Source organism: Blennius ocellaris (assembly GCF_963422515.1).
Source record: "Blennius ocellaris genome assembly, chromosome: 6".
In the NCBI taxonomy this organism is placed as follows: Eukaryota; Metazoa; Chordata; class Actinopteri; order Blenniiformes; family Blenniidae; genus Blennius; species Blennius ocellaris.
This window is the reverse complement of record NC_137655.1, coordinates 15,178,969-15,467,326: the sequence shown is the minus strand read 5'-3', so window position 1 is coordinate 15,467,326 and position 288,358 is coordinate 15,178,969. Positions and strand designations below refer to the sequence as shown.

Below are 288,358 nucleotides of genomic sequence, written 5' to 3'. Positions count from 1 at the left end.
TTTTGGCAGTGGAGGGAATAAAGAGAAAGCTAGTACTTGCGCATAAACAGGCTCCAGAGAGGGTCTTGTGCCTATACAAACAATCCAAATGTTAAGTCAGCATCTCTGTGTGTAACTAACCATACATCAATGAAATATATTGTTTCCCTATACAATTTTTTTTTGGCAATATACATTAAAAATACAAGTGTTGTTAGATGGTTTTAGAAAATAAAAACATCACATTGCAAGATGTAAAAAAAAAAAAAAAAAAAGTATTTTTTTTAACAGAATGAAATATATGAGAAATTCTATAGAATAAACAGACAGTAGTGCATTTGCTTGTTTTGAAGCTGTGGGAGCAATAAATGAAAACACAGTTAATACTGAGTGGTCTTGATTTCACTATTCAACTCTCATATAGGTCGATGTAAGTTCAAGGAAATTGATAGGCATGTGCATCTGTGGTACTCACATAGGGGGAATTGAAAGCTCATAGTAAATAACTCTTTCAACCGTTATAAAAATTGTAGATTCATGAAAGCAGTTGGATGAATAAATTGCCTTTCACATATTTTCACATGAAGATGCAGTCAGCTTTAAATCATATCTGGCTAGATTAACTATTAATACCAAATAAGACTCCAGACTTTGATTGGGGCTGCAAACAGGATGCATGTAAATTAAAATATCAAGAGATTTAAATCACGGTCGACCAAAGACTACATATGAGATGATGAAAATATTTCATTTTTGTTCCACACCTTTTTTTTCACAAGTGGCAGGAGTCTCTAAAGTCTGTGTAAAGGAGTACACCTTGGTCTAGTTGCGAATCAATCACAGCGCTAACACAGACACATAATCAATCGTGCACCCACTCCCTCTTATGGCCAATTTAAACAAGCAGGTCTTTGAACTGTAGTAGAGTTATAGAGAAACTCCACATGGGTAAAGAGAACATGAAAACCATATTCAGAAGAATGTCTGACAACACTGCAAACTGTTACACCACCAATATCTTAACAGTTTATTGAAGACGTGAGATTGCTTCACATTTGCTTACACTTTAGATTGCTTACACTTTAGCATACCAGTATACCAGCAGCAACAAAAAGCAGGAAGAATGGGTGCAGCGAATTACATCAAGGTGTCTATTTTGCAACCATTAGTTGAGTTTCAAAAGTCCAAATCAGTTATTTGTATCTCTTTCCCTTTTGCAAGTCATTGAAAATTAGTAATTGAATATACTTACAACTTCTATTTCTAATGTATAATGTGGAACTTTATTGCAAAGGAAAAGTAACTAGTTGTCAAAAATAGTCCTGTCCATACTTTTAAGAATCATTAAATGATTTACATTTGGCAGTGAAATTGAAATATTGCTGTGGCATGCTGGCAGAGCAATTTGTCATTTAGACAATAATGACTAGCACAGGGCCAAAATGTGATGAAGTACATCTACCACAATGTTTTATAAGAAGTATGTCTCCCAATGGACTAAATGTCTGTCTCTAATTTTAATCAACAGACATGCAATCCTTTTTTTTTTATTTTTAACTTTGTATTTCCCTCCGTAAAATAGTAATTTGGAGTGATTCAATAAACGTGCTTTGGGTTATTTTATGTCACTATATATACTTTTATGGTAAAGTCATATTTCATGATATGTAATATGATCTACTGTATATTCATAAGGTTACTTTTGACACATTAAGGGGTTATTTTTTGTATGATTATTCACGTCTTCGTTATAAGAGGGGCGATCAAAAGGACAATATAAGGTAAGTGGGAGCAAATTTTAATTTGAAGAAAGTAAACGTCGCTTAAGTCTGGAGCTGCTCGACACAACTTCTGTGCGCCAATAGCGACATCAAGCGGTGGATTTAAACTTTTAACTATTTAATAGGAAAACGAAACTGAAAGACTTAAATTTTCTTCGATGTTACACACGGAGCGTCATGATTGGTGTCAGAGGCGTTTAATCTCCGGGATCGTCAGACGAGTGTCCGTGTATTTTTTGCGTAAAACGCGCAGTGATGGAATCTGACAACGATGAAATTCGAGAGAGAATCATTGAATTGTTTAAAACGAGGCTGAGAGGGCTGATCGGGGCTGAGCAGGTCGTGGATCTCATAGAGTTCATTAAAGCCGAGGACAAGGAGCAGATCAGACAGAAAGTGAGGACCGAGGGGAACCTTGTGGCTGTGGATCTCCTGATCGCCGCGGTGGTGCGCAGGCCGCACTCTCCAGGATGGTTCACGGCCTTTGCGGACGCGCTGAGAAGCGCAGGTTTTTCACAGGCTGCCGACTACATCCAGCTTAAACTCCCGACACCTGAAGACGAGGCGGAGAGCGACTGCTTCGTCCAGATTATTGAGCTACTGGCCGGCAGCCTGAACGACATGAATACAGACGAGGTGGCGACGCACTGTCTATCCAGGGAGATTCTGACTCTTGAAGACTTTCAAAGAGTAAGTAACGCAGTGTTGTGGGACTGAACTGACTCATCACAGGCGAACTATCTAAATTCTAGTTCGAAAATTATATAAACATTAAAAAAGAAGAAGATACAATTATCATGGCCCCCATTTGCCTTCTGCCCCTCATAATGACAATATCGCTTTAATTATGTGAGCTTTGTTGAAGAAATAGTGCATTTACTGCCATCACAATTAGTTATGTCACTAGTGTCCTACTAAACTCGCATATCCCAGTGCTTATGAATCAGATGGCCTGTCAGTTTGCATCGGTAGGGCAAACGGTGAGTATTGTGTGAGTTGTTGATCTAGTTTGCAGTGAACATGCCTTTTCCACTAGATGGCAGGCAGATACACAAATGTGTTCGGCTGTGGAGCGGCTGCTCTGCATTAAAATTGCATAACGACGCCAGTCATTGTGTCTCTTCCAGGTTAAGACTGAAACACAAAACAACGGACCCATGAGTGGAGCCCGTGAACTTTTGACAAGAATTGTAAGAAGTAAACAAGGATGGTTTTACATCTTTGTCCAAATTCTCAGAGAAACTGAACACAACCTCCTGCATGATCTGATGGGGTGGTCAGCCGACCCTGAAGGTGACGAGTTTCTTGATCTGGCTTCATTGCCAACTTCATTGCTGGTTTATTTATTCATTTATTAATGCATTCCTTTGCTCATTCATTCATTTATTGCTGGTTTAGAGAGATTGGACTAAGCTGTATTCAGAGGTGGCGTCACAGTTCATGAATGTTGGTTTCATACTAATTATAACAACGATTCACCAACACATATTTCCTTATTGTAGTCCAGGGTAGAGAATCCCAAATTGTAATGCAGGACCCCTTTGGTACACTCCCATATGTTACAAGGGAGTCCTAAAGCTTTGTCTGCTCTTACGTAATAAAATTAGAATTGCACATGTCCATAAAAGGACTTGAAGAGCAAACCTGGGGAATTTCCCTAATTTGTAGTTACAATAGTAATCCTGCATTGGTTCACAGTGGGTGTGTCCTCCAGCATTTAATTTTGCTGTAATGTGATAGCACATTGAAGACCAGAGAGGGGGGGGGGGGGGGGGGGGTCTAACAACTAATATTGTCTTAATCACCAGTAACTTAACCATTTCAGCCATTCCAAATCTAATAAAGCCAATAATCTGATAACTTGCCAATTGTGTTATAGGAAGTTTGAGGCATTGTTGTAATCACATTATGCCAATAATCTAATATGTTTATTAAATCAGAAGTAGCATTTGTTTACTAAATGTAATAACTGCTGTCAATATTGTAAGAACACATAAATAGGACTGCATTTCTTTAAAATGAAAGCTCTTTTGCTGTTTTTGTGCACTTTCCCTATTAAAATAGGCATAGTGGATGACATAGCCATCACACTCATTTATTTAGGGTACATACTATGTCACCCTCTCTAAATTGTGGTTGTGCAAAAATCTTTTAGAGGTTTTTTTGTGTTTTCTTGAAAAAATTATATTTCTGTGACTCTTCAAAAATAAAATGTGGGGATTTGCTTATCTTTTTTTTTCTGTTTTCATTCTCAGAAGCCAATGACAAAGAATCCTTACTGAAAGATAGACGTAAAGGGGACGGAGCCGCATCAGGAAAGAGCATGGAAGCAGCAGAAAGCTGTGAAAGCCCTGAGTTGATGTCTATTACTGTCAATGAGGAGTGCCACAAGGAAGCCACAGGTCTGCACTTATAATGTGATATTGCTCTTAAAAGTCAGTCAGTTGGTTATTTTTTCTCCTACTTTTATGTGATAATTTAGTTTGCACACACTCTTTTGTTAAACAGAAAATAATAAGTGCATGTAATGTGACACTCGCCTGGTGTAGCCTGGTGCAGCTGTTCTCCACATGTGCAGAGACTTCCATCGACTGACATTCATCAAAACAATTCCTTCAAAGCAGTCTGAAGCCTGAACTATATATTAATTTATTAAATTTCATACTATAATGTTGTTAGTAAACAGTCAGGTGTACAGTATAAGGGCCTCTTTGAGCCCATTTATATATAGCGTTAGGGTGTATTTTCAATGAAAACTTTTTCAGTTTTGCCTTCTATATTATCAGAACTCTGTGCAAGCAATGATCTGCCAAACATCCCCGAGCGCCCACAGCCAGGTGGGTCTCACTCACTCTCTCACCTTGTTAACACAAATCCAATAAGTTTGTTTTTCACCAATAGAATGCACACCAAAATGAAATGCCTATCACAGGAAAGTTAATTGTTTTTACATCATAACTCTGTAGCTGCCAAATAAGCGTAGTAAAAACATGCTGCCACACTCGCGAAACATTTCTTGGCTCTGCCTGCTTAACACCAAAGAATAAATTCCATGTGTGTAGCATGAGGAACCACATTGGGGCCACAGAGGACTGAACATAGTTCTTCAAATGAAAACCACATGCTGAGTTTTCTATGAAAATGTAAAGGAAAAGTTTAATTGAAGTCACTGTAGGATACTTTCCTCCTCTGGAAATCAAGAAGTTTGACATGTTTATTGTAATTTGATTACTTTAGTGACTACTCAAATCTATCACTTCCCTAAACAGTGTCGTAGATCTAATATGAATACATTTTGAAAAACTATTTCATGAGGTAGCACAAAAGGAGAAGATAGCAAACTGAGGCTGTGGAAGTATCGCTGAAAAACACAGAATCATTCTTTTTTTTTGTCATTATCTTCATCGTCATCATTATATTTGTATTTATTGTCAATATTATTAGTTACATTTAACAGCTGCCTCAATGGGAGTGAGTCTCTCAAGCTGTTTAGTTCAACAATTTCAAACAGAAAAAGAATAGCAGCAGCCTTCAAGTCTCATGCAGAATTGTTTGGGGGCCGTCTGTTTACTGTCTTTCTTTAATTACTAGAGTTTGGGAACTGCTGGTAGGAGTTAAGAAAGGGTCACAGTTCACTTCTCAGTTATATCTTCCCATCAGTACACACTTGCACTAACTCACATGAAGTTATTTGTAACAAAAAGGGAGTCCCAGAAGGATAATTAAAAACTGTTTTGCGGGGGGGGGGGGGGGGGGGGGGGGGGGTTCGTAGTCATAACAGGAGGAGAAAAATAAACTAAGAGTTGATTGAAACAGGGCATCGAGGAGTGGGGTAAATCCACAATGTACACCGTGTCTTACTCATGTATTATTCTTGGCACAGAAAGAAAAAAACTGAGTCACTACCTGCTCTCAAATTTAAGTTTCACTCACGTAAGCCACGTTGAGTCTTGCAGACAGGAGTACAATACTGAGGTTAGGAACATGCCATAAACTGATACATTTCCACTGAAGTGAAACTCAAAGGCCATTTGGCTGGGTGTGCACTGACAATTATATGATGAGTATCTATTGGCCATTTTAGTTCAAATGAACTGCATGGTTCATGTTGGGCACAAAATAAAGCTCTACAGTGCCTCCCAGTGTCATAAATAATAGTGCACAGTGTTTATATTATCTATGACAGGTTTGCTCATTTACAGTTGTAAATTGTTGTTTCCCTCTTAAAATAACAATGTGTCTGTATGATGAAGGTTCTTTTGTACATATGAATGCCTTTTTCATAGCAGCATTGAAAAGATGTTTCTTTATAATAGCAGAGTCACAAACAATGAATGGAAATGTTTTCTTCTGCTGGTAATGTCTGTAATTGTGGGTTGCTGACAGGGACACTGTTTTAGTATGTGAACTTCTGCTCTACATTTCAGATGGAAGTGACTTAGGAGCGGCCGCCCCAAGTCCAGAAAAAGATATTGTTCTTAGAGATTATCAGATGGACGTTGCGAGACCTGCCTTGGAGGGAAAAAACATCATCATATGCCTCCCGACAGGAAGCGGTAAAACCAGAGTTGCAGTTTATATTACTAAAAAACATCTGGACAGCAGGAGAGCGGCGGGAAAGTCAGGGAAGGTGGTCGTCCTGGTGAACAAGGTACTACAATCCAAGTCTAGTTATACCTGACTTCTGCGTTTGCACTATTATGATAACCTACTTCTGTCCAATTCAGATCCAAAGCAAACACAGTGTGTTTGCACACATGGGTCAGCCCACCACAAATTATATGCCTTGAGGTTTACATATTTCATTGCACTTTGTGACTATTTGGCACATATGGGAACGACCTAACCAGAAAAAGAACCTCTCCAGATGAAAGGTTTTCCAGCTATAAAATAAAGGAGCTGGCTTTGGAAGCTGTTTATAGCCGAGGGATCTTTTGTGAGTGAAAGTCATCACATTGGTGGATTCTTCAGAATTGAAAATAACAGAATAATCAATAGGTTGTGTCTCTGCAGTAAGAGGAGTGCAGGCTCTCTTTTTAAACATATCAACATCTTACAGTCATTGCCCAAAAGACTGAATTCTGCATAGCCACAGTGGGGAAAAACCCTGGACATATTCAATAATGTAGCCACAAACACACCTTCCATAAACATGTGTAAAGTAATAGAAACTCAGACTGTGACTTTAAACCATTTCTCCTCTTTGTTCAGTTAATTATGCTCTGTGCCCTGCAGGTTCCTCTTGTTGAGCAGCATTACAGCGCAGAGTTTCTGCCGTTCCTGAAAAAGAGCTACAAAGTGGAGAGAGTCAGCGGAGACTCCCAACTCAAAATCTCTTTCACAGAGATCGTGGACAAAAATGACATCATCATTTGCACGGCCCAGATTCTGGAAAACTTCTTGGAGAGGTCTGAGGAGGGAGAGGACGAAGGAGTGAAGTTAAGCGGTATGTGTTTCACCAGCATTTCAAAAGAGTTATAGCAGCACAACTGGTCATCAGGCTCATAGTTTATTTTCAGTTAGGCTAGTCACAGAAATGTGCATTCAGGAATAAACATGAGTGCAACAATTTTACTGAGATCTACAGCTAAAACCTGTCCAGGCTTAAGCTTCAGACACTGACAGGTTGTGGAACAGAAAGCCGTCCCGAGGACTCGGAGCAGCATCTCCCCTGACGGCATCTTGTCAAAGTCTTCAGATGCTGCCGTCCGCTCCTGTTGGCACTCACCAGTCCAAGGTGGAATAGCCATCTCAGTGGAACATATGCTGTTTGTTGCAGTGCCTGATAGTATGTCCTTTTATTATTATTTTTTTCCTTGCTGGTTTCCAGTCCACACGTCTGTTCAAGCCATCAAGGTGTGGCTGAGCAGATTCACATGAGAGCCTCGAGCTCCCACAATACATCAAGCTGACACTCTCCATACTCTTCTCCTCGGGGGATACGTTTCTACCTGTGAACATGTGAAGTCACTATAATGAGCCTGCTTGGATTTTTATACCATTTTTTGGAGTCATTTACATGATTAAACACAAGGCATTTGTCATTTCACATTGCATTTCACATTTTGCATTTTAACAATATAAATAAATGATTCCCAAGTGAAGTAAAGTCGTATCCAAATGAGGTGAAGTTGAATGTTAGGATAAAAACGCTCAACCGCACGATCTGAAGGTGACAGTGTCTATTGGGTTCACATAAGCAATTTCATTTGGAGAAAAAAAAAGTGTGGTGAAGTGCAGTGGCGCCGCCAGGATTCAACCCCCCCCCCCCCACCCCCGAGAGAGTTTGGCCAGCTGGAGGTCCATAGGTACTGCAACCTCGGCCTGGCGGGGAAGGCCAACAGCAGCCCAGGCGTTAACTTTTTTTTTTTTTTTCACATCTTCAAAAACGTATGCACGGTGCGTACAGGATTCCAGCTGGCGGCGCCACTGATGAAGTGCAAACAAAAAGTACATTGGTTCATTCCGTTTGCTCCTGCACTGGTCATTTCAGCTGAATAAATGGGTTGCCAGGTCAGTGTGAAAACAACCTTAGAATCCAGTGTGGCTGTTCTCACTGTAGCAGTGGGAGGTACGAGTTCCTGGGCAGAAGAAAAATGGCTATTTTTCATAAGTGGATGACAGAAACAACTGCGTCCAATTCAGTTCACAATAGTTAAACCATGTCGTTAATGTGACCCCCCCCCCCTCCTTATGAATGTGTCAGGTTTACGTTTCAACATGCCACCAGTAACGCTTTGAAGCAGATATTTCCATCATATGTTATTGTGTGGCTTGAGCTGCGGCGTCAAAAGTTCCCAAAATAATTCTGGTTTCATGTGGGTGGATTTATTTTACAGAGAACTGGTATAATCTGTGAAGGAATCCAACCATTCGTTAAAGGAAAATAAATAAACAGCACAAAATTGGCAGTTTTAGGTAAAGAAAATTGCAGTCTTTCAAGATTTAAGCTTTCGCTAATACTGTCACTGTGAGAAATGGAGAATTGTCTCATCAAAGGAAGCAGTTTTACCAAAGAAGCACAAGATCCAGATCGGTATTGTTTAATCAAATCTAATGTTCATGATACTGTAAGTAAAGTAGCGGGCTGCCTTCTCATTTTTATGCTTTATCTTCTGCCCAAATAGATCTGACGCTGATCGTAATAGATGAGTGTCACCACACGCAGAAAGGAGAAGTCTACAACCTCATAATGATGCGATACCTGAAGCAGAAGCACAAGAACAGAAGGCTCTTGAAGGAGCAGAAGGAGCCTTTGCCCCTCCCTCAGATCCTGGGCCTGACTGCCTCTCCGGGAGTTGACGGAGCCAAGAAAATGGAGAAAGCTGTGGATCACATACTGCGTGTAAATACTGTTCTCAACTTTCTGTTGGCACATCTGTTCACAAAAATGTTGCCGCGTAGTTTGTTTAGCAAAAACATATTGGTGAGATACAAAGTGTAAAAAGGTCAGACGCAGTGGTTTTTAATGTTATGAATTCAGCTTTTAAATTACTCTGCACTGATAAACTATAATTTCACACACACACATACACAAAAAAAGTCTTCTTTTTTTTTTTTCACTTTCAAATTTTTTCCCCTCGTCTAAATCCTGCCCCAGATTTTCCAGCTTGGTCATCACAGATCTTTTTCATCCAGTCAAGCTGTTTCCAATGTTCAACCCTGTCCCTGCACAGAGCAGCCATAAAGCTTCCCGCAGCCGCAGCGCTATGCCTTTAACTCTCTGTTGGACATGCAGGAATTGATTCGAAATAGTGTGTGAATCTGTGCGTCTTCCCTCACAGATATGTGCAAACTTGGACGCCTCCAAAATCATGACAAGGAGCCTTGGAGAATTCAAGAAAGAACAGAGGAAACGAATTGTAACTGTCGAGGAGAGAAAAGAGGTACCAGGACATCATTTTGTGAATGATTTATTCATATAAATTTCAACATGTTCTCTGGATGAGGTAGTAAAGTTGTCATGTGAATCACAAAATGGCCTTTTCAGGATCCTTTTGGTGATGTGATCAAGAAAATCATGAATGCCATTCATGTCCATGCTGACCTGAGCCCGAACTGTGAACTTGGCTCTCAGAACTATGAACAATGGGTTGTTCAAAATGAGCGTAAAGGTGAGTGATGACTACAGCTTCTGCCTCTGGTTCTTTCTTTCTTTCTTTCTTTCTTTCTTTCTTTCTTTCTTTCTTTCTTTCTTTCTTTCTTTCTTTCTTTCTTTCTTTCACGTTTCTTCATTAATTGCAGCTGCAAAAGAAGGAGACCGGAAAGTGCGGGTTTGTGCAGACCACCTTCAGCAGTACAGCGAGGGCCTGAATCTCAGCAACACCATACGCATGTGTGACGCCTTAAACTTCCTCTCCAAATTCAATGAGGAGGAGATTAAGAAGAAAACTGCCCCAGATGAGGAACACGACATACAAATCACAGAAACAGAAAGATTCCTCTTCCGCCTGTTTAAAGGTAGACTCAGATAAAACAAGTGTTCATTGTCCGACTGTTTGGGGTCTGAGGGGGCAGAGACTATGTATTAACAATAAAACATTGGTGTGTTTGCACAACAAAAATCCCTGCCAACAGTGGGGGGGGGTGGGTTGAAGTAATATCTCATTGAAGGGGCCATTTAATTGTATTTGTTTTTGACATGGTGTGCAAATAGCCTTTTGAGACTTCTTCTAGCACTCCAATTAGATTTTCTTCTGCTGCTGCTTTTTGTCATGCATTGTATTTTTTTTATAGAATTGGTCAACATTTTCAAATAATTAAAAAATATATAGAAATAAATACTAACCAGATTGTATATTTGTGACATCAAGAAGTAAGTGGGTTAACGGTTTCGGGGGTTTGAGACCTAAGTCCTAGTCCAAATCTTGACGAGAAACTGATTATTTCATTTATCCTGCAGGCAACAAGCAGACCCTGGAGAGCCTTGCAAAGAATCCAGATTATGAAAATGACAGCCTCTCAAAACTAAGAACTATTATATTGCATGAGTTCAGCAGCAGGACAGAAGCCCGGGGGATCATTTTCACCAAAACACGGCGCAGTGCCATTGCTCTGAACCAGTGGGTTCAGGAGAACTCCAAGTTTGCTGACATAGGCGTAAAGCCTTCGTATGTCATTGGAGGAGGAGACCAGAGTGTAGTGAAACCAATGACTGCTGTGAGTGCACGATACACAGAGTTCTGGGCATTCCGTGGATACAAATCAGATGTGAATTTTACTTAACTATTGTCTGTAAATTTGTGTTAATCAGGCAGAACAAAGGGAAGTGTTGAAGAAATTTGCCACCGGCAACGTCAACCTGCTGATTGCAACAACTGTGGCAGAGGAAGGCCTGGACATCCCCGCCTGCAATTTTGTCATCAGATACGGCCTGGTGACCAATGAGATTGCAATGATTCAGGTCAGTGATGTGAAGGTTTATGATCAATAGCTGAGGTGTCAGCCTCATTTTAGTTCAGGAGCCACAACAGCCCAGTTTGACCTTGAGGGATCCCGTTGGTTTTGTGTCCTGGGACGAAGCTGAGCCAAAAATCAATTAAAGCACCATTACAATGATTCATACTGGGGGAGAGTTAACTTTGAATCAGAAACTCCGCAATTAGAATCCCACTAACAAGGCTCACCACGGCAGCTTCCTGACTACAGCCTGTAAGTCCACACTCAGCCTGAAACTACAGCTAAATGAAACATGCAGATCCACTGGAGCTGTGTTCTTTCTCTCACTGTGTCACACGGAAACATATTGCTTGTTTCTTATCATTGAATCATTGTATCTTGCAGGCCCAAGGCAGAGGCAGAGCCGAAGACAGCACTTACACCCTGGTTGAGGTGAAGAACTCTGGAGTGGCTGAAAAAGAGTTTGTGAATGAGTACCGCTGCAGCATGATGGACAAAGCCATTGTCAAAATCGGAGCTCTTCATCAGGGAGAGTATGACAAAAGAGTAAGTTCATTCTGATATCTGACATTGTTTATGTTAAGCTAAAGTTCAGCTTCAATTAGACTTGTCTCCTCTTCTTCAGATCACAGAGTTTCAGCTTCAGGCTATAATGGAGGCGAAAGTGTTGATGACAAAGAAGAAGCAGAATAGCATTAAAAATGAGACTCCAGCCAATGTGGTGCTTCGATGTCGCGGCTGCAACAGCCATGTCTGCAGCGGTGAAGACATCCAGATCATCGAAAACATGCACAGGGTCAACGTCACGTCAGAGTTCATGTATGAATTGTGATCTATAAACTTCTTTGAACCTTCCAGTGAACTGGACGCCTCCGCTGAAGTTTCACAATGATGATAAGTTGTTATTTCTGTCCGACAGGAAACTCTTCATTCAGAGAGAAAACACCTCTCTTCAAGAACGACTACTGGATTATGAAACCAATGGCTACATTGCATGCAAATCCTGTGGGGAGGTGAATTCATTTGTTTGTGCTTTGTTCGTTTTTTTTGTAACTTGTACAAATCTAAGCAGTGATTCTAATTGTAATTAGGTAACTAGGCAATTGGAGACCTCTGATATAAGCAGTATAGAGGAGGAATGAATGGAATCTGTGAGGGTCTGTTTACCGTTTCGTGTTTCTGTAATGTGTGAACTTCTGTACATTTTTCACAGAGATGGGGGTCAATGATGATGTACCGAGGGATCGAGTGCCCCTGCCTCCACGTGAAAAACTTTGTGGTGAATATCAGCGGAAAAAATATCAGCAAATGCACAAAGTGGAGTGAAGTCCCCATCAAGTTCCGTGCATTCAACTACATTGACCATGCATCCCAGGTGGCCCAGAGTTCAGATGATGACAACTAGAGTCACTAATCACCACATGCAGCTTAGCGTATGTTCAAATCTTTGGGGTTTCTCTTTGCATGAACTACTGCAGCATCACATTCGCACAGAGGTGTCAAGCACATTATAGGTCCTTGCCCACATGCAGCTTTTATCTGGTTGCAGTTTGTAGTAAAATAATAATACAAAAACCTTCAATCAAAGCAACAAATTCAAATACATCCTCAAGTTATTCATATTTTTCATGAAGGTTTTACAAAAGCCTGAACAAGCTGATACAGTACGTCTTCTTAATCTGAATCTCTTTGCCAAAGTGATTCTCTTAAGATTGTGTCAGAGTATAAACTACTGAAGCATTTAGCATGCACATTTTACGAAATACATCAACCACCAGTGGACATATAATTTGAGTACTAAATTGATGAGATGACTAGAAGCACTTTTGGTGGTGGATTTAAATGCCTTGCGGTGCTTAAGTTTCTGTTTATGTGACAAATGTCTTGTTGAAGGTGTTACTGATGGAATGTGCCAATCCAGAGATGGATAAAGATTTGGTATTCTTTGCCTTGAAATAGCCTTATTATGCCTTTCATATATTATGGGTGCGAATGATTGTTTTCAAATAAACTTGGAGGTATTTTAAAAACGCGTTTCCTGGTATTTTTCAATCAAACCCTCCCGAGACAGAAGCCTGTGAGCCTGTGATAGCCCCTCGGAGCTCAGCTGTCAACTGAAACAGGTGCTGTTGATTCTCCATATAATGCATCCACTTAGTGACTCACTCCTTTTGAGACTGTCCATGCTGTTATTTTTAGAAAGCGTCTTTTTCCGCACAGATAGATCACCTGTGCGATCAGATCGCCTGGGACTCGCCACAAGTTTGTCAATTCAAAGTAATAAAGCAGTAGTAAATAATCTTTTAAGTGTGTGTATATTTTTACTCCACAATATATGGGCAGATCACTCATTTACCAAGAGGATCACACAAACAGATTGAATTGAGATGCGATTTAGATCAATTACTATTAAAGATCGGAGTTTATTTGATAAAGAGGACCAACTGTTGCGCGGCGGTTTTGCGCGAGGGCAACTGGAAAGGCATTTAGTTCCTAATACTAACCAGGACAAGTTGTGCGCTCTTGGAAAAGTTGCTCCGCGGACTTCAGGGAGGCATCTCCCATGTCTGCAGTCGGTCTCAGGAATGTGCAGCAGAGACCTCGACTAAAGTAGGACGGAGCCGAGTTTTCCGCTCTCGTCGCTGTATTTAGTTTAAAGTCGTTGTTGCGGCTGTTGCGCAGTGGGAGTATGTTAACCAGGCTGCGCGCCCAAGAAGTGACTCCGAACTCGCCGTCAGCGATCTTCTGAGGATTATTGGGCGTCGGGAAGTTCAGGGCGGCTGCATCGTCTGCATCATGGTCAGTAATCGATTCTTTATCGACTTTAAAATATATAGTAATAGATGGGGGGGAGGGGGGGGGGTGAAATATCGACTTTTAAGTGAACTGGAAGAACACATTGTTTCGACTTACTTCAGAGTGTGTGTTTGTGCGTGCGTGTGTTTTGGTCAACTTTTTGTGTCACCTTTCACTTCACAGGGGTGCAACAAGATGATGTGGGCGCTGGTGGGAGCGGCTGTCGTCATCACGTTAATAACGATCCCTGCCGTCTATTACAGCAGTAAGTTGCTCCAGAGGTCTGCCCTTTTGTGTCTGAACCTCCAGTCCTGGGAAACCCAAAGCAGCTTGTGTTCCAACAGCGATCCAGATCCTGCCTCGGGATCAGTTTCACTGTATTTACATTGCAGACTGTTAAACTGGACAGAGCAGTGTTACTGTCAGTGGAATGGCATGTTGCTGAAAGTCAGGGGAATTAAAAAAGGATTGAGTCGACAGTTTTTGGTGGGAAACAAAAAGAAAGAAACAACTAATTAATGCAGCATGTGCGTCATTTCAGAATCCGGGATAACCAAAAGGCCATTCACTCTTGAAGACTACTTCAATGACACCATCAGATGGAGATCCTACTATTTGTATTGGATATCAGGTATCACCTGTGACATCACCTTTGCTGATTTGATGGGTCATCAAAATCTACCCTGTACAAAAAAAAGTAATTTTCTTGTTATTTACTCCTGCAGATAAGGAGTATTTGCATAAAACAAGAGACGGGGCTGTCTTTCTCCACAACGCTGAGACACTGGAGGAGTCACTATACTTGAGCAGTTCAATATTTGTAAAATACATTTCACTTATTAATTTATTTGAATGGAACAGTGCATATTAGTGAACAGACACCGAGTGCTGTAAATATGCCGGATTTAGCGCAGAGAAATAAAAATACATATGATACAATATATTGTATATCTTAAAATATGACAGATTTGGAACAAAAACTTAAATCATAAACATTTTCAATGGTGATTTTCTTGTTGTGTTCTACACTGCAGGAACAAGTGGATGCCACTGGTTACCTTTTGTCAGGCGATTATAAATACATCGCTTTTGAAAGCAATTACACAAAGGTGAGATGCCACTTACTGCAGTGTATTTGTGAACACAATCATGTTTGCTCAGTTCAATCTAAATATCTATTCAAGTGTATGGGTTTGGTTTTTGTTTTTTTTTTTAGATAGAAATCAATCTGAGACCATGTTTGTGTTTGAAATCCTGCAGCAATGGAGGCATTCATTCACAGCTTCATATTCCATCTATGACAGAGAACGTTCGTAAGTATAGCATAAGACACTCTTAAAGAGATGCACTGATGTGACTCATCGCACTGCTGTTCATCGCTCATTATGTTTCTCATATTTCCTCATAGAACCTTTGTTACGGCTGTGAATCTTCCCCCTGAGGTGCAGTACTTTATCTGGGCAACAACAGGAAACAAATATGTGAGTTTACACTGCTTGTGTATTTTCTCTTCAGTTAAATTACTCCTTCAGCATCACTGAGTTTACTTCATTCAGACCAACTGGATGTTTTTGAAATTCAAGCAATGAGTGAATGAAATATAAACATACATGCATATTACAGAGTTAGAAAACTGCATTTTTGGTTTCTTGGATTGTCCAGCATTTCATTGTGGTGCAGATTCCATTAGATGAAGCAAATGAGTATTATTATAACAAGTAACAAGGTCAGGAGATGATTGATGAACTTTGGCACACTGAATCATTTCACTGTTGCTCATCAGGCCATGTCCTTGAATGTTAACATGAAAGAACACCATGAAGTTACAAAACATAACAAGAAGATTGTTTAAAGGCTGAATATTTTTCCACAAGGTTTATTTAAACAATACTCCAGTTCGGTTGATTACGTCTAAACAACCTGTGCATCTGTGAAAGACTTAGGACCTGTGCAAGGTCTCGATTCCCCGGACCCGAAGTTGGATAAAGTGATGTAGAAGATGGATATTTGGATAAAAACATTAGAAGGATCTGAGTCACTGCATCCATTGAAGCAGTCATGTTACACCTCATATTTGAAAAGAACTTTAAGAGCTGCATAGAAATTCAAAGTGTCAGAGGCAGACCGATTCCTGCACTGATAAACAATCTCAATGACAATGGATGAAATTCTGATTCTGATTTTAAGGCCCAACAAAACCACAGTAACCTTACATTGAAGCATGATGACTTTGTTTTTTCATCTTTCCCCCCTCGCTCTTACTGACACTCAACATTTCAAACCTGAAGTGAAAGTTTGAACCTTCACATACTGTATGATACTGATAATCAGCTTTCTTGTTTATCATGGAAGCTCAGACGTGACTGAGCTTTTTCAGTTGCTGCACCTTTACTGCTTTTTTTTAACGCGAGAGCTTGACACACCCTGCTTCCATTTCATATTGTTGCCATTTTATTGTTTTATTTTGTATTGTTTAATTATGTTTTTCAGTTTCTAAAGTACGATATAAATTGTTGTCTTGAGGTTTGTGTGAGCACACGTATCTGTATATTTTCCAGGCCTATGTCCACAACTACAACATTTTTCTAAAGCTGAACGCCACTGCGTCTGAAGCTGTCCAGTTGACACACAATGGCAAAAAGAACGAGATTCTCAACGGTGTCCCTGATTGGGTGTATGAGGGTAAACATCTCACAATTAACTTTCCCCAATTCACATTTGTACATCTGTAAACATTTATTCGTCTTTTTTTTTTTTTCCTTTTTAACAATTGCAGAAGAAGTCTTTGCATCAAATGGGGCCATATGGTGGTCCTCCACTGGAAAATACCTGGCTTACGTGGAGTTTAATGACACAGAAGTGCAGAGGGTGGAATACTCATGGTATGGATCAGAGCAATATCCTGAGACGATGGCTGTTGCCTACCCTAAGGTAGGCCTTGTCTAATGGGAAATGTAGTCATGTTGAAGAAAGATACATCCCAGGAGGTTAGATTTAACATGTTTGCACGGATTGCATTATTTCAGTATAAAATACAAAAGAAATAATTTAATTCAATGGAAAAACTTTGTAGTTTATATATCATGATACATCTGATGGAACAATTCATTTTACAATTATAGTAAACAAAATGGATTTGCTTTTCTCTGTTCACGTTGTAATCTGGCTTATAGAGATGTGTTGCACCAAACACAAATGAATAACTTAATATTTTGATTTGGTTCAGGCTGGATCCTCCCTTACCAAGGTGAAACTGTTTGTGGTTGACACCACAAATCCATCCCACCGTATGCAAGTGGCTCCCCCAGCTTCAGTTTCATCTGGGTATAATCTTTTTCTTTTTTTTTTCCTTCTTAATGACAGCAATATGTTGGCACCTCGCTTCATTTGTAATCCTTGTCACTTTCTGTTGCTTTTCCCCAGCGACCACATCTTGTGCTCAGTGACCTGGGTTACAGACCAACGCGTCGCTGTGCAGTGGCTCACCAGAAAACAGAATCATGTGGTTGTACAGATCTATGACTTTGATGGAAACAGCTGGACAGAAAAACAGGTAGCTGTCGCTTCTCTGATGATCTCTTTGTTCAGGAAGTCCTGACTCGTTTTCAGTTACTGACCAAGTACCGAGTTCATGTGCATGATGATTCACCCAAAGTGATGACTGTACTTGCAGAAATTTGAGCAAACAAGCAAGACCGGTTGGATCGGCCATGTAAGTTTTTCAAAGTTACCACTGCTGAGGTATTTATTTGTTTCTGAACTGAAATTGATTTGATGCATGATGATAAAATATGTTCTTTTTTTTTTTTCTTCAGTACATGCCTTTACCTCTTTTCTTTGCTGAAGATAACCTCAGTTTCTACAACGTGATGAGTGACACTAAGGGCTACAAACATATTCATTATGTAAAAGATGTAAGTGTCATATTTATACCTGTTGAAATATGTCCATTGAGTCTTCTGTGTTAAGTGACTTACTTATGACTTTCTCTAAAAGGGCATTGCAACACCTATTACCTCTGGGAAGTGGGAAGTGATCTACATCAGCAAATTAACTACAGTTGCTATGTGAGTACATAAACCCAGTGTTTCCCTGAAAATGATACATTAAAATGCAGTTATACATTTGAGCAGGAATGACTTTGTGTGAAATATTTTTCATCAGATATTTTGTGAGTAACGAGTACAAAGGAATACCAGTACAAAGAAACCTCTACAAGTAAGAACCACTGTTTCTGCATCTGAATATTTATTTACAAAGTGAAATGTCAATGTAAATCTTTTATTATGTATATCTGGCATAAGCTGAATGATAAGACATGACTTTAACGGAAATTAATGGTGTGTGTGCATTCATTTGTCTCTTCACTGTGCTGGTTAACTCTGCAAATGATCCGTTTAAACATGTTTTCCAGATCTGGCAGACTATAGAGATTCAATCAAGAATTGTACATTTATATAATTATTTATTAATTATTGGTTACATTTTACAACTCGTGGTGGTTGAGTGGTTACTGATCTTGCCTCTCAGCAAGAAGAGTTTTGCCTTTATCCGTGTGGGTTCTTTCTGAGTACTCTTAATTCCTTGCCACAGTCCAGAAAACCTGCGTTCAAGGTTGATTGTTGACTCTAAATTGCACGTCTGTGAATATGAGTCTCTCATGTGACCTGGGATCAGACAGTTACTGGTCTGAATCCCACTGCTGTCAGGTCTCCACTGTCAACTGTTCTTTCTTCATAAGATGGAGGAGTATGTATGATGAATGGGTTAGATCTTCACTGATATCAGACAGAACTGGTTACATCTAATGCAGATTGGGAACAAGAGCTACAACCATGTTATTTACCGCTTTTTTAATTGAGAAATATTTATCCTAACCATATGTAATGGTCATTTATAGCTAGGCCCTGTCCAGTAGGTTTCCATGTGGCCCGTAGGGAAGACTCACTGCTTGCTGTTCTATCGGCTGAAGACATTTGGAGTTATTGACTTTGGTTGGCTGCTTGCTTTTTCCACAGGGTAATGATTGGAAGCAGCCCCTCAACCACTCAGTGCCTCACCTGCGACCGGATCAAGGACCGGTGTCTGTACAACTCAGGTTACTTCAGCTTTGACGCCACTTACTACCGGATGGACTGCTATGGTCAGTTACTCACATTTTCCACTGAGCAATAACTCACCCATGCAGTCGTATAATTGATGGGGGGGGGGTGGTACACTGAACAATGATCAGAGGCACTGAGACATTATACTATTTTTGTTCTATCCAGGACCTGGATTCCCTCTCTACACTCTCATGGACAAAAACGGCTCAGGTGCTGGCTACATATGCCCTCAGGTTCAACACATTACCCCAAGATCAGTGTCTTATCATAAGTGACTATTCGATTATCTCACAATGAGCAGCAGAAAACAATTTAAACAGTGAGGACAAGGAAATTAAACACCAATTTCTGAGAGCTAAACTATAGTTAGGAATGTAATTGAAACTGGAATTCCCTGCCAGGCCTTTTATAATGGTTTCAACTTCAGAAACAGAATTACTTTATTAATTCCTGGGGGGAATTCTTGTAACATAGCTCTACACAGAATAGATAAGATTGTTAAATATATTTGAATAAGGAACATTGAATTAAATGTCAATATATACAGGGTTAAGCGTAGCATAGCAGAGTGAGCTTAACAGTGAGATTAACACATGCTGGTTAAGTCACAAAATATGTGTTAGCAGTGATCCTGTCCTAAATAAAAGTAGCCAGGTTGGTTCTGCCTGTGATTCTCACTCACACACTTTAGAAAAATGTTTGTCAAACATTTTTTTATACACTATTTCAAATGTGTATATGATCACCTTTATTCTTGCCTCTTGAATAGAATTCACAGTTGTATCATATTTTTTTCATGTATTTCTCAGAGCTTGCTATTCTTGAAGACAATAAGGACCTGGAGAATATTCTGTCTGAGATCCAAATGCCAACAATCCAACATGGGACGATGAAGATTGGAGGATTTGGTGAGACGACGTATCCTCATAAGATATATATATGGTCCAACAATAACTGAAGTAATATGACAATACTGTGCTGTAACCAGTCCATCACAGGGAACAATTTACAAACAATTTAGTCACCCACTAACCTCAAATGTTTGCCTTTGTACAAGAATGAATCTGAGTCCATACAGAAAGGTTACTCACATGCAGTAAAAACATGCAAGGAAAAACCAAAACTATCTGTGATCAGCTGAACATGTTCAATAATAACTGGACCTGATAGGAAAACAAAATGCAAATGAACAAAGTCTTTTTTTTTCTCTTGTTAATCAAGATTAATTTCCAGTGTCCTTGACTTTTCTGCGCAGTGAAAATCAAATTAAACAAAAATCTCCACAAACAAAACATACAGTAAAGTGTGTAAGACCATGTAGAAGCTTTCTTTTTTTTTTAAATTGATGAGAAGGTAACTTTATTTCTTATGTTCTTGTGCATTTAATTTATTTATTTTTTACTGACCGTGCAAGTTTTAATTGTATTACCAGAAATCCTAAATTAGTTTTTGTCACCAACAGATCTTTGGTATGAAATGATGTTACCGCCAAATTTCAAGAAGACAAAAAAGTACCCTCTTCTCATTGACGTGTGAGTGAACGGTCGTCCTCGCTGCTCCTTCACAGTCGCACTGCACCGTGGGAGGTCTATCAGCATTCAGTGGCTTTTGCTGTGGCTGTGTCCTCATGCAGGTACGCCGGCCCTTGTAGTCAGAATGTGGAGTATCGCTTCAAACTGAACTGGGGCACATACCTCGCCAGTTCACATGGGATCGTTGTCGCCAGTTTCGACGGGAGGGGAAGCGGCTACCAAGGTGACGATATAATGCACGCCATCTACAAGCGCCTTGGGACTTTTGAAGTGGAAGATCAGATCACAGCTGTAAGGTAAAAGTACCTTCAATCACAGCTGTCACACGAGTGGTATTCACAATGTTTAATGTTTTTCCAACTCTGTTTGTGTTCTCTTTTCCAGATAATAATTGATCTCTGTGTTACAGGAAATTTATTGACATGGGATTTATTGATAAAGACAGAGTTGCTATATGGGGCTGGGTGAGTTGTATTTTATTTTTATTTAAGTTTTTGTCTTGCTTTTTTAAATTATTGCTCTCGTTCAGTAAATGTGACTTTTTGTGACCTTCAGTCTTATGGCGGATATGTTACCTCAATGGCCCTGGGCGCTGGAACTGGACTGTTCAAGTGTGGGATTGCAGTGGCGCCAGTAGCCAAGTGGGAATATTATGGTGGGTGTACACGGATACATACCAACCTGAAGCACATAATCCTTTGGACTTGCTCTGAAGGCACTTTATTGTTTTCTTTACATCGTTTCTACAAAATTGTTGAACCAGTGTGCCTGATTTGGAGGATATGGAATATAGTCCTCACACCAGTGTTTTCACTATTGTACAGTATAATTATATGAATCCAAAAATTGTGTTGTTTGAGTCATTACTTCTATCTCATTGGGGAGTGTTTTCTTTACCAGATCGCTAGATTATATGTCCACATCGCCATCTTCCTGCACTATAGAAAACTTAAACCATGGCTGGACATCAGATTAGACCTTTTTTATTGCAGAAAATAATACAACTGTATTCTGGCTGCAGCATAAAAACAAGCGGTATTTGGTTAATGATAGTAAAACTAGAATGTATTGCTTTGTGTACGACAATTTGATATGCTGATTTGTTGAGTGTATGTTTTCAAAATACAGATGTGCATATATACAAATATGTGCGCCGAGAGATCAGTGATGCAACACTAAATGCTGCACCTTAATGCTCGAATGTCGCATTCACATCAAAGCTATACTGTGACGATGAACCTGTAAAAACAACACTGGAGGCTGCAAAAAAAATTCCCTGTGAAATTATAGACTTTTGCCAACATAACTCTGAGGGGAAAGACTACAGCAGATGGGATTTCAGACCTGTTATAGTATATTTGCCAAATAAAACTCAAAGTCAAGTCATTTGTCATATTTCATGTCTAAAACCAATAACAAAAATCCACCAATGAAGGATGTGGTGCTTTTGCATTTGACTGCATAATTAAAAACAGAATAATGTTTAAGTTGCAGTTATTTTTCTTTTAAAAAAAGAAAGAAAAAGAAGCCAACTTGTTCTGACTTGTTGTTAGCAGGTGTTCAAAGAAATATTAGCTTTATTATATCAAACTCATCCTGTGGATGAGTGTGATTTGATAGTGTTTCTCTATGTTGTAAACTGAAGCATTAACTGAGCTTTATTTTGCAGATGCTGTGTACACTGAGCGTTACATGGGCAAGCCAAAGGAGAATTCCGACGGGTACAAAGTAAATATCAGAAAAGTCAACTCTTTCACTATTTTCATACAAGCCAAAATTTCTAATATGAACTTGTAATGTTGCATTTTATAATACGCCCACATTCTGTAATTATAGCCACCCTACAAATTACAAATATAACATACATTATTGACGATTCATTATTATTGTCACATTCATAATTCTTTCAACAATTTGTATATTTAGACAAAGAACATGTACAGTTTTGAACGTATCCGGAACCATAGATGAACATTTAAACTGTTTAGTCTGCTTAAATGTTTGAAGTAACTGAGAGAAAACCAACATATATCAACAGTTCATTTTTAATTTGCAAAAAAATACTTATCAAGTAGCTTCAATAGATAGAATTACTTTTACATCCAGCATGTTCCTCGCAGAAAGCAGGCCATAGTCTCATCTTAGACTCAGAAAACAAACGTTATGTGAGGAGTTGAAAAGGACAACCCCAGCATGTGTATGTACCAAAGAGATCAAGTTTATTTGTAAATATGACTAATCTTCCACTTTACCGTACCAAGGTCAATCTGATGCTGGTTCTGCACCTCTTTGGGCCTAATGGGTTTTTGGAAGGAGTTTATTTATAAGTCCAACTTTGTGGAAGTGATAGTGTTTGTCCAGTATTCCTGGAACCTTTTTTTCATTATTCTAAAGCATTGCCCAATTTGCTACTTATTCAGCTTTCTTGGCCTAATAAATAAAAGCACATGGTTTTTTTAATAGATTAAATGCAGTATGTTGAATTACTAATATGCATCAATTTATTGCCAAATGCAAGGAAATGTATTACATATTGCATTCAAACTATTTATTAATACAAAATGTATTACATTTTGCATATTTTTATACAATTTGGCGTGAGGAAGCTGTATTTTATTCTATTTTGTGTTTCTTCAGAACTCCACAGTGACTTCCAGAGCAAAGAACTTCAAGACAGTCGACTACCTCCTGGTCCACGGCACAGCAGATGGTACGTGCAGTCATTTTCGGTCTTTTCCCCATTTGTAGTGGGACGTGCACATGTGGCAGCCCTATTTCCAAGTGACGCAGTAAAGCCCTGCTCTGTGATGCTCTGTTTGATTTGGTGAAAACTTGAGCTTTGATGTTGAGTCACGTAGTGAGCGCACTGTCTTTCCTGTAGACAATGTCCATTTCCAGCAGGCTGCACAGATCTCCAAAGCTCTGGTGGATGAGCAAGTGGACTTTGAGGCGATGGTAAATATTGGCTCGGGGAATGGGGGCTAATATTGGCCAGGATGGTGTTGGTTTAATGAAGGTTTCAGGTGGAAAAGAAAAGACAAAAAAAAAAAACCCTGTGATTGAGTAATATGCACAGAATTGGTTGTATGTGTGTGATTTAAGATTTGTATCATCAAATGGAATTTATTTATGGCTTTTCTTTTGTTGTGGTTTGCAGTGGTACACCGATAGGGGCCACACCCTCCGAGGATCAGCCTTCCATCATATATACACCCTCATGAGTCACTTCCTGCAGAAATGCCTCGTTGAGCCCAAATAGCTGTGACCAAGATGACCAAAATTATTATGGATATTATTAGGTTGTTTTTTTTCTAGTTTTTGTTTTTTTAGCTTTTATATGTATAAGGATTTTTGTTATTATTATTTGCAATGGATGTTGTATTGCTTTTACCAATGAGTATCTGTATTTTATGTTTAAGTTGCAATAGACATGTAAAGAATTACATTTCACCAAAGCCATCGCATGCATTTGTAGGTGAAAACTATTTCTGTAAGTCGGAGAACAAACAACAACTGAATTGCACAGCACTGATTTGATGTGAAGCATTGTCTTTTGTGTTGCTGTAATGTTCAAGTAAAAGTGAATAAACGTTTGATACTTTACAGAATTTTTGTCTTTTTTCCTTCAAACTACACAATATTTAAGTCCAAATGAGATTTTACTACATCAGCAACAAGTTATTATGCTGTATCTGAACAAGAATATTAGGATTATGTGAAATACATGTATTCCTTTGAATAAAATGTTATGTACAGGTTTTATAAAGAGAAATTAGATACTAATGACAAGCTGAGACAGAATTATTGAAACACAGCCAGAGGTCACATTTGATCGGGACACTTAAATTGACCACAAAGAAAATGCTGGTTTCTTTTTTTATTTAAACTAAAGGCAAATACGTTCAGCAGACTGACGTAAGCTGATTAATGGATTGAAAGTAACAGAGGACATGGTCTCTGTGACGCCGGAGTCACCTGGGAGAGTGCTCCTCGGCTGCTCTATATAAGGCTGAGCAGATACAGGGGGGGATCATGAAACAGATCCAGAAGAAGAAGAAGGACACCAAGCAGCATTCTTTACAACCCCTCTCTGAAACCTCCCAACAGAAGGAGCGCAGCAGGTAAGAAATGTACAACTGTTTATAGCATCCTCAACTTTAAAAGACTTTGTTGAACAATTTCTCGAAATTTCTGTGTCTTCCTCAAGGCTCAGAAAATCAGAAAATGAAAAGCGCTCACTCTTTGGCTGGACTCCTGCTCCTCATCATCATTCAAAGCAGCTGGCAGGCTCCTGACCAGGACACAGACCGAAACGCCATGTAAGTTCTCCTCATTGTTCTTCTTCTTCTTCTTCTTATTATTATTATTATTAGTAGTAGTAGTAGTAGTAGTAGTAGTGGTAGTAGTAGTAACAATATTACATTTTGAATATGTTTTTTTTTACATTTACATTTTATATTTAGTAAGGCAAGTGTGTCCTGTGCTTTTAGCAAGTGTGCTAATTTACTGCTGATATATATATATATATATATATATATATATATATATATATATATGAAGGCAAAATCCTTTTTACAAAGAAATAATATTGTAATGTTATTTCTTGCAATATTTAGATTTGAAAACACCCACATCCAAAACCTGTGTAAAGCTCGAGGTATGACTTTGAAGCCACGGACAGAATTAAAATGAAATTATCAAAGAGGCCGTCAAGATAAAGTTTGGAGAGACCAGGCAGCATCACAATATAGTGACAGAGAACATGGAGCTGATTGGTGTAACAGCAGAGAAGGCAGGTGATGGATAGGGGAGATAAAAGAGGCACTTTGAATTTGCAAAAGCATCTCAAAATATATATAATATTAATAGATAACTATTTTCTCTGTTTTATTACTACACCAGTTTGATACAAAGTAAAATGTTTAAAGCTTTCTAAACCTTCATTGTGATCATTATGACCTCTAGTTGATGAAATGGGGAGAAAAAAACATCTGATATTATGAACTGTCATAATATTTCAAGACAGTGTTTTTTTTTTTTTATCTACATAACTTATAATTGAGAATTGCACAAATTAAAACAGAAAAGTCACTGAAATCTTTTTCATGGTATTCTACATTTTGGAGATGCACCTGTATAAGTGATCACTGTGGATGGAGATGAGGTGTCAGATAAAGAGTTCTGGTGTGATAATTGGAATGAAGATTTCATTTAGTAGAAATTCCCTCTGGTGAGGGAATGCTAATCAGTCATCGGATACTTACAAGACATAGCAGCTTGTACAGAGAGTAACCTGCCCTCCTCTGTTGTTTCTATTGTGCACAAGGCTATTGACCGAACGCTCAATGCTCAATGAACCAATTGAGCTCTCAAACATGAAGAGACATTCAGAGGGAACATTTTCCAACGACTACAGTAAATATCTGGAGACAAGAAGAGCACAAGACTTTGTCCAGTGGCTGAAGAACTCAAAAAGGAACGAGTGAGTGTCACAATATTGCTTAATTTAATTTAAATTAATTTAATTTAATTTGCTTTAAAACGGTAGATTTTGAGGTGGCCGTCTATTGCCGTCACTTCAAGACATTAACAAAGCACTCCACGATGGTGTTTCCTATAATTAGATGAACCTTGGTCTTGATCTGCCTCAGCTTAGTAACACGTTTTTACTGTGACTTTATTGTCAGTAGGAGTCTATTCAGACGCCACGCAGACGGCACCTACACCAGCGATGTGAGCTCCTACCTGCAGGACCAGGCAGCCAAGGAGTTTGTGTCCTGGCTGAAAACCGGCCGAGGCCGAAGAGATTGAGCTCCAGCAGGCTGCTTGTCCAGCTGAAAATAATGCAACTGTTCTCACTGAATCTGTCCAATCATTTGTTTCACAATCTGTACTAGACTTTTTCTTGGTAATGCTAATAAATTTGCCTCACGAAAACTCTGTTGGCCTTCGATGGTTGAAGGAAAGGTTCTCTGAATGTAAGAAAAAGTCCCAGTCTTCGCAATCATTAACGATTTCTTTTCATGCCTCTCTAAATCAAAAACGTGGTCTGCAAATCACATTGGAACTGAAACCGCAACCTCGCTCTAGTCATGTTCGTGGAAATCCTCGGGACATTCTCTTATTCTTCAGAAGAGTCTTGTTTCGTTTTCAATAAAGAAATGTGTACAATCAGTGAGCTCACTTTATAAAATTCATTTTTATGAAGTCTGGTTAAGCTTTTTTGTCGGACTAAGTAGTAAACAAAGGACATGCTCATAAATTAACTCGTAAAATTGACAATTGAATTGACAAATTTTGACATGTAGCAGTGTCCAGACAGAAAATACTGATGATGAAAATAGCATTTCAAGCTAAATGTTAATGTTATTACAGCTGATATCAATTCACCAGTGGGGTTTTTTTTGTGTGCAATATTCTTCTAATTCTCCTGTTAATGGAGACAGAATAAAGATAAGAAACATGAATCCCAGGAGAGCCATGAGCAGAGGTAACACTGTGATGAGTGTCACCTGTCAGCTCCTAACTGCTGAAGGATTCCCGAGAGATGCTCGCTGAGGAGGAGGGGGACGTCTAATGAAAGGAGAGGGAATCCTGTCAATCAACAGCATTAGCCTCGCTGGGAACGACGACTGGGTCGCCACTCTTCAGCTCCTCCTGGCTCGGAGACAAAACTGTAATTCACATGAGCCAGCAGTTTGACATGCTTTGGGAAGCAGCGCCTCTCTGAGCTGTCATCTGTAGCACATCAAACCATCTGTTGACGGGAAGGAAAGAAGGAAAAAAAACAAAAAACTTATGGCGACTTCAGTCTTTAGGCCAGATTTGTGAATGTTAAAACTGGGCAGCTAAAATACGGGATGTTCCTGTCATGTCAGGCATAAAGTGCATCTGGCTGATTATTTTACTGTAGTTTTAAAGTCTGATTTGAAATAAATGTTGCAGATTTATTTTTCAATAAGGGTCCAAAAAAAAAAAAAAAAAAACACTGCATAGGTGATATAGAATGGAATATCCTACAAAATTGTTGCTATATTTGTTCAAAAGCCTCCTGATGTTTCCAGTCCTTGAAAGAAATGGATTTTAATGTGATGTTCAACAACAAAAAGCAGAAACAAAACAGCTAAGAGAAACTACAAACAGCTTTTTTTTTTAATAAAGGTAGGCTAACATAGCAAGCAAACACAAGACAAGAGATACTCATAGAAATATATTCAGCTCGGCACATTATACAATGTGAAATTTAACTTTGTCAAGAATCGACGCATTCCCAGCCCTTTAAATAGAATCTTCAGAAATGTAAAAGAAATGAGAGATTTTACACACCTTTACAACAAAATCTTGTCATTCATTACTCAGTAAATCTCATAAAATACATTAATGTGATGATATTTACATGGACAATATAAGCAACACAAAGACATCAGGAAGTAAAATACTGCTGACATTTGTTTTGGACTACAATGCATTTAGTTGCAAGCATGTAAATAAATAGAACTTCATCATTCTCATATAAACACAGTATTGCCTTCTCGCGGTAATTGCTCTTTTATTTGGTTCCTAACATGTTTTTATTGCCCTTTACTAAACATTTCAAAGCATCGTTACAGTATATAAGATACTGATATTGCTCCCATTCTATCAACAGACATCAGAAATATGTGCTATTAGTTCACATAAAAAAAAAAAAGAAAAAGTATTTAAGTTTAAAAAGAACTTATCAACATAAAATAACATAAATTAATAGAGAAAACTTGTATTGGTATATAAACAGAATGTTGTGACACACCAGATATCAAGGTTCATCACTGTGGTACAAATATTTAGAGGAATGAGCGAGAAGGAAGAAGAATCTGCAGAAAACAAGATTCTGCTGAACAAACACAGAGCAAACAAAAACAAATACTCACAACATACTTCCCCTAATTTCTTCTTTCTGCATAATACTTATCTCATCTTGCACTCTCCTGTTTGATGTAAATACTGTGAGTGGTGGAGTTAACTGGAAGAATGGAAACAGGAAAGACATTAAATAAAGTGATATATGGTGAACCAAATTTACATTCAGCTGACTTTTAAAAGTATTTCCATATAAAGAACTCCACCAGTGGTGAAAGATAACAAAAAAGAAGATGGATATAAGAGAAATTCAACCATCCATATACCGGTATCATTTAAAGAAAAGGTTCACAACTTCTTGCTTTAAACTATTAAGAATAAAGTTGTTGTTTTTTTTTAATTAATCAAGAACAATGCCATATTAGTTTACTTTCATAAACAAACGAGCTCCTGTAATTTACATGGCGTCATCTTCGGGTTTTCACTTCTCAGCGCAGACATAACTGGTCTTACCACACTGTTTGTTTTCTTGTGGTCCTTAACTGTTCCACGTATTTCCAAAAGATCCCTTTGACATTTCATCTGTGATGTTGATGATGGGTATCCCTCTGTGCAACGAGACGAGAGGTCAGTTTGTAACATGACACGTTAACATTTAGCAAGAAAAAGGAAGTGTTGGCAGCTACACATACGTATATGATAAACGTGAGCCATTAAAACCTCACAGTTAAAGTGGGCTGTCACTTACTTGCAACCTTCTAATGGCACTTGCACGACACCCTCATCTTCTGCCAGTATGCTCTGCTCCTCCTCCTGCAGGTTAGAATAATAGTGATTAATTTGTGGATATTAGCAGAAGTATTTCACGGTTGTACGCTTGTTGGGGTGAAACGGCTGTTTTGGGGAGAAATGGCAGCACCTCTTCAGCGTCCTCCAGCTTCTTCTTCTTGCTTTCTGGCATGAGGTCGTCCAGCCAGCTCAACTCTCTCTTCGTGAAGATGCAGTCCAATAATTTCCTGATGAACACCAGAGCCAACACCTGCAGGATTACACAAGCTGAATGCTCACAAGTCCCCATATAGTGAAGGATCATACAGATAATGGTCTAAAAACAAACAGCCCAGCTTTGAACATCTTGAAATAAAAGAATTATATATCATGGTGAATAATTTATTAGGAAAAAAGATACAGAAAACAGGTCAAATTAATAAAGAGCTCAACAAACATTGCTAATCCACCAAGTATCATGTAAATTCAATTTTGAGAAATCAGCTCATTGTGACTGAAATCTTCAGGTTTTCATATGATTGTCCCTTCATAGCAGCTAATTGCGTATTTTTCTTTAGAATTTAGTTTTTTGCACCAGTTTTTAGCTCATTTAACTATATTTATTGGTTATTCTCATTCTCTTTAACAAGTGTGTCCAATTCATGTTTACAGAAAACAGCAATTGATACATACTTTCTATATTTTTTATAAAGAGAATGAAATATTCTTCCAAAATAAATTCAATTTTGTCATTACTTTATTATAATTTTCATGTATCAATGACAAATCTTCATTATTGAAATGTGTCCAGATCCCTTCATCTGCTTGTCTTTCAATTGTTTGAAGTTCTTTTCACATCCTTAACAAAAGCCCAGTATTGTGTAAAACTGTGTGTATTTGTGATTACATGTTATATGTATGGTGTCTAACAAAATCTAAAGTTAATGTTATCAAAACAATCTTTGTCTGCAATTGATTACCGTAATGTGATTTCTTTGTCCTGTGTCTGCGCTGTGCCTTTAAACTGACTGATCATTCCCATGATGCATCACTTGTAGCAGAGGATTTGTTTCACTTTTCCTGTCTTTTGTCACATTATAAAATTTAAAAAATTATCAAACTCGGTTATTCACTTTCTGATGTTCCTTGGACAGCGCTGATGAAAAATAACCCATATATATATATAGTTTGTATACCTTTTTCTGTTTTCTTTCTCGTTATCATCCACACTTTGAATGGAGCCTAAATTTACAAGAAATTGCTCCTGGTCTTTCTGTGCTAGTATTTCTGCATTAGTACTATTTTGTTATTATGTATTATTATTTATTTAATCCACAAAACACTGCATGATGCCCTTACCATCATGGGAAAGACAATGGCAGCCTTTGAGGTCTTGATGACCCAAAGCATCACCAAACAGCTGAGCTGGATGATGGTGAAGAGGTGCACCTTCCTCAGGGGAACGTGGCGTAAGTAGATGAAGTCTGGCTGGTGCTTGGGCGGCATACCAAATAATGTGAGTCGGTCGAAGAACTGCAGAGGAAATGAGACAGACAGGTACTGATGTTTACTTGTCTCATCACGAATCAATGCATCAACATAGAATCGCGTGAAATATAAAGTATTAATTTTAAAATTCTGCAACCATCAAATCATTAGAAAACTATGCAGCTCAAGGCTGATCGTTTAGGCTCAATGCTGCAACAGTGGCTCTCTTAACGCTTTAACTGGAAAAACATAAAAACGGTCAGTTTTTGAGATAATGTGGAGATACTTCAGTCAGTATGAAGGTTGTGTCCTGTAGAAAAAATAAAACAAAACCAAATTTCTACTATTTGTCAGAACATAATCCAAAAGTATTTCATCATTTTCATGAGAAGAATCATAATCATCTTTTTTGTTTTTGATAGTACAAACTGCCATTTCCTGTCTTTGGTAAGATAATTCAGGCTGTGGTTTTTCTTTTGTATGTGTTTTTCTAAGGTGTTCAAGCAATTTTTGAAGAAAGTTGTACCTGAATGCCTCTCAGAGAAGATGCTCCCATGTAAAGAAATACTCCGTACAACACAGGCATAGGAATGAACTGAAGAGGAATAAAAGAGGCACATTCACTATGAAATACCATCCCAGAGAAATACTTTTACCCACGTTTACCCACGTGACCCACCTTGAGTACCGACGTCATGAAGACGGAGCTGCCCATCAGGGTGAAGATCATGAGGCCAGTAATGCGCTGCTCTCTGATCCCGAGGAACTTGGGCTGCTCCCCTGGAGCCGAGCACTCTGACTCCAGCTTTAGGCTGTTGACATGGGTGATGGAGAGAACGGTGGCTGCTACAAACCAGGGCAAGCCCATCAGAGAGCACACGCCCAGCATGACCCCCACCATGAACAGGTCCAGGTGGTACCCGCAGCCTTTCTGGAGGGGGCAGGCAACAGGAAAAGAAAGCACAGATGAAAACTGAGCAATCCCGGCCTGCCTCTGCACGACGTGACACAGCTCCGACGACGCTTTCAGACAAGCTACCTTGAGTTTGTGTTCCTTCCTGTTGATGATGACTGCGGTGATCTGCTGGTCCATGAAGATGAGGATGGTGCAAAGCAGAGCGGGGATCACGGTTATGACGGCCGTCCACCAGGGGTTGGGACCCAGCGGGCTAATGAACCAACCTCGATCATCTCTGGTGGGCTGATAAAGGATTTGTGAATGTTGGTTTATTCACTTTATTAACAATTTAGTCACATGATTGACAAAATCAGCAATGACACTTTTTTTTTAAGTCTGCCTCCACGTGTAAAGACTTTCTAACATGGAATTTTTCCCTTCTACTTGAGAAGTGAATGTTATTATCTCGTTGAGTTTCTTTTCTTTTATCAATGACAGAATAATTGAAAGACCGTAGAAAGACCCGTAATTAGACTGTTATAATACAGTAATGTAATGTAAATTACACATGACATTACTGTATTACAACAGTCTAATGTAATAATGCTTTATGCTGTTTAAGGGTCTTGTTTCCCAGTATAACATGCAACCTTTCTACAATACAGCACAGTATATGTTTTACCTTGCTGTTTGATGGTTTACACAAATTGTAAATTGTGTGCGGTGTTGAGTCACTCCATCCTCTCTCTGGCCTGGATCTCAGAATTTTGGCTGTTTTCTTTTTTTTTTTTAATTGGCAGTTGCAGTGGTTCAAATTTGGGGAAGATATGCAAGCTTTTGATGATATTGGGAGCTACGACTACTACCTCAACACATTTAAATGAGATAAGCTGATAAGGTGATCTCGTTAGAGATGATCACAGGAAACAAGAACTTTTCGTTGACTTGTGTTTGCCTTGTGCTTACAACTGTTCAGATAAAATAACCATATCGAGAATCCATAAGTTGTGTGTCATAGCTCACCTTGAATACACTGGGAACTTTGAGTTTTGGAGAAGGGATACCCAAAGCATAGTCAACCAAGACCATAGTGAAGATAGTGAAGAAGACAGCAAAATCGCTGATGACAGCTCTCACCTGAAACAAATGAACGCTGGTAATTATGACTTGAAAGGATCCTTTAATCAATTTGTGCAACAGCATCATGAGCATGAGGCCCCATATTGAGTCATGCTCATACAGTACTTATACTTGACCACTAGAGTGCAGCACTGCACCATGGTACATTGAAAAAAGAAAACTACACTTAAAAAGAGAGCATCTTTGTCCTTATGTGCGAATGATTACATTATTACAGTAGTGTATGGCTGGTGAATGAGTTACTGTACCTTTGTTGGAAAGTAATTGCTGAACTTAAACTCTTTGAGGAAGGCGGACATGAAGACCGTGGAAAAGAAGAGAATGACACACCAGAAGAGAACATCAGGGACGTACGGCCCTTTAGGGCTGCAAGCGCTGCCCACAAACTCGCCTCGCTTCTCAATGCAGTCCTGGAGAGGAGAAGAGGAGACTGTGAGTCATACTGATCACTATCATATTCTGGGTTTCCACAAACAGGGTTCATGAGCTTCCATGTCGGCAAAAAAACTTACCTCAGCACAAAAAAAAAAGAAAAACCTGCTTTTATAGTGATTTGCTGTGCAGTTTTAGTAATCCAGTATAATCCGACCCACATGCCCTTAATCTCCTCTGTTAGCTTCCTCCATCTGGAAGAGCATGCCACTTTAAGGTGGAAAATCTAAATATATTTGAGCTCAGAATTTGTGTGACCCGGAAATTGTGTCCATTTGATCGGAAAACATCATTAATGACTGACTTGTATGGTTTTTGTTATTGGTGACTGGTTTCAATATTGTCTATATTGGAACTGTGGGATACCTTGACCTCCAGCGCTTCCCAATAGATTTCTGAAGCGGTGACGTTGGTGATCTCCCAGTACTTCAGGGTGCCATTGGAGGGGTCAGAAGGCTCAACGCACGAACATCTGTGGTGGCACATGAACATCTGGGTAACTTATTAATCCCTCGTCTGTGAGGGATTTATGGTACCTCCAGGAAATGTGTGCAGTAATTACTCTGTCTTTACTTGGCACAGCGCTTTGTCCAGGACTGAGTGATCACTTACGAGTACATGGTGAGTTTGTCCAGGTTGTTGTTCTTGTTGAAGGGGTAGTAGTCCCCCAGGTAGATCAGTTTCTCCAAGGCCTCGTAGATGAAAATGATGCAGATGAGCGAAGCGAAGGCCTCTTCTGTGAAACGCGTGATGTAACAGACGAGGGAGCTGGCGTCTGTGGCCACCAGTATGATACAGAGGAGCGCTGTCCACAGACCGATGCAGGTTCTCAGGGACAGATAGGACAAACCGTACTCCCTTTGAGGAGATTAACAAGGGAAGTGATTGGTCCATATTCAAATTGTACTGATTGAATTGATTTTCATATTGAAATGAAATGCTTGATGTCCACATAATCAGCAAGCTGATAAGCATCAGAAAACATCATTAAAACAATGTAAAATATACTTATAAAATTAATATGAAGATTATCGGTGTACGTTTGTTGGAATACAGGAAATTAAACATACTTGCAGAATTTGAACAATATCTTCTCGAACACAAGCACCGGTCCTGTGCTTCCTAAAATAGTGAGGGGCTGCCCAGCAAACAGGGAATAGGCTATTCCAGTCAATGAGGCTCCAAACAGGGACTCAATTGCACTCTGGGGGATGAGAAAGGACAAAAGCGTGATTATTGACGGCCATACTGTATATCCTAAACATCTTCAACTGTACTTGGCTATAAATGCTGTCCCTCTTGATGTAGTGAAAGGTTAGTACAGTGTACAGCACGTCTTGGCAGAACAGTGTGAACATTTAGAGGAAATGGCGAGCGGTTTACTATGCGTCCTTCTGTTGCCTCGCCCAGTAGTCCTCCGAAGGTGATGACAGGGGACATGCAGGCACAGTAGAGGAATAAGAAAGAGGCGACACACTGCAAGCTAAAAGCATCAGTGTAGTCTGACAGGTAGTGAGGGAGCTTCCGCTTGATGTCCAGAATGAGACCACCAAACCACCTGAGAGGGAAGGGGAAAAAAATTGACATTTCAGTCTCAATTTTTGATCTCTTTATAAAAGATGAAAGAAGAAAAAAAAGGAAATGAGTACATTTTGACAGTTTCGCTATTTAAAATGTGCCAGATTCTTTTTTTTTCTCTCTTTCCCCTACGTGCTTTCTCCCCACCGCCTGCTTCCACATGTTCAACTTCTCTCGGTGTGATAGGTCCCCATGATGGAAAGTCTAGCTGCAAATAGAGGTTTGGAGCTACTATGTTTCTATGGAAACCACTTCATCACTGCAACTACAGACCAAGAAATATCTGATCAGCACCACAGTGTATATTATGAAGGAAAAAATAAACATACTTTGTGTTGGCTTGGTGTTTAGATACTGCGTATGCACTTTGCAGTACATTTAATATTAGGATTAAAACTCATTTCAACTTCAATAAAGCAGCTAAGTCCTTTGACAAAAAAAGCAACCCTCCACATTATTTTCCCTCACCTTTCAATGATTTTTAATGATGATGCTGTAATGATTTCATTTTTTTACTTTAAAAAATTACCACTTTTATAATAATTACAGCTTGTTAGTTCACAATTCTTACAATGTTTGTTTTGAAATCACAATAACAGAAGTGTTTATGCCCTCGATTAGCTGTAGACAATTAAAGTCCCGTATTCTGAAGTCAGTAAGACGTTTTTCTACATTAAAACGGCAATAATGTGTTAATAATCAGCTCAGATATGAAACACAAAAGATAAGAAAATGTCTAATGAATGTGTCAACTTAATATTTTGACCAAGTCAATTGAAGAACAATGATTATCTCTCAATTAAGGCTCCTGTTACAGTGGACTTGTGGAGCAGTTTGAGTCTGCTGGACTGAACCATACAGACCAGCCTCCCATCCCCACACACATCAATGATCCTTGGATGTTAATGAATAATCATGTTGTTGCAACTTTACCATATCAAAACACCGCGACTAACAGCGTGCGGTTTGATGGCCTTTAGTGGCACCAACAGTAAATATCGCTGCTGGTTATTTCCATGACGGGTTACACAAGTGAAGATCAGTGAAACTACTGACTCTCAAACCTGTGTTATGGTGTCTTAATAAAAAAAAACACCTTGAAAACTCAAGTTTGATCTATTTCACTTATTGGCTATGTTCACATCAGTGTATAACAAGAATATATTCATTGAAATACCATCTACACCTATTAAACAACTCTAAGTGCTGTCATTTAATAATGAAATTATTAAATGTGTTGTATTTGATTGTTTCTGCAGGCTTCTATTAAATTGCCTTGTTTGAAAAGAGATACGTGCAACTACAGTGCAAAGCTTAGGAGGCCGAGTAGCCTGGTTGTTAATATGTTCTGTACCAATGTAATAGGTGTAATGAGTGAGAAAACCATATATTTAATAAAATGTCTGCGCTGTAAACATATTATTAGTTGGGACTCTTACTTTCCAGTACGCTGCAGCTCTGGACCTCCATGGCCTCCGTGCTCCTCTTCCTCCTCGCCTTCCACTAGTCCGTTCGGCAATATGTTACTTTTCTTCCTTTTTTCCTGTACGACAAGTGTGTTTATTTAGCTCTTTATTCAAAGGTTAAAAAAAAAACAAAAAGCAGACACCCAATGGACTGAATTCCCACTGACCTGAGAAGGTACATTTTTTGGTGGCTCTATCCGGATGGACGGGTCCCACTCTCCTGGAGGCAGGACCGTAACTTGATCAAGAAATTCATCAATTCCAGCAATCAGATCATTCCTGTCTTTAGCTTTGTAGGCAACATCATGGAAAACCTGAAATCAGAAGACAAAAAAAATAAGCTGTCAAATTGAACTGAATGTGGTGCAAAGTACATACCCCACAGTATGTATGAGACCTGTCACATTTGTTAAACCTCAAGAGGCAACAGTGCATTCACACTTACGGATACTTTACTAGCTTCCCAACCTGCAGATGTCTGGACTACATAAACCTGTATAATATTTACAGATCATGATAACCTCTACAACAAAAAAAAACAATTGGCACACACACTCTGAAACAGCAACTACTTTGTTATTCTCAACAAAAGTGAAATACATCCCCGCTTAGTTCACATGTTTAATGTGATTGTAGTAAAGCTTTATAGAAGTAGATTTTTCTCTGGACAACTTCAACTCCATTCAATAAGGAGAGCATGAGGCCTGACTAATCATAAAGAAATGTCGAGAAATATCCTGTCACTTCAGGAATTTGATGAGTTCTTCTGGACTGTGATTTTATGTAAAATACCAACTGGAGCATCTGGCTGACATTTGCAACACGTCGACCCGCTTTTCCAAGACATTCATGAATAAACAAATCCTAAAGATTGATGTGAGATGTAACAGTAAAGTCTTACCTCATCTGTCATTAATGTTGCAATGGATCGTCCAATCTCATGATACTGAGGCCCTCTGCCAAAGGGCCCTAAAAGAATGAACAGGAACCTAGAAAGAAGAACATATTTCCAAATGACAAACGGATCAAATGTTTCTGACAAACAAGGGTTTGGATTTCTTTAAAAGCTAAAGTGTTCCAGGTAAATGAACCGGCAGTAACCTCGTGGCTATTGGGACTTCAATCATCCCGTTGAGCAGGACTGCAGGAGAAAGGCGGACAAACGCCACCACCGGCTTGTTCAGAAACTCCAGCTCGCCCACTAACACGTTACAGGCTTCAGCTCCCGCAGGGATCTTCTTCATGAAAGGAAGGTCTATCTGAAAGACAAAGCAAAGCCTGGTTTTTAAAGCATTGTGTAAAAGGTAGAAATACCCTTTCTGCCTGGCTTAACATTTAAGCAGCTTTAACAATAAGAATAGTTTAAAACGCTGGCACATTTAAAACAAATCACTATTTTTATTGTTTATCCTGACATTAAGCCTCACATGTAACAGTGTGGCTATAAATAGTGCCGCCGCCCTAACTCTGTGTGTAATATGACATAACAGTCAAGAATGTCACAGAAGTGTGAATGAAGTCCTGATGAAACACGAATACAAAACACAATACTTCAATGTGTTGCATAATTCTCTCAATGAAGTTGAAAATTCTTTATTTGCCAGAAGCTGCATGCCATAAGGCACGTACAGTAAACGTGACAATCTCTTGTGAAGGAAAGCCAATTTACCTGTTGAATCTTAAGGGTGCTTAAAGGGCAGCCAAGACTCACCACCTTGTTTTGTTTGTAGCTTGAAAACATACTAACATTGAGGAAGGGCCCGATATTGAAAGTGGAAGTATTGGAAACGTTTCTACAGCCTGAAATAAAGAATAACTCCACACGGTGTGAATAAAACAAAACATAATGAGTGCAGCTCATACAATGATAATATCTTGATAACAACATTGAAGGTGAAGATACATAAAAAAGAAATGAAGAAACTGCAGGAAATGTGCATGCTCCTGGGGATTTTGTCCATTCAGACCACACATTATTAAATCACACTTACATATAAGTGAACCACATTTGTATTATTGCTCCAGTGAATAGAACAAAGGACAACACACAGTTGAGGCATTGAACAAAAGGTCAAACTCATATACATAATGCAAAAGTCTCAACAGGGATTTCATGCTTGTCTGTTCTGTGTGTGGTGATCATCTGTGATGAGGGACTTTTTTTTTTAATGCTTAACATGGTTTTAATCCTAATCTCTTGCGAGATGACCTTTCTATTTAAAATACTGACAATGACCTTCATTGTTTGAAACATAATTAAATAACAGCTCTTGTTGGTCAGATATGTTATAGTTCCTCGACATGGACTACTTTTATGTGCCATACATCCTGGCAGCAATGGAGAGTTATTTCACTAGATGATGTATTATCTGAAAATGAGAATGCAAAATACTCTTTATGCATCTTTGATAACTATTTACTATAATATTTGATTTTAAACAACTGGCATTGATGCATTGTTTATGCAGCACTTTCTACAAAATATATATTTACATTATTGCTTTTTATATGACTTTGACATTTCACATAATTGCCTATATTTGCATGCAAATGTTAAACCTAAAATGGACTGGTAACTGAGAGATGTGTCCAGTAGCTGGAGGTGAAGAACACAGGGAACTTGTGTACTTTACCTTGCTAAAGTCCACAGAGCTGTTCTCTCGACTGATGTCTCCTTTGGCATCCGGACTCGCTAAGTGGAACTGGGAGGACGTCATCTGGCCTGAGCAATCCAAAGCAGAGAATTAGAAATCCATGCCACAAACTCTTTAGCAGGGTAAAGAATTATTCTTTATTTACTCAAAAATGTGTTTTCTGAATACCAAACAGATATCCAAAACATGGAATTACATTTTTTTTTAAATAGATTTTAAAACGTGGTAATGCTGTTTCAAAAGAAGAAAAATAATTAATTAAATCAATCAATTAGCATTCACTTTTTGTTTTTTGTTATGTAAAAAAAAAAAAAAAAATTTAATTTAGTCTGTATTGAATTTGTTTATCAAGTAAATATTATTTTATTTCCACATTATAAACTAAATAATAACTTGTTTTATTCCCTCTGACATTGCGGTCATTCACACTTAAGAACTGATGATTCTGGAAAATATTACCAAAGTTTACCGTATATATTTGGAAACATAGCAAGACGATAACTCAGTAAACTCAACTTTGCTCTTTTACTCTGGTGTGAATGTGGATTATTAAAAGAAAAAAGGAAGAAAAAAAAAAAAAGAAGTGTTACTCTGTAAAAACACAGCCTCCTTGCTAAGACCACTTCCAAACTGCCTGACAGGTCTGGTCTAATTTCTGTATTCATTAAACAGCAAGGTCAAAATGAAACAGTAATTATAGTCTCTAATACCACTCACAAAGCATGATGTGGAGCGCAACAGTGATCATTGCTTCAAAATTATCTTTAAATGCAACAACAGTGGAGTCAAATTGCACATGATTTGCCACCAGGACTTCTGATAAACCACAAAATGATTTGAACAAACAGTTTAGTGTGCTCTGTAACTAATTTTGTCATGAGGGATTTTGGCAAACCTGAAGCTTATAGTTGGCAAAGATATTGACAAAATGTGCTTCCAATTACAAGGCATGGGCTAAATTAATCCCAAAAATCCACCAAATATTATTGGAGACCAACAGAAAAATTCACGTCGACTGGAACCAATATCGATCTTTGTAAGTCGTTGCTTCTGTACAACAATCAATATTGAGTTTTTAATGTCAAAAAAGTTTGTGAGAGTAGACGTATTGTTTGAGTGTAAGCTGGCTAAAAAGAAAGAACACTTGATATGACTTGGTCTATGAAGTATCATCATTGGCCACATCCTCAGACATAGAATCAAGCCTCTGTCTTCCAGGACAGAGGCTTGACCCCAAACTCAGCCTATGTAGAAATATAATGATGAGTTTTGTTTAACGTAATTGGGTCACTGGTCCTTATCTGTATTACGTTGATCACTTGTTTCTTGTTACCTGCCACATATTGGCCTCCATAGTTGTGAAAAGGGTTTGAGAATCCTTCCGACACATTACATTTCTGTGGCTACACCGGCTTCCTCCTATGAGCTGAACACATGCTTCTTAGTGAACTGGTGAAACTAAATGATGTATGTTTGTGTATGTGGCTGCTTGTCTCTCTGTTTTGGCCATGTGATGAACGGGTAAATTGACAGAGGTGTGTCCTGTCCCGCCAGACAACACAGAGTGTATTTCTCTGGCTTCTCAACCATCTCACAACATATTTCATCACTTAAACTCGAACGTGGTCGCTGTTGTCCAGTTTGGTCACTCACCATTTTTGTCCAGGTGGAGCTCGGATTTTCCTCTACTGATGTCAGCAAATGAGCGCACAATGGGCAGGCGATTTGCCAGCTTCTTCTGTTTCTGGTGATGGTGCTGCTTCAGAAGTGTTTCTCGCACTTTCTGTCTGAGCTCGTCTCCCAGTGGTGAGTACAGCTCCTGGTGGTCTAAGACCATGTCTAGTGTAGACACACACACACACACACAGGTAGTTTATTTCAGGTTCCGGTTGAGAGACATCATTGTCCACTGTGAGTTAAATAGCATGAATAGCATCATTCAAAATGTTTTTACGTTAAAATGATAGAAAATATACATATACAGATATTTTTGTGTCAATTAATAAGTAGAAAATTAATTGAAGCTGAGAAAAGGGAATGGGGGGGGGATCTGAATGCAGTGCAGGCTGGAAAGAATTATTTAGACCTGCAGTTTTTGGGATGGTCTGACCCTGTTTTCTAATAATCACATAAAAATGTATTCAGATCCTCACACTTTCCATTTTCCTGTTTCCAACACAAAATTTTGAGGACAAAACGTTCACTTACTGTCCTATATACAGCCTTTTAAATCAGGCCAAAATCCTTATTATTTGCTCAAGATTTCTAATAAACAATGGATTTGGCTTATTTTATTAGCTTTGTTTTATAAAGCACTTACTTTATCTATTCCTCTTTTGTCCACAATATTTTGTGTCAGTGGTCATAATGTGAAAGCAACTTTTTCTCTTTCCACGGGTCTTAAACAGACAGAAGCTGTACCTTTGTTTCACCTGTGCGACAGCATTTACCTGCAATCTCTTCAATGGTATTGGCCCTCATGTCGAGCAGGACAGTGCTGTTGATAATGCAGCTGCGCAGTTCAAACAGACTGTGCAGAGACAGCGTGGCTACATAGGGTTTACTCCATCGCTCTCCTCCATCCTCGACATCCTCCTCAAACTTGAGCCACCTGTAACAGGAGTCAGAGTTTCTGTCGGAAGTGGCGCACAGACAGCAAACTGTCCCACCATCTGTTTCTCTCTTTCAATCTCCCATCACATTTTGCTCTAATGTCTTTTTCTCTCTTTCAGATTGTCTACCCTCCTCCATGAGATTGCCGTAAATAAAATATGTTTGATTTGCCACATTACCAGAAAACCATAAATTAGCGAACGATAGATAAAGATAGTCTCCATTTCCATAGTGACAGCAAAGGAGCAAAATCGTAATGTGCCAACAATTACTGCATGAATTTGCGATTACTTAGTGTAATAGGGATACAAACATTAGACACACAGCCACATCTCTCATCAGTATAAGTGGGATCACAGTCCATTCAATCAGAGCTCTCTGTAATGACATGTAGATCATGTCTGAGTGTAAATGCCATGTTGTGACATAAGAGTCGAGAGTACCTGGCACTTTCCCTCCATTCAGAGTCCTCTCCATCCTTTGCACAGATCTCATCCATCTCTGTGAAGAGGTCATGAGGAATGTGCTCTTCATCATCATCCTCTGCTCCCAGCAGGAACTGCACCCTCTGCGATGGGGTGTCTGTCAAAACACGGCGGTTCAACATGAGCGGCTCAATTATTTTCTTGTTCGGCTTCAGTGCGCTCAGGTTCACGACTGTGGTCGGTACCATAAACCGGAGACTCTCTGCCCTCCACCAAAGTGAGGCTCCGGTCCCTGCTTCTCCTCTTGTGTTTCATTCCATGGTGACGGTGTCTGCGATGGCTTCGGTGCCTGGTGCTGCCCAAGGGCACATGGACCCCGATGTAGAGAGTCCTGTGACCTGCGAAACAACCCTGAGAGGTCACTGTGTGCGTGCGTGTGTGGTCAGTAATTTTGAGGACATCCTCACTACCAGAGAGCCAAATTGGGATTCAGGACCTCTGACTATATGAAAATTAGGGCTACTCGTGGAGAAAAATTACTTTGGAAAACTAATTAAGTGTGTTAAACTAACATCCATGTGTTTATTAATTTTTTTTAACTTTTTTTTGCTTGTTTAGAATTGAAATCAAGTTGAGTTCAAATGACCTTCCTGCTCTCATCACTATAAAGCCAATAATCTATCAATTTTTGAACTTCAGCTTCCAACCCACAAACATGAGCTCCACCAGTTGCCCATATTCTGTGCTCAACCTTGACTCGTGCAATAAATGTACTTATACATTGTAAGAATCACATTTGAATGTCACTTATTTGTTTATTCTTAACAATGTCACTTTATTCTTTGACTTTATTAGAGCACATACATTTTTACTATGAAACAAACTCATACCTACTGGTGCATTAATGATCCCATATGATGTATTTATTCTAATATCGTCCATTCTTTTTGCATTAAAGCAGTACTGTCTATCCTTCCTTTATACCTTATTAAATATTCAATAGAGCTTCTTGTAGCTGGAGCCAGTTCTTGCAGAAAATAGGCAGAAAACAGGGTATAACCTTTTACAACACACACATGCATGCAGGCACATACACATTTAGCTCACTCACACAATGATGTTTGATTGATACAATATTGAACTGAACGATAATGAATCACTTCAAATCGCCCTGCATAACACAAAATCGTACTACATCAATTCTTTTGTATTGTGCTACATGTTATCGCAATGTATCTCTCATACAGTATTTCCTGTTTGTTCTTCTTTTAACGTCACTGAACTTATATTCTCAATATCATACATTGAAAGTATATCTCAATATTATATGTCTATAAATCAGCAGCCTAATCTTTACACACGTAAGGGTTCCTAAGCTTGGACAATTTTTGTGGGGGTTTCGTCTGCAGGTATGAGACGGCATGAGTACGAGAAAAAGAGATGAGAAGAGTGAGCGTGTCCTTTTGCACTAAAATCAGCCCACTCAGCTCTCTGCGGTACGAGGACTCTGGCACACACAGTACTCTGCAGCTACAACAACATGTTCATTTTACAAGTAGTTTCACTAAACGTCTGCTGTGGTTTTGTTTTTTTTGGGGGGGGTTGATGTGTTACTTCAATTAGAATTTGCTTTTCCACTGGACATGAGTTTATATCTCTCTACAGGTGTTTTGCTGTACCACAGAAGCTTATAGCCTGGGCTTTGTACTCTTTTGCTTGTACGTCAAGCATTCAGCTTCAGCTTAAAAGGATAACTCACACAAGCTCATTTTTAACTTGCACTTCACAGCCTCAGAAATGGTAAAGCCATGTATCTGCGTGCAGGGGTAGATGGTAACAAGCTCCCAGCGTTTAGTATCCAAAGTCTTCTTCTTTTGTTTTCATTGTAGGTTTTACAGTGATGTTGAAATTGCTGTTGCAACTCGGCTCACCCACAGTTTCTGCCTCCCACTCTGCTCCTATCTTTTATCTGTTTTTTTTTTTTTTTTAAAGGCTGTCAAGCGGAAAACAGCAGTTGTGAGGACAGAGTGGGCGGATTCAGCTGCAGCAGCCCTTCACTGCTTCGTGCGCTCAGTGTTTTCAAAAGCATTTATTGTCCACCCAGGTACGCACCTTCAAGATCCTCCTGCTCAAAGTTGGTTCCCTGTTGGGAGCGTGTCCCTCCTCTGTCCACCACAGCCTCATCTTCACTCCTCTGTTAGGCACACACAAACACATGTGACGTTATGGTAATTTCAAAGAATAATGTACTGCTGCTCAGCACCGTCTTGAAGAAGAAGAAGAAGAGAAGAAGAAGAGGAAGAAGAAGAAAAAGAAGAAGAAGAAGAAGAAGAAGAAGCATAGCAGAATGCAGCCTCATTCCTCCTGGTACCCCAATGTCGCCTGAACGAAGCACGAAACAAGATATTTGTTGACTTGGTGTTCCCTCACAGTCGAAGGCATTGTGAACAAACACCAACTGAATAGCACAGTTGCCGTGGCAACTAATTGTATGTCTAATCTCTGAGAAGGAAAGCGTAACATCTGAGTCCAAACAAAAAGCTTTTCATCACGGAAACAATAAATTCCCCTCCTACAATAAAACTTTTGTTTCTGTGAAAGATGTTTCTTGTGCAGTCACTTGTTCTGTTAAAAGGGAACTTAGTGGATCAAACACCTTGTCTTTGAAAAAAAAAAAGTAAAACACTGTTTCCTCAACTGTTTGTTTTTGTTCTTTGAATACATTAAATTATGAACTTACCAAACTATCATTTGCAGTCACTTCTCTGGCAGCATGTGAATCCAATTGTCATGATAACCCCAAGTCACTAAATATTTATTTTTCATTGATGATAACATCTTACCTTTTCTTTGCATAATTGCAATTCTTAGTGATTCTTCTTGATGCAGTCTAAGAACCAATATTGCAAAAACTAATATCAAGCCCAGCTTGTCAAATTGACTGATTTCTGTATGTCTGTCTTGTAACTCTGCTTTAGTTACTGCATGCATGAATAACTAAAGCCAGAGAGCTGGAGGTCTGTAGTTGATTAGATTCAAATCTCAGAGAAATCCAGCAGCCTGTGGTGTGAATGTCTGCTTGTTTATGTAATACTTGTGAAAGAACATGCGAATGAGGAGGTGGTGATAAAGAATCAATAAAGTCAGCACAAAACACGATCTGTCGTTTTACCTCTCCAGTAAAAATGCATCAGTTTAATGAGTTTCATCAAAGGTTTGAAACTTTACCGTGAGCACCAACATGTGACCCTGCAGAAATACTTCAAACGACATCATATAGCTTCAGAGAGGGAGTGAGCACACAGACAAAATAAAGGTGGCTTACTGGAAGAGGAGTATTTAGATCTCCTGAGAAACATATATGAATGCCGAAGCAGAGTTGGTGCGGTAAATTAGTGGATCTAAACTTCTTTTTTCTCCCGGGCAGCTCCCTAGATCGCCTCCCTAGAAGGGGACGAGAACTGATCTCTGATCTCGAAACATTACAGTAAAGAAAAATGCTTTCGGACACACGTATTGTGACAAAAGCAGGAGCATTTAAAATGCAAAACTATTTTCCAGCTTCGCTCTGGGCTTAAAACCTTGTGGGATTGTGTTTTGACAGCCTCAGAGTAATGGCTGGTGTCCTCCGCCGACAAGGGGGGGTCCCAAAGTTGGGTACCACTGCACACAAAATGCATACAAAATCTGACAATGCATAGACGTGTGCATAAAAACCTGCAAGTGTTTGCACCACAGACAAAAGTCGCGAGTGTAATTGAAACTCCTTTGGTTTCCTTTAGATTTGAACGTCGATACTCCATGTTTTAAAAAAAATTCAGTGAACTATTACCACATAAATTTTAAATAAATCTAAAAACTGTAAACAAGTAGTGCAATTGTGTCCTGTGATAACCTAAAGCATATCAGTACCTCCTCCAGAGCTGGGTAATTACCATGTTACATGTTGTTTGTTTATTCAGCAGAATGACCAAAGTGTTAACGCCACAATCTGTACTTCTACGGGATGTTATCCGCATTTATTCATAGAGACTGCAGACGAAAACAGAGTGATTCTTTTCATTGTGGTTTCTGCTTGTTGCACTCAGTTTATTCAAAATAACCACGTGTACATTAATACTAATAATAGGAAGAAACAATACAGCATCCCTTCTACGAACATTCATCAATGTCAACAAGCTGCAAAACGTCCGGATAAATACAGAAAATCTACTTATCAGAGCGAGGTGCGCCGCTAAATAGTTTTAAATTGATTTCAAGACTAAGACACATTTAACACTGATATTTACTATGAGCCAGCAGCAGGAAAACAAACACATGGCTGCCTTTGCTGCTGGTGAGAGTGCTACAGTCATTTCTACTAAAGATTATCAAGAGCTTTAAAGTACCTTTTGAAACATGATTGTTTTTTCTCTCAATAACAGCTTTTCTCTCAGCCATCTTGACCAGCAGTTGACCATCAAAGCATTATGATTCTGAAGGGCACTGTTTTTCACAGCTGCAGTGACACACGGGCTGGCAGAGCCACGAGGGTGATGTTGATAATCTGTCTGCACAAGTACATCAGCCACAGATCAGCATCCCAGGTCAGATTAAACCGCCAGTGTTTGATACCAACAGACCAGCCACATTAGCTCATATTAAGTATTCACTGTGCTCATTTACAATGCACGAATTCATGCCATCAGTAATAATGCCGGATGATAGTATGATTTCTTCCCAGAAAAAAAAAACAACTCGTGGAAAAACATTTTAGTGTAATCACGGTGCTGCATAATCAGTCAAACCCTCTGCAAACAGACTCAGACGCTACAGTCATGATGATGATGGTGTATCAAGCAGATGGACACAGAAACTCATGTCGTAGTTTTCTTGTTTTTGTGTACTTTGAAGAAGCTTCCCATGCAACGACCTGCTAACACGTTAACACATAGCAGGAGAGACTGAAACGGGATTTCCAGACAACTTAAAAGATATTTGAAAGAGCTCAGACGAACAACCAGAGCAAACTAGGATCAAAAGAACAAAACCATAAGTACACATTGTCCTGTGGCACACACACACACACACACACACACACACACACACACACACACACACACACACACACACACACACACACACACACACACACACACACACACAGCCTGCTGCTTTTGAAACTAATAATCTCCTTCTAACCGCCGACATCATGTTTAAGGACTGGCACACCACACAGCTGAAGAGATTTCACAGGATGTTGCTCATACTTGGATCTGATCACTACAGATGGCTGTGGGCAAAATTTTGAAACCATCAGTGGCAGCAATATCATTAACTGCACCGGCTTTCATGTGGCAAAAAAAAAAAAAAAATGCACTGTAATCCTTAAATGTTTCTGCGTTTAAACGTCAACATCCTGCAAAAAGGACACATTAGCACTTAAATTTAGCTTTTCATTGCTGCGATTTAAGTTGTTTCACAGCTCTGATCCCTCATTTTGGCACTTTCAATATTTCAATCTATCTCCAAATGGCAAAAAATAAAACATTTTGAACATTTGGGGCTTGATCATTCAGACATTATGATCTCTGATTATAAATTACTGCCTTGCAACACCACACACACGTCCATGTGGAAATCACAACAACCTGAATTGGTCTTCATCAGACAAACATGTCATACCAATAAAATATTGATACGGTGACCATGAATCTTTTCTGTCCTACCTGGTTGTTGAATGCCCAAGGAGCCTCTGAGTATCCAGTATACATGAGCTCTCCTTGTCCGTCCTCTGCCGTGAGGTCAGTTTACACAGAGCTGAGCTGTGAGTGCTGTCCTGCTGCTCGGCTCTCCACCATGTCTCATTGAGGCTGATGCCCTTCTGTTGTGTCAAACAACTGTAATTTGTGATTGAGCATCTATCAACAGTGCCACCTCTCTCTCATCACGAGATTACAATTGTGACATCATCGCTGCCGCTGAGCAGCATCTTATCAGAGGGAAAGCCTGGTTTATACCGTATTTCCTCTCTCTCAGTTTTTCCTCTCTCACTCGCTCTCTCTCTTTCTCTCTGTCTCTCTTTTTGTAAATATGTAAGTAAAAAGCTGCCAAAATGACTGCAGCCTGCTATGAAATGAACTGTGATGGCACAAACGGTGTGTCTTGATGAGATAAAGTGACTGTTCACCATGACTTTGCGGTTTCTTTTTCTTTAGAAGTTTTTACAAGTGCAATCAGCCGCAAATGGATCTTAATCTTAATCTTAATTCACATCCAAGATATAACTCACCAAACTTCGACGTCCTACAGATGAATCCAAAGAAGCATTGCCCTGAAAAATAAGACATCATTGCATTAGTTGAACTGGAGGTTGTTGTTTTTTTTTATATTAGGGTTATATTAGGGTTTTATTTTTGTGTAGCGTGCTTCAACAATTCACTCAGAATCCTCACAGTCAGATGAAAGATGATGTAGTTCAGTGGCTCTCAGAAACTTTACAGTAAATACCAGCTCAGAAAATATTCCAAGTATCGCTGCTGTGACCAACCTGAACAAACATTAATGAACATTTACCCGATTAGCTATGAATCGCTAACAAAATGACACATACTCACTCTTATGAGGATTATTTATGAATAGTTTTGTTTTTTTTCAAACCTCAGCCACACTGTACAAAGAAGCAGCATTATAACAGGCATATAATCTCATCCAACATGGTGCATCAGCTCTGTATCCCTCATATATACACCAAGTCAGAACATAGCGACAGAGAGCATGGCAATCAGGGCAAAAACTAATCAATATTTCATTTAAATATTATTTTAATATTTAGTTTTAACCTTTTAAAGATTAATTCGGTTTAGAACTATAAAGTAAGATAGAGTGCAAAACCAACAGTTGTGAAAGTTGTAAAATGTAAAAAAAAAAAAAAAAGAAGAAGAAGAATACTTGCAGGCTATTTAAAATTAAAACCATCGATCAAGAAGGAGAATGTGGTTTAAACTCAACACAGCGGGCTCATCCTCCTACAGTCTGACAACCTTTGAACTGGATTCATAAATGTGCAGTGATTTTTAAAGTCTTGTTGTGACCTTCTATTTCAAAGTCAACATTATACGCCCGGCTCAAAAAGCCACATCAGGGCAAAGACTCTCAGTCTTTCCACTAAATGTGTTTTGGTAGACACAACTAGTAGATAATGACAGTAAATCTTCTGCAAAATGATCAGCAAAAATGAATAAGCATATGCTCTTATCTTTCTGAGAATATCCCTCGTGAGACTTTATGTTTTTTTCATCTGGACTCTATCCAATAATATCTCTAAAAGAAATGTTACAGCTGAGTTTGACTCAGTGAGGATGTCTGTGGTTGAAGTAGCTGCTTGCATATAGATCTCAGCAGCCCTTAGGGAGGCTATGTGAGTGAGACTTCACCTCTATTTTGCTGGATTTTATGAAAATATGATACATTTACATAATGATACAAGGTCCCTTCTGTTGTTTACTGCATTAACGGGACATCTGTCTGCGGGGATTTTTTTTTTTCATATATGAAATGATAAATGACACAGTAGCTGAACATCACAACCACAACATGATGTCATTTAAAAAGTAATGATAATTAATGATGGAAAACACTCATATGGACACACAAAAACCAACATAATGTCCCAGTGGATTCAAAAAGTTTTACATGTACTTCTCAAGCAACCTCAAAGAATACAGTCAGACAGTCAGGAATAATTAATTCCTGTTCATTTTTGTGTGATAAGAGCTCAGCAGGTGGAGGAGAACTGATTAAAGCTCCACAGGTAGCTCCTTTAACTCATCACCTCGCATCATGAATTTAACATGTCAAGTCTGCCCCCTCAGCACTTTTTTTTTTTCGTTTCAATAAAGGTTTCACACAAACTAAGCCTGGCACGCGTCCTGCCTGATTATTCTCAATGATAAAACATTTGCCCAAAACAGAAGAGAGGGAAATCTTTACCGATGGCAGCAGAGGCTCTATCTGAGCACCGTGATCCGTGGTTCCCATCCTCCTCTTCCTCCTCCCCCGGCGGTTCAGCCCGTCCTGGCGATGGAGCAATGTGTGTTATCCACAGGTGTAGCAGTAACTGAGCGAGCACACACTGCAGTCACACGTGTATATGATGGTGGACGCTGCAGCCTGGTGATTAGCGCCTCTCAGGAAACATGCGCGTCTCCGCTGGAGGATGGACGCGTCACTCCTAGAGGAGAGGATAGTGGAAAGCTTGACAATCAGCTAAAACAAAAAAAAAAACACACACACACACAAATCCCAGTGTTTTAGTCTCACTTTGTAAATAGTGCTCTGTGTTCTTTGTTACATAACCATCTCATTCGACGTGATAGTGCTTTTTTAAGAGCAAAAAAAAAAAAAAAAAAAAAGCTCATTTCCCACTCACTGCAGAAGCTGAGTATTTTTAAATACAAATATCAATCTCTTCCTCATTAATTCTTCTTGATTACTAGTTACACACTGTGGTGGTCACTGTGCTTCCACACAGTCGGAAGGTCCCCTTTTCCAAAACTTTATGTGTGGAATTTGCATGGCCTCTGCATGGATGGATGTTGGGTATAAAGTGGCGACTGTAAATGTACTTTATACACTTCATGCTCAAAATATGGTGTCAATTATAAAATCACTCCTTAACCATTTATTCCAAGGAGTTAAAATCTCACCAAAACTACCAAAAACGATATAAAAAGACGTTTGTTTTTGTTTTATTCAATGTGTGTGTGTGTGTGTGTGTGTGTGTGTGTAAGTGTGTGTGTGTGTGTGTGTGTGTGTGTGTGTGTGTGTGTGTGTGTGTGTGTGTGTGTGTGTGTGTGTGTGTGTGTGTGTGTGTGTGTGTGTGTGTGTGTGTGTGTGTGCGCGCGCGCGCGCGTCGCAGAAGCTTGATAAAGGAGAAATAACTGCAGTGTATCTATCCCTGTGAAAATCATACAAACCTTTTTAAAGTTAAATCGAGAGATCAACGTGAGATTTTCAGATTTGTACTAGGATATAGCTAAACTGAAAGAGAAAGAGATGAGAGCCCTTTGTGTCCTTATTGAGGCAATGAGATCCGGTATGTCCTGAGAAAAAGTCTGGCCTTCTAATGACATCCTCACCTTTAACTCCTTTTGTAAATGAGTGTGTGGCTGTCTCTTTGGCACATGTCCTTCCTGCTCCGTTTGCTTTGTGTATGGAGCTGCTCTAACCTCAGCTTCAGCTCCATCATGTGGACATTTACATGAGTTGTGTTGAAGTTGTTGAATTTGAGGATGGGCAATCCTCCCCGGGGAAAGCATTTGGTCCACTTTACAGTTAAATGCTTCATGTTGATCTGATGGCGTCACAATTTGGCTGTGTTTCTCTTTGCTTGAGTTCAGGGGGTGTGTTTTCAAGCTCACCGAGTTCATCAAAAGCCTCTGGATTAATGCTTAAAACGTTTAAGTGTTTTGCGCAGCACGACGTCCTCAACTGATATTAAAAACAAAAAAAATAGTAAAGCTGGTGCAGATAGACCACAATGCATTTGGACCATTATGTTTACTGACGTTTAATAAACTCATGAAAAAAAAAGTTTGCTATAGAAATATTCATCATTAAAAAAAAAAAAACAAGAAAGAAAGAAAAAAGCAAAACAGGTGCGTTTTGCTTTTTTTTTTGCCTTGTGTTCCTATAGTTTGCCCTCGGTGTGACCCCCTGGATCCAGCACCAGGAGCTTCTTTCATTACAGGATCTGCGTTGAGTTATCGCCATCTGCTGTTTATGTATGAGAAGACCTGTAGCTGATGAAGTGAGCGTTTCAGCGAGCTAAATGCCACACCTCTTCTCGACAGCTGTGAGCCTCTCTTTCACACTGAAATCCAATTAAGTGCGCAGTGACTTCATTATGCGTTAAAGTCCAAATCCTCATTCCGAAATTTACTGAGGATCGTTTCAATATCCTGTAACTGATCATTGAATTAGATCACAAACTGATGACTTGAAATTTAATCCAAAACTCCATCCAATTATTCAAGCCGTCTAACATTAATTTTTTTAATTCTTTTTCTGAATGATGGTTTTTACCTTTACTTTATGTTCCGGGTCACATTGTTGGGTTTGCATATTTCACCAAAAACTTTCTTCTCATTGTCAAACAAGAAATCTGTCGATTACTTAAATGCGTGCAGCTCTGACTAAATAATCCTCGGCCAATTAAAGATCAATTCTTGAGGCCAAAACCATTTTTGACGCACAATCCAAACTGATGCGTAATTAGTGGGCCCCCAGCTGCTTTTCAACAATAAACTATTTGTTTTAATCTTCATTGATGCACCTTTATATTAGATTATCTCGATCCGCGATTTAGAAAACATTTAAATCATTGAATAATAAAATAAACCATAAATCCTGATGGTAACATCATTTATTATGTTTCAATCACATTACAGCAGATACAGAGGATTTTCACAACAGCATAGCAAACAAGCTATGTAACTTAACCGTCTGAATTAAATGAATGAATAAATAAATATAAATAAATAAGGAACCTATATCTACATAAACGACATTTATAACTTCTTTAACAACATGAATTATGAATATCGCGGTGATCGGCACCGTCATTTAAACATTTGGTAGCCTACAGCTTTGATAAAGTACAAAATACGTATTTTTTTTTTTTCACTGACAGGGGTTATTGTGTCAGTATATGCTACACAAGGACATTTAATGTACAAATTTTCAATACTTTTTTGTAACTAACAGTTTAGGCTACTTAACAGAAGGATGCTTCTTTTTTTTAAACACTACTTAGGAATGAGATTTAATCTATTTTTGTGTACATCCAATCACTATCACCAAATGTCCAATATTATGTACATTATATTCAATAATTACAGTGTATTCTGACGCAGCAGTGTGGAAACAAGGCTCCAAACGTAACGCAGAACTGAATAGAAAGAAGTCGTAGAATTTACACTTTGGCCATTACTGTGGATATGACAGTCCTTTCATTCAATTTTGTTTTGCTTTGTTTAGTTTATTATTGATTAACCTGTAGGTAGATAGATGGATAGATAGATAGATAGATAGATAGATAGATAGATAGATAGATAGATAGATAGATAGATAGATAGATAGATAGATAGATAGATAGATAGATAGATAGATAGATAGATAGATAGATAGATAGATAGATATTTTAACTGTGAGGGTAGAAACTGTAATAGCCGATGTCCTTTGTGCAGTTTTTCTCACACTCCCTGGAGACCAGCAACTCAGATTTGAGCGGGGACACTGTTTCTGACACTGGCGTGGCTGAAGGTGAGATTCTCCTCCGTTTGGCCTGCTCAAAGATGCCAGAGTCACTGGAATCTATGGACTTAATGGAGGACGGCGTCTCTATCCAGTTCGACTCGGACGTCATGTCTTTGGGTTTGGCCTCCTCCGAGGCGCCGATGGGCGACCTCTCCGTCGTGATGGAGTCTCCCTCCTCGGACAGGTAGTTGGCCCCAGCTCTGCTACCGATGGAATTGGCGGGCCAGCAGGAAAAGACCGAGCCGGATTTCGTGTTTACGCCGCAGTACTGCGGCGGCGTGCGTCCTCCCCAGCCAGACGGGTCTGCGTAATAGCCAAGGGGCCGATTGGAGCAGCCCGCAGTCGACAGGGGAAGAGCCTTCACTCCGGCCGCTGCGTAGGACAGCAAGGTGGCCGCGTTACCGGCGAAATCGGCGGCGTCGTATGCCGAGGCAGCAAAGTCCAGTCGGTTGTTGGCAGGGGTGACAAACCATCGCTGCGGGGGGGTGGCAACAGTGGGCTCCTCGCTTTGCTGCGGGGATAGCAAGCTGTTGCCGAGTGGGACGCTGCGCTCCGTGCCAGGACCAGTCCCCACGCCAGGGTGAAAGCGAGATTTGGCATAAGTGCTGACAAATTGGTCCTGCAGGAAAGAGCTAGGCATGGCATATCTCGCACCCGGCACGATCTGTGAACGCGGAGAGTCACCCGGTGATGGAGTAAGGCGGTCAATGTCGCACCCCGTGTAGACACTGAAAAGATGGAGAAAAGGGAAAAAAACAAAACAAAACAGGAAAACAATTCAGAAACTAGAATACTGGCCGTTCTGTCAAAAATACAAACAATTCAGGTCAGCAGGGATTGTCTGTTTAGTTATTATTGTTCATCAAATCTCGCATGTTTTCTTAAAAGATGCAAGCTCAATGTTGCTCATTGCACAAGAAAAAAATAAAGAGAACGTAATAGTTCGATTGCATTGTTTTATATTTTATATTCAAGTTTTCAACTTGAACATTTATACATCAAAATGTGTTTTTTGCATTGAAAACAAGCCAGAATCGAATGGATGCAGAATAGTAATATTCATCGAACATGACGCCACAGTTTTAATAATATTTGGACATCAGTATTTATGGTTAGTCTAGTATTTATTTATCATTCCCACCTGTTAAAATAAAATAAAAAAAATCTAACGTAGTTCTGCATCGGCCATATGGGCCTAAATATAGAATAATCATATGGGCCATTTCTTTTAAAGCGCATAAGCCCCTCATATAGAAATAGTAAACATTCTCAGAGTTAACATGTTTAGTACGTTGCTGATTAAAATAAAGTGGCAACATAAAATGTAGCTGAAAAAAAAGAAAATACTCACGTGTCATAGTTGTCCCGAAATCCTTTGGCAAATGGATTGTGATCAATTTTCAGTTGCGTAATCTGTGGTAAAATATGCAGTGATTACGTTAAAAAGAAAAAGGAAGTGTCAGGAGATCTTACGAACACAGTGTCAATCTCTGCAATGTTAATCAATATAGAATCACACAGAGTTGTATTTTTGAGAGAAACTCGCAGCAGCAAGGGAATAAAAAGTTGTTAAAATGTATTTATCCCCCAGTGGGTGGCCCTATATTTTCCCATGCGTTTAATAAAAAAGGTGTGTCAAAACATTTAATAATAGAAATATTTGTTTTGTGTCGTCTTTTCGCTGCCTGGAAGCGGTTGAAATTGATGATATTTTAGTCTTGGTGGACGTTTGCATTGTGTCGGACATGAGGCGGACGTACGTCGGTATTCTGGTAGGCTGTGACAGCGATGAATTGCGTTTCTGTGAAGGTGAAAGTCTGGACTCTTCCCGGCTGAGTGGTGTCCTCTGTCCCATCCTCGTTTACTTCTACCACATGGAGCCTGGGCTGGTACTTGTGGAGAGACTGAAGAACCACCATCTGGAGATGCGAATGAAGACGCACGTCAAGAAACTCTATTTTAAAGTTTTTGAAAGAAAAGTAATTAAACAGACATGTCTATTTAACTTTCTTTTGAATCATTATAATGGCTATATCACGACATATAAAGATAATAAACGAGGTAATCAAAATAAAAAGTACAAGTAAAAAGGGGAAAAAAGAAAAATATTTTGAAACAGTCGTAACAACAATACTCAAAATCGTTTGTCACTTGATTATTAGAAATAATGCTTAATTACCTGTCCAGTGTTGTTCGAAGCACCTTTGTTGTTTGTAAGCTTTAGTTTTCCGAATGATATTTCCTGACGCATCCAGTGTGCGCCGGTATTTGGAGAGTCCGGGTGCATGTAAACACGATTGCCTAAAAATATTACGCACAGAACAGAAAAATAAAATAAATGAAATGTAAAAAAAAGAAACCTCCGTGAATACGTATTCCTCAACAAATACAGTTTATTAAAACATTTAATTTATTGACAAATTACAGGTGGATTCAAAAGAATTGTAGTTTGTAAAAAAAAACAAAAAACGTTTTGTTTTGTTTTTTACAAAAATTCCAAATTGAATAATTCCAACATGTGTTTTACCTATCACGTTTGTGTCTGCTTTCCCACATGGCACCCACTTTCCTCCTTGGAACCGCCAGTGATTTGGATCAGCGAGTATTACATCCACAAATATATTGTAGTGAGCAGTTGGATCAAGGCCAGAAATGTTGAAGCTTAAAAATGGAAACATTCGTCTATGGAGGAGAAAAAAGAGAGTGCTGATTTGGCAAATGACGTTCATAAAAACAACAACAACAAACAAACAAAAAAACACAGAAATCTTATAAGCGTTTTTTTGAAATTATCATTATTATTATTAGCTACCCGCTGGTATTTGTACTCGTGGAAAATAATAATTTAAATTGACGAGTCGACTTTTTTTTCGTCTTGGATTTCTTTATTTTGTTATTACTATTATAGGCGTTCAGGTTATGTCCATATACAGGTACTCACCGTCCTTGCTTTGTAATGATCATCTCCGTTTGGTGCCTATGAAACTTGAGCCACAGGGCCCTGTTGCACAAATACACCTGCGCTTTCCCCGGAACCAGTCCCGCTTGTGCCGAGGAGAACTGGTAAAAAGCCCCTCCTTGGTACGTGTGTCCATACTGTTGCGCGTAAGGGTAGCCCGCTGCCGGGTAGCCTTGAGGAGAAGTGTTGGTAAGAAGGCTGTTGTAAGCTCCATTCGTTATGACCGGGTGGTGGGCCATGTAGCGGCTGGGACTCCCGATAGAAAACGCCGGGTGCGCTGGTCCATGCTGGCTCGGATAGGGAAACATGGCACTGGGTGCTGCTGAAACTGGCTGCGGCTGGGTAGACGGAGAAAAGATGCACCTTTCTCCTGCAATTCCATCGAAATTATGACGGATGTCAGAGACTCCGTGAAGATCAGGAGAGAGTTTGCCCCTCTGGACGTCCCCTGATGCGTCCTTGGAGTCGGGGAAATTGTCTGCCTCTGACTGATTCGTCATCTCCCTAGAGTTTTTTTTCAGAGGTGAACTTCTCTCCAGGTTGTCACTTGCAGATATAATAGGATGGTCCTGCAACGAAAGCTCTGATCCATTGGAGCTTGAAAAGCCACTGCCCACATTCATAAATTTCTTGGAGAGCTCACTCGTCGGCGAGATGCAATTCTCGACCTGCATTGCTCAATAGGAAGCAACTATTAGCTCAACCTATATCGCAAGCTTTTGCGCACGCCTTTCCCTAAACACTATGAAAACGCCTTGCGATGACTTGAGCTACCGAAGGCAGCAAATTAGCCAATTGACACCATCCTGCAATCAGGGAGGATTTTCTTTCCATCACACTGCCTGCTTTTCTAATGAAACAAGTATTGCTATTGGTTAACTCAAGGCTGTAATTTAATTAGACAGCTCTTAATTAGGACAATCTGAATAGCGCTGTGAGCAAAGTGATTTGTTTCTGGTGTGACAAGGGCCTATATTTCATTAAAAACATATGGACTCCCACTGTTTTTCGACATCCCCCCCCCCCCCCCCCCAAAAAAAAAAAGAATAATAATACTACATTTTAAAAAAGATAAATGAAAACCGAACAGGAGTGGCAGCAATAGGGATCGTTTTCTGCTGCCCTGCTGTAATGCCAGCTGCGTTATTTACCTTTATCCCCGTTATTTACCTATTTATGCGCCATGAGTGCCAAAGTATGTCTGCCGAAGAAACCCAGATATATTATTAACACGCCAAAAATGACAGTCCATGACAGGCAATGCTTCTGATGCCTTAAAATGTCTGTGATATAGCGTGAAATCATGGCGTCCCACTGAAGATGTGTTTATGAGTCCCACTGCTGGTAAATATTTGATGCACTAAAAGTTATGAACTGGTGCACTGATAACAGCGCATGCTGTAGCAAATAGAGCTGCATGGAAACGCAAAATGTGACTATGATTTAAAAGATTTTAATATATATTTGTGTGTACGTTCTAAAAAAAAAATGCAAATAATAAATATTATTAAATCTGCTTAATTTGCACATAACGAGAGGGAACAATCTCATTTCCCAGAGAGAGGCAGAGCGAGAGAGAGAGAGAGAAAAAAACCCTTCAGTTAATGATAGTCCGCGTGAAACAAGGATGGTGAAGGATAAGTGCTAATTCGAACAATGAGTTTGAAAATTATTGTAATGAGCATTCAGTAAAAGTATTATACAATAGAAAAGAGCAGACTGAACCTCGTGATTTAAATCAGGTCGCGCGAAAAGTTGCAGCGATGGAGTGAATCAGTGCTGACTGAAGAGGATGGGGGAGTGTGGCTGCAAGTTCCACTGACTCAGTCCCCAGTGCAGAGAGACCAGCTGCAACCAGTGCAAACCTCCTCACAGCATCGTTTACTAACAAGGTTATTACCAGGTTAACACGTACAGATGTTCAAGGGGAGTGGTTTCCTCACAAACTATTCTAACTATATTCAAATTGGACTACTAATTTACATGTTCACCGCGAGAAAATTGTTCTATATCGCAGGTTTATAAAGCTCAAGTGCTTGTAAATGCGCTGTTTTAACCCTTTACGTGATATCCATTGACAATAAACACCTTTATATGCCATTTATGAGTAATCATAAAGCATGCTGAAAAGCATTATACTGACTAAAGTAATTTTTCATAATTTTGCTTCAAAAGTGTCTAAGTTAGATGGGTTTGTGTACATGGAGTGCATGATATATAGAGAAACAACAACAACAGCAACAAGAAAACCAACCTGAACTATATGACTGAAAAAGCAGCGGGGCTATGTTTGAAAACTTGCACTAGTTCTGTGGTAGTTAAAATGCTTCTCTCAATCATGATTTCTTAATTATGTTTTTGAGGTAAATGAACTGACTAGAAGAATAAGATGCTTTACCAAAGAAATGTGGCAAAACACACCAGCAGCAGCAACAGCATCGCCTTTCTCAATGACAACAGTTTAATCACACATTATATGACTGCTATCAGTGTAAAATTACAACTTTGAAAGAAAGAGGAAGAAATGCAGACATAACCACATATAGTCAATTGTTCTTTGAAAGGGTACCACAGTTTGGGCTATCTTTATTCAGATGTATTAAATGTATTATGATTTTTTATTATTATTGTTATTATATATGCGGTTAATGCAAGGCTGAACAATTAATGTCAATTCTGTAGGGGGGGGAAAATAACAAAAATTAGGGGACATTTTGGAAAAGTTCCAATATGAAATCCCAGTGGACCTGCTGGACAGTTAATCCATATGGCTTGATGGCTCAATTAATCAAATGCATATTTGCATTTGATTAATTATTTATTATTTATTATTCTATAAGTTTGTATTGTTATGTAGTTTAAAATTATCCAGTTTTCTCAATTATCAGCCGGCAATTATCCAAGTAAGAATGTGGAGATCAATGAACGCCCCCCCCTCCCCCTGTCATTTCCGCTTGTGAATTAATGGTGCATGAGGAAAGATCATATGGTGATTTCTGATTCAGTGAGCAACTTTTGCTCTAGTTATTTTGCAGTGTGACAAGCCTGCAGAGAAAAACTGGAACCAAATAAGGTTCAGAGAATTGCACTGTTGGATAACCAGTTTCTATTTCTAATGAACAACCATTAATATCTGAAGCTAACAAGAGGGGTCATTGTAGGAGGGCTACTGGGTCCGGCAATCTAGTTTTCTGTGAAACATGCAAGCACAGACTTGTCTGAGCCGGAGGAAAAGAGGCCACTCTCTGCTCGACTCATTACAGGATTATGGTTCACTTCCATCACTGATCTTTAACAAGCAAAGTGGGCTTGTTTTTTTTTTTCTCTTGTTTTTTTTTTTCTTTTCTTTTCCCCTGAACAAACCAATTGTTGAATCACCCATGCAGCAGCTCACTGCGTTTCCCCAGGCGCAGTGGTGCCTGTTTATCAGACTGAGCACTCTTGTTATTGGCTCAGTTAGTCAGTGGACATAACCAAAGTGGAGGGGGCTGATTTGTTATGCGCGTGGCCAGCATCGTCCCTTGGGGGAGATGTAGTGTACAGCAGGTTAAGATCTCTGCTTACTGCCTTGAACATACCCTCCATTGACCAAGCTGAGCATATGGCTTGTGACTCAATAATAAGCATTTATATTTATACCTTTTCATATGCACAAATCATATGTGCATATGGACACTTTAATATGGTAGTCTCAACCCAAACTGAAGCACTCAAATTAATAATACACAAGTAATGTGTGAAAACAAACAAATACATGTTTTAGGGTTTTTTTGTTTTTTTTTTAGAAAGTGTTACATTTTCTTAAAGGCATGCAATTGAAATCCATGTGCAAATGAGCATAAACGAATGTTTATTAAAGCACAAAAATCACAATTGTCTGTTGTTTTGCCAAAGGAATCTGCTCACCACCTGGGTCTAATCCAATCAATGTGAATGACAAGGAGAGAAAAAGCCTGAAAGTGAGCACCAGCTTAGGGACTTTACCTAATGCCCAGCACTGTCACTTCAATGATATGATCACAGCACACAAAATGACAACAAAATTATAGCCAGCAAGGATATGGGGACATAGTGTGCTTCTCCAGTCAGGTGAAATTGCTTTTTCTGACTATGAAATGGCTTGTCTCTTGTCGGATGGGTAAACATTTCCTTGTCAGGCTAGTAATAAGGAATGAGGCACACTGGGCTGAACTAAGAGGATAGAGCCAAGGTTATTTGGGATTCATGACAGGTAGTGGCTTATATTACAGCGGCACTAAAAATTTCATGGGAATGCATTTAAGATGGCCTTTAAGTTATTTATATGTTGTTTGCTAGACGTCACATCGCAATTTCCATCAATAAATCAAAGTGAAGGATTCCTTTCCTCCTTCCTGCCGTTTTTGTCTTTTCTTTTTTAAAAACACAACCTGGATTTACCTGAAGTCTTTAATTAACTAGCATGACTAATCCAGTCATGTGTGGAGGTGCTTTGTGCTATGCAAACATAACTATTGCCCCTTGTGGTTTCCTGCCATCAGTGATCTGCTCTGTCAGAGGGAATCAGGGTGCTCTCTGACAGAAAAGACAGCTGGAGGCCTGTTAAGGGGCGGAGTGGACAGTTGTGGCTTTTAAACCCTTATTAGCGGTCCTCCCTGGACACACCAAGACACACGTGTACGCAGAAGTGCACTCCTACACCTGCTCATTATTGATGTCCTTTAAGGGTGGTCCATTCAGACCAGACTCAGATGTGATCTTTTTTTTTTTTTTCTCCACCACAGAGCTCGCAGCAAATTAACCTCAGAACAGGTGATCATGATGTTCAGTGGAAATACAAATGCCATGCCTGCTTTACTAATACCATACCAGAACTGCACTCGAGGGATTTCTCAGCCAAAACAAAAATGACTTCTTTTTTTTTTTTTTTTTTTATCAGAGTACAATAAAGTTCATCAATGTAAAATGAAATGTGTTTTATTCATTTTGTCACACTTGCTTTCGAAAGCTTTTTACAGCAGTATTCTTTCCTAAAGACTATTATATTAAGCTTACCAATGTGCTGTACACATATTTCTATTGCACTTCAGCTTTTCTAACTACATACATGTCAATATTACAAATGCACACTTTTGTTATCTTGAATCTGGTTTTATTTAATCAAAATATCCATTGTTTGTTATTTTGTAAACATCGCAAATTATGCAAATCCATCATATTTTTTTTTTATATTTTATTCCAAGGTCTCATCAACACTACTGGGTGACAAGTCATTAATATGAAATTTTATATATGATACAGTTGTTTACATACCTTTTTAAATTAGTCAGATGACAAAGAGCATATTGCTGGGAGTTATTTTTAACTCCCATCCTTCAGTCCCTGTCATCATAGGGCATTGACAGTGTGGCAATTAACATACTCCAAAGGAAATAAGACAATTCTCATGGAGAAACAACCATCAGTTCGGTTCTTATCAGATCGTTTCCCAGCTGAGCTTCTCTTTCATGAAAACTACAATACTATGTGTAGAGAAGACGGTAAGTAAAAAAAAAAAGTCCTTGCATAATTATAGACGTGTGAATTTTGTCTAATACCAGTTCGGTAGCAAAGTAACACTTGTGAAATATCTTACTCCTCTAGACACTACAATCGCTTCTGCTTCACACCATCTGATGTGCATTATTTGGCCTCGCAAATTGTGAGGATATAATGTCAGCAAGCACAAAGTTAGTGGAGGATCTAATGTAGCAACCCAAACTTCTTTTATCACCTGCTACTGACCTGTTATCAACTGTTTGGTTTGTTGCTAGTCTCTTTAAATTTTTAAAGAGCTTGTGTGACCCAGCGAGTGCAGTTGGGGTTTGTGACCATTTTGTTATTTCTGCTGCCATGCACTGTCAGACGTCTGCGAGTGAAGAACATGGCCACTGTCCCCAGTAAGCCCATGGCATGAAAAATTCAGACTAACTCTACTTTTTAAGCCATTTCTGATGAAAAGCTCACAGAAATGAAACTGACTTATGCCAAATGAATATCATTGAATCGCTGTGATTGTGAGGCTGATGTTTGTAACTTTGAAATTATTTATAAAACATCACTTCCATTTTAAGAGTTGCCATGCTATGAAGTGTGCACTTACCCCTCTGAGAGTCCCCAGCGGTGCTTGAGAAACCTCAAGCACTGCAAGCCTGAGTCTGAACAATAGAAAACGGAGGTTTTATAAGCAGTAACTTAAGCATTGCATTTGTTTTAATGTGAGCCTGCCGCACAGTGCTTAGACAGGAAGAAAACAAGCACTAATTACCCAGTCACAGCTGTGTCTGCAGGGTTCTCTTTAATCGATAACTTGGGTGACATGACGATAAGTGTTTTATCCAATAACAACTCAAAATCCAGTTTTAAGATCTTGGACTTAAATATTTTAATAACACCAACAATAAACTGGGGGTTGACCTGCTGTTGGAAAAAAAAATAAATAAGAAAAGAATATGATTCAAACACAAATGTTGCACAGATTGTAAGAAAAATAAAGAAAAATTCTCGATTTGAAAAGAAAATATTTGGGGGAGAATAGGAGCAAACAGGCGACTGTCGTGTTACAAGAATAATCTTCATTAAAATCACAGGCAACAACACCAGGCCAACACACAGCTCATTGGGAATGCAGTGTGAAAAGAGAGGCCCACAGATTATCACTCTACGTAACTCATGTTTAATTTATCCAGGAGCAATATTGTCAAGAGCCCGACCGTTCCAAAGAACTAGACGCCGATAAAAGCTGGAATAAGACACAGGGAAGCCCAAAAATAACACAAGTTCCTGGTAAAATGTCACAAAATGCAGCGAACACACTTGAGAGGGAAAGCATTAGAGAGCTCTTCGATATGTTTAGCGCAGCTTCACAGCAGCGTAAGCTAACTGCTTTAGGATTGTTAATATTTCAAAGGATGACTTCTAAATGGAGTTGACGATAAAGTGTTCACACAACAAGCAGACATGATACGTAGCACTTGACCTCTGCTCTTATTATAAAACCGGACCTCAAAACCATACACTCTCACAATGTGCATCGTATAATCCTTAAATCTAAGAAATACGAGCAAATAGTGCAACATTGCCTTACACTCAACTATAAGAAGCAAGCCTAAACCAATTTCGGAGTGCTCTATGGTGTGTTTTTTTTCCCCTCCTCCTCCACCTCCACCTCCACCGCCTCCTCCACCGCCGCCGCCTCCTCCTCCTCCTCCTCCCCATGGCTGAGTGAAATGGAATTGCCTCTCACATTCAAAGACAGCTCTAGGAAGGTGATAATAGAGCTACTCCCTGCTGTCTGCAGGCAGGAAATAGGAAAGTGGCATATGGGGCCAGGAACCAAATAGAGAGGAAATGTGACCAGGCAAGGCAAGGAACTAAAGAAAAGGTTAATGATCAGCTCTGAATTCTGCAGGGAAGAGAACTATGTTCCAAGTTGAGAGGAAAAATAAATCTGACATGATTTATGTCCTCACCACTTACATCCAGGCTGTCACAAACAAACACATAGAAACCAGGTTATTTTCTCCAGAAACTTTACCGGTGAGGTGAAGAGTATAGATTTAGTTGGGTTTTTTTTTTATGTATAGTGATCCATTTTGTTTTTTTATTAGTTTTCTTGGTATTTTATAAAATTAAATGAATCCATGCACTTGCAAGTCCTGCAGGATGGTGTGCACTGCAGAAATGAACTCGAGTACAGTGCTAATGTTTCACACTGATTAGGAAGATGAAAACATTTATTCAAGACAGAATCCATCATCGCAGCCTCACCAGTATGCTCCAACAAGTGTGAACTACTGACCGATGTCCGACTGTTGCTTTTATAGCAGCCCAACACGCTCACTGGCCTGCAGTATTTCCAAGAGCCTTCAGGAACTGATCCACTCTTTAAATGACCATAAAATGAAGCAGATACTCTGGTACTACATTAGATATTGGACATTGGCTTGGGTTTAATAAAAGCACAAGATCGGGGGGGAAAAGGGACAGCATGAAGTGGACAAGATCAAAAACATTTTCCGCAAACATGTGTGAAAAGATGAAAATGAATTCTGTGAGTGGAATGCATAATGTGAGCTACATTAACAGGAGGAGGATTTGCCTTCAAATTTTCACCCTGTTACCACACCTTGGTTGAGAGGGCTTGTGCCCTTTTACCACAAGCCTAGAGCCCCACTAATTCTTTAAAAAAAAATCCTTTTATAAGCAATTTGCACTTCGTTTGTGCTGTTACCAAGCTTCTGATACCATTCATTTTAAGCTGTCTACATAATTGTCCCAAGGAATGGGTGATACCAAAAAGTATATAATCACAGGAGTTCATCTCAAGCAAGCCATTGTAAATAATGTGGGAGTATGTTAAGATAGCATACTGTACAACTTCTTTAAAAACCAAATACACACAGCGAGGTCACACTGGACTCAAACGTCTTGCTGGTGCAGACTGCTGCAGCAACAGCTGGACATTAGAGACAAAGCAAAATCACACAGGCCGGCTCACTCCAGATCTGACAGCGAGATCATTTGAAGCTGACAAGATAACACTTAAATGCAAAGGTGACATGACAGTGTCTCCAGAGCCAGATGGATCAATACTCAGCTTGGCTCATCAAGATCTGAGCAGTGGTTCTGCAGCCATGTTTTTCTTTTTCTTTTCTTTTCTTTTTTTTTTCTCTGCACTGCCGTTTTGAAAATCGGCTATCACTGTCTGGCACGATGTCTGGTACGTTATCAATGAGCAGATTTCCTTTCTTATGTTGTAAATGAAATATTGATTCATTCAATTTAACAAAACAGGCTCGGATTCCAGAGGAGACCCTCAACCTTTTACCTGATTTAAAAAAAAAAAAAATAGATACAAAATTTGAAGTGTTAACCACACGTTATGAAAACTTGACCTCCAGCTTGCGCTTTACTAATGCGCTGCATCGTGTGATGGGTGTACATCCCGGCACAGAAACAAAACTGCTGAAAATATGAGTGGCTAATATATCGTAAACCAACTGGTACACATAATTGTGAAACTAAAATGATCAATGATCCGTCAACTCCTAGTCGCAGTCAAAAGGCGCTCGAAGCAGCACACTTTTCCAAAACGTCCCCCGGTGATACAGCCAAGAAGTCCCGTAGATCAGTCAGAAAAACTCGGCAAGTTGCCTTGGTGACCATCCAGGCTGCACCGACTGGCACCATCTATATTTTTTTTCCCCCCCTTCTCCCATCTACATCTATGCACTTAAATAAAAAATCAAATCTATCTTTCAAATATTCAGCAATCCCTTTTCCCTGAGAGAGGTAAGGAGCATTGTTGAATAATGCAGCCAGACAGGGATCTCCCAGAGCTGGTCTCTACAGGCATCACTGAGCAGGTCTGATCCCACTTGAGTAGCATCTATCACGGTGACATCATCATTCACACAAGGAGATATGATAAGACAGTAGTACACTACTCTACTACTTGAGCCAACTCTAAAGCAGGCAGTGGTGTTACTCATTTAAACCAATCTACTGGCCATCTGTTGATGCTAAAATCGCGGTCTGACTGCCATTTCTAAATCAAACACCACCAGTATGCCTTTATTGCCTTCCACTGAACACGAACATGTTTTTTGAGGGAAAAAAAAAAAATTGGTTGTTTGTGAGACACATATTCTCTTTTACCTTGTGTGATTCTGGTGGGTGTGTAAATGTAAAAACCACAGGGACAAGCATCTACGGAAAAAGAAAACAACATCTACATGCGGCAGCAGCAGGTCTCTACCTTGCAGATTAGGGCACTGGGAGCACTTTGCAGGTTGTTGTCACAGGTATGACGGGGGAGAATTGCGCTTGCTATCCCCAAGTTACACAAGGTGTGAACAAAATATGCAGCCAATTTGTTTAGTGGAGAATTAGAAGAGGGAAAAAAAGCAGTGCACGGTGATGCTTTGGGTTCTGTGTATCTATGTCCCGTTTGCTGTAGATGTCTGTTTTGCAATGTGTGTCTCAGAGCTTTATTTTTATTTATTTTTTTTTATCTTCTATTTCCACTTATCAGTTGCTTTGAGGTACAACTGAGCACGTATGTTCTGGGTCAAATGGTTATTCTAACTGGACTGAGAGTGACATCACATCAACAACTCAACACCAGACACAGCATCAAAAAGAAACCCATCCAATCCAACAAGCTCAATCAAATCACAAGGACAAAGAGAGAGTGTGAGCATTGGCACAGGAATTACCAATCATGGGGGAATTGGCAAGACCAGCAGCAAGCAAGTGTATTACATATGGCGTGCCATTTTCACAGCTTCCACAAAGAGAACACAAAAAGTGTTATATCTCACTATCTAAGACTAATAAACAACTAGATATGATGAATCTGTTCAATGCTGTAACAAAAGACTTGGGGGAACTGGAGCTCATGGAAGACTCTTCAGTTCATAATACAGTATAGCGAAGTAAGGGTGGAGTCTGAGCCGAGCAAAAACGGCAAATTAAGACATCCTACCACTAATTCTATGAGGTGTCAGTCAGGGAACTGGCCTGCCAGGATGACTTTCAGCTCTGATCAAGCCAGATGGTTTCTCAACACTGAATAAATGAATTGATTTGTATGTAGCATCACTAACAAGGTTCATATCCTTCCACGACATGACACAAAGGTGGTCAGTATGAGAGTGAGAGCGCTGATCTGCTCACCTCGCGGACGTGCACAGCGCATCTCTCCTCAGTCTTATGAGCATGATTAATATCTTCACAGCGATTGTATCTGTTATGTTGACAAAGTGTTAAGACGAGGCCTTCCTCATCACAAATGTACACAGATGACACCTCAAGTGGCATCATCTCCATCCCAACCCACTACACTTTATAAGTATCATTAGATGGATCGCTGCACTTTCCTCGTGGTGTGAACTGCAAACAATTATGCATCCATCTTTCAATTATTGTATATTGTGAAAGTACCTGTTAATGAATTGTGAAAGTACTGTTATGGTGTGATTATACTGGGCAATAACCAGCTACTGTACACTTAGGCACCTTTTTTCAATTAGATCAGGGTGCTGGTTCTTCAGTCATTAAGTGCATTTGGTGTAAGGAGGTCCACCTTACACTTAGCCAAAGGTGTTTCTGCAGTTGCTGCTAGCCAGCAGCATCTCGGCCCCAATGCAAAGCCACTACTGTATGTAAGAGGACTCCGAAGGCAACATGAGAGTACCCACTGTGATTTTCACTGGGGATTTTGATATTCACACCTGTACTAGGTGTTGTTTGGGAGTCTGATAAGCATGTGTGAAACCAGAGGGGTGACTACAATGGGGACCTTATTTGAAGGGAAGCGATCTTTTTTCCTGATACATCTATCAAGGACAGTACTGTTGTCTTTTCCTGTATAACAATAAGAAGGGACAAAGCTAATCAAGCACGGTGTATCTTAGATACCAGCCATGTGTCTAATTGAAGCTGCACACAGCCATATGGCTGTGTGCAAAAAATAGAATGCCCAATAACTACATAAGGATTCGAGCAGCGCGTGGAAATATAAAATGTTTCTAACTTCGCATGCCAGTCTCAAACTTGGTGACTCTACAGTGAAAATTTAATCAGTAGTGTAAGATGAAAGAAAACATATATATGTATATATACATTATATACATATCTAACAGTATATAAAGATAAATAATTTGTTCTGTATATGAAGAAATTGCGGACCTTATCATTACAGGATCAGGGGCTGAAAAACAAAGCATGAGAGTTGCTCCTCCTTTCTCTACACTGGTGATGTTCAGAGGCAGCCTGTTATTGGAGGTGTTAATTGGCAAATTCAGTACAAGTCAAGAGCATGTTCCCTGTCGTCCTCGCCCAGCAAGGCTAGGTCATTAAACCGAGAATGGATTCTTTCATGCTGCCTTAACCCTTGAATTGCAAGTTACCATTCTGCAAACATCCCAAGGCTCAGTCCCACCCCCAACGTGTCATGAAGAAAAACAACCTACACTGATTTAACAGTGACAATAAAATAACAGGAGGATGACATCTTGAGAGCCAGACTTTCGGTTGTACAGTTATCTCAAATTGGCAGCCAAATGTCTTTTAAAAGTTCAGAAGTTTACAAATACCCAACACTTCAACCCTCACTAAGTAGAAATAAAACTGGTCTTTGCTGTAGTGGCTGAACAATGGGAATATCAGAACAATGGCACCGCCACTGATCAGTGCTTTTGTGTTCTGTGTATTGAACGGACCTCTCATCCGAATGAAATGTGAGCCTCCTCTGGGGTTCTGGGTGCGATCTCACCACTGCCTCTGTCATCACTTGCTGTGACTGCCAAATCTCTGCTCCAGAAATCAGGGCTCTCAGACCAGCACTGAAACAAACACAATGGAGTGGGGCTGTTCTGAGACTTTGCACAGGCAGCCACGGCTTCAACACATTTAATCGAACACAAAGTCAGCTCCACCACTTCTGCACAGAGAGCACAAGGAGCCCAACGCATGGCAAGACAACTGTGAGGTGATACTCTGAGCTCACAACGCCATGAGAGTTGGCAGTCTCTCATGCCAACGGTGACCAGTGCACAGACAGTTGAATATGCTTCTCTCCTAAGTTGTTAATTATCTAAATGACATTGATGTGAAGAGGCCATTCTAGCCACGTGACCTTAATCCACTTGCTAGCTCTCTGTTTTGTTCCAGTTCGATTAAACCCTTTCACAATGTCTTCTTTTCCCCCCCCACTCTTTTCTAATAGTCTTATAGCTCCTTGGCAAAGCTCATACACAGGCTTTAAATATTTTAAAGTGACTGAAAATGTTTTGCCGACATGCTGTGGCAATTATTATCCAGTTACTGAAGTTAGCAAAGAAAAAGGCATGTTTATTCTATCGACATGAGAAATGATAAATAATACTATTAATACTGATGTTATACTAATTGCTTAATATCAGTTAATGTCAGTTAGAAAAAAATACACACGTGATGCCAAAAGGGACACAGGTGAAATAATTAGAATACAATATATTGTAAACAGTTTAAAAATAAGACAGCGCGAGGGAAAAACAAAGAAGATAAGTTCTGCTAAGTAACTTTTTAAAAAAGAATTTGAATTACAGGACAAATATGTAGCTTTAGACCAATTTGCATTCATGTACTCCCACCTGTCACTTTATTAGCTTCAGTTTTATGTGATGAAATACAACAGCTCTCCCATGAATTGTACAATTATACACTTTTGTAGTTGTTTATGATCATAACTCTACTTCAGGTTTATTGTTACAGTGGTGCACTGGGATGCATCACGTTGATGTGAGGTGCAGTGCTCATGTATGTTAATGAGCGAGGGCCCCTCTCAACATACGGCTGACAAATTCAATTCCATTGCAATGTACAACCTTAATATTGACATGTATTTAAATCAATTCCACTCCATCAGTCTCATGCAAAATTGACAAATCTTACCTATTAAATACAGAAAATAGTGTACCTAGTGACACAGCCACACATATATTCTCCATTTTCACCTTCATTAGTAGCAAGGGCTTAGGGTGTGTGTGTGTGTGTGTGTGTGTGTGTGTGTGTGTGTGTGTGTGTGTGTGTGTGTGTGTGTGTGTGTGTGTGTGTGTGTGTGTGTGTGTGTGTGTGTGTGTGTGTGTGTGTGTGTGTGTCATGGTAAACTGCAACTTTACCATGAGATGAAACTGATTTTGTGTGATCATAAGAATTATTACATTAAAAAAACAGATAGGTTTTAACAGAGTTTATTGAAATCTGAAATTGCATATGCCACATTTATTTTGATTCTTGCCCAAAGTTGTTTTTTTATTTTTTTTTAAATGTTTTAAGCCTATATCTTTCATCACATCATTAATTGTTTAGTTTAACTTTTCCCAAATATATCAACATGAACTCATACAAAAGGAAGTTTTTACACCACGGTGATGAACAACCCTGTATCTAAAACTCTCAAGCTTTGTGTGTATTATTCAAACTTTTAATGACACTTCCCTGGTGTATGTTGTGCAATAAACTATATAATGATCTATTATTTCCCTTAATGCACTTAAAAGCACTGTCAACACTCACTATGCTTATATCTTCCAAGTAAAAGCTGATAATAGAGACTGCAGAGATCCTTCTCTAAGGATAACCTACAACCTCACATGGGCAGTGGAGTGCCAGCAGCGATACTTCTCAGTTTCCTCCCTCTTATCCCTACTTGGAAAATGACTGTGGTCCCCTGAAGCCGGTGACTTCCCTGTCTCCCCGAACTCTCTGCAGCACCGACTGGCGGTGCAGAAGCACTGCTGATTAGCATGCAGTAATGATGGTGAGCTGTGCTCCATTGTTCTAACACCTCCCCTCTCCTCCGCACCAATCTGTCACCATTCAGTGGGTTCGAGCTGCCTCAAATGCTTCTCTCCACAAATGAGATGGATAATTAGTTGCCCCTCACGAATGCTGCACTCTTCTCACCCCTGATTGCTTTCACCTTCTTGCTCCTGGCAATTTTGACACCTTGTAATCAGCCTGCAACTTCTCCATCTCAATCCATACCCTTCTCCCTTTTCTGGCCCACTATCACTTTTTTTTTTCTTTCTTTTTTTTTTGATAGCTCTTAAATCTATTTCAAATCTACCGGTGCTGCTAGAAAATGTCCCAAGGAGAAAGATGGAGTTCATAGCTTCTCTTGAAATGATGGTAATAGTAATGCCTTGCAGCTCATGTGGAATTTTCACAAACAGTTGATATTACTGTATACACGCGTGAGTAAATATAGTGCCCGGAAATGCACTTAGAAAATCCTAGCTGTCAGTCCGAGTTTCCTCTTCCAAATAACAATGAATGACAACATAATTATGAGCAAGCAGCTGTTCATGATCCCGGAGAGAGAAGCATGCAGGCTGCACAATGTTCCACTGTTCACAGATTTACCAGAGAGGATCATTAGGGATGTGTATTTGCCAAAAATATCTGAATAAATTCTCTCCTCTGTGTTCATGATGTGACGCGAAATGTAGAATTATGTGGTTTATATCACTCCAAGACAAACATGCATAATATTTGACATTCGATCAATATGTAATATTCACCTTTGTATATGCACCAAATGGCACGTATTTTTACTCTTTCCTCACAAGTAGATGACAAGATGTGTTTTAAAAGTGCTGCTCCATGCTAGCCTAATGACTCATTAGTTGAGAATAGTTGCTTGCAGTGTAACATCACATTTTCTTTTTTTTTGTATGTGCTATTTATGAAATGAAAAGAAAGGCATGCTAGCAAATCTCACTTAAGGTTAAAATAACAAATCACTCAGTCTGCTGGGGTCTATTTGATTATGAGAAGTGACTGATAATACGCAGCCCTTGTACAGAAACAAAACAAATTGTGGTCTTCACACCAGCTCATCTACCCAGCACAAGTGTTACCAGCCCAAAAGCTGAAGGTCTGCAAGGGCCTCACTGCACAACAAAGTGTTCCAACACACCGTACCGGTTTCTTCAAACATCATCACACTGAATCGTGGAAATCGCTGCAATCTTTTTGAAGGTGTGAATAAACGCAAAAGAAGTCATTTAATGCTGCTGTTCATCAATGATTCAGGTTCAGCTCAACGACAGGTAATGTGCATCTTGTAAAATATGGTTTGTTAACACAAGGTGTATTTAGTAATTACTACTGCTTGTATTTATTCTAATATATATATATATATATATATATTTTTTTTTTATTTTTTTTTACAATATTTCCCTTAATGTAATATAAATCTGGCACACTGAAGACTGTTTAATTAGTTTCAGTGCCAATCACATACAGCACAATATTGGATGAAATAAAACTACATACATAGACATAAGATCTAATTAAACAAGCATATTTCTTTTCATAAAATCCTAATGAACACATGGCATTCTAACTTTTAAATAGATTTTAAAGTTGTAAATATCCTTACAGAACCTTAAGAACAACATGCAGCTGCTTCAAATTATTCAGGTTGATAGATTCAACATGGAGCATCAAGGAGGATTTAAATGGAAGTAGTGCTAACCAGCAGGTCCGCCTTTCTGGTGAAGCTTAATTGGGACATGCTTGCGTAGTCTGCGTGTAGCTGCTATTTCTGATACATAACATATGGTTTCCCCATAAGACATAGGAGACCAAAGTCAACAATGCAGTGAAGGTGGTGTTGGTTTCTCCTGCAAAACTATTTGTTTTGAATGTAGAATTATGAAACAAAATCTATTAATGATAGATGTCTGTAAAAAAAAAAAAAAAATACAGTTAGAAATTATATTATTAACAAAGAAATGTAGTCAAATGTTTGTCTTGTGTCAATATGGATAGATGAAGTCATTGCTGAAACAATAATTCAAAAGATAAAAATTGTTGCAAATGAAAATGTCGGTTTATTCGCTCATATATACGTATTTATTCGACATGCATCTTTGCAAAATCTTAGCGTAATATTAGAAAAATATAATGGGCAAGAAAGTGTACCATTCAATTCTTCGACATTAAATAAATGGATTCAAGTCATATTGCAGTGTCATTTTCAAATCCAGTACAGCGCTTATACTTCATGGCAGGCGGGACTACACCATGAAAACAGTAAAGTCTTGAAGTAGTTGCGGCCTCCCGTCAGCCTCTGCTTCCACTGTCAATTGCCGGCTTCATTCTTAGGAGAGAAATGCGAGTAGAGGTGGCTGTTCATTCGGTCCTGAGGAACCACAGCATGGCAGAAAGCACATTTATCGGGGCTGCTGCTCTGAGGCGTCGCCAGCTCTGTCCCCGCATCAACTGCCTCACACAGCTCTGGACTCCAGAGAGGCTGCAGAGCAGGACGAACCAAACACAACAATGCATTATTTATGCTCAAAACAATCCTCACACTTTAGTCTATTAAAGCCTTCTGAACTGCTGAAGCATTTGTTGCTTTGAAAGACACGTGAACATGTCCTCCAGATAGTGGGCATGGGTAAAGACAGAAAGCTATTCTCAAGTGTTTAATTATCTCACTATTTATGTGCTCTTCCAAACTACTCAGAACAGTCACTTCTATTAAAAAAAAAGAAAAGAAAAAAAAAGAAAGCCTGTATTGGTGTAATCAACAGATTGAATCATAATAAGCGAGACCAACATTTCAATCTCTCTGTACGTCATTCACATTTCTTCTTTTTTTTTTTTTTTACTATTCATTTATACACATCAGCAATAAAATCCCACTTAACCATCATACTTGCTTCATCGGATTCAGACACAGTAATTTGCTTCCATCTGGCTCACACTTTCCAGAAAACATGCCAAATATAACCAGAGCCTCCATGCTTTAGCAAAAAAAAGAATCTGCACACATTACACAGTAATCCATTTCAAGTTTAGCCAAGGAGATATTTTTGGACTTCACACTGTTTCACTCCTCCATTAGCAAAGACCAATCAGAAACGGATAATTTGCTACTAGTTTTCTCAGACCTTCTCCAGTGATTCTCACCTGCTGGGGTCCCCGCACGCTCTCCTGGGAGAGTGAAGATGATGTTGAGTGGGAGGGGGACGTAGGGTACACGAAAGGCACGGCCAGCTCTGCGGGCTCTTCCTCTAACGGCGTGGACGAGACGTTGCCGAGAGGCCGCTTGACAGCCATGGTCAGACCAATGTGTCTCTCTGGAGCACTGTTCAGGAAGTCATATTCACTGTCCGTTGAAGGTGGGAATTTGACACTGAGCTTACTGAGAGAGTCTACCGAGTCCTCCTGGCCGGCGCCGCGAGACGCCAGAGAAGCGGGCAGGAGAGGGATGTCCACCGCCGGCCTGAGAGGAGAGGGGAAAGGTCCGTCTGCTTCTGCAGTACGGTCCGTGCACTGGATGGGCATGGAGAACCGCTGATCTGTCAGACGGCAGAGAAATATTTCGTTTTCACACAGTTCTTCTTCCTCCTTTCTCAGTCAACATGCTGATGTATTTCAGGTCTGGCTTCGAGCTTGGTGTTGGATTTGAAAAGCTACACACGTTAAGAAATGGCTTCACAGCATTCCCATACTGGCACTGTCAATATAATGTTTATATTTCCTCTCCAGTCGCCTTTTAATTAAAGGACATAAACCAAACTCTATAGGTAAATATCCTAAAAATATATTATCACACTTGACATAGTTAAATAGATATCTTTTAATGAAAATCAAACAGCTACTATCCAGGGCCAACGTTGTGCAGTTCTCAGTGGAATTATTAAATGTGTTTATCCACATTATTTTCAGAGGTGGCCAGTTATGGTTCGAAAGGACAACCAGACATTCACGTGCAGTCCAAGTTAAGGTGTTGCTACCTAATTAAAGAACAAAGCAGCAGCTCATGAAGTCATGAGCTGCTGCAAGATACACAAATCTATTTGCCTTCACGTATTGTCTTTTAAGTAACTGAATGAGGAAAACAAGTGCATTCAGGTTCAGGCTGCGCAAAACATCGGGCAATGCATGGTAAATATTAATATTACCATTTGATGTATCATTTCCTCCATTGAACCTTTTAAGGTGATCTTTTTGTCTTCTGGTCAGAGACCGGATCTGTCGGAATTTGCCTTGAATTGCTTCAAAAGCCTCCAGCATGTCCTCACTGACAAATAAATGAATAAAAAGTGAGGGGAAAAAAACAACAATATTTAACCGTGATGTTCTTGATTAAATTTTTTTTTTTTAAACGTCTTACAAGAAGAGACACATACTAGTCAACGCTGCTGTTGACTGGCAAATTAGGAGCAACAGCAGCAGTGCCCATGTTCTCCTGAAAAAGACACATTAAATTTATAGCAGTCATTAACAATAATTATCCGACAGCATATTGTTGATGCATCTGTAATTACATTTATACATCACGGTTTTTTATCATTATCAAGGGGAAATATTAAATGATAAAATAATGATCACTGGAGCTCAAACTGCTCAAAGCGTGCAGCGATATTATCCTCTAGCACCACCTGGTGAAGTAAAAGTAGAGGCACCATGTGAGTACAACAGTGGAGGATATAGTTACAACAGCAATGGAGGTGAAATGGAGAACACATCACTTGCATTACGACAAAAGTATATAAAAAAAAAAAAATGTGTACATTCCCTTAATATAAAGGTGAAAAACTGAACAGGAACAACAAAAATCACATGGTTTTCCAGGAAGAATCCAGAAAGAGATTAAAAGCTTAAAAAAAAAAAAAAGAAAAGAAAAAGGATGACTTTGTTATCTTTGTGCATGTTCTGTGCACCCTGAGGCAAAAGAAACATTGCTTCACCACTGTGTGATGGTACAAGTGAAGCTTTACGGTCAGTGCTGTACACGCTGAGAATGATTACATTTTGTTCCCTTTACATGGACAGGGATGCGGCATATTTTAGCAGAAGTACTATCAACGTCTCATACTGTGAGAGGAAGCTGTGTCAGGCCTGTTTCAGAGCCAACATGTTGCAGTTTTCACATAGTGTACGCATAGAAAAAGCAGATTGCATCACCATGAACATACCGAGTACTGGATTTTCTTATAGGCGCTGGCCCCATCCAGGAGGTGATTGCAAGGCTCACATTTCATCTCGCCTGCGGTTCAAAAACGATGGGAGTTCAACAGTTTGTACAGAATTTTTTCCTGGACAGATTTTAATGCCATGCAAAGTAAGTGAGTTCACGAGGACGGCCAGAGGAGAGATCTTTTGTCTTGTCTCACTAACCTGATTGTTGCCTTGTCGCCGACAACTTTGCTTCAAGCTCTGTAATCAACTGCTGCTGGTCTTCTATCTGCTTCTGAAGCTCTTGAGTGTATCGCTCATAATATTCCGTCTGCAGAAAACCAGGCTTGCATTATTTTGCTGAAACCAAATTCTATAACTCCTCACGCATCTGTACTTTTCAGATAAGTAGTGAAAAGCTCATCGGCGTGAAAAGAGATTTTTAAGTGAGCCAGAAAAAAAACCTTTCTTGGAAGCTGGCAAGGCAAACTACACAGTGACAAATTCATTGGTGATCCATAAATAATGACCCCCCCCAACACACGCACGCACACACACACACACACACACTCACACACACACACACGCACACACACACACACACACACACACACACACACACACACACACACACACACACACACACACACACACACGCACACAATACCATTTGCTGCAACTCCTTTTTAGCATTGTCCTTTTCGATGGAGACCTGACGATAAGCTTCAAAAGCTTTGTTGAGCTGGTCTCCGATGTTCCTTTCCATGCCGTGTGCTCCACAAACATCACTGACACGGCAGACATGAGCCCTACATGTGAAAAGACCAAATGTTTCAAAACACACTCAGAGAGATCAGACAAGCCCTATAACAAGTTTTTGACTGTTGGAAAAAGAAAAAAAAAAAACTATAACATTTTGACAGTTGAGCCAATTTTATAAATTCCAAGAACAAATCTCACACAAGTCATCACACAAACAGAAATGAACGATGAAAGCATGAAAACGAATAAGCTGACGGATCCTTACATTGCTGCCAAAACAGGGTGGGTTGAATAAACTACTGATGCAATGTTGAAACTGCCAAAAACGGAGTAAACAAGATATCAGCATATTACCAGAGAACATTGGCTGATCAAGTGGAATCGGAAATGATATTCATTCACATTTCAAAGATGAATGCTTCGCTTTATTCTGTTGAAAATTATGAACTCAAGACACCGATCACTGAGAGAGACATGCAAAAATCATATAAGTGTCCTAAGGTACAATAGTTTGCTGCACAAATGTCAGCTTGCTGATGAAAACGAAGTTGAATGTTTTTTTAGTCAGCAAATTGAAACAATTTTTACTGAAATTACATAATGACAAGCTGACTTTTCAAACATTAAATTTTACTTCAGTACAACTCACACTATGTTATCTACATGGCCACTAGAATTATGAGTTGTTACATTTTGCAGCCAATAACTTTATTATTTTTTTTAACCAAAACTCCTGGTTGCTGGAATGACATTCCTATATTCTATATGTGCTTTTAGTATAAATATTTTATGAAATTTGATGTTTAAAAATGTCTGTAACAGGCAAAACATTTTAAAGTTAGACAGTCTGCACCCTGGCAATTATTCTTAAACTATTGACAATGCGGTTGAACCACGCATTCGGAAAAATGTAACTACTCTGACCAGTTTTTGATAAGTATTCAGTTGTTTTACTTGCTTTTGAATCCATTTCCATCAATGCAACAGTGGTACATGTTGGAGTACTCTCTCTGGCTTGTGTAAATGAGCACATATGATCCAAATGCAGCCTCGTACAAACAGTCATAAGAAGTTATTACGGATGTATTGGTGATGTACAGTGAGAAATAAGTCTCAACAAACCATCCTCACCATAGATGTGACAGCAACACAGAACCAAACACTGATCCTTCACATAAAAACACCATCTGCACAAACACTTCGACCCAAAAGCGGAGTTACAAACAAAAACAGTGAGTTTTTGAAGCCTTGCACAAATGTAGCACCTTTAACTCCACTTTACGTGGATGTTTTAAAGTGTAGCAGCCTCGTTAGCCGCCGCTCATTCAAGCGGTCCTGGATAAAGAAGTCCTGAGATCAGTTTACAGTTACAGTCCTCTTACCTTCATTAGAGTAACTTAAAAAAAAAAAAAAAAAAAAAAACACAGTCGGGATACGTTGTTGTGTCACCGCCGCAGAGTCGTCGCCTCGATGTTCAGATGCAAAGTTACGACGCTTTGGAGAGGATATGGCAATGTATGTTTTACATAGCCTGGTTGAGTTGGGAACTTCCCTCGGGGAATCCCCCTGCTCGGTGGACTTCCGCCTTCAGCGCGCGCGGACCAATCAGCGCGCGGCTCGGAGGAGCGCAAGGCTGGTCCGCTGGTTGAGGGTTCTTCCAGCCTACGCGTCTGCAAACCGACTGCTGAGCATGTGAAAGAAAGAAAAAAAGAAAAAAAGAAAAAAAAAGAAGCTCTCACCAAACTGACACTCTGCAGGGCACCTTTAACTTTAATACAGCTTTTGTTTTTTAACCCCTCACATTAAGTGAATTATGTGACATGCAAGACTTCATAAGACTATCGTCTGGCCTGCACTGTGGTAACTTTATTCACTTACTTCACAATCCTATGACTTTAAGACAGAGAAGCAGCTGCCAGAGTGTTTTCATTTCGTTCAAATTATTATAAGTATAAAATTATTGGATCAGTTGCAATGTGAGCTATGCAATATGAGGCGTTTTGGGGTGAGGGTGGGAGAACTGCACCAGCTTGGTTACCTGTTAGCTGGTAAAAAAAAAAAAAAAAAAAAAAAAAGTAGTTAGCACTTAATTATGTGCATGGAACTCCCCACAGAAAGGGTAATTATCCTACAGAAGTTTAATGGCAAAAAATTCAGATTCAACTCATGATCTAAACATGCACAGACCCATTTGTTTCCATTTGTACTTAAAAAAATATTTATGAATTTCCATCTTGATCCTGTGACACCGTGTTTGTAGACTGGCCTTTTGTGAAGTCAACGGTTTCTGAGTTAGCTTATAATTTCTCCAAATGATGCATAGCTGTTTTATAATTCATGCTTTATTAAATTGCAACAAAATGAACATGCTTGAGAAAAGGACATTTCTGGCAAGCACACAGGAAATAAAATGCAGGGTAAATGCCACTGTCAGAATGAATAGAAGTAGGGCATGCATTTCCTCACAAATGTAAACTAAAACTATAAACAAATAAGGGTATTTGTATGCACCCAAAACCTTATGTGTATTTTCATATATTTCCTTGTACGCAAGTTTTAATAAAAATAATGCAGACAATATGCACAGTAGGAATTGGCGATCAAAGTTTTTGAATATTTAGCTCTGCAGACTTGATGCTTTTTTTCCTGTTTCGATACAACAAAATCAGTTTACACTATGTCAAAACCTCCACGGCTTTATATAGGAAGGTGCTTGCATATTATATTAGGATTATATTTCTGATCGTTGTTACCGAGGTCTTGACTAAATGTACTGATGTCCCACTGGATGGCCTGAGCAAGAGACAAGCAAAACAATGCCAGGGGCGGTAAAGAAATGACCAGTAGATGGCAGCTAAGAGTGACTTATCGGCGTTGAGCTGGAGTATGTTGTGGCAGCTGTTGAAAGTTGACGCTTCTTCCAGCCTACGCGTCTCTGCAAACTGACTGCTGTGCATGAGGGAAAACAAGTTCAAAGTCAAACATTATAAACACAAAACTTTTTTTTTTGTACTTTTTGTACTGCACTCAACGATATGAGTCCATACTTCCAATGACATTTTTCAGGTTTCATGAACCAACTTTTCTAACACAGCTGTTACCTCAAAATGGCCAGATGCCCCCATTTCTTAGTAACTAATTTCCTTTGAAATGAACAAATTGAGTCATACTTTAAATTTTGTGAACACCTGCTGAAAAAACAGCTACCTACATAAAATGTTTGTCTTGCAAAACTTCATTGTAATTTACTGCAAAGTCACAGTAAATTACTATGAGGATGTTTCACAGTAACCAACACTGTAAATGTCACCTTTAAAGCAATGCAATTATGAGCCAGTAAGGGCATGTTCCCCAGCAGAACTGGGCTAGAACCATACTGTAATGCAAGGACTTATTAACATGTATTTTTTTTTTTTTTAATTTCTTCAACTGCCCAAACTGCTGCATGTTTAACAGCCTAAATATGATCACACTCTTGTGAAAATTTGCACGTATGTCAGAAGTGGCAAAACATTTTGTATTTTATGGTCATGGCACATGCGTCTGGCAAAATGGCTCCATAGAGCACCCTATGTTGTTTTCACATCTATAACATCAAGTACAGGCAACACGTTTAACTCGTTTTGCCTCCACAGAAACGTCACTCACAACCATACTCTAAACCCAACAAAAAGTCCACTATTTTTCATTATGTGCGAAAATTTGGAACAAGGGCCTCCTTGCGGGTACGTCTTAGAGAACTTGAATTTGGCCAGTAAATACAACAGGCCTTCCTGATGAAAATGAGTTAGAATGCTACTCAAAACACAAAGGGCGTGGCCATGGCATGCCAATAAAAGTCTGATGGTTCGCCATGAAACAGGAAGTGATGTGTAACACTGCTCCACATGCTGCAATCTGACTGAAACTTATCATTACAGAGCTGCCCTGAACACATTCTTATGCTAATGTCCATTCACTGTCATAGCGCCACCTTGTAGTAGTGGAAATTTCACCTTTTTTGACACTTTGATGTATTATTGTTTGCCCATTGCACATATTAGGCTCAAATGTAACGAACTGGAATAGCAGAAAGCCGCCACCGCTGAGCCTGGCTTTGCAAGGGTTTCTTTCAATAAAAAGAGTTTCTCCTTTCCACAGTCACTTATGCTTGCTCAGGTTAAATGGTGCTCAGCTGCACCTGATCCGGTCGACCCCAAACTTCAATTGTTGGACACCAGTTCCAGTCTAAAGACATCGACACTCCTACATTTTTGAAATCCTAATAGCATCACCTGCTGCCAACAGGAAGTTTAAGGAATTATATTTTCATGTACCATGGCTCCAAACTTTGTGAGATCATCATCCTTGAGCTTGGTAAGGATAGGAAACAAATCAGCACACACAAAAATGTCACTTACACCTGTGCTCTAAACCCAACAGGAAGTCTGCCATTTGGCGTTAACTGTGAAAATTACGTGTCGAACTCCTCCCACAGGGTAAGTCCAAGAAACCTAAAATGTGGCTAGGATATACAAACTGCATTACTATTGAAAACTATATCAAGATCCTTTGCAAACGTCAAAAGGGCATGGCCATGGCAGCCTCTGGATAATCTGATGGTTCGCCATGAAATAGGAAGGGATGTTTAACTTGACTCTACATACTGCAATCTGCCTAAAACATTACATGTGTGATATCAGGCCTACCCTAATGAATTGCACAAGTCACGCTGATTGTGTCACCTGATGGATGGACAGGAAGTGCTGCATTACCAGCCCGTACATGCTTCACTCAGTTCGAACCTTTACATGTATGATCACAATCTGCCCTCATCACATCCACAGGGCAAAATCCACTGGACGTTGCAGCAGCGCCACCTGGGAGACGTGCTTCCAATTGCTCACCAGCAAGGATGTGAGGATCTGTTCAACGCTGCTTGCAGCTTTAATTTACTGTGTGTTTACAGTGACATTTTTTTTTTTTTTTTGCAGTGTCGGCTCAATGATAACAAGGCTGTCTGATTTTGAAGTTATAACTTGAGACAAGGCACAACTATCATTGGAATGTATTGATAAGTGATCTCCTTGTCCACACCGCCAGTCTAATTAGTGCAGCCCTACACATGACCTCTCCACCACAGTGGGGATCCTGCAAACAGACTCCTGCAAGGGTCATTTTCCTAAGTCCTTTTACAGAGGTTGTCATCTCTGACCCTCACTGACATTCCAGCCGCAACCTCTGCTCCTTCTGACAATGACTTACAGACCCAAAGTGCCCCAAACAGCCCTAATTCATAACTCTGGCTTCCTCACACTGAATGGCAGGCCTTCTTCACGGTTCCACATGTTTTTTTCTTTTCATGGTTGTTTTCAACCCATGGCGATCGAACATGACCCACTGTCTTGTGGTTCCTGTAAAAAAAAAAAAAAAAAAAAGAATCATTGAATACTGCGGTACACTGATAAGCAGCAATGACATAAATGCAAACTGAGTAAGGCCAATGAGTCATTTCAGTGACCACTTTTAATCATTCACCTCAAGGCCAATTTTCTCTTTTGTTCAGTTCACAAGTCTCCCTTTGTTCAGATTTCCTGAGGAGGAGGACATTCTATTACTCAACTGGTTGCTCTGGACAATACAAAAGCAACAGAATACAAGAAATGTTTGGAAATTACACACTTTAGCAGTTCTAGTTGTATGTGTGGATGAGAATAAACTGCACTGAAAATGATACAAGTACAAACATGATGTGACAGATTCATGAATCCTGTATTGTATTTGATATTGTCTTGTGATTTGCTTGATTTTTATTTTTATTTTTTTAAAATCTTCCTCTCTGTTTTCTTCTAACTGGCTGTTCAATTTAGGCATTCCTGGAGTTAAGCTGTGCCCATAGATTCAGTATTATGTCATCTCGTTATGTTTTGGAAACATATAAGATAAGCAGTGGGAGAAGAGTTCATTAGATCTGCAGTAGGTTTCAAGCTGTAATTAAATTGCTATACCTACCTGCTGTGGAGAAGATGGAGTTGTGCTGTAAAGTTCCCAGTTTCTGGGTTGGTCCATATGTCTACCTTCACCATACGCAAAAATAAATTTGAAGATGCAAGTATTTGAAATAAGCTTCCTTGACAAGTCACCAGGCTTCTGTCTTTATGATGGAGTGAAGCATTCCACTTATATAAGAGCCTTGAGCATTGGGAAAAGCCCATTGAAGTGATTATAAGCATCTGATTCAGATGCTTATTGACTCTCAATCAAAGTGCAATGGGATTGGAAAACTGGGAAGGGGCTCAAAGGTTGCTCAGGACGTGGTAGAGATAGTATTTCATTTTGACTTGGAAGTTGCTTGAGATTCCTCTACAAAAGCTGGACAAAGCCGCAGGACACAGTGATGTCTGGACTTTGTTGATCTCCATATGTCTACGTTGAATAGTATGTAAATTTGTGAAACAGGAATAACATTTGCTCTTCACAAACTCAAATATGCTCAAAGAAAAGGTTCAATAGGAGTACCAAAGCAATAAACTGACACATGGTCTTCCCTATAATTCTTTGTTACTTTCAAACCTGTTATCGGTCTTGGTCATTTCAAATAGACGTGTTCAATATTTGCCATAAAGCGAGCAGAGAGGGTTTTTTTCTGTTGGGAAATAAGTCTCCCAAAGGCATCTCAGTCTCATACTGTGACCTCAATTCTTAATAGAGAGCATCAGTGGTGCAGCGAGGCCTCGTAAATTTCAACAGAAATGATCTCAGGGGAGATACCTTGTCCTTCTTGAGCATTGCAGGGATGTATGGATTATTTTTTAGCCTCAAGCCACTGCAGGACAGTGGTTTGTGTGATTCATTGTTTGCCATCTCAGCAATTAGCAGGCGGAGTGGTTTACAGCGCAATATCACGGTACTCTGAGAGACGTCATCATATAGCATTGCATTCCCCGAGCAGACCGACCCATTGTCCTTTGTAACGTGTGGCAAAAAGGACACTACAAGAGTGCCCCATTCTAAGTGCACAGCACACTGGAGCCTGGCTCTGCAGTAAATCTTGAGCCAATGAAAAACCCATCCATGCTTCCTCCATGTCTGGTAAAATAAACAATCTGCTGTAGGTCCGCTGAAACTTGAGATGAGACTGAGGGCAGAGCTGGGGACTCTGCCCTCGCATGTAGGGGGTATGTGGGGGAGAGGAGGAATGTGCTGGTGAGAGGGGGTCACTAATATCAAATTTCAGGAGCACAGAGAAAGGTTGAGGAGAATCAAAAGAACCCTGACTGCAAAGGGAACCATAAACCACACATGGAGGCTTATTAACAGTATTGCAATCAGAAGCTAAAGTTCTGGACTACTGTGTTACACGAACCTCTGGCCTAAGTGGCATCTGGAGATTTGAGGATTTTGAGAATGATATTAATAACTTAAAAGAATGTGCAGAATTTGCATTAGTGGGATATTTAAAATAGCAATGATTATCCCCACAGCAGGGTGTCAGACTTTCAAAGAACTTTTAAAGACAGAGGAAATCTGAATGCTAACACTAAGGTATGTAAAACAATTGCGTAAATACAAGTATATTCAGTAGAAGCACAACAGTTGTTTTGTCACCTGTGTACAAGTACTGACATAGAGCCTTGATGCACACTGAAAAAAATTCCCTCACTGATATCTAAAGAAGGTTTGCTTTCTATTCCGGTACACCCATGAGCAAAACCACAAACTTCTAGTTGAGCTAATGCAGTTTGCATCATATGCGATATAATAAGCAAAAGATAAAGTCTTCAATTTAGGAATCTACTCATTTATGAATGAAGACACTTCTGGTGATCTGCAAGATCCCCCTTGCAAAAAAAAAAAAAGAAAAGAAAATTGGGGGAAATTAATGGCTCATTGATTTTATGTATCAAGTTCGGTTGAGCCAGTGTACACGTGGGGTTTATTTATTTTATGGGGTGAAATGTTTGTGTAAACAAAACAAGACTAAAGAGTGAAAGGGCATGTGAGGTTACAGAGAGAGAGGAAAGGTCCCCGGCTGACGCGAGCACATCTCCAATCACAGAGAGAGCCCTCTGGTGCTCCACATTACTCAAACTCATGAAAGTTTCATCAAGAAAAACATAGCATGTGTACACACGTCCACTGATTGTACCATAAAAGTAGTGGAAATTCTGCCGTGCGGCTTATTGGTTTAGCCCACAAAAAAGACTGCTGATGTAGACTCAGAATGGGACTATTCATTGATGATGGTTCTTATGATTAGAACAGATGGTACATCTAATGAGGTGTTATACAACTGTTCACCAAATGACCAAACGAAGGTCAGTGTGTTTTGAGGACAAAAAAGTAAAAAAAAAAAAAAAAGTATATGATAGACATTTTTATTTATCTTTTTTTCAGTCACATCAGTACTAAGAAACAGGTATATCTGAACTTTAATCATTCATTATCTATATCTCACACAAAACTTTTTTTTAATCTTGTGATCAAACATTCAACCATCGATCTGCCTGCATCATCCTGAAATGAGTCACAATTGTTTGCACTCTGAACAGGTTTTATGTATATATGAATGGAATTTTAATTATCATGTCATACATATTGATTATTGGACTGTACCTTTTTCAATAGAATTCTATAATAATAGAATATTCTATTATGAATTAGAAACAAAATCTCTTTGCAAAGGTTTGACAGATGATTGCAGGTTGATTCCACCAATTAAAAAAAGTATGTATCACTATAGGAAGGTTAATCCATGAACAGCTGTGTTAAGAATGGGGACAATGGCATTATGCTGTGGCTGAACAGCACCATACAATGTTTACAATAAAGTTTGGAGAGTTGCCTGGCAGCAGAAAGTATACAATGGAAACGGGCCTGTGGCGCTGCGCTTTATGTCAGGCCTGAAAGACGTGCCTTTGTACACATATTACTACTGTGGGACATTTGACATGTGTGAAATGAAATACAAGCGTCATAATGTCCCCTCTTTCACGGCGACTTCCTCAAATGCAGAGACAAGCTTCAGATGTTGACATGTCAATAACAAATGATAATCACTCAGACAAACAACAGCGATATCATAAACCTTTTTGTGTATCTCAAAACAAGCCATCGCTGGGCGCATTATTCTCACGTGAGCTCCGAGGATAGCGTGGCAAAACGCTTGATATAGGTATGTGAAGACCAGATATGTGATCTGCATTTTGGTGACTGATGCATTGCGTCTTACTTGGAAAACGTGCAGTTTGATTGGATAGCGTCACGTAAATCCTCGGTATTCCCTTGAATTATGGTGTCAGGGAAACTCCTCGTTGTCTGTCATTTTGAATTCACTCAAATTCAACACATAAAAAGAACTTCAACTGATTAACTAACGCTTTTAAAAGGTAAAACGACTTATTTTTTTGATTATTTTGACTTTTTAATAATTTTCATAACTTTTTATGGTTCAGAAGAAAATAAGAAAAATAAGAAGAAAAATGTATTTCAAACCAAGAAGAAACTTAAAATATATATTATTATTCCTTCAGATTGGAGAGTATAAAGAGATACACCTTCCCTGAAAGTTCCATTAATATATCTTGATTATTAAAGAAACTACAAATGTTTTTATGTAAAAAGTTATGTTGGTCAAATTCATTTCCAAATATTGAGAGTTTGACGAAATTCTTCAGCGCTCCAATGGAAGACCAGTAAATAGTGGTCTTTCTCTGTGTTTAACAGACATATATGAATTCACAACAACATTTTGTGCTGCTACTTTATAAAGAAGAGTTGAGTGAAACCTCTCTGGTGCTGCCAAAACAGGGGTCACACACCCCAGTCTAACCTTTTCATCACACAGGAAGGTACAAAGTTGTTACCAACAGCTTCCTGAAGCCGCTGAATTCCGTTGCAGCACTGACACTGTCGCGGTGTCATTTCTCAGGAATCTAATCAAGGGGGAAGTGAAGACGGATGCCTTCTGTCTCCAGTTTATTTTCCTGCAAGGATGAAGTTGCTGTTAAAGATTTTAAGACAAAACAAAGAGTGTTGATTCTTCATCTTACTTTTCTTTTTAACTTACTGGTTACAGATTGTTGACCTGAGTACAGTATATGGAAGACTGAGAACAACCAAGTAACAAAATGTCCTAAAATAACCTCACTCTTATTTCCCTTGGAAATACCCATTATGTGTGTGTGTGTGTGTGTGTGTGTGTGTGTGTGTGTGTGTGTGTGTGTGTGTGTGTGTGTGTGTGTGTGTGATAGAGAACAGAAACTTGTGTATCTGATTGCATATAGTGTCTTGATTGCATGTTTGTAAACATGCACGCACGCACGCATGCACGTACGCACACACGCACACGTGCACACACACACAAACACAAACACACTCCAGCTGTCTGTTTTTTTCCCCTCCATAACAACAATATTTGAGTAATTTCTTGGCAGCACTGTTTGTGCATTTCAGTAATAAATACAATGTGAGCAGTATACAAAAAGACTTTCCTTTGGATATTATTGGGTGAAATCAATGTCACTATAGTGTTACACAAACACAGAAGTCAAAGATAACCTTTCCTTTCAGTGTTCCATAAAAGGTGGGTGGTTCAATTGCTTCTCTCGACCCTGCCCCCCCCATTAGTATCCTGAGCAGAGTGCTGAATCAGGGCTCTTTCCCTTTCCTCTAATGCTGACCCATTGACTCCTATTGGCCTGATGAACTTCTTTACAATGCCAGTCACCTTTGGTTTCAGTTATGTCAGCTTATCATCTGTATTGACCCATTACTTTCACCTGAAAATACACTGAAGTCATGATGTGATTACTGTTGCATTTGGTATCATATCACCAAAGTGTATTATTTTACAATGTTCTCTTTAGTTACTACATACCTGCAGTTTGATGGATTAGTGAAAGCCAGAACTGTCGAAATCCAAAACACTGATAACAGCAGTGTTTTGTTCATAGTATTGAGTTTGTACTTTGCTGAAGGTTACCATTAATTCACATTTTCTGCCACCACTGTTGGTTTTCCAATCAGATGGTGACAGTGGTGGGTAGATTGCCTTTGATTTATAGTCCAACCTCATACCTGCCTCAGTAAAGACAAACCTCTTCAACCCCATCACCCCACTCAAACAAACACACACACGCGCGCGCGCGCGCGCACGCACATACCCGCAAACGCACACGCACAAAGCATCACCTGTGGGGACCATATGGTTCTTTCCGTGTAGCCCCTCAACATACCCTACCATTAAATCTGACCCAGTCTTTTGATTGTAACTTCTACCCTAACCATATTGTCAATCTGCACTTAAACTGCATCTTTTGTACAGAACATTGTTCTATTATAAAATAATGTCCAATTCAATATATAAGCAAGTAACACAATGAAGTCATTGGTTTGTTTTTTTTAATGTTGAAACTTATTTTTTTCTTTCATTGGTGTTTGGGACTATAATGTCTGCGTTTTTTCCCGATGGAGCAACGAGGCGACGGATGGTTTCAATTTTAATTTCACTTCAAAGTTAGTCAACCCTCCTTTCACAAGACAGGTATCATTTGTACAACGTCTGTTGAGAACTCCGCTGGCTGTTTTTCCAAACTAGTCTAAAATTTAATTAACAGCAGTACTATTTACCTTCACACTTTTCATACACGGTTACCAAAAGCAGTGAAAGCATGTGTTTATAAGTGACACCAAGCTTGATTTTCACTCTCCACTTTCAAGCATGAAACTCACCAGGTGGAACGTTTGGTATGCGTCCTTTTCGCAGGGGTGAAACGCAGGGGTGTAGCCATGTCTTAATGCCCTTTGTTTACATAATAACGTAAGTAAAACAGTTGAAACATTAGGAAAAGCATTTTTATCATTATTCAAGAATCTAATTTTAATGCATATCAAGCAAAACCTCACATCATTGTAGTTTGTTATAGACTCGCACTCGCCACTCACCCCCGGACGTTGACATAAATGGTTCGCCCCGCCGTGGCGGCGCCTGTACTGGTAGCGTTGACTGCAAATCAATGAAGGCGGTCATACAAACAGGGCCGGTGGATCGAAGTTGGGACGTTTTACGGAAGGTGTATCTTTTTTAAAGGATAGTGGGATAACAAGGACATGTACTTGGCGAATATGCGCAGGAACACGCTTTGTTGTGCTTTAGCGGAGTAAAGAGGACGCCTATGTCAACCAGTTGTCCACTCAGACGCGGAGTTTTCCTGTAACAGCGATAGAATTTTTTTTGGGCTCGCAGAGAACTGACCCTCCTCTCCACAGTGAGGATGATCTTTGCAAATAGTGGAAACCCACTGAGGACGCCGTATCGCAAACAGGTAAATGTTTACCAAAGCTCCCTGTTATGTTCTCGAGTCATGTCATCTTTCTGTCGTTAAATAGCTTAACGTGAGCGGAGAGAAGTTGTTGTTGTTGTGTAAAAGTTGATGTGCTCATGTTTGCAGTGTAATCTCCAAATATAGGCCACTTTTTCAGCCGGTCACTACCTCTTGCGAGGGCTGTGGTCCTCGTCGACCACTGCGAGGCCCAGGACACCAGTACATTCGCCCGATAAACAAAAAAAACTGGATAAAACACTCTCTCTTACAACACTCTGTAAGAGCCCGAGATATATTTGATAGATTTTAAATTGTGAAGTGCACACAATCTTGCTATTGCCCTCGTTTGTAGAGACAACCAAACGCATCCACATTCTACATATTGACTCCTCCAGAGCAGCAGATATTAAATGCTTCCTAATTGAAAATCTAACTTCAAAATATAATAAATCATTTGTTTATTAGGACTATTTACTGGTTGCATCCAAAGCCACCCACTGTGTTGTCTGGCTTTGTTAATCACATTTCTCGTACATTAAAAAAAAAAAAATGAAATCAAACGTTTGCCTGATAGATCCACTTTGTTCCAATGACATACAGTTCTTTACAACTCCCCTGAAGTCGTCCCCCCCCCCCCCCTTGAGATTTGAATGAACATATTTACTCTGTGGTGGTCATGCTGTTATCCTGTGGCTAAAGCTCCATGGGCGAGGCCTGTTACTGGAAACCCTGTGTATATTTCCAGCGAGGATATGACAGGGTCTGCTGGTCTGGAGCTGGCTGATAAGATGCCGTCCTCTCCCCATCTCACAAGCCTATATCTGACCGCTCAAGCACCTCAAAACAAAGTTGATCATATATAATGCACATTCAGGGTTTGTGTTTGTGTTGTCTAAGTTAAAAGTATATGTGTTTGTCATGTCATGGTATATATAGAACCCGGAATTCCTACTTGTACCCTAGATGCAATTAATTGCTGTCTACCTGCCATTTGGTAAATTAGTAAAACGCTGTCATGGTCAATGGAAAATTACATGTTTTACAAATGTGTAGAGTTCCATGTGATCAGTTTCAATTTATTGTCTTGATGCAATTATATACTGTACCCAATATCAGTTTGATATCTTCAAACTTTCTGATCAACAGAAGCAGATTCATCATTCCGCACTGGTACAGATGAATAGAAATAGTGAAATAACTGACTGGGCGGATAGTTTATATCTGTGGAAAATCTACAGAACAGCCGAGGAAAAAATATATTATCCTTTGAATAAAACCATGAGATGTCCTATTTATGTGAAAGAATATGAAGCAATGCTATTGAGACTGGTTCAGTATGACCCACACCACTTGTGATTATTATTCCTGCACATCATTATGATGTGACATTTGGTATTTATTAGTAAGGTTCCATTTTTACAACCTCCAACCTTGGCAGTAATACAAAATAGCCATTTAGGCCACTATTCAAATTCAAGACTTGCTCACCTTTTACAATCTGGAACCATTTTGCGTGGCCACAATACCACATTTGTTTTGTTATTAAACGGTGATGCTGGTCATGCTTTAAATGGCAGGTGACTGGAGGTTTTGTTGGAGGAACTGAAGGACTTCTGCCACCGGTTTTGAAAACTGGAGGCTAAACTCATTTCATGGTGGAGGCATGTGAGGTGGTTAACCAGTCAGTCACAACAGAAGATCCTCCAGACTGACATCCAGACTTCTGTTGCTCAATCTTGTCACTGCTTCATGCTTGGGATTCCTTCGCCTTCCTCTCAGCTTGTGATTCCTCAGAGAGATAGAGTGGGGAGAGGTGGGGAGGGCGGGGGTTCAGCTGCATAATCAGTGTCAGATAGTCAGGAAAAAGACAAAAGTCTGTCAGACCAAGACATCTGGGTCTTGTCAATGTTCAGTTGCTCAACAACTAGAAATGTGTTCTTTTAACCCCTCGCTCTCAGCTGGACATGTTGCACAGCTACTAAATGCAGCAATAAGAATTTTAAAACGATACAGCCAAACTTAAAGCAACTTGCATACAATTTAAATGACTAAATCTACTTGTGAATGAGGGCATTAAGGTCAGGAAGTGTAACACTACACCAGAGAGGACAGCAATAGCTTTGCCAACACCCTGAGGCATTGTAGCATCACTGTGACACTGATGTCAAAGCCGGAGGTCCCTGTAGACTGATTGTGCTGACTGTGGAAGTGGAGATTGGTCTGCACATATGGATCACTGCTCAGCAAGGCATTAATCCCCACAATGGACAGATACACGCATGATACCATGACGACGTCCTCTCCAGTATCCACACCGAAAATCACGTTTTTCCCTTGTGCATGATTGCGCAGCATACGAGCGATTTCAAGAAAGTTCTGGCTTTGAGGGATGCTGTTATTGGTGCAACACATGTATCTCGAAAGGATAACGTGCAATGAAATTGACTTCAAACGACTGTGTCTCTGCCCATTTCAGCCACCTGTTGTCCCATCGTCACACCCGATGGCGCCACCCAGTCCGAGCACCAACAACAGCAGCAGCAGCAGCAGCACTGCAGGCTGGGACCAGCTCAGCAAAACAAACCTCTACATCCGAGGCCTGTCCCCGTCAACCACAGACCATGACCTGGTCAAGCTCTGTCAGCCGTGAGTGTTATCCGCTATTGATTGGTTATCGATTGATTTCAGCCTCCCTAGTTCAGTTTCAATTTGCGCTGGCTGTCACGTATTAGCAGTTATTGGCAAGAACTCAGAACAAGTAGTGAACAAGTGCAGCTTTACATGTGAATTTGCCATTTTGGAAATACAAGGATTCATTTGGTTGATTTTGGAATGGTAGTAAATACGGAAGCAATGTCACTAAAATATTAAATTCAAAAATATATACTTTGAGGGTGTTTTTATCTTCACTTAAGGAGTGTGTGTGTATTTATTTAATTGTGAATGGTTGCAGTTCAGAACTCCAATTTCTTTGAAGCCGAAATGGTTATTTTTCTGCATGTTTGGTTGGAAATTATAGCGATTTTAAATGTGCTTGCTTAAGTCATTCGTCAATGAAGGGACAACATGAGCTTTAGTTTCTGGTGCATTCAGTTTCTCCTAAGATCGGATTAATCGCCTCCAAAGTGGCTTTAGTTCATGATACGCACATGTTCATGCAGGAGAAATTGATGCTACAGGAAGGTTACGGTTGAGAGTAAAACTATGCATCAGCTGACTCATTTGATATCAGGGAAAGAAGGGTGGTAAGTTCATGCACTTTCACCCAGTTTAGCAGCTCTGATAATCCGTAGCAGATTGGTCTGCACGGTGTTTTGTGGCTTGTATCGGTGTCATTATGTGTCACAAATAGTAAACTACTTCAGCTTTCTACACATTATTTACATACAGATTAAATTCACTGCCCCTGCGATAAAATATATTGTGAACAAAAGATATGGTTCAGATGAATATCTCAAGCAGGATGTTTAGAAAGGAAGTATACATTTCTCTTGTCCTTGTATTTTATATAACTGTTGTTGCATTTATCTAATATCTTAATTTGTAAATGAGGGTTTGATACCTTCTAACCTTGAAACTGTTTCATTATTATAAGGCGTTCTCCAGCAATTTCCTGTAATTAGCATGTTACTTCAACAGCTCTGGTATATGTTTTCGCAACAATATGAACAAAACCAGTTTTAAATGTCATAATGTCTGTTTTATAAGGAAGTGGTTTGCTATACCAAGAAAAATAGAAAATTGGTTATCGATTAACATTATGTGAAGATTATTCCTATACTTGAATGGTAAATGGTAAAATTGTGCCTTTATAAGATAGACTAATAGTTTTTTACTGGACAGGGTCATCACCCAGTGACCCATATTCTCTACTGAAAGTCCTTGTATAACCGCTGATATAGTATTTTTTGTTTTGTTTTGTTTTTTTGTTTTTTTTTGCTGAAGAAAAAGGGACTATTTGAGACGTGTGATTAGAGCTTTGCACACGTCGAGGGGTTTTTAGCGCCACATGGAAACCACTTCCTGTTTCTCATTTTTCTGCAATGATGTCATGAAGCATTGCTCAAGAGTGTGTGTGTGTGTGTGTGTGTGTGTGTGTGTGTGTGTGTGTGTGTGTGTGTGTGTGTGTGTGTGTGTGTGTGTGTGTGTGTGTGTGTGTGTGGGTGTGTGGGTGTGTGGGTGTGTGGGTGGGTGCGCGGGCGGTATGAAACGAACTAACAATGTCTCGTCTTTCTGCTCCTTTTATTTTAGGTATGGCAAAATAGTTTCAACAAAAGCTATCCTGGACAAAGCTACAAATAAATGTAAAGGTGGGTGAAACGTTTCTGTTTGTATCAGCATTTTTATCCCCTTCCAGAGAGCAAATGGAAGTAAAGACCTACGTTTTCTCCAAATTTCCTCCCAAATGGCCGACATCCTGTGTGTGACTCCTATCAAAACAGTCGGTCCTTCAGCGCACTGTGTGCTTTTCAGATGATCCATGCAGCTCAGGAAACAGACAGCGTGGCTACTTAATGTTGCCTCCCAGCTTGTGTTATTTTAGGCCACAGCCCTTGTCTGCTGCTGTTACTGCCGTGCATGACTCCTGGGAAGAATCGGCCATCTGGGTTGGTTCGAGTGGACTTCCTACCTGACTTACTAATTCTATATAGTGGCGATGAGACTAAGAGATTGCTCTGTCACTCTCCTCTGGATTATACAGATGCTGCTTAATCAAACACGCCCCGTGTAAGGCGACACTGTTTAACACATTAGAGGAATTTAAAATCGAATTCAGCAATGGCTTTTACCTTAACTTCTTGTTCATTAAAGATACAAAATTGTCTTTATTTGTCTAAAAGACACTGTTTTAAAATAACTTTCAGTCAAAACTAAGGTAGCAATGTTCAGTTTTATTTATCATAAAACATATCTCTACGTTTTCATAAACGGAAAAAAAAAATGTAGACTCAAATTTGTGATTCAACAAACCTTCAAAAAATATTAAAATCTGCTTTAACCATCCTTACTTGAAATATGAATTCCACTTGATTGTTAATAGGAATCCTGCCCCGGCAGTATTGTACACCTGAAAAGAACCAGAGCTGCTAGTAGGGCACAAAAAGTTGCAGATGCACTTGTGAAACCAGTCTTCAGGTAAATAAACCTAAACAGAGCAGGATTTCCTGACGATAGAAATCACTGTTATGACACATTTTGGGTTTAATTAATTGAAATGCACAATACATTTCCCATTATAATATGTTCATTAGTAGATGACAGACTAATTGCAATAAATTAGAATCACATGTGGTTAAAAGTACTCTCTTCATTCTAGTTCTGTAGTCCAAATAGTTATTGGTTTTAGAAATAAGTTTGCAGGCGACAATGACAGGAGCCCAGTGAATGTAGCCTGTGAGCTACATTTTTCCATGTCTGCTGCAACTCATAGAGTTATTATCCATCCAGTTTTCCAATTCCCAAACTGTTTAATCCAACTGCTGGGGCTGAATATGGGTGTAGGCTGTGTCCGCACCCTGTTGGACAGGTCACCAGTCCATTCCCGCGAAAAGCAAATTCGCCCCGACAATTATTGCTAATGAGGAAAACATTGATATGATTAACAAAAAGAGAAAATCGATTATTATTCTACAACTTGTGTGACGTCTGACAATTTGCATAAAGCGTTTATTAACGGTGACATTCGTTCCTCAGCGGAGAGAGTCGGGACATTTTCACCATACTTCATTTTGAATAGGCTAAATATAGCAAGTCCAGTAGAGGCTAAAGACTATAGGTGCACCCTGTTTGCGCCCCCCCGGACAAAGAGCTGACCCAGGCCACTGGCGTCTGCATCAGCACATTTTGCCTCCACGCACGCACGCACACACGCACGTGCACACACAAAAGAACTTGAGCACTTTAACACAGACTGATACACGCTGCATCAAGGTGAAATCATACCACAATAAAAACACATCATCGTCATATACAAACCGATGCACACAGCTCGTAGCTCTTCATCACAGAGAGCAGCACACGCAAACCAGTATTCTGACCACGAGCGGTTTTGCATGTCGGATTTTATTCCAACTGTGCTGCTTGTCTCCTCAGGATATGGCTTTGTGGACTTCGACAGCCCCGCTGCAGCGCAGAAGGCTGTGGCCGCCCTGAAGACGACGGGTGTTCAAGCTCAGATGGCAAAGGTGAGGATTGATTACACTTTAATCCCGATATCACATCTAAACAAGTCACCCTGTAACACTGTTGTCCTCCATCTGGCTGGTCGGGCAACCTAAACCTAATCCTGGTGGTATTAAATAGCAAGCCTGGAATCCCTGACTGCAGGCCACATGCTGAGTAGTACTCGGCAGTACTTGACACACGGAGTTATGAAGGAAACCTGCGGGGGAAAAAAACTGTTTGTATGTGGAAATGTGCTTCATTTTTTCTCGTCTGTGTTGCGCTCAAAATTTGCGGACACATTTACATCTCAAATGTGACTTGTGCGTCGGTATGCCGCCGTGATCTCTGTTTGCTCGCCAATGAAACAAGTTTTTACAAGGCGTGGCTCTTTCAACCTTATTATTGACGATTCTGAAATGAACAGGATAATGATATAATGAGGGGGTAGTGTGTTCGAGGCTGACTGTATTCTGCCGGGTTAGGGTCACATAATAAATATGAATTGTCCTTTTTCAGAGGGTTAAACAGAGACTTGGGGTGTTGTAGTGTATTTAGCTTGATGGCAGAGCTGATGTTCATCTGTCATCTCAGACAATCCCAGTGAGCCTTTGACAACCTGTAACAACAAAGATGTTTGCCATATCAACAAAAAGCTCCACCCTCACCCGCTGCACCCTTTCGCTTGTGCTCCGTCTTTCCTGCTTCCGTGTAAATCACCCATCTCATTTTCGTTTTCATTTTGTTATCTTGGTGAAGTCTAACTCTTATTTGTGCAGTTAATGGTTTCACGTTGGTGTGTAAAGGTGCTATTAAAGCCTCGCCTCTGAGTTTATATCAGGTTTTTCTCCTTTGTTAAGGTTTATGAAAGCCTGTAAAAAAAACCTGTCATCATACAGATATGGGATTAATGACAACCTCTATGGATTCAGAAGAATTCAATAATATTAACATTTCACAATAGGTGAGAAAAAGCATCAAACTAATACTTAGAGACATTGGCGACATCCTGCGCTGAAACCAGCAATCAGATGACACACGGTTTGTTCCACTCCTCACAGGCTTTTTCTAATAAACGCAACTGCAAAGCCTTTGTCCGCCTGTTGTGAACGTGGCTGTTCCAACATATAGCTGCATCTAAAGCAGCACTGTGAACATAGTGAATAACATGGTCTCACAAGTATGTGAAAGGCCAGCGGTCTAATTGTTAGGCTGCATTCTTGTTGTCTCTCAACTTGTTCGTCATATAATGACGTCAAATCTTTTGAAAAACCGGGTGGTGGTGTTTCGACATCAGACTGTGTGTGATGTGGCCGTCGCCCGTAAGGGACCTAACATTTATGTACAGGGAAGAAACGTTTTGTATAGAAATAAATGAAGGATCTGGATGTTTTCCAGCATTTTACTTCAAATCAGCAACTTGTAGTTTCACTGCAGTGCTCGTGTTGCAATTGATGCCGCTTCTTTTTATGGTGCGTTGTTAGTAGATGTCGCTCATAGAAGCAGCCACACTGTGGTGTTGAGAGGCAAGGTTTAAAGTATTTCTGTCAAGACTATTCTCAACCTGCTTGTTGTCAGTCCACGAGTCTGTCTTACTCTCCAACATAATCAAATATCAACATAAAATGTCCTAACTATTGCTTGTCTTCAGTTTCAGACAGCCAAAACCACACTGTGCATATAGCTGATTCCTTCATGACTTTGCAAGTCAGAAAACAACACGTACACCTCCAGGAAAACTGTTCTTGCATTTGTTCTCTCAGAATGGATAATAAAAAAAAAAAAATCTAATCATTCACACAAAAGCCTTTACTTCAACGCTCTGGCAGAGTTGTGTTCACCGGTCGTTCGAGTGCTTGGACAGAAATAGCTGAAAAGCGCTATAAAAACATCTAAATACGACATAGTTATATGTCACACTATACAAGCAATTGCACTCAAAGAGGATGGATTGTAATGAGTGGCTTTCTGCTGCACTTCCTGAGGACATATCTATCAAACTCAGGCATGTTGGAGCAGGGAGACGCCTAAAACCTGCAGGACCGCGGCACCGCCTGGGCCAGGATTCCACATCTCGGTTCTCATTGGAAGAAAGATTTCTCAGCTCAAAATCATTGCACATGTGCTTTACTGTAATATCTTTGATATTTGTTGTATTTTTCCAATACTTTGCTTAAACCTTTCAGTTGGTCAGATTGCAGTTATTAGATATTGTCAGTCTTGAAAAGGAGGCGTGTTTGTGGCTGATTTCACCAATGAAACATTCTGTCATTCATCGCACCCTGAGCATTTCAATGACTGAGTCACAAGTCGGCTTTGTGCCCTCGGGTAAAACTAAGACCTGGCTGAAAGTATGATCAAGAAATGGTGAATAATTTAAGACGTAGTCTTATTAAGAATTAATCAGTTTCCTCACTGTTGTTTGATGAAGCACACGACAGGATAAATGCTCAGCTCTGCCACTAAAGACCTAAAAGAAGTTGCATTTTAATGTTTGAATGAGCAAATGAATACGCCCATAGAATTAAAGCAAAACATCCTCATCTATAGGCCATCACACTATATCTTCAAATCATTTTGTGTTTTCCTATTCAGCGTGAACAATGGGTTTGTTGATGACTTGGCTACAAGAGTTTTTTTTTAGTCCTCCTAATTGTGAAACGTCGGATTTTCTGTCATTACATTCCTGTTTGCGCTCCAACCTGTTCCTGTTGCTGACTCTGAACAACACCTCACTGATGAATATTAATGATGGGAGGCCACCCTCCAGGGACTCGCAGGGTCGTCTTGTGTTTCTGCTGATGCTATTAAAACAGGGCAAGAAATCAGCTCATGAGGCCAGTAAGCCACCAGAGGCTGTATGTAAATATCTTCTTATAACTGCTCTTAGCAACCATTTAATACCTGAAATCCCCAACAGAGGCACACAGAAGAAACCAGCGATTAGCGCAGTTGTGATAACCCCATTACACTGTTTTAGGGTATTCAATGCTTCGCCTTTTACAGGAATAGTGCTCGTTCACCCAGTCCCATACATTACTAATGGCTAAATAACCAATATCGGGTGTGGTTTCAATATTACTACTAATGTGCTGACGTGTCTTCCTCTTTTTTCATCGTACAGCAACAAGAACAAGATCCGACGAACCTTTACATCTCCAACTTGCCTCTGTCGATGAATGAGCAGGAACTGGAGAACATGCTGAAGCATTTTGGCCAGGTTGTGTCCACGCGCATCCTGAGGGACTCCTGCGGAGTCAGCAGAGGAGTGGGCTTTGCAAGGTTGGTATCCCCTGCCATTTTTAGTGGAATCAAACTAGTGTTGAGAAACGGCGTTAATCTAGGAGCAATCGCCATTTAAAAAAAACCAAAACATGGCTACTGCAATAATGTGGAGTGACACGAAGGACCGCTTGCTACAAAACTACAAAATGCAAGTTGCACAATTCACCTTTACTGACAGTTAATAGTCAAGTCTTATTTCTGATACATTTCTGTCGTTTTACTATTTAAAAGTCAATGAATCCATCTCTGAATATTTTGCAAATGTCTCTCTTGACAAACTTGTGGAGATAAGTTTAGAAAGGACTCCTTTGGGGACTTTTTGAAGAAGCCGGTAATTCACATAATAAGTCAAAATGTTTGTACTGATCACTGTTTTTAGAGCAGGCCCTGCAGGTTGCTCACAAGGTCCCTGCAGGCTGTCAAGTGCACACAAGCATCTCTTTGGCAGCCAAATATAGCTATAATTGAATTAAGTGAAGTATATCCTCCAGTAGTGGTTGTCAGCCCTGCCTTTTTGCTTTGTTTGCTAAAAAAAAAAAAAACGGCAAAGAGGAACATCTTTGCAACAGGTAACGGGAAGATCACGGTTTGTTGAGAAAAAAAAAACAGGAATAACATCACAAATAGCAAAATCCCTTTCTTAATAATGGAGTAAAGAAACTTGCAGTTGGTAATGGAACTAATTTATATGCATAATTGCTGTAATACAATACTGCTGCATGACTAATCTTTTTCCATCCATCGGTCAATCATCTATACCACTTAATCGTGTTCAGAGTTGTGGGACGCTGGAGCCAATCCTAGCAGGATACACCCGGAACCGGTCGCTAGTCCATCACAGGGCAAACGTAGAGAGACAAGATATTCACATCTCGGGGGCAATTTATGGTCATCGTTTAACTTCACGTGCATCCCATGCACGCTAGTGGCTTATATACAATTACCAAAAGAACAGTGACATTTTAAGAGCTTTTTTTCAAGATGCATATCAAACAGTTTAATGAAGATTCAGGGGGCAGAAACTGTTTTTTTCCCCTTGTCACATGAAAACCTCCTTAAGTTTTGACACTGAATTATTATTGCTGCATGTGTCTGATTTTAAGATGGTGTTTTGTTTGGGGGGGGGGGGGGGGGGGTTTGTGTGGAAATAAGTCTCACAAAGAGTAGTTATCTCATATTTAGTTCCTGGTGTTACGCAGAACTCTGCACAAGAGCTTCAGAAACAAAACTAACTTGCTGGAAGCGCGACGGTCCAAACGACTGCGCCTCATTCGAAAGATTGATGGCACCCTTGATGAGCATACCAAGAGGATGGGAAGGCTTTAAATGCTGCATCACCGAATGCTTTGGATGTCGGCGAGCATGAAGTGGTTTGGGAGGAGCGGGCGGAACAGGAGCATGAGAGCAACAATAGCTAGAACGAAACTAGCCGGGCAGGAAATCTGTGGGGGTAAACACATGAGGACACGGTAGACGTAGTTATTAGACTAACATCCCAGATGTTCACCAGAGTCGCACTGCTCAGCATGTGCATGCCCGTGTGCTCATGTCCTGTTCCTGATATATGAAAGTGTTAACAACAGCTGTTTAATTCCAAGTGTTTTATCCTACAACATGTTATCCTAGTTAAGAAGGGTCAGATCATTAGCATGCATCAAGCAGACAAAACGTCTAAGGGGATTTCAGAAACGACTAAAATTGGGTTAAGAACTGTCCAACGCATTATTAAAAGCCGAAGGGATAGTGGAGAAACATCATCATCGTCATCATCACGTTTGGTGAAACGGGTCAAATAGCAGAAAAAAACAACAATAGAACCCTGGGTGTGTTTTAATACTGAAAGCAAAAGCATTTCCACACACAATGCAAAGAGAACTGGGCGGAAAACATTTTTCTGACAACCGCAGTGAACGCGTGTCGTGATCAAAGCTAAAGATGGTCCAACATAATATTAAAATGCGACCCTTTTTTTGTTGTTGAGGTCCTAGTCTAAAGATAATACTAAAGAGACTGCTTTGTTAATGATCAGACAGAGATTCTTGTGTATGGACAAATGCAACTCTTTACAAAGAAAATATTTCAACACTGATTGGGCGGTTTAATTATAGTAACAATGATCACTTCCGCCAGCTGTACTTGCCTAACCTGACCTTTGACAGACGTACCTGACAGACACATCCAGAGTTAAGATGCACAAAACGAAAATATCAATGCATCATAGGAATGTTTGTACCAAGGAGTGCTCTGAAAGACGTGCCCAGCCAGAATGATTAGGCATTTTCAATTGTCTTTATTCATCTTTTAATGATTCAACCACCTCCACCTTTCTATAAAGTAAAGTACGCATGTTGCCACAACAAACAACCAACGCTGTGCTTTGTGTGTCCTGTATGACTTCAGGATGGAGTCTACTGAAAAATGTGACGCAGTTATTTCCCACTTCAACGGGAAGTTCATTAAGACACCTGCAGGCACCCCAGGTAAGAGCACAAGCTACATGCCCATTTGCGTAATGCAACGACGAATCCCAGTGTGATCAGTCTTTCTGCAGCACTATATTAAAACAATGCTCGTGAAAGAAACACTGCTGGCCGTGGTGGGCGGGGTCGTACAAGCGTGACGACTTCACATGATGACTCATGCCTCGAACAGGAGTCAGAGCGTCTGCTGGTAAAGAGCTCACAAACTCTAAGCCCCGAGTGGCAGAGCACAAAGACGAGCGAGAGCGAGGGCTCCTCTTGGTGTCTCCTACTCCTCTAAGCTTTTTAATTGGATTATTAGACTGAAATAGTCTCTGCCGGCCTTGCCCTGTTTAGAAAGGGGAGGGGATTACAGCCTCCACAGCTGCCAAATTAGATGTCTGCATTTCCAGGCAGCCGAGGAAACGTGTACTCCCATGCTTCAGGGAGTGAATGACGGCATGGCGAGCAATGATAGACAAATATGTGTGTGTGTGTGACAGTGTTTGTTCAAGATGAGCCCTTTTGTTTTATGGCCCTTTTCTTTTCCTCCAGCGCCGTCCGAACCATTACTCTGTAAGTTTGCTGATGGCGGACAAAAGAAGAGACAGAGTCAGAATAAATTCAGCCAAAATGGCCGTTCCTGGGCGAGAGACAGTGACTCCAGACTGGTAAGTGATACTCAGGATGCAATATGAGAGCGACAGCAACGAACGCCCACCAATCAATGAACACGCAGCAGTCTAAATGAACCAACCTCAGGCCTGCAGGAGTGTGGCTCTCTTCGGAGTTTGATGTTCCACTGGCACTTGAGTAAAAAAATGTGTAGTGTAATAGCAACGATTTCAATAATTTTACATTTGCATTATGTGACACCATCTACTCTACTTGCATGTCTTCTCTGCTGTTGCTCAGCTCATTTTCAGTTAAAGTTCTAATATAGTCAGACATATTGCAAATACTTCGTGCTTAGCTTGTTTTGCAAGAATTAACTACAATTGCCATTACAACTGCTTGGAGGCATGTTTGCGTAGGGTGTATTCAACAGGTAGTGTGTGTGTGTGTGTGTGTGTGTGTGTGTGTGTGTGTGTGTGTGTGTGTGTGTGTGTGTGTGTGTGTGTGTGTGTGTGTGTGTGTGTGTGTGTGTGTGTGTGTGTGTGTGTGTGTGTGTGTGTGTGTGTGTGTGTTTAATATAGACTGCAGTGTGGCCCCACCCCCGTCACTCAACCAAATCTGAAAATGTAAAATATAAACAGAAAATAGACTGCTATTTTCTGCCTTTTTTTTTTGTCCTTTACAAAATGATATAAATATAAGCTGTAGATTTGATCTTTGCCAGCAGGATTTGTCTTAATATTCATAATGCCTTGACTGTTTAAGGCTATCTTGTATAGCCCAAACTGCTCATCGATACTCCCCCCCCCGGGACCTCTGCAGTCCAAGCAATCAGTCACAAAAAGATAATCATCAGCATGGTCACACATCTGCAACCTCCAGTCACAACACACGCTAATATTGAAGCATTGACTCAGTTTATATTTTTGACAAATCTCGCTAATCTAATCGAACTGTGCAATCTGAATCAATTCAAAATATAGAATTGTAGTCATTCAAACGTGGAGATGGTTTTGAGTTTTTGAGTATTTTTTTTTAGAAAATGTTTGCTCAGGATTGCTGCAATATGTATTTTAAGCTTTTATTTTTCCCTAAATTAACTACCTTATCAAAGTGCTGGACTAAAAACTTGCGTATAACTCATATATGTGTTTATGACATTCATCTCACCTGTGTAACAAATCCAGCTTTCAGCTTCACACAGCAGACGATGACTTTCTATCAATTTCTATCTTTTCAGGCTGGAATGACACTCACATATGACCCCAGTGCAGCCGCTATGCAAAATGGGTAATTCACGTTTTGCACGAAGCTTGCACTGTCGTGCTAACCACATTTTTCTTCGCACCTCATTAAAAAAACGGATCCTGCGTCTGTGTTGACAGGTTTTTTCCCCCAGCGTACAGTATTTCAAACAGGATGATCGCCCAAACGTCCATGTCTCCATACATGTCTCCAGTTTCAACATATCAGGTTTGAATCTTTCTCTTGCTGGAAAAATGTAGTGGAAAAAATCATGACAGCGATATTTTAGTCTGTAGGTGCATTTAATATATTATAGTTTGAGTTTCCCATAATTTCCAAGGAAATCAGGATATTCCAACATTTTATTTTTAATTTCAGTTTATAAGTCCTCCAGGTTCTACTGAGAGAGAGCTCATCTCAGTTATGGGCATGTCACAGTCCATCATCATGCCTACAGGGAAATAACTATTCTTTTAATGGTATTGTCCTTTTTGGAGATGCACCTGCCACACCCCCAGTATTTGTATAAACTCACTAATACTTAAAATGTTTTACTTTGATATGTAAAAGGGCTTGTAACCACCAATAATGTAATGACTGCCAAAAAAACAAGGTTATCCTTTCTGAATGTAAAGAAGCAACAATGTAATAAATTCCTAAATTATTTTCCACAACTATGATTGAAAGAAGGTGCTGCAGAGTGTGTATCCTCTGTGAATGAATATGATGACTGTCCTATTCACCATGGCTACTGCACAAAACCTGCAAAAATCTTTTGTTTCCTTGAAATCTAGAAATGTAGCCCTATTTATTGGTTAGTTATTACATTTCAAAAGTGTTTATTTTAATGCTACTTCAATTGTGTCATGGGTTATTGACAAACTATTATGATACTGTACATTAAAAAGGCCAGTTATTCCATGTTTGGTAGAGTTTACATTTCCGACCATTAATATTATATTATTTGTTGCTCCACTGCTACTGTGTCTGCATTTTTACTTGATCTCTCCCAGTGGCTGCGTGACTATAGGACTTGTTATTTTCACAGTACCCATGTGTTTAAATAGTATTTTTTGTGGACGTTGCAGGTCCCGAATCCTTCCTGGATGCATCACCAACCCTACATAATGCAGCATCCAGTAAGTGCAGTAACTGATGCGGTCTGTCCTCATCGTCTTACCTTTTTTATCCACCGTGGTTGAAACAGAATTTATGTATTTTTTCCCTCCCCTTCAACAGGCAGCGATAGTATGTGAGAGTAGTAGGTGACGCATAAGGTGACACTGATCCCTGACGATTTACAGTACTAAAGTGTTGGCGTGCAAGATATGAAAACGACTGCTTTGGAGATCCTACACAAAAACTGTGTATTTAATGACAGATGCTAAACATTTCCTAGCAGATGGGTGTACATTGAGAGCGAAGCGTCTTCTCTTAGCGTGGAGACGAGCCAGCGGAGATGAGAAACCGCTTCCTGATCCACTGTGCCGGCCAAGATGCTTCCAGACGACTTGCACAACTTGTCACTCTCACCTTCTGCTGACACGAAGCGTCGCTTGTGTCCCCCCCCCCCCAAGGCCCCGCCCCAACCGAATTCTCCTGCTTTCACGTCTTACAGTTCCTGAATAATTCCGCTTATCTTATAGTTTACCCTTACTTTATGTTCACCGGCTCTCTGCATTCTTCTCACCTGCTGGCTCTGTTCATGCAGGGTACAGTAATATCGCCCTCTATGGACCCTGCTATGTCATTGCAGCCTGCCTCCATGATGACCCCTCTCGCTCAGCAGATGGGCCACCTCTCTCTGGGCAACGCAGGAGCGGTGAGAGATTCAGAAATTACTAAACAAGTTCTACCAATAAGATACATGGAGGTACTTCGTTTAACATGTAACTATAATCTTTTTTTTTTTTCCCCTTCTTTGTCTTTCCCTAGTTTATGGCTGCCAACACAGCTATGCAAGGAGCATATATCGGACAATACGCACACATGCAGACGTCGGCTGTACCTGTGGAGGTACGTACAATAACCTCCTGCTTCAGCAGATGGTCAGAGCCAACGGTGAGGTTTTTCTCACTCTTGTGTTCCAGGAAAACGGCGCTCCGTCACAGGCAGACTCGACCGGCAATCACTCTCCTTACTCCTACCAACAAACCAAGTAGTGCTGAGGTAACATCTGGACAAACAGCAGGAACCATCACGTCTGCACATCCAGTGGACGCGGAGGATCTTCACTGTTTCCCCACAGGCTTTTCGGATTTTTAAGCCAGACTATTTTTTGGTATCAACGTCAGAGAGCTTATCCAAGTTCATTGAATGATTCGAAATATATTTAAAGAAGTTTTATTTTCATACAAGAAAACGTTTATTTTTATTAGGGTTTTCCACATTTTTTTCTTTTTTTCTTTTGAGGATTTATTTGAAAATGTTTTTGTGCTTGCTGTGTGAGTGTTCCTGTGGTGAAGTGTTCCGTGTTGTTTTCTTGTAAAGTGATTTTCTCTATAGTACTTTAGATTGATCTTGCTGTCTGCGTAAAATTTTTGCCTTAATAGTTTTGATACAGTAGTTGTACAGGCCACCGCAGAGGTGCAGAGAGCAAGGACATTTTAAAAGCTATTTCCTGTGGAGTCGGCTACGGGGATTTTTTTTCTCTTTTTCTTTTTTTTCACTTTTATTCTCCAGAAACCAAAAAGACTTTAGAATTTTTCTGAAAAAAAAAAATGACTTGAAATAAATGATTGCACATGCGATCATTTAATTGGATTAAAGATACAGTGAGGAACAGAGGACCTTCCTGTGGATGTGCTGGAAAGATCACATTTTTAACTTTGCCTTTTTAGATACGTTGTGGGTTAAGATGGAATTAAACCCTGGCGGTGACATGGAGAAAATGTATTTTGATTGTCGGTCAAAAAGTTTTGGTTCCTGGGTGGCGTTAATTCTTACTTTGATGGAGTTTGTATTGATCAGTTTTACTTAAAAAAAAACAAAAAAAACTGTATAATAGGAAACATGATTGTTGGGGGGGAGGCAAATCAAAGCCTTATAGAAAAACAGAGATAAATGGTAAAATGTGTATTTTATTGCACCTCACTCATTGATAGGAGACAAACAAACTGGGCACTTTGAATTGCAGTTTACTTCACCAAATATTGTGACAGTTTCCTGAGGAAAATGACATAACTTGTCTCTTAAACCGGGACATGACTGAACATTAGACTGCTGTCCGGACAGTGTGCCTTTTTAATGCGTTGCGTTTTCACTGGTATCAGCACAGACAAGTTTCACAAACCATTTTCATAGGAATGGTTAAATGCAATGTTTGGGTAATTATTGGGGTTAAAATGCAAAATGACAGTGCTTCTATGTGTTTAGCAGAAAGTACGGGATTAGTGCAGATTGGATCGCGGCGTCTTGGACAAAGTGTGCGTTTCGACCTCGCGGTCAGTCAGACCAGTTATCTACCTCAAAGTTTTCTTTCTCCTCTGCATTCGGCCGGGTTAGCAGGTCCAGCCCGTCCTTCCAGACCAAATGCCACACACTCAGGAGCTGGCCACAGGCAGCCGTTTCCTTTCAGGTTGTTTGGGTTTTTTTTTTTATTTTTTATTTCTGATGCATTGTTGTCACCAGTGGAGGGGGGAGGGGCACCATGTTAGTACTGATGTTCACACAATCTGCTTGTTCAGGAGGTTGATCTGAAGCATTTAAGATCAACAATGACATCTAAGCTTGGTGGGTTTTCACTAGATCTGAGTGTTGTTGTTTTGGGTTGTTTTTTTTTTGTTTGTTTGTTTGTTTGTTTTGGGGCTGAACAAAGCATGCTCTAATTGGTTGATAGCCAAATGGGTGCAACACATGGAAAAGGGCGCTGCGATTGTACTCGATCTTGGTGCGTAAAGCATGAGAATGTGGAGTAATACTGTCTTGTGAGGTTTATGCTGCTAGTGGTGTCCGAGCCAAGTGCCATGGTGTCTGGGTCAGGAGTTGAAGAGGTGCATCAACCACAAATTGCTCACATAAACAACCACCGTATCGAACAGTCATTAACTTATAAGAAAAACTTTTTAATTTATAAAGATTTTTTTTTTTTGTACAGATGGCTTGATGAAATAAAGAGATTTTCAGAGTTTTATGAAAGTTTTTTTTTCTTTTCTAACTTGTGCCATAAATGCCAGAAGTAACTGGTATGTACAGTTTAAGGAATTTCTTTTTCTGTATTTTTTTTTTTTTTAATAGGGTTTGTTGAAGCCTTTTTATCGAGTAGGTTCTTGCCCGTGGTTTATTCTGTTCATTTCTTTTGACATTTTTGAATAAAATTTTTAAAAAGCTGTAAATCTTGTCATTTATTTCCAGGAAGAACTGATGAGCTGCACGGGGGAATCTTCACTCCACCTGTTTTAAATGACTGCACCCAGTTGTGACCTTGCAATGTTGAATGATGAAATTATGTAAATATATCAGCATTTCTTGTAGCCTGGAATTTATTAATTTTTTTTAATAACCTACAGTTGATAATGTTAATATGATGGAAGTTTGACATGGATGAAATTCAAAGCCGTCTCACTCTTTCAGGGGATGGTTAATAAGGACGCTGGCCTTATTAAAATGTGCAAAATATGGCTGCCATGACTTCAACGTGACAGCTTGAAGATAATGTCTTCCCTAAATTATTTTGAGTAACAACCCCGACGAGGGGACGTCAAAAGAAACGATATTGATGAATATCATACAGTCATATGTGGCTCTGGTTTTAGCATCCGTGGCTAATAAATGAGGAAAAAGTGGAAGAAGGGGAACATCTGCTTGGTCTCATCATCAATGCAGCAGCTGACGAAGGTCACTTTGCTGCCAGCTCCCTCGCAGAAAACAGACGCCACTAATTTGACCGTGGCCATCTTTACCCCGCACATTAATCAGTTTTTCAGACGTCTACTGGATGAATTAATGAGACATTATTTTGTGCAGGTGGAATTTTATTTATTTTTTATTTTTTTGGGGGGGTGGACTGAAAACTGCCACCTACTCGAGGTGACGCTTTCCTCTAAAAAAAATTGTGAATATGATGTAAAAAAAACAAAAAAAAAACATGTAGCCTTGTGATACTAATAATAAAGGGAAGTCCGCAACCATAGTTCACTGAACAATCCATACTTGTGATGGTGATATGGAACCCCAATGTTTATGAATTGCCTTGCTTACAATCCAGACGGTGGCGGCCTGCTAGGGACCATGTCAACACTGTCACATGGTATTGTTGACAACATGCATGGCCTGGACAGAGAGGCTTTGGGATTCAGGCGGTGTGGCGAAGGGCGGGTAGATGGGGGGTGGGGTGGGCACTGATGAGGCTTGGATTTGGTCTTCTGTGAGCAGGCCTCGCCGTGGCAGATGGGACCCCGCGGTGTCCTGTGGAGTGTTGTGCCACCCTACGGGGAGCCGCCAGCTCCAGACGAGGAGCAAAACTCGCACTCCAGCTTTCTGTGTTTGTGCCACATGCGCCTACGAGCAAGAGAGCTGAAAGCCCCTCTTCCCCAAGAAACACTCTCCTCCTCCTCCTCCTCCTCCAGAGGCATTCTCCTCCAACTTCACAGCACTCTTTCATAAATGTTTGCTGCTTTGTGTCCTCCAAACTTTTGAACAAATTCAATTAATTGCAGTCACACTGAAAGCTTTGTTGTCTTATTATGTCACTATTGATTGGTGCAGACTGATGTTTGGTAATGCTGCTCAATAAAATGCTCACAAACAAAGGACTCCAGACTAGGGTGATCTACTTCACTGTTTAAAATCACAAGCTACTGCTGTATTCAAACCTGTTCCTCTGCATTTTTTTTTTTTTAAATAGCCAGTATGGTTTTATGAATATTTAGCAATTTATTTACCAAACAAATTGTCATAAGGGAACCTTTTACAATTTATTATTTGGTAAATATGTCATGAATGTAGATATGCAAGTAAACTCAATATTTTGAGATGAGTACTCAATGTACCTTATAGTTTAATCCAATTTATGCAATGTAATAGAAGTTTTACTTTAGTGCAAAGTTTCAGTTAAATATCACTGACTGGATGAATAAAGAGACAAGACAAAACAAGCAGTTACAAAAAGAGCAAGTATGGCTTATAAGTTTTTATTCTAACATGGAAAATCGCTGATATATATTTGCTTACAAAACGTTGATGTGGGGCATTTATTCTGAACTGTCTTTGTTCGATTCAGATTGAGTAATTTGAATTGAATAAATGCCGTTGAGAACACACCTAATTATGATTGAAATGAACTAATTGAGTTGTTTTCGAGAGTTTCGGCTCAGACACGTTTTCTTTTTTTTTTTTTTTTAAACTTTCGCCCATAATTGAGTAAGATATGAGCAGTGTAACAGAATGTGTCGTCAAGTAAACATTTCCATATTCTGTTTGCACTCCGGTGATGAGTATGTATTGACATCTTGGAAATCCTATATTTAATCAAACAGCTATGGCGTCAAGACGCATCTTTAATGTACACCAAATAAACACTATGGTCACAATGCCAACCATAAGGAAACACAATGCACAATGCAACACAAGGTGTGACGAATTTAAGGCTACAACCAGGGGAGGAAATTCCACCTTATTGTTTGGGAGGGGGAGAGGCTAAAATAAACAGGAAAAATGGAGGTGCTCGAATTTATGAGCCAATTATATTAGCACAATTGCCTACAGCTTCTCTATGGTTTAATATATCTCAAACCAAGTTTTAGAAGGTCATATGTTTTTTTTTTTTTTTTTTCCAGAACGGGTGGAGGGTCGTCATGCATTCGTCTCCCGGTGATTTTCATAATTCCCATTAATGTCTGGAATTACTGTGCACTGCCATTCACAGCATGCTACATGGGTTTGATCCACGCTCTTCTCGGTGCAGAACGCTGTGCCCACAGCGCCATCTACAGGTTTTTATCATGTAAAATATGAACTGAGTTGATACATATAAAAAAAAAAAAAAAAGGAACTTCAGCAAACGATAAATAGGGATAAAACAACAACAATGATAAGGACAAAGTAAATAAAAATGACAACATACAAGGGCAGAAATCAATCTTCAGTGTAGTGGAGTAGTGGATAAGTAGGCTCACGACAATGCAACAATAACAAGTGACTAAAGTTCAAAATTCTACACGGGAATGTTAAATAATATGGTTGATTGAAGACCAGAAGAGGCGCCACAACAGCGACAGTGTTAAAATGCATCACATCCTTTATTAAGAAGTCCAAGAAACACAAGTGAAAAATAAAAGCTTTTTTTTCTTTTTTCTGTGCTCTGCAGTGCTGCTGATGATCCGTGCCGTGCATTGCGTGCGCGCGCGCGCACATGCGCATGTGTGTGTGTGTGTGGGAGGGATCTCGCTCGCTCACGTTGCTGCTCGGGCCAGCAACACTGAAACTAGTTTCCTCTGCTGGTTTCTTGTAGGCTGTCATGGAGTCGCAGAGGAAGAACCGCATATCATTCCTGTGCTGCGTTTTCGTCCTGTGCGTGGATCTGCAGCTGGGCCTGGCGGGAGGTAAGACACCAAACCCGATCTGAGCTCCGAGCCTCGTGAACGCGCTTCTTCTTATTCTTATTATTATGATTATTATGTATCTGACGCTGCGTCGCTGTTGCAGGTCAGGCCTGCGTTGCAGCAACACGTCCTCTACTGTCTTATTTGTTCACACTGATCGGACATGTTTGTGTGAGGATTTCTTCACTAACGTAACACCCGGCAAACTTTCGTTTGCCAGATATAAAAAAAATGAGCGCTCGCGTTTGGTTTTCTTGCGACACATCCTGTTAAGTGACATTAGCAGGCAGCGTGGACTCACGTAACTCCCTGAAGTCTTTCTCCCATGTTGCGAAACAGGAATAAATCTGTTTCTATTGGTTTCCCACTGGCCGCGAACCCGCCCCCGTGCAAGAATCGACTCTAAATCGTGGATAATTGAAGTAAAAACATCAAGTTTAAAGTTTGTGATGTAATTGTGGGACAGCGACATAACCAGAGGGATGAAAATGAATTGATCCCAAATAACAGGTGCTGACCTAAAATAAACCTGCAGTGGGAAACGTCATAAAATCCCGACAGCATTCTGTAAACGCGCGCAGTGCATTGATAAAGAGGAACAATGGTCACAAGCTGAAAATACAAAACATGGGAGAGGAAACACACTGCAGCAGCCTCTTAAATAGCATTAGTAATGATCACAACGTTATTTTGGTCGTCTCTCTCACTCTCTCCCTCTCTCTCTCTCTCTCTCTCTCTCTCTCTCTCTCTCTCTCTCTCTCAACTATAGTAAAATGATGACGCAAGAAAAAAAAACTGGATATTTTAAAGACAACTTGTTCAAAATGTTTTCGGTGCTTTTTCTAAAAACAAAAAAACACAACAAACAAACTACTTATTGAAGACTGGCTAAGCATCGTTTATCCTCTGTCTATTAAAAAAAAAAAAAAAAAAAAGCAGCTGCAGCTTCTTAAACATGTGTTTGAGTCAATATCAAAGGTTGTTTTGTGACTTGCTCACTGAGACTTTTGACCTGCTCCATGAAAACAGCTGACAGTCAGAAGGAAGTCTGATACAGTGCAAACCGGCAGGATTTTCATGTCAACACATTGCTTCGTCTGTCCTTTCTTTGAGCAAGTTAGAAATGTAAAGGTCACAAAACTACAGCATGTCAAACGCTTTATTTGATTTATTTATTGTCATTATTATTATTATTATTATTATTATTATTTTTATCAAGACTTAAAGGGCTTTCTTTGATAAATATCCTAACATTTCACACTGTTTTTTGCTTCAACACATTTGACACGTTTCCTGTAGGACATATTATCAGGAAGCACCGCGTGACTTTCATTGCCAATAAACAAATACATTTACCTCTGAAACCACATCATAATGAGCAACTTGGCAAATTCGTAGCTCCTCTTAAGAACATCAATCCCTGGGTAAGATGTCCTTTTCTGCTCCTGAATTGAATGAAGCAGAAATTAATACGCTACTCACTAAACGTCAGGGATATTTGGCTCTCGGGTGAAGTTTATGCAAAACATAAAATGTTCATGCAACAGTGATATTATATCATGAAAGTAGGGCATCAAGTAGAAGCATGCAATGGTAATTCCGTCGTCTCATACGTTTCATAATGTTGAGTTGCTGTCGATCAATTGTTGGGGTTGGGGCTTGTCTTGGTCTCATGATTTCAAAATATGAACAGCATGACTTTTCAAATACTAATTCTAATTCAACAAGGACATTTATCGTTGAACTCGTGGATCTAACTTCTGCTTCAGATTTTGCTGTAACAACAAGTCGTGCACAAAAAACCCAACTGAAACACTGAACAGCTGGACATGTGCGTTCAAAAGTTTAGAGACGGTCACATTAAGTTGACCTGTAAAGGTTGTCCTGCAATTTCACCGGGAAAACTAAACATCCCTAACTTTTTGTGAATTGTTTACATTTGGCACCAAACACCCACACTGCTGGACTGATACCATGCATGTATTACTCCTTATCTGGATTATTGTCCTCTATAATCCGGATCTCTACACACTTGGAAGACAAATTAGCCGGGAAAACCACATCCCTCTGACCCCCGGATTGCTCCAGATGAGGAGGCCGGCCCCACAGTTTGAGAACTACTCATCTGTGATCAGAACTTGGTGGACAGCAGTTTATTAGTGAGGACAGTGATTGAATTATCTTTAGTCGGCAGAGTTACTCACATGATCCCAGTCTGGGTTTGCTGCTCGTCGGCTCCACTGAAGGCCTGACGGTTCCCTCCCTCACATGCCAAATCCTAGATTTTACACTCCGACCTTGGAGTAATTATTGTGACTTCAGTACAAAACATAGTGAACAAATGTGCCAGGCCTTGGACTCTAAGTAAGGTTCCTGTTTCTTTTCTTTTCTTCTTCTTTTCTCCAGACTGCCCTGCAGATGGACGCACATGGGTGCCCTTTGGAGACAGATGTTACCACTTTGTCCATGGAGAAGAAGACCTAATCAAAAGCTACACCTTTGAGAGAGCTCAAACTCTCTGCCATAACTTTGGTACATGGGACATGTTACCCTTTAACTTTTTTTTTTCCTCATTTCACAATGTGTGTGGGAAGATGTCACTATTGCTGTTTTTATTTTTGTTTCTAGAGCTTTTGACCATCCAGAGTGCTGAAGAAAACGACTTTGTAATTCAATATTGCCCAAACGTGTGGAAAGGAAAAGTCAACGTGTGGCTCGGGATGTATTACGACACAAACGGTACGTACGAACGTGCTCGTTGAATTCATAAGGTACGTCCGTCGTCTCTGCTCGGGCACTGACTGACGGACCGGCGCGTCTCCTCAGCTGAAGACATGAGGTGGTTTCATGAGGACCCTGTGAAGTTCACCAACTGGGAGGATGGCTCGTCTCCATCCGACCTCGTGCCCATAGACACGTGTGTGGCATTGCACAGTAACACGGGGAGGTGGGAAAATGTCAGCTGCATGGAAGAAGTGGAGAATGGAGTGATCTGTGAAACGGCTCAGGGTAAGATTTGAGTGTTTCCTGACTGCTTGGTTGCTGAATTGATGACTGATTTATTATGTGTGAGAATGTGACACGAGAACATATTGTTTGGGGTCGTTTCTCTCACAATGTGCTTTCTCTCCCCCCCCCCCCCCCCTCAGAAGCGGAGGCAGCCAAGCGGAGTGAGTCCACCTTTTTAAGCCTTTCTTTGTGCTTTCCTTGCTTATTCCTCCGTGATTTTGTGTTAATTGATGTGACCTTCCTCGCTTTGTTTCTCGTCGTCCTCAGAGCCGAGCCCGCTGCTCTCCGCTCTGGTCATTCTCAGCGTGGTGGCTATCATCGGAATCTCGGGCGTTATTTGGTTCGTGCACCAGAAGCGTCATAGCGGCTTCACCATCCTCTCGGCGTTTGAGTACCATCCTCCGTTCCGAGTCCTGGATGCAGACCAGTCCTGCCTGGTTGAGGCTGAGGAGACTAACAGCGTACCCTAGGTGTTTGATTGTTTTTTTTTGTTTGTTTTGTTTTTTTACCTCCAGTCCTAAATCAGTCAGTAAAGCAGTTTTGGATTAACATACGGCAAGCAAAGCAATGACTCAGAACAATGTTGTGTGTTTGGGAGAAAACTGACGTCAAGCTTGCTGATATACTAACTACTTAATTTCACTATTGCGTTTTGGTCACTTTGTACTAACAAACTATCACCAGTGTGTTTTTTCAGATTGGTGCATTTCCATCACCTGTCGCAGTTTTTCTTGCACATATTAAAATCTCTTTAATGGATTACAATAAAAGGCGGAGGAGGTTTATATTTGATGTACAGGGATTTTTCAGCCGCTTGCATTCACACTGATTTGGGAGAATATCAAATGCATGACTTTGTGATGCTCAAGTTGCTTAATTCATGTTTAGTTCCTAAGATGCAATAAGCCTCAAAATGTTGAACGCTACCTTTTTGTATAACGCAGCCGATAATGTAATTATTGGATCCGGATCTAGTTTGTAATCCAAGTTTTGTGTTGAACAGTTGTAGAAGTACCAAGCCAAAATAAGCTGACAGCAAGAGAGTTTATTTTTAAGAAGAAAAACTTGCCTGCCTTTGTAAAACCTTCTGGTATTAATGGTGAGAGCTTTTTGTAAACAATTCCAGCAAAACTAAGAGCATTTGGGGCTCCTTCCTTTATGCATGTAAATGTAGCCAGTAAGATGAAGTTGCACTGTCCAGTGAAGCAATTCATTTTTTTTATTTAACAAGCGAAATATCCTGATATGAAAACTAAACCAGTCCTATTTCAGAAATGTTCTGGGAAGTTTCCCTGCAGCCTTGTTAGGTACCCAGATTTCTGTTTTCTGCCAGTAAACGGAACCATTCCTTTTAGAAGAGTTTGTTAAACGACTATGATTGTCTCTATTTTTATTGCCAAACAAGTTAAATGATGCAATCTTTGTTCGGAAATGTAACGAATCTTCTTTCCGCCTTGTGAAATACATTATTGAAGCTACCATGTGAATGAGCCAGTCTATGAATGAGTAGACAATCAGGGGTTGGCTGATGGTGACAGTCCTACAGTAGAACGACTATTCCTAGTACTATTGCTGTTTTTTACCGGCACTTGTTTGGGTTTTTTTTTTTTTTTTTTTTAAGAGATTCTTATGAGTGTGATGAGCCAAAGTGTCCAAATATTTTAAAAGCTTGACTAAACTTGTGCATCTTCAGCAGTAAGAACCCCTCTGTGCAATATTTAAGATTCAAATGTTTGAGTCCTTTTTGTGCTTTCAGAATAAAGTGTGTTTGGATCATTGACTTTTTTTTTTTACTTTTCTGCTGTAAATTCACGTCGTCCCCCACATTCTGCAGGGTGATCCAGGAAATACGAACTGAGAAAAGGAATGGACTACTTTGAGTTTTGTGTGATCTATATAGAACTTCCCTGCTAAATATATATGTCGATGCATAATTAAGGTGAAAAAGATAAATTAGGCCACCCGAAATTGGGATAGAGTAATGAGATTTTGAAAAGATATCTAAATCACTGTCAGCTGGTAAGAGCCACACGTAATAAAGGTTCAGTGGTTCTGTTGACATCACAGTGTGGTCACGGATGAAACAGAACTGAAAGAAGTCAGCAGGATATCCTTTTTTTTTTTTTTTTTTAATTCACTTTCAAGCACATCTAATTTTGGGTTCCCAAGAAATCTGTAAAGTCTCTGCTTCGAATGCCTCTTTGTTGAGAACACAGTTCTTTCAAAGTTTTAAACACCGTCCAGAATTATCAAAGCAGCAGCATTTACTTAAAAGACACATCAAAAGGTGGTTATAACAATAGCCTGTTCCTTTAAGTTTTCTAGGTAATGTCTGTTTTTAACCACCAGGTGGAAGAGTAAAACGCTTATGTGTTGCGTCTTTCCCTCTTTCCCTGTTGGCTTCTGACAAATGTTTTCCAGAGGATCCATTTGTGATGGAGAGTGTTTCTTGTCAAACATTACTTTTTCCATAAATACACAAGCAAACGGTGCGGGGGGAGGACGTGGGAAAGGTACAAACCTTAAATGCGAGTAAGATTTCTCTGGGAGGCCAATGCATTTACTCTTTGAGCCAAAAGATCCCATTTTAGACAGAAGTCAAGACATCAGAACGATGCTTGCACTGAAAGGTTAATCCCACAGCTATAAAATATTAGACTGGTGTCAAAAGAGTTACGTGTGGCTTGAGGTGATAATGAAGTGCACTTGAATAATAAATGCATCTGAGAAGTCCTAAAAAGAACAGCTTAAAGGTGCAGTGTTTAAACATGTAGTGAAAGCACTTTTGTGCATTAGGTGGCAGTAGTAGGTCACTGCATTTGTCCAGCTTGTGTTCAGTCCTGTGTATTTATCACAAAGTTCAACCAACTAATGATTCAATCTCAATTCCTTATCATACTTAATACTTTCTTAGTTACTGTGTGAACTATGTAATTCATATGAGGGAGAGCTGTGTTGTCAGGAATTGAAAAAAAGAGAATGCTGATTTTTTTTGAGTGGTTTACAAATCTATAGAAGGCAAAGCAAATCTGATTTTTTTTCTTTTTCTTAGATTAGGTCTTTAAAATTACTTCATTGGTGTAAATGTAGCACACATTTATCATGAGACCTTAAAATTGAAACTGAAGGGTCACTGCTCATTAAAATCCAGTGGTGTGTCATTAATTAGACAGACAACATGCTAATTATCTATACAATAATATACAAATTATTGCTTTTGACTGGTTGACTGTTTTGAAATTACTGTCCCCCCCCCAAAAGCAGAGATCAGACAAAAATACCGTCATTAAAATCTAAATTGCATTTCTCTTCATTCAGCCACATCATTTGAAAATTACAGGCAAAATATGTGCTTTAATTTCTTAAACTTGCGTAAACTGCAGCACACTACGATAAGACCAAATGACACAATAAATGGAAGTATTGACTCTGCTGGCAAAGTGCATTCAGTGCTTCATCCAGGTCTGTCCCTGCACCTGCTCCACCATCAGTCAGCCTGAGCTGTCGGTTCTATTATTCCTCGCTGCTCGCTGAACCAATAATGATTCCTCTTGTCATTCAGTTCTTTGAGCCAATACCTTGACGTACCGTCAACAAAAAGTAAAATTTGTTAATCTGTATTGTTTTACAATTATAATTTGGTTTTTCCTAAAAAAAAAAAAAAGACATTTTAACTCGATTGTTGTTACAAACAGATTCCAGGTAAAGTCATTAATCCTGCCTCATTATTAAAAACATCTTTTGTGTGTATTTGTGCGTATTGTCGCAGCAGACTTGTCTCGTCACATAAAAAGCTGTAGTGGCCTATTTTTGCTCAAATTACACCAAATGATTTTTCTCTCCACACACATCTGCCACACCACTGCTTGGAGCAGGACGAGGTCGACACTGACCCAGAATGACTAATTATAACGGACATTGGTATGCATGAAAAGGATCTGACAAACAGAAGCATGACAGAATAAAAGAGAGGCACAAAAGACACACGTTCATCATGTGAATGATCTAATCGTCTGTCAAACTGATAATGAAATATGGAAGCTGTCCTGCTCATGAAGCTAATGTAAAAAACACAGAAAGGAGCAGGGACTCTTTATGTGGGAGACCTTTTTCTCAAGCTATTTACTGCTTCTAGGTTTTGGCTGCAACCTTGCGTTTAGTTAAACATTTTTTAGAAGATTTTGATGAATTTATTATATTTGCATTCAGGCTCTTTTTCTATTCATGTTCCTGTTTTCCTTGGAAAAGGCGTCTGTACACAGAGATACACCGAGATGCTTCCTCTCTGCCTGGCCATTGAACATACAGTAAGACAAGACGTGTTACGTTTCAATTCTGAACCCTTGAAGTAGTGATTTTACATTGCAACATGCACTCACAACATCAATGGTCAAACTGAACGTAATTGCGTTGCTGGTGTTGTGTAAAACCTTGCATTTAATTATCAAACTAACCAGACAGCGTAACACCAAATGGGCTTGCATTTTTGTTGTAAGGGAAAACTGATAAAAAAAAAAAAGCTTATCTCAGACTCAAAGTCAAATGACACACACACACACACACACACACACACACACACACACACACACACACACACACACACACACACACACACACACACACGAGATGAAATCACCCAGTTTTTAGCACAGACATTGAGCCACAAATGCATATGCCGGGCTGGAAGGCTTTGTTGTTGAAGGGATCAGAGAATTATGTGCTGACATGATTAAAATCTGTATTACTTTAATATGTCAGGGGAAAAAATTATGGTATCCAGTCCAACTCCTTTGCCTCAAGGCTATCCCTTTCCCTGTGTAAAAAAAAAGGCACCTTAAAATGAAAATAAAAAACAAAAAAAAAAAAACGCCTCAAACATCCTAATTTGTTTTCTATCAGTCTCCCGAGAGATCATCTTTGCTGTGTCTTTGGTATCTCATTATACTTTCTAATCAAGACCATTTAAAAATCTCTTTAAAAGGGACAGGGCTATTTGCCCTTCCCCCAGCAAGCTGCTTGCATTGCAGCCATCGACTGTGACTTATTATGTTACAAATGACCAAGGCAAGCTGACATTTTGATTTTATGTGGCGCAGCTCTGCTCTCATCCATTGCTCACTCTCCTGCATCAAAAAGGCAGGTATCATATGGCTTGGATGGCAAATCTCTCAGAGCAGTCTTTTCCTCCCTCACGTTGCCGTGTGTGTTTACCTCAGTACAGCTGCGATTGTGCTAAAGCTTCGACAATGACACAGAATTAATAGGGAGGAAATCAATGAGCTCAAGGGACTGTGAACAAGAAAATAAACATGTTTTAAATTACAAATGCCAATCAACGATTTTGTTCATCCCATGATTTGGTTCAAATAAGCCTTTTGTGCCTTAATTACTGCATCCACATATTACTCAGGGTACTTAAGCAAAAGGAGCTGTGCCAGTGAAGGGAAACATGGCTTCACAGAAAACAGAGAGCTGTGAGCACATGTCACCCTGGTTTAAGAGGCATTTAATACATTGTAAAATAAAGCACAATGGTTTTTAATGGTCAACACGTTTCCCTGCTGTTACTTTGTTTGCATTACATTTTGTTACTAATGCGGTTCTTCCTGGTGAGTGTATGTTTGCTTAATGATCAGAGGAAAGAAAGACAGATGGTAATCCTTGGCCTAATTGAGCCACTTCATTGGTTGCAATGTGTTGCAGCCTCTTTTTTCTTTTCTTTTTTCTTCACTTAATTCCCTAATTTCACCAGAAAACACAACATTAATGCATTCGTGTTTACATTCGTGCATCTGTAGAAGCCCCAATTTGGGGATGATTTAAATAGTAGGGGTAAGAGACCTTTAACAATCAGCGCTGCTTTTATTTTTGAAGATGCAGAGGGTTGGGCACCACACATGTGAGCAGTTACTTTGAATTATATCTTTTAAAATCCCACAAAATTATTTGTGCTTTAAATTTGTTTGCATTTCAGGTGTTACTTTCCCCGTGACTACACAGAAGAATAAGACTCATCATTTCTTATAGACTCATAATTTTCTTACAAACATTTTGCCTCCATTGCTTGTCATTGTTTCTGATTTTCCATCTTTGTTTTCTGTGTTGTTGTCACATTATGCTTGGATGTGTCTTTTATTGCTTGCAGTACAAAGTGTGGCAGAGCTGTTATCCCTGCACCATCAAATCTTCTAAAAGATCATTGCGTTTTTATGTATGTCTGTTTTATTTTCATACATTTGACAGAGCGTTCAAAAGGTACCATCGCTCCTGCTGCCTGTTTTGTTTTCGAATCACAACACAAGCTTTACGAACAATGCACTTGTCCAAAAAACACAATTGGCTTCCTCCTATTTTTACTTTTTAACCTTATCAAGAGTAATGCTTTTTAAAAAAAACAACCCAAAAAACAAGCAAAACATTTCAACTGTCGATTGCATTAAAAACACTAACATCCTCCCACAAAGACATGCTTGGTAGGTTAATTGGTGAGTCTGAATGGCTGGAGGTGTGAATGTGTCTGTGTTAGCCATGTGATGGACCTGGCACCTGTCCAGGCTGTACCTGCCATGAATCAGTCTGTGGCTGGACTCATGTTTCTAGGTCTGTGCTATTGTGAAAACCTCTGACCGTTTATTTACCTGTTGGTGAACAAGTTCACACTGCAAATTAATATTCGTGGAGTGTGAACGAAGCCGAGGGTTGTGTTGAAATGTTTTTTTTTGTTTGTTTTTGTTTTAAAACAGCTTTGACAACTGCCACATTTCAAATTATCTTAATAAGTATAGCTATTAAGACATTATGCAAGTTGGAAAAATACACAGTGCAACATCATTTAATAAATAATCCCTCTTCTATACAGCTTTATCAAAACAAGATCCTGGAGATGATAGCAGCTTATTATCAGTAAACCCACACACACACACACACACACACACACACACACACACACACACTGGGACTCCGAGTCACCTCTAATCAAATGCATGTTTCACAATATATAGGAATATATGTTGTTGGAGATTATAGAAGTCAATTAAAATCAAGTTTTAAATATGTGATACTGAATGATATCATATAGTATACAATGCAGTGAGTTGTGTGAGTTTATGATAAACATCATATCTTTAATAATCATCAGTATTCTCCAGAATACTGATGATTATCCGCTTCGGATTTTCTGTTTATGTACAGATACAAGGGTGAAAACAGTTTTACTGAGGAATCGGGTAAACTAGGACAGGGTTTCACTTACACTCACTTATACTCAAAAAATAATAGAAACCCCAAATAATAACCTGGTAGGTCATATTTGACACATTAACCGCACACAAAAAAACAAGACTTATTTTTTCTTGATTAGTCCTTTGTTGTTACAATGCTTCTTTTAAATGGTGTTCGTTGGGAAATCCTGTTGATTTTCCTTTCAAATGTTGCTGTATTTGTTGGGAACAATCTTTAGAGTTGCCTCTTGCTTTAAACCCCATTTCAATGAGTATTGTCAACTTTTGCCATTACTCAAAACAAAAACAAAAATATGGGGGGGGGAGCAAGGAAATATTTGATTTGTAGATTATTTCTTTGTAGAAATGCTTCTCCACAAAACATCTTATACTGGTGGACATCCAGAGTGTAATCATTTTAAACTGTACGACATTTGAAAGGAACGTCCATTTATAGGATTAGCAAAAGAGTTTAAAATTGTTGGTTGTGCCCTTGAAAAAAAATTTGCTGAATCTTCTCTACTAGTTCAGAAGCTTTTTTTTCTCTCCTGCTGTCAACAGCAAATACTTTTTTTTTTTTTTTCATGAGACCAATCCTCATAGTTCTGCAGCTCATCCCCCAAATGTAGGTGGGTAATTTTTAAAAGCGAAACAAATAGGTGTTCTAATGGTACAAGATTGACTGCAAATCGACATTGAAACTGAAAAATAATCAAGCACAAATTATCCGTTGATTTATGTGTGGTTTATTTAAATTGATCAAAACTCTTGACATGTGTCATTGAGGTTAAATGGGAGTTCTCAAAGTGTCATTGCAAAGCTTAAATCACGTCTGGTGCCTCCAGCCCACCCAATTCTTATACCAAGTGAAAGTTGGGTAGTTGAATGTCAAATTCACTCATCAGAAGACATCATTATTGAAGGCTGTTGGGATTTGTTATCCATTACAATTACAACATACTTACTAACAAAAATGCATGTTTTAATTGAAATGTTTCGAGTTTTACCTTCCAGCTATTCATGGGTTTTGGCAGGGAAAATCCTGTAAAAGGTCACCAGCCCATCACAGGGTAAACACAAAGAGACAGACAACCACACGCACTCCCAATTACACCTAAGGGCAATCAAGGGATAGTGGATGATCATCACATGCATATTTTTGGACTGTGGGGGGGAAAAAAAAAACAAAAAACAAAAAACGTAGTACGTGTGGAAACCCATGCACACAAGGGGAGAAAATGCAAACCCCGCGCAGAAAGGCCCAGCCAGTATTTGAACCCATAACCATCTTGGTATGAGGCAAGAGTGCCACTCCACCTAACTTTCCTTTTATGTCAGAATCTCTTCTTGGAAATTAAAGATGAAGAGAATCCTGCCTGGATAAAGCATCCCCCTGACCCCCACGTCTGCTGCTGCTCCATCCTGCCTGGGGGGGAGGGATGGAGGGGGGGGAGGGAGGGGGCTGGCAGTCATCACCTTGAAGACAGGACCTGCATCTGGTAAGGCGCGCTTGTCATAAGCTAAAGACCCCTGGATGTGTTCACTGCTTGACGTGGCCGTGCTGGTACTTGCTGCTGCTGCTGCATCCTCGATGCCCGCCAGGTACCAAACTTTGAACGCGTCCACTGCATCGGCGATGGTGCTGTGCAGCTGAAGAGCAGCCCCCCCCCCCTGCAGCAATTTCAGCGGGAGCTGCTCCTGCAAGGAGGTCCAGCTTGCAAGCTCCTGCTTGCGGCTCCTGATGCGCCTCCTCGCCGCAGCAGCCCGGTGCTCACTGGGAACCAAACTTTGCCTGGCTCGCGGGCTGACGTCACTCCCGTGGAGTTGAAAACAGGAGTATGTTGGAGCTGCGACTACAGACGTTCAGTCACACTCAGTGACCACTTCTCCATTCATCTCCCGCAACATCCCCCCCTAAAAAAAAAACAACCACTCAAACTTGGATGTAAAGACACACTCGCTCGGGCATTTCCCTCCCCCCCCTCCTTTTATCCCCTCTTCCTCTCCCCCCTTTCTCTCCATGAAGGAATACGCGGTTTCTCGGGAGATAAGGTGAGTTTTTTTCCTTTTGTTTTGTTTTTTTTCTTCTTCTCGCTCACGTTGATTTTTTTGATTGCGCTTTGACAAGAGCTATGCTAACGCCGCGAGGCTAACTCGCCGAGCATCACCGCCTCTCTGCACTTGCCTCTCCGGCTCCAGCCTCTCCGGGACTTCTGACCGCACCGCGGTTTAACACAACTTCATTCGCAAAGTCTTTCACGTCGGCTTGCCCGTGGTGTCCAGCTGAACTTTTCCGCCGGATAAACTAGTCCCCGTGTTCGAAAGAGAAACTTATAATCGGAGGCGAGCGGCTTGTTGGCACTTGGCAGTTGTGTAAGTTGAAATGAGCAGAGATGTCACCGCTCCGGTTCAGCATCGGGTCTTTTGTTGAGCCGCTGCTCCACTTTTACACCACAAAACCTCGAAAACGAGACAATCTGCAATGTTTTTTATAAAGGATTATAATACTAGGATGATAAGAAGTGCAGTGTGAGGAGGAGGGTAGCTTGTGCTATGTGCGGGTGTCTTTAAATGACCCAAACAGCTGATTCTAATACAGGTGGGCTGATCCTTTTGATGTTTTTTGTTTGTTTGTTTGTTTGTTTTTTAATGTTTTCGTACAGAAAAGGATCAGGTGTGAGCCGAGCTGCCTCTCTGTCCTCACCTTGCTCTTAATAGAAAATGATGCAGATGTGATCTGAGTCGATATTTACCTTTTGGGATTATGACAATACGCTCCATTTTTCTATATTAACAACAAGGCATTCGCCATCTTGGGCTATTTAAACCTGCCGTGTGTTTATTTAAAGGGAGCTTGTGTCAACCTTGTAATTAAACTTTGGAGGAGGGGGGCAGATCTGAAAGGCACAGCCTGGATTTCTCTTGTGTTGACACTGCAAGCAAGTGTTTCAATTATACTAATGTGATGGTCTCATAACTGATTACAAAACCATGATTCAACAGCTTTTCATCTGTGTGTGTGTGCATGTGTCACCCATCTGCAGGAGCCTCAGCCATTCTGTGTTTTAACCTCTGTTATCATGCAGGCGCCACAAGCACAAACTTGGCTTAACTTCTAATGGAGAAAATAATATTGCCCTGATCGGCTCCATGTGCATGGTGCTTTTATTGAAACTTGGATTACTCTGAATCTGAGAGTGAAGGATGACCTGTTTTTTGCCTGTTGATTTTCACAGTGGAAAAGCTACTAAACCTGAAGCATCTTCGGGGCACACAACCCACCAGCAGACGCATTAAAGCAGGACAAGGTGTTACTAGTAATAACATTCACAATAGACCTGTTGTATCCAGCTGTCCTCCATTGCCATGGCAGTGTGACAGAGAGGGCTCAAAACCCGAAGCAGGTACATGCAATTCAATGATCATTACCATCATTTGCGCCTCCGCTGCTGCAACATGTCAAAATGGCTTGTATATGGATCGTAAAAAAAAAAACCTAGACAAGATAATTTCTCGGGAAGTGAACATAAAAGGCACTTTCAAACTATGCCATCAAGCGGGCTTTTTCTTTTATGCCGTGCACTTGGGTTTGTGCCATCAAGCTCATTTTGATGGCATAGATTTATCATGCATCATTTAGTTTGTTTTGGCATTCATCTTTTGTTTGCTGCACAGTGGAGCTGATTTGACTAAACAGATCCAATTGGTAGTAATGAACTAGCATGTGACCTTAGTGCGCGCTGTCTCGGGGAAATGGCAGCAAACATTAGTTCTGGTAAAGTTCATCATTTAAATGGCCTCAGTAGCCAAGGAAGTGAGATAAATCAGATCACAGCCTTGATGTGTTATGCATGCATCCAGTAACTGCCAATGAATCAAAACACAGGTAGAAGGTCACTAAATTCGCCTCATATTTATTCAGTGCACACGTCCTTGAAAAGCTCTGCAGACAGGCCTGTGTTGTGCGCTGCTAATATGAGCCTTTAACACCGGGGAAACAAAAGAGTCAGCAAGTTGGCATTTGAATGGTGGAAATATTGCAGTGTTTGGTTCTTCTGCCTCCAAAGCACAAAGGAATTCATAGTTGCTGAACTAGATAAAATAGATTTTCTTGACCTCTCAAAACAAAATGGGAAGAAAAAACAGCTTTTGAACAGACAGCTTTTGTGCAACTGTGTACAACTACAGCATACATGTCCATTTGCCTTATCGCTGTGTATATTTCTGAATTCTTGTAAATGATGGGTTTATTTATTTCCGACAATCATCAGGGATTTTCAGTGTCTGGGAGGATGTTTCCACCCTCCTCAAGCTTAAACCAAATTGCACCCTGCAACTCACACAACAGATGCGTTCTCTCATGCCAAGGGACAATTTCTGGTTTAATGCTGGACTTCACATGATATATTATTATCAACAGCTGTTGGCATCCATGAAACTGTTCTGGAAGATTTTATTGGAAATATATTTCGGGTCTTTATGCGTTATCTGTTACTGTCGTAACGGTTATTGTTTTGCAGTAAAGATGATGATGACAGGACAGTTACAGGAGTGACTTGCTGAGGCATCTCCTGTAAATCTGATATTTTGCATAGAAGCCTTTGTCTTGATGTCAGTTAGTCTATTACACTGAGCACTAAGTTCAGTTAAAAAAAAAACAAAGTTTTCCCAAATTAAAAGCCCAACCCTGCACTTTGAAAACCACTACCCTCGACTAGTCACCTGTGTTACTTTTCTGACATTATTGGATCTTTTACTTCAGCTGGACATCAGAGTAAAACATTCCTGCCGCCCCTCTTGGTATGTTTCTATAGAATTTGAGCCGACCCCTTTTTATGTTCCTCTGGCTCTTTCTTTGGCCTTTTGAAAGGGCCAAAGGAGGCAAAAAAAAAAAAAAAGCCAGGCCCACTAATAATTGTGTTTCACCCATTTTCACCCTGTCTCTCCTATTCTTACCCTTTCCACAAGTTTGCACTCATTAATCAAAGATGCTGGACTCCTGCTGAGGGCTGAGCTGAAGGTTCATCAATTTGGCAGCCAGCTTTCTGTAAGGAACCGGAGCCGGGGCTCTTAACACACAAGCATAAATAAATCTATGGTCGTTATATGCAAGCCCTGAAGGTTAATGCTGTATAATTTAATGTACCCTCTTTGTCTGCTGTGATTGATGTTTTTAAACATGTAAGGCTTGACGGGAGTCCCTTTTTGTAGGTCAGTGTTGACACTTTATGATTGGGTGAGCTTGGGGGGAGCGGCACAAGGGAGGTGGATTATTAGGAATATGTCAGGGAGATTACTCTTTTTCACTCATCTTCCTGGTCTATTTTCTCCCTGCCTGGAGATGCTTGTCGCGGTGCTTTATTTGAACCAGCGATGCCTCCGAGATTGAAGTCTGCCCACTGTGTTAATGGGACCGATGTTTAAAATGCCAGGAGCCCGGTCTGTTTGTGTGGCTGTTCTGTATTTATTTGCATCCTGTACCGCTAAGATCTCAGGCCTGCTGGAAACGAATGGATTGACTCCATATTTATAGTTCTTAGTCAGGTAGGCACAGCAATACATATTGATACCTACAGATCTTTGGTCCAGTTCCTGTTGTCAACCACTCTCACACAAAGACCGTGTTCTCAGCAGCCCTGCTTTTATTGATCCTCACGCATTTAAAATCCTGGCACTGCTGGTCACAAACAATTCAGCTGCGTTAGGCTTGCTGCTGCCGCCGCACTTCGAATATTCAATTCTTTCTCCAAATCATATGGCCTGATGCACCCCTGAAGAGGAGAACCGCATTCCCTCCCACGTTGAGATTAGCAAAACCGAGATGTCAGGCCCTGCAAGCACTACAAACTAAAGTCTGGCTTCGGCAAAAGAGGAGAGAAGCAACGATAAGCTACAAATGTGACTGACTCATTATTTGTTTTGCATGTAAATAAGCTCCTTATGCTCTGAGGTGGCTTACCTGAGTGGTTTAAAGTGATTCATAGCTTAAGAGGAGTACATAGTCTGAAAATAGCCTCTGTGTGTCTATATCTCACTTAATGGAGTTTCATATAAGGACAGGGGGGAGGATTCTTGTTTTATACTGCAGGGTTCTTATTGATGATTATTGGCCATGTATCCCCAATAATGGGAAAATGTTAATGGACCTTTATGAATTAAAAACAATGAATGCATTTTTTTTTTTAAACGGCCCAACATTTAAATTCTTGCTCTTTATTGCAGAGGCCCTGTGTCTTTATTGCAGAGGCCCTGCAGAGGCCCTGTTGCAGAGGCCCTGTAGTACATCTACAGTCCAAGGTGCTATGACTGTGATGCCCCCTGTAAAGGGGAGCAGTGAATCGAAGCTCACCATAAACAATTTTCAGTTTCATCATCGTGGACAACATTTTCCGTTGCAAAAACGACCTTTGCAAATTGCATGAAAAATGCTGCATATTTTTGATTGTGTATGCATTTAATTCTTTCGGCCCAGAATAAGTCATGTATCACAGTGATTTTGCTAATTAAAATGTCTAATTGATCATCAATTCATCATTACTTGCATTACCTCCAACCAATTAACAACTCTTTTTCGAAATCGGCTGGTCGGCTGCAAGCTGTGCAAGCTGCTAGTTGCTGTCTGATAATAACAATTACAATACCAACTTTATGATGTTTTCCCCAACTTTCATCCAATAATGGCAACATGGTAACAACTAAAGTGAAATGCACTTAAGTGTTATATTCCTGGTTGAGCATCATATTGGTTTATTTTGAGAAATGAAAAGACATTCATATTATTCAATAAGAAGACACCATGGAGGTGAAATTCAACCGTCCCTCCCATTTTATGTGGCTTTTCTACAATGTGAATGCAACTTGTTTTTTTCTCCTTTTTCTTTTTTCACTGTATGTGCACTCAGTGAAAACATTGTTATGAAATCCCTCATTGTCAAACTATGTAGTCGAACTTGATCAGTTGATCCGAGCTGACACGGTGAGGTGAGCAAATGAAGTTATCAGCCAGTTGTTGTGCCAAGGTTGTGCAACGCAAGAGGACTGTGGAAGAAAAACTGCGCTGTTTGGATGTAGGTTACACTTCCCTGACTGAGCAGGAAGCTTTTGTGTGTGGAAATGATCTGCACTCCAAACGACATGCGGCTCGATAGACGACCGGTAACCCGAGGTGGCTCGGCCTTGTTCTCCGCAGCAGCTCTTTATTATGAAACGAGAAACTGGTATTTTTATCCTTGATATGGAGGGTATGAGGAGATCTCTTTTACACCGACATTCTTTTCACACTCGAGATGGATGGCATAGTGTAGTATGTGGACATTTTCAATGTACAGTCAAGTGTCAAAGCTGCTTCGATGAGAAGCTCCAACACTCGACTTGAATGCAGAAATTGGAGATGATAAAGATCAGTTGTTTACGGAGTTTTTCTATTTATAGCTGACACAAATCATATAGAGTGGAAGGCCAACAACATCTCCAAGAGAAAATATGGCAGATGAAAGTGGAAATTTCAATCCAGAGCCTCTCCACTTTTGAACTTTTCTTTCTTTTTCATCTCGACACTTTAAACACATCAGGGGTTTTTTTTTTTTAGGCCACAGTGACACGGAGTGAGCATCATGTGTGAGAGCTATTGTACCTGTCACGGTAGATATTTTGATCTTAAGCCAACTCAGTTCTTTCTCCAAATAATAATAAAAAAAAGTGGCTTTTAGGCACTTCAAAAACAGGACAGATGCTACTGTACTCCCACAAATCTGTCCCTGCTCAGTGTCTGGTCCATAATTATTTTCTTCAATGGAAGCAACGTTCAATTGACCACAAACAGAGTAAATCACAGTAAATCTTGATAAAATGACGTCTTTAATAAGCGCTCATGTTGTCTATTTAGTCATTTTGTGTCTCTGTGCTCCCACCGGTGCAGGACGAGTTACCCGGCAAAAAAAAGCAGAAAAAAAAAACCATAACGAGCCGCTTTGGATAGAAATATTTGCACCTCTCGACGAAGGCAAGCACAAGATTAACGATTGGCTGTCGAATGTCACATGTTGTAGAGACAAGGGGATTCAGTTAAGATGGTCAGAGGTCCAGTTTGACAACATTTCTTGATGCAAAGGTCCAGAAGATCAGAGTGTCTAACCATTTACATTCCATAATACACATTTTAGTATGATCTATATTCATGGATAGATATATATTTAAGTAGACTCATAGTTCTGTCAACATTTGCATGTAATCATCAGCTGATTGTCAAATCAAATGAATTCAGTGCAATTCAGAAACGTATTGACAATGTTCATTATCATGAAACATGGAGCTGAAAGTATGTGTCTGTCTGCATAATACAACATTCTCTCATTTACTAAATAAAAACCAGGCTCACTTTCAAAATGAGACAAAAGAAATAAAATGTGAAAATTGTGCATGTTGACGTACAGAACTTGACTTCAGAACAATAAAACCCATTTTACAGGGAATAAATCTAAACACATGTTGCGTACTGGAGGAAGACTCACTTCAGGGCCATTCTGAGACTCAGATGGAGGAGCTCATTGGTGAATCTGGAACCATATTTAGTTTGGACTCTCTTCATTGTAGAGAAAGTTGTGTGTTTTGTACAGAGCTACTTTCCTCAGACCTGGGAGAGTGTCTCTGGGACATTTGGATCCAGGGAGTGGAACTCGTCAGTTCTTACAAACTGCTCTTTCAGGACACATCTTTGCATCAACCGTCAGCACCAGGAGAGGCCCAGCATTTCCCCCAGTTACAGTTCTGTGTGACTTCTATATGATCACATCTGTGATCATAAAGGAAATCTGAATGAACACGGTGAGCTGCAGTCCAAAGCTGAAGCTGTCAAAACGGTTGCTGACGTTGACAAACAACAACAAATGTAAATGTGTGAAGGATCCTGGTGGACTGGTCATACTGGACTCTCAGGCTACTGGTTCTATATGATTTCACTTCCGATTTGAGTGGGTGAGTCTGTTCAAAAGCTTTATGTTTTGTTTCATATTGCTGCTTTCCATTGACACTTTTAATAAGAGCAAATGAGACTCACAGGTTTAATCCTGGTCTCTCACTTTGTTAGTTGTAAAATGTCTCTGCCTGTCAAAGTGTTGCCCCTAAAATACACAGACTTGATTGGCTGCATGGAATCACGTGTGACTGCTTAACTCGCATGCAATTGGTCTGTGCGTTTCCTCGTCTGCCTGTTACCGTAAAGCCGCGTCGATTTGAATAAAAAAAAAAAAATCAGGTAAATCTCCACTCCTGATTGTGAACAGCTGCTTTAAAATCAAACAAATACACGAGAATACTGTATCTAATTACTATGAAGTCACAATGATGCATTTGAAATCCCCTAGGCTGTGATCCAGCAGCTCTCATAAAATTTAGTTGCCATCTCTCCATTGCCCTGTGTTGTCTCTTAGAGCAGAAGTTGGATTTGTATTTTATTTTACAGATGTTAAAAACGGATAAGTTATAACCCCCTGAGGTCTCCATTACCATTTTCATTTCATTTTAATGGAGCAGTTAGATGAGAACAATGCTGAATGAGTAAATGGATTAAAACGGAGCCATAAATGACGGTTGTCGTGTCGTCTGGCGTTTCCAGGTGCGGAGCGGTGACGTCTCAGAACTCAGGACGGTCTCATACAGCATGTGTTTGGATTCTTCAGCTGTTCTTTGTTAGTCATGTTTGCCATTATGCTCTTTGAAGCGCTCCCTCTTTGACATTATGTTGGAAACAATTGGTTTGCTTTGTTAAACTGGGGAAAGGTACCTGAATGAATACAAACGCTGCGCTGCACGGAACACAATTTCAAACTCTTATTTAGCTATAGGATTAGAATATTCCAATTAGGTTGAGATTTAACAAAGTCCTCCTTTATGAAATTAGTTTGTGCTGCTTTGCGCTTTGCTCTCATTTTGTGTGTATCTAATTAATTCCTATCTTTCTTAGAATTAGCGTTAAGGCTTCAGAGCATATTTAAATCTCTTGGGGGACAAAAGAAAACTTTTTGTGACTATGGGGCATTTTAAGATAAATTACTGCGAACCAAATAAGGGTAATTGGTGGGATTGGAGCCATTGTTTGGTCTTTGTTTTAAAAATGGTTTCAGGCTATTCCACATACAGAGTAATGGCGTTATGTAGAAATGATTTGTTGCCTCAAGAAAGAGGTGGTGGGTGTATCACATCTGGTTTCCAGCAGTTTGAGCCACTCCTTCAGAAGAATTGTGGTAAATAGGGACAGCTGATCTGCAGTTTCTTCTAGTTCAGTTAAATTTTGATAGCGCTTTTTGGCTTAAGCAGAAAATTGATGAGGCGCTGTGACGCTCCATTTAGATGCAGTGAATATTTGTTGACTCTTATGCTAAGTCAACAGTTTGAAGGGTTGGAACTTGAAATGGGCACGCTTGAAATTGACATGTTGTTGTTGATATATCTACAGTAAGAAATGTGTGTTTCTCCATCCATCCATCCAAGGAAACCTGCAAACTCCCCACAGAAAAGCCCTCAGTCTCACCATCAGTGCTAACTGCTACACCACTGTGTTGGTCATGTCAAATCATTTTTATTTCTTCATGGTTCAAAAGCTTTTTTCCTTTTCCAAGAAGGATGTGTGGTCACGTTTACAAAGAGTTCAAAATCCTTATGAAGAATTCTCTCTTTTAGCTCTTTTACTACTTCTCCAACACTAGAACAGTGGGTGGGTGCTTTTTAAGGAAATACTGTTGAAATTCTGTCATGAAATTCATGACATGAACACGGCCACCCTCTGATTTGGAGGAAACGACTCAGAACTCTTTATGCGAGTGACCCTGAAAAGACATGGGTCATCTGCAACACTGCAGACAAGCTGAGCTGAAATGGCAACGGCAAAATGAGCCTCGCCACAGGAATCCCATCACCATCTGAAGCTAAGCACTCTCCTTTCATCTGCGCATGTAGCAGAACTCCTCCAGGATTTATTCGAGCAGTTATCAGTATCCTTTAGTTTATCTGCAGGGCCAACATTAACTTTCATTAATAGTTTCCATACTAGAAAGTGCCAGGAGTTAAAACAATGGTTGCTTTGCATTAGGATGATGAATGAATGAACTGTTTCTGAAGATTATTTCCCATAATTTCGCTCACACTTATTGTCTCTATGCTTTACACATCACTGGTTATAAATAATATTAAATTTTTGTTTAGAACTATACGTTGACTTCTGGGGGTGCAGTTTGCATTGGTTTTGAGCTGAAAGGGCTCTTCCACCACTTATACTTGGGTATTTTGTGCATTCTGATTACATTATTGATGTGACTATTAATGCATCTGATGCTGCTTACCTGGCTTTAAATGAAAGGGAGTGTGGGGGCTTAGTGGTGTAATATGAAGTGTAATTTTGTCTGTTCTGTATTCGTCTCGAGGAAAAGAGAGGACACGGGCGCAGATCAAAAGACCTTTCCTTCACTCGCATATTATTCCCTTGATGGTGTCCTTTCTTAGAGCAGGGACTATGTAGTAACGATTGGAGCTACATTGTGGTGTTGTGCTGAAAACACGCTAAAATAACACCAGCATGTACACACTGGTTTCAGGAAGACAATAGGTAAAAAATAAATACAGAAAAAGAAATAGTTAAACTAAAAGTTAATACATTGCTGCGAATAATCTAAAAATACCCTATATATATATATATATATATATATATATATATATATATATATATATATCATTGTATGCAAAGGTCATAAAAAAACAACAGATGAAGATAAAAGTAGAAATTCTTCTTTTTGTTACTAGAAAAAACATTTTTGTAGAAATTCAGTGACTTGACAAACTCGGGTTCTAAACATGAGCGACAATACATACATCACCTCGGTGTAAGCTGCATAATGTGCTTATTTGTTGCCGTTTTCAGCAACCACATCATTTAGCATGCAACAGTAGTGGTCTTCGCATTAAATACTGGACGTTCTACCGATCCCAGTGTTGATTATGTAGCGGTCACCTCTGCATCTAATAAACAATTGGGGAAATAGTACATTCAAGGAGAACTTGCAACAAATCAGGGTAATGTACGGCCCGCAGAGCACGTACATGATGCTAGCAATATCGACTGGTTTGCTTTGAATGTGAACGTAGCGGCTTCTTCCCCAGTGCGTGTAGTTTCCATCTCCTGTGCGTTTGAAGTTCAACCATGCAAACGAATGCATGAAAAGAAGTGAACTAGTCCAGAGTCGGCTCAGACGTTTATCAAAACCATGAAACATATGGCTGTCTGATTAGAGATCTATCGATATTGAGGAGAATTTAGTAGATTATCTAGTTTATCTCTCCGTTTGTGTAGTTTCAAAGCGTTTTCGGGAACACTGCGTACCAATACATTTTATACGGTTTAAAGGGAAGACAAGAAGCATATTTGGATAATCAGATACCAGGAATTTTAATATTCACTTCATGATCCTTCAACCTGAAGCTAATCAATTGTGTTTTGTCGTAAATCCACAGAGATGGCACGTGGAGTATGGCCAGGGCTGCTGGGGAGACTTCATGTTGAATATAAACTCATCTTAAATGTAACACAGATCCTGAAGCTGCTGCGTATTCTTTTGGCAGATTTTGATCCGAGCAGTTCCAATCTTTGATCCTGTGAATGGTTTTCCCGGTGTCACCCTCCCTTTGTATCTGCACTCAATTATCCTGTTTTGAATGGTCTTTGAACTGAGCGGTATCCAGTAATTGTCATTGATCTCTGAAGCGACTCATGTTGCTGTTTCTTGCCACATTCTCTTGATTCCCTCACTGGCGGGCTTGCTGCGTATGCCACATGTGCAGCATTATTGACATGTTTTAACATTAAGTTAAGTTATGGAGGGAATCTTAACATTAGTGCCGAGTTCACAGGGACAAACTCTCCTTCACTTTTCATCTGAGATCACTTGCTTTTGCTGTTGTGATTGATCCGAGCCGAGCAGCTCTAATGGAATCTGTGATGGATGCATGAAATCGGTTCCCAGTCGCACAGTAATGCATCAGCAATCAATCCCAGCTCGTTATAAGGTCTCTTGTTTTCCGTTTAGAGGGCTATGAAAAGCTTTCTTGGCTGATAGCAAAATGTATTTACCTTTTTAAAACAAAATATTTGGTTGAGGCCATAAATATGTTTTGAAAGCGAAATAGTTAATTTTGATATTCATCAAAGCCGCTGTACAGTGTGTAGCTTTCACCTCTGGTCCCCGGCTCCACGACAACGCTGGAATCAGTCTTCTTATGAGCTGCAGGAGTGTTTTGTGCTAAGCAGTCCTTTCTGCGGTAAACACTCTTGGAATGGACTGACTGTCGTAATGGATGGAGGAAACAAACTGATTAGATGGTGTTACAATATCGAGAAACTCTTTCATCTGACAATAAAAACGACCTGTTAGACAGAATTTGGAACTTTTGGAAGTGACGGGTCGGCTCATTTGTTCGAATTTTTGTCTATTACAGCAATTTCTAGCATTTTTCATTTTTTTAACAGGTGTTATAATTAGAAGAAAAAAAAGAGATGTAGAGGAAATGTTTAAGGACAGCTGTGAAACTGATTCTCCCTGATGTCTGCTGTTCCTTCAGTGTCGGCATGAGGTGTTTATTGGATGACAGATTATCAGCCTCATCACCAACGTCGTGAAGTGTCCTGCCGAGTGTTGCAGATAACGCCGTCCCCCTGTAAACATCTGTGCCACCACGCCCTGCCTGGTGCGCTTGGTTTGGATACGGACCTTAGCTGTTCTGTCCAGAAGTGAACCAGAAATGTGTCCCATCTATATATTGACCTCGAAACACTCAAATATTATCACCGCTAATAAAATGAAGACGGTTCCCCGGGCGGCATAAACACCACTTAGCTGGATGAGAGTTTAGTTGGCACCTCCTGGGCCTGCACGCCGGCGATCCGTGGCGTCAGCTCTCAGACGGGCTTTAGAGGCGACGTCAAGGTGAATGCTGAGTCGTCGAACGGGAGGAAATCATTGATATTCTAACTCGGAGGCGGCAAATGGCTTGGTGGCAGATGGAGTCTTTGTCAGGGAAGAAAAATGGCAGCGAGGGAGCATCAACACATTTCCTCCTATCGGCTCTGCTGGCGGGCGGTGACCTTCTGTTGCTCACAGAGATCCCTGAGCACGCGATCAGTTATCTCACTTTCATTGTTTACAAGGCGAGTGGAAATGGATTTAAATGTCAATTGTTTTCGCAGAGAAATTGCAGGTGTAATTACCAAACGGGTTTGTTTGTGCGTAATGAGGAGGTGAGCAAACACACCTTGTCATCGTCGGATCACAGCAGTACAAACAACCTCGGAATTGGACCTTCGCACATATGAAACAATGTGCGGTTTCAGAAATGATGGAATCGATTTTTTGGGGGCCAATTGCTTCTTTCACCTTTACTGTACAAACCTGCAACCGGCTGTACTTTGAGATACAAGTACTTGCATCTCGTAGTTTTATTTAATTATCTCACATTTTCAGTTTTTTGTTTTTTTTAACTTTTAGCCCACGGCCTCAATTAACAAAAATATCAACTGAGATCCTGGAGAGTTAAACAACATGCTTAATGGGAGGGATTCCTCCCGAGTATAGACATTCTGCATTACATTAATGTTGCAAGTGGTTTTCATTAACACGGTTTGACTCAAAATATATAATTTGCTAAAGTGGAAATGTTTGTAATGGTTATAATGTTTATGCAAATGACATTAATTTGGTAATGGCTCTTCTCATTACACTGATAACAGAGGCGCAGAATAAAACTGTGATATGGGCTCATTGTTCTTGGCTGTAAACAAGTCAGGATAAAATATTGACTGAACCTGGGGAAAAATGAGGAAAATGAACAAACGATGCAAAAAGCAAATGACATTGAGACACCAGTTTAATATGTATGTATTTCAGCTTGATGGTTGATTTCATTAGCAGATCTCATTGTTATGCATTGTCTGTCTTCCTGCAGTAAAATGAATATTGTATTCATGTAGTCTGAATATTCAGGAGGACGTTTTTGGATCTGAGTGGCATATTTAGGGGCAAAAAAAGGCATCGTCTCTCTCCTGGAGATTCTGATTTATTATTAAAATACCATTTACGTATCATATTGATCTTAATTCATTCAACTCTTGTGCTATTTCTTCCAAATGGTTTTGTTTGTAACACTGAAAAATGGTATGTTTGTATTTATGTTCGATTATTAGAATCAAATAAAAATATTTAGGATATTATGTTTTGTTTAGTTTTTTGATCCGCCAGTGATGTTCGTTAATATTTTCCACAACATGCGAGAAGACAAATGGTAGCGTGCTGAGCTATCCATCAAGTTTGCGGTAATTTGGGGCATCAGCTGCTTATTTCTCTTCCATTTTATCCTCCTGAGTACATAACCGTGTGCTCCACATTTGGATATGTAATGTCTGCTTCAAAAAAGGCTTTTTGAATGTCACGCGCTCACTTTAAGTACCACTGCTTGCTGCTAATGCCATGCACCTTAGCCCACCACCTTTTCAGGCCATGATGCATAAGGCTTCACAGCTTTGTGATTGCAGTGTCAGTCTAGATTAACACACAGGAGTTTGATTTGTAAGCGTGTGTGTGTGTGTTGTATGTAATATTTTTGTTCTTTTTCAAATATCTGCGACAGTTTGCCTAATAATGAGGGCTGAAAGGGCTTATATATTTTTTGTCCTTTCCCAAATGTCCTTTGTTTGAGACTTTTTAAATAGTAGTCTTTTGTTTTTTTTTAGATGACCTCATTTTCACATTTATGTACAAATCTTTTTGGATACTTTGACAATATAATAATTGACTGAGTACTCGTATTTAGTACAGAGGGGATTTTACAGAGAACATTTACACACAAAAGAGCTGCAGACGGCTCGATAATGTATTTTTTGTTTAGTTTTTTCCTTAATAATGTGGAATATTTATACAGCATATTGTGCAGGTATTTCTTCTAGAATTTCAACTCATAATACAGCCGGGAGAAGGTTACTGTGTCGTTCGTCATATCCGACTTCAGGCTTTGCAGGAGTTTGATTAGAATAAGCATTCCCCAGTTACTGGCTATACAAATTAACTCTGGGAAGATAAGGGTAAAGATTTGTGCATGTCTTAAGTGGATTGGCTGTAAAGTCCAAAAATAAGGCTGTTAAAAAGCAGCATAGCAGAGAGTGCCTGTTTTACTTGTAAAAGGGAAAATCAATATAAGCTGTGTTCGTCTCAAACAGTCCTGCCTTCGTTTTCTCGGTTATCAAAAGTTTCAAACTATGTTATGGATCATTTCAGAATTGTTTGAACTTATTACAAACGGGTCCAAATATTTAAACAAACCCTACCTGTGCACAAATGACACTTTTTTTTTTTTTTAAACATGAAATGACTACTACTCGTCCCGTGTCAGCTAAACCCTCTTTCACGTCCTTTTTAATAACGTTTTGAGTTTTGATTAGCGTTTCTGCAGTTTTATCTAAAGACTTTCTCAAGATCTAGTCTTGACATCTGTTTTTTTTTTCCTCACTGATGGTGAAAGTTGCATGCTGGGGGTGGTTTGATTTCTTTCTCTTTTTTTTAAATATCCATTCCACTGTTTTGTAGGTGGCAATTACCTCAGTTTCAGATCATCTGTCGATTGCGTAGAGAGCCCCACGGATGTTCTCTTCTTTGAGGTTTCATTAACTGACAATTCGTAATGACAATCGTCAAACGCCATTAAAACTCCTAACGAGCCAGTCCAGCTGTAACAAAGCACTCGGTGTTTTACAAGAAGATGGGTGCTCAAACTTTTTCACCTGCTGCAATTAAAGTTTGCATTTTTTAAATTGGGCATGTGAACAAAGGGTCACTTCAGTGTTATTGCTGCCAGGTTGTATTTACTGCTTTTCATGCTTTGAAGTGTATATTTTACGATTGAATATACTGGCTGTACTATCAACAGCAACAGTAATAGCAATATTGGAGGAAGACATGCAATGTGTGAAAACTGTGTTCTGTTATGCGATGACGACGCATACTGCCATACATAAATAGTAGAACAAACAATACAAATACTTATACGATGGGATTTTCTTTTTGTGTGTTTGTTTTGAAATTTGTACTTCAAAATCATTTTTCTTCATCCAATTTTCTTTCTCACTCATCTCTATCTCCTGAGCTCAATGCGCTCTCTCTCCAACCTTTACCACTTGTGCCAGTTCATCTACAGTAGGTAGGGGTTATGCATCTAGGACAGTTGGACTCCAGCTGATTATGGGTGTGTGTTTAACTTTGGAGAGGAAAAAAGATTAAGGTAATACTCTGTTGGTGTTCCTGTTTGTGATGTTGTTTCTTTCCCTGTGGACTCGGTGGTGGTCAGGCCAAAATGTCAGAGTGGGAAATGGTCGGATTACGTCTTCCAGCCCAGCTGTGCCCATATGATTCTTTGAGTTGCGTCCTTGAACTTGTTCTTCTGGAGCTGAACCTGATACATTTCCAGGTTGTTTTGTTTTGTTTTTTTAATAAAAGTGTCTTTAGAGCATAGTTGTAGCTTGCTTCTATATTGCGTGAACACCCCCCATTACCCTATCATTGAATCAAATGCATAGCAAGTTTTGTTATGTACTGACGCTCAGCATCATCATACGTTAATACCACAGATCCTGTCATGTAACCAGATCACACACAAGCACACAATCACTAGTAGTGATGGAAATATTGATTTAGCAGAAAAGTAGTAGCTCCTCTTGTGAAGATGGCTCAGAGGCAGACAGGAAATTAGTTATTTTCCATGCACATTCATCAAAATAAAAATAGTCTTAAGGATCCCAAGTGACTCTTGCAAATCTATTGAAGCCCACAGCTGCATGTTCTCTGCGCTTAGGTTTAACTCTCTAATGAATTTTCAGGTGTTTTTGAGTACTATAAAAGTAAGCCATGTTTTGTTTCTGCTCTCAAAGTCATTGTCCTGTGTTTTTTTTCCCTTCCCGTTAGCATATTTAAAATAATGAAATGTCCTGTTTAATTTTATAACCTTTCCTTATCACTTTGCTGAAATTATTGAGTGAATCCTGGTCACATCCCAGTGCCAAGGACAAAGGACTGTGAATAGCCAGACTTATTGCTATAAAGGGTATTTTCCTTTAACACCTCAGTTTGTGATAACCTTTGATTTAATGGCTAAGAGAAGCAGGGTGTCAACAGGGACTGTCTGTTCCTCTTGTGCTCCTCCTGCACAGAAAACCTTGTTTTATTTTGAGAGCGTCATGAACAATTGAGAGACGCATATTTGAGTGTTGGACGTATTCTTATAATCAGCCTGATATAACCTGCACAAAATTATCAAGTCTGATCTTCATTCAAATATCAAATACTGAATTTCTTACATGCAGGACTGCGTTGGCCAGGAGTCCTGTATTTCATGACTTTGTTAAAAAGTACTGTACAGAAGTATATACTCTATGTTATATACAGCATATTTGGCTAACAGCATCAATATGTTGAACTGAGACAAGATATACAGTGCATTGTTTTGTTTTCAATTTCTTTTTCTGACATATTACCTGATGTCAGTGTTCATAGCTGAATTACATTTAGTCTTTCAAATCAGTCCTCTTCCACCAGATTAGCCTATAAAAATATTTTTAACAAAAGACAAAACATGGTGGGGGGACAACTTTCCAAATGGCTGCATGAAAAAGCAATCAGCCAAGTGACAGCTTGTCTACAGGTGTATCCCGCAATGCACAAACGGTTGAGCGACTATTAAAAAGACTGAAAGTCTTGCTATATATAGCATGAAAATGAATGCTTTCTTTTTGGCAATGTCTTAAAAACAAATCCTCGACCAGATTGCCATAACACTCAATCATCATTGGCCTTATTTCATGTTAGTGTGGCAGCTGTCTGTCCAACAGTAATAAAAAAAAATCAAGTGATGTCTGGAGAGTAATCATTGCTTAAGTTTCAGACTCAGAGTTTGGTCAGAGGGCATGTTTCCCCATGACATGTCACTGCTTGTATCCTCTGTACTGCTTGATCACAGTGGGCTGGAAGGCAGCGTCCACCATGTCAGTCCATCACAGAACATATATATAGAGAGAGAGACCCACACACATAACCTCACACATCACAGGGAATTTAACGTCGCTAATTACAATGCATGTCTTTGGACATTTGGAGGAAATAGGAGTGCCTGAGAAAGCCCAGGCACTCACAGGGAGAACATGCAAATGTATTATTACCCTAATCATGTTTTCATGATTCCACTGAAATTGCATTTTTGCAGTAACTGAATGCTATTCCACACTGATGTGTTTTAAAGGCGCTTTTGTGTGAGATGGTTGGACATGCTTGAATGGGACAAGGTTGGTTTGAGAAGTCCCAGATGATTTTTGTTGAATTGACTCCAGACTGCCGGGGTAACAAGGCAAGGCCATCCTGTTTGTGTGAAACATTTCAGCAACCATGCAATTCAAAGTACTCTACATTAACAAACACGTTCAGCTGGCAGGAGCAAATGCAATGGGAAAAGTAAATATAAGCATTATCCGGCCGAATTGGGTAGGGAGAGCATGGTGGATTGGTTACCAGGTACAAGAACAAGGTTTTCAAAGCTCTCTCAACTTTTAGCAGATGCTTAATCGGGCAAAATGCTGAAGTACCGAAACAATGAACTGATGAGTGGTTGTCTGTCTGGACCTTAAATACAAGTGCTGATGAGATGTGGGTGAGTGCAATCAGAAGCCCACGAAGCAGGCAGCCACGCACAGTGAGAAATACAAAGAAAAGACAAAAGAGAGAGCCCAGCCTGTGCCATAACAATTATGGGAGAATGATCTCATAGTTTTCCACAGTGACTGTTGTTAATAAACCTTTACGTCGTTAAATTGGTAGAATGAAGCCCAAAGACAATGTGTTCTGATGGAAACCGCTTGAACGGATCTGGTTTGAACATAATTCTACTAAATTTAAAGGTTGCAGTTCTTGATCATTGAAAATACTGCATACACGTGTGAAGGTGTGACCTTGATTTTGGACATTGAGAGCGTGCACACAGATGTTTGTCTTGAATGTAAGCAGCATCATCTGCTTCAATAAAGGAGTGGACATATGGACGCTGTGTCACTAATGCCTTGAAAGGGACACTGAGGATCTGTTTTATTGCTTCATTTGGCACACTGCAGTCCCTCTTCCCATTATGGTTGCCATGTGATTTATGTTGTGCTCCTTGGAGACGGAGAGGAGATGGGAACGAAAGCGCGAGGATGGCGATGTTTACCTTGATCCCATCTGCCTTTTATGTCATCTTGGACATTGACAGTTGGGGCTTAATGGGTTAAAAGCTCTGTCACTTCTCTCATATGTGAATGTCATTTCCTTGATCAGGTAAAGAAACCGGTAAATGACATTGTCATGTCAAACCTTCAAAACTGACAGAGCCTTGGACTCTGAATCTGCAGTCTTCAGTATGATCCCATCATCAGACGACAGCACCCCCACCACCCACACAGATTGATTAAATGCCAGCCAGCAGTATAATCCGCCAGTTCTACTCCTCATGTTTGTTTGCCTTACACATAAATATACAAAATCATAATGTCATGCGGGTGTTTGTTATAGTAGAATTTATTATATTCAATTTCCTTTGCTCTGCTGAGCTTTGTTTAAAGGTGCAGAATGATAAATAACTTTACCATCAGCTTTTTACTCTCAAGTAATTTGGAGCTATGTGTCCTGTCAGATGATTGTGCTTGATTCTTACATCAGTTTTTTTTATATTTTGATACGGGCAGTTGTGGTTGATGTGTGTGTGTGTGTGTGTTTATTTTTATTTTTATAGTATGTGAAGCACTTTGTGCTCCAACCTTTTGTATGAAAATTGCTGTATAAATAACGTTTAATTTGATTTATATTCAAGGTGTTTTTATAAATGTTGTTTATATGCAAATTCACACCTTTCCTTAGGATAAAGTCCTTTATTTATTATTAAACTGACACATTTGGCAGCTAAATTAGTTGAAGATTTTGAGTCAGGCATTACAACCTTGCTATCTGGTAGTAACTGAATTTTAAAGGTGATGTGGTGCACACAATAGTTTTTTTCCTTAATCAGTTGTAATTATACCCTGAAAATCTTTTTTTTTTAAACAATTATGCAAATATTCTTAACATGGCAAAATGTGCGTGCATGTATTAGTATTATTGTACTATTTTTAATTAAGCTGTAGTACCAGATATGTTTACACTCCCTCTATCCTCCCCCCTTTCATTCCTTTTGATGGACCATTTTTTATTTTGGTGATTCACACATTCACATTAACAAAAAAAACAAAAAACTAACTCGATAGCAAAAAAAACAAACAAATACCCTGTACAATAATGCAGCTAATTATTACATAGTGAACATTCTAACATTGTAATGATAAAGTGTGTACTGTACATCCTAAAAGGTAGCAGTGTTCAGACTCAAAACAAGTATAATATAACTCATTTTTACAATTGATTTAATTTATGGTAAGTCTAGCTTACTACAGTGTAAATGCATTAACAATAAAAAATTTAAAAAAAACAACCCATGAGTGACAGTTTCCAAGCTAACAACAAAAGATTAATGGCATTTGATTGGAAGATGCATGAAATTGTTTTCCTCTCTTTACACCCTCCTCCCCCACTTTCTTCTTCTCTGTATGTGTCTAATTAAAAACACTGCAGGCACATCCACACACTTTATTGGCGGTGCTTGCTGAGGATGGGGCAGCAGTAGGCAGGAGCTCAGGGAGCACGCTCATGATGGATGTCAGACTGTGTCGAACATGTGGGACTCCGGTTTCCAGGCTCCTCGTTCCATCCCCAGATCATGAAAACTGATCCTCACGCAGCCTCTTGTAACGCTGCTGTGAAGGACAAATGTACCTTCGGAAGCATTTCTCATACCGAGGCATCACACATTCATCAGAGCAACTTTGCTGCCAATGACTTTATGATTGAATTCTGCATGATTGATTTGATGAATGTGATATAAATAGAAATTCTACATTTTTTTTTTATTTCTTATGCTCTCTAAAAGACAAAAGCCTTCCAAGATGAGAATGGATCGCCTCCTCTTTGTCTTGCCAGATATTTCCCCTCAGCCAAGGTAGACTATGATCCTAGACACAGGTGGGTCTCTCCACTGGACACGCTGTATGCATGTATGCCTGCACAGTAGGTTAAAGATATGATTACACTGATGCATGAAAGATTATGGCTGAGACAAGAAAAATCGGGGATTAGATGATGAGTAATGTTGTTTAGTATCAGCAGGGCATATGGATTACATTCAGTGCAATGGTGGGACAGCTGCTCTCATCTCACAGTGCATCCCAGACTCTGTTCGATGTAACCGACACTGTATTGTCATCTGCTACCCAAACCCAGCGATCAGACTTGTGGATAATTTTCTCCATGGACTCCTTATTCACGGCCCTGCATCCATTTGCCTCGGATGAGCTTTTCATCCTTGATGACAACCAGTCTTGCCCCATTACTTGTGAACACAGCGTCTGGAAAGCACATGCTTTCTTTTGACTCCAGCATGGCCATAAAATAAGGGGCCCTCGCTGAAAAGAGCAAACCTGAGATGAATAATAAACCAGCTCTTAGTGCAGAATATTGATTGTGTAGCAATGCCATGTTTTTCGTTTTAATCACTCAGCACAGCTCGTCTCTAATGACAGCATACTTAATGCACTTGAACACCATCAGTTGAAAGGACAGCCTGTTCCTGTGTGTGGAGATTGTTGGTACTTATAAATTGCTTTAAGTTGGGAAGCAGCAAGGTAAGCAACATCGCAGTGATACTTTCGTATAATCATTGCATATATTTAGTGACGCTGATGTATGTCTACAGAATAACTGGAGCCATTCTAATTATAATTTGTATTTGTTTGCCTAAATACAATAAAACCGTACTGTTTACATGAGACAGATCTGTTTTTCGTCTCTACTACTTTCTACAACTATCGCTGGTCAAAAACCCAGTTTACAGGTGATTCAGTGCAGTCCCCAAAATGTTTCAGAAGGCACATTCATTTCCCTCACTGTACCACCATCAAACATGGAGGGCAACAGCTGGCCTTGGAAACAGCCCTCTGCTTGACTGTGTGAGTAATGTTGTGTGATGCTGTAGTTTTTCCCTGATGCAGGTCTGTCTGAAGTTCCCTTCGGTATCTGGTATCGGTCAGATACAACACTTCATCACTTTCCTGGTAGAGTGGGAGTCGACACCCGGAGCCATAACTTGTCTTCAGAAGACACGGGCAGAATGAAGAAGTGATTGAAATAGTGGGAGTATGAAATTTCATCTCCACTGTGGGCGTACCAACGGACGTACATGCCGGGCTGCGGGGACCCCTTCACACTCGATTTGCTGTCATCGCTTGACCATAGAAGCTTTGCCCTGCTCGTCTTTTAGCGTGTACCCAGAAATGGGGGCAAAAGAAAAGCTTCACATCTAATTGACTTCTTTTCAGCTTGTCTGTCAACTGACCTCAAATAGAGTGACAAGTGGGGGAGTGGAGAGCTTCTTTTTTTTTTTCTTTCTTTTTTTAAATTTGCTTTTCTGCTGTCAACCGCAGAAGTCTGTTTCAGCCACTCTGCTTTTTACATCCACTTAATTCCTCTCATCCAGAAAATACACAGAGGTCAAAAATGAATGGCATTGGTGTTTTGTTTTGTTTTGTTTTTTTCTTCTTCATGGCAGCAGAAGGAATTAATTGTGTTAAGTAAGATGATGGACACCAGTGGTGCTCTGTGAGACTGGGGATACAGCAGACTGTTAGACAGCCAAGCAGCCATGTATGGAATCAATCAAGGAGATGTTAGAAGTACGTGGCTGTTGCAATGCAATGCTAATTAGTAACTTCCCAGCAACGCATAGCTAATATAATGAGATGTGAGTACCCATGATTTTCTAGTTTTATTTCCATAGGCTTTATTTTCACCGCTTCACTGTCATCCAAGATTTATGAAAAACAAATAGAGCACCTTTTGAGTAATTCAGCTCTCTGTCTGAGTAAACAGTGTTAAGATGATATATTGCCTCTCCCTCTCAAGTGTGTGTGTGCACCTTCCATTAGCTGAGAAGACACCGCGTGTGCAGTCAGAATAGTGCTGATCCATGCTGATGACTCTGTTAGCGGATTATCGTTGTTAGCATCAGCCATCTGTTATTTGTTAAAAACACAACATGAACAAGGAGGGAGATGCTTGGTTGTGCCCCCCAAAAACAAAATGGCACAGGATGAGAGACACATGACTCTCAAAGATATCGATTTAAATGATTGGTTTGACATATTTGTAGCTATATTGACTTTCTGTCTGGAGTCAGATAATGTTCAGTCTGTTCTCATATCTTGACAATAAATGTAAGCTGCTTTTATAGGTAGAAATAGCACGTGGTTGTTGGATGGGACAGAAAAATGAACATCGTCCAATTTTTTTCTGAGGGGTCCACAACGAAAGCTGCCTGCTCAAGTGATGTGGCGTGTTCACGTGTCTGACACATCTCAGTTCAACTTTCCCAACGACTTACTCAACTGGAAGTCCTGCATGATGCTGCTGGGAGTTCGTTAAGCACATACCAAATGTTTGAGACAGATGATGAGGTTGGGAATTTCCTCAAGATAGAAAATTATTACTATAAACAGTCAAAAGACAAATAGACAATAAAAAAAGACATGGCAGGCAGCTTATCAATTCTAACAATAAAAATCCATAGATCAAACCTAGTAAACCCATTTGCAGTGTGATGAAAATTAAATGCACTGTGTTTGATAGGTGAGGGACATGCCAGAGGTTAGTTTGGCCACGATGGGTGTAACCTAAGTTCATGCTGATCTATCAATTAGTTCACCCTAAAAATGTCTGATTTATAAGCGAAAATATTTAGCAAAATGTAATTGTTAACTAACAGCAAGTAACATTCCAACAGCATTAAAGTGTTGTTCCAAGTAGATGGCGGATAAGGGTAGAGATAAAATATGCCAAAAGAGTAATTAAATGGACACTTCATTTTAAAGCTCTGGCTTGACGAGCTTTGCTTTGAAGCCAAGTGTATCATTTTCACTTGACAATTTTTTTGTATCCACGGCAACATGTCAGCCGAGTTGGTTCGCTTTGCCTTCTTCACAGCAGGGAGTTGCTCTGTTTGTTCCTGGGGCTCATTCTGTTTGGAGTTTGATGGGTCTGTCTGTACTCAGAGACACTAAAATAGTCTGTTGGTGTGAGCCTGCCCTGTGATGGACTGGCAGTAATGTAACTAAGGATTTCCCTTCCATCTGCCCAGTGCCCTACTACATGCTGAGATATGTTCTGTACACACAAGACCTTGAGTAAAGAATATTCAACACAGTATGTTTTCTCACTTGATAGACATCAATGTATCCTTATTTTACTCGCCGCTGAGGAAAAGTCTTCGATATACAGAAATGGTCAGTGCTTTGTCATTTATTCAGTTGTCGTTAAAGACTCAGAGTTTGGATGTGAATATTTGCGATACTTCATCATCACACCACTTGGGAGATTTTAATATTGTTTTTTATGCGAATAACTTTGGCAGCGTACATTTAAATGATTGATGGTTGTTTTTTTTTTTTGCTTTGTCTCATTACAACCCCATTCTGTTGATAATCTCATTGTTTGCCTGTTAACAGATATTTTACAAGCGGTGTCTTGTTTGTGAGCTCATATACGCGAACGTGACTGTGATTCAGTCTGACTCATTTGTGGTATATGAGCCTTCATATGACTGTTACCCTGCTGGTTTTAGTGCAATGTGTCTTTTACCACTCACAATCATGGTACATTACACTAGGCGGTTGTGGATACATCCATCAAATCAATTTAAGTACGAGGTGCACTATTAAAATCTGGATATCTCTGCACTGGTTGACTCTACATTTTTATTACGTATAAAATCATGTTGGTTTAGTCATTTTATTTTCTTGTTACTAATCTTGAATAGGCTGTCTTAGGTGGAATCATGCCTGCGGTGCTGCGAAAGGTGTCAGCTTAGTTACAGAGAAAATGACCATCAAAGCATATTGCTGTCAAACAAATATGTAGCACTAAAATCTAAAGTGAATTAGTTCATAACACATTTATCTTTAATTTAAATCATGCTGGGTGTACATCCACATTAGACTCAAATGTTTTTTATTAACATAATAGATATCTTAGAACAAAAAGTGAGGTACAATGTAGTCTGGGCACAATTAGGCGTATGGCTTTCTTTTCAGTATTTCAGTTTTTAATTTTTCGGCCTATTTAGAACTGAAAGCACCTTTTGTTCTGTCCAAACTCCCGCTCAGCAGGACGCGCGGTCCTTTCCAATGTAGCATGCCAGCAGCTCTCGTGTCATTTATGTCTTATCAGTGCGGTTCCCGGTGAGGGATGATGCTTGATATTCAGAGGGTGGCTTTGTCTCCTCAAATTAATCAGATGCGCCTGTTTGCTTGTGCAGAGGAGAATCACCAGGGAGATCTAGAAATTGTTGGTGCAATGTAAAATGCCTTAACAAAGGCAGGCTGCGAAACACAGGTGTTATAATTAGTTTGTATAGAAAACCCAGAAAACATGGTACCGATAATGAGGGTACCGTAGTAATGATAGATGAAATGGACGATGAGACTCGTCAAAGAAAGCAACGTAGACTAATAGTCCTCCTGTTATGTATATTTGTGTTGACCTAATGTAAAGGTTATGAAAAGAAAAAAAAATTAATATGTATAAGGGGGGAGATTGCATTATTGATGCCCTCATTGAGTAGTTGCAGTTTCCTTGGCACCAGTTTCACATTAGAGAGCTGCAGACACCTTTTGATGTGAAGGATTTCTCACAGCCAGTGATTAATGTCCATATGTGAGTGTCTGACGACTACATGCTATTTCTGTAGTTCTGCTTTTGGTTTAACATGCATGTTGTGTTGTCTTCATGTCATTCTATACCATAAAATTGAGAATTTCTATCATAAAGAATCATTTTGATGCAGAAAACAATGTTTTATTGTCACAAAAACAGTCAGACAATATGCTGGGTTTATTTTACAGCCTGGAGCCCGGGACCCTTTTGAGGTCATTCCAGTGATCATAGGGGGCAAGGCTGTGATGGTTGAATTTGATTAGTAGTACATGTCAAGGAAAACCACAAAGAAACACTTCCTAGAATATAAAGGAGGCCTGGGAAAATGCCAATTGATTTAACTCTCTATACATTTGAGAGAAGGGTTTTGTCAGCATTTGGCTTCACTGTAATATTTTGGCAAACATGAGATTTGAACAGGGGGTACACAGCCTTTCCCAGAGGGGGAAAAATAATAAACAACTGAATTTATGCTGTACTATAAATGTCACCACTCGCTATTGGATTTTGTTTTCTTGGAAAATAAAGTGATATACTAAAATTGCATTCCATAGAATAGCAGTTCAGAATGACAAATCACTTATTTGATACTATAATTGATTATGATATATGTTTAGAATTGTGTTAATCTCTGAGGGGATTCTGTAATAAATAAATAAAGTTTGAATAAATCAAAGTCATTATGCTGATAATTATTATGTTTTAATATGTCAGCATGAAATATACTGTTGTGGTAAAGTATTCACTGTATTGGATGAATTATCGATAGTTTCTTTGTCGTAGATTAGATAATGTGATGCGTGATTTACATGCACGTTTTTCAAAAAGCTTAGCAGAGAGATGTGGCCACTGAGTATCTGGTTTTTTTTTTTCTCCATCAGATTGTGTGCAGACATGGAGTCTGGAGGGTGGCTGGAGTCCCCGCCCCCGTCACCGGCCCCGTCCTCCTCCTCCTCCACCAGCTCCTCCCCGGCCCCTCCTCGGGCACTCGCCACACAACACAGTCCAGCCCATAGTCCTGAAATCAGCTCTCATCTCACCGCCTGTAGTATGTAAACATTTTACTATTCTTACCCCAGACCTAACTGAGAAATACACGACATTAAGCAGAACATGTGAATCATTTTCAGGTCATTTTTGATTCTTTCGCTCGCATTTTACTATGTTGGTCACACTTAACGGAAAGGCAACAGCCTTTGTTTCTACATGTAAATATCATTAGCAAACTTTACAATTCGTCTGCACTTCCTCACAAAAACTTAGAAGTGACAGAAAACGCTGAGAAATAATTTTCTAAGTCGAAGACACCCTCCAGTCTTAACCTGGCAGTGACAGTTTTGATATGAATGAAAAGGCTGTTGAATTAATAAATGCCAACAATTAAAGGGCTTTGTATGCCCTTGTGGATTTCTTTTGACAACCTTTAGCTCCCAGTTTATCTTGTGTGATTTGACATGTCTGTCAGCCACACACTGTGCATGCAGCCACCAACATCCCCTGTTTCCTCTGAATACTAATTGTGGCCAAAGAGCCTTTATGCATCGAGCTGTGGTGACGCGTAAGCTGTCAGATTACCCCAGACCACAAAATAACGTGCACATTTACATACCGTGCTTTGTAATTATATATTTTTTTCTTTTTCATGATAAGATGCCCCAAAAGTAGAGTTGTTTTTTTTTTTTTTTTTTTTGTCATGCTGTCACAATGAGGAAGACAGAGACATGCTCATAAATTATTCATTTCCATGTCCTCACATCAAACGTGCACTGAAATTTCCCAGATAATTTATTTTGGACTGAACGCTAAACGCTGAAAGCACATTGGCACCTCTGTAGTCACATCGCTGTTATGAGTATCAAGTAAATTGAGTTCTTTCAAAGATTTCTTATCCCCCTGTGGGAAAGTAGTATAAAAAAAAAAGGGATATCACATGTCCACTGATAGCAGCAATCCTTTGAACAGAATTACACTCATGCTTTCATACTTTTGCAGGCTGCCTAACTGCTCTCACTCTGGAAGCTTATATCAGAAGCTTTCCTTTTAATGCACCACCTCAGATTGTATTAAACAGAGTTAGAGCAAGTGTTGGATCCTATATTGGTGTCTTCAGTGAAATCTTTGTCATTTTATACTTGCCTCTGAACAAGGAACAACATACATGCAGTACAAAAAGCCAATGCTTTGTTTTTGGCAGACACTTGAAGAGCTGATTTATTTAGTAATATACAAAAATATGACTCAAGTTCCTGAAACAAAATGGTGGAACATTTCTTTTAATAGTAATATTCTTTGTTCTCCAGAGGATTTGTCACAGACGACCAGAGATGAACATGTAAATATATCTGGCACCTCCGATGGTTTTAACCTGAACAGTCACCCAGCCTTTGGGCTCTACACATCCAGTTCAACACACTCAGAGTTTGGGGGCCTCGGAAGTCTGGGTTTGTCTGCCATGGCTGCTCACTCACAGTTCTCCACAGTTCCAGGTGAGACAACTGATTTTTTGAAATTGTGATGTTGTTTCTTTTTTTTACATAGAAATGAGTTCCAGCAATTCTTTCGCTGTCTTTACTGCATTCTTAGTTTATCTAATGTTGTCTGACTTAAGTGTCACGTTACTCTTCAGATTGGTGGCGTTCACCTGAAGTACTCGCCAGAGGAGCAGCGGCCATCTTTCCTTCTCTTCTCGGGCTGCATCCTGCGTTTGTATCAAGCTTGCAGAGACACAATGCAGCTGATTTACAATCATGCACCTCAGGTAAAAGATGTTAAGTTTTTTTTTTCGAACAATAATTCCATAAGATGTTTTTTGCTTTGGTCTATATCTATAATAATGATGAGCCACATTTTGAGACATACTTACTAAGTATGCATAGGGATTTACTTTAAAAATTATCCTAAAATTGTTATTATACTTCATTGTAATTCATTTTTTGTCATTAGTGTGGGCTGTGTTTGACTTTTATTGATTGGCCTGAAGAGTGGCTATTTAAAATGCGCAATGTCAATCTGTGTAGGTGTGAATGGAGCGGTAAATGGCAGGAGTGCATCCAGTTCTGCGGTGAACACTGTCATGAGCGCCGGTTTATTTCCAGCGAAGGTGAATAAAGAGGAACCCCAAGCCGACGGCAGTCGGCGTCAAAGGAGCAGCTGTGAGCTGGGCCACCGGTGCCTGAAGACCAGTCGGAGAGCCGAGGAGAAGGTTAATATTTTGCCAAGTTCACTGATTGCGCTGTTCTGTTAAAAGACAATCACGTCTTTTGTCCTGTGGGGTGTAATTTTGTGATTTCACATTTTGATTTCATTAAGAAACCCTGCGAAAGACAAGCGGAGACGTCCAGCATGAGTGGCAGCCAATCAGGGTCTCTGACAGAAAGCTCCACTGACAGTGAGGAAAGCAGCAGTGACAACATGGGGGAAGAGGAAGATGATGATGACGATCAGAGCAGCGACAGTGAAGACTCTGACTCTGAGAAAGAGAGAGCCGGTAAAAGGAAAGCCACAGTAAGTGTCCCTTTTACTATATTGTATTGAAGATGTTCAATTTAAAATATTCAGCATAAAGTTTTGATGAATTCTAAAAATCAGCTGAACTATTTGTAATTATTTATTGATAGATGAACACAAACAGCCAGTAAGAATTGTAGTAATATAGACACAACAAAGACTCATAATATATGACCAAAAACTTAATCTTATAAAAATATTCAGTATAGTAGTTACTCACCATAATTATGTCAATGTGCATATCTTATATGTATACATAGAAATACATATCAAAGGAATGAAAAAAGTATACAATAGCCCACCATTTTCCATTTAATCAGTAATTAAAGATAACAAGGTTAATCCACATTTAATGAATATATCAAGATATTAAATATATACAAATTATTGTTTATTTTATACTATATTACCAGACTGTTCCATGATACATATTTAAGTTCTAAATATGGGCCATAGTATACAATATCTGTCTGCATAGAAGATACAAATTATGAATATTCTACACGATTTCTATTTGAAGTCAGTTTCAAATTTGAATTTATGATCAATCTCCTATAAAGTCAAGAAAACAAGAATATACAATTTCGTCCCACAAGTTTTTGACACCAGCACCATTTTCTGCATGACTGTTGTCTGTTCAGGCATTGAGAATCAGCATATTCAAAGTCTTTCAGGGTTTCACTCCACACACTGGCACACAGAATGTTTAGCATTTTTTTGTGTGTAACAACTGCAGGCATACTGCTGAGTAAAAGACAAATTAAATAGATTAAACGTTTCTGAGGAGTTTACTATTGTTCTTTTTTTTTTTTTTTTTTGACAAATAAGTAAAATGGCTCAAACTATTCTCTGTTGAGTAATTGTTAGTTGGTTTGTCAAAAGCAGATACACTGGTGGGTGGCAAACTGAATGTATGTGCGAGCTGACAAAGCTGCCACTGTGAGGCTTTCCCAGCAGGAGCTGACATGACATTCTGTCTTCTCCCTGTTTTCCTCATCCTCCTACTCAGTGGCCGGCACAAAACGAGAGTAAAAAGAAGAGACCTCGCCTTGTTGATAGAAATGCAGCGCAAGACCGTCATCGTGACAGCGTTCCTTTGACGTCCAATTATCACATCCAGACCTGCTCTCCTCCTGCTGGCCTGCCTCGCTCCACATCGCTGTTCCTCCAGAGCCCCAGGATCTCAAAGGAGGAGAACAAGCCACACATAAGTGTGATACAGACCACAGGAGTGGCAGTCCACAGCAGCCGCCGAGCACAAGCCCCGAGTGAAGCTTGTCTTCTGACCTTCAGGTCCTCATCCAACGCCTTCAACTTCTCCAGCGCATCCAAACACCTGACCCCCTTACCTTCAGCGAAGCATGTACCTTCATTGTCCTCACGGAAGCACAGCTCGTTCACGTCCCCTTCTCAGCCTCTCGCCCTCTGTTCCCCTAAGAAATCCCTCCTTTTGTCCTCCTGTCCTAAACCTTCACCTTTGGGTTCAGTCAACCCCTTTTCCGACCCGGCTTTACCCAAACCGACGGCACAGTCGGCTTCGAAAAAGCCCTCAAGCAAACCAACATTTCTGATGGCCTCTCGCAGGCTTGTACGACCTGTGGACAGTGATGGCATGAAGGACAGCAGAGGAAACCTCAAGGAGATTTACAGATTGAAACAGGTGAGCTATATATTTAATGTTATTACTCGAGGCTACAGAGTGGCGTCGTGGTTGCTATTCTTGCCCCATAGTGAGAATCTACCATGGGCCTTTGTGTGTGGAGTGTGCATGTTCTCCCTGTGTGTGTATAGGTTATAGATATACACTTGTTTCTTTATTTTAGTTATTTATATATAACTAAAATAATATGGAAAGCACTACCGCATTAAAACCCGCAAATATGTTTCTTTGTGTTACATAGCGGTAGTCCTGTTTTTAATTTTAATTTAATTAAATTTACAAAAATGTTTTTTTAACAATTTCATGTCAATCATTATTTTTAAAATGAAACTTAAAAAAAAAAAAAATCGTCCTTTCATGGCAGAGAATGAATGGTCATACATCATTATCAGGGCTTTCATTTGTCTTAATGAGCATCTGACCACTACATGACTAGAAGTGACAATGTGTTTAGCTCTATTGGGAATACTTCACAGAAGTGACAAGCAATTAGCTCTGTTATGCTCGGGGATGTTTGTTATCAAGAGGGAGAAATTGGCCTCTTTTCCAGGACTCGGTTATTGTCACTCTTCTGAGAAGGAGGCAAAATATAGCAATCCGTAACAAGAGGGTTATAATTCGCATGACGGTTGTACATTAAATGCAGGCTTTTGATTGCCAGAGTCTGACAATGGCAACAAATGCCAGATGACAGCTAACGTCTCATGATGGCACAAAGCCAAACAATTTGAAAATATTTCTACACAGCAGCCTGTTTTTCTCTATTGTTGTTCACAAGCCTGAGCCTGTTCTTCATTGTCCCTGTCACTTATCACACCTTAAATTCTTCATTTACAGCCCACAGTAATGTAATGTGAGTGACAGTTTGTGTAATAACTTCCTTGTTTCTTTGTCTTTCCCTTTATTATTGCTTTTTTATTCATGAAGCCCCTCAATCCCAAGGATCCTGTGAAGCAGACTTTCCCTCCACAACCAAAGACCCAAAGCTGGTATAAAAGTCATCATTTATTGTATTGTCGCGTATACCACCTAAATGTTCATCCGATACATTAAGCAGTGATCTTTTCTTTTTCTGCCCATCTCATTCAGCAGCAACACCAACCTGTTCCTGAATCTCCACTCGAACGGAGCGATCAATAGTGCAGTTCAGGACGCACCTTTAGCCCTCATCACCAACCCGCAACGGCGGAGCGGTACCCCCAACAGAAAGCCGCTGGCAGCTTCCAGCCCCTCGGACCCAATGCCTATGAACCTGAGCATTGGCAGCAGGGATATATCGGGTACCTCGGCCTTCCCACACACATCTTCTGACCCATCAGGGCTCCCTCCCACATTGGGAAAGACCGAGACCCCCAAGACTGTGAATATGGGAAAGACCCTCACTAAAATCAACTCGCCCTTGACCAGAGGCAGTGAGTCCGATTTCCACAGCAGCAAAGACTCGGATGAAGATGAAGATGATTTTGACGATGAAGACTCTGGCAGTAGCATTTCAGGTTAGGTTAACCAAAGCATTTGAGTTAATAGCATTTGCGAATGGAAATGTAAGACCGTTTCTTCTAGGAACTACCAGCACTCTTTGGTTTATGTGAATGAGGAATACTTATAAGGGCCTAATTCAGCTTCCTTTGTCTCTCTGCGGCACACTGGAATCCCCAGCAGAGGTGGAGAGCAGTCTCGTGATTGACACCGATGGCTCTGAGGACAATGTCAAGGAGTGCATGGAGATGGAAGCTGACAGTGCTGCAGACGGGGCTCCTCCACAAGCAGCTGATGTGTCGACTATCCGCAAGTCGTCGTCCGCCGTGAACATCTCAACCTTCATCTCCCTGCTCAACCTGCAGATTAAGAGTGATCCCAGTTTACACAGTAGTTTAGAGACCCCCACCACCAGCACCACAACGTGGAGCAAACAGACCCCGTCCTATAGCTTCACCACAGTGCCAGGTAGTATGTCTGTTTTCATGTGATTCATATACAAGCTCCAGGTTTTTGTTGTTTAAACATTATTTGCTCTGATGACAAAGTCCTATTCTCGGAGTCACCATGGTGAGATTTGCGCTTCTTGTTACTAGAAGAAAATGATGTCACTAACATAATAATAGTTGTACCTGCTGTACTGGTAATATAATTGTTTTGATGTTGATGGATGTTGCTTTCACTTTAATAACCCCGCCAGATGCTTTATACGTCTGATATTTAATGAGTGTTGTGTTACTAAAAGACATGGATCCTGTCTTAGGATCCATGAAAGTTAGAATATCTTATCATGGCTTTAAGTCATGAAACTCTGGTGATGATTATACCAATAACAACAGTAAATATTGTTTTTAATAATTAAACATTTTTCCACAGTTCTCAAAACTCCTTAAGGTTTTTCCCCAAAATGTTTTACCCATTTCTACCAAGCATCTTTAATTGGTTGTCATTTATTATTGGTGCCCATGTACAGGATGTATTTCTGTTTTCTGAAATAACTTTTAATCTCAAAGATGCCTTTTGGTCGGAGGTTTTTTTTATTTTATTTCCAAGGATACGGACGTCATCTTTCTGGTTATTCCTGTAAACATGCAAGCTTGTGAATTTGCTGGGGTCCAACCGAAGGTGATATGAGCCAAATCTCCTTTTTTTTTTCTAGGCACAGTGAAGCGAAGACGGATCACAGATGAGCGACTTCTGCAGTTGCCTCTTGATTTTGGGTGAGAACTCTGTGCCCGCACTTTTCATTAAAAGCGACACAACAACATGCAGGTTTGGTAGTGTGACCATGTGCCCTTTGTTTTCACCGTTTGCTGGAGTTGGAGTGAAATGGCGGCGCTTCACTGGCTGGAAAATGACCTTTCCTAAAGCAGCACTGTTTGTGCTGACGTGTGCGATGACATAAAGCAGCAATCAGTTTCCATACAGAAAAGACTGAAGTTCTATCATTTCTACGTAAAAAATGTTTATGATGGTGCAAGTGAAATTATACCACTAAACATCCCCCCCATTTTCAAGGGACTTTTTGAGTAGTAAATTATTGTGGGAAGGAAATTAAATGGGCCCCAGCAGTTTAACACAAGGGGTTAACTGCTTCCAGCCTCGACGCGTACGTGCAACGTTAACAGGCCTCTGCCCACAACCTTGAACGAGAACAGCCTTTCATCTTTAAGGGATGTTTTTTTATCACCAGCTCCACTGGAGACAGAGGCCACAAGGCTTTATTTCAACCTCTGCCCTGTGTAGGACAACCACAGCTGCTCCCCAGCGGCGCTCCAGAGGGGGCCGTGCCGGTTGCTCCATGAGAATCATGATGGTTGAGGAATCTGATGGCGGACGGGGAAAAATGGCATGGCAAACATCTGTGATTAAGATGTTGTGTTTTGTTTGAATTGTCTTCGTGTAGGTGGCGGCGGGAGACTCGGATCAGGTCTGTGGCGGGCCGTCTGCAGGGGGAGGTGGCTTACTTTGCTCCATGTGGGAAGAAACTGCGTCAGTATCCTGACGTGAATAAGGTATAGCCACAATGGGCTTCTCTTTTTATGAAATAAAAGCAAACTTAAAGCTTTCATTGATTGCATGCACTGATTGCATGAGTGAAGCATTATGCATTTGCTGTTTAGTGGTTGATAATTTAATTTGGCTTAAGGTCCCTACCTATGCTTTAATTAGTGTGCCACCTTTCTCTTGTCTGCAGTACTTAGTCAAGAATGGGATAACAGAAATCTCCCGGGACAACTTCAGCTTCAGTGCAAAAATTAAAGTCGGTGACTTCTACGAAGCCAGAGAAGGATCACAGGTAAATGCTGCTTTTTTTTGGTGGGCATTTTTAATGGACAAGATTTTCTATTGTATCCAGCACACCCTTTTTTTGATGATGTTTTATCTTACAATTAACTTTCGGATGTAAGCACAAACTTCATAATTAAACTTAACACTGTATTTTCTGCAGCGTGTGACTGAACCTGTACTGATTGAAGTCCCATTGACTATTTGTGGGCTTGATACAAGACGGTGAAATTAAACTGTCACACCGACAGGGTCATTGAGTAAAGTATGTTTGTTTTCATCTTTTTGTCCATTTACATCAAATCTCCCAGGGAATACAATGGTTTTTGCTTCCTGAAGACGAGATCGTCCCTATCATCATAGCAATGGATGGTAGGCGCAACCGCGGCGCCAAGTTTGTGGTCCAGCCTTGTGGCGACGGCCCTGGGGTCGGACAGTGGAAGTCCCAGCCACCAAATGTTGGTGAAAACAACCTCAGAGACGTCAGTGATGCCAAGCTGTTGCGGAAACTGCAGGCTCAAGGTCAGTTCTCACCATGGAAAAAGTTTTGATTGCATTTTTTGAAGTCCATCTTAAAATGCGAGCCTCTATTAAGAAATCAACCAGAGATTTTCCCACTTTAGTACGAATGAATTGTAATGGCTATATCACATTTAGCGGAATCAATTATCACACCTGTTGTCTTGTTCTTCTACCAAATATCCATCATGCTGCTGGCTCTCCATATTTGTATTTGCATTGGTAGTTTTTGCTCTTGTCATCTCCAGTGTGAGACGGTCGATTGACATTGAGAGCGATGGAATCTCAAGCTCAAAGGTTCTTTCTGCAAGGAAATTTATAAGCTTAAAAAAAAAAAAAAAAAAGACATACCAAAGCAGAAATATAGCATTAACTGGGCCAGGGGCCACATAATGACTGAACCATACGTTTTACTCAATATAAATATATCCCTTTTTAAATATGTTTTTAGATTTAGATTCTGCTTGGCATCAATCAAGTTTTTGGTTCAAAGTTTTACTGACAGTCATGACCTTGTAACCCTGAATAAAACAAAGCTCATACTGTCAAATTTCTTTGAAAAGGCACTTTTTGACCAGTGTACGATTTGATTTTTTTCGTCAACACCTTGCAGGGTGGTCAGGGAAAGCCTGAGGGCTCCTTGTGGATCATATCATGCCCATATTTGGTGTAATGTAACCAAGGTGAGAAAAACACTGCATGTTGGGGTCCATGTGGTGTTTTACTCACTTTGCTCTTTTGTTCGTTTTCTTGTACTCAAACCACTTTGGCACTTCTCAAAAGGATCTAAGCTTGTCACCCAATCCCCCTCCCCCCCAAGGTCATTTTGAAGGGATTTGGGAAATAACTGTAGGTCAGTTTTTCATTAAGGTTTTGAACTCGGCAGGGCCTGCGATTTCATGTTTCATTTTTTATATTTCATCATATTGCAGAAATAGCTCGACAGGCAGCTCAGATCAAAACGATGAGGAAACTAGAGAAGCAGGCCATGGCGGAAGCAGCCAAGGAGGCGAAGAAGCGGCGAGGTAAACAGATGCTCTCGCCACAAACGTTTCTCTAATACTAAATACTTAACTGTTTCAATGGTAATTTGCTTGTGTTTTCTAGCATTAATCGCTGCCGAGGAGCGCCAGAAAAAGAGGGAGCAGATAAGGATTTTTAAACAGCAGGTAAAGATTTTCTTCCCCATGCATTGTTTAATTTTCCATGCAGAACCTCTTAACTGTCTACAGCTGCTCTGCTCGTGCGGGGAGTTTATGCACTCCAAGGTGAAAAGGTTTTAAGCGCAGTCGAATTGCTCCGAAACTCTCCAAGAAAGTTGCCGTTCTTCAAAATGCAGCACCTTCCTCATCTGCATAGACCCAACTACACTTCTCCAAGCCCACATCCTGCTCCCCTCCACCACTCTATAACATGCATGACTTAACAGTTAATTCATTTGATCTTGCCCTCATCCTTTTACCAGGAGAAGATCAAGCGCATTCAGCAACTTCGTATGGAGAAAGAACTCCGTGCACAGCAAATTCTTGAGGTTGGTCCTGAAAGTTATTGCAGAAGCATTCTAAAACACTTCCTTTCTGCTGTTGATAGGATTTAAGAAAAAAGAAAAAAGAAAAACCAACCAAAGGCTATTCCTAAATTATGTGGCCCTACTTTTAGTCAGTACATGTGACTAATGCTTAATTGGTTTTTTGCAAAAGTACCATTGAATATGAAAATCTCCTCAGACCATGCTGGAGCTTAATACAAACCGCGGTATTTCATTAAGTAAGAGGTGGCCCAGAGTTTACCATGGCTAGGTGAAATACCTATTTTGCATTCTCTTACTAATATAAGCTGTGAAGTATTTTAGCCTTTATAAATCAAATTCCAGTTGACACGCTTGGCAAGTGGCTCTTAACAGGATTTTGTTGGGGCTATAATTACTGATAGAAATTTTGCTTAATTTATTCTCACTGCCTGCTGGTGTTTTATAATAACTATGGCCATTTTGTCTTACGGTGTTAATGGGGGGGAAATAATTATGTCATTGCTCAAGACTTTTGCATGTTAGATTTGATGTTATCAAGGAGCCACAGGCTTTGTGTACAATAGGTCAACACATACTAAACATACATATTGATTGAAAGGTATTTTGTCTTCTATTGTTTTAATTAATAGCCTTAACTAATTGACCACTATCAGTTGCCGTCATGGCATCGTAACATCATTTCCAAGAATACATATACTTAATATGTATATTTTGTTCCGTTGGTGTTTACTACACCGTTTCAATGTTGATTCTCTTTTGAGTATTTTGTTTGTGGTGTGCTCCGTGTTTGAGTTTTGAATGAGTATCCGTTGCTTCTGTACTGTGACCTCCAGACCTGTTTTGCATACGCAGGAGAAAAGAAAGAAAAAAGAAGCAGCGGCCTATGCCAAAATAATGGAAGCTGAAAAAAGAAACAAGGTGAATGAGATGGGATTTATGAGACTTTTTTTTTTTTTTTTTTTTTACTGTTTTAGTCACCGTCGCCTGGAGTCTCAAACTTCATTAGTCAGTCCTTAATGTCCACCACACTTCCTCTCTTGATCTTTTCCCCTGCCAGACTTAAAGTCTTTAGATTTTTTTTTCTTTTTTTATTGTTATTAGTCAGCTGCACTGCAGCTCCCTGTTGGTTAATCATTACAATTTAAGAAAGGATTGTCCTCTTTTAGATCTACCAATGAAGCTTTGAGACAAAATAGCTCAGTAAGATTTTAAAAAAAAAAGAAGAAGGATGTTTTATTTTATGACTTATTTATTTTATGACATTTTTGGTTTATAATTGATCATCTTGTTTTTGAAGGAGAAAGAGCTCAGACGACTGGAAGCTTTTATACTGAAGCACCAGGTAGGCATATTGTTCTTGACCACTTTGAATTTCTATGCAACTGTACTTGTTTATAATTCATTATATTTTGTTGGAATTTGATTTTCATGTGTTATCTTCTATTTCTTAACCCTTTTCCAACCATTTCTCCCAGGAATTGGAGAGGCATAGACTAGATATGGTATGATTGTGATCGTTTCTGTGCATTTAACAACTAAATGTGAATGGCTTTTGCCATCGTTGCAATGGGCAATGTGTAGTGTCGTCTGTAGTCATGCAACGTTTGTCTGCATGGCTTTCTCACAGCAGTGCACATCACATGCTTGTCATAGTGGTCTCATGGATAAAACACATCCATTACATATAGTGCATGATAGTACATTTGACCAGAATGCAAAACACATCCTTACGTAATCTAATGGCTTTGACTCCCTCAAACTCAATCTGTGTTGTGTGGGCATCCAAAATGTATAATAGTTGAATGTTGTGTTGGTTTCTCATCATGTTGTTCTTGGTTGGACTGAATCAATCATCATTGCGCTTGTAGTTGTAACACATACCTGCTGCTCACAGTCAGACTAATATTGCAATGACTCCCTTTTTTTCCCCCCCGATTCTGTGTCTTTATGTTGAAGTCATGGTAAAATGTGCACCATTGACCTTTGTTTAATAAGCTGCTATTGTGCACGTCACCCTGTGAGTCATGTCTCTTTTCTTCTCTTGGAAGTGATTACCACAGTGTCAGATTAATATGTGTGTGCTCTGATAGGAGAAAGAAAGACGCAAGCAGCACATGATGCTCATGAAAGCTGTGGAGGCCCATAAGAAGGCAGAGGTGGGTAACTGCAGTCTGCATCTGTTTCACCCCCTGGGCAGATCTGTTTTTGTATGCAAACTCTATACCTGCAAATAAAGGTCCTAAGCTGTTGCTGTCACACCAGATGTCTCACCAAAGCCCATTCTAAAATAGGTTGGTCACTAAGGATGGTCACGTGCACAATGAAATTGAATAAACTATTCATTTTGATTAATTTGTTATTGAATTACAATAAATATTGCTTGGAGAACGACAAGGAATGGATAAGGGGCTGCTTTTTAAATGGGTTTTGAGTGTCCAAGAAATTGTGCTGAGAGGGTAGAAAATCAATCCAAGATGGAATGTGTATCTGAAAATGTAAAGTAGGCTCTTCTGATATGAATTAGATTACATATTTGTCAGTGTTGGATGGTTAGTGTGAGTAGGCTTGTACTTATGAGCTGCTTCGTATCGTGTTTGTATCATGCTCTGTTCTTGGGCATCAGATGCAGCAGCTTCCTCTTCACGTTTGGCCGTACTGATTTGTTGCGCTGTGAGATGCTGGTCGGATCTGAACTGCATGAAGCTAAATATTGCTCATCTAAGCCTTTATAGGGTGCTGTTTGAGATATTTCTAAAAAAAAAATTCTCGAATGTTACTGACTTTCCAAAGTCCCTAAACATAAAGTCTAATGCATATCATTTAGATACAATCAAATGTTTAGGAAAGTGTAAAACTGACTAACAAAATACATGTTTTAAGACTTTTTCTCTATATTTCTCACTAGCAGCCTGTAAAATATTAAACAATATTGTTGCAACCGGAATTTTCACATACATACACGGCATAAAAATCTTAATGTTTAGCAAAGCTTTCTATGAAATCAGTAACTTATCTGACTTATTGTTGTTGGTCCAAAATTAACTTGAAGGAACATCAAGTAACTAATATTGGCAATAACTAGGCTGATTATTGGTTAACACATCCGCTTGTCCTGTATATGGCATAGCTGTCAACCTGTCTGACTCGATATCAAATGTTTTTAATGATGTATCACAGTGGAGATCTGCTTCACCTCATAGAGCAATGCTGAACTCTGCCTGCAGCAGAGACAAAATACCTGCTGTAAGCAACTCTTTTTATTGTGCTGTAGGAGAAAGAGCGTCTCAAGAAAGAAAAGGAGGATGAGAAGCGGCTAAACAAGGAGAGGAAACTGGAACTCAGAAGGCTGGAACTGGAAAAAGCGAAGGAGTTGAAGAAGCCGAATGAAGACTTGTGCTTAGCAGATCATAAGGTATTCACACGCCGTGGAGCTGTTGGCAGATGAAAATGTGAGTGCATGTATGTCACCACGGATCAAGCCCATCTGTGGAGTTTATGCGAGAGCAAAGATTGGATTTTTCATCAGTTCAGGGATTTTTTTTTTCTCCTCTCCCACAGAATTGAATTGAAATAATTACTGTAGGGGCTATAAGCATGAAGATTAGAACTACATTTCGTAATTTTTGGGTTTTATTGTTTCACTGCCGAAATAGATGCTTAATATCATTGAAAGCACCTGGAATTGATTGAAAACGGGAGAGTTTAGATATTATAAACACTGCCCCCAAGTGGCTACTGAAGCCATAACACTGAGGGGCAACTTTTAGATTAGAATACTTATGACAGTCCTGAGGTGAAACTTTCATCATGCCTCTTTAACATATTTCACAGACTTATCTAACATCAATCAGTAAATCCTCTCACTTTGAAAAATTAGCTATTTGATATTTTATTTAGAATCACTGATTTGTAATCATGGTGAGAAAATTGCTATCTTGTGATCAGCAGAGCATTTTTTTTTTTTGCTTTTCAATAATTGATAATGATGACAGTAACTATAATTTTTTTTTTCATGCCATAAACTGTTTTAAACATTACTTTTCTCCAGCCCCTTCCAGAGCTGTCCCGTATTCCCGGCCTGGTCTTGTCAGGAAGAACCTTCTCTGACTGCCTGATGGTGCTGGAGTTTCTGCACAGATTTGGAAACACCCTGGGTTTGGGCTTAGAAAACTCAAACATGCTCACCATAAATGACCTTCAGGAGGGCTTACTGAATATCGGGGAGAGTATGAGCATGGTGCAGGACATGTTAGTTAACATGCTCTCTGCAGCTTTGCGTGATCCCGGTATGCCAGCAAGTCACAAGGTGAGTGTCTGTCATTGTCGTCGCTCATCTCCTGTATTTATAGAGCTATTCAACCACAAATTCTTGCTGAAACATAAATTGCATACGCATCCTCCTTGGACCCAGCAAATTGACTGGTATCCTCTGTGTTTGATGGGTTTGGCTTTAATCATTGGAGCAACTATGATGTGTTTTACTGGAGTGCTGTGCCACAGATGAACTGATAAAAGAAACACTTTTTTCCCTCAAGTCCCAGGTGGACATGTACAATACCTGGAGGCACAAGCAAAAACTCATTACATTGTGTCCAGTATTCCTTTTTCTGCTTCAGTTATTGGAGTTATAGTTTGTATTTTTTTACATTTAACACATTGACAATGTTCTGACAATATTTGTGACAACGTGATGGTGGCGGTTTATTCCCAGCTAACCAGTTAAATCACATCTTTTTGAATTATTCAGCTTGTTTTCACTGCTGGTCTAAATTAATTGTGTTTTATCAGGCTATCAGTTTTTAAATCTCTTAGACATTTTACATTTAGCTCATCGTTTCAGTTCATTCCTCAAGGCCATTTGTCTCGCTGTGTTCTAGGGTGTGATCATGCCTTTATGTGAGCTTGCTAATCTTCTTCATAAGAGGCTATTCAGACTGTTTGGTAGACACCAGGAGACATTTACATACAAAGGGCATCCAAAAGTCCAAGTAAACATTGAGTAGGTTTCATAATGACCTTCACATCCTGGATTTGACGCATCCTGGGGGACAAATAAGCACTTAGCAGCAGGAAGAGATAATTGCTTTGAAAGCACGGCTCTCTACAGGCACCTGTTGTCAATCTACTATCTATTTACTTAACGTTATAATACACAAACCAACCCTTGTTTAAGCTGAGTGGTTTAAAAACAAAAACAGACTATACAATTTTTTTATAATTTTTTTTTTACTTCTCTTTTAGAGCAAGACCATCTTGGGGGACCAAGTGACTAATGTGGAGATCAACCGAGACAACGTGTCTGAGATCCTGCAGTTGTACATGGAGGCTCACTCTGAACAGACGGAGGCTGCCGTCAGCCTCATGACTAAAGCTTTTCAGGCCCACAGTCCATCACAGAAGGCCTCTATGCTTGCATTCCTGGTTAATGAGCTTTGCTGCAGTAAAGCTGTGATCAGGTACGAGCCACATTTCCCTCTGAAACACACAGTGTCTGTTTGCTCCACTTGACAGTTAACACAGCTTAGTTTTTTTGATTTTTGAGAGGGAACTATGGATATGACACATTGCAGTGGATGTTGTTGTCCTTTGAAATGCATCGTGCTGTATAAAGAAAGCCTTTCGAAGTAGGACATGAAGGCTGTTTTGTTCACAGAGGCTTCAGCTGTAATATAATAATACAAAGTGTGGTAAAATATATGACAAATCATGGTCTGATAGACAGTTTCCTGTGGTTGCATCAGGCAATGTGTCATCATTTTTCATTAGTGCTACACTTTGAAAACACATCTGATGTACACAGAATACTTTAACAACACTCATCTAATTTTCATAAAGGTCACAGAAATGCCAGTTTCAATATTGTCTTTGGTTTTTCAGTGAAATCGACAAAAACATTGATTGCATGACCAACCTGAGAAAGGATAAGTGGGCTGTCGAAGGAAAGCTTCGCAAGTAAGCATAAATGTGACGTGAGCTTAGTGTGTATGTGTATTCAGAGTTATGAAACGACTAAATAAGATATTAACTTTTTCTTTCTCTTTTTTTAAAGGCTGAGGAGCATTCATGCCAAGAAGACAGGAGGAAAAGACAGCAGCATAGGAGCAGAGGACAACCACACCATTGCCATCCCCACGATCAGAAACAAGCGCAAGAGAAAGGAAGGGGACAGTGAGGAAGAGGAGGACGACTATGATGACGGTTACAACCAAGGAGATGATGTGGAGGAGGACGAGGAAGAATTGGGAGGAAAGAAAGGAAAGAAAGCGGATATATGTGACGAGGAGGTCAGTGTTAACCCGATTCCCTTGCTTGAGCCAGTGACTTCATCAGTGTTTGTCACAGCCTCTCAATGATGACGCCTTCTATCCAGGATGACAGTGTTCATTCAGCCAGCATTGAGGAGCTGGAGAAAGAGATTGAGGAAGAATATAAGGTAAGGTGAACCCTTGCAGGCCTTTAATTTGAAGTTGAACTCTTTAAGAGATTCATGCTTTACTGTCCTGGACTTTTGGTCACTTTAGCAACGGAGTGAAGTTAGACAGAAGATGTTTGACTCGTCTCACGCCCTGCGCTCGGTGATGATTGGCCAGGACCGATACAAGAGGCGCTACTGGGTCCTTCCACACTGTCACAGCATCTTTGTCGAAGGCTTGGAATGTGATGAAGGTGCGAACCGGAACTCCAAGACTCAGATTATTTTCTCCTGCCAGTGTTCAACATGCAAAACAGTCAACTCTTAATTAGTCCCTCTTGGAAACTGTGATACTTTCAGTACAACAATCATTGTAAATTCAGAAAAACTCAGATTTCACAGATTTCATTGCATCTTTTTTCTACATTGGACACACTGATAAGACCAAACATCTTAAATATTAAAACACATATTGGGAGTTGATATTACAGTATGTAGAAACATGCTGACAAAATTACCACAAAGGATAATAAGAATAGATAAATTTGTACAGTAAGAAACAATTTCCAGACAGTGAGGCATTGAAGTGAAGTTAACCTTTTTTTAGACACTTTAGTGCACCACATTGTGGAGGAACATGGAGAAAACGCATTGAACATTGAACAAAAACTTAGAAGATGTGCATGTTTTTTCCATTACATTGCCTTGTTAAAGAACTTTAATCCATCAGGATATCTTTGTAATACAATCCAGTGTTTTGAGACTCAATAAATAACACTATATGACATCAGTTGCTACTATGTTTGTATTGTGCATGAAGAAATCCGCCCGAGTTAGTGATTATATGACACTTTTTTATTTTAGGAAAGCAGTAGCTTAAAATATTTCCCTGATTTTAAGGTTTTGAGAAATGTCTGCAGTTATGACATTGACAAGTTTGGCTTTGAAAAACAGTCGTTTCAATGTCGTTTGATGCTTTTAAAACTGCTCAATGTCTCCAAGCTGACATTATTTTCATGTTTTTCAGACTCTGAAGAGATCGAGGAGTGGAAACAACCGAAAGCTGTTGAGGGGATCAAGGGAAAAGAGGAGCACCTGGAAGAAGCCAACGAGCCAGGAGTGTCCAGCACAAGCATGAACGGTGATAAAACTGTGCCAGATTTCCAGAAGGACAAAGACAATCTCTTTCTTCAAAAACCTGGCTCCCCATCAAAGCTCAGCCTGCTGCTTGAAGTGGCCAAGATGGCTCAAGATTCATCCATCAATTCTCAAAGCAGTCATCCTGCTGAAGTTTTTACCAGTGCACCTTATCCCTCATATCCTACCTCACTGACCGTCACTACTCAGCAGGGACCAATAGATAAAACAGACGCCTTGGCACCATCTCTGCTCACTGATAGCCAGTTCAAAAGCAGCCAATGGATGAACCATAGCCCTCAGTCCGTCCTCCATTACGACCAGCTGTCCAACATACTGACTGAAAAAAACAACCAGTGGTTCAGCCTCTTGCCTCGCTCCCCTTGTGAGGAGTCCTCTGTGACACCTGGCTGCAGTCCTCCAGCTTCGTCTTCTGCACAACCCGTCAGGACCGATTCCCCCTCTGTGCCTTCCTCTAATCCTGCCGCTGGAACTGACTGCAAAGCTGGGATCAATAATACGCTGTCGCCTATCAATCAGGTCGGTGTCGTACGATATTGGTGTCTCATCTTGACTGTAAGCCTCAAGTTATGTTTTTTTTTTGTGTGTGATGACAAGTTTTGAAAAAGGCATAAAGGTTAGTCTTACGTGTGAGGAAGTATAAATGTATTATATATGCTTCCATCAAACACGATGCCCTAATAGTGGCACAAATTAGTCATCTGTTTTCTTATTTGTGTCCTCTCAGCAAGTAAAGCCCGGTATTCATCAAAGCACACTGCCACACTGTGGCATGTTCAGCCTCGCAACAACTAGTCTGCCTTTCTCTGGCACTTCTCCATCACCCGTGCTGGATCACGGCTCCCAGCATGCGGAGGGTGACGGAAACAAGGAGAATAGCAACACTGTCAACGAGAGCAAGACACCAGCGCCCCCAAGTGACGACCTCACTTGTGCTTCATTCCCTGCTGTCGACGTGGTCAAGACCCAGGACTACTCGACTCCTCAGCCTATCCCAGAGGGTAAGAGTGGCACACTGCCACTGTACACAGATCACACATGGTGGACTCATGACATCTGTTGCTATGAGACCACGAGGAAACATGCTGTGATCACAATCAAACAAATTCACCATATTGGTTTTCAATCGGTGTACAATGGTACTTTGTTCATGGTTCGGCAGAGATGCTGCGGGGTTGGTGGACAGTGTCGGACAACGAGAACCTGCAGAGCCTGGCCCAAGCCCTGCACAGCCGAGGCATCAGAGAGAAAGTCCTGCAGAAACAGATCCAAAAACATATGGAGGACATGGCTCTTCTCTCTGCAGATAGCAAAGCCGGTTTCTATACATTTTCCTTTGCCCTCTCAATATTTATTCCTCATGCAATGGAAAATCTTTTGTGGTGTGGTACCTGCGGAGATAATAGCTGGCTGTAATTTTTTTAGTTGTGTCTTTGGTGCCAGCAATTGATTTGACAACGCTGGAAAAGCAGAAGCTAAGCAAGGAGATGGTGGAGGACTGGTGTGTGGAGGAACATGCCATGAAGGTGGACATTGCTCTGCTGCAGCAGGTGGAAGCTCTGGAGAGGAAAGTCATTGCTGCTGGCCTGCAGGTCAAGGTACTGGAAACTGAGCGTCCTCACCTGATTTACAGCTTAAACACATCTAAACACATATTTTAGATGCAACTTTGTCGTCAAAGATTATTACGATCCTTGAAGGTACATTAGATTTAGGTAATGCACCCTTTGTGCAGTGGGTGGCAGTAGTGAGTCAATGTCAGCAGTTTGCTGTCAATTATTGCCAAGAGCTTCAGTGTTCATCTAATTGTTTCTCATGTAAAACAACAAAACAGCAACTGCTGCTGTGTTTATTTCTTTGACTTGAGGCGAGATGTGGCAGTGATTCACTGCTCCATCTTGTGGTTCCAAGTGATATTACAGGACACGGTGTGACTGGCTAGCTTGTCGACTTCAGTAAATTTCTCGGAAACGTTGTTATTTTCAAATGCGGTTCACTAGGAAATTTACATATTGCAACTGTAAAAAGTGTATTGTGACACTGATTTCTCTGTCAGGGATGGAAATGCCCTGAGCCTCAGTCAGACCGTGAGGATCTGATCTATCACGAGCGCAAGTGCTGGTCTTACCCACCTCTGCCTAATAAGGGCCAGAGAGAAAACAACAGCCAGGAGCACTTCCCGGGGTCTGTCGTGCGACGACCCAACAATCCCCTCGACATCGCCGTCACCCGCCTTGCAGAGCTGGAGAGTCACATCGAACGAAGGTCCGTACAGAAATCTGCTTTTTCCGACCAGTCCATATACATGTATTCTACTCTGCGTGATGAACTGAATTGTGAATAAATGCCGACATTTCCTGTCTGCAGTGGAGGCACTGTCATGTTCCGCAGATTGCGTTATTTGCTGTTTTTCGTTCTGTGACCTGGCAGCAGTGAGGAGGAGGGGGTTCCAGAGATGAGACTGTGGCGTAAAGCCGTGGGTCAAGTCCACGGCTCGGCTCAGCTGTCGCTCTGCCTTCAGCAGCTGCAGAAATCCATCGCCTGGGATTCAGCTATCACGAAGTCGGTGCGTGTCGCCTGACCGGTCTCCGGCAACGATTTATCCATATCATTTCACATGTTTAACAGGGATGGGTAGCTCACGGCAGATGTGTTCTCTTTAGGAAGATAAATGATTCACACTACATGTGTTTCTCATTTGATGTCATAAAATTGAATGCATTATGGATCGCTGTGCCGCGTTCATGTTGATGGCGCGAAAACGCATACCAGTAAATCTCCGAAAAATGGCAAAGGAGAAAACTGCAAGTCTGAAGGTGGAGAATATGTGTTTATAGTTTACAATATATCAGTACAGGCAGCAACCATTTTGGAAAATAGCATAGTCACAAATAAGAGTCATCCAAAAAGCCTGGCTTCACAGACCTGCAGAAATCACTTCATTTCATTGTGACATTCATTCTCTCGGGTCGAATTTGTCCCAACAAATGAAGGAGTGACGCTCATTTTCCTGCATCCTTTGTTGTCTTTTCAGCACTGCCAGCTCTGTCAAAGGGGAGATAATGAGGATCTGCTCTTACTTTGTGACGGCTGTGACAAGGGCTGCCACACTTACTGCCTTAAACCCAAAATCATCACAGTACCCGAGGGAGACTGGTTTTGTCCTACTTGCATCATGAAGGTCTGTATGTTTTTATTTGGTATTTACTCTTGATCCTCTTTTTCCTAAACATCTGAGCAACAGATAGTATATTTTGTGTGCCTCTACAATCTTTTTTGCGCACTCTGCGTCATTCAGGAAAGCGGTCAGTCCCCCCCTAGTAGGAAGCAACAGAGCCGAACAGCTGGAGGAGGCAAGAGGAGCACTGACGCAAAACGAAATGTTAAGCCATCTGTGGAGGGAGAGCTCATCAATGAGGAGGATGCCAGCAGCATGCCAAAGAAAGGGACCAAGGAGTTCAAAAAGAAGAAGAGAGACGACAGCCCGTCCATCTCCCAGGCCAAGTGCGACAGCGCCGTCTCCTGCGCGAAGAAAGCCAAAACTCACAAGGACGACAAAAATGACTTGGCGACGTGCCGGTAACGTGATCGCTCCACGGATCTGCCACATTTTCCTTTCACGTGTTGTAATCCCAAATGCTAAAAAGTGACGCTAGTGTGATGGTAATGGCTTCAACATGTCCGTACTCTCCAGAGTCCTGCTGGCTGAGTTGGAGACTCATCAGGACGCTTGGCCCTTTCTCAAACCTGTTGACCTGAAAGCTGTTCCCGGGTACAGAAAAGTCATCAAGAAGCCCATGGACCTCTCCACCATCAGGGAAAAGCTCACCAACAACCAGTACGCACTGTTATGAAACTATATGTACGCTATTGTGTGTTTTTATGCACATTGATGGTGTAGTGTAGCAAAAAAAACAAAACAAACAACTGAATGAATTAACTTATTAGAAAAAGTTATCGCAATACAAACTGTGAACATTTAGTTCACAAACTAAAATACAGCATCTCAAAATAGCAATTTAAATAGATAAAATTTCACCAAGGCACAAGATTGTCCAATTTTTATAAGCTGAGGAGTTGATTATCATGGCAACCTTTAAGCATTGTGGGAAACTGGTGTTTAATATGTTGCGAGTGCAGAAATAACTGACAGAATAATGAGCTTCTTAATGATATTCATTCTCATCATTTCTAATGATTACAGGTACTCCACTTTGGAGACGTTCATCCTTGACGTGAACCTGGTTTTCGACAACTGTGAAAGGTACAACGAGGACGAGTCTGTAATCGGTCGAGCCGGCCACAACATGAGGAGATTCTTTGACAAGCGGTGGACTGAACTGCTGCAGTGAACCGCCGCTGCGTGTACGCTGATTTTTCCTTCACTCAAACGTCACCCCGGAAAAGAAATCGGCACGTCACCGAAATAACGCAGAAGTGTTGCGTCATGAGTGGACGGTCCTCTGATGGTGGCGGAGAAAAAAAAAAAAGCACTTCGTGAACTTGGATCTTAAAGTGCAATATTGTTTTCTTGAACGCAACACACCAACTCCTCAACTCAACATTGTATTTGGAAATTGTTTCCACTGTATAAAAATGCTTTTTTTTGTTTTTATTTTGCTATATTAGAACTTGTGCGTGTCTGTGTGTGTGCGCGAGCATGTGTGGTGTGTGTATTTATTTTCTGAAGAATTTATGTTTCAGTCTTTTCTAAATAATGACAGAAAATGGCACATGGCTGTAAAAAAAAAAAAACCTGCTTTACTGGCTATTAAAAACAAAATCCAACTGTTCCAAATCTCCAACTAGAACTTTGTGGCTTGAGTGTGTTGCAGGATGTATCATGTTAAATATTACTGACATGTGAAACATTACTGCTGTCTTATTTATTACATGTATATTCTGCACATACACATTCATGTCTGATTATAACACTGAAGTGCATTCTTGTGTTACGAGTGTCCAGTACAGTGACCACAAGCAAACAATTTGGTGCGCAACGCTTATTTCTTATCCGAGCATTTTCTTCATCCAAAACCTTGTCAGACATTCTGCAAACAGAACAAAACCTGCACTGGGCTTCAATCCAGTGGGGGTCGGACAGTGGCACGCTCCACTGGAGGCATCTGGAGAACGCTGATGTCAGTGGAAATTCAGTAACTCCACTTCATTATGGATACAGGAAATAAATATGGTGAGTTTTGTGTTTAATGCAATATTCAACTTGTCCATAAATGCACAAAATATAGATAATAATAGATAGTAAATTGATCAAGCTGTCACTACTGCCCCCCCTTTCAATATACAATTCTAATTGTCCTATTAATTTTACATTTGTGAGAAAGCTTTTCTAGTGTCATAGGTTGAGTAAAATGGCAACCACACTAGATTCGAGAATCCCACAGGATCTTGAGGTCATTTGCAAACTTCAGAAGTACAGTGCCTCTGATAAGGAGCTGTAGGCCTTGAGACTGTACTTGTGTTGTTGCACAATATGTTGGAGTATCATGCTTCTTTCTCTCTTCCTACTCTTCAGTACCTCAACAATCATCAGACTTTAAGCTTTGGCTTTTACTTTCAGTAGTAAGGAGCCATGCGAAGTGTTGGAAAACCACCGGAGGCGATCTGAGGTTTGGTGTCTTGCCCAAGGGCACTTTGAACAGGGCGATATGGAGGAATGATCTACCAACCATGGGGTTGAATGACCACTTTATTTATCCAGACAATCTAGATTGTAGAAACTGAAAAAGTTTATATAAACAAAGGAAGGCTTTTCAATACCGCGTGTCGTTTCCAAACAGAATGTAACATTTAATTATTTTGTATCGTTGGAAATCAGTGAGGTTGTTCAGATATTTGATTAGATTGGAGCAAACAACAATTATGAAATGGGGAAATTTGCATAGCAAGACACGTGGACTCCGACTATAACTCCAATCACATGACTGATAGCAGAAGATAAACAGACTGGGAGGAAGAAGAGGAAGTGTTTGCGCTCACAGCGCTGAGCCTCTTGTTTGTTTCATTTGAGACAAACTGGGAGAAAAAAACAAAAACAAAAAAACGGAGCCGACTCGTTCCTCCAGGTGTCACGGCTGATTATCCGAGCATTTTTAATTTTTTTTTGCACCACCTTGTGAGAGCGCTTCTCGTCCCTCTGCCGGGGCATCTGTCACAAGATGGTGTCGGTCTTCTGCTCGCTGCGGCACCACACGGACGAGATCTGCTGCTGCGCGTTCTCCGCGTCGCTGCTCGCGACCTGCTCGGGGGACAAGAGTCTGCGCGTGTACAGCACGGCCGACTTCTCCGAGCGGCCCTTCTCCCCTCTGACGGGCCACGAGTACGGGGTGCACTGCTGCCGCTTCAGCACCTGCGGCGGACACCTGCTGAGCTGCTCCACGGACGGCAGCGTCCTGCTGTGGAGCTCGGACAGCGGGGAGGTGACCGCGACGCTGCGGCACCCGGCGCGCAGCGCGCTCCGAGCCTGCGCGCTCTCACCGGACTCCTCCTCCGTGCTGGCGGGGGCCTCCGACGGCACCGCGGCCGTGTGGGACCGCAGCTCCGCCGCTTTACGCAGGTACAGTGAGAGGATTAGGGTCACTGTGGAAAAAACAAAACAAAAAACAAAAACAAAAAACACTCAACTGATTTTTTTTCTTTCTTTCTCAGAATTCAGAATTGTTTTGTGTTTAAAGTCAGAATGTTGATTTCAAACACTTATATTCACACTTAATAAGCAATTCAGAGATCCAAGTAAAGCTTAACATTATGTTTTAGGACTTTAGCCCACAAAGACACAAGAAAGAACATTTAGATGATACAATGCGATAAAATCATTAATTTCTACATTCCAATGTGAAGTGCAAATAGTAGTTTTTCCCAATCAATTCTCTGTATGACCAGTTTGTAAATGTTAATGTAACCTTTACTAACAGGTGGGACAAAAGGTCAAATGTTGAATAATAGTAAAGTAGTGACCTCTAAAACGACATTTTAGCAATCTAAAGTCCATCTTCTTTTCTGTACTTCATAGCAACATCTCAGTCTTGATCAGTAGATGGAGTTGTCGCACAACTGTCAAATCTCCCAGTGTCCTACATTTCTGGATTTGATCAGAACAAGTATGTGATGTTTGACTTCTCCATCTGAGCCACACATCCAAACGGCTGTCAACGATTTAGGAAAACAGTCACAGAATAGTTTTGGCAGAAAAAACCCCCCCAAAACAAAACTAAATCCAATCATTTGCGGGTGGCGTGTTTTAATGACCGCACTGTGATACTGGGTGGATGAAAGGTTGTTTGTTTACAGTACGATGACAGAGGAATGTTCAGGTTTGAATTACAGGATGACTTTAATATATGTTCAACTTCTGTCAACCTGGAGGAAAGTGGAAGGAGAGAGAATCAAAGAGCAGAACAAACACAGGAACTACCGGCTTAGTCATCCTGATGGAATACGATCAGAAGGAAAATGTTAATTATTTGAAGTGATTTGAAGTGATTTAGCTCCGTCACAGCTCTTACAAGCACCACCGAGGTGTGCACTCTCTTGGAGTGTCCATTCACACTCCGTCCAGGACTCTTTCCTGTCTAAAACAAACATCTGAGGCAGGATTAAACACTCCAAATGAAGTCCTGGGCCTTATCTCTTCCCTTTGAACAAACCCCCCCCCCCCCCCCCCCCCCCCCCCCCACACACACACAGATGCAGCGTGGTGAGCGAAGCCAGCGTTGTGGCCTGCTGCTTCTCTCCTTGTGGCCAGATGTTTGTGACCGGCTGCACCGGCGGAGACCTCAAGCTGTGGGATCTGGACATCAGCCTCCTGCACGAGAAGAAAGACGCACACGACCTCGGGGTCACCTGCTGCAGCTTCGCACCCCAGTTCAAAGTTGGTACGAGCCGAGAGTCGGACGCAAAAGTGTTGCACTTTTTTTTTTTTCTGTTAAATTCATTGATTCACTTCAAGCGACGTTTGCAGAGGATTTCCTCCAAAGGAATTTTTAACAGGACATGCATGTCTTTTAAGCACCCATAACAATGGGTTCATTTCAGAGGGAGTTTAGCTCCTGTTCTTCTATTCCCCTTCTCTCTCCTCTCACATCATTCTACTGTTTATTGTGTTTTGCTGTGTTGTCTCGTACCTGTAGGTGTTGGTCGTGCATGCCATGGTTGATTGTTGCACTGAGATATTCATGTGAAGAGGACAAGTGATACTTTCAAAAAGGGGAAAATTGACATTCAAGAAGTCTAATAAAACTAAAGTATTAGAGTTTCTTACCTCACTTCAAACCATTTTAAATATCAGTGACGGTCTGTTTGAACTGTGTATCAACTGATTCCTGGGATTTCAACAGAAAACCGGCTTATATTTATGTTTGTTCCCATCGGTTGTTGGACATTTTCTCATAAATACGTAAATTGTTTGGATGAAACCGAAGTTCCTCGACTGTCACAGTTTGTAATTTTGAGTCATTCAAGTGTCACACATTTCACTCTAATCAAAGCCCTTTTTTTTGATGTGTATCGTTCTCCTTCACAAACAGAAGATGATATTTGTTTGTAGCACACACATCCAGAGACATGTGATGTGCCCACTTTTGTTTTGCAGAGGACTGCTGTGTGGAGTTTCGACTGGCCTCCTGCGGGCAGGACAGCCGGCTGAAGATATGGATCGTTTCCCAGCGTGAAGGGGCAGGTAGGTCGACCCTGCATCCGCTTGCTCGACCCAGTGCTCTCTCTCTCTCTCTCTCTCTCTCTCTCTCTCTCTCTCTCTCTCTCTCTCTCTCTCTCTCTCTCTCTCTCTCTCTCTCTCTCTCTCTCTCTCTCTCTCTCTCTCTCTCTCTCTCTCTCTCTCTCTCTCTCTCTCTCTCTCTCTCTCTCTCTCTCTCTCTCTCTCTCAAACTGGTTTAACCTTGAAATGTTTCCACAGAATACAAGCATTTTATTAGTGTGGAGTAAATCAGCTGCAGTCTGGCTCATTAATATTGGATCACTTTGAGACACAGCTGTGTGTGTGTTTGTGTGTGTGCGTGCGTGCAGACTTGGAAGGAAATCAGGTGCATACATCCTCTGTGACATTTCTATCTTGTACCACTGACAGCAGAACGGGAACATTTTGTGAAGGTTGTGTAACCGGGCCACAGACTGTATTTTTGTTAAGTGCGCGAACATGCCATGTTGTTAGTCTCTAAGATGTGTTGCCGTGGTAACAGTCGATGCGATGCGTCCCACATGGTGACCCGAGTCCGCAGAGATTTCTTTTATCTGCGAGCAGATTGCAGAAGGACGTCGAACAATGCCCGTCCTCTTCATTTCTTCAGAGTGTGCTCCTTTTCATATGTGAAGCAGCTCGCAACAAGCCGGCCTTTGTGAAATGTGCGTTTGTCGTGTCTGAACGAGAGGACAGGCGTGCTTGAACCCTTCTCTCTCTTTGCTTTGGAAAAATACACTCAATTTTGGGTGATTCAGGGAGGGTGGATCATGAGCTACGATTGCTGTCGATATAGAATACTTTTCAAGGCTCTGCTTGCTTTAAGTTTTCCATCAGAAATGTATTTCTCTGGGAGGTAACTGGGAGCCATTTGTTGGGTAATATGTGCTAGAAATGGGTCCTCACTTTACAATTAATATAAAAAATGCATGTTTTTCATGTGGAAAAGCAATGGTTGATGAAGCCAATACTGCCGCCTCACTATCCGGAACAGAGTTTGAACTCAAACAGACTAAATTAATTTACAATTAAAGGTAAACCATGCAAACAGCACAGGTTATACTTCTAGTGTTTTGAATATTAACAATGTGGAAGAAAAATCTAATTTGTGCCATTAGAAATGAATAATAATTCTTATTTATTTGCCAAACTATAATTACTAAATGTAAATTAAACCGAATGCAATAATAGTGATAGAACATCGGCAACGTATCAGAAGTTCAAACAGACATTTTAAAATGAATTGAAAAACATTTATTTTATTCTGATGACCAAGATGCATCATAATAGTTCAAATGGAGGAACTATAAAGGTTATTGGCACAAGTCAAGTTTGAAAGACTCCAGGAGTAAATGAAAATACACAGAAATTTAAAGGATCCAGAGGATGTGTGCTGTTTCTCCTTCCAAAATGTATTTTTAATTTTTATTATATTTACGTACTTAAGCCTTTAGAATGTTCTGAAATCCGTCAGAGTCACGACAAAGTGCCGGTGCTTCACATCAATCATGAATATGCACAGAATTAAAAAGCCCCTCCACCTGCAAGCAGCATTAAGTCTCCTATGGAGAGGAGGGAGCTTTATTACTTGTGCGTTTACTGGCTGAACAACATAAATGCTGCTACAGAACAGTTAGTTTTGTGGATGTGAAGGTCTTTCTGTTTGTGATCAAAAAAGAAAGTGTTTTGTTTCCAGGCAGCTGTCAGCAGGAGGGAAAGCTATCGGAGGAAAGAGACTTACAGGTTCTTTAAAGTGTTTGAAAGACTGAGTTCAGGTATTTTTGGGGGGGGAACAGCAGGAGGTCCACAGCTACGATTCTCACACACAGTTTCACTTTGCTGTAATCCTGCCTCTTTGTGTGTGACGGTGAGCAAGGTATTACTAATGTGAGAACCTGCAATTCGTCTCACAGTACGCGGAGGTGCCCGATGAAGTTTGTAATTAAATTTCAAGGTAACGGCTGGCTTTGAATGTCATGCTAAATTTGCCCTCTTGATATCTGGTGCAGAAAACTGGAGAAAGGAGGAGTGACGTTTTCAATTAAAAAAAACAAAACATGTATCATTTGAAACGGTTGTGAGTCTGAAAGGTCTAAACACACGCTATCAACAGAGATCAAAAACATAGTTGGCTCATATTAGACGTTTCCTCCTGTGTTAATCTGCAGATCTTATTGACCGGGAGGGAAACTCGTGCTTCAGTTTCAGTATGTATGGGTGGAATTAAAAATAATTTCTCATTTGATTGTTTCGAATCGTAGCTGTAGATTTATCAGACGTCGCTTCACAGGCAAACTGGGCTCATCAACACACATTACAAGACGGGTTATTTGTGCAAAGTTCTCTTCTCTTTCTGTAGCAGAAGAGAAACGAAGCACTGAAACCAACTGTACTATTTGCAGGCATGTTTCTGTCTCAATCACTTCATCTTTCTTTAAATTGGCAAGTCTCCATGGCATCGTTGGATTTGAACCCGACCCAGAAAAGTAGATTCCTCATGCTAGTTATCTTTGCTTTAGGAAATTTATGTTTAGCTTGTCTCAAAAACATTCATTGAGCTGATCGATAATAAAAATGAGCTTTATAGAAAGTGTTTGGTGCAGGACTTTGTGAAGTAGAAGCAGGACTTACTGAAATGAACTAGATCTCGCTTTTAGGGGTACATTATGTAATAGTAGAGTTTTGTTCAGTGTAAAACACTTTATTCTCAATCAATACATAGAACATAAGAGAAAAACAACCCAAGACATTATAATCTCGAAGGTGAGACAACTTTATCTCTTTGGCACATTTTAACTACAAGGGGATTCATAGAGCCTTATATTTTATATTGTATTATTTATATTCTAAATATTATATTAGCAAACCAAAAAAATCAAACAATTATTTAAACATAATTGCAATGTTAAAAATACGGCGCAGCATAAAATGAGTGATTGCTTTACCGAGAGGAAATACAAATGTATTATGTGTTGTTTTTGTTTAAGAACTCATCTTTTGGGAGGTTTTTTTTCCATATGTAAAAAAGCTCCTAGTTTTTGTTTCATAAAGAATAAAATCAGCTTTTGCATGTCTGACTCGAGTTGACGATGTGCTGCTGGTAGTCTTGCGATGCAAGCATACACCACAAGGTGGTGTATCGAGTCACAGTCAGGATGGCGCCACCTGATTTCAGAAGTGGTTCTCGACGGTTAGACTGGGATCTATAGTCACCTAAATACTACTTAGAACTTTAAGTTACATCAATACATGTCTTCACAAAAGTAACTGTGTGTGTGTGTGTGTGTGTGTGTGTGTGTGTGTGTGTGTGTGTGTGTGTGTGTGTGTGTGTGTGTGTGTGTGTGTGTGTGTGTGCGTGTGCGTGTGCGTGTGTGTGTGTGTGTGTCAGCCTGCGTCATGAAGCTGCTTCACACCCTCACCAGCCAGTCGGCTCCAGTTCTATCATGTGACTTTTCCTTTGACGGAGAGCTGCTCGTCTCGGGGTACGATATGATACGATAAACAATTCATTTGTTCTTCTTCATCTCCTTGTCTTCCTTCTTCTTCCCATTCTTCTTCATCTCTTTAACAGCTCTGATAAAAAAAAAACCTCCTGCTTCGTCAGTTGTGTTGGTTTTTCGTGTTTCCCGGTGCCATTTGTTTTCGCATTTTCTACGAAATGATGTGCTCATTTGGGACAAATTACATTTAAATGAATCCCTTCTGCGTCCTGAAGTGCTGCTTTTTTATCTGAGCTGTAAACAGCAGATGCCAGTGCTGAGCACCGGTCCTGCTGTTCTGTCAGCCGGCCACCGGAGGAGTGCATGTTGCTGCATCACAGCTTCTGTTGGGTTCTTCTGCTGCTCCTGGATTCAGTTCAAACATACTGGAGGTTAATCTGTGCTGACTTACATGCTGCACGTTTTGGAAAAATTACTTAAATTTTTTTCTTCTTTTCGATTACAAATCTGTGATGTGAATGCATTCAAACTAATCCACTAAACTAATCGGACGTTGTTTAATTATTCTGCAGCTCGGTGGATAAAAGTGTCGCCGTGTATGATGCGGTGAGTGAATCACAATCACTCTTGAATGTTAGGCTTTTTTTGTACGCCGCTTCATTTTTCTGCAGAAAAGAGAATTTCTGCAGAGGAATTCACAGCCTGTCTCACGTTCACGTTTTTTGTTTCTTTGTTTGCAGAACCTGGGAACCCTGTTGCACACCTTGAAACAACACAATGGGTAAAATGACCTCCCATGCCTCCACGGTCCAATCCCTGCAGCCAGATATCACAATGGAAGTCCTGCTGTCTCAGATCAGAATGTTTGATTTTGGCTTGATTAGTTCTTCCTAGAAGCTCTGGGTGCAGTGATGCAATGGCACATTCACCGGCACTTCTTTTTTTTTTTTTTTCCTTCTTCTTTTTTTTTTTCCCCCTGTACGGTCATTGATGTGGCACCACAGGTAAGAACCAGCAGAGCGCTTTGAAGTGCTTGAAAGGTTTTAAGATCCTGAGCAACTCATGGCTAGGTTTTTTTTGAGTGTGAGGTGTAGCTAACTTCTGAAGCCGATCTCTCCCTGTGCCAGTTTCAATTCGTCTCACACACACACACACCCTCCACATCCCCAACTCTCCCCTGTCCCTCACGCAGGTATGTGACTGCTGTCGCGCTCTCTCCCTCCGCTCCGTGGATCGCAACGGGCTCCATGGACAGATCTGTAAACGTGTGGAGAATAGGAGATGGAGAAAGCCCAACTGGTAAACACTCAGCACAGACTTTGCTTATGTCGGCACTTTCAAATGTACAATCCTTCCACTTTTTTTTTTTTTTTTTTTGAGAAACCGACTGGTAGCAATGGTGCAAAGCCCAGAATCCGTTTCCAGCTTCCAAAGCCTCCCTTACAGAGCGTTGTGAGGGACATCCGACCATGCGCACTCCTAATACATGTGTATTGCTGTCTGGCTGCAGCGTCTCGACGAGGGATTGTGATTGATGGTTATTAGTGCAGCGGGGTAAACTACCGCCGAGCCTCAGAGAGTTGCTGTTTTTGAGGTGAATGCTCCTTAAAACAAAAACAAAACAAAACAACAACAAAAAATGACTTGAACCACACATGAAAGAAAACACGGGGAATATTATATGAAACGGTGTGATGGTCGGACATCTGGAGGCCTTGGAGCTTCATCAGTGCAGCTCTCCCATCTGCCATTAATCAAGTTGCTTTCAACAAAGCAAATTCCTGCCCCCCCCCCCACTTTTTTTTTTCTGTCTGTGCTTCTTTCTGTCTCTGTCGCCCTTTTAATCTTCTTTCTTTCTCTCTTTTCACACATTAAACTTATTCTCTTTTATGTTGTTTTTTTTTTTTTTTCTCTCTCTCTCTCTGCAGCAGCTGAACCAAAGCTGACACCGTGCCAAGGTAAATAAATGCATCACCGTTTGGCTCTTAGAACTCTTCACTCATTCACGTTTTCACTTTGTATTTAAACCAGCGCTGCTTTATTTGAACACCTCATGCATTGTGTGCGAGGTTCTGGTGTCACAGTGTGGTGCAGGAGTTTAATTTTATGATAGGATTCAGGAAAAAACCAAAAACATCCTTTTCATTGTCCTTTGTTTGCACATGATGGCAGGCACTTCTTGTGATTTTGTTTGCTATTCAGGTATTCTCAGCAGTATTCTCACCATTGGTTTATATGCCCCAAATCAGGTCGAGCGAATGGAAATTCAAAACAATGAATAACGTCAAGTAGCGACTGTCTGGCTTTAAAGGATAAGGCTGGCTTTAGTCAGTGTTTCGCTTAATGTGAAGCAAATCCATTAAAACAAGAGAAACTGTCTGCTTCTTCTCTCAAATCTTTCCCGGGCCCATTAAAGAAAGTCTTATTTTGTTTCCAAGTTCTTTTCTAAAACATATTGTATCTTTATTTTTCAGCCAAGCTAGTTTAGTCATGAAGGATTTTCCTGCCATAGAACTTTATTTTTTTTGTCGTTTCCACAGAATTTATGGCAACAACATATTGGTTTATAGCTGCAAAATAATGTCAATCCCATCCGTCTCACACTGTGATGATTACCAAATGTTAGCATACTAATTACTGGCACAGAGCACTTCCAACACATCATACTGCTACTCGCCTCCTCATACATCTCCCTGGTAAAGTTAGAGTAGATTTTAAAGTATTATCACACACTTTAGAAGCTGGTGTTTGACGTGCAGACCACTGAGATCATTGAATGAAGCTCTTCTGGTCACCTGAGGTGCATTTTGATGACAAATGGTGACAAAGATTTGCCATTTTAGCCTCGACAATTTCTAACTTGCTATGACAATATCGCCCAATCCTGTTAGCATAGCTATAGCGTACTGTCATCAGTATATATGTACTCTTTAAGCATGCATACATTTGTCATGGCTTTCATTAAGGCAAGAAGAACTTTAAAACTACATAATAATAAATATGTCAGAAAATACTAACAGCTTATTGTCAATATGGTGAAAAACGTGTTTATATGTGCCTTTAAAAGGCATTAAAGCAACTTGAGTTTAGCTTGTTGACACCTGCAGGCACACATTTATCAAAAGGCTGAAAACAACAAATACAAATGATTACATGCAACATCTATCCTGTCTGTTTTGCAAAAGTCATTTTATAAGTATGAGCACACTACATACTAGAAGGTCATATTGATTTGACACTTCGGACTGTCGTCTACCTTACTGTCTTGGACAGAACTGCGCTTATATGGCGAATTTTCTGTCTCTAATTTCCTGTCCATGGCCGAAGAACACCAGAGCTGCAGTACAAAGTGCTCAGCTGTCAAACGGAGTAACTTGGTTCCTTATTCAAACTTTAATCTGAGTTGAATCTCTGACCAACCAGAGTGAATCTCGTCTGGATTTGTAACCATAAGCTTTTATTGAGAAGCAGAAGAGGACAGACGAACTGTAAGAGTTGACTTCATGCTATACACTTTATTTCAGATATTAATTACTGAGTTGATGGCTGCCTCTCCAGTGTCATTGTGGACTTTAGAGTGGTTTAGCTTTGTCGAGCTTTCTTTAGGTAAACCCCTGAAAGCTGGCAGTGGTAAGAAAAAGAAGGGAAAAAAAGCTTCCACTTTAATTTCATTTGCCTTGTGGTATTTTTACCAGCTGAGAAACTCACAAAGAGCCTATAAAATGTAAAAATGAGTCACAACAGCTGCATAAATTCCTCGGCTGCACACACCAACACCAAACAAAGCAGACATGGTGCAGGAAGCATCCCACTTCCTGAGTTTTGTCTGTGCACATCTCCTACTTCAGTTGTTCTGTGTCTTGGTTCGTCTGTGAGCCCGATGAGGTTTGGATGGCAGCGTGCACCCTCCCATCAATCCACTGCACAAACGCAGCTTTAAAGGTTGCGTCAAACCAAACCCGACAGGAGTGAACACACCTGAACGTGAGCTCACATGCTCCAACTAAAAAAAAAAACACCAAAGTGAACTAGATTAAATTGCTCTGTTCTTTTTTTTTTTTCTATTTTTGTCTGAACCAGAAACTGAACCACAAAGAATGAGCAGCCTGAAATAGACTGAAGCCGAGCAAACAGTAGTGTTTTCACTGAGGGATGATCACACTTTAGTCATGCTGGAGAATATGTTCAGATAAACTGGTACCACTGTTTGGCGAAATGAAGGAGCGTCATTGAGTGTGAAAAGTTTGTTTTCAGTCAACAACACGTCTCGGTGGCACAGAGAAGTACATGCATGAGGATTTGGCTGAACGAGCAACACTTATTACAAGGATCGGCTCATTGTTGGCTTTAGTCTTTTCATGGGATTTGTTGACAATCTTTAAAAAAAAAAGAAAGAAAATAGACAATCACAATCCTTATCCTTTAGGCTGTGAAGAAAAGGGGATTCATACGTGCATCTGTCCAAGTAATTAAACGCTGTAGTCTGAGCCGGTTGCAGACTGCTGTGAAGTGCTGAGGTTTTCATGCTTCTGGCACAACGACTCCATGACTCAGCCTCCCAGACTGAGAGACTCCAGACATTGTCAGCCCGGGCTGCAGAGGAGGTGGCGCTACTCTGCTCACCCTCGTGTGGAGTAGCAAATGAATATTTCCACTTGGGAACTTTGCTGGGCGGCAAAATTTCCTTTCTTCAGTTTTCCTCCAGCAAAAAGGAGGTTGATGTTGCATCTGAAACACTGACAGTTGGAAAAGCCCCCCCAAAAACAGCTGTGACCATTGAAACCTGACTAAAACAGCCTGCACAGTATCGTACGTCAGCAATGGTTTCTACTGCGAATCTCCAGTAAAATGAGTACTTTTTATTATTATTTTATCTTTTTGTTGTTGCGCACCTAGTTTTAACTTTGAAGGAAGGGGAGAAAAAAAAAAGAATTGAACTGATACTCAATAATTTAGGTCAGCTGAGGCAACAGGAGGTGAGGACTAGGGGGTGAGTGTGGAGTGGAGGCTAACATGTGGACAGTGTGGTAATGAGCCACGGCCCTTCCGCCCGCAGTGTTATCCTTCACGAGGCTAATGATCAGAGATGGGGAGCTGTGAGTTACCGTTAACGGGGCCAACGCGCAACAGGCCAGTTTGTCCTCGCTTCCTGTGATAAATGACCGCCACTTGCTCTTGTGGTGTCGTCAAGGTTGATGAGCTGCATGCTGTGTGTGCATGTATAGTTTGAAATAACACAACTGGGCTTCTTTTTTATTTATTTTTTTATTTTTTTCCACCATGGATTGTTACAAGGTCAGGCCTGTGTGGTACTCAGCGCTTGGTAACGGAAGACATTAAATCTGTGCCGTCACACAACGTCTCTATCAGTAGGAAAGCACAAGTCTCCACACAATAAATGGTTAAATTGCAATATTACCTTGTTTTGTGTTGTGGAAACGTGTGTGTGTGTGTGTGTGTGTGTGTGTGTGTGTGTGTGTGTGTGTGTGTGTGTGTGTGTGTGTGTGTGTGTGTGTGTGTGTGTGTGCACGCTGAAGTGATTATCATTCCTATACTGCCACAGAGGGAGTGTGTTCTTCGAGTGGAGTGTGAGGGGAAATAGTTTGTTTAGTTACAGGCAATGAAGCCACAATAGAGAAACACTTCCTCCCATCCTGTTGTGTGTTTTGTAGGAAGGAAGTTGCCGGCTCGCTCCGGGCTGCTGCCTGCCGACTGGACGGAGGGCGACGTGCAGGACTGGCTGTGTGAGGAAGGACTGGCGGAGCTCGTCACGACCCTTAAAGCCAACAACATCGACGGGCCAGAGCTTTTGCAGCTGAACAAGGAAACAGTAACTGAGCTGGGAATCGGTGAGGAGGGAATATTATGCAGTCACGTACTCGTGTACATTTGTGCAGCCTGCACACGCACGCACACTTTCACACGTACTTTCGGATTCAGTGTTTTTCAAGGGGATTTACAGTATGATCCCAAAACATGACAAGACTGAATTGGAAAGCATTGCTATAAGCTTCTTTCACCAATGCTCTGCTCCATGCTTTCTCCACATGTCGTCCCAAACGCTGATCTGATTGGGACGAGCTGCTGCGCTCGTGGCTGCTTACACAATCCTAAATCAGGCCGCGCGGACAGTAACCATGCAGGATGACCTTTACCTCAACAGTGATAATCCCTCTGACAATAAGATTAGTTCCATTCAGAGTACTCCAAGGTCAGTGTGGAAAGTCTCCTGTTGTCTAAAAACAGTATTCACCTGCTTATGAGCAGCCTCCGCACAGCACAGTAACCACGAATGTACAGAAGCATCTTTACCTCCAGTGTAGTAGCAATTCTACAACCATTTCAATGAAATACCTCATGATATGTTATGTCTTAATAGTTCACATTATCCCTAACCAATGATCAGCAGGGGAATAAAGTAAGACATAAAGTCAATAACTCACCAGTAACTAATAATCCATAAAATGAGAATGCAGTTCAAGCTAATGAAATATCTATGAGCTCTTCAGTCGTTACTTATATTGTACATGAGAAGAGCTGCTGTCTCTCACTGTTAGCTGTGGTGATATTTTTGTAAACTGGATAAAAATTGCCTGTACAATCCTGATCTGACTCCTCCTGACAGCATCATTAAAGATGTCTGACTTTCTACAACATTAAACATTAGTCCGCATCCACACTAGCTGTGATGTGTTTGCATTTCTAAATGAACATTAGCTCAGCTTAGTAAGAGTTTGTTTGCTGCTGGCCACAAATTGGGAGCTTATCTCATTTGTTTTTGTTGCTGCTTCTTATTGTCGTTAGTTATTAAACCATTTCTTCCGGTGAGCTCTGTTCTATTCTGCATGGCTGCTGAAGATGGTTTCCCCTTAACGGGATCACCTGCAGTTAAAAATAATGGCCTTTAATATTGGCTGATGAAGCGAACTGATGTCATTTCAGCTTAATGAGTTAAAGTTTCCAAACTTTTGAATTTACAGTAACTAGTAACTCCACTCTTTATTAAGGACGGAGCTCGTAAGACACTCATTTACAGGAGAACACTGGTTTTTGGATTTGCATGGGAGGGATTAAGTCGTTGAGCGAAGGACTGAATGTGTCACATGTTTATGTAGAGCAGAGGAGCTGAAAACGGCATCTCCGTCCCCCGACACACGAGTCACAACGAGTCAAAATTGGTCAAATTGTTGGCAACAACTTTATTACTCAATTTATTGTGCGATGACCTATTATTGTGTATTGGGTCGACTTCATGTGAACTGTAAAGAAGCGTAGCTTGTGTGTTTCAGATCTATTGATCGCCGTGGTAACTGGTGACCACCGTCAACAGCATCAGATGTTGCTACTAGTTACAGGGATGTTTACAAACAAGAGACAGTTGTGTTGTAATACTCATAGAAGCCATCCTGTCACGTATGTACGGAATTTGTATGTCTATTGTCAGTTAATAACCTGCCTGTCTTCACACTACAAATATGACATGTATATTTTAGATGTGAATAGTTTAAAAGTAGTTGCAAGCCAGAAAACTGTGGGCCACCCTTTTTTAAATGCATTTTTCTCATGCAGCTAAACTGCTTTCTATTTACTGTTGAAGTTCATTCAGGCCATCTAAAGTTCTCTCTAGAGCCAAATGTACACTTGGTCATTAAGTATGGTACACATATGTATGCACTGCAGTATGAAAATATTTTCTTTAATGGAAAACTATGGTTAGTTGGTGAATTCCTCCACAAGGGAGCAGTGTGAGTGCTTTCCCGCATCAGTTTAGCACCATGCCGTCTTGAATTCTTATTTATTCTCCCACTTTTCGAAGGGAATTTAGAAGGCTGTTCTGTATGAAAGCCCAGAAAAGCCTTCTTTTGCGTAATTACAAGTACTTTGAGCCGACCGTAATCGCAGCATAACAATCTCGCCCTCCATCACAGTGAAAACGCTGTTTTTGCTGCTGTTGTGTTTTGTTTTAATTGGACTCCATTCCAACGACGGTGAAGCCAACTCTCCCCCTGCTCAGTAATGCAAAGCATGTCCTATGACTTCTCCATGTGTTTGTTGTGACGGACAGCTCCCGTCATTACACCAGAGCGAGGACAGAGGAAGCAGATTGCCACTTTTGCTCCTCTTTTTCTGTGCCGCCGCCCACCAACAACTATCATTCTCCATGTGTGGAAAGAGACACACACACACACACACACACACACACACACACACACACACACACACACACACACACACACACACACACACACACACACACACACACACACACACACACACACACACACACACACACACACACAGGCAAATTAGATTCCAGCACACGTTACTTGATGAAATATTCATGAATCTTTGAGTAAAGGGGAAAAAATAAAAAAGAAGCCTCAACATATCTCTGCAGAGACGGCCTCACCCTGCACATTTATTGTACCGCTGCATTGAATTATCAATCTAAATGTAAAGTGGACAGTACACTGCTAATGGCTGGTGTCGGTGAGAAATGTGTGGGAACTTATGGGAATCTTAAATGAAGCGTTGCCCTGCGAACTGCAGCTTTTCCACCCGTGCCTCGTTCATTGGATTAATCACAGGACTTAATGGGTTCACCGGGTTCCATGGCACGAGGGCGCCGAGCGAAGGCTGTCATTATTATTTATATATTTGTCTTTATATGGACCCTTGTTGTTCTGGTGTAGATCTCAACCACTGCATCATCTATTTTGCCCGACACTTCAGTGCAGCACGATAAAAGCCTGCATGTCATGGTAACAAGAAGGTATAGTCTCTTTTCCGTCTCCACTTCCTGCTCACGGTGTTCAGTGTGATGTGCTGCAGTGGGTGAAGTGTTCCGTCTCCCGTGGACTGTCGCTGATTGTTGAGATCTCTTCAGGCTGTCGGAGGCTGATTGTGTCCTGTTAATGCAGGAAATGTCTGCAGAAAATCGCCGTGATTCATCCTGATATTCCACAGGAAGCATCCGAGAACACTTGAATATAGCTGCACAGTTGAATTCAATTCACTATCGTGAAACAAAGCGAGATGTACTCTCTGTTGAAGATCACCATCATCTCCTTTTGACATATTCAGGTTTTCCACAGTGGATCATGTTCTTCTATTAATCTACTTTATCCTCTTTCATACACTCACCTGCATCCATGAACCTCTCACTTGTCCTCTTCAGCTCCATCCTCGGCGTCCTTTTCTCTATGTAGCCATCATCTGCCCGACATACATAACCAAACCATCTCAACCTCACTTTCCTCCCTAATGGTGCAAAATTCAATAATTATTCAAGATGAAAAATCCTGTTTTTAAACTCATTGATCACCACTGCCGATAATAAAACTACCGTGTGTCAAAATAACACATGCTGAAACTGACATAAAGAAATTAAACTACTTCTATGGCTCCAGTCTCACTTGTCCAGGTTGGAGGCATCTCAATGCAAATTGAACCAGGTCGGCTGGACTTGGCCGTATGGAGTCAATTTAAATTCTTATACTCCATAATATACTTCGTTTCCTGCTTTTGTTTCATGCATCAACTGGGTCAATGTTGTATTCTATAGAATCCAAAATATAAACCACGTCTGAAACTGTCTGACGCCTCCTTTTTCTGTGTAAATAGTTTTGGATCTAAAATGTCTGCATAGAAATGTTCAAGGCGTCATTATATATTTACGAAAAGAAATACGATTTCAGGAAGATGTTTGTCTGGAGTATGTTTCTGTGTTTTGTTTGTGAGTCCGAGTCCTTCCCTTGTCTTCTCTCACTAAACAGTCTCGTCCATTTATGAGTTTCAGTATTTCTGATGTATTTCACCACCACATTGCAACTGAAATGAAACAATGATTGTGGGCTTCAAGTGCAGAATGACTTTACTTTGATTTTAATAAACCTTCTTATGGCGCACTCGCTACATTATGTCCAAATGTTAAATTTTACCCCTGCAGTGTCGTTGGACACTTTCATTATACCAAGACATCAGAATTACACTGAAAAAAAGCACTTAATGGCACATCAAATTTAGACGATGTGCAATTAACTAAAATGTACACTAAAATGACAAATATTCCTACTTTTTCAATAAGATAAATGACAAGAAAAAGATAAATGCACCAATCAGGAAATACTTTGATCAAAAACGAGGCCAAATAATAGCCAATCAGAATCCTAGGAAAAAAACAAGCCGTCACTAATTGTGACATAAATATCTGCCTACCCCCGATTAGATGCAACTGTAGACAAATAGTCCCTCCTATCTCCTTTCCTGAACCCTTGGAAGAGTTTAAGTGGTGGCCATGATAAGGAATGTTCAAATTCTCCATAAACCGAGGAAAGGAGGCTCAATGCTTCCTTTATTAACCTTCTTTAGCCTAAGCAATTAATTTAGTTTCGTTAAAGTTTTATATCATCCAATTATGATTAAAAAAAAAAGTTTGAAATAGGAAACACCACCACTTGAAAGGTAAAATCTGAAGGGTTTCAAATGCAGAATGTACCATTCAGAAAGCTGGACTTTCTAGAGAATCCTCAGAAGCTAATGTGATGTTTATTCCCACTATTCTATTTTGTTTCATCCCATCATGCATAAACAGACAGGATTGTGGATAAAGTGAAAATATCCAGACGTCATGAGTGTAGACTTCATAACTTTAAACACACCAATTCACCTGGATGTGGAACTGACTTATTGGTGGTTCTTGTTGTCATGTGGATGATCACAACTGGTGTTTTTCTAAGTTTCCAGCTACAAATTCTTTTGTTTTTGTTGTTCTTGCAGGTAAGAGGCCCCAAGGTTTAAGTTGTAAAAATCCCCCCCCCCCCCCACCCCCGGGTTGAAGGCCCTCAAACAGAGTTTGTAAATGATTCTCATTCCCATGCTGTTTATCTCTTTTCTGTAATCACTTTGTTCCAGTGTATTGCTTTGTAAAGAACTGTGAATTGCTTTGTGTCTGAATGGTGCTCTAGAAATACATTGACATTGTAACTTCCACTTTCAAAGTGAAAGATTCATATTCTGACAGAGCTTTTTAGGAATCATACCAGCTGTTGACCAGAAACTCTTCAATACACAATTCCCCAGGATGCCCGATATCAATACACCATGTGACTCAGACTGTGCTGCATGTGATTCTAGATTTTATAGCTCGACTTTCACTATTGATGAATGAGAGTTGGCAGCTCTGCTTAACTTGGATTTTAAAAGATATTTATTTGACGTGTTTAGACCGCCCTCAGTCGCTTCAATCACTGTTAGAGGAAGATAGATTTTATCTTCCTGTGAGAGATTATTCAGTCAGACGTCCAGCTTGTCCTCCCTGCCAATAACTGTGGTTTGAGTTGGTTTTTAAATTATAAAGCATAGCTATCAATAACAGAAATGATTTTGGGGAGGTGAAGGTTTCCTTTTCCCTGACGTCACTGAGCATTGCGCACTTCCTCAGAGTCGGTGGGCCTCCGCGGTCGACTTGTGAGGAAAATCGAGGCCCTGAAGGCAGAGAAGGATGGGTCGGAAGCCCCGGATGAATTCCTGTGTCCAATAGCCAGAGAGCTGATGAAAGATCCAGTCATTGCTGCAGGTTAGTGGACGAACATTACAAATAGAGTTGTACAAAAAAATGTCTCCGCTTCACACGTTCCATCTCCAGTTCCATCTCCTTTCACAGCGCTTTAGTTTCCACATTGGGTTATCTGTGTGCTCCACAGATGGATATTCCTACGAGCGAGGGTCCATCGAGAGCTGGATCCGAGGCAAGAATAAAACCAGCCCCATGACCAACCTGCCCCTGCAGACCACCCTCCTCACCCCCAACAGATCTCTGAAGATGGCCATCTCGCGGTGGAAGTCCACACAGTAGACGGCTTCCGAGAGTAGCAGGATGCACCTTAAGAAGTATACGCGCACAATCCTCTCTGTTAGAAACTTAAACGTTAAAAAGAATCACCTGCTCGCTTCAGTTCAGTGATGCTCTGGTGTGACTAATGGCAGTTGTGCCTGCTGGTTACACTCTTTACAAGTATTCATCTGTCCAATGACAGTTCATGACTGCTGAAGTCCACTTGAAGGTTTTCCACGAAAACACTTGAATATCATACAAGTTATTGTCAAATGTCAAATAAGCCTTCTTTTCACTGTGGGCTTTAAATAATGGACAACAGTTCAAGAGAAACTGGATCATTTCTCTTGCAGATGTAAACATAACTTCCAGAGAAAGATTTGGTCTTGGATTAGTTGCTGAGTTTGGTTGGTAGTATGAGCCAATTCTGGAGTAAAACCGGTGTACATCTTAACAAATCTCCAATATGTAGATTAAAATAAGTTCCCCGAGATAGTTTCTCACCTCAACTTACAAGAGCTGCCTTTTTTATTTATGGAATGATGACAGACTACATGTTGGATGCACAAGACTGGCTGACTAACTTCAATACCTGTGCCTTTTCATTTCAATGATACTGCACACTGTACCTTTTGTTGGAAATAAAGGTGGGTTTCAATGAGCAGTTACCATCTATAGCCACGGGGGATGCTGTTCATCCGCTGTCTTCCTTGTTATACTGTTTATTTAGAGTAATGACCTCATGGTTGTGAAATGCTTACACTCCTGTTGAGCTTCCCAGCGGTTGTTATCGTCCCTGTATTTCAGAAATAAAGTCAACACAGCAGTTTGCTTTTTCCTCAGTGGGTCTTTATTTCTCTCTCCTGTGGTGGCTATGGCAGTAATGATCTATTACAGTATGTGATCACAGCTAATAAAGCTCACAATACTGAAAACATGGCGACAATTGCATTTAACGTACATAATAAAATAGAACCGATGGCACTGTGCCCCAAAACCATTTCTGCTTTTATAGATTTTTTTTTTTTAACTCTGTAATACAAACTGCAATTGTAGCATGCACTTAAATCTCAACGTTATTGAGAATCATAAAATGTCTTAGTAGCTGTGCAAAAATAACTATATAAAATATATTGCTTTTACAATTAACCAAGCCATTGGCGCTGTAAATAAATTAAACTAGACAGCAACAATAAGCAGATACAGAAAGAAATTCAGTGTTAATGGTGATTTATAGAATGTACAAATATATTTAACAAATGTTTGTTTTAGAACCTTTTAACACCATTTGAACAACATTGTGCCGAAAACTCAAAATCCACAAGTCTGGACTTGTCAATACACTTAACACGGACCTTCACGTAAAAGAAGGAAAAGTACATATTTATAGAATATACACAGCTTGAGGATTTATAACATCCTTCGTTAAACACAGGAATGACCATCCCTTCAACTTCCTCCTTCCATCTCAGCACCATGGACGTGACGAACACAGTTTACACCGCACCTCCATTCACAACTAATAACAATATACTGTAACCGAGTCTGATGATGAAGCACTGCTGTGGACTCACTGTGTGTAAAGTGCTTGCTGTCACCGTGTCGTTCATCGGGATTGTAAAGTACATGTCCAAATACTTCCTTCAGTGCAATGTGTCCAGCTTGGCTGAACAACGGCGGACATGACGTCGTGTAACAGAAGCCGACGGCCGTCAGTGGCAGATTGGGACGAGTAAAACTGGGCGCTTTCTGGACGCTGCTTGGTGTCTGAATTCACAGGAAAACTAAGCGCCTGCAAACTGTACTTCATACAAGGCTTCAAAGTGAGAATGTAGTCTGTCGGGGCTGGTTAAGAAAAAGAAAAACTAAACAGAACTAACTTAAAAAGGCGTTCTCGCTCCAGGTTATTTCTGTTGTGAACTGAAACTAGATCTCTACACATTGGACTCTATAAACGATCGCTTTGGTTTCATCGAAGCTACGTGGATGGCAGGATTATCTCGGGCGAGGCCTGGCTGCTTGGGTTTACTGTCCAGGAAAGCGTGCGGCATAGCCAGCGCTGGCTTGGACTCTTTGTAACAGTTGGCGGCTTGGCAGAACTTTTCTGCATATTCCTTGGCGTGCATGCCGTTTTGCAAGCTACTCATTGCCATTGCCTGAGGTGGTTTGTGCTGCTCCTGGTAAGTGATGACAGGCTTGCCGTACGACAGCTCGCAGTCGACGGGCTGCAGGCTCATGGCCGACATGTGACCCACCAGGCCATCGGAGGAGTGGTTCAGCCAGCCGCGAGAGGCGGCCTGCAGGCTGTGGTGACTATGCAAGATGTGCTGCTGCTGCTGAATTTGCTGCTGAATTTGCTGCTGAAAGCGAGCCGTCTTGTCGGTGACGCCCATGAAGGGTCGGGGTTTGTAGTCCGCCGTGGCGCTGGCCTGCTGGCTGTGCTTGGCTTTGTCTGAGATCTTGGTGCGGACGTCGGGGCCCAGCTTGCCGTTGTCTGACAGGCTGCTGCTGGAGGCCAGGCTGCTGGTGGAACTGGACACGCGCATGCTGCTGCTGCTTCCCCCCTGCGACCCCACTGCACCACACATCCCGTCTTTTCCAGGGTCTGCATGGTGGGCCTGCAGGGCGGGACCAGAGCAGGCCAGGCCGTCCAGGGAGGACGCGGAGTGGGCCGACAGCCTGTCTGGCCCCAGACCTTTGGCACTGCTGCAGGATGAGAAGGAGGCCTGTGAGGAATGGAGGCTCTCGCCATCACAGCTGTGGCCGATGGAGGTGGAGGCAGCTGCCAGCAGCATGCGGTTCCCATACACAGGCTCATCAGCTGGAGGGGGCAGAGGGCTGATGTCGATACCGGGGCCCGCTTTCAGCATGCTGGACATGTGTCGGCTGGGTAAAGGGCTGGAAGGTGCGTACTGAGATTTGGACCCTGATGCGCGGCCCCCCATAGCCCCCGCCTGCATGGAACTCATGTGCTGATTGGTCTTGACTATTTGGGCCTGCTTGGTGGGCTGCAGGACGAGCGCTTGCTGGGCCACGGCCTCGCGGTGCTCTCGAGGGTACCGGTGTGGAGGAAGCCTGCCGGGGCCCGGAGGTGACATAGGAGTCTGACTCTGATTGTGATGTCCCACACCGCTGCCGACGGTCGCTGAATCGGTGGACAAGATTCTGCTGAAGGAGTAACTATTCTGGGACCAGCAGGCTTCGCCCGTCCTGTCATGCTGTAAGGCCTCCTCGTCCTCGTCCTCTTCTTCCAGAATGTCTCGCTGGCCGTCCACGCTCCGAGCCAGGCTGTGCTCCGAGGGCTCCTCCTGTCCTTCGTCTTGCTCCTGGTCAGATTCGTGTCCTCCCGACGCCTGACAGGAAGCAGCTGCAGCCCCAGCGAGGTTTCCTTTGGTCTGAGCTCGCTGCATCTGTTTGCACTCCTCCTCAACTCGAGCCAGCAGACGTCGGATTTCCCGGTTATTGGGGCACAGCTTGGCTGCTTCATGGAGGTCAGCCAGGGCCGCTGTAAACTGTCTGTGGACAGCCAGACGCGTTGTTAACAGATGCAGAACACAACGGCGGCTTGTTAACACGGTTACGGAGCTGCTGAACAGCTTACCTGCTGCTTCTCTTAGCTCTGGCACGGGCGTAGTAGGCCTCGTAGGATTTGGGTTTCAGCTCCAGTGCTTTTGTTGCAAACTCCTCAGCCATCCCAAAATCCTACAACAGAAATCCAAAGTCAATTTACTGCTATTTAACTTTTTTGCTGTTGTTATTGCAGAAATCAGTAATACTCTAAAGTTATCGTCTTATAACTATAGCAGCAAAGCAACTGTGCTGGAAAGAAAACAGTGAACTGCTGTGGACAAAGCGATCAAAAACTGTGTTTTAACCAACTAAAACAACTTTATCTAAATCATTTGACGAATTCTATGTCAAAGAAAGTTTTCACAGCATTACCTCGCCATCAGACTGCAAAACTGTCAGGTAGCGCTGGAGCAATTACTCGGCTCTCTTTGGGTCACCGGACCCCACAGTAAAAGCTCTAATTTGCCCCGTCAGCACCAGCGTGTGACGCGACACCACAGTTACAAAGTAACACGGGCAAAATGATCAACCGGAGCAGCAACTCCTGTGTTCTGCCAGGCTAAATTACTCTCGTCGTGATCAGGGTCTGGAAGGTTTGCAAAGAGTCATTTAACAAGGCGGTTTCTCTTTAGACTGATAACAAGGTGAAACCATGAGTGTGACTCATTTTTTGAGCCATGATGTTGAAGGCTGATGTTTTTTGTTTTTTTTCGTTTTATGGCGACAGGTTTTACACTATGTTACAGATGTTCAAACGTGTGAACTGTTCTCATCTCATCTGAATCTCATCTTTGCAAAATCACTCCTCCACTTTATACTACCTGCATCAAGCAGAGAGATAGCTGGCACTCAACCCAGGTGCAGTTACCATAGAAACGCACAACAGTCAGCCTTGTGCTGCCTGACATCTTTTGTTGGTTTGCAGCATGTAATGATTGATTTAGCAGCTTCACCCCAAACAACTCAAACCTATGTAGACAAACTTAGCCAGTGAGTCGCAGCCCCCCCACCCAACCACCCCCCCCCCCCCCCCCCAAATGTTACTATCCAAGCATGCATGAGCTTCACTTGTTCTACCCACACATGTTCAAATCATTTCACTTGCTTGAGTCGGCTCTATCTTCTCTCAATAACCCTGAAGTCCAACTCATAATTCCCTTAAAAACATGGTAAGTGAAAAAAAAAAAAAAAACCCCATTGAGGGAAATACTGCACAGGCAGAGGAACACAGAAAAAAGCAAATGGAACTTTTTGAGAGGCTTACATTGGTTTTCCTGCGACAGCGCGAGAGATTGAGGTACAGAGAGACCCTCAGGTCTTTAAACGCTTTCAGGTCGTCACCAAAGCCTTCCCGGGGAAACTTCCTCAGGGCGTACTGGTACCTCTGGGCTGCCTCTTTCATCTTCCCTTTCTGGAGGACACGTGGAGGGCAAATCACACGGTGAGGACAAGGGCAAGTGCAGAAAGACAGGCGGGAAATGTGGGGAACAGAAGCAGGGCGTTCACCAGGTACTCCGACAATATCTGCGCTCTGGCTCAAGACCTCTTCTCATCAATCACAGGTGCGACACACAGCCAAGTTCAAAACACACACGCTCACACACTCACATACAACTGTCACTCCTGACAGGTTTGTCCTTTCTGCTGCAGAACTCAATCTGTTAAATGTCAGCCATCCATCATGGCAGCTCCAGTAATTGGTGTAGAACATGCACATCCATTCATTTTCTACATTTAACGAAGCCCCCCCACCCAAAAAAAAATTGATGATTGTTATTTTAATGCCCTGAATCACAACGATACCGTATGATTCTCTTTTCTGCCAAGAGTGACGACGTTCTGTCTTTTACACAGGAAAACACCACAGGAACAGGAAGTGTTTCATTAGTGCAAGAATCACATTACCTTGTAAAGTAGGTTTCCCTCCTCCATCAGCTTTTGAAGGAGAATGATGAGGATATCAGGCTTGGAAGTGGCCATGGCCCAGGCAGCGTTCCCTGTGGATACAGACAGTGTGTGACATGCTAGATTTCTCGCATGGACAGATGGTCACCTTATTCTCTTTGAAATTGGTACAAGGTAAAGTTACCTAAAGATTGTACCTGATCGATCGTAAGGAGACGTTCTGTAGCCTTAGTTTATTGCGTAGCATTTAGGACAGAGTTAGGAGGGAGAGAGAGTGAGAAGAAAAAGAGGTCATGCGCCTGCAAGAGTTTTCATTTTGTAGAGAGCGGAAAGTGGACGTGCACGGTACATAATTCTCTGTTGCTCAGCTTGAAACGGTGCTGTCGCGGTGAATGCATGCAGAGTGTGCTCAGAGAAAATGTTCAGGTTCAGACCATTATTAATTTTTTTTTTTTTTTCGTTCCCTGAGATGGCAGAGCGCACTCAGATAAGCTGCAGACCCAGATTGCTTTATGAATGTCATTTAGGTGATAAGTCACATCCTTAAATTAGTCAAGCTGCACATGAGGGACCGACGTATCACTGAAAGTGAGGCCACACACACACACGCACACGCACACGCACACACACACACACACACACACACACACACACACACACACACACACACACACACACACACACACACACACACACACACACACACAAAGCAGGGATGAAAATAGTGTTTCCACCGCATTCCATGAAGTTTTCCCAGATCATTCTTAGTATCATGAGATATTGAGAAAAGACAGAAACAATCTCAGTGGAGACAAAGCAGAGCTTAGTGTTTCCTCACCGAGCAACTGGCAGTTTCAAGAAGCCTCAACTACTTAGTGGCTTAGTTACTAGGTACTTGACACAAAACATGCTCCATTTCTTTAAGCTTCAACACTCAGTTCTCGCTTCTTACCCAGCTTCGCTCCTTTCTTCAACAGTGTCACCACCACGGACGTGTTTTTACACCCTATGGCCCGGTCCAGAGGCCTCATCCCACTGTGGTCCACGTGCTCTATCACTGCTCCTCTTTCCACCAAATACTGGACCTGCAAATACACACACACACACACAAAGAGTCAAAAGATTGAACTGATAATTGTAATAAGATACCAAATAAAGGCTGGTTTGTGGTTATTTGTCAGCAGGTATAGAAAGAATCTCAGTAAATTAACACGTACAATCTCTGCGTCTCCGTAGAAAGCAGCGAGGTCCAGTGGAGTTCTTCCGTTCTTGTCAGTGTGGTCGATGACCGCACCTTTCTCCACCAAAAACTGCACCACGTTCTTGTGTCCTTTTAAACATGCCCAGCTCAGTGGCATCAAGCCCTCCTTGTCCATCGACGTCAGTGAGGCCCCTTCGAAACAAGCACCAACAATGAGGCATCTCATCATGACACAAACTGGTGAAGTAGCAGAATCAGTTCTGTGAATCCCAATAATTACACAATCCACATTCGAAACTCAGAAAACATCCTTTAAAAAACCCCAAAACAAACAAATTGCCTACAACATTTCAGTTGATAGCACCATTGCCAGTCAGAAACAATATGTCTGCCCTCAGGTTAACTGTTGCTTTAAAGTAACTCACTAAATGCTGCGGCAAAGCTGCGTCATTGAAATGGTCCGATCAATGGTGCACGAAGCAACATTAGAATACTGTTGATATTAACAGAACACATGTGCATCCTACAAGCTGCAACTGAAACTCTGATGGATGTTCACTGTTCCTGCTCACCTTTAGAAAGCAGAAACTCGACGGTGCTCAGGTGACCCTCGCACGCTGCCACCATGAGTAAAGTCCTGCCCTGCTTATCACTGATGTTTATATCGGCCCCATGTTGCAACAGCAGCTCTGCGATCTACAAAACAGGAAAGAAATGCATTGAATATTCAAATCAAATGAACCCACAGAGCTTCACTTTCCTCAGACGTTTTGACCCTCAGACCAGAAACAATTAAGTCATCAATCAGTAGCATGACGGACCGTGAACTGCTAATGAAATACCACCAAATATGAAGGTGTAACATTGGTGTGATGAAGGCTGTAAAAAGTGTCTTTCAGCCCTCACCTGCCAGTGTCCCTGTCTGACGGCGCAGAACAGAGGAGACACCCCCCGTCGATTGACCTGCTGCACCACCGCCTGCTGCTCCAACAGGAAGCTGCAGACCTCCATCTTCCCCCGTCCAGCTGCAGCTGTCAAGGCTGCAAAGTGAGAGCAGAGGACACGCACACGCACGCACGCACGCACGCACGCACGCACGCACGCACGCACACACGCACACACACACACACACACACACACACACACACACACACACACACACAAAACACACTGTTATTATGACTGATGCAGAGCTGACTTCTTCACTTAGACTTCCATAGAGGATAAGATAAGAGTGGAATTTTCACAACCCCACCTCATGGTACTTGGCCAGAGAGGATACTGTGCTCTAAGAATTGAACACAACATTTACTAAACACTGTTTAATGAGTACCAATCCACATATTTAGCAACACTGAGGAGACATCTCGATATAAATTGTTGGCCAAATGCCCAAATCTTTGGTATACTTGGCAAAGATGAGTACAAATTATGTTTGGTGCTAATTGGGTTTTAAAACTGATAATTGGGTTTATAAAACTCGTGAAATTCATGCCTTTAGTCACTGTGGCTTTGATGAAAAGTCAGACATTTATTGCATCAGTAACTACAAATCAACAAAGCCAAATAATTATCTTTAACACGCTCTCTTATTTAGACATTGTATCTTTTTTTGAAACCAAGATTCGTTGGTATTATCTGTCCAATTGATCTTAACAAACAAACTCCATGACTGTAGTAACCGGCGCTTGTATTGAAAATAGAGATTTGTGAAATGTCGGGTGCTTACAGCAGATGGTTTGGTCTTAAATGAGTGCTGGTTATCCAAACAGAGAGACATTCACTGTAAGATTCAGAGCAGCTCCTCTCTCACTCACTTCCGAGATTGAAGGTGCTGCTGAGTCTTCATATATGACTGACATCATCCATCTGGATGAACAGTCATTAGAGCCAAAAACAACCCCACCCTCCATCTGCTCGGAATATGGATATCCTCACACAGACTGCACAGAGCAGATCAATGACTGTGAGGAGCTAAACTTAGGCTCAATTTAAGCTCCGGGGAGCAACATTACCAATAAGGAGGTCCGGAGTCACCAAGAGAGGTGAACAGCTGCACAGATGTTTCAGTCGTGCTTCTCACAAGTCATTTCATTTTTTGTTGTTTGAGCAATACCCATATACCCATGTCATGTTAGCAGGAATTTCTTTAAATCCTTCGCCTGGTCGCACCTGACATATTCCGTATTCTTCGGATTTCTCCCCTCCAGAGCAGGGGCCCCCTCCTTCTGTCTCAGCTTCTTGTTGTTTTTGTGTGGCCAGTTCTCTTATCTTCTGTTTTGAAAGCTATTCATCAGCCTCATTTCAACTCTCCTATGCAGCTCTCACACTCATAGATACTCTGACAACGTCTTGAGGACGACACCCTGAATCACTGTCATGAATGGATAAAGAAGGTAAATGCTTGATAACGCACAGCTCCACTGCTACTTCTCTGCACACTCGACAACAAACAAACAATAATAGAAAGAACGACTGAACATTTCCCCGACGAGACCTCGTTGTTAAAAAAAGAAAACAATAATTTTCCACAAGTGAATATTAAAAGTACTATTCAACCATTAGAAACTTCAGACATTTCATTCTCACTGAGCTTGTGTTCCAGCAATCATCCCAGAGTGCTCAGAAATCCATGAAAACGAAAAATATTTAACAAAAAAAATCATGGCTGTAGGATTGTAAGAGTTGCACAACACATATTATTTGAATAATAACAGGTTGCTTTAACTGGGCTGACAGCAGATACAAAACTACATTGTAAAAAAAAAGAAGGAAAAAAACATTTCGACTGAACACAGAAACAAACTTATTTGGACAAAATGAAAGTTTCAACCATTTGTTGTACATAATTCATAAAACAACACAGATCAGCGTTATTTCTTTGCTTTCATTTAATTGAAAGCTTTAATATAAAAAAAAAGTATTCATCGATTTGAGTAAACAATGTTTGCTTGTGGTGCAGGACACATAAATAAATAAATATATGATTGAAGTGCATGCTTCCATCTCTGATATATCTGAGTATATCCCTGTTTCTGGATGAAACGGATGAAAACATGCACTTCAATCAGCATGTGGATGGCTGAATGTGTTGTCATCATGCAATATGAAACACTTTCATTTAATACTGAGCATATTGAAAAGGTGCCTGAGAATCTGCATTGAACCGAAATTTAAAAAAAGAGGGGATTTATTCTCAATATAAAAAGACATTTAATAAAAGTGCAATGATCACCAAGCAAAGAAGAAGAGAAGATACCAAAATGGTGTTGCTGAGAGGTGTCGAGGCCATCAAATTCAGAATGAGCTCATATTTTTCAGGATCTGGTGAATTATTGCTTTCGACGTCTGATATGCTGTCTGGGTTGTAAATAAAATACGAGGTTATGACAACTGCAAATCATCTCATCCTGTTTTAATTCCTGTAATCAGCGTTGTAATAGAAATACTGAACGTTGCAAGTGAACAGATGATTGCTATGGCAACAAGTGTGAATGTAACATTTGCCATGAGAAGTAAAAACTGCATTTCTTCATAACATTACAAAAGACTGGACTTTACTATCTGAAGTCTCAGTTTGTGTTTGCCTTGAGCCAGTCCTGCTGCTGTCTGTGTACCACAGCAAGAAAGATTCTGTGTCATTAAATGGAATTTCTTTTGCATAACAGTGCACCATTTTGCATCCTAAGAAGGGATTTTATAGGATGGCGCTTGCACAGATGTACAATCCGATTTGCCTCTATGTAAACACAGGAGACAGCTCGCCTATTTGCCTGGAGATGTAATATTCCATTGAATTTTAAATGTGCTATAACGTTTCACAGGTTGTTTCAGAGACAACAACAAAGAAAGTCAATAATATTTCAGATATGCTGCCAGTTTTTAAGATTCAGTGCCTCGGAGCGCAATGATTGGATTATTAAACAAGCAATTGAGAAGCGGAATCAAAATTTGAGGTAAAACTGGTATTTTACATCACTGATCAATTGTTTACTACTTGTATTGAGATGTGAGTGGAGTCTTGTAATGACACGTGGGCACATGAGATGCACCATAAATATTATTTCAAGCTCGCAAGAAATCCTGTGGTGTAGTGGTGACGACTCTCACATCACAGGGGAAACACACCCAGTTTGAATGGGTGGGTGGAGGAGGGCGGTCTAAACATGTGTGATTGCCATGTGACTGATTACTTGTCCAGAGTGTATCCTGCTTTTACCCATATCCAGCTGGGCTCAGCTCCAGTGACTCGGAATTGGAAGAAAGCTGTACAGGTGATGGGTGGAGGGATTTCTATTTTTGTTTCACAAACTTTCTGTCTCCTGAATGAGGATGAGCCTTGATTTTACTTTAAATGATCACATTTGGTTGCTTGGTTTCAGGTCTGCGCTTCTTGTTATTCCTTTGCTACCTGTGACCTGCTGGTCCACGGCTTTAGAAGCAATGCCAGGAGGTGAAGGCTTTGATTTTAAACATCAGATGTGTAAATAGAGGGGAGAGATCAACACTGGAAGACTGCGGCCGCCTCTGATCTCTGTCAGCACGTCATGACTCTTCAGACTCTGGAGCGCAGCTCATTGATATTTTGTGAGGCCGTTTCAAAAGTATCCGAAGTAAACAGTGATCTGAGGTCACTTTAGAAATGATACAGGCAGGAAACTACTGACAAGCAATCTGCCATGTTGCCACAGCAGCACTTGCAAAGGTGCAATCAGCAGCAGCTGGTAGCTAAAATGTCTGATAATATATCTCACTTTGCACCAAAAGCATCTAATGTACACTTGACAGTATTTTTGAAGAGCCGCTTTCCGACACAGGACTGTAAAAAGGTCTGAAGTCATTCAGCTCTCACTAGCCACACGGTGAAAAACCTCTCCACTAATAAGCTGACCTACATTCTTGAGGCACCAAACTCTCACTTGTAATGGCTTCTCAGTGAGACAGACACAAAGAAACTATTATTAAATTCCCCCATTTTTTTTATCTACTCTTGTGTGATTATACAAGAGCAAACATCAAACTCCGTTGTCAAACAAGAAGGGGATGTTTTTGAACGTTTATGGCTCCGGATCATCTCTCTCTGTGCAAGACTTTCTAAAGATGTGAAGATGAAAAGAAAGTTTTCAAATGTGTCCAACATTTTAACACGAGCTGCATGAACAAAAACTGAAAGATATTTTATGTATCACAAGTATTTTTAGGACTTAGACTGGTAAAAAAAAAAAAATAATTCAAAAAAAGTCCAGATCGGTTGCTGTTAAACTTACAGTTAAAAAGTCACGGACTTCAGAAACAATGATATGATCATTCTGTGCATTGATATTGACTATAAGGCTCAGTTATACGTCTCGTCTTTCATGTTGTGTGTTGGGCTGCAGTTATCAAGAAATGTGAACGAGAACAAAGTTCTTTCAAACTTCTATGAAACACCCCAACATTACCTTTTAACTGATTCTTTTCAAATTTTAACCTTGTTTATGTATATTTTGACAGCTGCTACAGCTTTTTGTTATTCCCCACAGGTATTCAAGCTACTAAAATCACTCCTGCGATGATAAAAGAAACAATATGCTCAGTCGATACGGCCTTATAGTCTGTCTGCTGTGCTGTGCTGTGCTACACTGATCAGGTTTTATGTCTCACACCTGACAGCCTCCTTCTGCTCCATCATGCTATTCATGATGTGCCACATTTTGCAACATTCCTTCAATCTTTTCTCGTGATTTCAAAAAGAAAAAATAAATCACTTTTAGAGAAACCTCTCCAAAAAAAAAAAGACACTAAAATAACATTATTAAACTTCAACAAACATTGGATTCAAAGCCAAAATGTTTGGTGAAAAGATTAGAAATTAAGACATCTTGTATAACCCGAAAAGAGATTTACAATATATATAACAGGCTGCTGTTGGCAGTAATTTAACTGAGAGCATGGAGGAAATACTGTTCTGCAAACCCAGTGGTATGTCTGAAAATGAGCTTTCAAAGGAAAGTCTCTGCTGACTGAGCTCTGAGTACAAATCCACATGTGACAATAACAAGTAATGCTTTTACCAGAATGTACAGCACAGGAATACTTAAAACAGCGACCAGAAAGGAAAAAAAAAAAAAGGTGCACACATTTGGGTCGAGCGACCTCTGCATTAAACAAAGAGTGGTGCTGTGCAGAGCTGAGATAAAGGAACTTCCGCAGCATTCAATTACTGCAGTGTGGTCCGGAATGCTAAAACGGCAGGTGATAATACAAAAGAGCGGTATAATGCAAAAAGATGGATGAGAACATACCTGTCTCTCCCCACAGAGTGTCATGACTATCAATTTGCACAGCATGGTCATTATTCAACGCCAGCAAGCCCCTCACAACCTGCCAGGAAAAGAAAATTTAGATTAATGACGCACTGTTTCAGCTTAAGATATCAAATATACCTCCCCGAGGTTAGAGTATACTAAAGACCAATTCTGATCCAAAACAGCACAGAGTATATAGAAATGAACATTAAGAGAGCAGAGACTTTTGGGTCGCTGTACCACAATATGAGGTTATGCGAGTTTTAGTTTAATCACATTAAAAGCTGCACTTTAACAGGGTCTCATTTTACATGCAGGTTGATAGCTCGGCTTGGCCCACTTCTGATACTCTAAGCTGATCTTAAGATCTCCGTCAAGTTAATGAGGAAGCCAAAATAAACCCGGAATCCACATTACACCTGGGCAGCTGAAGGCAGTTCACAGTGATCCATCGCAAATCCTGCTATCACACATTCAAGGCTGAATACCTATTCAGACTTTTAAGTTATCGGCGCTGGGAACATGATGTGCTCCGACTCCATCGAAAGTTTTCTCATGGGAAAAAAATAAATAAATCACATATGCTTTGTGGAAGATGATTGCAAAAAAAGGCAGCGTTCTGCTAAAACATATCAGAAACGAGTCATATACGGTGCACAGATGAGTGGATCAATAGCAATGAGTTTTTAATCCCTTTCCAACACATTTATTTTGTAATGAGCTACAGAAAAAAAAAAAGTCTTATTTTTGCTGTATTCGGTTTGTTTTTATGTGTGGAATGATGAGACTTTGTGTCAAATAAACCCTGTGCATGAGTCTGGGTCCTACCTGTGTGTGTCCCATGCTGGAGGAGGCAATGAAAGCCTGCTGCAGAGCTTTGTTCTTCAGAGAGCAGTCCTGCTGCGGCCCCTCAGCACTCCACTCAAGCTCCAGCAGGTACTGGATGATCTCTGGGTGTCCTCGTAGTGCGGCATGGACCAGAGCACACTGGCCACTCTTATCTACATGATCGAGCTGGCAGGCATTCAAGAGTTTGTGTTTCAATGCACAGAAAAAAAAAAACAAGAATATTCTAAACCACTGAGATCATAGTAGCGTACAGTAGATTTATCTGGAGCCATAACCTGATGCCCAAAGTCAACATTTACATATGTATTACAAATTTCCAGGACCTTAAGATCACAGTCAAGTTCTCCTCACCATGGCTCCCCTCTTGCAAAGCAGCATGACGATTCCCGAGTGTCCTGCAGCGGCCGAGTAGCAGAGCGGGCTCATGCCATTTTCCGACACAACGTCGACGCTGGCGCCGAACTCCAGCAGAAGTGCCACGATTTCCTGGTGGCCCAGGTGACACTGGACGCAGAGAATTGGCGCGTTGTTCAGGACTTCTGTGCGGTAATTCACATTGGCTCCTCCCAGCATCAGCAGACGGCTCACCTGATTATCCAAATGTAAAACACAAACACAAGTGGCTGGTGTTAAAAATGATTGTTGTACTGAATGACCATGTGGGAGCTTGCATTATCTGTAAACATTCATGCTTCTTTTTCCATATAAACACGAAAACCTTCTTGCGTGAAAGCCACTTTACTGCCTCTTTATTGTTTCTTTGAACTGAAGCAAATTGACATGTGAATCCATATAAGCACAACAGTCTTCTTCCCATTGCTTGCCTAATCTATAGAGCAGAAGACTCATGCGTTATTTCGGAGCGCACACTAAAGCTTCTACCTTTCCTCCGAGCAAAGGTCATACACAATTTAGTGAACGTAATTAAACAAGTAATAAATGCTTAGTCAATTAGAGCCAAATGAATTGTAGGCCACAGGAGATGAAATGATGGTTATTTGTTGGATCCTGTGCAGAATAAATTAACAGTGATTCTCTTTCTTTTACTGAGAGAACAGCACAAGGTTATTCTGGACATGTCTCTTTGATTGTCGATGTGCGCTCAGTAACACACAATAGACAAGTGATGAAACCGCTCTGAAACAGCAATGCTAATGGCAAAGAAAAATAAAAGATGCTTCGAGCCAGAATACATCATCTGGACAGAATGGCCTTTCCAGCAAAGGCCAATCATTAACTTGCCTCAAAATACAGCCTGAAAAAGGCAAACAGGTGGCTGACTTATGTAAGCAGTTTAATAAGCTCTGCTGCGATCATTAACGTTGGTTAAAATAGTGGACATAAATGGAAAGTGATTGCAAAGCCTTCCCTGCAAGGAGCAGAAGAAAACATACATTATATGCAGTCTGGAGTTACAACATAACACCAAGCAAATAATTAAGCCAGTTTAAGGCCTAAGGTTTTACAGATATATATGTTTAAATCTTACTTTCATATTTAATTTCAATTATTTGTTTATTTGGATGGGGCAGTGCATATTCATGAACAACCAATCTCTTCATGAAGTTACTGAAAATATGCCAGATTAAGGTTAATTTCCATCTGCTGCCCCACCAAAAAAACAAAACATAAAAGGTTACAAACATATAAAAAAAAAAAAAAATGGTAATACAAAGACTATATGTTTGTCTCATTTATTTTGGTCTGAAATTTGTATTCCTCACATTCTCTTTTTCAGGTTTGTTAATAAATAAATTATCTTAGTATTGGTTATAAAATTAATATGGACAAAGGTGGTGTTCATCTTGGACTGGTTGCCACTTTCACAAAGACAAAATACAGAGACAGGCACGCTCACAAGCAATACAGAATCAGAAATGCATGGTTCTTGGACATTTATGAGACGTTCAGGATGAATCCACATTCCAAGTTTCTTAATCTAACTCGTTAATGCAGAAATATTTTAACATTCATCTGGTATATTTGAGCTGCATAAAACATGAAAAGCACCTTTACCTTGACATTGGGTGTGTAGAGGTTCCTCAGTGAGGCCAAGGCTGCAGAGAGACCATCTGCACTGCAGCTGATCCACAGAGCCTGAAGTACACTGGATGACACACCTGTTTTCTTACTCAGACCCTGCACACGCACATGCGCACACACACACACACACACACACCAATGCATATATGAATGCACTAAGCCGCCAATGCACATAAGGAACATCAGTGACCCTGAGGTGAACAAGCTGTTCTTGTTTCCCTGTACATCTCGAGGCTTATCCACAGTTGGACCACAATAGTCGCAGCAACACATAAATAGAGGGCGTGAACACGACACGCTGCTGAACGAGATGAATTTCAAATCCAGCAGCAGGTGGAATGCAGGCTCTATAGTATATGTACCTTGAAGATGTGTGCTTTGAGGATGTGGTGGCCCAGCTCCATTGTCTGCTGACGGTTCAATTTCCCCTCTTGGCGAGACAACATGAAAGCCATGAGAGCATGGCCAGTTCTGCGGTAGAAAACAACAGACAGAATACTTTGCTGTCAAGGCCAGACTATCCATCTGCCTCATAGAATATGTGAGAACTTATTTATTCCAGTGATGAAAAGCCCTTTGGCAGTGTCATTGAGAACTGTTTTATTTAGTGCTGGTCTGACTAAGGTAACATTTCTGAGCAGTGAAGAGGATGGAAAGGACCCATGGGTCCTCCTCGCCATCTTCACTCAGGCTCTCCGTCACTAATTAATGCAGAACTTCATTAAAAGTACATGCATGATTGCAGATCACTTTGATCTGGTTAAGATTCTCTACTTGTGCCCAAGCATAAACAGACAGCCAGTGCAGCAGGCTTTTGTCTGCATGTGTGTCTCCTGTGCCAGACTTCAAGCCTTTGTTTTTGTTTGTTTTTTTTGTTTGTTTTTTTAATGGACTTGGAAGGCAGTGAATGACCAGAATATGAAGCTCGGCTCTGATTCATGTAAAGAGATCACTGTGTGAGGAGAAGAGTGCAGCTGGGAAGGAGACAGCAAGTCAAAGTGACATCATCCAACTTATCAAAGAGTAAATTACTGAATTCTCTAATACAATACCGCCTCCAGAATTATAATTAGGTAGCACTACTTAAGGAAATAAAACTGTGGCGCAGGGCAATAAAAGCATGGCGGGATTTCATCATGACTGGAATACAATAAAGGATACCACTCAAGGAATGGTCATATGATGGAGAACAAACGTGGGCAACAAGCAGCCTTCCTTATGTTTTGCAGCACATATTTTCAGAAAATAAAACTGCAACATGGGAATCTGCAAGCAAAAAGGTTTAAGCAGCACAATCATCTATCATGAGATACACTAATTAAGTTGGGAAGTTGGAGCACGAACCAGAACCAGGCATCACCCTGCTACGAGGCCAAACCACTACATCAGTTTAACAAGATCACATTAAATGATGGAAGTCAGTTAATTAGTCATACAATTAACAAACTCATCTGATTTATTATGTTTTAAATGTTATAAATGAAAATTACAAATACTTTGACCACATGTATTGCTTTGGTTTTTAAGATATTCTTTATTTGTAGAAGAAATATATTTGTAAACCATGTTCATTTCAAATGTGGACTTCTTTTAAACTTTTTAATTAAAAATAACTTTTGTTGAATGATTGTTTTTTTCTTTGGAAAAGGCATACATCACAAAATTGAATTGAAATCTGTGTGCACTTATCCTTTTCAACCGAGATCTGAGCCCATAGCCCACTGTGTCCCCGTAAACTATATTTTGCTGGTAACAAAGAAACGGCTGTACAACCACAAATTTGCTTTGTAAATTGCAGGTTGTTGTGGTTAGGATAAATACCTGGAGAATCTCAAACTCAATATTCTTCTCTGACTCATAAATGAGTCACGCTGCATTTATTGATTAGAACTACTTGTCCTGTCTACACAATCCTTGAAGTCAGTTTACTTTGCATGCAAAACAGCAAATTGAACACCTAATTCAAAACCCCACTGAGCTGCAAAATCCTCATGTACAAAAAAAAAACACAATGCATAATTATTGTCTATGATTGTGCTCCACTCTTGTCTGAAGTTTTAATTGAAAAGCTGAAATTGTAGCCGTGCTGGGCAATTGAAACTTAATGGCTCAATAAGAAAGCCACATAAAAAGCAAACTACTATTTAACTGATGTTTCTTTGATTTTTCTTTGAGTTATTTCTTAGATTTTTACTCCATTGGTGATTGTTTATGATGTAGTTGCAATGCATCTAAAAAAAAAAATCCATATTTCTAGATACATCACTGACCTGTAAGGCCAATGATAGACAGTTGCATTGCTGAACGAAAGCTGCTGAGTTGAAGAATTTGCTTGCAAGGCGGAGGACTGACCTGGGGTCACAGAGGAAATCCGTACTCTCTCCATCAGCTCTCCACACTAACCACTCTCGGAAGGAGGGGTGGCAAAACATGCGCGTCTTGTCCCGCCGTTTGATCAGAAAGCACGAGAGCAGCTCCATGCGCTGCTGAAAGTCTTCCCATTGCAGCTCGCCTTGGGTGAAGCCGGCGTTGATGGCCTGAAACAGCTGCTCGTCGGTCAAGGGGTGCAGCGAGGCGAGCGCCACGTTCAGAATGGGCAGTGAGCGCTCAAAGGCCGAGTTGGTCATGAATTTCATGTTGCACTGCAGTTGGTACAGCTCAGCCACCGAAACGGGCACAACTTTGTAGCTCGCACTTTTGATGACGAGGTGGCCCCTCTCAAACAGATCCAGTGTCAGTTTGAGATACAGGTAGGAGCCCTGGCTGCGTGAGATCAGGTGGCTACTGAGTTTGCCCACGGTGAGTGGATCAGCCTTGCCATTCAGGCTGATATTGTTCATGATGTCCTTGCTGCCATTGATTCGGTACTGGATATATGCATTGAGATCATTGCTTATCTCTTTGTTGTCATTGAAGTCGTCCAGAGAGATCTTGGAGAAGGGCAGAAGGCTGGTGATCTCCTGAGGGAAGCAAGGTAAACACAACCAGTGATGAATCTCTCTGGAAAGTGGAGGCAACATGCACCAATAAAATGTATAAACCCAAATAATTTGTTATTTTCGGCTTGGTTTCTGCAGTCCAAATTGTATTACTTATTTCTAAATCTGATAAATAATGGGGGGAAAACAGTCTTAACCTCCTGAGCTGCTATTTAAAAGATTCTGCTTGGTTTGTTATCAAAGGAATTTCTTTGAGAAACAGGGAAGCAAACATGCTGAGCTATCAGGCCACAGCAGACACTTGTTACCGTTAGAAATGGGGCTATGAGGAAAACTGAACTGGGAAGGAGAGTATTAAGAGGCAGGAGATGGATGGGATGGTGGCTCGCAGGCAGGCAGAGGTCTGCCCGAGAGCTCACATTTCAATCTATGTCCTGGAGGGTGAGCAAATCAATGCACCTTAATCCTCCAATCCTCCACCTGTCTGAGGCCAGAGAAACATTGCCTCAGTGAGATAACGCTTCACTCTTTTTCATCATGACAAGGTACGGCAAACAGACACATGCACACCAAAAAAAAAATGTTTTCATACGTGCACACACTCAATGAAATGCACCGATCACAGTCCATAGGACGGGAGAAGTGTGAGCAACACCTCTCAGATTTGACACGCATTATTCCAGCAAACAGCCGAACCCTTTGTCCAAGCTGAGACCATATGTATCTGATGGTAGATCAGAACAAGACCATAACGCTTTCATTTCAATTTGGTGCACAGCTCTCGTTCCCTGGTGTCAGATGTGAAATACTTTCATAGATAATTTTTTTTTTTTTGAAAGTGTTAAACTGCCACCAGCAATGTTAAAATGGACGACCGTTCTCTTATCTTTTTTTTTTTTTTTTTTTTACATGCACCTCAGGCAATGAGACAGCTCCGCTTTTTAATTTGGGATCGCACACCAAGATCAAAATCTGTAAAACTGTAAGAGACCTAATAACAAATGACATATCCACAGAATCGAAGAAACACTCCTCCGAAATGCCGATTTCTCATTGAACAAATCAAACACGCAAAACAGATGCATGTGAGCATGTGAAGTTATAATGTCAAGGATTTAGCATCAATAAATTCAAGCTGATTTGGCAGCTCATTCCAGTTAAGGTTTAAGTTTAAACATAGAACTGGAAACCAAACCTTCGTAGTTCAGAGTTTGTGCCAGGAAATATCTCAAGTCTCCTTCAACTCGGGAGGCATTTGAAACGTTAAATAGCTCAGATGCATAGATGGCAAGGCTTCACATATACTAGCTGCTTCATATAGTTTACACTGTGTGTCTGTAGTAATAAACTCAATAACATGGTTGTAGACCACATACAATGGTGTAATAGCAAAAGATGGCGCTTATTTGCCGTAATGGTTAAAAAGTTGATGGCTGACAACACTTTTACAGAAAAGTTATTAAAAATTGCATTGCCTGCAGTCAACTGAGACACCTATAAAACCCTTCCACCTCATAAACATATCCTGATAGATCACCAGGAGTGCATTAGAGCTATATTCAGTATGAATAATATATAGATTTACCACACTGAGGGAAACTTGTCATGAATTCCAAATGCAGACAAAAACAAATCGGTTGAATTCGTTTTACAGAGCAGTGCGTACGGACAGCAGCCGAGGCTCCTGCCGGAGAATTAACGACACGATTTCTGTCATTCGACTGCCACTTTATTATCCGGGGCTTAGCGCTTCATCCCAGCCAAGAAAATCAGTTGTCGTGTGGCTCATCAGGCTTGTCAGAACCTTGGCTGCTGCCAGTACGAGTTTACCATCGACCCTGAACGTCTCTGTAACCAGTTAAAGCTCGTGTCACGGAGCTGGTCGACTGAAAGTGATTGACTGCTCTTTACTGTCATGTACTTTAGATCAATTGGTTACTGTGTCCTTTTTTTTTTTTTTAATGCTGCAGCATATAACTGACTTGTTGAAAGCATAAAGCCTTGACCATTAGCAATCCAGGTAAACCGTTCACACTTGTTCAAATCTGCAGGTTCTAATGACAGTGAGTACATGAAGACCGGCTGGCGATGATGTTTGAGTCGCATCTTTTCAGAAAAGGGCAATGGTGAAAACTAAGCAAGATCTGCATAATGTTTTGGGTTTTTTTCCTCACCAGCAAGTTGACTCGGACTGTGACCACCAGTTTAAGCCAGGAAGGGAACTTGGCAATGATTTTAGTGATGAAGGAAGCAACGGTGTCTCCGTAGTCAGGCTTATGAAACTCCGCTTCGTTTAGTCCGTCTATCAATATTATGTGGTCTTCCTCAGGAATTCTCCTCTCTGCAAAGACACACGCACACACGCACACGCGCACACATGCACACACACAAAGCCAACATTAGTAGGACAGTATGGACTGAGGTGCCGCTCCTCACAGTACCAGCGCTACTAAAATACCCTGTGGTAAGTGTGCAGAGAGGAATTATACTTCGGCCGGTAAATAAACCTGGCTCTCTTAAGGGTGAACTAGGAGTGAGTCATAGGCCTTTTGCTTTGATTCATCAGGTCCAGAGCCACAGCTCCTTCTCAGTCCCCACTGAAATGTCAAGTTAACATTTGCTCAACTGGTTATGCTCCTCTGAAATGAAATGACAGAATAATACAAATTATGCTGGGATATGTCATCTTTAAAAGACATTTCAGCCCTTCGTGCATGTGTTGTTCTTCTCCAGATATTCTGGGTCACGTCGCATAGCCCAAAGTGAAATATTTCCTGAGGGTAAAGATGTTATCGTGTTTAGCCATTTTCACAGTGACGCCAGCAACTTGCCAATATTTACTCAACATAGTGGGTGCAGGGGACAATGTAAATGTATCTCATGTGATCAGCAACGGTGTGAAAAGTCAACCCAGTAAATGGTGACCCAGCAGTTTAGAAATGTCAAAGCATTGTCATGATATACATGCAACATTGTCAATAGAAAATAGAGAATTCATCTAAATAAGTGCTTAACTGGCAAGACAAGGGAGGTTCTGCCCCTCCATGAAGAGGAGATTTGTTGTTAAGTCATGGGGACTGTGACGTCATCTTGTTTAACTCACTTCGCTGTTCCTTCAGTGAACTCACACATGTATCTACCTCTCCTCAGTCGGTGGGGAAAATGTAAAAAGAGAGCGCTACATAGAGGAACGCCAACAGTAAATTAACCTCTATTATATTTTACAACCTTGGGGTTATTGCTTCGCTTTAAGCGGTCAGTTACATTCACCTATTTACACACTGACAGATGCCACAGTGCATTGTATGCTCTGAGCTCCGATAGCTCCAAAGTTTAAGCCAAAAACTCTTTGGCGCACGAGCAAACAGTGCTGGAAATTGATCCACCAACTTTGTGATAAAAAAATCAGGTTTTACTCTACTGCCTGAACCACAGGAGATTCTTCTGCTTATCAAAGGATCAGGTCTAAGGTATGAGTATACTGTCCTTTAAAGGTTATCCACAGAAGAAAAAGAATGCTTCCATAAAGTTTTTGGTTCGCTAATCATTTACCAGTCATGTTTTTCTAAATTAATATTCTAATTGGGAAGATTTCTTGACTAGATTTCACACCTCTCCTGTACATTTGACTTATTTACTTTTTTGCATACATTTTGAACTTCCTCATTATATTCAAATAACCATGAACAATAGAAGAATAATATACTTGGGAATTGGGCTTTAGCATTTTACCTTTTCTGAGATTGGCTAGTGGTTCAAGGACTCCTCTCCGGAAAGCAGCCATGGGGTCTTGGACACATGAGCGCAGGCTGAGCATGCTCTGGAGGTGAGGCTCCTTTAACAACAGCTCTCGATATGCACTCAGTTGATGTGCTCTGCACAGCAGGGCTGCAATACTATGTACAAACTCTGGCACCAAGCAAGTGTACGTGTTGTCCGCCTGGCAGTAATGATAGGCTACCACCTGAAACACAAGTTGAAGAGAGAGAGAGAAACAGGAGAAAGGTTATAAACTCGTGGGGGGAAATTGAAAATGTTGGGAGCAATACATGAAAGGTGCAAATGAAATGAGCTTAGAATTGTGCAGTGATAAATAGGCAAATACGTTTATTAACATTCAGGCATCTGAATTAAGCACAACTCTGATAATGAAAATATATAAAAAAAAATGTTTTATAGCTTCATAAAACTACCACTCTGGCCCATACAGCAGAGACGACAGAGTGGCCAGGCAGTGCTCTGACCACCTCAAATAAACCCTATATAAAAGGAGGCTGTAAATCCCAGGTGGACTTCTAAAAGAAGCCTCTTCTGAGTCTGAGCAGGATGCTGCAGTGTTCCAAGGAGGTCTAATTTAAGGTGAGAGGAGGGACAAAGGTGGGCATGGAGGGAAGAGAAATCCCCCTAAGATGTATGGCTCTGTACTAATTACAGTCCAACCTAGAGGAGCTGACATACTTGCAGGGCCAGCAGGAGAAGGAGCAGGTGACCTGTTCTCTTCTGTCTATTGCAGCATCGACTTTGATGACTGGTTCTAGAAATCTACTGAGCGAGGCCCAAAGATATCAAACCATTCTTTAAAATCAATGTATTCTATTAATTCAAATTTCTTGTGAATGTCAACCTTTTCCCATTTATGTCAATGACAAAACACATAAAATAATATAACCATTACAATGATAGATCTTGAGTGGCCTCTTAAGCAAGAGGGATTTACAGAGCCTCACATAAATAAACATACCAACAGGTATAAATAAACATATTGTATTTATATAGGTGACGGCACTTGTTTTATTGTTAATCCTACAACAGGTTAAAAGGGGGACATTAGTGATAAGCATTATTAAAAAGGAAGGTCTTCAGCCTGCTTTTAAAACCATGAACATCTCTCTGTGGATCTCTAAGGAGGGGTCTGGCTTACTCTAAAAATCCAAACACGTGCATACCCGGCACATCAAATGGCCTAAATTTGAGTCACATTTCCTTAAATGTTCCAGGACAACATGCAAATCATAAACTTAATGTGTTATCATCAAGAAATGGGCTTTATAGTTGTTTTGATGATGTGGTTTGGCCCCATAGAGGCAAACAGTAATGTGAGCTAAAGTAATGTGTGATGTGAGACCAGAGCAACAACCAAAAACCGTGGAACTATTTCTTTTTTTTTTTTTTTTTTTATAGTTCAAACAGTTCTTGATAGGCATTTCACATAAGACCTATGCATGCTGCAACGTGAGTCCTAAAACATAATGATGCAAAACTCTGCAGTGAAACTGCATTAGTTTAACTACAGGCACAAACAATGCATGAAAGTGTTTCTCGGTAATAGGGATGAGATATAAAAGTTGTGATACACCATAAATTGCAATAGCCCCAGTGCCTGTTATGAGACTGCTTTAAATCAATGATTAAAAAGAACTGGCAGAATTTGACAGAAGCTGCTTGCCGTTGCATCAGCATTCACACATCACAGAAAAAGAGCCCTCGTAAGAGCGCCTATTGGAAACGCTTTACACAATAATTGGCCGAAGAGATATTGCCCGGGTGTTTGCAGATGTTTAGCTGAACCTCAGTGCAGAAAGTTGGCAGAGGGAAACTTGTGAAGCTGTACAACTGCTGTGGAGGCATCGCTGACAGGGTTCAAGTATGCTAAATCTTGTAAATGTTGCAAGGACACATGGTTGTAATGAGGACCACTGGATACATGGCAAAAAGAGAAGAAGAGCAGATGTTCAATCCAGTTGAAATTTATTGATAACCTGCAGTCACAAAGCGGTTTAAATAGGGTGAAAGATATTAAATGTTTTTTTATTTCAGTTTTAATTGTGACTAATATAATTCATATCAATGCTAAAGTTATTATTTTCCTCTGACGGAAATGTCAACTCAAATGTTTTTCGATTTTCATAGGCAGTGATGGTATCACATGGAGCAATCAACGTTGCAGTTTCATAAACGGCATGCATTAGTTGTCATCAGTCAAGATTCTGCGTACGTAGAGAACACAATTATAAAACTCAAACAAAGATAAAAGTTGCAATTCTTAGAATCTAGTCCCAGGAAACTGATGTGCTTACGTTTCACAATTAAAGTGTGATTTCTCTGCCACTGCTGACCATCTATGTAGAGTCAATCTGAACTGTGATGTGCAAAACATATATATAAATAGTGGACAAGTTGTTTAAGAAGCGAGTCTTGGTTTCTTAATGAATACATTCTGGTGTGATTTCAATAAAAGTTTGGTTCGTGTCTGCATTCAGAACAGACCTTAGGAAGGGACAAGCTTGTGTTCTCACTGGATGCAACAGATTTTGAATGGAATCATTTCTGCTCCTGTGCATTATTTCCAAGCTTTTAATGAGACGACTATGGGACAGTCTGTCTCTCACACAGGGAGATAGTCACATACACTGACATTCACATCGATTGGTCAATCAAAGATTAAGCATTTACCTCAAGCATATGCTTTTGGACTGTGAGGGAAAACTGGAATAACCGTAGAAAATCCCCCGATGCACATGCAAGAGCCTCACAGAGAAGCTGCCAGACAGACTCAAACAAAGGATTTTCCCACTGTGAGGCGACGGCACTAACCACTGAGCCAGCCTGTGACCTCTCCAGCATGTATTTCATTTACATTACTCATCTAAAGTTAGTCCAAAGTTTAAACCGTGTGTGGCCACAAAGTGAACAATAAACTGGACTGGACTGGAGGTCCAATTTCCCACTAAAGCTTTGCGCATTTATTGTGGAGGGCAATTTGTTTGTCTACTGAATGATTCCCGTGGAAAGAGATGTGCAGAGTCATTGTCCCACTCAGGCAAGTCTGTTTTGTGTTTTTGCCCAAAGAAAAGTGGTCTGAGAAATGAGCGTGCAGCCAACCGAAATGCAACATTTACGCTCCTCTGACTACAAGTACAATAAATCCTTCTCAGCGGACAAAGGAACTCTTAATCATCCTTACATCTTTACATAGGATTTGATGAGAGGCTTCATACCTTTTTCATGTGTCTGTTCGGTAAAATAACAAAACCAACGACTAAATATCTTTACAAGAATCTGTTGCACACGAGGAGGGACTATCAAACATCACCAAGACAAATTTGTTCAGTATGTCCTGAAAGTGCGTAAAAAAACTATTTGATTCACCTTGAAATCATTCCACAGAACTTGGCATCTGTACTGCAGCCTGTCATCTTGATTAGACACACAGGAGGTTATAAAAACCAACACTTCACCCTGTTGTCACTAAAAATAAAATATGTACAGTAGCTGTGGTTTTATTGGGTAAAAAACAATATTAATATGAATGCTTTTTGCATGCTTTGATCATGGAAAAGTTGTTCATTGCTGTTTGTTTTTTTGGCAAGATGTGTGTAATTTTAATGGAAACGGCTGCACTGATGATGCAAGTTAAAATCCTGAAATGGTACATCTCTTTTTGCGTGCGTCTATAAAAACAAACAGCTGACAGTTCATGACAGATGAAAATGAATAAATTCATTTTTTTTTCTCCTTCTGTTTGAATGTGTACTTCACATCAGATTCCTCTGAGTTGACATCACTGGACTTGAGAGTTTTGACAGTTTTACAGACATACCGCAAGTTATCCTCAGTGCTTGCATGGAGCACTGGCTGATGTCATACCTTTGCGGCGAGACGTTTGACAGCCTCCTCCCTGCGTCGCTGCATCTCCGGGGTTCCTGGGCAGCTGTTGGTCCTCAGTGTGTTGGTAGCACTGGATGGCGGAGTGGGCTGTGGGGGCTGCGTGAGAGGAAGTTCGGCACTCGGTCCTGCACCACCTTTGAGACAGATATAATATTTAGAATGTGCGTATTCAATAAATCAAAAATAAACTAACCTCAGAAAACATCGGCCAAAGACTGTGACATTAAAATGAGACTCAAGCGATATAAGAAGCATTTTTATGATGTAAACACACACAAAGCATAATTGATTTTCTCACAAAGAGTAGTTACATTTTGGAGAGGCACTGGGACTGTTGGAGGCAATCTGGCGCATGCGTCCTCCGTGGCAGCTCAGGGCTACGAGCCGGGAGATGATGGCCGTTTTTCCATATCCAACACTGCCCACCACCACAGCACCGTGGTTGTCAGTGGACTCGCTGGCCTTTAGGACGTCTTCCAGCTGCTGAAAGAGCCAATCCCGGCCCACAAAAACAGAGTCTGTGGTGATGCTGGGCACCTCGAACAATAAGGGCTTGAGCATGATGTCCACGGGTTTGTAAGGAGCAAAACGTGCTGCGGAGAGACAAGACATTAATACAGTTACTTTCTTTGTTACAAGCACAACATATACATTTTCAGGTCACCTTTGGTATTAATTTAACTTATGAGGAAAACTGACTGCTCCACCATATAGACGCCCTTTGACCTCGTCTATCACAGAGAAGAGAGATCACATCCACTTTCAGACACTGTCAGTTTGTCAGTCAGTGTGCAGGCCTTCAACTCTACCCCTAAAAACAAGTTCTTCTTGTTCCTTAACTGAGACAAAGCATCCGCAGATGGTCCATACACATCTTTATCTGAATTCAATCTATTTGGTCTGCTTTACTTCATAAACAGATCCCCCGAAGGTCGACTCCTCAGAAATGGGATAGAGAGTCTTCTGTGTAGCACGGTTCATTCTAAATGATCTAAGATGGGCGACCGTGGCTCAGGTGGTAGAGTGGTCGTCTTTCGGAGTGAGAGGTCGGAGGTTCGATCCCAGTCTACACCGGTCAATGTGTTGAAGTGTCCTTGGGCAAGACACTGAACCCTAAATTGCTCCCAGTGGTCGACTAGCGCCTTGCATGGCAGCTCTGTCCCATTGGTGTGTGAATGTGAGCGTGAATGGGTGAATGGGTGAATGACTGATATGTAAAGCACTTTGGGACTGCACTCAGTGTGGTTAGAAGGCGCTATATAAATCTAGACCATTTACCATTTAAGATATTATCTTAATTCCATCTGCAATAATCTCTCTGCATCATCCTCGAGTCCAGTCCTTCCAGCTCCAGAATTCACAAATAAATTGTCGTCCTCTTAATTAATACTGAAAAATTCAGTCTATGAATTCACATGTTGATACAAAGACAATGCTACTTCATATATGTATAAAAACATCATTCAACATATGAAGTTGTGGACATTTTCTCTACTGGGACCTCTTGAAATCATAATTGACCACCTCCACTCAGCACTGTAGAATGTTCCACACACATTAAAAAAAAAACCCTGCTCATTGCAATGGATGAATGTTTATGTAAGTGGAGTCATAATTAATGTGAACATGAAAGTGGACTCTATCATATCCACTTGAGTACTAATTAGACATCCTAACACTTTTTCACTCAGTGTTAATCCCATTAATGCTGATTTCACATTTTAACCAGCAGCTTCACTGTTGATGCTTCTTATATCATTATTACTGAAACTTAATATCTACCTCCTAAAATACAATTGGTTTTGAAAATGTTAACAGAGGTGGATTTGTTCCGATAATTGTGAAAAATGAGAAGACGCCTGCACAATAGTGTCGTGGTTCACATTCTGGCTTTTCATATTCCCCTTAGGCATGTGTGGGTTTTCTCCTTGTACGCCAGCTTCCTCTCAAAGTTCAAAAACATACATTTAAGGTTAATTGGTGATTCTAAAATTATCCATAGACGTGTGTGTGCTTGCATGTCTCTCTGTTTGTTCTGTGATGGGTGAATGATCTGTCCTTTGCTCGTGGTCAGCTGGGACCAGCAACCCCTGACCCTGAACTATATAAAGTGGTATAGAAGATGGATGGATGGAAATAAGTTTACTACTTCTAAGTTGACTACTTCAAAGTTCATGCTAAAAGACGTGCAGTGCAAGTACTGACATGAAGCAGCAGATCAGGTTTCACCAATATCAACTTCTCTATATTGTCTTCCCACTAATAATCTGAAGAGAATCTAAAATCCCTCTTCCTATGTAGAAAGCCTTTAATCGCCCGGGTCCATCATATCTGATGGACATCATAGCAGCATAATGATCCCAGCAGAACACTCTGCTCTCAAAGTGCAGGCCTAATTCTTAAAGTTTCCAAAGTAGAATAAAGGCAGAGTCTTTAGCTGTCATGCTCTTCTGCGGTTCTCCCTCTCCCTCTCTCCCTCTCTCTCTCTCCCTCTCTCTCAGAATAGACTTTAAACTTTTCTTTCTGATGAAGCTTATAGGTGGAGCAGGCTGAGCTTTGCTGCTGTAGATCTCGGTGTGAGACCTCCCGTTATAAACTGCGCACCTCTCCTCTCTTTTACTCGCCATGCCTGTGTCCTCCTACTTTATGTCATTAACTTTTGGTCTTGTCTTTACCCCAGTTTGTGCTTCGTTCTTCTGTCCTCCATTTATCTGAACACATCCCTGGCTCACTCGCTCAGTGCTGCCGTCCTTTCACTATCCATTTAAAGTAGACAGAAACTATTTCAAATTGTTTGTGACTTCATGTTTAAAAAAGGATGAAAAATGAAATAGGACATTTTTGCAGAGGGCCAAACAGTCAGAATATCTAATGAGGATTTTGAGGATGCTGTCTTCTCTCCTGGCTCATCAGTGCCTTGCGCGTGCATGCGTGCGTGCATGCGTGCGTGCGTGTGTGTGTAACCTTTTGTATGAAAAGTGCTATATAAATAAAGCTTGATTTGATTTGTTCAGTTATTTTTGATTTCATCAAATGTTCACACTATGGAATTTCTCCCAAAAACACAGATGATCCAAAGCACATAATCAGGTTGAAGCTGATTAAACACAGAAAACAAAGCATTATTTTACATCTAAAGATGGGAAACACTCAAAGACATGCGTTGGATTCCATGGTATTAGCACTAATGACTATTTACACTGTCGCAGGCTCTGCGCTCTGGCACAGTTTTATCATTAAAACCGTTTCTGAGAATAAATATATATATATATATATATATATTTTAAATACATTTACACCAATGTAAGCTCTGAATTTTAGATTAACATTTATGTCCCTATTCTGTTGCTGCTGTCAGGATTTGGCATTGCACCTAAGGATTTATGCAGTACAAGTCTAATCTCAAACAAGATTTATCAAAGATAATGCATATATTATTTTATTACATTTTTTATTTAAATGTTTATTGTTTGTATTTTATTCCTAAAGGTATAACTACAGTTGTCTTTATGTGTGGTAGCTTACAAAGCTAAGATCCTTAACAACCAAAACTGTTGATCCAGAATCTAATTCTTAGAAGAAGTTAACATTTAAATGCTTATTTTCTTATGTCAAATTCTGAAGACGCTAATCATCACTTTTCAAGGAATACACTGACATCCAGTAGAATTGGGTTCAATCCAAATGTCCCCCAAACAATAATAATTACTTTTATATACCAGCTCCTGCAGGCTCACAAACTAACAAATAGGTGGATGCTGGATATTACAACATAATTATTTGGCAGATGTATGAGCTGACATGGTTTCCAGCAAATTACTGAAACCTTATGTATAGCTGCAGCAGACAGTGTACGTGTGGCTAAATTACCTTTAGAGTCCTGAGGTGGCCGTCCTCCCGTGTTGTGCCAGGGTAAACGGATGGATGTCCGCAGGGGGGTGTTGCGCTGTTCATCAAGAAAGCTCAGGTCCTCCAGCTTCGTGGAACTGGTTGCTGCAGACAGAGAGGCAAACGCAAAAAAAATAAATAAAAGAGAAGTGAAGTGAAGCAGACGCTCTGGTGCCTCGCGAGTGCATTTGTCATAACAACTGTAAAGAGCAAGATAGAAACACGCAAGAGCAAAATTTTGTGGCACATGTGCCATCTCTGAGAGGAGATGAGAGACGGAGAAGAAAGCCAGTGCGCTCTGACATTTGTAGTTTGCTTGCGGCGGTGTGTGCAAGCGTGAGTATACAGTAGCACAAAGAAATGCAGTATCCCAAAGTCAGACAGATACGCAAGCCTTTCCTTTGATTTGCGGTGACATCTACACACAGCCGAGCAGTGAGAAGTCTGTCTCCACAAACAACCCTGCCGTGTTGCACAAATACGGCAGATTACCTTTAACTTTCTGAAAAATACAAAGCTTGCTGTTTCAACCTACGTAAAACGTTCGAGACGTCCGTCATCTGCTGTGTAATGCAGAACAGACAATACCCCAAGCTCAGATAACATATTACTTTCTGTTTCACCGTCATAAAACATGTTCACTGTTTGAAGTTAAAATTCCATCCTTGTTTTATTAGAATTTATTCCATTTTCGCTGCCGTATTAATGAAAAAGCGGCAGATGTTTCCAGTCCCACACTCAGAGGACGTCTCCTTTGAAACTAAAGTCTGTAGATGAGCTACCTAATGAGCCGGTGATTACAAAGCAAATCAGCTTGTGGTTTGAAGTTATGAAATGCACTCTGTTATCATAATAAAGATGTGCATTAGTGCAGCAAGGTCTTTCCTCCAATTGCAGTTCATTTTCCAGTCATGCTATCTCCATCATGATCCATGCTCTCTTGGCCTTGGTGAGGAGAATCAAAGCCAGTGTTTTCTTCTGTGTCATCCTGGGCTGGGAGAGAGTGTCACAAACACCCAGTCACATTCATCTTTCCCTCTCCCCCCCACTCGGCTAACTTTCTCTCTGGAATGTCCCACTAATTAAAACCCGTCTGAGGACACCGCCATTAATGTAACTCTGAGTATGGGGGAAAAAAAAGAAAGAGGTTGACAAATGTTACTTTTACAGCAGCAGTTTGTGCTTCCGCAAATATGTTAAGTATAGAGACAGAGTCGAGCTGTCAGCAAGCAAAAGCAAATGAAAAAAATAAAGCAACGTATTCTGAAGTTGGTGAATGAAAAACGATACAGGACTGGTACTTTAAATTTCATCCTACAGCTACATCTACTTACATCCAGCAAAGCCGGGGAGGACAGTGGCGAATCTCAAAGCCCTCCCCTTCTCCCCAGCATGGAAACACAGGCATAGTTCGCCGGGTGTAGACCTTCAGCTAAATCTCTGAAGAGAGCTCCCAAAGGATGAGCTCACTGAGGGCACAAAAGCAATTCCTCTTGCCCAGTGCTCCCATGCAGGCACACTGGCAGCCGAGCAGAGAGCCTGGCTGGCCCCTGTCCTGTGCTCAGCCAGTCACTGCGCCCACAGCATTAGGTGCTAATTGAATGAAATGCTTTCAAAAGGAAAGTGTAGTGTACCACATAAGCTTCATCTCTGTCTATGTGGCACAAGCAAGCACACACACAAATTAGTAAACAGGCAGCACAGGGAGAAGACAGAGTCTAGATGGTAGCCTGTAATTGACAACTACTTTAGTTTTAATCAACAGCCTTGGCTGTAAATAGAGGTAGTAGACATAACAGAGAGTAATGTCGATTAAAAGAGATTTAAAAAAAAAAAACTGGAGTATCATGAAGTAGTGCAAGAAAGAGATGACATAGGACATAAACAGAGCAGATGATGTGTGTCTTTACATCTCTTCGAATCCCTCAAAGCTTCTGAATGCAAAGAATAAAACATTTATTCGGCACCAGACATCTCTAAGAGTGATGCTCCATTTGATTTGTTTGAGTAGTTTTAATGCACATACTCCCTAATTCCTGACAGTGCTAATGCATCCTACACTGACAACCCCACCCACACCCCTTTTTTTTTCTGTTAAAGCTTATCAGTTGGTATTCACCATTCTTTCAAGGCCAAGAAACCTCACAGGAATCCTTTATATACTTCAAATCCTGTTTCTTGCTTTTTCTCCTTCACTCACTCTGAACCCCCCCTAGTATTTTTGCACATCTCCACTCATTGATAAAACGTACATACGATACCTTGAAGTCAGTGCTTGCAGTCACTTTGAGGCCATACAAATGTGTCAGACTGTATTCTGTTGAAAATGGGACTCTTTTTTTTCTTCCTCAGGCAGGTCTGCCCTTTGAAACCTTCTATTCTGTGTTTCCCCATGACAGAATAGAGAAAAGGACTGAGCTGCTTTACTCAAACACAGCTCCCTTCAATTCCCTGCCTGGATTGCTACCGTCTCTTTGCAGGGGTATCCACTAAATACTCCAGTCAAGTAGCATCTTGGTTTCTGAAATAGAACATTTTACATTATTTTACTATATATTTCATATCTGATTCCCCAAATTTTATTTAAAACGAAAGACAAAATATAAAAGGTTATGATTATGGTTTTCTTTGACATGTGCAAATGCCGTTTGGACAATTTCTAAGCAAGCAAAGACTCAAGCGCCACCCTGAAGTCTCTAGCACCCATCTAACGGCAGGCCTGACACCAGGTTAAAAACCACTGATTGACTGCATGTGACAATATATCTTTTCTTTTAGTTTTCATCAGTTGATTTGCAAGAAGAATAATGACTTGGATTTATATGGCGCTTTTCTTTTCCTCGGTGACTCAAAGTGTATACGGCAACCATCAACATCCATACACCATTCATACGAGGCACTGTGGGTAAAGTGCCTTGCCCAAAGGACACAATGACGATGATTTGGATAGAGCGGGAGAGTCAATAATTATCAAACCACAAAAGGACAGCATGTTGCTCAATTGGATTCTGCTTTCATATGAAGATCTTAGTTTATAGAAATGAAAGCTGTCGTAACAGTTCCTGAACAAGCATTCCAACAATATTGACATTGGTTTGCTGTCAGTCTGGCTCAGCTCAAATGGGTTTGAGGAGCCAGAGAGTAGGGCGCTAATATACCGTTCCTTTATGGCTGGACATTTGAGGAGTCCTGATATTTCAATGGAGTCCCACTGGGTGGAATTTAAAAAGGCTCTTCAAACCTCACATAGACTGATCTTCGTAGTGTTTCTTCTTTATTTATCTTCCTACAAGAGGCACTGGACATTTCTTTTAGAGTGAGCCATTTTTAAACGTCTCTGTGACCTTTTGAGGAGACTGGAGCATATGAACGGGATATCTCGTTTCTTTTTATTCTCATTCCAGTCCGGGAACCAAACCGATCAATGTCTATTCAGGAATGGAATTTGTTGTCAATATGAAAGTGTCTTCGTAAACATGGAGGCATGCCTAAATATCCTGCACATGGCATAGCTTCAGAAAGACATGTACTTAAAACATACTAAATACAAGGATACTGTGCCTTCCCCCACGAGTACTATAGGCATAATATAGCTTATTTTATTAAACAGCCATTGCCTGTCTTCCTGCTGCTGTGCTGCAACACTTGGAGAGAAAAGGATTTCAAATTAGCTTCTGACCTTTGCAAACATTTGAATCAAAGCCTTTCACTCAGATAACTGTGGTCTTCCCAATCTAACAAAGATTTATCTAAATGTTTCCTTTCCAGTGTTGTCTGAGACTTTAGAGAGGTCATTGCCTGAGTTTCACTGGTGAAATAGATTTCTTTCTAAAATAATCAATACGATTCTGCTTTACCTTGCTGCAGGCTGCAAAGCTCTGCTGAACAGTTTTACATCGCAGATGTATTGTAGCTCTGCTCCTCAGCCACAGTGACCCCAACTCAACCCGCCTCTCTGAGAAACGCAGCCACAAGCAGCTCAAGCAAAAATTTCAAAACCAAAAGAATTTCAGCAGCCAACACTACGGTGGCCCTCTGACTCTGTGAGCCTCTCTGAAAAGCTTAACTCAAAAACTGAGCTCTTATTAGTGAAGCATAATGAAGAGAGATGGAGGCAGTGTGAGACACATGAAGTGAGATTCCTTTCAGAAAGGGAAAGTATGATGTATGATTCATTGATGCTGCAACAAAGGATGTCTGGAAGACGTATAGAGGAAAAAGACAATAAAATGATAAAGAGATAGGGTGATGTAACATGCCTTGTTATTGTCATTGATGTGATATGGATTTTGTGATTGGACTAGATATCATCTTAAGAGTCTGGATATGATGTAAGCGTTTGGCTTTAAAAACTGCCTGATATTAAAGTGATGTAACTTTCTAAACTTAATAGACTTTTCTATGGAGGGAGATTTACTCATGGCATTTTAAATTTAAATTAGTGTTAATTAATAGCCCCAATGTGTGAATATTATCTGAAAGTGCCAATGGTTATCTTCATGATGCCGTCGCCATTTGAAAATGTAGACCGCTGGAGGTGGATACACACTGTGCAAGAGCAAAGAAATCTATTTTCTTGAGGTGAGAAAATTTAAGGACAAAGTTCATGGGGAGGTGTTCGGCCATAACTCTAGTATCACTGAATCAGCAGGCATGAGCTGAATTATAGTTCAGAAGCAATGTACTCAAATAGCATAAAATGTTGTTTCATGTCAAGGAATAATCTATCTTCCTTTTTAAATGCATCAGAAGTTCTTGCAAAATACAAAGAAGCCCTATAGAGCTGTTCATATTTCTATTGATCTGTCTACAGAGGTGGATCTCACCCTTACATGATGCATAAGCTTCAATAACAATACACAATTTATTTTGTGATAAAAGGATTATTGCTTGTAGAGGCCAATAAAGCTACCGCTTTGACATATTGTTAAACTACCTTACAAGATGCAAAACACCAGCTAATGATATAATTATAATATAACTAAATTCAGCCCTGTCTGCTCTGACAGGTGGTGTGTGCCAACATTTGTGAAACCTGAGACGGCACGTGAAAGCTCTGCACAGCGCTGTTCCCACAGAAGCTCAGCAAAACACTGTCCGTCATCTGTTCGTATCCGCCAAGGCAGTACAAATGACACTTCTGGCTAATGTGTAGACATTCCTTGGACATACATAGCTGGAATTCTTGAGGCCCGGCAGTCCAGCCTGTTGATTGGCGTGAGGCAAATGGGCAAAATCTGCTTCGCGAAGAATAGGACTTTTTAGTGCAATTATATGTAATACTTGCTTTTTGTGGTTCTCCTGATGTTCAACCTTTCATTCATTTTTTAAAGTAAAAACAGTAATGTACTTCATTCACATTGAGGAAAAGCTCGTATTTACATTTTTGCTGTATACATCTGCACAGAGGATATAGATTAAAGAAAAAGACTGAAACTTTATTATAGTCAGTCTTCACCAGAAAACCACACACACACCACACACACACACACACACACACACACACACACACACACACACACACACACACACACACACACACACACACACACACACACACACACACACACACACACACACACACACACACACACACACACACACACACACACACCTATTCATATCAATAAAGGGGGACTGAATAATAGATGCACTTCTCTGTGTTTTGCAATGCACTTCAAGACCACCTTATAAAATGATCAGAAAGATGATTCAACACCACTATCAAACAGTTTGGACCAAAATTGATTGTGATAACCTTCGTGAGAAGAAGATCCAGTGCCGGGCAGCAGTGTTAAGGCTGCATTACTTTTAGTTCAGTGAAAGAACCCAGTTTCAGATTAACTCATTTCCAACAACTTTGCATGGAAATAGGAGCTAAAAGAATGGGAGCTAAACAAGGTAGCCAAGACAAATTTTTCTAAGTCACACACACCAGCTGCTTCAGGGCTGGAATCCCATACCGAGAGTAGGGCCAGGAGATCACAGATGGACACCTCCAGACCCCCAACTCAAATGAATTGTGGTCAGTTGACTTTCATGAAACTCTTCACAAGAGTTATTGCTACATGTACATCGCTTCAAATAGAAAAGCGTCATAGTGGAAATGAAAATAAAATCAGTTCAGCAATTTCACATTTTCCTCAGTGCGTTTAAGAGAGATAGATTTTTATTCTCATTTTAGATTTCCACGGCCTTGTCTAATGATTATTAAATAAGTGACGCGCCTCCACTCCAGTCCATCAGCAACAATGTCTCAAACTTAAAAAATGGTGGCTCGAATATACACACAAAACAAAGAATACTCAAGGTTCAAGTGCGTTAAAGGAATTTACAATTAATTCACCCTTTATCTTGTGGTCATGTGGGGGGGGGGCATCTCCTCCTGAAGTCATTCCTGCTTCAGTTATTGCCTCTTTTAAGTCATTTTTAATTGAATAAGAATTAATTGAGAAGCATCTGAGAGGAGGCTCAGCTTCAACCAAACATGACACCAAGACAGATTCTTGGGGACCATAAAAGAGACCATGTCCTTGATGTCTTTTCCTAGGGTTTGTCACGCAGCATAAAATCTGAGGTGTGAATTCCCCGGGCCCCCAGAGGGCAACACTGCATAACTATGACATCAGCCTATAAAGTCTGGGAACACACATGGAAACAAGCACACAGGCAAACCAACACACATAAACCACTAAATATTTCCTAATCTCTATATTTTATGAGCCAGTGTGTACATACAATGTTTTGCTTATATCACATGAAAATAACAATGAGACGTTAGAAACTCCATGTTATGAAAACAACAGAAAAACCAATAACTTCAATTGGGAGCTACACAGACATAAAGGTGGTGTGCAAAACCAGTATGCATTGTGTGAAACATGTTGCTGTGACATGTATACAGTGAGTTACAACAGAGAGGGCACCAGCCATGTGCTGTTTGTTCTGCTTCAGTTGCAGGTGCTTATCTGTCTCAGACGCTTACCCAAAATTTAAAATGACATTTTGTCAAATCCTTTCTGATAAACAGAGCACGCACACCATCATCATTAGGTGAAGGGACAAGCTGAATTTCACTGTAGGATGCTTGAGAAAGACATTCGAATTTGGGCTCGATGCTATCAAAGGGTAAAGCACACTAACATTGTGAAACACAGGGTACCACAGACTGCATTCAATCACACTCATGGGAGGTTCCAGTCACATATATTCAAACCTCAACACACGAGCTGCTGTTGCAGTGGCAGATCAGAACGTCATGTCATGTCTGTCATGGCCTCTGCTCTGATCTGAGTGCATTTATGCCTTTGTGCTCACTGTCCCAGTACTACTCCATCTCCCCCTGCTGCTGTAATTTTCACTCATTTCAACGCCACCAGAGCAATTGTCTGCTTACAGACACAGTGCATTTTAGCTGATCACTTTTGCTTGCTCTTGTTAATGTCAGTCCACCCTTTATGCAATACACACTCTTAAGAGTTTCCTTTCAGTCGTTTGGAAGTACTCAACCCTTTGCATACTACTCATGATCTGGTCCACTAACCAAACACATGGGCCACAGCCTTCATGTTTATATTGCTGTTATCGAAGTATCTATCTAACCTACCAGTCATCATGTGCTGCTGTTTTGGGTATGAAATAAAATGATGCACGTGGCATTGCCGCATTGCTGAAAATAATAGTTCTCAAAGACCAGTTCAACCATGACATTGAGCGAGGTCTTGAATTTTGTCTACCATTGTATCAACTTTGACTCAACCTGTTTTTAAACATCACTTTTTGCTGTAAATACATGAAGGAAAATGGAAAACATATGGCTTTTAAAGTTAAAAAAAAAAAAAAAAACAGCCAAGGTCAAAAGGAAAAACAGCTCGACAGAAGAAAGCAGTCTGAGGGAGACCTGGGAATAGAAAAGTGAAGAGGGGGGTTTACATGAGGGAATAGGGGGTAGAAAGGAATATCAACAACTGTGACAGCTGTGTGGATCTGGTGAGCTGAACCACAACAGGGAGGTTCCAGGGCAAGAATGCAGAACAGATCAGGCAGACAGAGGCTTGTGCTTAGGTACAACATGGCAGGCAATGCTGAGGCACAGCGCACAACAGCTGTCTAATCCTAAACTTCTGTCTTGGTACCCCGAAAAGTACAACCTCTTCTCCTAAGAATATTCACTTCCAATATTTTCTGTAGCTCGGCATACATTCACTCCCCTGTTTGAGCTACTTGTTTGGCAGCTTGTCAGCCTCAGGCACAGGTCACATCACAGTGTCACAATCTTGAGCCGACTGGTAATACAACGCTGTGAGAAACACAGCAAAAAAGACACACAGACCTTTTTTCCTGAACACCCGCCGACAACCACGTTACAAGTTCACAAACCAAGGCTTCCTACCTGCGACTGAGTTTGGCCTTGGCATCATGAGGGAGGAAGATGTCTGCGGTGGATATGAAATTGGTCCCTCAGGTGAGTGACCTGGAGGCTGTGGGAGGGATGTGTTGAGCAGCTGCTGCTGCTGCTGCTGCTGCTGCTGCTGCTCGGTCTTGGACGGGGTGTCGGCTGGCGTGGCTGTGGCACTGCTGGAGTCTTCTTCGGCCACGGGAGAGCAGGTGTCAGCCCGCACACTCTGTGCCAGGCCATGGCGCCCGCTGCTTCTCAGGCTCCCATCTTTACTCCACTCCAGGCTGGAGCCACTGCGGTCATCATTCTCTGAAGAACTCGTGATGGTGGCTGAGATGAGACGAAAAACGGAGGGTATATCAGAGATCCATTTATTTAATGGGAACATTTATCTGTTTTAATGTATGGAGAGATACTGAGTTGTAATGAAAATCTTAACTTTGAATAACTGCTCTTCCTCATTGCCACTATCAACGCTGTTCAAAAGCTAATTTTATATGTACAGTGACTGTCTGCCCACACTAATGAGATCTTGTGAGCTCTGATGGAATAGATTGGAAAAAAATAAATGAAGTCTGCTGACAAACTTTATTCCTTTCCAGGATTGCCAGTACAGAATACGCAACATCGGATGTGGGGCTCTGGAAGATGAACCGCAGAGTACAAGTAACTATTCCAACTGAATTCAATTCAGACAGGTGTTTTGCTTATATCAGAATAAATCCTTTAATCCTCCCACAGGTCAACATAGCTATCCTTAATGCTGGGTTTCAGGGCCAAATATACACAATGGCAGGCAGCTGGATATAGAAGCATCAGAGGACTGGAAATGACTAGCCAGCTGGCTGTGTTTGCATCACACACAGATAATCTTGATTTCATAATGCAGCAGCACGTTGCATCATCACTAATATTAATACAACGAGCACATCTTAGACCTTGTAATTCCTGTGCTGTTTACCTGGGCAAACACAGCAACACTCCTAACAGCATCATATCTCGCCCTGCTCTGTTCATGGATCTGTAAACTGTCACAGCATGTAAAAGGCTACAGTGATTGCTCACTTGCTTGACCTGTAGGCGACGGCAAACAGAACATTATCTTTTGCTCAAAGCGAGTGATTTAATGTTTTTCAAGCATATGGAGATGTATGCAGTCATTATTTAAAGTCCTCTTCTCGGCACCTCATACAACATCTCCCATGGCAGCTCATTTGTAAACCTGAAGACATTGCAATGGCTGACCAATTGCAGTACAGAGCTTTTAATGCAGTACAAAGCCAAATTAATGTGCGTTTGAAATGGGAGTCAGACTACAACTTCAAAAGAACAGGGAGTATTAATCAAAGGCGGGGATCTGACTTATGGACAAACCATGACTTTGTTCTTTTCCTTCCTTCATTGTTTTATCAAGGGGATGGGTGAGATGCTGTACATCAGTGGGTTTTTTACACCCCCAACCAACTTCACCCAGGCACAAAAGTGCAAAGAAGTCCAGCATAATGCCATAGTCAGCAAGTTAATAGTTAATTTAATAGAGTGCATGTCTCCCTCTGCTGCATACATATAACGACTGTGCTGGACCCACTCTGCTAACAAAGGAGGGGTTGGACAACCAGTGTCTCAGTCTCTACATGAATCCAGCCTATTTTAATATAATATGCAGAACTAACGAGACGACCCCCCCCTCAGCTATTTATAACGATGTGCAACACAAACTAGTTTAGCACGGCGAGCAAAAGGACCATAGACAAAACAGGCAAAGTCACATTTTGGAGAGTTGGTGTTCTGTCTGTTCAGAGGGTATTAAATTGTACAGATGAACCTTGTGACAAGCCCATAAGCACCCCCATCCTGATTTGTCTGGGACCAACAAAAAGAGCAGAGACTGCTATAGCCAGCCAGAAGCAAGAGATAAGACTCAAAACCAAGTGGCATGGTCTCATTTTATATCTGTACCCTGCCTGAAACTGGGGGTTCTCAATTAAAGAACCATGCTCATTGTCACATCTTTGTATTTAACCACTGAATTTTTTTTTTTTTTAATTGCACATGAACAAAGTGGCTTTACAGCAAGTCAGACTATGTGCACTTCAACTTGACTGCATGTTTGATCCCGTATGGCATCGATGCACCAAGCTGGAAGACACTACATCACAGCTACCATAAATTATTCAGCAGCTCGCAATGATATTGCTCTGAGGGGACAGAATGACTGACTCATGGTAATCAGTAATGTCAACGGTGGAACATTGGAAATCCAAACTGCTGCAGAATATTTGACTTTGACATACAATGCTTACTACACTGGAGCTGTAGTATCGGTGAGGTACATAAAAGGTTCACCTGTTAATTCATACAATGCCACAGTAAGTACTTTCCACCTCAACCTAACAGTGCCTTCGGATAAAAGACATCAAGTATGGAAATCTGCAGCATCGCCATAACCTTCAATCCAAATATTCAAACTCCCCTTTGGGTTCAAATCCTAAAATCTGTATAACTACGGAAGGCTTTGTGTGTAGAACCGCTGGTTGAATTAATGCATCAATAGACGATGCCATCTTCCTGTCAGCTTCTGTAAATCCCCAGATGTCTCACAGGGCTATTACAAGAAATACAGCACCACGTCAAACTGTGGCAACTGTCAACTCAATGCTCTCTCACACCGGAACAGCTCTATACAAACTCAATCACTGACATGGAAGAAGATGAATATAATGTGACACAAATGTTATTCAGTCCCAGTGGGTTAAACGGAGTGACACATGACTGACACCACACATGTGCGTTTTTTTTCTTTGAGTAAATCACAAAGCGTGCATGAGGTAAACATTCTCAGATTGCACATCAAAAATAGAAGAGCTTCATGGGAAACACTGTAAATAGTATTTGGTGAAAAGGATACTTGGTGTGCTCTGCAAGTTAGTGCCGAACAGAGTGACAAAATATTAACTCGACAGAATTGTTGGCATTATCTACTGTATGTTTTTTAGGAATTAATTTACTGATGTATGGTTTAATAACGCCACCACTGGCAGTTTACTCTGTACCAAAGTCAAGCTGTAGTACACTGTGGAGACAACGGTTCTTAATACACTGGTTAATAAATGCTTGTCTCTAAAAATCTTGTACTATTAAGTACATCAGTACTTATTAGTCATCATTAAGCTTTGCACCCGTATCCTTCTTTATCCATTAATTTGAACATAATTGCAGGAAGTGATCAGCCTAGAAACGCTCTAAAAAAACATTACCCAATAGCTTTACAATCAGTCAAAATCCTACGGACGACATTTAAATAAGGACACAAGGATAAACCAATCTCACAAATATTCCTTGTACCATACAAAGTGCCATTAGAGGACGGAGAGGGAGTTATTAGATAGGCTCTATTGCTCACCTATGATCCCACTGTCCTTGCTCTCGAGTGTTGAGCTGGGGCTGGTGATAGTCCCGCAGGGGCTGGAGTGGCTGAGTGGGGGGCGGCTTGTGGTGCTGTTGAGGGTAGAACATGGGCTGTCGGTGCTGGGAGACGCTGTGCTGCTCGTCAGTGTTGAGCAGGGGCTGATGCCCTGGCTAGTCAGTGAGCACTGTGGGGAAGGGAGACGACGCAAAGGGTTAAGGTAAACCAAGAATGTCCTGCTAATTAAAGATGTCAATGAAGTATGAAGTTAGCTCAGAATAAACTAGCAGCTGGCAACAAGTTCACATTTTTTGTGGCACAAGAAGAAACAAATACAAAAAAAACCTAAAAAATTCTAAATCCTTATTTGGAAGAGGAACTGAGAATTTAAAAAGATATGTTCCAACATTGCTGTATATTTGACCTGAACCATGTGAAGGCACACTAAAAAAAAAGAAAAAAAAATCCCTTACAAATGAACAACAGTTTTATATGTGAGCATGACACACAAGCAGAAAGGCATCAGCACTGTAAATGGAGTGAGCCTTGAAAATTACACACTTGTGTGTCTGGAGGAACAAGTATAAGGCTGACAAGAGTTTCACAAGGGAAGAAGTCTCTACTTTGTTTGTGACACAATAGACACCTTTCTCGTGTCATCAAGCCTGTCTGACAACCATACAACAGCCGAATCTTTGCTCAGGATAACTGACAACCGTAGAAGTCCAAATTAAAGCTGGTTTGTCCCGTTTCCCCATCGTCCTTTAACTGTATTCTATTGCTACACACAATAAACTGTAGCTGAAACAGGTCATCACTGTCCACTGTAAGAAGAGCCAAAGCTTTTAAATAAGTTCCCACCACAATGATGATCATCACACAGCAAGTCTTGAAACTTCTTCAGTAATACTGAAAACAATACATTTGACTTTTTCTTCTTCTTCTTTTTTGACTGAGGCCAATTTATTTCACAGACAACTGACTTCAGAGACAAAAGAATTCCGACAATTGTGGTTTTAGTATTTCTCTGTGAAGTTTAGCAAGTTAATCTGCAAGTAGATTTTGTCAAATCATCTGTGAACTGTATAATCCCATATCCCATTAAAACTTGCTGTTACAAGTCTAGGACTAACTGAGGCACCTCTCATCATCACTCAACCAAATTTGGTGCAGATACTTGCCTGAGGGACTTTCGCCTGCAGTTAGTTACTTATTCTATGTAATGTGTCACTGAACCATTCTTATTTTTTGTGGACCTTTCAAGTCTCTATATAATGTGTGAATTAACCAAACATCCTACTTGAACACCCGCAGTTCATCTGTGGTGACGATATTGTTTTTTCACAGAGCTTCCATATTCCAGGGCAACAATAGTTTTTCTTTTTGGTCTGAATCACAAAACAGTTATGTTGTGCAACTAACCCCGAGATCATTTACCTGCTCTGTAAGCATCCATGCGAGCAAATTATGACATGAAAATGAACAGAAGAAGTGAAGGATGCTGAATGGGTGATGGCATGATTATAAACTTGTGGAGTTTTATCATGGCTGTAGAGCATCTTTTATTTCAAACCCCCACCTATTCCTGCACAAGCAGTGTTGTCTCACAACGTCCAGCCTTGAGGCAGATTCCCAGCGCTAATGCCACACAGCAAACACAGTTTGACTGGAATACCTAACACACTTAATTATTTACTGTTAGTCGAAATGAAAAACATGCTGAGTTGAAGACATGTTATAAAACAGAGGAATGAAGAGAAAGAATTGCTGGCAGATGATAGAGATTTGCTCCTCCTTAATGGAGCTTAAAAAAAAAAAAAAGCACGGTTAAACATTAACAGCAGAGTCAAGATCATTAGACCCTCACAAGTCCTGTCTCCTCTTGTCACATCTCAACTCATGAGTGTGATTCATAGATTACTTTCCAACCCTCTTTCAGTCTCTTTTTAAACTGTTCAATCATTGACATTGCACGAGGTGAATGAGGTATAGCGGTAGTAATCTTGACTGTGCTCTTCAGACAGTTTCAGCTTAATTAGCAGAGCAAAACAAACTGAGGCTCGGACCCAACATAACTATTTCTGGACCTGAGCTCAGACACTCTTGTTACATACTCAAAAGCATCTGGGATAGCACTCAAGTTACTGGGAGACTAACACAGCACACTAAAGAGCTTGCACAGAAATAAAACCACATGCAGTCAGTTTTAAATATGCAGTTACTTTCTTTAGAGCGCATTTAACAAAACAGTTCAAACAAAACAGTCTGACAGTTACCGTTGTCTGTGGTGCCAAAAAAGCATGTGCCTGAGGTGCCTCTTAAAACCAAATCCTTAAGAGAAAAATTAATCAGGCTGCAATAAAAACGGTTCCATTTCACTGTAACGCTGTCAAAACTAGATTCTGCTCTCATCCTTTCCATCTCAAGTCTATCTCTATATCAGTGTGCTGCTCCAAAGGCAACAACTGTTGTTGGATGTTGGAGGGGAGGGAGAAAATGAAATACCTTCTTTTCATTCTTCTCATCCATAGGTATGCGCGCCGTACCCGGGATCCCTTCTCCCAGTAAAAAGCCCAGCCTTGTCATCAGTTCTTGATTGGCAGGTGAGGAGGAGCTTGGCTGTTTCTCTGCTTGAAGCTCTGGAGATGAGAGGGACAGAGAGAGAGATGAGAGAGAGAGAGAGAGAGAGAGAGAGAGAGAGAGAGAGAGAGAGAGAGAGAGAGAGAGAGAGAGAGGAGAGAGAGAGAGAGAGAGAGAGAGAGAGAGAGAGAGAGAGAGAGAGAGAGAGAGAGAGAGAGAGAGAGAGAGGGGAGGAGGTAGAGAAAATACTTAAGATTAGCTGGACAGATTCCCTCTCACTGCTGGATGGCCCACACAGGGCCAAGCTGCCTGCCCTGCCCTCCTCAGCTCTGCTCTGAAATGCTGTGCTGCACTCTCCAGCTGCAGCTGATGTGGTGCAGATCCACAGAGCGAGAGAGAGAGAGCGAGGAGAGAGAGAGCGAGAGAGAGAGACACTGAGGGTGAAAGAGTGAAGGAGGTTGTGTGCAGCGGGGGCTCCGTGTGTGTGTGTGTGTGTGTGTGTGTGTGTGTGTGTGTGTGTGTGTGTGTGTGTGTGTGTGTGTGTGTGTGTGTGTGTGTGTGTGTGTGTGTGTGTGTGTCTGTGTGTGTGTGTAAAAGAGTCTGAATACATGTGAATGTCTTGTATTGTTAAAGAAAAACTAGTTGTGTGTGTGTGTGTGTGTGTGTGTGTGTGTGTGTGTGTGTGTGTGTGTGTGTGTGTGTGTGTGTGTGTGTGTGTGTGTGTGTGTGTGTGTGTGTGTGTGTGTGTGTGTGTCCCACAACATGCCTCGAGTGCCAATTCCAGGGCTTTCTGGTTGTTTACAGCGCTCCTTCATAGAGCCTCAGAATATCAATGAGTGGACATTGGCTTTCTCCAACACAGCTCCAACTGTCTGTGGTCTTTATTCTCCAGCATTTATACAACCAACTCCAGGCTGCAAGACTGGGTTACTACCAACAAGGCAGAGGCAATTTCTAATATAGTTTCTTTTTATATAGAAAATCGTAAATTTTTGTGTAATAAACCAAAAAATGATGAAGGCAACTAAGACACTTTGTGCAAAAAAATGCATTCCAGGATATTCATTTGATAGAGCATGTAAATCAAATGTAGTGCTGCACTTCAACAAAGTCAAAACATCTCCAAGCCTGTGCAGAGTAGAATGATAGGCGAGAGGCACACAGTGTCCAACATACAAAAGCTTATTATGCAGCTCTCCGTCAGCACCTTTTTCTCCCCTCCTTCATTTTCTCCTTTAGCCTCCTTCTTCCACAGTTATTAATATTGCTGACAGTAAATCTGATTAAATATAAACAAGTCCAAGGGAACAATGTGCTGAAAGCCTCACTGAAGTTACACACACACACACACACACACACACACACACACACACACACACATACACACACACACACACACACACACACACACACACACACACACACACACACACACACACACACACACACACACACCCCAAACCGATGCAAACAAACAGATGTCATTTTCTAATTTAAAGTAAACATGCAGGTGTATTTTTATCAACAGATAAGATTATACTCAAAGTGTCAGACAAATCCCCAGGAGGGTATATTCACTTTTGAACAGTCAATATCAGACACAAAAAGCAAGAATTCGGAAGGTTTTGGGAAAACTAATGACAACTTATCCACAGACAGGAAAAGAAAAAAAAAAGAATAGTCTGCATGTTAGATTTGACTTTTGAACAATGTAAAACGCTTTGGGGCCGCTCACGCACCTATAAGGCGCTATAAAAGTGAAATCCATTTACCCTTTTTTGTCCTTTTCGGCAGGATGAACTCATTGGTACCCCGTTTCTTAGCGTTGCATATCATGCACATCACAGAACACTTCATTTCTGCTCTGTCACAACAAGTTCGACATTTGAAAGCTGATTGTGAAAATGTGGGCTTTTTCCAAATATCGCCTGTATGCAAAACAAAACCTCGCAACGAGGAAGCTGCATTTCCAGATATGTTCATTACACACTGCTGCAGTCATGGGAAAGACTGCTGACTTGATAGTTCTCTCGAAGACACTTGCTGACACCCTCCAGAGAAGATGAGTGTGAAAGAGCCGACTGTTCGGAGCGTGATGGATCAAAGCAAATGCATGCAGAATTGATTGGATGGGCAAAATGTGGCAAAATAAATAAATAAATAAATGGTGCACCAGCTACAGGGATGGCTGCAGCCATGTGAAGATTTTCTAGCAGAGCCGATTCAGGATGAGAAAGAGTTTCAAAGGGACTGCAGTGAGAATGGAGTCAGTGCATCAAGAATGTATCATTTGGAAGAGAGACTTCGCAGCCAAGTAGTGTGAAGTCTTTATAGATAGGGTTGGTTTGAGGTACCAGGTCAGCAAGTCAAGAGTCAATGCACCACCTGAAAGCAAATTTTAGAGACCATGTTTCCGTTGGCTGAAAACCCGATGAAGATGTTGGTTTCTTTTCTCAGCAGGACTTTTCACCTGCCCACAGTGCCTAACGACTGGGAAACTCAGGAGCTGCTTCTTCCCTCAAGCTGTCAGGACTGTGAACTCCGACCTCCAGTCAGCACCTCACAAACAAGGACAATGGATGGACATGGCTCGGGGTATTGCACCATTTGTGCCTCTTCTATTTGTGTTTTTGTTCTGTATAGTTTGCATTTTTCTTGTATATTTTACAGTTATTGCCTATTTTGATACTTTTGTGCAATAGAGCCTGGTGGATTTCACTGCCATATTTGTATGTGATGAATTAAAGCCTCAATCTAAACTACTCAGTAGTGCTTTGCTGGTCATAGTATTTCTGAGGATTATTCCTTGTCGGTTGGCCTGGCGTATACCTGTGGGTCACTACGAAGGGGAAAATGAAACACCAAACCCCAAAATGCAGATGAGGTGAATGCCTTCGGTCAAAGCCACCTTGGCCTCTTTAGCACTTTTAGCAATGTCAACATCTGATCAGCTCATTGTCAGCTGCAATGGTTCTGGAATTTGCGCAAATGGATTATCGACTGATTGAGCATTGAATGTGTTCATGAAGATACTTTACATAAACTGAAAAAACATCGGCAAGCAGCTGCTGTTCCACAACCATATCTAAATAATTTACTCCAGTTCTGGTGGTCGTTCTTTTAGACCGTCATTATCTTTCTTTATTTCCTTCATCGTGGCAACAGTTTCTCTCCATTTCAAAGCTTTCTTCGACACTACGATACCTCTGTCTGTTTTTGCAAATTTTTTTAAATTTCTGCAGTAGTGATATGTAGTTGCTTTTATTTTTTTTGATATAGAAGGCAAAAACCATCTTAAATACTGTGAGATATCGCACAGTAAAATACAGCAAATGAAAATCGTGTTTGTGGTCTGTCTGTGCATGGACTTTCATCAAGCAATCTGGACGCTTTCCACAGTCCCAAAACATGCATTTGTGGATATTTTGACGGTTTCAAATTGCCCGCAGGAGAGATTGTGTGCACAGCTGTCTCAACTTGGATGGAGGGATGGATGGATGGATGGATGGATGGATGGATGGATGGATGGATGGATGGATGGATGCATGGAAATTTATTTTCAATAAACATTCAGCACATTAAACAATAAGCAATCGTTAATTGTAGCCTCAATCCATTAGCTCACTAAAATAACGCTGAACTTTTATTCGGGCATGGAACACGTGTAATCAAGCAGACAACACAAGCGGTGACAAATAATTCAACTATAATGTTCTTGATTCTCCCTGAAAACTTGTTCATAATTAAACACAAAAGGCTCACACTACTGTAGCGACAACAACAATTTAGTCAAGAAATAGTAGTCCATGCCTGAGACTTATCAGAGGCCTTTAAACAAAACTGAATTAGGCATTATGGTCTAGCACGATAATCGTGTGCCTGTATCCTTCAGCCAAGTACAGAATGTGTTAGACAAGATACATGCAGTGTAAGTAATTCCACACCAGCACATATCTTTCACTCCAGGCTGTGCAGAATATTTATATTACCCTTTGACACATCTGCCTACAGGGTGGCTTGGTTTGTGATGTTTGTTATGTTGGCACTGCCCTGTGGGAAGTTGCAGTTCCTCTCAGAAGTGTCTTTAATTTTCAGAAGCTGAAATATTCTATAGGCCTGAAAGGAAACTGCAATAGTTCCAGAAGCCTGAAGGTCCGACACTGAATAAATACAAGCTTTTGTCTATATAGCAACAGACAGTGAAGTCCAATTTAGCACATGATGTCCTTGCATCACTACTGTAAAAACAGTGCAATAGAAATCCTATACATTAAAAATCTGTTTGTTATAGTGAATACCAAAGAGAAATACTGGTGCTGATAGCTACAAACAGACCAGAATTTGAGAAAAAAGCTTTGTTTGTCACAGATACAACAAATGTAGAGCAAAATCAGTTTTCTGCAGTGAGCCCATCTCTAAGGAGCAGTGGAGCTACTGGCAGTGGCTGTGGGGGCAGATGGGACTCAGTGAGCTACAGCGAGTGGGAACCGGCAGGAGAAATCAAACCTGCAACCTTTTGAACACAAGCGTCTCAATCCTCTCATCCTCCACCACTGTAGTTGAGAATCAATTTCAAGGAAGATTTTTCAAAAGTAGTTTCTGACTTTTAATTTCCGAAGGATTCCTGTGGGCACTCCTAACAGACGCAGTATCACCCATGCTGAGTCCTCTTGGAGGTGGTCCTGTTTATTTTAAATGTTACAACCATTGCGCAGGCTTCAGTGACCTTCAGTGAACATTACAGAGAATGACAATGAGTCTGAATCCTTTCAAAGGGACACCTTCCACATCACACCTTTATAGCCACTGTTCATTACCAGACATTGACAGGCGGTTTTCTCCTGATGACTTTTTATCCAAATGCAAACACAGTTCCATAGCGACTAAAAACGACAAAGTATTGCTCCCGTAAGACCAATATTTTAACATTTGCTTGGAAAGCGATTGAAAAACCAGACAACTAAAGCAGAGAGCAACATATAAGTAAAATGTATTTATATTTAATTTAATTCATGACTTCATTTAATCCGATTTGTGGATTCAGTATCTGTTCACAACAGAGCATTGTTTGTGCCCTCACACACTGTTCACCGGCTTCAGTCACTAGCCCGAGCTGATAGTTTGGGGTTAAACCTGAGTGAATTTGTCACCTAGCTCTTTATTGTTGAGACCTGACACAACTGCTTCATCACATGCTCTTCAAAACCACTTAAACCTGTCCTCTCTGAAGACCAATCAGGACCCGTGAGACTGCACTGGAGATGTGACTGGCTGAATTTTCCAGACAAGAAAAAAATCTTCTGGCCCACATCAGCAAGAAGTCCCAATGAAAATCAATGCACTGTGCCAACAACGCTAATAAATAGTACCAACTGCATCCACAAAGTTTGCAATACATTTTATGTTCCAGCAGTTATAAACAAACACCAAGAAAAGGAGGAAATCTGTGTTGGACTGATGTTTATATACTGCAGGTATATTCCACTTTTGAAAACATTCAGACTGTGCAAACAGTGTGACTCATTGTTTATACTGTTTATAAACAGAAAATAACAGGACATTTGTCTCATAGCTAAACTGTGACCCTGGGAATGTTATCATCACCTATTCATCACTCCTGACAACTCTAATATCCGTGGACAGGAATGACAGGTAAATATATTGAAAGCTATAATAAATATTGGAGGTAGTGGTGAATTAAATCACTGCTGGCTCGGGGGGGGGGGGGGGGGGGGGGGGATTACGATATTTATATAGTTTTGTCTTTATTTTCATACCTAGAAGTTTCTGAAAACAGCCTCAGCCTTATCTGGAGTCATCTGGGTAAGTATCAGCCTTGAGGGCAGCTCAGCTCAGCTGTGTGTGTGTGTGTGTGTGTGTGTGTGTGTGTGTGTGTGTGTGTGTGTGTGTGTGTGTGTGTGTGTGTGTGTGTGTGTGTGTGTGTGTGTGTGTGTGTGTGTGTGTGTGTGTGTGTGTGTGTGTGTGTGTGTGTGTGTGTGTGTGTGTGCGCGTGCGTGTGTGTGTGTGTGAGTCTGAATACATGTGAATGTGGGGGGGAATTCAGCTTTTTTTCTATTTCTTCCTAGATTCCTTGGATCTGTTTATAGCTCAAATCAGCCACCTTTTAGTCATAACTTTTCTTCCCTACACTACAACCTTCAAGCTGATAGAATATAAAGCCTTATTGAACAGCCATTGGTGCACAGTATTGGCCAGTAGAAACAACATCAGTTAGCATTCCTTGTCATTATTTCCCTGTGGAGTTTCCATGCAGCCCATTCAGTGTTTTTCTTTTTTTTTATGGTTGTGATATCTCGAGAGTGCATTCAGCACAAGCAGATGTCACAATGTGGTATGTGTCTCACACAAGTGCTATAATACTGAATATATTGCTTAATAAACAGAGAAGAAGAATGTCTTTGTTGGCAGTGTCATAAGGTGGCATGCTCTTCTAAACCAGTGGTATATGGCACATCTGAGGACTATTGAGTTTACACTGTGAAGGACGTATAAATCAATTTTAAATCTTAGTGCAGAACAAACAGAGATATATCTGCCTGGAATATAAGCTTTGTTTGCAGATATCCCTCTGCCTCTACTGTTATTACTCGTCCCCAAAAAATCAAAAGAGCCATGAAACTAAACTCAACTTTCAATTAATCGTATCAATTTTATAATACAAAATAATTTGTAGCTCGTCAGTCAGTTTCTACACATGTAATCATGAAAAAGACCGCGATAACTTAAAAATTGGAAGCTTCATTGATGAATATATCTAACAAAAATACACTTATTAGACATGTACAACATTTATGAGCATCTCTGATGGTGACGATTCTTCATGTTCTCTCCCAGATACAGTAGATCTAAGTAAATGCTCTGACTTACCTCATTCTGTGTATAGTCCTGTCATATTGGTGCCCTTTTTGTATTTATGCTCTGAAAATATCTCAACATGTGAAGAAGACTAATTTATGTCTGTATACAAAAGGTATAGTAAATGACAACTGGTCATTTGTTTTAGAATTTAATGTTCCCGATGTTCCAAGAATGATAAAGTGGAAAAATTAAGTACCAATACAACATCACTTTCTGTAAATTTATATGACAGCCTAAAATTTTTATAAATAAAAGTTACAGTAGCAGTCAAATCAGAATTTGTCAAATCAGATATATCTGATATCAGCCATCGAATAACAAATACTCTAATAGCTTAAAGAAATTAAATGCAAATTACATTTTAGGCACAATAACTGGCATGTTATGCCTTCATCAAACAGCAAATCCTCCATTTGTATATGAATTCACAAATACCCAACTCAAACTCAAACTTCAATATTATTTCCCACACAAATATATATATATATATATATATATAGCTTGGTTGATAACTTGAACTAACACAGTTATTATTTTTTTCTGAGCTGCAATTATGTAAATATGCATAATGTGTTGCTGAATGGAAGCTCTATATACCGACTACAAAGACACAGAAAGGTTAATAAGGAACTCATCCTGGAAAGATAAACAAAAGCAAAGCCTTTCTAATTAAACTATAAACTGCAGACGTGTCACAAAACTGATGCCATGGCTTGAACAAGTTATGTCTCATATGATACACATCCCATGAATTCACTATGGATAAAAAAACATTTAAAAAAAAGCTCTCAAGGCTGTCATTAAGTACTCATCTTGGGTACCTAGTTTATTAATTGTTGCCACCTAATAAGACCACAGGTACGTTTTCGTCTTTATTTGTGACAGGGGAGCCACACCAGGTCTCTTTTCATGTCACCTGACACTTGAATCAGTTTAATTAAGAATTCATATTGGAGATTGCATTCTGGGAGACACTTCAGAAGGAACAATAAAAATGTAGTTGTGGGTCTACGGAAAATTCACTTGTATGCACGTAGTGAAGATATTTCATCTATCTGGTGAAAAGCTAGTTCTTAAGTAAAAAAGCTACTGTGAGGAAATAAGCTCAACGGTCTAGATGAAGCATTTGTTTTGTCCCTTTTTATTTTGTACTCACTGAAAAATGAAAAACCAGGGATGTAGCTGGAACCACTTTGTTATCCCAGTAACTGTACAGTGAATGAAGGCACACACACAAAAAACAACATTGTTATCTGCTGCCTGAGGAAGATTATGAGCAGGTGTGAAATAGCAGCCGCATGTTTCAGTGATAGAAGAATGAAGACGGAAGGAGGAGGAGGAGGAGCAGAAAATGGGTGGAGGAATAGGAGGAGGAGGAGGAGGGGACTCCTTCAACAGACTGGCTTCACAGGGCTGTCTTAGCGCTCTCCCTGCCGAGAAAACAATCCAGCCGGTGCTCATTAGCAGCTGGAGTTTTCATTACCACAACAGTGTAGCCTGGTTAATGAACCCTCAATGAGAACATACATCCTGTTTCTCTATTTAAGTTCAGAGGTACAAGGTGACGTGTACCCCTGGAGCCTTTACTGCACATTCCAAGGTGAGGAATTCAGATGTCTCATGCTCTAAGCGCAGACTGAACATCCAATGAAACATTACAACAAATTAAATTGAGATTCTATAAAGTACCGCTGAGTATATAATAATATTGGCTATGGGAATCGTAGTTTGACTGACATATCAGCTTGATGCAATGCTCAATCTTTTATTAATATTGCTGAAATGACAGATACAGAAGAAATCATCTTCATAATGACACCAGCAGAGCTGACTCTCACACAGCAAGTCTGCCCAGTGGGTCATGGTGGCCATCCTGCAAAAGTCCTTTAGAGATGGAAAGCACGGATTAATAACACATTTTGATTCAGTGAGAAAAAAGAAAAATAACAGACTGAATCATCCTCAGACTGCTGATGGAAACAATCCTCAACAATGAACCTGATTTGCTATAGAAATTCAAAGCACTTGTAACTTTGTCACAGCCAGCAACAAAATCATGTCCCATTGAAAGGGACATGATTTTGTTGACACAAAGCTACAATTTGCCTCATAGAACATCACCGAACAAGGTCAGCGTGGATATCATAGCAAGTTTTATAAACTTGTCACAATTGCACATGATTATGCAATTGCTGGAATACTAATTATTAAAACTTATTAAAGTAAGTGTAAATGCTGTTTTACATTCAGTTGAACTAGCTGATGCTTTTGTGTGTAGCAAAGGTGAATTAAATGTATAATTACTCATGATAACATGACCTACATTTTCAGACACGTCCCTTCGCATGAATTCAATGAATCATAAATAAGGGACATATCCAAAGTTGTTTTTTTTTCCATGAGAAGACAATCAGAGGTCAACCAGCATGGTCACTATGACAAAACTAAAGCAATGCTATAACCAGACACTCTAAGTAGCTAATATTCACAAAAGGCTAGTTTCATCATTGACAGGGTGATTAATACATGGAGAAACAGGTGCTCAGTGTTTGGGTCGGTGGCCCAGAGCCTCACTCTGGTTGTAAAATGGACATGTGGAGAAAGACATAATTGTGGGAGACAACAGGACCTGTGGTTTTCTTGATTGACAGAGGCAGAGCTCTGAGACCACAGCTGAAACAATTTTGTGGACCGACAGTCAGCCGCCTGTTGCAAACAAACTTACACACGCATGCATAAACAAAGACAAAGGTCCGCGCGGACACGTAGTCGAAATAAAAATACACATTGCATTTACTACACAGTCCCCAGAAACTCGATCCTTGCTCAAAGACAGCGCCATGTGGGAGGACACTACTGCATGTTAAAAACATGCTGCCTTGCTTTGCCTGCAGCCTGGCCTATGGATACACAAAGCAGAGCATGACAAAAAGGAAAGCCAAAGGACAAACCTAAAAGAAGACCTTCACTCCAAATAGGCCTGTCAGCCAAAGTGAAATGGGCAAATAAGAAATTCAACTAAATATTAAAAAAAAAAAAAAAAAAGTTAAAACATATTCCAGACACAATCCCAGGTGTGCACAGCATCAATTGTTACACTCTCAGCAGCGTGTGTCAAGATAAAAGAATTTCAAATCTAAGAGAGACATCCTTGAGCAGATGCCTCTTTTCAACCTCTTGATTTGTACCCTAAATGTCACACAGTTATCATCCAACAGAAGTTTTAACTTCCTGTCCTCAGTCAGCACTTTCTGTTGACATTGACCTTGGCACAAAAGCAGCAATATCAAACAAGCATCACACCCTGTCGCAATGGCTGGTGGAATAAAAAACAACAGGACAATTTATTGTGTCTGATGTAGAAGACAACACAAGATTTATTGACGAAATAATACTGGATCTGCCCTTGTTACATTGGACCTGTGGTACATATATATACAGGTAAATCTTGTTGCTGAATAACACCATACTTACATCACGTTGCATGGTGAAGTTGGAATAGGAAAACTTGTCAGCTGTGATCGGGCCTCAGCCTACTACAGCTGGGCTTTCATAATTAGCTTCTATTAGTGGAGAATCTACACAGTTCCTCATTACACATAATGACTTAAGTAAGTCGGCCCGCCCCTGTTATTTCTCAGCAGTAAACTTTTACCTGCTCACTACAGCTATGAGAAAAACAGGTATATGGCTTCATCTGGCTTTTTTGTTGACTTTATTGCTATATTTACTGAATAAACTACACACAGCCACAAAAAGGGCACAAACAGGTAGCTGTCTGTCTTACAAACATACTGGTCATTACTTCAGATCACAGGAGGTCTGAGTCAATATTTCGGAAGACGTACAAGTCACTCAGTGAATAGACTCAGACTCGCTTAGATGCCTGGAGCTATAAAAGGGAAAAGACATTTGCTCTTATTCCACCAGTTAAGGAATAATATGTGCTTAATCAGCCTGGATAGTGTCCCAACAGATGGCCGTGCCATTTCTTGTTTGTCATAAAGTGACCAGATCTCCACTGTCGGGAGCAGACAAGAACAATAACATCCGAGCAAGAATCTAATTTATCATCTCAGTTTATTTTTAGGTACTCCCTGAGGCAAACTGAAGATCGAAGCAGCCAAATGGTGCTATACATTTTGTGTGGCAGTTTCTCTGGAGACTCACTAAGTAGGTTTGTCACATTTATGCAAGATAGTTCAGGAGAAGTAATTAAATCCCCTCTTGTGACGTATAACCTATTTTGAAAAAGTAAAATGGATCATTTCTGGACAATATTTACCTCATGATCAAGACATGATATTGCTTGCTTCGGTTGTGTTGATTTGTGATTGGTTGAAAGGTTGCACTCTTCTGTTAGCTGTGCTATGAACTCATGACCTCTCCAGAGTGTGACCTGCATTTTACTTAATGTCAGCTGCGATATGCTTCAACTTCTAGTACTGCAATCTGATAGAAGGACAGACAGACATCTTTATGTCTTGTATGCAGAAGAAGCCTTTTTCTTTTTAAACCAGCAATGATATCTTTGATTGACTGATTGGGACCCCAAACAAGCATTGCACATAACTTTGGCCCGTAAATATAGTCCTCCTCAGTATTTGGTGATATTTATCCTACCTTCGCTGATCACACCAATGCCTATTCAGAAAACCGCCATACATGATACTGTTGCCAACCTGCTTCACTATAATGATGATATTAGCCAGATGATGAGCAGTGCCTGGTATTTGACAGATATTATGGTTAGAGTTTGTCAAAACAAAGACGAGACAGTCCTTTCCTCCATGTTCTCAGGGCCCTTTAAATGCCTGTAGGTAAACTTCAAACAGACTGCCGTGCTTTTATTCAGACTTCAGGTTTCTGTTATAACACTTTACCATATCTAAATAAAGGCCTGACTGATGAAGAATAAAATGGTTTTACACATCTGCTCTAATCTATCCTTCCAGAATGTTACTTTAGAAGGCTAAAGAAATGATTTTGTCTTCACATAATGAACTCTGGGAGCTGACATATACAGATGTTTTTGAATCATATCAAGCTGGTGGACTCCAAAAGAAGTTCTGGACTCATACAAAAAATTCTAAATCATTTGAACTCTCTTGTAATTTCTATTCTCTTCTTTTTTTTAATAATGAATCCAAGATACCTATAAAGTCTTTGTTAAACCTTTTTTGAAGGCTCATCACGTGATTTGAAAATATTTCTTTTTTACCAGTGAAATTGAATCAGCAATACTAAGGGCCTCAACACTGTACTTCATGAAGAAACACTAATCCTGTTAGGCCCCCTGAACAGAAGATAGAGAGGTGCTGAACACACTGGGTTCTTCTCTGAACACGGGTAGCTTTAAAACATAAACCACCCATGAGCATAATTTTCACAGCAATGAAAACAATGGAGGGAAATTCTGAATAGTACTATAAGAAATACAGCAAGAATGTGCAAATGTACATGTATTTGTTTGATAATATGCTTTGCTCCAGGGTGAATAAATAGTATGTATGTATATTTATAGGGTGTCGGTGTACAGCGAGAAGTGGGATGAGACTCATAGTAAGGAACTATGTTCAGACATGGTGTTCAATTCTGTAAACTATCCTCATGCCTTAGTCCATGTTCTAACATTCGAATCCGAATCTTGAAAAGTATTTTTAGGTTGCATCTGATTAAATTCATCGTTTAAATATGCCAGTGCATCAACTGTCAAAGGATACGGTTGATCTCGCTCACGATGTTATGAGTTGTGTGCCAGCTGAATGTTTGACACACCCTTGTGTCTCGGTATGCCACAGTCAACAGTGACTGTGCTGCACTGGGTTACAACTGTCTCCCCTTTTAAGCCATGCACAATCAGGGGCACTCCGTCGACTTCGCATTTTTGCTAAAGATAACACATCTAGCAATTCCACTTAAGCTTATGAGTGGAATTTGAGACTGCCCAGCTGGAAGTCAAAACAGAGCACTCAGTGGAATATTACCCTTTCACACATAAACACAATCCCCAAACAGAACGGAATAGGTGCAATATCTTTAAAGGCACACCTCGCAGAAGTGTAAGAACACAGGAACACACATGAACAGCTCGAGATAATTTAAAGGTCTTGTCCTCATTACATTCCTGTGAAACCAATCCAGCACTTTGGTCAGACAGTGTATATGCTCACACTGTGGAAAATTGACTCCTCTGCAATCTAAACACACACAGTTTAGAATAAACACGGCACTACTGAGTGCTCGTATGAGGAACTATGTGAAGGAGAAAAGATGATCCAAAGCACCCAATTTGACTCCTACAGAAAGTGATGATTCGCTCACATGATAAAAGTTGCATTCCTAAATCTACAGCGGCAAAGTGGACAGCAGAAAACATGTACATTTTTCAAACAGACAGTTATTTCATGAAAAAAAAAAAAAACACAAGCAGACAACTTCAGAAATGAACCGTAAGCAGAACTCACCATTGTGCGAGGAGTCCTTTTTATCAGCCACCTTCCTCAGTGCTGACACGATGGCATCAGAAGGGACACGAGGACTCTCTACATATTTGGGCTTCCTGATTGGACCTACCAGCACAAAGAAGATACAAGCAGAATGAGAGAGAGCGTCCAACAGAGCGAGCGAGAGTAAAAGACAGTGAGCGAGAGAGACCGAGAGAAATGAGGGAGGGGAGAGAGAGAGAGAGAGAGAGAGAGAGAGAGAGAGAGAGAGAGAGAGAGAGAGAGAGAGAGAGAGAGAGAGAGAGAGAAGACAAGAGAATGAGGGAACTGGAGAGAGCTCTCTCACAGGATTAATATGTTCCAGATGGGACGAAGGATGAGAGGCAGTGGTGTCTTCGTTGGACGAGCTTGGCTGCACTCCGTAGCTCACATTAAACTCACTCACACACACTAACATGCTCTCGGACAGCTCCCTGCATTAAGTCACCCCAGTTCTTTCTGGCAACGTGAATTATATACCGTCTGCATGGCAGGAGACCCATGAAAGCACAGCGAGCTGGCTTGGGGAATGTAAACTGCAGCAGGAAACCACAACAATTAGCCTCTTAGTGAACTAAAAATGAGTCCGCCGACACGCATATTCACTGTTGGACATGAGAGAACAAATCCAAACCAACAAAGCATTTCCCGACATGTTGATCTATTTCAGCGCCGCCTGTTGATAGCGCATCTTCTATTGCTGCAACAACAGCTGCAGTTTATGGCTGGGTTAAGATCCAGGTTTCCTGATGGAAGTCAGATGATGCAGATGATGTATCTGGGGAATCAGTGCAACATCTTTGCTTTTATCGATGATTCGACCATGGCTGGTGACTCTGCTCTGTACTGTCAAGTTACATCATGAGAAGTTTAGAAAATCCGTTTACACACACAATGCTGCTCAATGTGTTGAAACTACAAAGATGCATTCCTCCCCAAAAAAGGTTAGAGAGAAGCGTCTTTCATTTATTCTTTCAAAAAAATTTAATTCAGAAGCAGAAAATAAGGTTGTTTTGTGGAGTGGTGTCACAGGACTACTAATGCTTACCTAGAAGTGGTTACAAAGTTGTTTATATGCATGTGAGACCAAGGGAAAACACTATTTTTAATATGTTGTCACAAGGAAAGAAACATTTCCCAAGCAACTTCCTGCGTCCATTTCTAACCCCTCCAATTGGAGCAAAGATTGTGAAAAGCAAATAAATTCCAGAGAGGGACACAGCCAAAATTAAACAATAGAAAAATTATCCAATAAACAGGAGTCTGTACAATTTGGACACAAAGATCTATGAAAGCTAACAGCCTTCCCAGCCTCTGTTGTGCACTGCTCCAGCCTTGACCTACTGTAACCCAAACCTCCTATTTCTTCTGCTCTTTCCCCTCCTCCAGACTCATGTTATCAGATGACTGTGTGAGTAACCCCAGTCATAACACGAGGAGTACATGAGAGAGTAAAGGCAGCCATTTCCTATTACCACAGTTGATAACCAGTCACTCCCACCTTGAAGAAGTCCTGTGAATCAGATGGGACATTTTCTTAAATCACTGCTGCTTGATGCACAGTGCCATCTATGGATATGCAACTTGAAATGCATAGTGACTTCACTGTTTAAAAAAATAAAATAAAATAATGACAACTGCGCAAAATGTAGTTCAAGCAGGTTTGTTTTCTTGTTTGTCGCCATAACTCAAATTGCATCTCTAAGGCATAAGTTGGGCCGTATAGCAAAGAGGATGACTGACGCGTCATGCAAATGTAATTGCACTGTAATTTAGGGATTCAGAAGACATGCAACGTCACAGACAGCTTCATTTGTGTAGACAGAAGGCTTTAAGTCTGAAGGTGACTGGTCCAGTGAAGCATCCACAAAAGCAATCCAAGTCAGGCTGTTATTTGGCAGACAAAACCAAAGGGTGTCCTGAAAACCCTCCATTCGTCTGTGGATGGTCAGGCACAGCCTATTACCCAGGAGTCACATGGCTCCAATTAAAGTGGGAACACAGAGACAGAGATGGCTGTATGTGAAACACTCAACTCAGGTAAATATCTTTGGCGAACAGCAAACTGCCTAATATGCCATGTTGACTGTATTTTATCTAAAAACAACAAAGGCTATAGTTTGAGTAATGTGAACCATATGCTCAAGATCACGTTTGGTGTACACAAACCACCAAGAGGGGCACAGGATCCGCACACGAAATAACAAACATGTGCTTGACTATCAGGGGTAATTTTAAGCCACATATAATGGCCGATAATAGAGGAACGAGGCAAAAGGAGTCTGCTGTCTGAGCATCACACAAGGCACAGAGGAGTTACCGCTCCACTCAGAATCTCATCTCAAGATTTAGCAAGGTGTCATTATCGCTCTGCCCTTCTTGGTGGAAGCACTAACGAATAAGCAATTGCAGTTTATAACAGGCATGAAAAGGTCACAGGAATGAAAGCCTCAGATATATGAACCCTGAAGGACAATGCGAAAGGAATAGATATGAAGCACTCGTACTTTCCATCATACCCTGTCAGCAAAATTCTGAATGCAAATCGATTTTACGTGCAAATAAATTGGTAAACAATATTAAATGTAATGCGGGATAATAAATGCTAATGTTCCAAAACTGTACCAGAAAGAAGAAGAGAGCACGTACACATTAAGCTCTATTCACCAGGGAGAAACATTAATTTCTGTCAACTGCTGACTCCCTGCATCAAAAGTTCAAAAGGACAAAATTGAAACACCTCATTTTGACATCCTCCTAAATAGCAGGAAACAGTGATTAGATCAAAGAAAGCCAACAATCTAATATAGATAAACAACCAACTTAAATCTGCGTCATCTGTTAATAGTCATAAAGTTTGGGCTGTTATGTGCACTTAACAGTGTTTGGATCATCCCTGATGTTTATGCAAGGAGTTTATGTAAGACTGCCAGTTGCCTGTGTTGCTCTGCTCTGAAGTCCTCAAGGCTCAAGTATCAATTAAACTGCAGTTCTTTTCAATCAACAAGATGCTGCAGTCTTCTTCGTCTAATTTAAATGTTTATGTACTGCAGAGATACCTGTGGATTTCTATAGAATTATCAATGATTAACTGCAACGAATGAATTATGTAACAAACCCAGGAAAAGTAGCGAAAAAGGAAATGATAGGTATAGTCAGTGTGCAATTTTGGAAGTAACCAGGGAGAGGTTTCTTTGATCTTTCTAGCAAGCACGTTTGTTGTTGTTTCAGAGTGTTTGTTTCAATAAATATTTATTTTATTTAAAAAATATTTTAAGAACTACTTGCAATGTAAAAGAAGGTAAATTGAAAAGAACAAATAAACAATAGTGATCAAATCATAAGTATCACAAGCATGATATTTGAAGTCACAGACTCCGATGATGCATTTTATAACATGTGGATTCCATCAGCCATTCTTTCACTGAAAATTCTTAAGAATCATTTACCAAAACTTACTACGACGCCTTAGACTCGATATGTGGTGCGTGTGATCTTAATAATGTGACTTTAACGCTCGAGTTGGCTGCTGCCCTTTACTTGAAACTTTAAACAGAAATAATTATCAGGGTTTTGTTTGACCTGCAAATGAAAAAAGTTTTAATTACGTATCACGAGAGAGATTTTACACCATCCCCAACTGCTATAAATCAATTCATCTGAGGGGGAAAATGGACCTCACGATTAGCCCATCCTTGTATACAGTGCATTAAGTTCAAAATGTCAATATGCCATAACTTAACATATTTGTCAGTGAGTACACATTCAGTGCATCTTGCTCATTAAGTCCTTGTGATTGTGGAATGTACAGCTGCTCATCCTCCGTGTACAGTGGATATATGTGTAAATATGTATCTATGTAAAGTTATGTAAAATAATTGGGAAGAAATGCAAGTACACCGAGGGAAAGGGGGACGGTGGATTAAGGAGGGAAAACAGAGAGAAAAAGCCTCGCTCTCTGGGGTAAGGCAGCTTGGCGAGCTGTGACTGCAGAGCGCTCACCAATATTCACTGCGAGGCTCAGGCATCCACAACCAGCCAGCTATCAGTCAGCAGGCTCAGGCACACATACGTGCACATACCAGGCACTTGAATACCTATCAGCAACAACTTACAATGTCCAGTCAAATGCCTGTGAAAGAGGGGGATTGTTCATGGCTAGGAAGTGATCGAGGAGCTTTCCCAGCATTCTTCAAGATGGACTTTGACTTTTTCACATTTGGATTTATCAATGAGACAGTTTGTTCTCTCTGAGCAGAGCGAGAAGGAAAGTGGTTCCACAGCAGCCGTCTTTATGCTCCTAAATGGAATGATGAAGTTCTACTAAAAAGTGAGAAATAATATAATCTGACAAAACTCTTGGATACGATTGTGAATGCAGGGTGACCAAATATGGTTCACCAATGTTACTGAATCAACCTGCACTGGAACAAACATGAATATCTTGATAACATTATGAAAGCTGAGAAAAGAAGTATGGTGAAAGCTGTCCTGCTTCAGGGGGTTGAATTATGCTTCGGTCATCATTATTTTACATTTGAGCACACATTTTATTTCACAATGTCGAACACTTTCCCTCAACCACAAACGTTACCATACAAGTTAATTCATTAACACATCTCATTTCCACCAACTTCATAGATGGAACGCTGACAGTTTATTCAGCTCTCAGGTCAGAGGCACGATGTGAGTTGAGATTTTTATTGTGGATGAAAAGAGGAGGATCACACGTGATGAGGAACCAAAGCTACAGGAGAGCAGTGAAGTGTGGTGAAGTAGAGAACTGGATAGTTCTTTTCACGGGGTGCCCATCAGAGGAACCTTTCATAGGGTCCCTGCAGCCCCACAAGGTCTTTTACAACACAGCTCTCAGAAAAGCATCAATATTCTCTCCAGGCTGTCTGGTTAGGGTCAGAATCCAGTGTTGACTTCAGGAGTGCTCACCTCAAAAGGGTTACAACTGACTTTGAAGAGAGTTTCTACCCTCTTGACAGCACTGTATAAACCTGCACTAATATAGAAGATGAAGTATCCACTCAACCACACAATACCTTCTATACAATTCCTATATTGTTCATGTGGAGTTGAAACTAATGTGAGGAATCCTGAATGCCAAGGTATACATTTGTCTTGGAAGAGGTGGGTTAAAATGAAGAAGATAATTTGTACATGCTGTTAATGCCAATTCCATTAGTCCATAGTCGATCCACACTCACAACCAAAACAGTTGACATGTTACGGATCGGTATCAAGCTGTCCAGCCGTAAGATTGTTACAATTCGAGGAAAAATGTTGGTGTAACAGAAAAGTAGTGAGATAAAATATGTCTATCAGCATGGTGAACTCCTGCTTGAACCACAAAGAAAAGGGTTTTTAAATCCTCCGGGATTATGTCAACATAGCTGCTCGCTGTTTGGCTGAAAAATAAATGAGTCACCCCGAAACATGCACGAGACAAAACCCCTGTCACGGCAAACACCAATTAACCTATTTAGACATACACAGGAGCCTACCACAGACTGTTCCACCTCTGACCATAGTGCTAAAATTGGCAATCACAATAACACACTGCTTATTACATTACCACATCCAAACCATTAGCTGTTTTTATAACTGTTTGCAGATTGGAACAGAAGAACATCATTGTGCTAAAATACCCAAGGTCAGGGATCAACTGGGCATACAATGGGCAACATATGTATCTACCATCCTTCCTCCTTGTTGTAGAAACTCATTGTGAGGACTATCTAATCAGCTGCATCTGATGTTTGTTTAGTGTCGTTCACACATAGTTGTCATAAGGTGCAGCATAGAGGCTTTCCTCAAACTAACAAAGCAGTGAAAGCTGGGGACAAAAGCTTGTCATCCCGCAGAAGCTCAGTAACCGATTATAACCAGTGGAGGTCACTGTGGCGATACCCAGGAGACTCTCGAGAGGCGGAGCAGAGGGAACGTCAAGCTGCTGAAATTTACAAGAATGTCTTGTGTATTGTGTTGTCATCTACAATTGATCCATGTAAGATGGTCATATAATGAGTCCTTAACCTTTGCTGAAGTAGAGCACAAAGAAAAGGGGAAATGCAGGTACATTTTGTGGAAATTGGTCCTTTAAAGGGCCTTTAAACAAACTGTAAAAGCTAGGTGCTGGGCAACACATGTCAGAGTGCTGCGTTTCATGGTTAAGCTCTGGGTTTAGCTGATCAAAGGCGCGGCACTCAACGCCACCAGACTTTGCGGCTCAGGCATCCGTCACACTCCTAATTACCTCAATGTTTCTCTGTTGTCCCCCTGTGAAGTTTTCATGAAAAGAACAACCACCAAGTTGAGGCCTTCCACACTGCCATGGATTATGCAGTGTGTCAGGAAATGAAGGCCAGCCGCAAAATGCTCACCGAATCTGTGAAACCACATCCCCTCAACGGCATTATTGACAGCAGAATGGGAAGGACATCAAACAGATGTGTGAAGGAACGCATTCAAGGACGTATGGAAAATGTGGGGAAGATGACCTCAGGACATAGTTAAACAAGGTGACAAAACTATTTGAATTTGAAAAGTTCTCATGTACATACATTTTCAAGAGCTGAATAGGAAATACAAAAAGATTGTTCTTACGTAAGTTATGTAGGGCCCAAAACTCCTGTTGGTTTTTCTGTTTTACTCTTTAATGATGTTTACCTTGAAGAGTCAACTGCAGGCAAAAGAAACTACAACATGCCTTGGGGTAAGCTCGGTACTTTGCAGTTTGTGTTTGTGTTTCTTCTCTTTTTTGAAGCAGTTGGATTAGCAGAGGCTATTCGTCTTGACCTGATTTGTGCTATTAGGCATTGTGCTTGTACACATTAGGTCAGATTTAGCTTTGGTAGAGTCCTCTTTAAAAGTATGTGACTGCTGTGGGGGTGCTTTGTCTATCTGGACAATCACAAAATAAGAAATTAACAGGTTTGAAAACTAAACATCAGAAAAATGTGTTTTTATAAGTAAACACTATTTGGATGCATTAATTTCCTGATGTAATCCACTTTTTCCGTATTGCTGAAATTTTAGGGCAGTTAAGCTGTTTGGAGTTAATCCTGTGATGAACTGAAAACATTTCCTAGTTGTAAAAAATATTGTGCAATATTTCATTCATAACAATGGTGAAACTTCCTTTGCAAAATCACTACTGTTGCAGAACTGAATGGACAAGTCTTTGAAACAGGTGAAAACCCTTTCATGCTATAATTTCTTTTTTTTTCTTTTTTTATTCTTTGCATCCAACATATCTGAAAAGCCTTGCTCCAACAGACATCAGTCGTAAATGGAGCACAGTCCGTCACCTCTGCGGCTCAGCAAGAAGAAAAGAAGACGGCATGTTGATTTCGTCGCAGAGCTGAGACATTTCCTGCAGCATGTGTTTATTAACTGGAGGTGTGAACTCTCCCCTGCGGGTTATCACAGTTACCTGTGAGGAAAGTGGAGGACTGATTGCAGACCATCCCCCAATCCTCTGTCACCGGTGTTCCTCCAGAACATCCTTTCTTGTCAGGCCATTTCTTTCCCCTTTTCCATGCCTCAGAGCACCCCAAGAGGGAATACGCCTTTAATGAGTGTTCCCCTTCACGTGTCCAGAGGGTCCTTTTCACCTTCACAAACCCAGCCTTTTCTCTATATATATATTCCTCCCTCTGTCCCTTCATCTCTCTTGATGTACATTTTATTATCATATTCATTGCTGCGGTTTGTTCAGTCAATGCCAGTCCTGTAGGTAACTGGACAGATTAACCCTGGGAGGCACTTGAGCAAATAAATGATGATTGGTAAATGGGTATTTTGCTATTTGTAAGTTGGCACAGTTGTCATTGTGTATCCAGTTTCCAATATTTGCATCCGGTACAACGTCACAATTTCAGAACTACAAACCACCCTGGGTCTTGAAATTCCTTTTAAGTCAGAAAATGTAGAACACTTCCTTAATGATCACATTATTAATGAAAAAGAAGGGCCAACCATCGCCATCCTGAAGAAACAACAAAAAAAATAGCAACCTTAATTTTAATGATTATGTTAAAACATTAGAGGAAAAACGAGACGTGAACTTTAACAACCCAAGCTCATATAATGATAACATTGTACTATCAGCTTCCCACCAGCGCATCTTTACAATAAACAGATCAAAGCTGTAGCCACTCTCAACAATGGCCCACAGATGAGTGCCACATGTTAGTGGGGCAACATTGACCACTTAAAGGATTTCACTTCTCTCCGCCAAGTCTTCAGAATACAAAGATTCAGGTTGAAACAAGTTAAGCTACAAAGGTATTCCTTACTTTGAAGCACCCACAGCTGCTGACAAACATGCCTTCGACTTGGTGAATAGGTGCAGTCTGGGAAGACCTGAATCCAGTGTAAACACATGCCTATTACCAGCCAGTAAAGTGTAAACACATGGTGCAGCTACACCGCTCTCTGCTTGAAAAAAAATGTGTTCAATGCAATTGTGAATTCATAGAAATGATTCTCTGGAAGTTGACTGAACTCAGCAGTCAAACCTGCAGGATCCAAACCTGCACAGATGTCAAAACCTCATACACACTGAGGTAATACAGAACTGCTTTCTTTCTTTCCAGGATTGACAACTCGCATTTTTTTGACATGTTTCAGGGAAGAGTTAAGGTAAGAGCTACACAAGCTGTGTTTTCAGGCTGAAAAAGAAAGACTTGTATTTCTGGAGGCCTGTCAGATGTTTTACAATTGTATAAAAGCACCTGCAGGCAGACAAGAGTGATCACTTTTACATGAGGACCATTGAGACAAATGAAGCTCTCATAATGTGGCTGAATTATTTTTTCAAAGAATAAAAAGACTGAGAATAAATCAGTCGCTTGCGGCAATTTCAGATCAAATTGGTTAATACCTGCCATATGGTTCAGAGCAGTTTTGTTCTCAGATTAAAAGCCCTGATGGCCGCACAGCAGTGTGACTCAGGAGGTCGGTCATAATGGAATCCAAAAAGAGTGCAGTGAGTGCACTCTGATCAAAATGATTAGAAAAATGTCCTACACTCTCACTGGCATTGAAAAAAAGTGTCATCAGGCATGAGAGCATCCAAACAGATTTCAAATGAGCAACCAACGGGGAAATGGCCTTAAAAAAAAAAACTGCAACATACCTACTAATAAAGCAAGGGTGGATCAAGTGACATAATTACCTGGTGACCTCTTGTTGGGGCGCAAGGGCATCATGTAGGACTGGCGTGGCAGCAGAGGTGAGGATGGAAGAGAGGTGGACACTCCTTTAGCCAGGCTTAGTCCATGAAGGTGACCACTGCTGGGCCCCTGAGGCTGGGGATTTCCCTCGGCTGGACCTCTTCTTTGGGCACATTGGCTGTAAACATCACCTATTGAGGAGAACCACATGCTTATTACAGCTCTGAAAAATACCGTTGGTTTCTTTATAATGAATTCCATTAACTCATGGTATTTGGCATATGGAATGGACTCATCTTGTTCTCACGTTTTGATCTCACAAATCTTTTCTGACAGTTGATGCTTTAGAATATTTTATGGAGAAGAAGAGGCTGACTTTGTTGTGAATTAATGCAACAGATTTCTAATTAAGTTCCATGTACTACATACTCATTGGTATAGTGGACTGAATAAATACAGTGCTTTTTGTCATTGTAGGATGTTTCAAAGTGGAGATAAGCACACACAAAAACCTGTATTTGTTTTACTGCCAAGAAAACTATTTCCTTAATACTTTCTTATTCAGTCACTGATTTGCTTTATCTCTTGGGAATAATTCAGGCTTGGCACCCTGTCTAAACCTGTGTGGTCAAGACCAGAGATGATCAATGCAGTAAGGGAACTTAAACCTATAAGAACTGCAGTAGATTCAATTTGATACATATTTTGCCATATTTAATGAAAGAAAAATGTTACTCAATGAATCAATGACAAAAAGCCCAGTTTTCATTGTACACTATAACGAAAACATGCATATTTACATTAAGTGATACTTTGTGTGACCCTTTACCCTCTTAACTTCACATGATTGAATGTAATGTTATATAATGTATTTTAAACTAGTTCAACAGTTTCAGACCTCTTCATCATAGAGCACATTTCTACAGGGGTTTTATGCAACACACTTGAAAAAAAAGAAACATTGTTGGGGATAGAATACTGTCAAAATCTAACCTATATTGTCTTGGTTCAGGGGTTTGATCTTGAAATTCACATTTTTGAATCCTGTCAAATGTGAAGGTGAAACTCATATTGTTCGGTTTTCTCTCATACTGATATGGTCAATGAAAATACAATATTAATAACATGAAATTACAACATTAACAAGGCATTCTGTAATGTAGTTCTTATTTATTTAGAATAAAGGGTATGCGAAACAAATGAAACAATCTACCAATTCATTTACTATTCCTGATTGTGAATGTCAAGAATGACCAACTACAGAAGAAACTTTAGCAATGTTTTATTTTGACTGCGCGGCATTTTTGAGTGTATATTAAAAAATATTCAAACCGTAAAAGTAAAAGGGGCGCATGTACTTTAAAAACTCAACTTCTACTACACCATGCAAAATTCTAAACCATATTGAGCTTTTAATTTTCCTATAGCTTCATTGTATTTAGATTACTGTTATTGTATTGCAGAGAAACCAGCTTATTGAGCAAGTCGGAGAGTGGCCTTCACCCTGCAGAGGAGCGTCTCCTACTGACACTTTCTAAAATGAACCAGAAAATGAAAATGTTGAACAAGCATTGATGGGTTTAAAGAATCAAATGTTCCAAAGAAGCCAAACACAATACTACAATGCAAAAATAATCTGCTCAGTGCACCAACATAACCTATCTAAGACACTATTTCTAACAGAGAGGTTTAAGTTTTGTGTCAGAGCATAAATCAAAAGCTTGTCCTTCCAAGTCTGCTCAGCCACCACTGTCCATTACACAAGCCACCTTACTAATATGACGGATAGTCTCATAAACAAGACCCTGGGGATGTCTAAACTATTTATTTAGGACAACAACTGAACCCCAACCCAGACAGAGACACTTATTATCATCTTACAGATAACCATGGCCTCACACCAAGAGATGCTGACAATCATCCCAGCCCCTTCACACCCAGTGCACCCTGAAGGTAATCGTTTAAAAAAGCAAAATCACACATTGATGAAGATCCCACATGGAAAAATGCTTGGGTTTCTGTGAAAAATTGCCACTAACTCACAAGTTCCCTTTTGTTACTTGGCATGGGTGATGCCCATGCTCAGTTCCTTTAAGATGTGAGGTTTCAGTCGGCATGGTAACACCAAAGCATTTGTTTTTCTAGGAAGCCTGACCTATGAACTAAACTCACCTTCTCGTCAACCTTTTGTACAATTCTGAGTCACTCTTTATTTTATAAGTACATCAGCCTAAAACTGAAGTCTAAATCTCAAACCAGCAAACTTCTGTCAACCACAAATCAATAATGTATCTTTGAAGAAGAAATTCTCCTACACTGAACCCGATTGTCCTTCATGAGACTCTTTGCTTTGGGGAGCAATTTGTATCTAAAGGATGTAATTCTAAACAAAGCATTGCAATTACTTTTCAGTTCAAAGAAAAAAACCCATGTTGCGTTCGTGAAGTCAAATGAATGCTACCAGACGCCTAGCCAATAAAAGACACCAGTCACCTAATAGCTTACAAAGACGAATGAGTGATGGAGGTGGAAGGCAAAGCAAAACAGACCTGGATGTGGGGGGGAAACCGTAGCAAAGAATGTGTACTTAAACCCTTGGTCATGGACTTGTGAGCATTACTCCCGTTACTGGGACACGAGAGAAGGACATCATATTAAAACACCAAATAAAGGATCATCATTGACCACAGAGCAATAATAACATGTATTTCACCAATGACACTGACTGCTCTTTGCCTTTTATTTTATTGGAAAAGTGTGCTTCATTTCCAATACATTTCTCACTATTCTCATTATGTTTCGAGGCTGCTGCACATTGATGATTATTCCAAAAGCTTGAACAATATGCGACAAACATTACTATTTCTAAAAGACTGAAGGCTGACAACTAATAAAACCAGTATGAATAAGCTAAAACTCAGCCTTGCTCCAAAGTCAGTTTGCAGGCGAGCCTGCGAGAATCACTGTTTACTACTTATTCATCTAACCAACAATCAACTGTCTCAGCGTGTTTCTGGCATGAGGATAAACAAAATGTGTAAAGCTCCAAACAGAATATACCAAGAAAGGAGTAATAAGGCAAGACAGAAGTGGTTGATGTTTCAGTGGGGGGAAAAAGGAATATAAAGGACAATAAATTATATAAGGTGTGTTGACATGACAACATGTATTTTCCTTTCTGTACAAGGTCTATCCTTTTTTTTAAATCATTAGTAAGACATTGTGAATGGGAGAACTTAATCTTAAAACAATCGTAGTACATTTATGACATTACAATGCAGACATGTCATGCCATTTCTAATCTTGATGAAGCACAAGTTTATGTTTGATTATTAAGATGCAACACAAGAAAGGTAATGATAGTCTGCACAAAATTCATAACAAAAGTAATTGTGACAGGGTCCAAAACAATCCCACATCCTTTGAAACTTGTAATCGCAACCATCTTGCTATATTTCATTGCTCTCTCCAATGGTATTAATCACAGCTAGGACTAATGCTTTCTTTTTTTATTATCTTATTTATAGCTTTTTATACAATACAATACAGACACATACACCAGATAGACAAGAACACCCAGCAGCACAACACAAAATGACAGAAAGAAATAGAGGCAAGGGGCACACAACTCAATGTCCAAAGCTGCTAGTATTCAACAAAAAGAATGTCAAAAAAGAGACGGCCCTTCTCTTAAAGACAGTTCTGGTGAGAAACAAAAAACACAAATACTGTATGAGTGGGAGTCAATCAAAATCCTCAGTCAGTATGCTAAAGAAAACAGAGTTTACACATAATATAAACATAACATAGCAGCACAGACCATCAATGCATACGGTTAACTGTTATCAAGCATAATGAGAAAAGGTTTCCACACCTTAATGAAATAACCATGACAGTTCGGTCTGTTAAAATGAATCTGCTCCATCTTGGCAATGACATGCATTTCATTGAGCCACCTTTTGAAACATGGGTGTTGTAGACTTCCAGTTAAGCAATATCAGTTTCTTAGCTGCAACCACACCAGCATTGAGCGCCTGCTTTTGGTGGGAGGGAAAGGGCCTCGTCAAGTCAGAGTTGGACTAATGCTTCCTGATCCTTTCTTGCTTCACATATCAAAACACAATTTGTTTTATTCAAAGACATTTTTCCACACAATCTTCAAAAGTGACTTAGCTAAAGAACCAAAATAACTTGAGCTGGCTATTAGTTTGCTCTCTAAATGGAAAATAATGGTTTTGCTTCACCAAACAGCAATCTTGTATGGAAAGACCAATCCAGTGCCAGGGTCAGCCAACAGGAAAATAATCTGTTCTGCAGAATCTGAACTGCTCATTCATCATGCCCTCAATTAAAATGTAGGAATTATATACCTCAAGATAACGTGTAATACCTAACTGCTCCTACAGACCATACGTCAGCGGTCCCAGCTAAATCTTTACTGCAGATGTGGGGAACCACAGCAATGACAATTAGCTTTGGTTCTCTTTTCAGGACTTCGGCAAATTAGCACAGACTCCTGTCTGCAGCCTGAGCTTTGTAGAGTCACTGAAGACTATAATGCATGAGGCAAGCTACCATTAGCAACCTGCGTGTCTGTTTCAGGGTAATGAGTGTTGTTGGGCTGCCTGGCTAATCAGAAACAGAGGCCCAATTCCCCCCCGCCTCTGCCTCACCAGAGGGGACATAAAGCTGTCCTGTGTTGTAAAGTCCTCCTAAACAAAGAAGAATGCCAGGGACAGGAAGCAGAAAGGTTCCAGTGACACCTCTGCATGCTTTTAAGACCCTAAAAAAACTATGAATGGATCGAAGGTCACTCAGCACAGACCAGGACCTGCTGTCACCCTGACCCGAGTGTGACATATTGCATACAGGCTGACACTTCTGTGTGTCCTCGGGGAAGCCTGTGCTATATTACCAAATGTTGTTTGGCCTCAAATTAACAACACATCTTGCTGGCAGGGATATAGAAAGTCCCTATAACAAAAGCTTAACTTTAACAGTGTATGTCTGTCACAAGCTAGGTTATGGCTCTAATTAAGCATGAAGTATGTACAGTATGTACATAGTGAGAATGAGACTCCAGGAAATTGAAAATCAGTGCAATCCCCCCCATGGAGGAAAAAAGCTCTGTGTGACTGCAGATAAGAAATGCAAATAGAAATCATATGATGTAGGTCATCTAACTCTCTCTCTCTCTTTCAAAATGTTTAGTATTTAACACAAACCATATGACAAACGTTAATCCGAGTGTTTCAATTACGGATCCTACATCAGTACAAAAAGTTTCCCTTCTGCAGGAGGCTTGAGGAGTTATCGCTCAATGAAATACCATGGTGGGCCAGGGGTTAAGGCACTAACCACAAACCTCACATTACCAGTTTGTATCAGAAGCAGACCTTTTCAGCGCGACATTTATCCTCCTCCACCTTCATCAGTTGCTTCAAAAAAGTAAGCGATACCTCGAGAGTTCAGTAAAATGCCTTTTGAGGACTGACATTAATCTGATGTTTTCTAATGGAAATTTTCACAGTAACAACCCAATGATGAACTATTGGTTGATTTTCTAGTTCAGGTATGAGAAATATATTACGTCAGAAAATAAATTCTTGGTTCCTGTGTCAGTACTTTTCTTTTGTGAAATGTACAGATCAAAAGCAGGAAATAGAAATTGTTGCTGAAAGTTTGTTAACCAGTCACTACTGTATTAAGGCAATATATGTGCCTGTCCGAGGGTTGCACAATTTTACTAAAGGTTACACCAGTTGAATGGTAAACTCTGCCAGAGTGACAACGGATCCACTCTAGGACGATACAGCACGTTAAAGAGATTATGGCAAAGTTGTAATTTTGGTAGCTGCTTCTGAAATCTAGAGGCGCCACATAAAAGCTGGTCATCTGATTTCTGGTGAACGGGCAGCAGTGTGTCATGGTGACTGAATTGCCATCTGACCGATGCTATAATACGCCGAAGGACACAAGGACAGAAACTTGCCCGTGCTATTTCAGTTACTTTCCAAAACCCTGGTTGGTGCAAGGCCTGCAATTTCAGCCCCTGCTGTGGTCAAAGAAATCAGCCCTTTCTAATTATACAGTCCTGCCCCAGAATGATGTAAAAATGATTACAGTCCCTTGCATGCTCTTTCCTTCTCATCAAAGTGAGGGTCCAAAGCCAACAAGGACATGCCCAACCTATAAAAACAGTTCAATATTATTTCAAGACATTGATTTAGAAAATATATATTAAAGGACCGATCAATTATTTGACCAGATTCACTTATAAACATCTATTCCAACCAATGCTCCATTTTGCCGTGTCCTCATTTTTTCAAGTCACATCTTTAGTGAAGAAAAAATAAAACATACTTTAAAACTTTATTATACCAATCTATGAAACTACAAGATGATCTAATCTCATAATAAATTTCAGTTATCCACATTTGTATTGCAGTTTGCTACAACATGAGGGGAACAGTAGCCCTGGGCAGCCCTCATTAGAGGCCCTTAAATAAACCACACTTGGTTCAAACCAAACTCATTTTCTTCTTCTTAAAAACCATCACAAATCACGTTTTGTTCCATTGAACATCGTCTGAGAAGATGCTCAGTCATCCCAGTCAAGTAATTTCTATTTGTATCATAAAGGCAACTTGACATTTGAAGATGTTATTACCATGTCATCTGAATTCCAGCTGCATTTATTATACAATTAGATACGTGCACACGTGTTTTTATGGGTTGTGGGGTGACTGTTTAGGAATAGCGTGTGCAACTGACTGAAACACAAGTCAACCCAGCTGTCTCACACTGGAAGAACACATCTGTCAGCGGCATTGTTTCTGAAGTATGTCTGGATGTGTCGAGGTAGGAGGCATCGCAAGGTCATTGAATCAGGTCAACTGAACTTGGTCATGTGTCTACAAAGATGTTTTTCCCCTTATCCAAGTGGATTCATCATGCTGTTCCCTTGACGAGCCTGGCTAATCTTATGAAATGGTGAGAAGCTCGGGTATTTAAACTCTGGATGTGTCACCCAAGGTTTCATATATTATTGAACCATATGGCTCAGGGTCTTTTAAGTAATAGGAACTACTCTTTGTAGGAAAGTAAGAATTGAATATTGTTTATTATTCAAGGAACTACAATTGTGATGTGTGTCTCATCAATAAACATTCAGTTCAGGATGGACTCTTTCATCTGAGGAAGATAAAAAATAAAGAGAAAAATAAATGTTGGCTAATTGAGCTGAACGTTATATTTGGAATATTGTCAGTAGTAAATCACAGCAGAATAACAGGCGTAACGGAGGAGTAAAGTTTGCATATTAGCTTGTCCACTATCAAGCCAAGTTCCAATCTGAACAGCCTCACTTATTTGATTTAAAAAAAAAATGCAATTTGCAATGGAAATTTCATGGGCAGTATTTAGTGCTTTAATAAAAAACAAAAAATGACACCATCTGTCTGTACACATGTGTAATGGAAACACCGACAAACAAACCCACGTTGATTAGCTCTCACAAGTTCATTTATTGGACTGGAGAGAAAATGAAGAGGACCTATAATTAATGCAGATTCTTTCAGTCAACACACAAAGCACGATGACCATAGGACAATCCACTGAAGAGGAGAATTCTCTCGCTAGACTGAATGCCAATGTGGATTCCCTGTGTACTTCCGAGACCAGGGTGACAGTCTCACAAAAGCTGTCATGGTTAACACGCAGCAACCCACCGAGAGGAGACAGAGCCAGACAACAAAGAATACAGTGGGGGAGGGTCGATGCTATAAGTCATCAGTAATGATGAAGGACAAATTACATCTGATATGTAAATAAAATGCAAGTCTTCCTGATTTAAAATAAATAAGTAATTTAGAGCAAAATTTCCATTTAAGACACCAAGCCACGCAAACAACATGTGAAACACTTCTGCGGCACTGGTGCTTATCCCATGAGGAAATACTAATTTTAGAGCATTTTACAAAGCTATTGGTAGCCATAGGAACAGTCACAATACTCTATTAAAGCACAGTGACAAAAAACTGTCAAATACACACTGATGAAAGAGGATAACAGGAAACAGAAGATAAAGCTTTCTCACTAAACATTTGTCTGCAGACTCAAAACTTTTCTAATGCTGTACAAAACATATAAGAAAATACCATACATTTTTCCCCATCTAAAGACATTTTCTTGCCAATTTCAAAGGATTACTGATCTGTGCTGGTGGTCTCTGAGGAGGAAAAAAAAGAAGAAAAAAAAACCCAACTCTGACAGCGTCTTTAGTTTAAGATTGTCAGAAACAAGCACACTTGCTAAGCTCCTAGCACCTTCAACTCAACTCCACACATACTTGGTAATGACAGCAAATCAGTCGTTTAATGCAGAGATAGGATGCTGTTGGCAAAATAAGACAGCCAAACATTTTTCATCGAACGTTGAAACGCTAAGACCGAGTCGATCTCTCTCTTTCCCTCTGATGCAAAGCTCTGCAGCAGTCTGAGCTCTGAAATGCCTTGCTGGCTGGCCCCAGGGGAACAGAGACTGACATGGAGAAGTATGTGTATTTCTTGGGTGGAAGACGCAACGGAGGTAGAGGAGGACAAGGATGGAAGGAGGAGGGGGAGGAAGGGTGATGGGTGGTTCTGGGCAGGCACTATGACATTTCCCATTCCTCTTCATGACTCGCCAATTTAAGTGGGTATGAGAAAAATGATATGCGCCAGAGACAGTATCTTGCCAACTTTTACTTCGCCATTTCTGAGAGACGCAAAATGAGAGCAGAAAAACTGATTGCTATAAAGCTAACAGAAGAAAATATCAAATGAAGCAGATTTTAATCAGATGAGACTCACTGAAACCGGGGATATTGCTAAAGACAATGACTGTAATTATAAAACAATTAACAAGACTAACCTGATATTGCACACATTTTTAGTCGGTTGTGCACCAACTTAAAAAATAGCTGATATGTATTACTGCATATAAATCATAAAGAAGTGAAGTAGCATTACCAGATTTCTATCACTGAAGGTGAAAGTGTTGTATCTTCACAATGAATACTGCAAGGGTAGAGCCTTGTGTCATCAATGATGACAAGAAAAACAAATGATAAGTTGCAGTTTGTTGGTGAGAGGAAGAAACTACAGGCCAACAATCCAATTCAAGTGTTTGTTGCATCGACTAAATAAAACATCAATGCTGTCCACTTTGTATTGTGGAGATAATAGATGACACACATGCAAATGCCTCACCACCTTGCAATATAAATGAACATTAGTGGTGACAATAACTTACTAAAGGTTTGACCTTGCCTCATTGGAGCTTTGGAATAAATTAGGGCAGATTTACACTTGACAGTTCTGGCTGGAGAGTTATTGATATTCAGACTGTGGACAACTGGGACTCACTCTTCACTCCCACTCTGATGAGGAAATATCAATCTCAGCTCCTTTTCCACTCCCTCATGTAATGATCAGGCCTTCTACAAGGAGCAACAGCACATTTCTAACTTTAAGACAACTTGGTGAGTCGGTACAGTTAGGGTCTTGTAAACATGACAATACATAGATGCACAGTCATAAAGATATGTTTTTCTTGCATTTCACTCTGGTAGACTCAATAATCCGTAAAGGAGCGTAAAGGCGTTTCATTAACGCAATTAAAAGGGTGTGATTTACACCGTTGCCAAGCCACAGACACAGTAATGTGTCTACAGTTAAGTCATAAAAGGTATTCCCTTAGGTTTTAAATGGGGTTAATTATAACAATGTCCTCTACAAGACACTGAAACACACACTTAAATGAAGCGCAGATGGACAACCATCACACACGTCCTATCTATGATCAATCACATTAATGCTCCATGGCGACGGTGCTCCCCGACGTGAGTCAAAAATACAGCCCGGTTAGAGGTGGACAAAACCTTTCAACTGTCAAACATGCTCAGATTTGTCTGTCGAGGCATTTTCTCTCATTCCTTTAATTTCTCAATTTTATCTGTTGGAAATATGCGTCGAGCAGCTTTGGGACAAATGTGGGTTTTATCTTCAGGCAAAAGTGCAATGATGTCTCAAGGCCCTGGTTGCCATGGTGATTTGGTTTAACAACAGATTTGGATTGCCATTAGCACAGACCATTAGGCAGTTTCTTCTGAGGCCAGGTGAGGTCATGAGAACACCAGTAACCTATGGACAACAGCCTGTTCACTAATGGTAAATGGACGGGGAAGCAGCACAAAGGCGGCTCACACCGATCCTTCCATGGAGCGCCTAATCTCTTATGTAAACATCACTAGAGAAAGACGTGCAACGTTCAACCATCTTTGTAAATGTTGTTTGTAAATCTGTGTGAGTGTTTTCGTCGATTAGTGTTGCATTATTTTTTTTCTTTCCACAAGATAGTCATGGCTCTCTGTCATCATAATTCACTTAATGCGTTGTGAAATCAATATGAATTTAAAATTTAAACTAGAATACTACTTCTGGTCTATAACTTTCAAATCTTTTCATTGTGTCAGTGGAGTTGGTCGCCTTTTAAAAGAAGAGAGACATAAATATGAAGAGGGAGCAAACTTTTCCTCTGTGCAGCCACCAATACCCTCTGTTCCTGTGAGGCTGCACACAAAGGAGCCCAGGTCATTAGTTCAGCCTGCCTCAAACCCTCATGCGCAAGGGATGGCAAGACATTCATCTGCAGGCACAATTACAAAAAAGGAGTTTCTGTGTGCACAAATGCAGAACAGAGCGCCACAGAGCAAAGCAGGGCTGACGAGAGAGAAAAGGGGCCCCAAACGCTGAGCCTGAACAGAGGTCTCGACAGACAGCATGGGTTGGTGTTCTCATTGAAATGTCATTAGATGAGAAAAACACAAGTCTCAAAACTCGTGAAAATATTAAAGCAAAGTAGGGAAAAGTTCAGCAGTGCACAGCGAGTTGTGTGTTGGGTAGGTGAAGGAACCATCCTCTGTAGAGGGAAGGGACACACAAAGTGATCATCAGATCACAGACAAAGGTTGTTGAAGGTATGAAAACAAAACTGAAAATCAGACAGAAGGAATGTGTCTGCCTGGGAAGGTCACGCTGTAATTAGAAAAAGCTGTGGCCTACTGACCTCTCCAGCCAATGAACTGCCACAGCAGCCACTATCACCCCTTCAAAGACCATCTTAAAACACCATGGCATGTTAGCTGATAAACTGTTTTTCCTCCCCTTTGAAGTAGCCGAAGAAACAATTTGGCGATGGATGGGTGAGCACCGGGGCTTTGCATGTACTGTTGCTGTGGTGTATATGACAACACTTGCAGCCTCCATGTGCTCCTTGTGTATTTGTTTGACTTCTTGTCCGTTGCTGTGCACATCCTTCCAAGGTCACAGGCACATTGATGCTGTGTGTGTATGGGAGCCAAATTAGGGTAATGGAGAGTGGTTACAGCCCGCCGCAGCACACAGTGGGCCACTGGGAACCATGAAAGCATATCTCCAAATTCCTGCTGGAAGCTAATCAGCAACCAGAGCAGAACCCAATTTAACCATTAAGCTGAATTTATGTCCCGTGTGCTGGACGGCATGTGGACTAATCAGCTGGTGTCACATCTTCCACAATGTGTACTTCTCTGTTACTGCGTGACACTTTTCCATGTCGACTATTCTCTGTAACCTCCCGAAACTGAAGATCTGTCGCCTTGATGGATGAACACTCAGCACTGGAGCTCAAGTCATTTATTATTATCATTATCAAAGGCAACTATCTGTGGCATTTTCTATTCCACAACTCGGTGAAAAAGCAAAAATGTCTCCCAGAAGAGAAAATGCACAGCCCCACACATTTATATTTTGAACAATCATTGCCAAAACATTTTTTTCACAGTCTTGCTAGTGTTCCCATATTACATGATGGTATCCTTGATATTTATTCAAGTTAGTTGCTTCAGGTGCTTGATAAAGTAGCGGTAGCATCGTCACCGTCTGGAGCTAACATTGACAAGACCTGGCTTTGTTGACCGAGGAATTTAGCATCCACATTAATGCCAGGATCTCATATGAATAGAATGGCCTCGCAGAATTGAGCAATTTTGGATGGCCTGTGTAGGAGTAGTGGACGTGCTACAAAGATTCTGTTAGAAGCCTGTTAGATTTTTGTAAGAATGAACCTTGACACAGGCCAATTTGTTGCGTCTTTTTTGTAAATGCTGCACTTTATCCACAGTTGTTGAGTGCGTCTTCACTTCTGTGGGGACAGGATCACACTGTTCTTGGTCAAAAGAGTGAGGCCTCAGTGACCCTGTCAATGAAGGACAGATATCAGTCTGCCTCCAGGGCTTGAGCCCTCGAACAGGAGAGAAGGAGAATAATACTGTGGATATGAGGAAAATTCCAGAGATAAAATGTGATCAGAACATGATAAACTTCAAAGAGTACATTCTCAACAGCCGTGTTCAGTAAAATTGGCCAGAACCGAATGTCTGTTGTCAAACTCTGAACAAAAACAGACTGAACCAACCAGGTTCACTGCTTTTCCCCAGGAGCCCTTATTTCTACTTTCAGAAGGAGAGTCTGGGAGTGTCTAATGTGGATACACCTGAGGTTTGTGGGCGTATGTGTGTCTGTGTTTGTGTGTGCGTGTGTGTATTTGTACATGGATGTGTATCTAAGTGAAAGATGTGGTTTGAGCTACGCCCTGCTAATCGTTGCCTGCTGGCTGCTGCGCAGTGCTTTGATAGCTGTGTAGGTCCGTACACTCAATGGTCTCCTTTGTAAATCAGGTGCATTTTTGTTCTCCACCTTTTTAAAGTCTAACCACGAACGTCTGGAAATGAAAATTTACATAAACAGAACTAAGAGCAAAAATAGCAAGCAGTTTTTTTTTTCTACCACCAGTCACATCTTTTGGGGTTTTTTTTTTTTTAATGAGAAATTTACAAAATCCTACATAAAATCAATGCAATCACTTATACATGCAAATATATTGTCTCTATATGTATGATACAAAGTCCTCCTTCAGCCATTAATCAGCCATTAATCCGTTCTCTGTACTACCCCATGAATTCCTACAAGCATGAACAATTGGATTTGAACCATTTTGTCATAGATTATTCAGACTATTTCATCCAATGTAAGCCAAAGAGCAAGCCAGACCCTCATAGCTGCATGTGTGTTTACGTTACATGTTTCTCAAAACAAGAATCACTGCTGTGTAATAAAGCGACGATGGGTCTTGTCTGCGTACTAGATATTATGGTTTATCAAAGCATGTTAATAATGGATCCTGAAACTGATTGCCTCTTTCTGTGTCTCTGCTGCTATGTACTTGTGTGTCTCAATAACAGTCTGGGTTTGTGTTCTGCACAGGTTCAGTATGCAATCTGCAATCGAGACATCCTGTTGTTGACTGTATGCGACTTGCTGAGGGTGGCTGCCACCAAGGTTGTGGCTCGATCCCTCATCTGTAAAGCACAATCAGATTGCTCACGTATTAGAAATGTGAGATTATAGTTTCCATTTGTCATTTAATATCAAAAGATCTATGTAGAATCTATTTCAGCTCATACTCATGGTACTCATGGTTGACCTTTTTCCACTGATTTTGCTGTACATTCTTTTGGTCATCCAGTGATTACATCAGAAACACAACATGAAAGTGAACTCTCTTTAGGTTTGCTGCCAGGCCACAGTACAAGGAGGTGGCAGGTCTCAAAATGGCTGTGGTCGGTATGGAGAGAGCAGAGGCTGCCAGCTGTTCCCAGAGAGGAAACCAGACTTATGCAGAGAGTTGGGCAGTGAAACCTGTGGCTCACACAGGGATGAATAGTGTTTCTTGATGTCTGAATAGAGAATTATTAGTCACCAAATTAAGTCAGGTCTGGAGCACTTTTTTTCTCAGTGATGCATCAAAAAAGGCCTCAGATGTCAAACTAACTTCTTCACAAGAAACTTGTTACATATATGTACTACTAACCCTAACTACCGAGAACCAAAGGTAAAAACATTGCAAATATTTTAATTATTGTTGTCTCACAGCTAAACAAAGAAGGCTGGTTCCATTTCTGCAAAAAACAAACAAACAAAAAAAACATGTCAAAATTGATTAACAAGTAAACCAACCAGAATTGTACAAATATGCATATTACAACTATGTATATTCTGAAACAACTATCCCTCAAAAATTCTTCCCTGTTTGGACAAATAACTGCTCAGCCACCTGCGGTTATTGTTTACATAGGGAAGTCTGCCCTTAGCAGTAAAAAACCCTGATGCGGCAGCTGAAAGAGAAAGAGACAACAACAAAGGAATCTCTGCTATGTCAGCTGCTGCACTGAACTGTAACGCCACACGGTGGAAAATATATGCAATGTGCAAAAACAGATCACAATGAAAGACAAAATAAATGGCAAATGCTACCATGAACTTACACACCAAAAAACATCACACTGCTTCAAAATGGTCACGGACACTAAATAACACACAACCAACCTTATCAGCACAATGGCTTCAAGAAGGAGATTAAGTCTGCAAATACAAACTCAACTGTGTACTGGTTGTCAGGAAAAGCAGTAACAAACAAAAGGTTTCAACAGGAGAAAAGTTCACAGAAACTACAGAAAACCATGCCAGTCACTGTGACACCTCGGGCAACGAAGGACTTAATAGTGTCTTTTACTTCAACGCTTCAGGAAAACCAAACCCTCAAAGGTTGCTATTAATCAGAAAATGTTCACAACCAACATTACACATTTGAAATTCTGCCAAACAAAGATACATGCATTTTTGCAAGTCTGACTAGCTATTTAAAGTGTTTTTGTGTCTGAATTCTGCCAAGATAAACCTGTAGGTACCGTTTGCCTCTCTCTCTCATTTTAATTATCAAACTCAGAATCCCTATTAATCTTGCCAGACAGGGCAATTACTGGCCCAGCAGACGTTCAGTGGAGACATTAAAACAGAACCAGTGGGGGTGTACTCCTTTCAAGTCAACAGTAGGGCTGCATCTTCTTGTCTAGTGAGGCGCAGGTGTGTCTTTTGTCTCCACACTGCCAAACAAACTGAGAAAAGTCCTGCCAACTGGTGGTGGCTAACATATCTGTTTGTGTGTACAAGGCTCGTGTGTGTGTGCTGGGAGTTGGAGGAATAAACAGCTGAAACAGTTATCGCCCTCCCAGAGTGCACAGCAAGGCACAGTGGTGTGATTAAGACTGTGTCACCCACAACAGACAGACAACTGTTTGGCAGCTGAGCTCAGTGAGCGGGAAGCCCGAGTTGAAGGGCCTTCAGAGGTATGACCCAAACCACAGAGAGCCACACTCAACAATTAAAGTTGAGTCGAAAACCCAAATCCTCTCTGTAACATCATGAACTGGTTGTAATACAAAGAGAGCAGAAGGCTATATACTACTTTAAAAGGAGGGAGGCAGTGGAGACTTTAAGGGGTGGGATGAAAGGGGACCGGCCATGCCCCTCAGCCAAACGGCCCTTTTCAGTCTTTGAGGAAAGATAGGGACTCATGTGTCCATTGACTGCATTTCACATGGTCTAAAACTTCAGTTTCTATTCCCAATACTCATCAAACTGCATTGCACTGTAGATTCGGAAATCTTTATGTTCAGAATCAGCATAAACTTGTGCAGACGTTTGAGCTACTGTAGCATAATGTGCTTCAACGAGCCTTGGCCACATGTGACCACAAGCGCCTGTTGATTGCTTTTCCTACTTTGGACCCACACACCCCACTAAAGCTTCAGCTCTCACAAAGTCATCCAGCCAGAACAATTTGGCTCCTGTCAAACTCGTTCAAATCCTTATGCTTGTTCATTTTTGCTGCTTCTAGCATTTGAGTTTTCATGTGTTTTAGCTATGGACAGGCCTACGTTCAATGTAAGCCACTTGGAGTTACACTATTTTCAGAATGTGTGCACATCAAAGTCAAAAGGCTACAGCAAACCAGCATCCGAGTCCTGGAATAGCAGACCATGAGCAAAAAGAAAACCATTTAAATAAAGATTCAGATGGCCAGATCCAAACAGATTCAATATAGAACTGTCAGAGAAGCAAATGGGAAGGATGAGGAAGAGGAGGAGGAAGGCTCTAGGAGGAGCACAAGATGGAAAGACTAAATTAGCAAATTGTGTGTTTTTGTGGTTTTGGCATTGGGGCGATCCCAAAGGAAAGCTAATGACTGGAGTGGTATCTGGCATGGGGGCCAAGTTTCCTTGACTGCCTTCAGTCCATAGCCACCAAGTCATGAGCAACATATGCCGAACTATCTTGCATCTACATCCATTATCAAGGTCTTTCCTCCCATTTGTTTGATATAGATTTTTTAGCAGGCTTTATACATTTTAGGTTTTATACATGAGGAGACGAAGGAAAATCTGCATCGGTCAACATTGATCAATACATATAACATCAAATTTAATTTGTCATTTTCCGGACAATTACTGCCTTAAAAGTCTGATGCAAGACAATCTTCTGTAAAGAGGAAAATTAATGAATAATATACCACTTGAAATGTTCTAATCAAAACTGTAAATGTTTATCCATCCACCTTCTATACTGCTTCATCCAATTAACGGTCAGAGGGTGGCGCCAATCTAAGCTTATATGGGTGATATAGGGTACACCATGGACAGAAAAGACCACCACCCCCACCCCACATGCCAACGAGGTTTCAAAACTGGGACATTAACTGCAAGGCAGGGGTGCTCATCACTACTCCACTGTGCAGCCCAGCAAAAGTTCAAACACAACTCACAAAACCTTTCTCCTCACACTACAGAAGGCGTAGTGAATATTTTATGTGCAATATGGTACCATCCTGTTCTAGACACTATTAACTATACTGCAGTGTACTGAGTATGATTACTATGACCTTCCCCATTTGGGTTTGTGTTACTAATTACATTTTTTGAGTAAAAACTTCTCTCCTCCACAAACATAATAACCACACCAGACTAGAAAACATAACAATAAAATGTCTCACATGTAAAGCAAATTGTCACAATAGGTGACTTGAAGTTATGCATTATTAACTAGTAAAAACCTGAAAGTGTACAGATGTTCAGTGGAAGTACCTGTTCTACACAAAGAGGCCAACGTGGGGCAAAGGGACTGCTACTTGCTGTTGTAACTTTGTGACCTCTCATCAGTCTTTAAGACCCTAAACGACAGAGAGGAGTGGCCACGTTTTATTGTGGCTTCATGAGCAAGAGAGGCAGAGCTGCCTTCGCCTGATGGATGGTGTCCAACTGGGAAAGTGAGGATGAGATAAAGAGGCCATATCCCGCCATAAAGACTTTGCTGCTCGCGGTCTTCACATAAGCACCACATGCAGCTTTGTGTATGCGTCTCTCTGAATAACAGTGAGGCTCTGTTATCAGGGTGATTCATACATGCAAGGCGGATTGCAACACCTTTATAAAAAGTGTGCGTTAGCACAGACTATCGGGAGAAATCACGTCAGACAATGGCTGAAAGAGCAGAATGATGAGATGTCAATCAACTGCACACTCAGTCTGAATCACGCCGCTGAAACTCGCTCTGAGGTGGGAAAGCAAGTTTCAGCTGGTGAGTGCAGTGTCAGCATAAATGGTCCATTTGCTGCGTCAGGAAAGAGATAACTGGAGGGGGGGCCACTGTATAAACACGAGACCCGTCAACAATGTGCTTCTGACAGTGATTCATTATAAGTCAGACTGGAAAATCAGCACGTTCCCAAAAGAAAACATCTGTTAGGACACAAGTCAGTGTCCTCTGTCAAAGATGTAAATAAGTGATGGAGTAAATTCTGTCTTGAACAGATTGTTTTCGACACAACCATGGTTGCATGAGGGGATGTGTCACATGTGCTACATTGCATGTGAGCTTACACCATTGTGATCTTCCATCAATTCATCCATCTTCTGTATTGATTTATCCAATTCAGGGTTACGGTGGCTGGAGCTGATCTTAGCTGACTATGGTTAAGGGCAGGGTAAACTCGAGACGGGCCACCAGTGCATCACAGGGTAAATCCAGATAGACAAACAATTACACAGTCAAATCTACAACTACAGGTAATTTAGAGTCACCTACAAATAACACATGTTTTTTGGACTATAGGATAAAACCAGACTAGATTGAGAAAATTCAGACACATACTGGGAAAACATGCAAACTCCAAAACGAATGTTCCCAACAGGAATCAATGCAGAGAGGTTCTCTGTTATTTGAAAGCATGATACCACAATGTGGCTCCATTGTGACTTTCTACATAAAATATCTGCACCAACCAGCGCAATGTAAAGAGTGTGATCTATTTAAGCCTGATTGGATGACCGTGACTAGCCTCTATGATGTCAATAAGAAATTATAAGTCTAATGTTACAACTACAGTACTTTTCTTTTTTACTCAGTGCCAGAGTTGATTTAGCTGTATAAACGTTCATAGTTTGTTTTTAATTGCAAAGCTAACAATTGTGACCCAAGAAAAATGTTGACCCAGAGTAAAAGCAAAATTAGATGGGCTTATTTGGATGAAAACAGCACGCTATGTTCAAATATTATGCTTTTACGAGACACAACACCCAGAGAGATACAAGACCTTGACTGATGCAGAGTGAAAACAGTAATTCATAAAGACCAGGAAACACATTCCTTTGTATTTGGAGATATAATGATATTTTAGTAGTAGTGAGTGCAACCCATGATTCTGCCTGAACAGCAGAGAACAATGATGCCCCATTCCTGCTCTATATCATAAAAGTCTTACTTTCAAATTTAAGTGTGGAAGTCTAAGTATTCTGATATCGTTTTGATGTGTTTGTCAAAAACACATTTGATAGTGGATTCAAGCTTTCTTTTATATTCATCAGATCCACGCGAGAAGTTTTTTTTCTAACTTTTGAGGAGCATGATTGATACAACCACAAGTATCAGAAGTCTTGGGGTTATCTGTTTCCTGGGCCTTCGATTTTTGTTTTTCTTGCTGATCTTTCACATACCTGAATCCTTCTTGCTCCCTTTCCCTCCATCTCTGTTCTTCTTCAAAACCGCCTTGAACATGGTGAGATTCCTGGAATCCTCTCTGTAGAGCCCCTGGGGGGAAAATAAAATAAAAACAGTCACTCGCAGCTTCAAATAGATAAATAAAACATATCCATTGTCACTTTAGATAAAATATGGAAATCAACCAGCAGTGCTGAATGTTATACATTTCTATTCATGGAACAGAACAAACACTGTTCACCTCTATTCATCTGCAAAAATAAAGAAAAGCATTCATGAACCAGATAGTCTAGCGTTGTTGTTTTTTCATCCAAATCAATCGGAACAAGATAAAATGTGTCCCTGAAAACTTCGCGCAGCAATGGCAAAACAGTGTATATCCGCATTTCATACTGTTTAGCTGGCACCCGCCTGGGAGTTTTCCCACAGCACTCCGAATCCTGCAGGTCATCAGTGGAGGGGTGCATGGAAAGAATGCTCTAATATTTAAACAGAAAAGAACAAGCGCTGCTATCTTGTTATGCAGGAAAACAGTCAGTCGAATGCCCTGAATTCCAGATGTAATTGATTCTACAGTATGCGGCTGAACTTGTGCGTTTAGAATTGATATATGTGGTTGTTTTAGTGCTAGTATGCATTTCAAATCTTTTCCATTGAACAGGAAGGGATGAACTCAAAGTCTAGCCTTAATGTACATGTTTACTTTGGAATTATTTATAGTGTTATGCTCCTGGACAACAGTAAAAAACATTCAACTCAGTTCATTGTGTGGGATTTCTGGATTCAACACACATTACAAGGTTCTACAGTGTCCTATAATAATAGCAACAGAGTAATCTTCCCAACAAAAAGAAAAGATTGGTTCCACCCAAATAAGGGTATGCCATCTGCAAACAAAACACAAATACTCTCAGCCCCAGAAGCAAGGCTTTAAATATCTCAATCTTCATACTGCTGCTGTGACACACTACAGGTCTACCCCTTTTCATCTGAGATGGTGCCGGACAAAACACTGACAAGCAAAGCCTTCACCAAATTGGCTTTTGGGGGGGGTGCAAATTCTTTAAGAATCCATGTATGTTGTTTTAGCACAATCTTTTTTTATGAACCATCAATCCAAAAATGCAAACTAAAACAGAACCAGGAATGTAGTTGTAAGGTAGCATATGGATTGTTTTGCTAGGAAAAAACACTTGCACAAACCCACAATGGCCCACATAGCCAAACCTTTCCTCTACAACAAATACTACCCTTACTTCTTTATTTCGTACTTCTCTTGTTTTGGCTCATTTTGTATCAAAAACACGTCTGCATTTCCATCTACACTTGGACTACTTGGAAAAAAGGTTCACAACAGCAGAGCACCAACAGATTATTAACTAATGAACCACATGTGAAGATTATGTTTATCTCCCTGTGCACAGAATAGATCATTTAAGGGCAGTATAGTACATTGTCTATCGTCAGTTTAACTGCTGGCCACTGTGTGCTCATCTCCACAGTAACAATAAACACCACACAGGTTCACCCAAAGGAAATGAGAAACGCCCTCCTGAAACACCAAAAGCCAACACGACAAATTCCTTCCACCCCCACCACCCCCGTCACAGTCACCAGACACACACAAAAGCAGCACCCTCTATGAGAAGGAGACAGCAGCTCTTCAGTCGTCACCTCCAGGTATGCCACTGTAAGCCGTTCCTGTCAGGAGTGGAGTTAAGATATAACAATGATAATAACATGCATGAAGAATGAACATCAAGTATTTCGGTTCCAGGAAGCCAGAACCTGGAATAAGTACCACTCATAATACGATGGTAAATAATCGCAGGCACAGCTGAATAGACAAACCCACACTGGAATGTAATAGCCATGAGTACACACTGACCAAAATATTATTGGGCCAATTCCATAAATTCCAGACAAAGGTGCAACATTTTTTTTTTTCAGAAGTAAAAAGAGTATTATCAAGTCGAGAAAGCAGTATGGTGGTCTTTTTGAGCTTCCATGTCCTAAAACCTTCTCATTAACTTGCAACCATCTGTTGCAGTCAAACATACACTGAGTCACAATTCCATCCGCCACCCTGAGCCTGGCTGGATTCCACATCCCACCAGCTACACTGCACTATGTTTTATTGTTGAGTGGAGTGAAACTGTGCAACAATGAGATGGAACACAAGCTGAAGTCATATTTAAACAGCACCATTTCCACCGCATAGTGGTCGACTAGCGCCTTGCATGGCAGCTCTGTCCCATTGGTGTGTGAATGTGTGCGTGAAAGGGTGAATGAGCTGATATGTAAAGCGCTTTGGGACTACCTCAGTGTGGTTAGAAGGCGCTATATAAATCTAGACCATTTACCATTTACCATAGTGTAAAAAAAGAAAATGGCACAAGCTTGGACAGCGACAAACACCTGCCAATGAGTTCATGCTGCATTACGTTTCCAGAAAATTTAGATTTGCACTGAGCTCATGTTTTGAAGCAAATTATATACTGGAACACTGAGGAAAAGTGAAGTAGATGCATTTATTTTTGTAATTTTGTTTCTGTTTTTGTACAGCGGGCTCATTAACATACCAATTGAATAATTTTCAGGAAGAAATGGTTTTCTGCTAAAACAATAAGAAATAGTAAAAATGCTACAAATAGTATGACAATTAAGGTTTTTGAAACAATATCATAAAAAAGGAATTTACGAGAATTAGTTTATTAAAAGGAAGAGTTACTTAACAAGTGTGATTTTTATTGAAATAAAGTACTTTATTTAGTTTTGAGGCTCCATATTGGAATACTTTGGATTAATTTCTTCTTATGCACAAAAATAACTTTTAATAAGTGACCATACTAAAAAAAAGTCTTGGTTGCAAACAACAAGCATCTTTACCAGGCGACAGCCTGACAACTTTGATTACTGTCGTCTATAACTTGCAGTCACATAATGTCACAAGAAACTACACAAAAATACATGGCAACTGAAAAGATGCAACTGTTAACACTTTCGCAGTGTGTGAGATGAGCCAGTCAGTCAGACGTTTACTTAATACGCTTTCTGCGTTCATGTGAACGTACGTCTAAAAGATTCATGAGGGCAATTTGTGCTGATGAGGGGATATACGGTGGCCTTTGTAAGAAAGTCTCCTCAGAGAAGAGTTGGGGACTGTATGGTATGCAGAATGTTGAGAATGAAGATTCCTCAAGACCCCATGGTCGGGTCTATCCCAAAGCATTTAAGCTGTGTTTGGGTATTAGCATTACCCCTCAGAAGGGGCCTCTCAATATTACAACGGAGCGGTGAAAGTCCCACAAAGGCTCATGGTTATTTGAAGACACATGCTGACAAGTCACACAAAACAGACTCTCGATATTCACATTTGCGCAGAGAAAGTTTGGAGTATTATGCTCAAGGTAGTGCCTCTTTGTGCAATGGAAATGAGCAATCGCTTCCTCGTCTGAAGTGTTCATGAATCAAAATAGCACAGTAACTTGAAGGGATTGCCACCAAAAGCATAATAACGCTTCCCCACTGCTGCCCTGTTCGAGCAGACTAGTCACACTTAAATCTTCATGTGCGTGGTCTTGAACAAAACTGTGGGTTAACAAAGAAAAGGACTTCTATCTGCGGTTCAAATTCAGTTTCTTTCAGAAAGAAGAAATTGGAGCTCAGGGTGGTTAAAACGTGCCTCAGGTTATCAACCTGTTTGTTTTCCAGGTCATGCCTGATGTGATGGAGTTCAAATCTATACCACTCGAGGAGAAGAAAAAATCCCCACCTGCACAATGCCGATGTGACATGTGGGTAATGGGACCATCTCGCTCGACAACAGTCATCTGAGAACACAGCTGTATATAGAGTGAAATAGGATTGTTTGTCACAATTGCCTCTAGTGGGGAAGCATTTCAAATGTATTGGAGGTTTGCAGGTTTGGGCCTGCTTTGTCCTCTATTAGGCAGCAGATATGACGGGGGGGCAAGTTAAAGCTCAGATCGGCTTTACCACTCCTGCAGCAGATAAAAAGCTATTTTCCACCCCATGCTTCCATCTCTTTTCCGTTTAAATGCTCCGCCAGCTCTCTGCATCCACCGATTCTACACGATCACTCTCACATTTCAGCATGGATGTCATGGCAACATGGAAATTCTCACCATGAGTTGACCTTCGAGCTGGTTTATTAAACACTCCACAGAAAAGAACCGGTGATACCAACATTTTCACGTGTGCTCCATAATTATCTGTTCTTTTGTTGTCCATTCACTGAGTGCAGGAAACAGGCCAAGCCTCGCCTGCAATTTCAAGTACTCCATAAACAATGGCAAGTTAGGAACAAACCTTTGAAGAAGGAAGTGTGGGGCGTAGGTATACTGGACAGTACAATCTGAGTGCCAGCCGCTGTAAACAAAAGGCTGTTATTCACACTTATATGAATGGGAGGGAAACAGCATAAGGACAGATATTTTTATGTAACTTGTCTACCGGTTTGACTCAAGTATTTCCTGCTTTCCAGCCTTTGAGGAGCTGACCTTCATACTGCAATGACCAAAGAAGGGAAAACCTAAAGTTAGAAGCAGATCAAACACACAGGCCTACTGTCCACTGGCTTTTTTTCTCTTAATAGCTTTATTTGCTCTGATTTGTCTCACACATAGTTTAGTGAATAAATACCTCATGTACCAAAACCAGCTTTCAGTCTTCGAGGTCGACATAGTAATACTCTTTTGCAAAAGTATGTAAATAAGATGATAATATTAACTTATCATACTTCTTAAACCAGTGTTGAACGATGTAGCACAAGCCAGTGATTGGATATGGGTTTGTATCATCACCTTGAAAATATTACTTCACAATTGGCCACACTACATGTGGTGGTAGACAAAAATCACACATGGATATGTGCTTCCGCCAAAGACTAAGACTAAAGACTAACTTTCATTCGCTAAGCAAATATTTCAATCATCAGAAGCATTGACCATTAACAACGCTCACTTTAACCATTAAAACTCTAAAAGACACTTCACTGAAGTGACAATGAAGCTGTGCTGTTCTTCAAGAAGCACATATTCATTTTACAGAACATGAAGATGTAAAACATCTAAACATGTAAATGCACCTGACAAAAACTACTACAGAAGCAAGAAAACTTTTAAGAAATCACTTGAAAGAATCAATCTATTGGAAAGCTCTTCTAAAATGGTGTCAAGTCATTTAAGAGCACCAATGTAGGCACATAAAACAACCATTATATTTTTGTGCAAAGTCATGCTGCACCTCTTTAAAAAGTCTATTTACCTACCCCTGTGTGATGTGAGAACCTAATTGTAAGCGTTGCATTATGGGTACAAAACGATAAAACTGTGGTTGATTTAGTGGAACTTGTGGTGTTATTCATAAACCCTGACGTGTTGTAAACGATGAGAAAACAGACTGTCGTTCTCTCATGATATGCTTCTGTGTTGATTCATTTTAAGCTGGTGGAAATCCTTTGGTTTCATCAAAGACTAGGGAAAATTCAAAGTTCTTGCCCCAGGCAATGCATGCTCGCTTCTTTTTGAAGAAGATGAGCCACATGGTTTAGTGCAAAATTAAAAGGAATAACTCGTCTCATCCCCCGTTTAGAATGGCGTGAGACAATAAAAAGACCTTTGTGTGAGTCTTAAACTTCTCAAGGTCACCATCGGTGAGTCTTGGGAACAAAATATAGAGAGGAAAGTAATTTCAGAGAAATCGATTTGCCCTCTGAGGGCACATTTCTTTCAAATACAGCTGATGAATGAACCATTCAGTTCAAGTGTTCAGCACTGTCTAAGACTCCTACAATTTCTTTCACAAGTGTTTTTGGTATCTTCCAACTCTTGGTATCGGGACAGATATTTCAAAGTGCATATTGATAGTGCATGGACTGGCCTGCCATGTTTGTTGTAGGGTTAGTATCAGTTTCCTCATACAGCATTTTTACAGAAATGTTCCCATTAAGCCAGAATTTGCAACTTCCCATGTCACATTATAATGGTCAACCAGTTGGCCTTGCTCAGTATTGTGCTATGTAAATTCAAATAAAGTTTAATAATATATCATTTATTTGTACACGCTTTCTATCACAGTTGTTATGCCGACTTCAGTGGCACACCGTCACTAAAGAACAGGGATGTTTGTTCATCATTACACCCCGAAGCCATCCAGTAAAAAGCTGTTTCAGCAGTAGCAGAAAGTGAACCAGTATCATTTCATCCCAACAGTGTTGCTCGAGAAGTGTCAAGGCATGTTTGGAAGTGCAATCGCTGCTCTAAGTTTACAATCAGACCTCAGGCTCGAGAAGCTGTCCACACCTGGATCTACAATGTTGAGGGGGAAAAAAGACAACAAATGGGCTTATTTATTACCGACTCTGACTCAGATAAATAGGTCACTCTTTAACAAGAACAGCGTGATAAGTTGACATGTGGACTTGATTTTCCCTCCTCACATGCAACCTTTCCCATTTGGACAGATTGGCAAAAGATATTTTCATTCATACGCACCAACTCACAGCAGCAGCCTCAACTTTACGCCAAGTCACATCAATCATCTCGTCACAGTTGCGGTCATCAACTATGGTTATCGCTGCTGATTAAACTTTATCACACAATTACTAATTTTCTGCAGCAATCAAGTATTAATGAACATCGAGGGTAAAGATAAATAGGGCTGGACTCTTGCTACTTGCACTCAGTTGGACGTTTACCTCCCAGGAAGGCTGGTATTTGAATAAAGATAAAACATTAACCAGCAGCATTTAAAGTTCACAGGAAGTTTCTGCAACACCTGGAGAGCTGCTTACTCATATAAAGGTTTATGGGTCAGAGGGCCACATAAACACACGACAATATGAAAACGAGAAAGCACTAACTTTTTACAAACCTACATTACAGGCAATTATTTTCGCTGAATAGAAGTGAACTATGACAGCAACTGATGCAAAAGCAAAGCAAACTGAAAAAACTCATTTGTATTCAAACCTCATAAAGAGGAGCACAACCACGCAAGGAGCAAACACAAACAACCATACCAATACAGGATTCTTATGAGACCAGATGCTGATTATTATTCCAAGCGTAATGGCTACAACATGTTCAAGTGAGAAGATTTGACAAATCAGGTTTTGGAAAATATTAAATTGAACAATTTACTCTTTTCAAACAAGATTTGTTTCTCCATTTTCTTCATGTTACAATACATAAAACAAATCCGAAGACAGGCTGGGCATCTTCATGTTTAGTTCAATTGTCTGTATAAACCCTCTTACTTTAGAACAGCTTAGTAAATCCACAACAAGCTATTATGTCCAGTTTTCATTGCAATGTTTAAGTAAAAGAAGGCGCATTTTCATAGCAATTTGGCTTCGTTTCCACAGCAACAACATCCTGAAAATGGGACCGTTTGAAAGTGAAACTTTTTTAAAACGCTACACTCTTCATCTTCATGTAAACAGAGAAAAATAAACTATACTAAAACATTCAGTACTGCACGGACACACAGCAACAGTTAATAGTTCTTCTGTACATGCTTGAGTTTTATCGACAATAGTACTGGAGAACTTGATTTAGTGCTTTGTGCTGCAGAGTCCTTTGAATAACAGCACTTCAGCAACAAAGTGTACATTTACTACACAATCATCTCAATCACATGTGGCGACGCATGTTTAACAACCACTGGATACTTAGTGAGACAATACAATGAAGACAGACAGTTTGAAGAAGCTTGAATATTTACATTGTGCTGTTACCGCCATGCCTAACTGGTTGTACTACAAAGGAAAAAACACAGCATCAAATAGTAGCCTGGCATTAAACTACAGCGTTTAACGTTTCTCACGTTTCTGTGCAATCATTTTCAAAATGTTACCGTCTGAAATGTTACTTAAAATAAAATGTAGAGAAAATACCGTTTCCAGTCAAACTCATCAAGTAAACAGAGCCTCAAGCTGTCCAAAGTGTACCCTGCTGTCTCCTATAGTCAGACAAGATGGCTGGAAGTAATGTATTAGTATGTAACTATAAAAATACAACAGCAAATATTGCACAAGGCTGCCATCAAGATGTTACCATTTTTCATTCAGGGTAATGAATATCAATGGAAACTTTTGGCCCAAGAAAACTTATGAGATGTTTTGTGGGGGTTTTCTACAATCCTAAACAATCACCCACATCTCGTTTGAACACACGTCGGTAGTAAGGACAATTTGCACACCTGCAATGGAGATAAGGTTGACAGTTGTAGTCTTATCAAGCGAGCAATGTCAGCCAAACAAATCAATGGTATATATTCTGAGTACTTCTTCCTCCCCTTTGCAGATACCGATGCAACGCACGCTGCTTTTTTATAGTTTGATGCAAATATGACACTGCACCGTCTCTTTTCAGAGTCTGTGTCTGAGCGTTTCAAAAAGGCTTGACAAAAATGTAAATCAGTAACAGCTGTTTCCATGAAGCACATGATTGAGGTACGCACGTGGGAAGCTTGGGGAAAACAAACGCACAAACGATAGCTACATGTGTCGTGTACATGCTTGATCACCTGGACTTTCAACTCCTCCTACAGACAACACTGTAGTTCTCCCACTATCAATTAATCATCTGCATATAAATGAGCACAAACTCATTGATCTGAAAAAATAATAATAAATGAAATAACTCAAAGCACCTGGCTGTCATTTTGTGATGTTTTCAAATATAACCAGAAGGCAAACAGAGCAATTAAGAGAGAAGGCATGTAGTCTGATATGTGTGCTATCATTACACATTAAGAAATTGGAGCTAATGCAATTACACAATCCAACTTTCATTGCCAGAGGGCTTGTGTACGATCCGTCACCACAAAGCTGAGAAACCACCATGAATTATCTTCCTGACTGTGAATATACAGTTACTACAGAAGTTATGGACTTCATGACAAACTAGTTTTTGCAGGGTTTTAAGATCACTTTAGCTCCCTCATTGCAGCAGATTGTGTCCCTCGCAGCATGGCATGAAACACAAACACAACGCATAACAAACCTGCTTTGTTCAAGTTCCAGGGGCTCAGGGGGGTAACGGCTCCTGTTATTATGCTGTTATTTCACAACATGTCCCAAAACCACCTTAATGCCTCTTAGATGTAAAAGTGTCTTGGCAGTGTTACATAAAGCCCACTTACAAAACATATTATGCAAATCGCAGAGATATAGACTGCAAAGGAGATCGCTTACTTCCATGATCAGCAAACAGATAGCGGATCTGGCAGGCCCACACCAAAATCCAACCGTGATCACATCAGGAGGTTGAGAGACACCTGCCATGTGCTTCATCGAAGTAAACCAACATGGAAATGATGTTTTTGGACTGCATAAAACAGTAGGATTTAAGAAGGTGCACTACTACTGCCACATGGCCAGACTAATTGTCATGATTCTGCGCAGTAAGACTTAGTTTCACTTCAAGTACACCACCACATTCAGGACTCAATCACAGACATTCATGGTTAAGCAGTATGCCCACAGTGGGGGTCCAGAACCCGACTGGCTGCTGCAAATCTGGCCTTCCAATTGCGACTGCATGTTAATCCCATTTAATGAGACAGAATCATCCTCCCCATTATGAGCATCAACGCAGTATGCACTGTCTGTCAGGTCACTGGCTCCAGAAGCTTCCCCTCCTCAGTCATAACAATGTAACTCTGATGCCAGCATCTGTTCTTGGCCAACTGGCCGCAGACCATGGGAACTGGGCTCTTCATAGGGTGGGAAGCAGACTCTTGTGGCACTTTCAGCGACATGACTGCTCTGAAATTCAAACGTCTTTCTACAGACAATCGTGAGGGGCTCCAGTTTTGGCACAGAGCATTGCAAATCTACTCTAATGGCTCCATAATAGGCGTAAAATTGCCTGAAATTATATGTGAAAGTTAATACATGTGCATATCCCTGTTAACTAGCCGGTGGGATGACTGTGAGCAGCAAAGCATGTTCCACCTGTTGAGCTGGACATGGAAAGGCACAGCACTGTACATTGAGTTGAAATGCCCTTAAAACAAATGACTCAAGGAAATGGTACATTTTGTAGCAGGTTCTGGCATGGTAGAGCTTCGGGAGGTCACAGGGTTATGAAAATTTCACTGATCACTGATCTGACGACATGCTGAATTGATTACTCAGTGTGCCAACTGAAGATCAAAGTCTCATTTTGACATTTACAAGCAGAAGGTGAAAACAGAGCTTTGAATTTCACAGCCCCTGGCTGAGTTACAAAGGGGATCCTCCACAGCAAATATGCCGAAGGCAGCAGAAGTCCCATGCAGCAAGTGGTCCGTGGAACTTCAATGACTCAGTTTATGTGGGTGGACCAGATTACAGTCTTTCAACCTTGAGCCTGCCACCATATCAGGGTTGGGCCCTGCCTTATAAACCACCCAGTCAAATCACAAAATACAGGCTGAGCATCAGCATCAAACAAGACCACACAGTTATAAGAAATGAACTGTCTTGATAAAAATGTGTAACCCAATAAGCAGAAAATCTAAATAAACAGTTGAGACACAGTAATAAGTACCAAAGGCATGGTGAATATACCAGGTCACAGAAAACCTTTCTCAGCTGCTGTTGATGACACCTGCTGATCAGACAATCAATTACGTACATATTGCTCATCATACCATATGTATTGCTTTCAAATATCAACTCTGTTTCTTTCGGTTTTATTTTGGCAGGTATTGCTAAAACTCTTGTTTGTTATCGGTAGAAGTGGTATATATCATATTTTACGCAAAGGCGTTATATCAATATCATGCATATTAATAAATTCATCAAAAATTCAGATTTCTTTTCAGGCTAAACTATTGTCGCGCGCGCACACACACACACACACACACACACACACACACACACACACACACACACACACAAAACATTACAACTCAGCATCACAGTCAGCATAAACTAAAGTAAAACACCTGTGGTCAATAAAGTTGATTGGTTTTGGTTCGTGTTACTTTCTTCCATTGACGTGTGTTTTGTCAAGATGAGCAATAAAACAACCTCTAAAAACTTTATTTTCTCAGAACTATTCTTTCAGAATTTTGGAAATGTGCACTTTGTGTTGTTTACATGAACCTTAAGGCGTTTTTTACAGAAGTTTAATCTGAATGTACCTCTTAAGTGTGGAATGGTGCAACCAACCACTTCTTCAAACAATTCATTCATCAGTGACTGAGTAATTCTCTCCAAAAAATAGCAATCTAATTTTAAACAGCATACCCGTTAAGTGTTTATTGAAGATATGTTGAAACAGGTCAAAAATTAAGGATCATACGTATTTGATAAATTATTTAAAACAAAAGAGAACCGTAAATGCTGTGAATAACTCCACAGTTTCATCATCTGGCATGTTTGTCTCTAGACTTAGATATGTATGTACTCATTAAAAACAGGACAGATATGGTTAAAAAGAAGGATAATTATCTAAAAGTGTCAAGTATGAATGAAGCTGGCTGGGGGGGGGGGAGGGGGGGGGAGTAACGGCGTATTAATAAACCAGACATGCGTGATCGTTACTGAGGGGAAAGTTTGATGCAACTCAGCTCTAGATCGACCCGAAACACAATAAGAGTGAGAGAAAGTGGTCTTCCCTGGAGCTGTCAGTCCCGGTGGTTGGACCTGAGAGCTGCGTAATGGACATGTCCCGACATCACTCCCAACAAACTCCCACTCAAACTCTTCCAACAGGTCGCCAAACTTAACCGAAGCCGCCGGACGAGTTCTCCTCCACGAAACCAGCAGAAACACGCTCAAAGTCTTACCTGATAAATGTCATGGGTGTAAAAGTGGCGCGATCTCAAGAGAAAAGTCCTTCCAGTCTTTTACGCTTAACTCCACAAGGACTCGGTCCACAGTAATCCACCGCCAAGGTACGGCAGGCTGCGTGTGGGCTCCTCCTCTTCTTCCTCCTCCTGCCACCCCCTCCTGCATGAGGTCATCTGCAGGGAACAGACACCCTCCTCCTCCTCCTCCTCCTCCTCCTCTTCCTCTGTCCCAGGCTGTTGCATGCCTCATGGACATGCAAACTGCGCAGAAGAAATCAGAGAAGAGGAGCAAAGTATATAAAATACTAAATGCATTAGTCAGAAAACCTGTAAAAACAAAACAAAACCAAAAAAAAAGAATCCATCATCTAAGACTCCACTGTTATAAAACACTAATAATTACACTGCTGTGGAAAAGTCCTGTAACAATTATGTTAGTGTGACAGGATTAATTTGATCAATATGAGAGTAAGATTTCCATATTCCTTCCCATTGAAGCTTCAGTTGTGTAGTGTTTAGAAGCACTGGCTTGAATCTTGGTGATGTTTTAAGTTGACTCATAGTTGTGAGTGTGTGTCCCTTGTTGTTGTCTTGTGATGGACTAGTGT

General features: G+C 40.5%; 11 protein-coding genes across 12 annotated transcripts; 7 read left to right on the top strand and 4 right to left on the bottom strand.

Moving 5' to 3' along the window:
- The first annotated feature begins 1,934 nt into the window (after nucleotides 1-1,934).
- ifih1 (interferon induced with helicase C domain 1) lies at nucleotides 1,935-13,180 on the top strand. Its single transcript, XM_080498472.1, has 16 exons — nucleotides 1,935-2,450; nucleotides 2,888-3,053; nucleotides 4,016-4,162; nucleotides 4,547-4,597; nucleotides 6,188-6,411; nucleotides 6,996-7,206; nucleotides 8,888-9,105; nucleotides 9,545-9,646; nucleotides 9,751-9,874; nucleotides 10,005-10,220; nucleotides 10,663-10,919; nucleotides 11,014-11,163; nucleotides 11,544-11,705; nucleotides 11,785-11,978; nucleotides 12,079-12,172; nucleotides 12,373-13,180. The coding sequence occupies exons 1-16, from the start codon at nucleotides 2,016-2,018 to the stop codon at nucleotides 12,562-12,564; spliced, it is 2,943 nt and encodes a 980-aa protein (XP_080354598.1). The 5' UTR covers nucleotides 1,935-2,015; the 3' UTR covers nucleotides 12,565-13,180.
- A 643-nt stretch (nucleotides 13,181-13,823) lies between these two features.
- fap (fibroblast activation protein, alpha) lies at nucleotides 13,824-24,161 on the top strand. 2 transcript variants are annotated; one of them, XM_080498743.1, is made up of 26 exons: nucleotides 13,824-13,958; nucleotides 14,139-14,220; nucleotides 14,497-14,586; nucleotides 14,681-14,775; nucleotides 14,990-15,064; nucleotides 15,216-15,268; nucleotides 15,364-15,436; nucleotides 16,514-16,637; nucleotides 16,732-16,886; nucleotides 17,182-17,279; nucleotides 17,379-17,508; nucleotides 17,629-17,667; nucleotides 17,771-17,869; nucleotides 17,952-18,022; nucleotides 18,120-18,173; nucleotides 18,974-19,098; nucleotides 19,226-19,270; nucleotides 19,870-19,968; nucleotides 20,523-20,592; nucleotides 20,694-20,888; nucleotides 21,002-21,056; nucleotides 21,148-21,247; nucleotides 22,262-22,320; nucleotides 23,230-23,302; nucleotides 23,474-23,547; nucleotides 23,750-24,161. In XM_080498743.1, the coding sequence occupies exons 1-26, from the start codon at nucleotides 13,956-13,958 to the stop codon at nucleotides 23,849-23,851; spliced, it is 2,238 nt and encodes a 745-aa protein (XP_080354869.1). In that variant the 5' UTR covers nucleotides 13,824-13,955; the 3' UTR covers nucleotides 23,852-24,161. The 2 variants fall into 2 exon arrangements, 1 of the variants encoding a protein (XP_080354869.1); XR_013936667.1 differs by lacking the exons at nucleotides 23,474-23,547; nucleotides 23,750-24,161 and having other exon boundaries at nucleotides 20,694-20,815.
- Nucleotides 24,162-24,816: 655 nt separating this feature from the next.
- Nucleotides 24,817-26,403, top strand: gcgb (glucagon b; the record flags this gene model as incomplete). Its single annotated transcript, XM_080498381.1, has 3 exons — nucleotides 24,817-24,911; nucleotides 25,919-26,074; nucleotides 26,283-26,403. 3 exons carry the CDS (start codon nucleotides 24,817-24,819, stop codon nucleotides 26,401-26,403), a joined length of 372 nt encoding a protein of 123 aa, XP_080354507.1.
- Nucleotides 26,404-28,969: 2,566 nt separating this feature from the next.
- slc4a10b (solute carrier family 4 member 10b) lies at nucleotides 28,970-49,912 on the bottom strand (the record flags this gene model as incomplete). Its single annotated transcript, XM_080498184.1, has 25 exons — nucleotides 28,970-29,039; nucleotides 29,180-29,244; nucleotides 29,351-29,470; nucleotides 30,559-30,732; nucleotides 31,214-31,282; nucleotides 31,367-31,618; nucleotides 31,727-31,888; nucleotides 32,609-32,722; nucleotides 32,974-33,135; nucleotides 33,524-33,629; nucleotides 33,770-34,015; nucleotides 34,228-34,361; nucleotides 34,541-34,715; nucleotides 36,175-36,278; nucleotides 36,369-36,515; nucleotides 37,103-37,190; nucleotides 37,303-37,460; nucleotides 38,835-38,923; nucleotides 40,509-40,694; nucleotides 41,306-41,466; nucleotides 41,912-42,050; nucleotides 42,139-42,291; nucleotides 44,006-44,087; nucleotides 48,165-48,206; nucleotides 49,865-49,912. 25 exons carry the CDS (start codon nucleotides 49,910-49,912, stop codon nucleotides 28,970-28,972), a joined length of 3,246 nt encoding a protein of 1,081 aa, XP_080354310.1.
- Nucleotides 49,913-53,075: 3,163 nt separating this feature from the next.
- Nucleotides 53,076-56,824, bottom strand: tbr1b (T-box brain transcription factor 1b; the record flags this gene model as incomplete). Its single annotated transcript, XM_080497690.1, has 6 exons — nucleotides 53,076-53,919; nucleotides 54,543-54,604; nucleotides 54,952-55,110; nucleotides 55,371-55,492; nucleotides 55,719-55,873; nucleotides 56,133-56,824. 6 exons carry the CDS (start codon nucleotides 56,822-56,824, stop codon nucleotides 53,076-53,078), a joined length of 2,034 nt encoding a protein of 677 aa, XP_080353816.1.
- A 15,769-nt stretch (nucleotides 56,825-72,593) lies between these two features.
- tank (TRAF family member-associated NFKB activator) lies at nucleotides 72,594-77,898 on the bottom strand. The gene is made up of 8 exons (XM_080498725.1): nucleotides 77,780-77,898; nucleotides 76,303-76,444; nucleotides 75,858-75,966; nucleotides 75,656-75,726; nucleotides 74,867-74,925; nucleotides 74,639-74,757; nucleotides 73,641-74,032; nucleotides 72,594-72,978 (listed from the first exon to the last, which is right to left on the bottom strand). The coding sequence occupies exons 2-8, from the start codon at nucleotides 76,399-76,401 to the stop codon at nucleotides 72,808-72,810; spliced, it is 1,020 nt and encodes a 339-aa protein (XP_080354851.1). The 5' UTR covers nucleotides 76,402-76,444; nucleotides 77,780-77,898; the 3' UTR covers nucleotides 72,594-72,807.
- A 10,514-nt stretch (nucleotides 77,899-88,412) lies between these two features.
- rbms1b (RNA binding motif, single stranded interacting protein 1b) lies at nucleotides 88,413-106,802 on the top strand. The gene is made up of 13 exons (XM_080498047.1): nucleotides 88,413-88,702; nucleotides 91,179-91,348; nucleotides 92,954-93,012; nucleotides 94,796-94,887; nucleotides 97,989-98,146; nucleotides 100,550-100,629; nucleotides 101,164-101,279; nucleotides 102,464-102,513; nucleotides 102,609-102,696; nucleotides 103,557-103,607; nucleotides 104,180-104,290; nucleotides 104,404-104,484; nucleotides 104,559-106,802. The coding sequence occupies exons 1-13, from the start codon at nucleotides 88,652-88,654 to the stop codon at nucleotides 104,628-104,630; spliced, it is 1,179 nt and encodes a 392-aa protein (XP_080354173.1). The 5' UTR covers nucleotides 88,413-88,651; the 3' UTR covers nucleotides 104,631-106,802.
- A 3,054-nt stretch (nucleotides 106,803-109,856) lies between these two features.
- cd302 (CD302 molecule) lies at nucleotides 109,857-114,798 on the top strand. Its single transcript, XM_080497709.1, has 6 exons — nucleotides 109,857-110,009; nucleotides 112,416-112,541; nucleotides 112,638-112,748; nucleotides 112,836-113,018; nucleotides 113,159-113,179; nucleotides 113,286-114,798. The coding sequence occupies exons 1-6, from the start codon at nucleotides 109,925-109,927 to the stop codon at nucleotides 113,486-113,488; spliced, it is 729 nt and encodes a 242-aa protein (XP_080353835.1). The 5' UTR covers nucleotides 109,857-109,924; the 3' UTR covers nucleotides 113,489-114,798.
- Nucleotides 114,799-148,029: 33,231 nt separating this feature from the next.
- baz2bb (bromodomain adjacent to zinc finger domain, 2Bb) lies at nucleotides 148,030-170,354 on the top strand (the record flags this gene model as incomplete). Its single annotated transcript, XM_080498183.1, has 36 exons — nucleotides 148,030-148,183; nucleotides 149,436-149,621; nucleotides 150,231-150,337; nucleotides 150,445-150,639; nucleotides 151,652-152,302; nucleotides 153,230-153,291; nucleotides 153,392-153,798; nucleotides 153,962-154,249; nucleotides 154,941-155,001; nucleotides 155,688-155,796; nucleotides 155,979-156,080; nucleotides 156,382-156,592; nucleotides 157,522-157,614; nucleotides 157,697-157,758; nucleotides 158,055-158,120; nucleotides 158,973-159,038; nucleotides 159,418-159,462; nucleotides 159,596-159,622; nucleotides 160,211-160,276; nucleotides 161,392-161,532; nucleotides 162,169-162,426; nucleotides 163,362-163,576; nucleotides 163,998-164,072; nucleotides 164,170-164,404; nucleotides 164,491-164,553; nucleotides 164,642-164,786; nucleotides 165,560-166,209; nucleotides 166,418-166,691; nucleotides 166,853-167,008; nucleotides 167,134-167,288; nucleotides 167,747-167,955; nucleotides 168,121-168,256; nucleotides 168,725-168,871; nucleotides 168,989-169,269; nucleotides 169,385-169,528; nucleotides 169,895-170,354. 36 exons carry the CDS (start codon nucleotides 148,030-148,032, stop codon nucleotides 170,040-170,042), a joined length of 6,390 nt encoding a protein of 2,129 aa, XP_080354309.1. The 3' UTR covers nucleotides 170,043-170,354.
- Nucleotides 170,355-171,724: 1,370 nt separating this feature from the next.
- LOC308131281 (WD repeat, SAM and U-box domain-containing protein 1) lies at nucleotides 171,725-190,488 on the top strand. Its single transcript, XM_080497953.1, has 11 exons — nucleotides 171,725-172,267; nucleotides 173,398-173,585; nucleotides 174,302-174,388; nucleotides 177,792-177,885; nucleotides 178,416-178,449; nucleotides 178,584-178,624; nucleotides 179,036-179,142; nucleotides 179,772-179,801; nucleotides 183,516-183,692; nucleotides 189,287-189,421; nucleotides 189,549-190,488. Exons 1-11 carry the CDS (start codon nucleotides 171,870-171,872, stop codon nucleotides 189,698-189,700), a joined length of 1,443 nt encoding a protein of 480 aa, XP_080354079.1. The 5' UTR covers nucleotides 171,725-171,869; the 3' UTR covers nucleotides 189,701-190,488.
- A 28-nt stretch (nucleotides 190,489-190,516) lies between these two features.
- On the bottom strand, nucleotides 190,517-287,855 carry tanc1b (tetratricopeptide repeat, ankyrin repeat and coiled-coil containing 1b). Its single transcript, XM_080497952.1, has 26 exons — nucleotides 287,748-287,855; nucleotides 275,936-276,029; nucleotides 256,968-257,156; nucleotides 247,760-247,864; nucleotides 234,339-234,472; nucleotides 231,831-232,020; nucleotides 228,422-228,757; nucleotides 220,012-220,134; nucleotides 216,453-216,734; nucleotides 216,121-216,275; nucleotides 212,206-212,437; nucleotides 210,648-210,814; nucleotides 207,887-208,494; nucleotides 205,897-206,005; nucleotides 205,508-205,630; nucleotides 203,843-204,079; nucleotides 203,471-203,656; nucleotides 202,640-202,718; nucleotides 197,262-197,395; nucleotides 196,928-197,051; nucleotides 196,372-196,547; nucleotides 196,107-196,239; nucleotides 195,155-195,246; nucleotides 194,514-194,660; nucleotides 193,281-193,381; nucleotides 190,517-193,195 (listed from the first exon to the last, which is right to left on the bottom strand). Exons 2-26 carry the CDS (start codon nucleotides 275,994-275,996, stop codon nucleotides 191,614-191,616), a joined length of 5,805 nt encoding a protein of 1,934 aa, XP_080354078.1. The 5' UTR covers nucleotides 275,997-276,029; nucleotides 287,748-287,855; the 3' UTR covers nucleotides 190,517-191,613.
- Nucleotides 287,856-288,358: the final 503 nt, after the last annotated feature.

Coding starts and splice junctions, on each gene's coding strand:
- rbms1b (XM_080498047.1), top strand. CDS start 88,652: ATGATCTTTGCAAATAGTGGAAACCCACTGAGGACGCCGTATCGCAAA. Junction 100,630..101,163: donor GACACCTGCAGGCACCCCAG/GTAAGAGCACAA, acceptor CTTTTCCTCCAG/CGCCGTCCGAACCATTACTC. Junction 103,608..104,179: donor CCTACATAATGCAGCATCCA/GTAAGTGCAGTA, acceptor CTGTTCATGCAG/GGTACAGTAATATCGCCCTC.
- fap (XM_080498743.1), top strand. Junction 19,099..19,225: donor CTACCGGATGGACTGCTATG/GTCAGTTACTCA, acceptor TGTTCTATCCAG/GACCTGGATTCCCTCTCTAC. Junction 19,969..20,522: donor GATGAAGATTGGAGGATTTG/GTGAGACGACGT, acceptor TGTCACCAACAG/ATCTTTGGTATGAAATGATG.
- cd302 (XM_080497709.1), top strand. CDS start 109,925: ATGGAGTCGCAGAGGAAGAACCGCATATCATTCCTGTGCTGCGTTTTC. Junction 110,010..112,415: donor GCAGCTGGGCCTGGCGGGAG/GTAAGACACCAA, acceptor TCTTTTCTCCAG/ACTGCCCTGCAGATGGACGC. Junction 113,019..113,158: donor GATCTGTGAAACGGCTCAGG/GTAAGATTTGAG, acceptor CCCCCCCCTCAG/AAGCGGAGGCAGCCAAGCGG.
- LOC308131281 (XM_080497953.1), top strand. CDS start 171,870: ATGGTGTCGGTCTTCTGCTCGCTGCGGCACCACACGGACGAGATCTGC. Junction 177,886..178,415: donor GGAGAGCTGCTCGTCTCGGG/GTACGATATGAT, acceptor ATTATTCTGCAG/CTCGGTGGATAAAAGTGTCG. Junction 178,625..179,035: donor ACCTTGAAACAACACAATGG/GTAAAATGACCT, acceptor TCCCTCACGCAG/GTATGTGACTGCTGTCGCGC.
- tanc1b (XM_080497952.1), bottom strand. CDS start 275,996: ATGTTCAAGGCGGTTTTGAAGAAGAACAGAGATGGAGGGAAAGGGAGC. Junction 205,631..205,896: donor TCAAAGCACACATCTTCAAG/GTACATATACTA, acceptor GTGCGTGTGCAG/GGTCTGAGTAAGAAAACAGG. Junction 203,657..203,842: donor TTTGCAAGAGGGGAGCCATG/GTGAGGAGAACT, acceptor AATGCCTGCCAG/CTCGATCATGTAGATAAGAG.
- ifih1 (XM_080498472.1), top strand. CDS start 2,016: ATGGAATCTGACAACGATGAAATTCGAGAGAGAATCATTGAATTGTTT. Junction 2,451..2,887: donor CTCTTGAAGACTTTCAAAGA/GTAAGTAACGCA, acceptor TGTCTCTTCCAG/GTTAAGACTGAAACACAAAA. Junction 6,412..6,995: donor TGGTCGTCCTGGTGAACAAG/GTACTACAATCC, acceptor TGTGCCCTGCAG/GTTCCTCTTGTTGAGCAGCA.
- tank (XM_080498725.1), bottom strand. CDS start 76,401: ATGGAAAGGAACATCGGAGACCAGCTCAACAAAGCTTTTGAAGCTTAT. Junction 75,727..75,857: donor GGCGACAAGGCAACAATCAG/GTTAGTGAGACA, acceptor TTTGAACCGCAG/GCGAGATGAAATGTGAGCCT. Junction 74,926..75,655: donor ATAAGAAAATCCAGTACTCG/GTATGTTCATGG, acceptor TGTCTTTTTCAG/GAGAACATGGGCACTGCTGC.